A 288,358-nucleotide genomic window follows, 5' to 3' on the forward strand; every position below is an offset into this window, starting at 1 on the left:
AGCATATATAAAAATAGAAGCCCACGTCGGCAGGCCGTATATGGAGATACTGGGGACTTCAGAGGGATACCCTTTTTTTTTTTTTTTGCACCACCCCTTTGGTGAAAACAAATCACTACCGCATTATTGCTCATTCCCTTGTTCTCCCTCTCCCCACCATTCAATCAAAGCTTCACAAAACAAACACTCCACACGGATAAGCAAGATATATTCATGTTATAATATGCAGTCCAGATCACACCAAACCAGTGTTCTTTACACAATTTGAAATAGATTTATCCTTTTTAATGTGGAGCAAAATGCAAAGGATTGCGGTACAGTGCAGCAACAGCAGCTTCTGATGAGTCAAGCTCCCACAGACGCCAGCCTGCCTCCGCTCCCCCCCAGTCCGCTTTTCCTCTCCTCCCATCCCCCTCTGCCTCTCAATAGATGTCTATTAAAAGCTGCTGACGTTGGAAGCGACGGCCATCTTTGATGAGGGCACAGCTCCCATTCCATTGAAGAAGGAGATTTGGGGAGGTCAGAAGCGGCTGTTCTTACTTCCCATCCGCAGCAGCACACCCCAGTCTCATAACCCTCCACAGAGGCAACCGAGCAGAACTCATCTGGAGCGAAGGTAAGGGAAAGCAGAGGATGAAAGCCTCCTGCTTGCCTTCGGAAACTCTTCCTTCCACAGCCAAAGCCGTGGAGGAAAGGAAGAACTATGGCAGGCTGGGAGAAACTGTGTTATCTTTCCAACCATATTGTTGTTTCCGATAGAGCATATGAGAGGGAAGGAGAAGAAAAGAAACATTTGTTTCTGCATCCGATTTGTTATTATTCTAAAAAGAACCTGGTGGTGCATTCTTACACATAAGAGTGTGTAACAGTACGTGCGTGATTTTGTGTGTGTCTCTGTCTGTGTGAAAGAGCGAGTGCTTGTGAGAGAGAAAGAAATATCGGGTTCAACTAAGTGACTGTGTTTTGCTGGTTGAAATCACTTTTCTTTCTCCCGCGTTTTGGTGCAGAATCGGCGTGACTAGCTATAAAAAGAGCGGGAGGGAGAAATGTTATGTAGCTGTGGCTTTTCTTGTACGCCGGGCAACCCGCCTCGACTACAGATTCCAGTTCAGTACCCTGGACAGCGAACACCACAGCGCGGACTCTGTCGCAGCGGCCGCAGAAATCCATCCCGGCAGAGCGCGCACCTAAAAGCTTCACTGCAGCAACGGGACTTTTATTTCAGCACCTCGGACAGCTACGGGCCATTCTCGTGGGATTCCCCCTGCAGGCAAAAGTTGATGAGGGTGAAGGGGAATCCGGCGCCCTGGAGATACTTGCCTTCAGCAGGGAGACCCGTGACAATGCAAATACTGCAAAATGGTGTGGGGGGCAGGAGCGACGCTGGAGGCAGGGAAGTGGGCAGAAGTTTTATAAGAGGGAGCGAGGGAATGGAGACTGGTGCATTAAAATCGCTCGTGAATTCAGGTCATTACTTAGTTTCCAGGTTCCCTTCGTCCCTTTGTCAATGCTGATCTCCCAGCAGCTGCTCTGCTTGCACGCCATAACCACCCTGCCTCACAACATCCGCATTCGTCGCCACTTAAGAAAAATGAAACCTTTCCTGATTTCTCTACTGCAGAGACCTGCTATGAAGCTGTGGCATGCTTCCCCCACCCCCGCCCGCGCCCACCAAACGGAGGAGCCTTGTTGTTTTGTAAGGAGATCCTGTCACTAAACAGATTATTGTGGTTTTATTTTATTAAGAGGGAGGTCAAAGAAGGGAGCTTCGGTCTAACCTTTTGAATCCATTTCTAAGTAGTAAAAGCAACAGTAAGAACAGACAAACAAATCTTCCATCCTTCCTCTTTTAACGAAACCCAATAACCAAATTTTGAAAGTTCCTTTGAGTTTGGCGATCTCCCGCGAGCCCCAGCGATCTGCAATTTTCCTCCAGATGTGCTGGGGCAGTTTCATTCATCTTTCCCTTCTTGCCGCCTCTAACGACGTGTCAGATGGCCATTCCTAAATAGCATTGCGATAGGTGAGAACTCTCTTGGATGCAAGGAATAACAGGGAGACAGTTTGATCAGGACTGAAAGCGCTTCAGCTACCTTTTCGTCTAACGCGTTGAATGGAAGGGCGGGAAACCTTTGGTGCCAGGAGCCGACAAAATAATCCGCTCTGCGCGCCTGCCATAGTAGAACCTCTTCGCTGAATGTCTACGGTTCCGCTCCCGCCCCACTAGAGGAAGGGGGGTCCTTCAGAAGCCCCGCTGCCCTCTATTAAGCTGGGGTTGTTTGGGAAGGCGGGGAAGGGGCAGGCCATCCATGTGCAAGTGAACTTCTCGAGAGGCTCGATGTAAGAAGATCGGCGGTGGGGAGAAGAAAGGGGAACATTGACATAGGTTTTCTCCAAGCTTCGGGCGAAAGTGTACGTTGCGTCTGTGCGTCAAGGAAAGCTCTGCATGTTGGAGCCTCAGTAATTATTCCTGCTGCTTTCCTCCCCCCTCCCCCTCCCCCTCCCCCTCCTCCGGTCTTCTTCAGCTTTGCGGAAGGGGGGAGGGGAAGAGACGAGGAGGAAACCTAGACTGTTGACAAGGGAAGGTAGGAGGTACACAGCATGTTGTTTCCAGGAGGTGGCTCTGGGACGGGGGCCCCAAGGAGTTCTTTCCTTTAGCGCCTCTTCGGAAAGGGCGAAGCGGGGGGAGGAGAGAATCCAGGTGCTGCCCATTCACGAGCACAGGCGGGAGAAGCGCGTCAGCTCAACTGACAGATCAGAGCCAGGGTTGATTGAGAACAGCCCCGCGGATCAGGCGGTAAAGCTCCCCTGGCGGATGGCTTTTGCTTTTCGCAGTCTCGCTGCGTCCATCTGCTGTCTTAAAGAGTGGCGATCGGAAGCGGCTCGTTAAGCGGCGACGCCGATCGGGACTGCTTAGCTGGGGTGGGTTCACCCCTTTCCGCCGTCCTGCTGCCTCCTCACCTGCCCCTCTATCCGTTCCAGGTGGACGCCTTTAATTAGGAATCGCAGGATCCCTTTGGAAATTAACCGGAGCTGGTTGGATCGTTTGCTTCCTGCTGCTTCCGCCTCTTGGTTAATCATCAGGGGGCGTTATGATTCAGGTTTGCGGTGGCTGCCCAACCCAGCACGCCCAGCATAGGCCGCGCACGTAGCAAAATCGAGACGGGCAGGGGATCGCTCCACGTGACGAGCTAAATAGGCCGAGGCAGCTTTCTTATTTTAAATCTTTCCGTGGAAGTGCTGTCATGTTGGAGGAGGCTGACGGGCCGTCTGGTAAAAGCGGGAAGGAGGAGCAAGGGGAGGGGTGGGGGCGAAAACTGTTCCAGTACCCTGGATTTTCCGCGATTTGGCGAAGTAACGGCGTCTTCCCCGGTCCGCACCCTGAATGCTGCATAAAGCACCACCTTCAGCTGCCTCGTGACTCAGAGGATGGAAACCAAAATATTTTCGAGGAAAAGAGAACAGTCAAGGAATTGGACCTCGCAGCAGTGGAAAATGAGCGGGAGGGGAGGGGAGGGGAGGGGAGGGACGGGGGAAGCGTGCTGGAGAATGCAGTGCTTACAGAGGATCTTGGCACGTAACAGCCTCTACTCCCAGCACCAAATGTCAAGCCACGATCCTATTTCTTTAGAAGCAATATCTCTGGGCACATGCAAAACGCCCTTCTTGCGGTGTATAATAATCACAGGGACAGAAGGGTCTGGGATTATTAAAGAAGACCTTAGGTAAAGTTCCAAGCAGGATTGAGTCCAAGAAGCTAGAAATGAAACCCTTGGGAAGATGGAAGGTAAAAGAGCCAATAAGAGACCAAGAGGCACCAGCGAAAGCAATATTTATGGCAGTGCAGAATGCAAACATGCATGTGGAACTGGGGATCCTTTCTCCAAGGGAGTCTGAAGGGATTTTCCATCCAAACCTGCCAAGTCAGTATTCCATAAGGGCTCATTTGATTACCCCAAACTGCTGCAGGCATTAGGAAGTGATGGCTGTTACTTTTGCCCAGTATAGATCAGTGTTTCTCAACCTCGGCAACTTTAAGAGGTGTGGACTTCAACTCCCAGAATTCCCCAGGCTGGCTGGGGAATTCTGGGAGTTGAAGTCCACACCTCTTAAAGTTGCCGAGGTTGAGAAACACGGTGTAGATTAACAGGTAAATTATTTCAAGAGTGCAGTTGGAAGAATCTCAGAGCTCCCCTTCCAGACAATGGAGAGCAGATAAAGAAAAAAACCTCAACTCTGTATTCAGCATATGATGAAACTACATCCTGGAAGAAGGCAATGGCAAATCTCTTACTGTTGTCAAGAAAACTGCATGGATGTTTTTATGAGGCCATTAGTGGCTGAACTCCACTGGAAGGAGACTTTACCTTTTCAGAGCAATATAGCTTAATTCAGCTTTTTCACTACTGACACTGTCACTCTCAATGTCCTGGTTTCTCTTCCAGGAGCCAGGAAACAGTCCACAAAGAACTGTGTCTGAAAAGGAATGAGCTTCTCTCTATTTAGCCCTTCAACTGAACGTTACTGCAAATGTAAACTGTGAACTTCAGTAAAATAAACTGGCAAGCTCCAACAGCAGGTGAAGATTTAGTGTTGCATCTTGTCCATGCAGGCAGGGCCTGTTATCTTCCCACCAGCAGCCACTTTGATATAAACCAAAGTCTAGCAAAGAGCTGGGCTTGTAAACTTTTCCTGTTCTCTTTTGGTTTATAATTAAAAGCAATAGGATAAAACCTCTTTGAATATGGTATAGCTATGACTATCAATAGAGCATGCCCCATTCTCAAAATGTCTCTGAGACCATTTTCTGTGTTTCTGTGAATTGGGTGTGAGTGCCATTTCTTATGTAGCCAAAAAAGGCACTTTCTCACCCAGATGGTAGAGAAGGTATGAGCAGAGGAGCAGTGGGGTGAGGAGTTTGCAGATGTATCTTCTAGGGAGAAAGCCTATTGTCTGCTGCATGTTTAAAGGAAAAGTACAGACAGCTAGACAGAAATGGGTCTTTGCTGTGACTGAGAACAGTGAATGGAATTACTTTCACTGTGCAACCTTTTGTAGAAGGTCTTACTTAAAGGGCCCCACTGTAAAAAAAAATCAAAATTTAATGTTTACTATTTTATAACATTGTTGCTTTAATGTTTTATTTTGGACTTGTTAAACTATTTTTTTTTGGACAATGTTGTTACTTACAAAGAAAGATTGTATTTATGGATCAGTATCTGTTAACACTTACGCTGGGAGGTCAAGAGTTGAAAATACCACAAGGCAAAGAACTATTGGAACTTATTTAATAGTCAACGAAGAACTATTCTGAATTCTACCTAGATCATTTTAGTTATATTCTTCTTTGAATTATCCCTTGTTGGGTGATGCTGTTACTTTCCTAACCCATCTCCAGTCCAGAATAAATATGCCCAACTCTCAAATAAAGTGTGTTGTGAAGCTTTGCTTCTGAGCTTAAGTGTAGTATAGTCAAGGTGGCAAAAATCTGCAGAAGGCAGTTCAATTCTCTACCTAACTGAACTGCTTAAAGTGGCATCATGAGGAGAAGAGACTGATAACATATCTGAATTAGTGTAGATTTTAAATCTTAAGTCAGTATTGCGAGAGCTTAAATTTAGAGACAAAACAAGCATTGGCAGCTTTATGTGATTCATCTGTTGCTGGATTGTACTACCTCAGAGTGCTAGTGCCCCTGCTGGCTAAAGTGACCTTACCCAGATATTCAAAATTAGCATATCCTCTTTGGTGCAGAGTTATTTTATTGCCATCACCATCTTTTATTAAAGTAATTGGAGAACAGGATATTTGCATATCTCACTGTTTTTCTTCCTTCTCTGGAGTGGTACAGTCCAATCATTGACATATCAGATGGGGCTGCTGATTATGAAGCTTGGCTGGTAGATATATCTTACCGATATCATTGAATTTGGGCTACTGAAAGCTTGGTGTGTCTCCCTATTACAGAATCTAGAAATGTCATTACTGATGTACATTGTTTGGACCGAATATTACTTTTTAGTCCTGCTATAACTGATTTGCTTTAATTTTGACCCTGTCAAACTGTTTGAGCAAATTAGAATGCAGGTATTTTAATTCTCTGAAATGGGACAGCAGAATCGAGTGTCTGTATGAGAACACCTGCCCTTCTGCAGTTTTATTCTACAGCAGAACAAATATTATGCTCCTGTGAAAAAACCCTGCCATACAAAAAGTTTTCAGTTTCTTTCATACTGGATGTGAAGGTGAGATTAGCCTAATTTTATTTACTCTTGACTTAAGAGCTAGTTTGGTTAGAGAGCCAGTTTGGTGTAGTGGTGAAGGCACCAGGCTGGAAACCAAGAGACTGTGAGTTCTAGTCCTGCCTTTGGCACAAAGCTGGCTGGGGGACCTTGGGCCTTTCTCGCAGCCCTAGGAAGGAGACAATGGCAAACCACTCCTGAAAAACCTTTCCAAGAAAACTGCAGGGACTTGTCCAGGCAGTCTCCAGGAGTCAACACTGACTTCAAGGCACCAAAACAAACAAACAAATAAGAGCTGAATGGCACAAAATATTATCTTTTGTCATAAACATGCCATGCAAAAGGATTTTAAGAGCAGATGGTATGCTGCACCATCAGTTCTCAGTGGCTTCCTTTAGTTACAAAGTTAGAACTGTAGAGCAATTTCAGTAATATGTTAAAGTTCTGTGTACTTACCTTGATCAAATATACTACTGCTATGCTACCCCTCCAGAAGATTGGCTCTGTCAGAGCTTTATGATGTTCCTTCTTTGGTAATGATAGATATGCTATCTGATCTTATTCAGTAGCAGAAGCTGAATATTAATCAAGGGAAAAGAACAGACTAGGAGCAATTTATCATGAGTGTTTCTGTATTGCTTCAGATGATGGATGCTCTTCTGGCATGGTTAATATTAAAATCATGTGGCTGCAACCACTGCATGCATTTTGCTCTTCAGCTGGAACTCTACCAACCCATGTGTCTTCTGTGTTTTAAAGAAAATCACATTAAAATATAATTGAGTCCAAATCCCAACTTCAAGCAATTGCCACCAAGTTGACACTCATGGGCAACCTGACCCAGGTTAGCATTTGTCTCACTTCAGTACCTGTTTATCTTTACATTCTCCCAAACTGATAATTAAAGATTTGTTCAACTCTTAAGCCTTTATTATTCAGTGCTTTGTAGAGTCTGAAAGACAAGTTGTACCCAAAGTCAGGCCCCACAGGCCAATCACAATATATTTTATTAATTTAATTCTTTTTTTCAAAGAAAATGTTACTGTACATAGGAATGTTCAAAGGCCATGTGTCAAACAGGAAAGGAAGAATTTAGAAGAAAATGGCACCCAATTCAAACTTTTAATGTGATTGATTATATAAACTGTCTATGGGGCCTGACTTTGGGTACACCCTGTATAACAGTACTGTTACCAATGCATAGAATGGTGTCCTTCCTTCTCTGGTATGTTTCATTTAGATGGCGTTAAATAAAAATGAAGATGTTGGTGTTGCTGGAGTAACAAGATAAACCATGCAAACCATGGCTTCTGGAATTCTTTCAACCCGTTTAGTAGAAATGGCCATAGAAGCCATCAGTAACATGTTGTATCTCTGTATCTGTTTTCCTCTGGGACTGCATCTATGTGTGTTTGCATGCATGCATACACTGGAAAACGTATGATAAATTGCCTATGGTCCCCTCTGTATCCTGTGACAAGGAGGGAGGGGGCTTAGAATGGAGCAGTTGGTAGTTTCCAAATCACTGCCTTGGGGAACATTTTCCAGAATGTTTTTCTCTGCAGCCCCTGGACATATCTAACCCATTTTCTAAAACAGTCCTTCTTTTGCCTGCTTCATCTGCTACAACAGATTCAGGTCCTATTCTATCCAGTTTTTGGAAGTTACCATGCTGACTGACAGATGGACAGACAGTCAGAGTCCTGAGTCCTGTTAAACAATTTCTGCCCAACATTCCATTAGTTTCTTGGCTCAATTTATTATGCAGTTGTTAACTTTAAAATCCTGCTGAGTTAGGATCCTGATATGCAAAGGAATGTCTCTTTCCATAAAATTCTTTGAAATGTTTTTTGTTGGTTCTGCTCTGGATAACTGAGGTGGGAGATACTTGGATAGCAAATCTGTTAAGCAATAACACTTCAGTTACAGAACACTATCCCCATAAAGACTCCCTTGGCACCTTTATTAACCTTTTGGCATCAGGCAAGTACCTTTTTTCATTCTTTTAGGATTTTAAAACTGTCCATATAGTTCTGCTGCAACCTTGAGTTTTTAAAGTTTTCTTCTGTGTGTTTTAAAAGATCTTGATATAGCCCCTGCTGCTTTCTGCTGATTGCTGTTTTCAATTAATTGGACAAAATAGGCTTGCACTAATGAACTCTTATTTAATATGGCTGCTGCAGAAAAAAAGGATACATCATTCTTTTTTTCCTAGGACCTGTGATAGTAACAACTGTACTGCAGTTGTGCTAACTGATGTTCTATGGTTCTCTACCTCTGCTTCATCTTATCACTATATACTAGAAAGAGAAAGAGGGAAGGCAGAGAACAATGTCTTCTGTTTCTAAATTTGAGTGAACTGGAAAACCTTGTGTCTTGTCTAATTAATATAAGGCACTTTTCATAGTACCTCTTGATTTACCCATCATGTTGTTTTAGTGGTTTGCAGTTATTTGGATCCAAAGTGGAAAAGTACTCTGAAGCGGGTGAGTGTGTGCTTGCGGCATCTGTTGGCACCTGCATGAAGAAACTATATCTTTTCCTGGGTTCACATGATAGCAGTGCAGTTCAAGGGAAATACAGTATGTATTTGAGTTAAGGAGGTGCCAGCAGGTGTCATCTTCAAGACAGTTCTTATTGTAGAACATGGCTTTTATGAATTCTGACATATTGTGCTGGCACACCCATCCACACATTCACTGGCTAGCCCAAATAACTATATGAGAGCTCAGGGAAATTACTGTTGCTGATAGTGAATCAATTACAGTTATACATTCACCCTTCCCTCAGTGAGCTAGTCCAGCTCCAGTAAAAAGAAGTCTAAAGCAAAGGATACATCCAAAGACTCCAGAACTACAAGTCCCGCTCCAAATTCATTGAATTTTAATTTTTAACATTATAGATGGGGGAAAATTTTATCTGTCAATCTCTATCTATCTGGGGCAGTTAGAGTAATTTTCATTAATTTTAAATATAAATGAAATTAAATCAAATTACAACTGCTTGTTGTAAATATGGTCAGTATACCATTCATAGTCCAAGTCCTCCTGCCTGCTTCTGGAAAAACTGGGGAACTTGGCAGAGCAGCTTTGAGAGGACCTAGAGCCTGCAAGGGGGATGAAGAGAGGATGAAAAGAGTCCTTGAGATTAATGAAAGTCAACTTGCATAATATCGGATGTTGCCTAAAAAGTCTCACTGTAGGAGATGGTTGTTAGCATGCTTTATTATAGTTTTATCTTGTTGTTGTGGGTTATGATAGCTTAAAGGAGCTGGCTGTGTCTGATTCTTCTCTAATGATCAATTTTCTTTCAATGAGTCAGGCTGGTAGCTAGCTTTCCTGTGACTGGTAAAACCTTCTGTAATATTTGACCCCACCAGGGGTCTCTGTGTTAGGTCGATAAATTTTGGATTGTGCCCTGCTCCACTTCATTGACTTTGGGCCTCTCACCAATTGAGAAGCCTTCAGCAGCATAAGCACTATCCAATCCAACTCAGGTCTGCCAGGCCACTTTGTTTTTGATTAAAACCATATATCATCAACAGCAAGAGTTGTTTCCAGCCATTACCTCCATTCTAATTGTTCCCCCAGATCCTAAGACTCTGCCTCTAAAGCCAGCCCATTTACATCCCCTCCTTTTCTCCCCAGTGGGAATGCCTGCTATAAGAAATTAAAGGATGATGTACTCTCAGCTTCTCCTTATCAAACAGCGAGCACAAAGGTTTCTGCAACAGGTGGTTGAACAGCCAGCAGGAAGCTATGGCTGGATGCAAGCTATTGTAGCTCTTTCCCTTTTGAAAAAGTGCTGGGGAAGAATCCACTTTACCAGGCCTTTCCCAGGTGTTATTAGTATCTGTGTCATGGACAGCAATTTCTGGGTCAGTTTCGTATTTGTACTATGCAGTTCACATTTCTGTAGAAGGTCAGGCCAGAAGATTGGCTGATGGATAGCTATGAGATGTTAGCCAAGTACTTTGTGGATTAAACCACTAGCATTCCTTCAGAGCTGGAAGCTTGCTGGACAGAGTCCAAAGAGGTGTTGAACATTACTTTTTGTGACATTACAACTGGGAAGAGGTTGAACCTGTTGATTCTGAAGAATTAGCAGAACTCTTAATAAGATGAGCTCTGCCACATGTTGGTTGGACTCCTGGACTTCCTCATTTCCATCTGCAGCTTGGGAGGGATTGAGAGCCTGGGTCTGGTCTTGAGAGGTTTTTGTTGCTGAAGGGTAAAATATCAATGTTTTGGAAGAGGATTGGCATACTCCCTCTTTAAGGGGTGGGCCTTAGACCCAGCTTTATTAAGATAATTATCAAATAGTTTCTAACCTTTGCTTTTTAGGAAACATTGTTGAGAAAGTGGTAGGATGGTAGCTATAAAGAATGCTGGAGAAAACACATTATCTGGACACTTTTCATCAAGGGTTCAGGCCCAGGCATGGGACAGAAACTGCAGTGGTCTCTCATTGATGATCTACAGTATCAAATGGATAGAGGGAGCATGACTCTATTAGCCCTGTAGGACCTGTCAGTAGCAATCAACACCATTGAGAATAGTATCCTTCTGGACCATCTGGGAGGGTTGTGAGTTAGAGGCACCACTTTAAGGTGGTTCCACTGTTTCCTGAGCAGATTTTTCTAGTTGGTTTGTGTGGGGAAGAATTGGTTGAGCCTTAGGGCACTCCAGCATGGGTTGTCACAATGTTAAACCCCACATAGCTGGCAGCCAAAAAAGCAAGAACTGCAGGGATTTCAGGAAGGCATCTTTAATGCTCATCTGGGATAAAATATAATATTGAAAACTATAAGAGGACATTTCCAGCCATATTTTTAGTGAGTTAATTAAGGCAATACCTCTTTGAAATGCTTTCTTCTCACAGTTCTCACTCCTGGACTGTGTTGCTTCTCCATACCTAACCTGCAATCCTCTGCTCATTCCCACAGTCTCTCATACCCAGGGCTTGACATTCTCCCACATGTTATTTATGTAGCCACTTACATAGGTTATTTGACAGTTGGGTACACTATCCTCAGTATGCTGATGATGCCCAGCTCAGCATCTCTACCACAGACCAATTGGAAGATGTAGTGGAAGTTGGACCAGGTGTATGGAAGTTGCAAGGGCCTGGATGGGGAGAAATAGGTTGATCATAGCAAGATGGAGTAGCAGTTGGTTCAGAGGCTGATGGACCCTGGAATAATATTAATCTTAGCTTTGATGGGCTTGTGCTCCCCAGTAAAGAGCTAGTATACAGTCTGGGGTTCTCCTGGACTCTCAGCTTCTACTGGAAAAGCAGGTGGGAGTACACCAGGAGGGTATTTGTCCAGCTTTGAGATCATTTCTGGAACAGCATGTGCTGGCAACAGTCATTCATATCCTTGCCAACTCTTGGTTGGACTACTGTAATGCAGTCTACAAGGGACTTCCCTGAAGAATGTCTAGAAATTGCACCTAGTGCAAAATGCGGCTACCCATGTACTAACCAGATAGCATAGACATATAATGCCATATGGCAGAAACTGCATTGCTGCCAGTTGGTTTCCAGGTGCAATTAAAAGTGCCTGTTATCACCTTGAATGCCTTACATAGCTTCAGGGCTGGTTATCTGTGGGACTGCTTATGCCAGACGGAATCTGCCCATTGAATACACGACTGCAGAGAGTATTTGCAGAGAGTCCCCATTCCATGTGAAGGGGACTCCAAGGGAAGCATCTTATACAGGATCTCTTCCCCTGTGGAACACCTTCCCAGCAGATACAGTGCTGGCACCCTCATCCCTGACATTTAGAAACCCGCTGAAAACTTAATTGCCCCAGAGAGCACTGGGATGGTAGAATGAGGAGCTGGCCCACTGATGAGTGTTACGGTATAATAGGATGAGTATGGATTAGTCTTAGGATATTGGATTGTTGTTATGATGTTGCTGTATTGTTTTTGTTTGAAATGGGGCCTATTGTTAAAGCTGTTGTAGTTTTATTGTTTTGGTTTAGTGCTCAAAGGTATTTTGCACGCCACTTAGTTGTATAGCCGAAGTGGCTTAAAAGCACTCAAGCATAAATCAGTACCTGCCCCCCCTTGACATCTTCTCCTTCAGCTGCAGCACAGAACACTCGCCAAAGGCAAATGCTGAAGGAAGACTCAGCTGCCAGTCCAGGTTGATTTTTGCCTATAGAACGAACGGAGAACAATTCTGAGTTTCACCTCAGGAGGCAGCGAAATGCCTTAGCATTGGCCTGGCTCAAACTGCAGGGAACTTAAATGAAATACCTCATCCCTTCTGCCTCTAGAGTTTTATTGTGTGCTTTTAATGCAACAGAACAGAAAAAGTGCCCTTTTATCTACCATCCCACCAGTCTGGTTCTTCTTAGATGGTCCACAAGTTCAACACAAGCATCTAGTACTTTTCCTCTTCCCAAGGAATTTTGTCCAACCAAGGCAAAAAGATAGCTATGTAACTTACTGCTTTCCCATAGTACTACTTTCTCTTGTGCCATCTTTTTTTTAAAAAAAATTGCGACTGCCCTGAAGCCTGTCGCAAAGCACCCTTTCCTTTGAGCAACTATTGTATGGCTGCTCAGCTGGAGCCTTATCAGAGAGTCAGGCTTGCGAACAAAGTCATAAATATCGCCATCCAAGTGGGCGTGGCATTTGAAATGTGCCTTTGATCCCAAGCACTCTATCAGAATATCACAGTAGCATAGCACCCTTCTGGCCTGACTCAAGGCATAAAACATTAGAATGAATGAGACAGGGGGTTTTATGAGATAGGATTGGTGTGTTTGTTGGGATACTGAAACAATTCCATCTTGGCAAATATTCAAAAGTGATTTTTTAAAATTAAATGGCAAAAATAGGGTGGTTTACCTTAGGCTGTCAGACCGGTTTTGCTACTTACTCTGTTTAACTATGGTAAGTCATTGGATTTGTTCAACAAATATTAAATTCAGCTTTATGAGATTAAACATTGCCCCATGTTAGTAGAAGTAACACTGTGTCTTTTCTATATTTTTGCTGTGATCGTGATAAAAACACTTAGATGAGCCTTTCTGAAGTAACAAGAGAGGGAGGGACTAAGTTTGTCTTGTCTATCTGTGTAGGCTTTGTATGTCCAAAGCTGTTCTACATGAGCATTCATACAGAAAGAACATCACAGTAATATTAAACATGCATTTAATATTACTGATAACTTTAAACACCATGGGAAAGTGTAGGGGGCACCAGATGGTGTTGGCCTCCGGTGATAATAACAACTCCCAGCAACTCTTGGTGGTCTTTACTTTCATGGTTAATAGAGATTATGGGACTTGTAGTTCAACAACATATGGAGAGGCACAGATTCCCCAGCCCTTTCTTGAATATTTTTTCTTGTTGTTGTTTATTCGTTTAGTCGCTTCCGACTCTTCGTGACTTCATGGACCAGCCCATGCCAGAGCTTCCTGTCGGTCATCAACACCCCCAGCTCCCCCAGGGACGAGTCCGTCACCTCTAAAATATCATCCATCCATCTTGCCCTTGGTTGGCCCCTCTTCCTTTTGCCTTCCACTCTCCCTAGCATCAGCATCTTCTCCAGGGTGTCCTGTCTTCTCATTATGTGGCCAGAGTATTTCAGTTTTGCCTTGAATATCATTCCCTCAAGTGAGCAGTCTGGCTTTATTTCCTGGAGGATGGACTGGTTTGATCTTCTTGCAGTCCAAGGCACTCAGAATTTTCCTCCAACACCACAGTTCAAAAGCATTGATCTTCCTTCTCTCAGCCTTCCTTATGGTCCAGCTCTCGCAGCCATATGTTACTACAGGGAACACCATTGCTTTAACTATGCGGGCCTTTGTTGTCAGTGTGATGTCTCTGCTCTTAACTATCTTATCGAGATTTATCATTGCTCTTCTCCCAAGGATTAAGCGTCTTCTGATTTCCTGACTGCAGTCAGCATCTGCAGTAATCTTCGCACCTAGAAATACAAAGTCTTTCACTGCTTCTACATTTTCTCCCTCTATTTGCCAATTATCAATCAAGCTGGTTGCCATAATCTTGGTTTTTTTGAGGTTTAGCTGCAAGCCAGCTTTTGCACTTTCTTCTTTCACCTTCATCATAAGGCTCCTCAGTTCCTCTTCGCTTTCAGCCATCAAAGTGGTATCATCTGCATATCTGAGATTGTTAATGTTTCCTCCAGCGATTTTAACTCCAGCCTTGGATTCCTCAAGCCCAGCATGTCGCATGATGTGTTCTGCATACAAGTTGAATAGGTAGGGTGAGAGTATACAGCCCTGCCGTACTCCTTTCCCAATCTTAAACCAGTCCGTTGTTCCGTGGTCTGTTCTTACTGTTGCTACTTGGTCGTTATACAGATTCTTCAGGAGGCATACAAGATGACTTGGTATCCCCATAAATATTTTAATACCCCTTCTGACAAAGAGGCAGCCATGTCATTAACTTGAATTGATGAGAAATGAGCAAAAGCAGTGGCACACTATAAAAATTTATAGGAAATTGCTTTATGTCAGATATGGTCTCTTTGATCATGAAGGCCAATATTGTCCATTCCAATGATCAGATACTCTCCAGATGGAAAGATCTTTCCCATCATCTGATAGGTAGTTAAAGCACAAGGGATATACATTTTGCAACAAATACAACCTCTACTATTATTGTATCCTAGCAGAGCTTTCTCAGTTGATGGGCTAGTTGGGAGCAGACTCAGCTAACCACAAATGTCTACTGCAAGAGATTTGCAAAGCACTTTGAAGATAAAATGGCTTACATCTACTCCAAAGTAGATGCCATAATTAGTAAAACATTTCTTGTGTTCATGGGAACATCATCTGGTTGGAGTTCAGGGAATAAATTGCTTCTGTTTGCAGACTCCTACAGGTTTGGTTCTTTGTCCTTTCCTCTTGCATACCTACATGGAATCACTGATTGTCTATTTCTCCATCCCACTGAATCAGGAGAAGCTGGACATGTGTTTGACTGTTGACCAGAGACAGTGATGGACTAGATAATTTAGGGAGGAGGAAGGAAAGCACTGCAACAAATCAGGGAGCCTTCTTTGTAGTTGGGTAGATAAAATAGGCTTTAATTATTCCATATTTATTTATTTATATATTTAGAAGTCCACTTCCTGTTTTCCTGTCTCAGAAGCTGCAAATTTTACTTGGGACTCCAGCTCTGTCTAAAAGCAAACTAGACCCGTTCCAAATATTCTGGTATGTCTGAGCCTAAACTGGCAGCAGAGACAAACCCTGGCCCTCCAGATATTGTTGAACTATCATTCCTAGCAAGCCCACTATCACAGCCAATAGGGAAGAATGGTGCTGGTTCTATCATGGCAATATCTGGAAGATAACAGATGCCCTAATCCAGCCTTTCTCAACCTTTTGACCCTGGAGGAACCCTTGAAATATTCTTCAGGCCTCGGGGAACCCCTGCACAGTCAGGCTCAAATACAGACCAGAAGTTACAAAATTATTATATTCGTTTCCTGGGTAGGCCTGTATATATGCACTAACAGTGTTCTTAAACTAAAAATAAAGAATGAAACTGACCTCTTTAATGTGAAGTTGCCTGAATTTGAAATAATTTTTAAAATAAATTGTGATCTTCCAGGGAACCCTTAAAGACCTCTCGCAGAACCCTAGGGTTCCATGGAACCCTGGCTGAGAAAACTGCCCTAATCCTTATACTTAATCAGCCTTGTACTTAATAACTCAGATTGCTGCCATGGGTGACAAAGAATAGAATGCACAGGCCTAGGCAAATCTTTATTTTTGTTGAAAGAGCTCAAGCAAGCTAGCTCAGCTTTCCACAAGTTGGCTGGAAATACTCCTAACACATCAGAATCATCGGAATGGGGGGACTGCAGTTGCTTGTATTTCAGCCTCTTCTCAAAATCATGATGGAAAAGCACCATGAGACACATAGAGCACAGCTGTTTACTACTCTTCTGTAAGACAAAGCTTTACAAAATGGCTGCCATCCATGGAGTCTACCCATATTTTCCACTGTGTTTTGTGACAACAAAAGAGCTACTCTTGCATAATTTTCAAAGCACAGTGGGGGTGAGTAGAAGGGTTTCTGTTCTTCTTCTGTGGAAGTTCTAGTCTCCATTTCTTTTCTTAAGCAGTGTTGAGGGCTGCAATATTTTATCCTAACATTTATAATATTCTAGAGCAGGATCATGCAGCAGATGGCAAGTTCATGTACATTTCATGCTGGAGAAAAAAAAGGTTAACATTAAATATTAACACAATAGCTTCAAAGCAATTTTCAATTTTATGTTATCAAATGAGACAGCAGGTTCTATTCCCGCCCCCCTCCCCCCCCAAAAAAACCTAGGTAATGAATACTGTATTCAGAAATGTATGCTACTCTACAAGCCTGGGACAGATTGCACCACAGCATAGCCCAGACAATATTTTTAGATGTTTAGCATTAAATGTAAATTCAGCACAGGTTCTGTTGTTGTCAGTGATGTTTATACTGCTACAGTGACGTTAATGACCTACTTTGTCTGCAACTGAGGTTCTAGCTTCTCTCTTGTTTTATATTATAAAATGATGGAGCTCCTTTGCTGCAGAGAAACATGGCAAATACTTCTCCACAGGAGAAATCAAAAGTATTATTTTTCTCAAAGTTCTTCCTAAATCTCTGTACAAACAGATATATCTATGAAATTATTATATGTATTACAATTAGCCACATGACCACAACAATCCAAAATGGTTGGTATGGATGTGTGGAATGTGTGGAATGAAAACCTACATAATGGAAGGATTCTGAGGGAGCATCATGCATGGCTGTTCTGTCTTGTTCAGGCTGAATCAGTCAATCAGCAATTTTAGGACTGTGATTCTAGCAAGCAAAGTCAGAATCATAACTACAGTCCTAGTTCAAAGGACATAGCCAACACTCATGAAGCACAGCAGTATTCATCATCAGTCAAGCAAAGGTTGTGGTTTCTAAGAAAAATGGTAAACGCTAGAGGACATGAAGAGCTAGCTATAGATTGGTGTCAAGCAAAGAGCACAGTCTACAAGATTCGACTGATATAGAAAGTTGTTCGAGTATATTCAGGTGTGGCCTGAAATATCAGGAAGTGTTCAGTCTCCAGCTGGCACTGCATTAGTCCTGATTTTCAGCATCAGGCTGCTCCCAAGTGTCCCTGCTTGTCACGTTCCTCTGTGCAGCTGAGCACTCCTCTGCCTCCCCACTTTCTGACTTTTCACACAGAGCTGGCAGCATTCCCATGGGCTGGGAGGATGAGCCTCCAGTTCAAGATCTGACTCACAAGGGCCAGGAGTAGTGAATTATGTTGCTATGGCTGGGACTCCCTATGCATGACAGTCTGATCGCCTCATCATCTCATTCCTCCCCAGGATGATTCTTCAGCCAGGTCATGATAACCCAGCTCTCCCAATGTTGATGTATTGAATGTCTCAGTGAGTATCCTGTTAGGAAAGGCCAGTCATTCATTGATTCATTCATACTCAACCTCATTTCCCACTAATAGCAGCATGAAGATGTCCTGTTTCAGAGGACATGTCCTCATGACACTGCCTTCATCTCATCCCCAGGCAACTGCAGAGGCAGCTTACAGTCAAATTTCCCTATTCTAGCTTTAAAGCAGCATTTTTCCTCTTCTCCCAATGCAAAACTTTCCAGATAAGCATTCTATGAGACCTCACTGATAAAAAAAGAAAAAGTGAGTTAAAAAACAGTAGAAAAATATGCTTGCATTTTTTTCTTCAAGCTGAGCTCCTTAATATTAAAACATACAGTTAAAACCTTAAGACAAGTTTCTTCACAAAATCCCAACTCCTTTTGAAGCTGTCTCAAATCCCCCTAAACCACAAATGTCCTATGCCCCACTTTACCAGGATGTACACAGGATATGGTCCAATGTCAGGGTCTAACTGGCTTCTAGGCCTTAATATTCATTGACTGTTACAGAGCTTGTACAAGAATCAATGTCTCTCTGTTGCCCTAGAAGTAATGCTTAATATTGATTCCTTCATGTGAGTTATCCTTAATTCAACCTTTATTTTCTTAACTCAACCTTTATTTTACATCACTTCACACTGTTGATCTTGCAAGTGTTTGGGTTAGATTAGAAAAACAAAGCTAACTGTGATTGCTGAGCAGACTTCGCTCTTTCTTACATTTCTGCAAAGCTTAACATGTTAGCTGGGCATCACACAGAGAGATGATATTAACTATAGGAAATTAAAGTTAAGTCACTGAGCTTGCCTATAATATTAGTTGCTTAGTTATGAACCCTCCCTTCCCCGCAGTGTATGTTAGGCTTTTCTAAAGGTCCTTACATGTTCAGGTATCAGTGTCCTATATATTACTGTGAATATAAAAATGGTAATGAATTAGACTCTTACAGTCTTCAGACATATCCAATGTGCCTAAATGGAATGGTCTCACTATATGACATTGAAAATTTATTTCCAGACTCAGACCCAATGCTTCTTGAACATTTATTTCTTCATTTACTCTAGTCAGATGTAAGGGAGGGTGTTTCTCAAAATAGTTTGATTTTTGGACAAAAACTTTGGGACAAGAACATTCATGCTTCCTTATACTGGAATGGTAAACTTACTGTTCATTGCTCTTATTTTTCCATCTTTTAACTTGGCTATACAGTAATCTCATACTATGGAGCTCCCTTGCCTTTGACTACTATTCCTTTCAGAAGATGAAATTATCAAGGTGAATTGCCATATAGCAAGAGGACTGTAGTTCAATTCACCCTGACTAATAATTTAGTGGGAATAATTTCCATTGGATTTAGTGGACTTTACATTTCAAAGTGGAGATGTATAAGATTGCACCACTCTTCAACTAAAGCAGGAAAAAGTAATTTAGTGCTCTTCATGTGTTTTGGATTGCAATGCCTTGCATGGCCATGTTGGTCATGGCTGTTGGGAACTGAAAACCCATAGGAGGGCCTTACCAGGTCACTTATTCTTGAACTAAACTATCCTGTGATACTTGCACAACCACAGATTCACATACAGGTCTTTGAATTCATCTATTTGTAGAAGAGCTTCAGAAGAGTGAGGATTCAGTTCACTTCCTAGATTGACTGAATTTCTGTTTTACTAATTTTTCCTAACCTTAGCTTTTATGCACACCTTATAACATCTATCTCTTTCTCATATAACCAAACAGAAGAAATAAAAACGACTTGGTATGTATCAGCTTTTGTTTGATTTGTTCTACAGCATATTTTTATTGCAACATATTAAGTAGTAAACAGTCAAATTTTAGTGCTGAGAAGTGGGACACAGGGAAAGAGTAATGAAACCTTGCTACTAGAAATGAACAACTGCAAGGGGGGAATCAAGTGCACAGTTCAAAGTGATTTGCTTAAGCAGAGCATGGCGATGCGATGGGCACCCTCTTTTATGAGCTGCTATTCAAGCAGAAGCTACCATGGAATGTGGGCACTCCACTTATTGACCATGATTTCAGTGGAGGCCAAACAGGGTATAGAAGGAGCTCATGCTGCATGTGAAGGGCAGGAGGTGGTAGGGGTCTTTGAGGATGCTCCTTGAATTTCTTGAATTTCTGTGTGATGACTTCCTGAACAGGTCATTCAGCGTGGCAACCAGCAAGCCAGAGCCTAATGCACTATTATGGGCCCCCTTCTGAACTGACACCAAAAGGACACTGCCTTCCCCTCAAATGCATTTCTGTTGCAAGTAGTGAGAAAAGGTGGCAGCAAAGGGAGGACGCCTGCTCTGAGATCTGCCCCTTTAGCCTGCAGCACAGTACAGCAAGCTGATGGGGCTAGAGAGCCCTATGAAAGGATGCTCAGGCATCAGGACATGCAGCTCCACTTGAGGACAGGCGGCACTGTGGCAGGGCAAGACAGAGGGGGGTCCTGGAGCTGCACTGCTTGCTCAGAAACTCAGAGCAATCCGATGAGGGCTCACCTGGTGACAACAAGAGGCGGAAGGTGCTTTGCCACCTGGAGAAATCCATTTTACACAATTCCTCGCAGTCATCAGCAGCAGTGCCTGGCTTCCTGCTGTGTTTACTGCAGTAGATGTCAAATGCAGCATTTGTCTTAGTCAGACGTCTCTGGAAACTCAGTCCGCTTTTGGAAAGCATTCTCCCTATAGCATTGTAATAGCGGTTAGGATTTGTCAAATCTTCATCCTCTTCAAAACAGCTCGGTGACGCAGTAGGAATTTTAAACTCAGCATTCTCGGCCTAGGACTGTGGTCAGCCTGGCTCCAAAAGTTGTGTAACTCAGGCTGTCCTTTTGCTTTCCTTCTCAGCTAGGTTGCTGGCCCTGAGTCATGGCCCTGTGGCTTTGGTTGTTGTTTCTGTTTCTATTAATACTGTTTGAGCACTTCAACCAAATGGATCTCTAATTTCTCATGACAAGAATCTGATGTAACTCCGCTTTCTCTACTTTGGAATTTTATCCATGCAAATAAGAACATCTCAACCTATAGAGGATATTAAGGCACCGTGGTTTGTTTGTTTTTAGATTAGTTTGTTTGTTCACAAACAGGGCTGGCTCCAGGTTGTGCACGCTCTTCCATCCCAGGTCTCCTGACACTCATGGGGTTGGTGGAGGTGTGCAAACCATCTTTCTCTCTACTCAAGTGCACTAAACCCATGTTCAAAAGCAATCTGAATGACAGCTAACTAGTATTGGGGGTGGCGAGAGGGAGGGGGCAGTGACAGAGCTGACTCTCTTGCTTTCCGCTGTTTCTTGGAGCAGTGCCCCCCCTACTGCTGATGGGGGGTGGGATCCAGGTCTCTAAAGCTGGGAATTGGCTCAGAAATTTGGTAGGCCAGGACAGAGTCCTGTTCAATGAACTGGATTCTCCTATTGCCCAGAACAGAAAGGCCATGAAGGGGAAGGCGCCTGCCAACACCAGCCTAAAGAGGCCAATAGGTGCCAAGCTGATCCCAACCTTAGAGGTCACCTGATAGCATTACTGCCATGGTGATGGACAAAGTGTGTCCTATTGTAACCAAGGGCAAAAACTTTTCTTTAACACCAGGACAGCTAAGGACAATTTTAAGTTAGCTCAGGTTTGGGTTGGAGGCAAAATGAAGGCAACATCATGGCAGAGAAAAAGAGGTTGCTGGGGGATATCATGTAGCCATAAGGAAAGTCCTCCAAAGTAGGCTGTGGAGGAGAGTCAGAGGGAAATCAACAGCTGCACACTGGGACCCTAGCTGGTGATGACAGGTCCTGCTATTAGTCTGACCATAATAAAACAGCATTGCCCTTTTTTCTTTCAGGTCTGATTTCTACTAAAGGGGGCTGTGAATATTGCTAGTTTGCTGTGTAATAAGATAGCTGTGTGCACACACCATGGTGCATCAATCAAGTGAGCAAAAGTATCCACGGGGAGAGGGGGCAACTAAGGAAACATGTTGCAAACGCTGCCCCTTTTGTACTTGCGTTGTGATTTTGCATGCAAGTTCATAAGGGGTGGGGCTTCCTTGGTGATCTCACAATGTGCATGTCATCATTTTGATGAAATTTTGGCTTGCTGCAGATGCCCCTGCAAGAGAGGCATTGTTTGCAATCTATAGCAGTTGACTAACTCAGTCAGTGCTAGGCCTCTGGTGGTCGACCTGTCGAGTCATTGCATGCTAATTTATATGGCTTTTTTCTTGGGGTCTCATATGTAAACCAGAAATGAAACTCAAAGCTATGAAGTTCCAGCAATGTCAAGGAGCTGAGTTAGCCAACATACCCCTTACAGAATGATCAGTAACCATGTTGTTCATGGAAGTGGGAAATCCAGACAATCAACTCAACATACTAATATTCTACTTAGGAGACAGAATAAGCACAGACGGAAATATGCCATCAGACTGATAATATGAGTTGGTGATGGTTTAATTGATTCCCATGTATTGTATCAATTAAAGGGGGGATTACTATACATTTTTCAGCCTGACTGTGGGATAATGATCAAATGCTGCTGATAAAATTATGCAAATGTCTTTAAAACAGACCCTTTAAAATTTTTGTGCTATTAGACACTGCAGCAATTTTGAAGCATTTAAGTTAAATATAAATATCATAAAAGCCTGTCTAATTTTAGTCACTAGTGTCAGCTCTTCGCATTAGGCAGAACAATAAAAGTTGAATCAAAGAAGGTTTTTATTCTGAAATGTGCCTGTTCTTTCTTTTACCCATCTATTCCTAGAAAGGCTTAGCTTTGGTACCTAGTTATCTATATGAAATAATTTGGATTTGTGTCACTCTTTACAAAAGATTTCACATATTTTCCTGATTTTATAACAAACACCCTGTAATATAAGTCAGTCTGTAGCATTGTTTTTCATATGTTTTTCTTTACAAAAAGCCCAGAAATGTTGCAGATGTCTTTTTTCATTACTGAGAAAATTCCCAAATTTTGAGTTAGGGCAGAGATTGTGGAAATCGGCCTTGATTTGAACAAATTTTAGGAAAAGAAAATCCCAATGAACAAGTTTCAGTTACCCAAAATAAAAAAGATGGGTAAAATCCATTGGAGGATCTGCAAGTTTTTAGGAATAGTCAAAAAAGAAATGTGATGACTTCAGCTTAACTATCTTTAGAGTGATTAATAAGTACAACATATTTACTGGCTTTGTATGTGTAGAAGAGAGCAAAACAGTATCTACTGCCAAATTCAGTTTGTTGCCCTAATTGCTTTCAAGAGTATATTTTTTGGCTCTGTTGATTACCAGTCAATCCCAGGAAAAGATGCATTTAATTGAAGGAGGTGCTGAGAGCAGCAGTGTCTGGGCCTGCACATGCTCCAAATCACCTTTCCTCATTCAAAGCCAAACAGCTATACTGTATGGCCTGAAAATCCACCTATTGTGGTAACTGCGACCCATCTTCTTCTAAGTCAGAAGCAAAATATAGCTGGAAATATAGTAGAAAGAAGCAAAAATGCCTCATGTTGAATGAGACACAGAGCTGGCCCAAGACACTTTGCAACCTAAGGCAAATGCAAAAAAGCTGACTAGATCTGAATTTTCCACAACGTAGGCAAAAGAATAATGTTCAGCACCACTAAAGCAGGAAGCTAACTAGGGCATGCATCGTAGACTTTGTATCTTACATCTTTCCACCCTGCTGCCTGTGATGGCACATTGGGTTGATCTGGATTAGAACTTTAATGTGCCCCCCTTGGTATTATTTGCACAAAGTAGCAGTAAAGCTCCAAAGGACTACACGGAGAATTCATCTTGGAATTTCTTCATGCAAGGTACGTGACCCCCAGATGAAGAGACAAAGCATTTTCAGAACTCTGTAATGAATTGTGTGGTTCCAGGAATCACTGTATGGAGGAAACAGTTCTGAGAAACAAATACGAGAGGACAGCAACACAGGGTAGCAGCCATTTTTAATTAAGGAAAGTTTATCTGTTCTGCAATTCTGTCTCCTGCAGGGGAGGTAGCACTTTAGAACGTCTGAAGCAGCAGAGAGTACAACTTGGCAGATACTGTTACTGCTTTACAGAGCAAAAACTGTCACCTGGCTTACAATGGTAGAAGACACAATCAGCCCCCATCTTGTGCCACTTTCTCTTACCATAATCCCAGGATGCAGCATAAAGAAGGCCCTTAAAGCATGGCTTTGTCCTTTTTTTTAATAAGAATTTTATTACATTTAAAACAAAGATAAAAGCTACATAAAAACAAAAAACTACAAAAAGAAAAAGAAACTAAAGAAGTGTGAAACACAAAGAAAAAGAATTTTAAAGATTATATACAAAGGTGACTTCCAACTTTCAACAGCAAGAAAATACAGCAATTTCCATAGTCAAACCCTTACTCTTAATCAAACCAAGATCATATTATTTCTATACATCCTTCCACTGACTCATGCAAATCACCAATACAATTGCTCCTTCCCCTTATATAAAAAAAGAAAGTTTATGTGTGTGTGTGTGTGTGTGTATGTTTCTAAATCAATTTCCCTCCCCCTTAAAACAACATCCATTTAATTATTTCCTTCCTACCACTATTCTATATATTTCTGTCCACTATAATAAAAATCAAATTATAAAAAGATATAAGTTATCTGCTTTTATAATTAATAATGCTACAACAGTCTTAACCCTATTAAGTTTAAAAGCCAAAATAGAATATTATTATATTTTATCAATACTTTTTAAATCATGCAAATAAAAAATCCTGTAAATCTTAGTAAAACATGGCTTTGTTTTGGGGATACCATGATAGGGTGGAGCCTGTTAGATGGTTATATGACACTTAAAGTTTGTTTTTCTGCCATTTTGCTTTTTGTTTGTTCATTTGTTTTTATCTTGTTTTTATTTTAATTTAAATTGGTTCTTTTTCATGGTTTTTATACATTCTTGATTATTTTTATGTATGCCACCCCGAGTCACTAAGTGAGATGGGCAGCTATACAAATGTGATTAGATAAATAAAATCAATCAATAAACTCTCCTGCACGGGAAAGGGAAGGCTTGATCTTCTGGTAGTTACCAATTGAATGGAATGGATTTTGCTTTATCTTTCCATGAATTTGCTGATCATGTGACTGGAACTAATTACCCCCTCCCCACCCCCACCACCAGCATCATCTGTATCCTTGCCAAGTTGACTGGGTGCAAAAGGGAGGGGAAATAAGTTCTGTGTCTGTATTAATAAAAGATCAATCTTTCCCTGCCAGTGTGTGATTTAATGGTTGACTACACAAAGCAGTGTGTGTACAGAGTACGGCGAGAGCTGGAAATGGTCGTTTCAACATCCTATACTTATGGCCTGACCTGAGAATGTGTAATACCAAATGCTATTATATCCTACAGTGCGCCCTTTGAGCAACTTGTTCATAATAAGATTCCTGAATAGAGCGCACCATAACCAAGAATTAAAAGCCACGGAAGCAAATAAGCACTATTCTGAGGAAATGAGCAAGCAGACATTATACTTGGCTGCAGTCTAATGACAAGTCCTGTGGCTAATATAATTTCCTCTTCAGCCCCCAAATGCCAAATGCTATAAACTGGCAAGGCTCCATGTTTGATATGGTCAATCTATAACATTGCAGGAGCATTGCATTGACTTCCAATGAATGGTTCAGTGTGAATGCTTTCATGATTTTGCATTGAAATCAATGAATGTACCTGCTCCAGGGATAGTGGTGTAGCTTAATTGAATCATTTGTATATTTTAATGAGTTGCTCCTAGGAATCTGGAAATGTTCTTTAATGTTACTATTGAATGGGCATGTTTGCAACCGCTGATTTGGGTGAGTCTTGGTGTACTTTTTCAAGACTGGCATAGTAGCCAACACAATGGGCAAGACCTAGGTTCCAAGAATCATTCCAGCCAAATTATTGTCTTGTTCTCAAGGCTGATTGACAAAAGTGTATAGGTCTGGTTCATTTGGCACTCAACTTTAAATAACCTTATATTGAAACAACTCTTAACTTTCTGCTTTTATTTTGGACCATACTGACAGTATCTCCCACCTTGTGATTGCTATTATTTCAAGTGATTTATTCAGAATTCATAGAATGGAACCTACAATTTCAGGAAAGCCAAAAACAAACAAAAACAGGTTTTGAATATTCTTGGGATCAGCTGATAGATGAAACTTTCTTACCTTTCATATAGTGTCCCTGTATCAATACTATCAAAGATTCTTCAGGCTAGTTATTACACCTTAGGGCTGGTTGTGTTTCTAATGTCTTTTTACCTTCAGAGTTGCTCTTTCAAAAACTATCTTTCCCAGTAAAGTAGCATAGGGCAATTAATTTCTTTTATAATCTCATATTGGACTTTTCCTCATCAACCTCACCAGACCGTTGGAGATTCAGTATATAAAGAATTTCAGAGAAGAAACTCAGATTTCTATTCTTGCACCAAAGATAGGTAATAATATTTTCTGTGTTCCTCTCTCTGTGGTCCCTGGACAAGAACAGGTTGCCTGAATCATACCTTCCTAAACTGTTCATGCAAGGGATTGCAAGATTGTAGAAGCATCTTGAGAAGGCTGACTTTACATCTGAGCTATGCACTGGTTGTGTGAAAGGTTTAGCATGTCATTTTTGCATTTGCAAAGGATTCAGAAAGAGGGAGGGAGGGAAAGCTAATCTTTTGCTTTTCATGAGTCAAGCAGGCACTGAGGGGGTATAAACTGTTCTTTCCTTCTCTTCCTCCCTCCCTCTTTGCTCACACATTTGCCTTAGTCACCGACAGCTATTATTCCGTTAGTCGTGATGTACACTTTATATTTCCATTGGTTTAATCATATAACAGTGCTAACTTTAAAAAAAAAAAAAAATGAAATATTTTGGTGGAGTGTAAGTAGAAAACGTGCTACATACACCAGAGAGAGTGGATCTACACCTGGATTTTCTGTGTTTGAATCTTAATTGTTATTATACATTCAGACAAGTCCACATGTGTGGGGTGTGATATCAGATGTGACTGAAAAGCAGCTGCTGAGTCTTTTTTTCCCTGCTGGACCTCTCTGTCTGACTTGACTGAAAACAACAGTGCCTTCTGCTTAAACTATTATGAAATTATTATAATTAGGGGTCCAGAAATTTTCAGGAAAAAAATAGAATAAATTTCTTTCCCTGTGGCAAAATAATACAGTATTGCTCTTGCAAAATATTACTAATATCAGTAGTATTACTGGGGCAAAATAATAGTGATAGTCATGATAAAAAGTGCAGCATCATTACTATTGAGAGCATAATGTTTGCCTTAAATCAGGGAAAAGAAGGATTAATGGGCATCAGTGGGGCTCAATATTATGCTTCAAGACTGGAAGCTGGAAGAGCAGAAACAAAACTGTTTTCAACTGCAAGGTGATACTTAAAATTAAATGTTATGCTTAAAATGAAATATTCTATACAAAGGGAGTGCCTGCCATGTTCAAACTCTTTTGTTGTGGATTCAGAATTCTCTCTTCCCAGTTTTGTTTTTTTAAGCCATGTCTTAAAAAAACAAAAAAACCCTAATTATCTTCAGCTACTTTCCAAGAGGTGTAGAATGTGTAACCTGCCAGAGTTTGCTGCACTGAATCAGCCAACATGGCCAATGGTAAGGAATGATGGGAGTTGTATTTCAGTATCAACTAGAGCAGTCTTTCTCAATCTTAGCAATTTTAAGACAGATGGACTTCAACTCCCAGAATTCCCCAGCCAGCATGCTGGTTGGAGAATTCTGGGAGTTGAAGTCCACATGTCTTAAAGTTGCCAAGGTTGAGAAACACTGATCTAGAGAACAGCAAGTTTTTAATCCTTGTTTTAGAGATATGAAACAGTAGTGATCTCTCCTTGAAGAGATGTGTGTGTGTGTGTGTGTGTTAACTAGACAGTATGCAAGTTCCTCTTGAATAGATAATGGATGATCTCTCTGTGAACATATATACTTGTGTGTCTGTGCCTACTTGTCCGTCCATCCATCCATCCATCCATCCATCCATCCAAATGATACAGCATGCAAATTCCTATACCTATTATTTTGCCAATAAAACCTAAACATGCAATTCCTTTCCCCCTGTTTCATTATCAGTTATAGTCCCAGTATACCGAACTGACCACTTGACCAGAAAGAAAAAACTGAGGGGACAATTAAAATATATTTGTTCTTTAAAAAAATGTGTTTGTTGAAAATAAATGAAACATAGCTTAAGATCCAGAATAATAATAGAAACTGATACTGCAGAAAGCAAAAGACAACCATCCCCCTCACTCTCATTGTTTGGGAGTACATATAAATACATCTGTAAACTTTTTTTTCTTTATTGTAATGTTATAAATCTTGATACATTGTATCATTTCAATGCAAATTTCAATGCAGTAATGTTTATATAATTTGGTTAAAATTATTAACATTCTATTATTTAGAAAACTTGAAGTACTGAAAATAAAAAGAGAAAAGTAAAAATTCTATCAGTATTAATCGCAATTTAGGATGTCAGTGTTACAAGCATCACATTTTTTGAGTTTTTATCCAAAGATGAACATAACATTAAAAAAAAGAACTGCTGCGATTCACATCAAAGTATTCGTTATATGATAATAGTTTCAGTCTTGAACTAATTAATATTAAGATCTCCATTGTATTGTTCATTTGTGTGTGTGTGTGTCTATTGATAAAAGGAAATAAGAAATAGACAAAGCAAATTTAACAAAAGTTAAAATACCTAAAAAGTAGGAAAAAGATAAAAAAGGAAGTAATAATAATAACTATTAATTTCTGACTCCCCCTTTTTATACATTTCCTAATTTGCAATACTTGTAAACATTCAGGCCCCCTTAAAAGCCAGGCTGTTGATGGTTATATTTACCATACTGTGTGATATGTTGTAGGAAGGGGAACCATTCCTGCTTTGATTTAGTTTAGTTAATCTTAAGGGGAGGTCGTTGACATAACCTAAATATAAACTTGCAGAATCAAGAATGCACTGTAATGCTGTAGTTTTTTTTATGTTAGTTTCTCAACATTCAAACCAGGTATAACAATAAACTACACAGCACAACTGCTGTCTATCGTTCTTGGCATGCAGATAAAAACAATGGCTAGCACTACTGTACTGTATAAGCTTTTGTTCAACAGTTTTTCAGATTCCTGCTGACGGTTTATTTTCTGGAAACAGTGCCGTTTTGTTGCGACCCACTTGTGAATATTTGAACATCAGTGTGAACTACACAGTAAGATAACCCATTTTCTCCCAGCAATAGACCCTTCCAGTCTGGAGTAGAGGGAGACTGGAGTGTATTTGCTTTGGAGTTCAAATTATTTTTTAAATGTTTGGAATGCAATTGGAAGGCACCTTTCCCAATTTAGCATGATCCAGATAATGAAACAGTCCTCTCTAATCCTTTTGAAGTTATGTGTTCAGTATTGGCCTCCTGGGCAGATACCAGATTTTTGTTTCACGTCAGGGAGAGAGACTCAAAAATGACTTACATAAAAATGAATCAGAGACTTCAGTAGAGATGATTGCTAATCCCTGCTTGCTTGCTCCCTCCCCCTACCCCGCTCATGTTTGCGGGGCAGCCGTTGTGTCAACAATCTCTGCAGTTGCCTCTTGTTCATTTTTAATTAGCACAGATACATGTTTCACAAGGAGAGTGCTGTCTCCTGCACAAATGATTTGTCAGCGAGGGAAAGCAAACATTAGCCAGAGCTGAAAATAATGCTCAAGGTGAAATTCCACTTTCTGTGGAGGCCCAAAGCTTTCAGCAGAGTTTATCCATTAGCTTCATTAGATGCTTGAGGACTGGTGTGTGTGCATATGTAAATTTTACATACTTTGACTACACTAGGCCTCTCTACTTCCCATTTATTTCATATTCTTAATGGAAGAATAAAATTGGATGGGGTAGAACTTTCCATTTCTACCCTCCAATCTGGATGATGTTGTATAGGCAGGGCTGCAGAATGACTTTTGTGGGCCCTGGGCACTTTTATTTATTTGTATTTATTTATATTTTGAATTTGGTCACCGCCCATCTCACTCAAAGAGTGACTCTGGGTGACTCTTTTGCCCTCATGGCCCCTCCCTCCATAAAAAGAATAGTATTAAAATGATACTTCATATGATTTTCAATACTTTCTTCATATTTGTACAGAGAAATAGGGAATAGTAAATAATAGATGTTTCATTTTGGAATAATAATCAGATGTTGCTGATTAATTATTATGACTGTTGTCTATCATCAGTTACTAAATTTTAGAATTCACACTAAATTTTACTATTCACACTAAATTAACTAACTATGCTAACTGTAGGTTATGAATAGGATCGTTGGTTTGATGTTCAAAGTTTGTGCATTTCTTTCCTGTTTTTTTATTAAAAGGCATGAAAGTAACTTTTACTTCATTTTTATTCTTTCTGATTTAAAACAAATTAAAACATTTCTGTGTCTAATTGGATAAGTTGGTCCTGTGTATAGGGCACATCCAGATAGCCAGTGACCTTTCCTCTAGTCCTTTAGGCAGCACAGAAAAATGCTAGTATAATATGCTGTGTGCCAGTAGCTATTTCTGTTCTGCCTCAGTAACAGATCACAACTGAATAAATGAGGTCATCTTTATGGCAGTTCTCTTGTCCCCTAAATCTTTGTTCATTTCCTTCTCTTCCTGTGAGATGGTGATAATAATATTGATATGTCACCAAGTCAGTGTTGACTCTTAGCAACCACATGATAGATTTTCTCCAGGAGGGTCTGTCACCAGCACGGTCCTTCAGGACTTCCAATGGTGCATCCATTGCTGCTGTAAATGACTCCATCCATCTTGCTTCTGCTTGTCCTCTTCTCTTTCCTTCCGCCTTTCCCAGCATTAGAGACTTCTCAACAGAGCTAGGTCTTCACATAATGTGCTCAAAATTGAACCTGGTTATTTGAGCCAGGGGTGAGAACCTGATTTGATTTGTTTGATGATCCATGGTATTCTCAGGAATCTTCTCCAACACTAAATTTCAAAAACTTCAATACTCTTCCTATCTTGCTTCTTCAAGGGCCAACTTTCACTTCCATAGAGTGTCACAGGGAAAATCATTACCTGCACAACTCTGATCTTTCTTCTTATGAGAGCTAAAGAATAGTATCAAAAACAAAAGAAGCAGAAAAACTCTCATGTTCAGCCTCCTCTTATTTACATTTTAAGACCAATCCAGCAGAGGCTTTCAACTTTTTCAGCTATTACAGAAAGTAGGGTCAGTCTGCTTATAATCAGAGAGATCAGAGATAAGTATGATTCCCTGTTCCCCTTGTGTAATCAGCAGCCCTGTAAGAAAAAGTGTCTGTTGGTGGAGGTCCTTGGTACACTTGGGGCCCTTGTGTTCTTCTTTTTTTTTGCTCTCTTGCCTACTTCAAAGTATCCTACTTCTGCCACATCATGCAAAGACCCAGTTCTCTGGAAAAGGCTTCAATGCTGGGAAAGGTGGAAGGAAAAAGACAAGGACAACCAGCAGCAAGGTGAATGGACTCAGTTACAGTGATGATGGGTGCACCATTGGAAGACCTGAAAGTCTTGGGGACAGATTGTCATGGAGAAAATCTATCTATGTGATCACTAGGAGTCAAAAACAACTTGATGGCACATAATCAAGCAGTCATCTTGCCTGCAGAAGAGTTCTCGAAGACTTAAAAGCTTACATGCTATTTTGTGATGCCAAGATGATCTAATAATTATCCTATGGTGGAAGAGAGGATTTTTTCCAATGTGTGCATGCATCCATCATAAAAACATCCATTGTATGGGAAATGTCAAGATCACAGTTAAAAGCATATAGTTACATAATGGGTTCTGGGATCCCTAAGTCTGGAAGTCTGGGGCACTGGAATAGTTGAACGATTGTGATTTTCAGCTCCTTACCAGTAACAGAATTTCTATCGTATCTCAGTTCTGGAGAAGTGTGGAACATTTGGGACAAAACTAGTGCAAATACTTTCCCCTAGCATCCGTACTTTCCCTGGGCTTGTTGCTTTATCAAAGTTGATGCAGTATCTGTATGAAACAGAAATGAATCAGTTCTGCTTCGTGATTGCACCAAACATACATTTGGGTTCCTATTCAGGAGAATGACTAATAGCCCAGGAATAGCACAATATCACCTTGGGAACAATTGATGAGTGCTTTCTCGCTTATAAACATTGCCTGCCTCAGTTAAATGGCTTTATGAGGAAAGCCATAAGAGTGTTTTTGAAAATACAGGTATTGACGCACAAGTAATCAGGAACAATTTGTTGGTGAGATCACTAATCTAATGTTTTTTTCCAAGTACTTATTGTAATATGCAGATGTATACCTTGCAATATGTATAACTCCAGTATTTATTCTTCCCTAATAATATGTATATTCATCAAGGTATTTGTTCCTCATAATTTATTGTACTGTATTCCTTGTATTAAGAGAGCCAGTTTGGTGTAGTGATTAAGGCACCAGGCTAGAAACTGGGAGACTGTGAGTTCTAGTACTGTCTCAGGCAGGAAGCCAGCTGGGCCAGTCATACTCTCTCAGCCCTAGGAAAGAGGCAATGGCAAACCACTTCTGAAAAACCTTACCAAGAAAATTGCAGGGACTTGTCCAGGCAGCCCCTAGGAGTTAACGCTGACTTGAAGGCACAAAATCACCATCATCATCATCATCGTCGTCATCATCATCTTTGTATTTATTTATTTTTCTTATTTCTGCACTCTAGGCTTGCAGACGGGACAAAAATAACCTGTTGATCCAGAAGCCCAACCAACACATTCATAGCCACAATGGCAGAAGATGCTGATATGCGCAATGAGCTAGAAGAAATGCAGCAGCGGGCTGATCAGATGACTGATGAGGTAAAGAAAATGACAGAAATTATAACAGAAAATTGTAGCTTTGTGTGTGTGTGTATACATACATACAGTATGTGTGTGTGTGTGTATCTGTGTGTGTGTATGTATGTATGTGTATGTATGTTTGTAATATTGTAATAATATATGCAATTATTACAACCTTCCTCAAGCTGATTTCTCCTGAGCCACTAAATTTAAGTTCTAACAGCCTTTCCCCACTTGTACTTAACCATGGCATGAACATTCCCTAGCAACATTTTTTTTCTGCCAGGTCCCCTTGATGTTGCCATGTTCCATTTGCCTCATCTTGCCCACAACCCATGAGTGAGACAGGCTTATCTTTTCCTCAGCTCTATCAGTGATAAAGTGGGGTTTTCCCCCTGTTCTAACAGTGTCCAAAGGCAATCTCAAGATGTATATCATTACACTTTATCACCTTGGAAGGAATTCAGGTAATTGTGGTGACTTGAAACAGAGGCAACAGAGGCAGAATAAGAACTGGTAGCTGGAATAGCAACTCAAGGACAGGTAGATAGCACTTTGACTTAGCCTAAGTGCAGTACATGGAGCTGAGCATATCTGAAGGGCAGCAAATTGGGGAAACTGCCTTGTTCATTTACCTGTCATTTGTTGCCTTTGAACTAGAGTACAGATTATAACTTGAAACTACCTTATTAAAGCTAAACTTTCCCCATAGGGCAATCAAAGGAACTTCCCCAGTTGTATCTGATGAAACTATGAATATGCTTTGATAACCTAGTTTTTCTGCCATGTCCTCCTCATACTGCTGCCACCCATACTTTATGCAGCCTTAAGTAATCTTTGGCTTTTTGGATTTAAAGTAGTGTTTTTCCCCTCAAGCAGGCAACAATTAGCAGCAGTTTTACCCTAGCTACAATCTGATAGGCTTCACCAACTAACCCTGATTGGTGTTGCAGTCATGTGGTGGCTTATGGATGGGATCAGCCTAGCACCTATTGGCCATGTTAGGCTGGGATGGGCTTGCCTCCTCCCCTGCAGTCCTTGGGCAGTGTCCTCCTGGCCCATTCTGGTTTGGACAGTGGGAAAAGAGAACCAGCCTCTTCCTTGTATCCACCAGTTCTCTGAGCTGATCCCTCATTTTGAAAGAAGCATAATCCCAACCAAGAGATAACAGGCTTCTCCTGCCTCTCACCAGTTGGTTGGGTTACATTTAAAGATGATTTTAATGCTTTTTCAAAAGAGTGCTAAATCTTTTTTGAAAGCAGCCCAAGAAACAACTGATGGACACTCAATGGTGGGGGTTGGGTTGTGAAGTGATATCTTTCCCACTTCAATGTGCAGTCTCCCAAACACCGTTAGCTGCTTGGGGGCTTCACTGACTAGCACTAAGAGGCTGTATTGATCCTTAAGCTGGGAGAGGAGGGTCTTTGTTCTAGAACCTGGATCCTACCTCAGAGACAGCAGAATTTATTGTCAATGGCAAACGTTTTTGGGCCCAAACAGGTACCCTGTGGATCACCTGCGCAGGATGGAATATTTGACCAACGTACTTGGTCTTATTAATGTATAATTAAAAACAGTTTGCTAATGTTAACACTGTTTTGTTTTGTTTCTTTTCTGTATTAGTCGCTTGAAAGCACCCGTCGTATGCTGCAGCTTGTTGAAGAGGTAAGGGTTTTGTGATTTATCTCGAATCTTCCTCCTGGCTAGCAGGAGCTGAGGCTTCTCAAAACATGACAAATCATCTTTTTGTTAGACATACATAATGACTTTTCCAAAATGGAAAATGGTTCTTTAAGTGTTTTCTTTAGGGTGAATACACAGGCTCACACTGCTAACATGAAGCCAGAGGTTTCATACGTATGTGCCTTCCTGTGGAACAGTGATTGAGTCTGATAAAGTGCATCCCATTGTAAAGCCTCCTGCAGCTGGAGGTACAGTATATGTACATAATATTTCCAGTGCTCCTGCATATGGCCATGTAAAATCAGAGGGAAAATTAGGGAAAATTAAAACATCAGTGTTTGCTTGGACAATGAGACAGGCTTTCATCCAATATTTAATTCTATTAGAAATATTTTGAGATTAGAACAGATAAACCCCATAGAATATGAAGAGTGAGCTGTAAAAAGATATTGGATTGGACCTAGCCGCATTTAAGGTAGAATGATGAAAATCAATAGGATTTAAGTTACCTACTTTAAGCCTCACTTATTTCAGTGGATCATTTGACACATGATTAAAATTGGATTACATTGAAAACAACACATATAAATACATACACATCCTACTGTTCCTTTTGATGTTCAACAGTCTTATGCAAAATGGCAAACAGAATAAGAAAAGAATTGGAAGTAGTTAGGAAAAGAAATTGAGGGCAGGAGATTGGGGGTGGGGGAGAGAGAGAAAATGGAAATCTCATTAAATCTAGTTTACACCACAGATCCTACATTGCATACCACAGTGTGGGCATGCTTGTGGTAAAAATGGACTTGGGCTGCACTTGTGGCAAACCACCCAAAACGTACCCAGCATCATGCCCTTACCATGAATAGGGTATGCTCCATAGGACATGGGTATGACTGAGGCCAATAGGCTAGTCTGCTCTTCCTCTGACTTATTCAGCAGAGAATATCTGTAGCTCAGGGTTGAACTGTGGAGTCCTTGGTGCTCTCTTACCAACTGAGCTCAGAGACCACCAAAGACTCCATGTTATTCAGAAGTGCTGTGTTACATAGACAACCCTGTCTTAGCAAAACACAGATCACATGCATAATTTCTACATGGCAGGTATCCTCATAAAAGCACCTTGAAAAGGAAATAATTTGAGAATGGTGGCAAAGCTATACAAAATTCCAGTGTTATCATTGGGATCAAGTAGTTAACTTGTTAACTCTTAGAAAACTATAACCTATAGTAATAAAGCACAGGAAATGAACAGCATCTATTTATTTTGAGCTCAAGTTGCCAGGAGACCAGTTTGGTGCAAATCTCATCAGCTGGCCAGCAATCTCCAAGCACTTTGATAGTAGATTGGGGTTGATTTCTTTTATTCGCGCATAAAATGAAAAGTTTCTGCGGGACTGTTGGGCAGCAGTGTTTTTCCTGATTTAATAATAACACCATTAATTTGCAATGCTGAACAGTTCAAACACTCAGAGAGAAAAAGGAATTAGAATAACGTTTCAAAGCTTTGCATATGTACTATCTTTGTGTAACCTGTACCTCCATACTGGAAGGTTCATTAGCACCCTTGTATTGCACATGGAGGTGAGAATGAGAAAAAAATGTGCTTAGCTCTTCCTTTGACCATATAATGTTCTGGATTTAAAGTTTAGAGAAGCAAAAAGCAGCAGCAATATTAGATTATTAAATATAATTTAATTTTGTATTTGCTGGGTGAGTTTCCCCCCACAATCTAATGGAGAATTTTGTCTTCTTCTGAAAGACAACATTCTCTACACACTTTCACTAAGTAGAGAATTTGGAATTTACATCTCTCTCAGTCCCTGCGAAACATTCAAGAACCAAGGTCCAGATTTCACATTCAGATCTTACTATGTTTCCTTTACGTTTCTTCAGCCTTGATTTGACTTTTGTGGACGTGACATTATGTACATTAGTGTGACTACACATAGAAGTATGCATGGACTCCTGACTGAAATAGGCTGAGTCAGAAAAAAATTAAGAGGCAACAGGGTTGAAGAAAGGCTTCTCTGAAGTGGGGCACTTCTGAAGTTTTCTTGGAAATCTGGAGCCTCAAGAGACATAGACAGGGTTTCCATATTAGCAAATACCATGGTGGAGAGGAGAAGAATTACATTTTTTGTGACTAGTCTGTAATCGCAGTAAACAGTTTTCACAGTGGGATGTTAGAGGAACACTGAAGTAATTATATTGCAGGACTGATCCAGTGTTCTGTTTGTTTCCGAGATCTGTCTCCCAGGTTTAGGAAAATTAAAAGAATTTTGGTGGATCTGAAAGAGTGCAACATTGGATGCTTAATACTTTCTTTTAGTACTGCTTATGTAGAAAACATGACAAATGGTACTAGTTTTTCATTCATTGTAATTTTGTAGTCCCTGCAACTCTTCTCCTGCAATTGTTCTAAGAAACTCCTGTACCTATGAAGTATGTCATTTTCATACAAAGTTCCCCAAAAATAAGCATAGGAGAGGGAGGAAATACAAATCCCTCTTCACATAATTTTAAGACTCCTTAACCTGGCCACCCTGAAATACTTCATTCATTCATTCATTCATTCATTCATTCATTCATTCATTCATTCATTCATTCATTCGATTTCTATAGCCGTCCATCTCAACAAGTGACTCTGGGCGGCTACAAGTGATTTCTATCTATCCTTCTGAAAGGTTTTCAGTCTTATTTATTCATTGTGATCATATGGGAGAGAAATCTAAAAATTAGTTTGGATGAGGTTTTCACCCATGCATAGGTTGTGGACAATAGTTTCCTGTCCTTTCATTCCTATCTGATTCATCTGTCTACTGTAGACAGGGCAAGCTACTGTATATAAACAGGGAGCAAACCCCACACTCACCAGCACTGATGATGTTACCTAGTCAGGTAATGAAACGTCTGCAAGCAAACAACCAAGCTCAGAGGGCACCAAGGACTCTTCATCGATCTACACGTATTTTAGCCAAAATCCTATCCTAATTCCATACTGGATAGTTGTCCATATTTAAATAGTGTGTGACATGGACAATTTAATAAGCAGGGGTCAATTTCTGTGGTTAGTTTTCATGTTTTTGCTAAATATTTTAACATATACATAAATAAAATAAAGCACATGCAAACAAAATTTTACATATGCATGTTCAATTAAATGCACTAATATGGACATCAGTGCCGTGTGTACATGTTGTGATCTAGCTCCACCATCAATTATAGAGAGCTTGGAGGGAAACAAAGTAGACCAAAATAATAATAATTTTGAAACAATAGTTTCCTACCTTTAGCAGAACAAAAATTGAACCATCATTTTCTAATGACTTCTTCCTTCTAAAATTATCTAGTGTTGCCATGAATCCCAAGGTGAGTTATTCTAATCTGGTGTCCTCCAAATAGCAACACTTATTTTATTTTGAACCAGGCTGGCCATTGTTTAGACTATAGAATTACCCTCCAATAGCTCCAGTGTTGGGACTACAATTCTCAGAATTCCAGTAAGCATCCAGAGTACATCAAGATGGGGAAGGCTGTCTTTGTGATACTGATGCAATACCTATTTCCTTGTTTCTTTAATACTTAACGACTGTATCCGTTACTCCTTCCTATTAACTCCCTTCACTGTTTAACTTTGATTTTGATTATTAGCTCTTTCACTAATTTCTTTCTTTCTCTATCTCTGTCTCTCTGTTTCATCTTGTTATTCTCACTGGAATATAGAGCAAGGATGCTGGTATCAGGACCTTGGTTATGTTGGATGAGCAAGGAGGTAAGTTCAGATCATTTATCTAAAAAAGGATCTTTTGAGAACAGTGAGTTAGACCAATTGCTACTAACAGCATATACTTGGACACATGCTTGTTTATAGGTCTTGATTTGCAGCCATGTAAACTAGGAAGCTGTTCCTAGCACAAGTCTTTTTTAGTATCCACTAAAATGACAAAAATCCTCTAACCAGAGCTATAGTATTTAAAAGTGTAACATTGCAGCTTAATGTTTCTTTGAAGGACAGGTTACTTTGGAGATCAAGTTCTCTTTGCATTCTGGAAGAAGAAGGAATTTGGATAATGCAACTTGAACAAGCCAGATAATGGGATAAACAGCACAGCTGCATAAAGGAAATAGTCAGATCTCACTAGAAACTTTCCAAAATTGATATTGGTGGTTCAAGGCTACAAATGATTCAAATTATGGAAATGTTCCATATACTTTAAACCATTTTCTGTATACTTTAAACAATTTGGATTCAGTTTGGCTGTTTTTATTTTATATGCACGTTTGATGAATTACATCTCAGTTTGGGGAAAAAAATGTAATTTTCATATTTCCACAGTTGGGACAGCTGTACTTCCATTAGACCATGTACGTCTCACAGATAACCCGATTCATAAAACTAATGTTAATCTCAAAATTATTATATATTATATAGGTTAGGGCTCTGATATGGATTATTTGCTCATGACAGAATGCCTTCAATTTCTCTGGATCTTCCCCTTGACCCTTTAAGTTTCCTAGATCACTTGTTTACTTTGATGTTGAAGATAATTTATAAGACTCAGCTGTTCTTAGAACATAATTAGAACATTAGAACAGCTTTACTGAATCAGGCCAAGGCTCAAAAGGCATTTCATTTCTAACAGCAGACAAGCAGATGCCTCTGGAATGCTTGGGAGGAGATGCACCCTCGCTAGCTTTTGTTCCTCTGTGACTGGTATTTGGAGATAGCATACTGCCCCCAGTGCAGAGAAAACATGAGTCTTCAAGATGAATTGCCTTTCATAGTCCTGTTGTCCATGAATTTACCCATTTCCCTTTAAAATCCATCTGACTTAATGGCCATCAGCATATCTTGTGATAATAAATTCCACAGTTTAATTATACACTGTGTGGAAGAAGTGTTTTTTATTCTCTGTTCCAAATCTTTCAGTCATGTAATAGCCCCTGATCCTAGTGTTCTGAAGGAGGAAGAAAAACTTCTCTCTGTTCACTTTCTCCATACCACACCTAATTTTGTACACTTTGATTATATTCCTCCCTTGGTTGTCCTTTCTCCAGACCAAATAAGAGATTAAGAGTTTATTTCTGGCTCTTTAAAAATCAGATCATCAATTTAGTGTTGAAATGATCAAGGTGCTGCCCACATGAAAAAACACAGAACATTATTGAACACAGGCCAGTATTCACTAAAGAAAGACAATAATAAGTGAGTTTGAAATCTTCGTGGATCTGTAGGAGGAGTGTGAGGGAAAGAACCGACAAGTTTTCAGAAACATTGAGGTGCTCTGTAGTTATCACAAAGGTCTCTCCCATCCAGGGGTAGTCAGTGATGTCAAAAGGAATGGGGCTTTGCTCACTCAGTCCTGCCTGCCATTTTGATATTGTTGACTGCCACTGCAGACATCTGACTCCACCCTCAATATAACAACTGTGTGACGTCTATGCAAGTTTGTGTTTTTGAGTTTTGTGAGTTTGAGAACCATCTGGCATTAGTAATACAAGCTTTGTGTTTCTTGGCTCAGAAGAGGAAGCACAGCTGCCAGGAGGGATTATTTGACCCATGCCCTAAAGGACAGAAATTGTCTTTCAGGGTGAACTAAATGCTACTAATATCACATGAAAAATATCTAGTACAACACCTCAGTTTTAGTCAGTTAATTCAAGTACATGCTCATTTAAGGTGTGTTACAGGCCACAAGACTTCCTTTTGACTGTGGCTATAGTTAGTGAGAAAGTATCCATGACTCATAGCTCCACAAATGCATCTCAGAAGGCTTTAATTGCCCTGAATCCACAAAAACATACTCCAAAATCAGCCTTGATACTGGAAATCTAAACTATCAATGCTTCCTTTGGTGGACAACCTGTAGCCCTTACACTGCATTTTTTAGCCCCTGGAACCTTGTCCAGCTGTGCTGCTGAAATTCAGAGGCACACTGAATTATGTGGTGGTTATTTTAAAATGTAAGCCCCAGGATAGGCTTAAAATGTGTGCATTTTGCAGGCATGCATGAACCACAGTGCCTTCTATGTAGAAATAATCATTCATTGCATCAGGCATTCACTCCTTATATCTTTTCGTCTCCTAGCAATTGTCCCTGAATTGGCAGGAAAGTACTGAAATATAAACTGCTGCTGCTGCTCTAAAGCCAACTGAACATCATCCTAGCTGAGATCATCCTTTTGGGCCTGCATTAACTTTCTTTAATTTTGTTTACTAAATGTACACTTGGCAATTAAATAAAATGTCAGATCAAGTACAATGAGTTAGGGGTGCAGATTTTTTTTTTTTCTGAAGTAATTTTGATTTTAAAATTCCTGGAAAATCCACATCACTACCCAGCAGCCATCTCAAGCACCCTTGTAATTCATGCTGCTCTTTCAGGATGGATTATGACAGATGGGTAGCTCCCTCTTCATCTTTATCTTCCTCTACCAGATCCTTATCTCTCACCTGCCATATAGAGATTGGAGAAAGAATAAAATCTCTGAAGCCAAAAGAGAAACCACAACACTTTTTCTCTCCAAACCCATCCTTCGATTGCAATAGGCTGGCCTTTGATTTAATGACTGCAAATTGTATTGGTTTTTATCCCCTTCTTTATATTATTCCATATGAACATGAAGATTTTAGTTCCACTGCAGAAAATACAAATAGAACCTGCTTCATGTCGCTCATATTTCTTTTTCTTCTTCTTTTCCCCGTGTAAATGGAATTAGTCTTTCCTTTTTAATTAAAGTGTTTCTTCCTGACTTTGTTTCTTTAGGGTGGAGGGTGGGGACCAATGTGACATGCCATTGAAATGAATGTGTTTATGGTAGTGGAAAATGACTGAGATTTAGAAGGAGTCACTGAGGGGACAATCCTATGCATACTTTGCTGGAAATAATTACTGCTGAACATAATGAGACTTCTTTTGAAATAAATATGCACTGGATTGCACCATATGATTGTTGGTGCAATCTCAAATGTTTACTTTCTGCTGTTTGGCATATCTTAATAAGAATAATGATTCTCAGCCACTTTTTTAAAGGAAGTCTGTAACTAATTCAAGTCTACGCCAGCACTGGCTCAGTGGTATTTATAAAAGTCACTTATTATTTGCATATAAACCCAAATAGTGGGCTTGATATTTATGTTATACTGTTCTAATGCAAATCAGGTGTAACTCCATTAAAGTGAAAGGAATTACATTGACCTAAAAATGTCCTGGAAGCTGTGGGAAGATCAGGTAAGCAAGAAATAGCTAATTATGCCCATCAAAGGGGGAAAAAAGATGATCTTCTATTATATTTTTATCTATCCATCTATTTATCTATATATCCCATCTGCTCTGAATCTCCCTATGTCTATGGTAGTCTATCCATCTGCTTCTCTGGACATGGAACTGGGTCCTGCACTTTATGTAATTCCTTCTACTCCACTGGGGTCACTCCTGGTATATAATAATGTCACTGACAGAGGAATAAGACCCATGGTCTTCTCTTCTTTAGAGATGGACCTCGGCCCAAAATTCAGATCTGAAGAGCCTCAGTCTTTGAAAAAAGTTTGTATCTGGACATGGATCTTAACTCAGCTACTCATATCCATTCTAAATACCATTATTAACTGTATACACTTCCACCAACTCTCAAAGCAAACCAATTACATTTTCAACCATCATCAAACTCAAAGACATTTGTAAGTGGAAGTATTGTAGATATTATCCATGGAAGGCTATCATTTAAAACTTTTATTAATGTACACAAACACATTATAAGGTAATAATCCCATTTCTTTCTTTTTCTTGGATGTCATTGATGTCTTAGTAACTGGATGTATTGTATTATGTTTCTGGACTCTGAGGTATTTGACAGCACCTCCATTTTTTACATTTTTTTGTTCTGATTAGCAGGCATCAAGCTCTTCTCCATTCCTTTCTTTTGTATATGGATGTATGTGTGTTTTATCATCTTAGTAAAGGGCACCGTTTTTTAGCCTCTAGGTTTGCTTCCATTTTTGCTTCAATGCATCAGCTGCAATTAATGCATTGAGATGCCATCATAATAATTCTGTTTCTCCATCCACCATTTTTTTCATATCCTGTTGAAGACAAACAGCTACAACTTTTTTAAAAAATCAGTTCATTCCATACTGTCATCCCTTTGTCCTGACCAGAACAACTCGATCGCGTTGAAGAAGGCATGAACCATATCAACCAAGACATGAAGGAGGCCGAGAAAAATTTAAAAGATTTAGGGAAATGCTGTGGCCTTTTCATATGTCCTTGTAACAAGTAGGTACTGGGTCCCAGCACTGCTCTGTAGTGTCCAGTTCTTTGTCATGAGTGAATGTCTGAAGTTTTTTTTCTTTTTTCTTTTTTTTTTCTGTGTCCCTTTCCATCTGCTTCATACTGTGGGGATAAAATACTTGTATTTAATCAGAACAACTGGAACGCATCGAAGAGGGAATGGACCAAATCAATAAGGACATGAAAGAAGCAGAAAAGAATTTGACGGACCTAGGAAAATTCTGTGGTCTTTGTGCCTGTCCATGTAACAAGTAGGTGCTGCCTGCCTGCCTGCCTGATTTTTGGAGCACCCAAGGCCGATCTCAACAAAGCCTTGTGACGCTCATCCTTGCTTAAGGCACCTGGGCAGGATGAGCATGTGGCATGCAGAGAGAACAGTTCTAGTTTCAATGCATTCATCTCATAGTGTAGACCAGAGGTTCCCAAACTTTTTGGATCGACAAACCACTTTGACCCTGTCTCTAAATCCCTCCTCGGCTACCCACTACTCCTGCTATCAGCTTTCAAATTTCCAACTTCCAGGGAATTGGTGCGGTGGGCAGCAACCTGTCTCACAGCTTGTTCCCAAGTCACGTCTTGCTGCTATTTCCTGGAAATGTGAATGCTGACACAGTGGCACATGGCTTCACATCAGTCCCAGTATGGAAGAGGCAGTGGCAGTCTGCATGTCACTTCCCCTCCATGGTGGGCCACTGCTGTTAACATGTCGGACAAGAGGAGAAGTATGGTTCTATGAACTACTTACTGCCAACTCAGAGCTCAACAGTGGCTTGTGCATTTATAGATTGGGAACCACTGGTGTAGACAACAGCAGGATTACAGTAGATGCATTAAAATCAGGCATACCACAACAAAACCACTGTAAGCATTTTTCAATTATGACAATTTCAACATTTTATAGTGTGTACTATGTAGCCTTAATCATTTAAATTTCAAAAATTACGGCCCTACATAATCTTTTCTTCCCCTGAATAGCCTTTAAAGGAATCATTCTTGACCATGATTTATGGCTCAGAAATACATAAAATGATTATTTGGAAGAAATACAAAAAAAGATTTGGAGATACATCTTGTTCGCCTTGTTTGATCCCAAGCTATGGGAAGTAAAATATTGTCAGAAAAAACTGGATCCATTTTGCTCATTGCAGCTCTCCACTGAGTAGTGTAACACCAAGAAAAAATGTTGAAATATACTAGATCTGCTTCCATATTACTGCCATAAAATGAAAATGCAGCATAAAAATGTGATGCATCAACTTTAAAGATGATAGATGATAGATAGATAGATAGAGATAGAGATAGAGATCGGTGCTTTGATGAATAAGAGATTTAGCATGGAGTGAATTATAGTACAGATGAATGATTAAAATAAAACGTTTATAAATATTGAAACAGGCCTAGAATGACAAGTGTGTGTGTTTGTGCATGTGAGCATGCACCATGAGCACATGGGCTTGCAATGTACTGTATATTAGCCTTTTGTTTATAGTCCAGCCTTTGGTTATTCACTCAGACGTCTGGAATGAATAATAATTCTAATAATTAAATTGCTCAATCCAATATTCAGGTTGTTCTGTGATATGTGGTCAGGCTGGGAAGATTTTTTTTTTTAATTAAAGAAAAATATTTGGGGGCTGCTATATTTCTTGTATTTACTAGAAAGACTGTATCAGTCCTCCCAAGTAATCCTGTTTAAAGCATTATAAACTGGTCAGATGTCTTAAAGAATAAAGAGAGAAACATAAACCTGTGCAGTTTTTCTACACAGGTTCCCTTTCCGACCCCACGATTCAGTGCTGGCAGTTTGATTTAGATTTTCTGCACTGAGGATTGGCTTTCCTTACACTCAAAGCCATCCCAAGTAAGAAGAGTGCAGTGCAGCTTTGTGTCACAACTGTGTGATTTAAAGGCAGTGCCTTGAATGGGAGTAACAGGAGTTCTCAGGAAATTCTAAAAAGGCAAACAGTTCTGCTGAACTTAATAAATATTAAGTCTATATACTTTCTCAGGATCTGAACTTCAGAGTAACTTGTGCTTATTTGAAAAACAAAATCCCAGGATGGGCCATGGAGTATTAGACCCATGGTTGGTTGAATGGTAGTGTGAAGAGAAAAGATGGTAAACCAACAGCTCAAGTGGAGGTGGACAACCTGTGGCCCTCTAGCGATGCTGAACTCCACCTCCCATCAGCTCTGGCTAACAACACTTGTGTTATACAAAGGAGTTGCAGCCCAACAATTTCTGGAGGATAACGTATTGCTCATGCCCAATCTGAAGCATGTCTCCATTCATACTGTGTATGGTGCATACCTAATTTTCCAAACAGCACTCTACTCCTGTTGCTGTGCTTAGTCCAGTTAAACAGCCTTGTCTTACACATTAACCCCCAAAACGATTGTAGCACTTTAAAGGCAGAGTTATTGTTATCATATGTATGGAGCACATCTTGTTGGATTTACCACCAAGGGGGCATGCATAGGATTAGAGCTCTGCAGCATAATCCTAATCATGTGCTTGTTCAACATAAAGTCAACTGACTATATGGTAGGCCTCCTCCATCTGCAAAGACTTCTGACCAAAAGCAATGATTTTCAAAGCAACATATATGCAATGAAACACATTGGCAACTACCACTGCTTGAAATAAGAAACCAAATGAATGTTTGAACAGATACGTTCACTGTCTTTAAGAAGCTTTTAAAGAGTGCCAATTTGGGCATATATTGGATGTTTATTAGTGTTGCTGGACATTTTCTGTTTTGGAGGAGAGCTTGTTTTCACATGCAAACTTGTACATATTTAGTGAATACACTTTGCTGAAACTGGTACTGTTTAGGTGGTTCTAACAACCCACCAAGTTTATAATCTCAGATAGTAATTTCAATTTGTAATCTCAGACAGTTCGCCATTAAAATATGCAAGGATGCTGCACATATTAATATTGCCTGTTACCACTGGTATGCCTGGATTTTAATTATTCTGTGGAGGCTCAGTCAAAGATGGTTCTTCTGAAAAACTGCATATTTAACTTCAGACGGTATCTCACCAAGACACTTTCCAGGACCTAATGTTTAAAATTCTCACAATAACGGAAGATCCATTTTTGCCTGTACCCCACTTGCTGTGTAGGCTGTATAACTGCTAGTGCATTAAGAGAATGTCGGACCACGGGGGCAGCTGTGCTTTACTGAGAATGCTTCTCACTTCTTATTCATGCCTGAACCTGGTGCATGAAATATATCTCTCTATATATCTTTATACATACATAGAGGAATTTCCCTTTCTGATGCTCAACCGCTACACATGCTTGTATTCTTTCTTTCTTTATTTATTTCCCTGCACTCATCCCAATATGGCCTGATTTTACTTTCTGTCTCTGTGGATAAAGGTTTGTACATCAACTCTAGATATATAATTACTCTTTCCAAGTACCGATATATTATTAAAATATCTTGTCAAATTGCCCCATCACGCCTTCTGGCAAAGAAGCCCCTGTGAATCTCCATTCTTCTAGTATAACATTGGAGAGATTGTTCAATGTAAAAGTTCATTGTGCCACATGTTAAAGAAAGGAAACTTGGCCACTGTGCTTAAAAGGAGGCCAGGTCTGTTTTTGTTTCATCTTGGTTGTTTTTTTTTAATCCAAGACAATGTCTCACCGTGATGTGATGTACACACTTCCCTTTGCAGTTATGTTTTCATGTCTGTCTAGAAGTGCAGTCCCTGCACATGGTGTCCAAATATACATGTACCATGAAATATAGCTGAACGTTTTTTATTCATGTTTGTTTATTTTTGTGTTAAGCAAGTCAACCCTCCAAAAGCCACCAACTTGGCAGTGATGATTGACTCTATTGGAAATGAAATTTGCAAGCATCAGGGTTGTGGCAGCAAATAAAAAAGAAAGGAAATGCTTTTGTTCGACTTTATGATATATCGGTATACCAGAATGCCCCCTTTCTCAAAACAGTTCATTTGCTTGACTCAGCTCTTAGTCTGAACAAATAATGAGAAGATGTTTTGCAGTTGACTCTCCCCTCTCTTGCTATGTTGTTGCTAACCTGCTGTTTTTGCATAGGCTTAAATCAAGTGATGCTTATAAAAAAGCCTGGGGCAACAATCAAGATGGAGTTGTAGCCAGCCAGCCTGCGCGTGTTGTGGATGAGCGAGAACAGATGGCCATCAGTGGTGGATTTATCCGCAGGTGAGGATTTTGACAACTTTATTCTTCCTTTTAAAAAAAAAATCCAGTCTTTCCTTCCTTCTTTCCTGTTACTGGCATGCTGAAGTGTGTTTCCAGATGGTCCTATTGAAGGTGTTGGTGTTGTTTATTCCTTAGTTTTTAGTGCCAAAGTACATTAGTCAAGCTACACCAAAAATTTCCATTGACATTCTCTGAGCATTTGGGAGGAATTCTAAACTTTAACATCAACTGGGAAACATTTTCCCCCACCCACCACCCACACAAATTGTGGGAGAAATATTTGAAAGCTAGAAATTTTAAGCAATGTATCCCATAGAGCCAAGAGATTTAGCAGGGATGGGAGTGAAAAGGCAACCACAGGTTCTAACAGATAACAATGCCAACAGGTGACCAAGAAAAAAAAGGGATACTCCTACTTTGACTTAGTCCCTTCCTTTTTTTTTTTAATACAAAGCTGTATTAATTTTCAAAATATAATTAAAACACAAAATACAGAATATAGAACAGATAGAATACTAAATTCTAAAAAGAAACAAGAGAAGCTAAAACAGTGCAAGAATAGACAGAAAAACATAAAAGACAGGTGACTTCCGACCTTCTCCAACACAGATATACAGTAAAAGTACATAAAAGTTAATCTCTTGCTATTTTTAAACATTTAGTAACATTATTTCTCTAAAATCAAACCATTTAATCATCAAAACCCAAAATCAGAACTTCATTTTCTTCTGTTACAAGCAAATAGTCCAAAAGCAGCTTCCAAATAGAAACAAATCCAGTTACTGTATTTTCTCTTATCAATGCTGTCAGTTTAGCCATTTGCGCCAGCTCCATCAACTTAATCATCCAGTCCTCCATTGAGGGAATTTGTGCATCCTTCCATCTTTGAGCGTATAAGAGTCTTGCTGCTGTTATCATATATAAGAACAGAGTCCCATGTTGCTTCTCAAGCTGTTGATCCATCAAACCCAAGAGAAACAGCTCTGGTTTCAATTGAACATCCGCTATCAGAATCTTTTTAGTACATATTTGATTCCAGAATTTCTTACCTTTTCCACAAGTCCACCATAAATGATAAAAAGTCCCTTCACCCTGTGAACATTTCCAACAAACGTTTGGTACCCCATTATACATTTTTGACAGCTTATTGGGAGTTAAATACCAACTTATCATTTTATAAAAATTCTCTTTCAAGTTATAATTCAAAGTAAATTTCAAACCTTTGTTCCACAGGCTTAGTCCCTTCCAACAAGGGAGGGCATTCCACCAGGCAACTGCAAACATCAGGATGAACAGACAGGACTGAAGTTTGAGACCAATGAAAACATGGGCCAGCAGTTAATCATGACACTATCATAATCCAACCATTCCAGTCTTCTCCCTGGAATTGTTAGATTATGCATCCCTGCATGAGCAGCTCATCCTTCACTCATGAACGAAACATTCTTAAGTCATCTCTAAGTGTACCAGTTTAAAAGTAATATTTTCCCTCTTAAGCCAAAACTATCCTACATTATCAAATTGTGCAAAATCTGCACCACTTTGTCACACATTATCTTAGGGGCATGGGCAGGTGACGTCTTGTGGTCATGACCAGTAATATGTTTCAGAGTGTTGGGAGTCATGGGCGCATCCTCATCCCTTCTGGTCTCTGGCCAGCCTTCACCACTAGCCAGCTGTTTCTCTCCCAACATTGGCCTTCTCCATTAGCACTTAATTTTCTGAGTCCTTTCATAAATATGTATGAACTGAATTCCTCTGATACCTGCTATCTTTCCATATGTTTCTATTTCTCATTATTTCAATCTGGCAGTAGTCCAGATAGGGTATAAGAAGAGGAGCAGACAAGCCAGCCTTGAGAGCCCCTAGGTAACATCTGAAAGTCAGACCGACCCCACATGTTGCACTTCCCAACTGATAGGTGTTTTCCCTATTTGTTGGTGACATGCTGAAGAGGGATGGCAACAAAACCAGAAAAGAAAACTAATTGTCTTGCATATAATGAGTGTAAATCAGGGCAACACCATTTGCTCTGGCTCAGACAGATGTAACCTAGGTAGGTAAGGAACTGGTGATGGGAAGAGCAAATGTTATGCTGGCATTGTTTTGTGCCAGATCAGGCGTGGTGGATAGCACTAACTCAATAGTGGGAAAAGGGGCATTGTTAAGGAACGCCTATTTATATAAATCTCTACAGCTGGATGAATTGCATCATAGGGAAGTGGGGGAAAAGTGTTGATGTTCAGGTTGAGCCTCTACAACCTATTGTCTCTGAGAAATTCTGGAGAACTGGGGAAGTGCTGGAAGAGAAGAAATATTGCCCCAATCTTCAAAAAGGGGAAAAGAGTGGTTTGAGAAACCACAGACCACTCAGTCTAGCACTCACCCTGGGAAAACTGCCTAGTGGATCATAAAGAGACAGATCTGTAAGCACCATGAAAACAATATAGTAATTACTAGAATGCAAATTTTCTTTTTATTTTTTGAATCTGATTACTTCCTTAATATATTATTGGAATGTTGTATCAAAGCATTTCACAAAGTACATTGTCAGTAGCAAGCTAATTAGCTATGGGCTGGACGACATGACAATTAAATAGATACATATCTGGTCTGAAAACCATACTCAGTACTCATCAATACTTATCAAATTAGAGAATGGAATCAAATGAGCTGCCAAGAGACTTATTTCAAGGTCCTGTTCTCTTCATCATTTTTATTAATGACTTGGGTGAAAAAGTGGACGGGAACATTATCAAATTTACAGATGACAGAAAATTGGATGAGATACCAAATTTCCTAGAAGCTGGAAGTAAAATTCAAAACATTGTTGATATGACAAGGAAATAAGTGGAAAATAACAGAATGATATTTAACAAGGGCAAATGTCAAAGTTCTTCATCAAGTAGAAATCATTCTACTGGGGGTAGAATGGGGAAATATCTAGCTTGGTAATACTTGTGAAAATGATTTTGGGACAGGAGTTTACCAAATAAATATGAGGCAGGGGTGTTGTATAGTTAGAAAAAAGGGTAAATGCAGTTTCAGACTTCTGCACATCAACAGAAGTATAATTTCCAAATAATGGAAAGTAACAATTCCCTTTTATTCTGTGTCAGTCAGATCCCATCCCAAGTATTGCATCCAGTTCTGGGCTTCATATAAACTGAAAGAAGTTGAGAAAAGACAAATGAGGATGAAAGGACTAGAAACTAAGTCCTTTGAAGGCTATATGGAAAGAACCAGGAAGAGAAGATTGAGAGGAGTGAAATAGCATTCTCCTGTGCTTGAAAAGATGTTGCATAGAAGAAAGTCAAGAACTATTCTCTATTGTTTCAGGAGTACTGGATATAAAATCATGGATTTACATTATAAGAAGGCAAATTCTAGTGGACTGTTAGATGAAACTTTCTAACAGTAACAGTAGGTTGGCAGTATCTTCCCCTCACTGGATGTGTTCAATCAAGGCTAGGCAGCCATCTGTTGAGATGCTTTAATTGGGATTCCAGCACTGAGTAGAATATATGGCTTGGTGGTGGTTTTATCCAGGTCCATCATCTTTTCCTTCAGAAAAAATTCATTTGAGGCACCAGGAAACTGTCCATGCATAATGCCACTCCATTTGCTAATAAGAGAAAGTTATTAAAAAACCCTAGCATGAACCAACATGCAAGTTGCCCTGATAATGTTCACTAAACATATGCAGAAAGGAGTGACAACGTGCCCGAGTATTTCCACTTATGATATCCTGACATCCAGCTGGTTCTTCTGTGACTTCTATAATTAGCCTAAAAGGTATGTCTACGCATATAGAGCAGTATTCTCTCACAAGATTCAACTTCTGGTTGTTGTGGAAGATTATATTCTTCAATCCTTTAATTTGCTCAATGTTTGTTTTTATACAAGCCCAGCAAATCTTAGATATGGTGATCAAATAGCATTCCTTTGCATTAATAAAGAAGCTTAACTGTTCTGGATAAACATCTAAGCCTTGGATATGATTCACTCCATTTTTAATTCCTGTCCTTCCATAGGGTAACAAATGATGCCCGAGAAGGTGAGATGGATGAAAACCTGGAACAGGTCAGCGGCATCATTGGAAACCTCCGTCACATGGCTCTAGATATGGGCAATGAGATTGATACACAGAACCGCCAAATGGACAGGATCATGGAGAAGGTAAGGGATAAGCTGCCACTGGCATCAACATTCATAGTTGGTCCAGATGCTTCCTGGACCAAAATTGTTGGTAAAGTGTTTTTCTAAAAAGTGAAAATGAGGCCAGGATTAAAGCAATTTTAATTATTTCAGTCATCTGTACACGCAGTACAATAGAGGTCATTGGACCATAGCAAGTGACAGCATCTAGCTGACCTTAGCTGAGCTTGAAAAAAGCTAAGCAGGGTCTGACCTGCTTAGTGTATGAATGGGAGATCTTCGGGAACTCCCATGGATATACTGTAGGTTAGAATGCAGAGTTCAAGGAAATATCCATAGGGAAGACATGAGCGTAACAGGAATGGTGTTGGTGTGTGAATATGAGACAAATTTTCAAACTACCACTCAGTGTTAATATAGCCTGCATTGGAATGTCACACACTTTTGTGAATGGAGCACCAGATAACCATTACTTTAGTGTACAACTTTCTTGACAACATTGACATCTTGATTCTTTTTCTTTTCTTTTTCACCACCCCTTCCCCACTTTGTTTCTTCAAACCAGGCTGTTTCCAACAAAAACAGGATTGATGAAGCCAATCTACGTGCAACAAAGATGCTGGGCAGCAGTTAAAGGCAACCAAGGGCAGATCCTTCTACACACACTGTCCCCGAGGGCAGCAATCTCATGCTTTTTCTCATGGTATTTACCAACTAGGTTTGCATACGTGCACATATCAGACCCTCTTCTTCCTTCCCTCTGTAAACGTTGTCCTGTGTAAGTTGTCAGCTTTCCAAAAATAATACTTGTAAATTTATTTTTATTTTCCAGACCTCTTTCTTTCCAAAGGATGTATGTATATAGTACTGATTCGATGGCTATAGCTCATGACTATGTTCTATTTATTTGTTCTGTTTTTTCTTTCTCTCTCCCTCCTTCAGCCCAGCCCACCCTTTCAGTTTCTGTCCGTTTTTGGTTGGTGGTTTTGTTTTGTTTTTAAAATTATGACGTTTCTGCTAAATGCAAAACAAAATGTAGGAATGCTCAACGTGCTGTTAAACCTTGAACTATACAGTATTGTTCTTGTAAAACTGTTAACATTTCACAGAGCTGCCCCCAGAAGTCTCTTCTTTGAACATCATGGTTGTTTAAGCACTTAAGAACCCCTTGTTCCCTTGATTCTCCATTGCTGTCATCCGTTGTTCTAAGTTCATGATAAGACAATGTGGAATTATATAACTTATAACAAGCATTGCACTAAGCAAACAGTGGTGTGATTTATGCATTTATTGCATGAAAAATAGACTTTTAGACTCTTTAACTTAAGTGAGACTTTTCCATGGCAGTAATAACATCAGTGACAACAAAAGAAAACAAAAACTTAGCATGCTTGGTATTGGGACCCTGTCAGGACTATGTTATACCAGCAAGTCTGCAGCAGCACCGTTTTATTTTTCCATATAATGACGTTGGTTTCTTTTTCGTTTTTTCCGTTTGCCTCATTTTAAGATCAAAATAATTGGATTTGGCACTCATCATTTCATCATTGCCAGCAAATAAAACATTTGGCTGAAACACAACAACAAACAACAACAAAAAAGCATCAGCAAATAAGATATAAGTGTAATATATAGATTTTGTCTGCTGCTTTCAAAAATTGTCTTTTTTTCAGGGGGAGGGATGGCTACCATATGAAATGTTGCAGAGAAATGTAATTTTTATAAGGCTGTATCTTTCTAGCTCTCTCTCTCTCTCTCTTTCTGTCTCACACATGCACATGTGTGCACACGTGTGCACACAGACACACAGACACACTCCTTTTCTTTCTCCCCTCCCCCATGTGGTTTGTTATTGATACAGTTCTCTGTTGCTTATCTAGAGCTATGCATACCAAAATCACTGCGATGTTTAGTAGCTGTTATTGATTTTAAAATAAAACAAAATAAAAATAACTTACGTGAATGAATTCTAGATAAAACTGTGAGATTAAATATAGTTGCCGCATGTAATATGAAATTCCTTCTGTCTCCTGTCGGTTTGTGATGTGATTGACATTTTGTAGCTAGTTTAAAAATATTAAAAACTATAGCCCTCCAACTTTCTAAGCCCTTTTTTCATCCATCAGTCTGTGTCACTCCTGCCCGGTTATTTTCTGCTCACTGGAAATTCTGTGCCATACAGAGGAGTGCAAAGTGATTCCTTTGAAGAACCTTATGTAACATAAGTTTGGGTTTCAGTACACAGTATAAATACTTTTAAAAGCAAAAATCCCACTCAAGAAAAGAGATCCATTGACTAGAGAGAAGTTATTTAATTTTATTGGTGGATGATCACCCCGAATTGGGCGGGGCAAGGGTCAGATGAGGGGATCCAAAGGAAATGCATTCCAAATCCTTGCAAGCTGAGAATAAATATTAAGACATTACATATAGAGAACATCTTATTTAGCCCTAAGAAGTAGGTGGAAGGACCAAATATATTCTAATGTAGGAACATGGAGGGACAATATAATAGAGAGAGAGGCAGAAAAGTTTTGACCAAACCACAGAGGCAGAACGAGGGAAAGTGTAATTCTTTTCATGCTTTCCCAGTCCAAACTACTGACTCAGGTACTCCAAGTACAGTCCAAGTACGCAAAGTACTCAAAGTACAGTCCAAACTACTTACTCCAAGGTACTTTTTCCTTCCAGAGAAAGAAGGAACAAGGGATAGTTTTATTCACAAGGAGACACACTCACACCCACATGCATGTGCATGTGTGTATACATATATGTTTCTAGTAGGCAGGAGCAGCTGGGAGAATGAGTCCATTTTGTTAGCAGATAAACAATGAATAAAAGATCTTCATCCAACTGGTCAGTACTCTTCAGCCTTTCCTTAGAGAGGGAAAAGAACTGTAACATTTAAACTACTGCTACGTATGAATCAGGAAACTCTGTCCTATTTACTGTTTTTCTTTCTCTGATGCTCTGGATATGAACTTGGCCCAAGTTCTTGGAGGCACTGCCATCCTCCCCCCACCCCCACCCCATTCGGTTGGTAAGGTGCAACTGGAGATGCCAGCTGTTCTGTCTGGATCCATGCTCTCTTGGTAATTCTTAGCAAAGGAAGGGACTTAGCTCCTTGAACTAGCAGGGGCCCAACTGCACTGTGCTTTGCATGTGCAATGTTGAGGTGAGCTGATGGGTGAGCATCAGAGTGTAACAGAGGTAAGTATCAGATGTTGCATTCTTCCTCCCTCCCCTATATATACCCTTTATGTTACACACAAATATATCCCTTTTGGACTGGGGAGTGATTTTACCTTGGCTAAGACACCTGTTGCTTTAAGGAGTGGGGAAATCCAAGTCCAGTTCTCTGCTCAATCACAGAATGACTGAGTGAATTTGGGACAGGCACTGTTTCTTGGCTCAACCTATTTCATTTGGCTGTTACTGTGTGGAGAAAATAAAGGGAGACCTCATGTACGTTGCCTTGAGCTACCAGGGGAATGGCAGGATATAGACACAATGTAGTATTAACAATAAGGAGGAGAAAGGGGAGGCAGGAGAGGTGGCTTGGGCAGATCATTGAATGGTTGTTTCATGTTATCAAGGCTTTGATCAAAACACTGCTTGAAACTGAACCAAAGTGGGGCCTCATTTCACTTTATTGAAGCACAGCATTAACTTTGCTTCACTCAGCAACAGTGGCTTCCACTGCTGGTGAAGTGGAACAGCCTAATGAGTTGGAGCAGCACCACCTCAGTACTTCATCGAGATAACCAAACAGCTTCCCCAAGGCACTTTGTCATGACAGAGTGATGTGCCTCTGTGGGGAAAGGGACCTTTCAAGGTGAACTGTGGCCAAGCTGCACAAGAACTCTAATTTCCCTTTCCTCTGACTTCTGGAAATGCTTACTTGCGTTCTCATTCATTCATTCATTCATTCATTCATTCATTCATTCATGTAATGTCATCAATATAGAATGCATCCTGAGTATTGAAAGGCTATTCCCCATGCAAGGAGTTTCTCATGTAAAAAGGGGGAACAACCACAGAGAAGGAAAGCATGAGGGCAGAACTAAACAGGGAAGATTCTCATGCCTTATTTAAGTTACAAGATGAGTAAGACAGAAGTAGGTAACTCAGTGCCTTCCAAGGGTGTTGGGCCTGACTCCAGTCAGCTTCAATTACGTTGGACAATAGAAAGTGGCTGTGGGAATTATAGTTCAAAACATGCCAAGGGCACAAGTTGCCTCTTCCTGCAGTAGGATACAGGCATGTGTGACAAAGCGTTCACTGAAGAATCCTGTGGTAAGGAGCGATTTCCAAAAAGCAAGAAAGGTGGTCCAGTACAGTATTCATGGAAGTAGTATAACTTTGGCAATCTTAGTCCATTGGCCTCCCTGTAATGTGTTGAGAGCCATTGGAAGGAAAAACAGTTGGATGGAAAGAAAGAAAGAAAGAAAGAAAGAAAGAAAGAAAGAAAATCCCTTTGAGCCATTGCTGGAATAGCCAAATATTCCAGAAGCCTCATTTCTTTAGAAATAATTCCATCTACAATTTTATTAATTAATTAATTAATTAAATTGATACAGCTGCCCACTCAACACGTGACTCAGGGCAGATAAAAGCAACAAGTAACCCCCCTCCCCAAAAAGAATAAAACATAATAAAAGATACTGCCCTAAAGGCAATTCAAACAACCAGAAACAATCAAGATGGACTCACACAACCTCCTGACCCAATGCTTGGGGGTAAAGCCAAGTCTTCAGAGCCCTTTCAGAGGTCAGGCAGGGTCAGAGTCATCCGGACCTGGAGGGGAGTATGATTTCATAGAGGAGATGCAGCAATAGAGTAGATATGTTTCCTGGGCCCCAGCAGTGACATTACTCAAGTGATGGAATCTGGAGCATGTCAGATCTTATTGGACAGGCAAAGGTAATTAGAGACAGGCAGTCCTGCCAATAATCAGGCCCTTCACCATGAAGAGCTTTAAAGGTAACAACAAGCACCTTGAATTGCACCAGAAGCCCACGGGCAACCAGTACAGCCTGCAAAGTAGCAGTGTTACATAGGTGTACTGAGGTGTAGCCATGATTACTCACACTCCTGCATTCTGAACCATCTGTAGCTTCCGAGTGGACTTCAAGGGCAGCCCCTTGTATAATGCCCTTCAGAAATCCAGATGAGAGCTGACCAAGATGTGAGTGACTGAGTAGGGCCTTCTGGTCCAGGAATGGGTGCAAGTACTACACAAGATGGATTTGTGCAAACACCCTTGGAGCCATGGCTGCCCCCGCTCTTCAAGCCAGACCAGTTAGTCTAGGAGGACCCACCCACACACCCAAGCTATGCACCAGGTCTGTTTGGGTCAGTGCAATCCCATGTGGTCTGCAATTATTCTGTTCCCACAATAGATGAATGTCTGAAAAGACAGCAGTCATATCACATGCCTTTGCAAGAGGAACCATGTAGATCATTCCCATCACCTTGGATTTGTCTCATTGTTAGTGCAGTTCCTATACATTTGAAAATGTTCTGCTGTAAAGAGAGGTGTTAGAAATGCAGCTAACAATGAGACAAATCCAGGGTGATGGGAATGATGTACTTGGTTCCTCTAGAGAAGGCATGTGAAATGACTGCTGTCTCTTCAGGCTTTCTAGAAGGAGATATTTAGAGCAGTTTGTCTAACATTTTTAAGAACAGGAGAACAAGTTTGAATTCTGGCTGGGAGGACCCAGGAAAAAACTAATTTTTAAATGTTCATACCAGTGAAGCAGTCTGAAGCTGGAATCCTTATTAACCAGCTTCGTAACAGATATCTGAAGGGCAGTTAGGAGTGGGAGTAGCAAACTGTGGTTGAAAGAGCATCTGATCCCCAGTGGAGTTTTCTCTGTGGACTTTAGGACTCTGTGATACTGACTGGTGTTGGATTGACTTCTGATGTAATGCTACCCAAATATTCTCATTTATTTAGACTGAATAGCATGCAGTGACTTAAGGCAGGCAGCAACTTTATCAAAACTTCCAAACCTGCCAAAATCTCTATTAAAAAGCAATTGTTTCCTTTGCCATGACAACAGAAAATGCACTTAAATATCTCCTCAGGACCTGAGGAAGAACATTCCAAAGCTGACATGGTGAACAATTGAGTACAAGTCTGAGCCAGTGGGCATGACATCATATGCATGAACATCTGAAAGGAGCAAGTTTGACAGTGAAATATTAAAATGGAAATTTATTTATTTATTTTATCAAATTTATTGAATAATATTATGCACTTTGGCTTGCAACTGGCATCATCCCTGGCGTTACAATTTGACAACTGATCTCCCTGTTACATCAGCCTTCCCCAAACTGGGGGTCTCCAGTTCTGTTAGACTGCAGCTTCAACAGTGGCTATGCTAACTGATAGGGATGGGAACTGTAATCTACTGAACTGGTACCATATGGGTATGGCTGCTCCAGGAGATATAATTGAAAAAAACCTTATCGTAAGTCCCTGCCCTGTCCCAAAACTCCAGAGAGTGTTGGGTGTGGGATAGTTTGGGTTTCAAATATCTTACAGAAGGTCCTGGAAGGAAGAGTCATACAGAAAAATCAAATCATTACATAGGTAGTCCTCAGCTTATGATCACAATTGGGACCGGAGCTTCCATCACTAAGCAAGGCAGTCGTTAAGTGAGTCACACCTGATTTTATGACTTTTTTTTTGCTGTGGTTGTTAAGTGAATGACGTGGTCATTAAGCAAATCCAGCTCCCCCCATTGACTTTGCTTGTTGGAAGCCGGCTGGGAAGGTCACAAATGGCGATCATGTGACCCCGGGGACACTGCAACCATCATAAATACATGCAGGTTGCCAAGCGCCTGAATTTTGATCATGTGACCACAGGGACACTGCAACAGTCATAAGTGCGAGTACTGGTTGTAAATCACTTTTTTCAGCACCGTCTTAACTTTGAACAGATGCTAAATGAATGGTTGTAAGTCAAGGACTTCCTGTGTTCTTTTTTGTCCTGGAACATGTAAAAAGAGGGAGAAAAACAAAGCAGTATAGGTTACTGGATTTATGCTGAGATCAATTGCTACTCTTACTGCCTATGGTAAAAACAGTGGTTGGTATCTCCTAAGGGCTGATGCTAGATTACTGAACATAGGATTCTGGGTGTCAGAATCAAAAGTTCAGAAGGAAGGAAGGATCCTTTCCTTGGATTGCTCATCTGTCAGTACAGGAAACAGGATGCCAAAAGAGGAAGATAAAACTAAACACTTGTCCCCCCAAATACTGTAGTGGTCTGCTGCAGGCTGATGCCTTCCAGGGCTAAGAATCCTGGGAGTTACAGTCTCAAGCATCAGGAGGCACCAGATGGAGAAAGACTGTCTTCTAAGAACTGCTCTGTGCTAAGCTGGACCACTCACCCGTCTGAGAGATGATCGATTTTTCCTGACCTCCTAGTGCATGGGATGTGCTCTACTGCTGAGCTACTCTCCTTTCCTCTGCCCTCCATAGCAAGGCAATTGACAAAAAGGCCTGAGGATGTATGCAAGTTACTCATAGCCCAGGATCATGAAACAAATGTTAGCTCTGGCTGTGTTCAGTTGGCTTTGCCCGCTGAATGAAAAACACCCTTTCCTGAGCTTGCTGTCTCCATGTCTTTCTGTCTTTCTCAAAAGCCTGTCCATTTTCCTCCTCTTGGTTTGCCCCCTCCCCTAGCTGGATTGGGCACCAGAGAAAAGAGAGATTGCCTTCTCTAGCCACCATCTCTTAGGCTTGGATCACTGGCTTCTAACCTCACCTGACAGAAGAAGCACCCAGAATTTTGCCACTGACTCTTAAGGACTCTTAATTTCCCTCTTTCCTGTTCTACCTCCACTCTTCCCTTTCACCACAAGTGTCATAATAACTGAAGATATTAGTTACTGTTGGGCTTGGCCTGAGGAGACACAGGTCTGAGTCCTCCATCAGCCTGGAAGCTCACTGGGTAACTTTGGGCCACTTTCTCTCAGCCCCGCTTACCTCACGAGGTTGTGGTTGTGGAGAAAAATGGAGAAGGAAATGCTAGGCACACAGCCTTGAGCTCCTTCAGGAAAGGTGAGATATAAATTTAACAGGTGAATAGTAGACTGTTTCATGGAACACATCCTGCAACAGCTTTATTGTGGGGACTTCATTTGCAACCTGAGACAATGACCTCTTCTCTCAGTCTCTCTCTCCCTCTCTCTCTTCCTCCTCCTCCTGCTAGAGGCATCACTTGTAAAGGCAGCAATCTCTAGTTCACCTCTCCGCCTTGCCACCCTGCCCTGTATAAGTAGTGCAGACCTACTGGTCAAGACCATACAGGCACCATTCTCTGAGATATGCTAGCACCTGCCTTCTACTAAACCCAAAGGGTAAGGGAAGGACTTGGGGTAGTCCCTCATTAGCCACTTAATGAATGTTTTTCCTTCCTTGATTTGTTCTCTCTTTTCTCAGAGAGAAAAACAGGATTCTTTTGAACTCCAGAGAAGCTCCTCTTTTAGGTCATAGTTTCTGGTCTCTGGAGATCTCCACCTGTTGCTGCAATGCACTGACATACCATCCTCCTGATTTTCTTCTAAGAAAATCTGGGCCAAACAGGAAAATCTCCCCCTCTTTTCCTCCACACATTGCTTTTTCTTTTTCCCTGTTCAAACAAATGGTCCAGTTTTAATCAGACAAGTACAACTCCCTGTTGATGCATATATGTTGCCATGGAGATCTGAGGGCTTTCATCTCAAAATATATAGGTGCAATTTCCTTCTTAAAAATATCCTGTTTGTTGCTGTCTGTAAAAGGAAGAAAATAGTCCAGGAAAGTAGTGCCAGATCATCATGTTTCTAGGGCAGAAACAACAAAGAGCTTTGGCCTGGAGCTCCACACGTTCCTTACCACCACCACCATCACCACTTCTCCACTATTCCATCTGTCCATTTTCAAGTTTATGCAACTCATCCTTCCACCAGAGGGCCATTGCTGGGGATGGCAACATGGAGGGAGCCACATGCAAACTACAAATCAGTACTGGAAAAAAAATCACCTTAATCATTAGTTTACCTTTCAAACAGCAAAACTGGTCAGTTAAAATATAATTTTCCAAATTATTTTAATATTTTGGGTTTCCCACCCCATTTCTCTTTCCTCAGCCATTGATTTCAATGTGCAGAGAGAGAAGAAATTATACTGACATGATCTCATTCTCTTAGTCCAGAGCAAGCATGGTGTAGTGGTTAAAGGCGTTGAACTAGGCATGGAGAAACCCAGGTTCTAGTTCCCCAGCTACAGGAACTCACTGGACAATTTTTGGAGCAGTCACTCCCTCTCATCCCAACTTATTTCATAAGGTGGTTGTCATGGAGGACAATTGGAGGAAGCAGTGCTATGTTAACTGCCTGGAGCTCCTGAACATCTAATTAATTAATTAATTAATAAAGATCAACACTTCTGATTCTCTCCTGAAAATCACTCTGTGAAAGAGAGAGGCAGTTTCATTAATGATGCACACTGTTCTTACAGCAGACTCTTTGCTGCTGGCAGCATGGCACTACGGTCACATGGGCTTTGACCAACACCTCTGCTTTTCATTCTAGATGATCAGGAACTCAGTGTGTGGGATTGCTGCTCCTCAGCTCAGCTCTGGAGGCCTAGAGGTAGAGAAGAAGATAAGGCAATAATAAAGGTTCTTGCAGCATGTGTTGTTGTTTATTCGTTTACTCGCTTCCGACTCTTCGTGACTTCATGGACCAGCCCACGCCAGAACTTCCTGTTGGTCGTCAACACCCCCAGCTCCCCCAGGGACGAGTCCGTCACCTCTAGAATATCATCCATCCACCTTGCCCTTGGTCGGCCCCTCTTTTGCCCTCCACTCTGCCTAGCATCAGCATCTTCTCCAGGGTGTCCTGTCTTCTCATTATGTGGCCAAAGTATTTCAGTTTTGCCTTTAATATCATTCCCTCAAGTGAGCAGTCTGGCTTTATTTCCTGGAGGATGGACTGGTTTGATCTTCTTGCAGTCCAAGGCACTCTCAGAACTTTCCTCCAGCACCACAGTTCAAAAGCATCTATCTTCCTTCTCTCAGCCTTCCTTATGGTCCAGCTCTCGCAGCCATATGTTACTACGGGGAACACCATTGCTTTAACTATGCGGATCTTTGTTGTCAGTGTGATGTCTCTGCTCTTAACTATTTTATCGAGATTTGTCATTGCTCTTCTTCCAAGGATTAAGCGTCTTCTGATTTCCTGACTGCAGTCAGCATCTGCAGTAATCTTTGCACCTAGAAATACAAAGTCTTTCACTGCTTCTACATTTTCTCCCTCTATTTGCCAGTTATCAATCAAGTTGGTTGCCATAATCTTGGTTTTTTTGAGGTTTAGCTGCAAGCCAGCTTTTGCACTTTCTTCTTTCACCTTCATCATAAGGCTCCTCAGTTCCTCTTCGCTTTCAGCCATCGAAGTGGTATCATCTGCATATCTGAGACTGTTAATGTTTCCTCCAGCGATTTTAACTCCAGCCTTGGATTCCTCAAGCCCAGCACATTGCATGATGTGTTCTGCATAGAAGTTGAATAGGTAGGGTGAGAGTATACAGCCCTGCCGTACTCCTTTCCCAATCTTAAACCAGTCTGTTGTTCCGTGGTCTGTTCTTACTGTTGCTACTTGGTCGTTATACAGATTCCTCAGGAGGCATACAAGATGACTTGGTATCCCCATACCACTAAGAACTTGCCACAATTTGTTATGGTCCACACAGTCAAAGGCTTTAGAATAGTCAATCAAACAGAAATAGATTTTTTTTCTGAAACTCCCTGGCTTTTTCCATTATCCAGAGGATATTGGCAATTTGGTCCCTAGTTCCTCTGCCTTTTCTAAACCCAGCTTGTACATCTGGCAATTCTCGCTCCATGAATTGCTGAAGTCTACCTTGCAGGATCTTGAGCCTTACCTTACTGGCATGTGAAATGAGTGCCACTGTTTGATAGTTTGAACATTCTTTAGTGTTTCCCTTTTTTGGTATGGGGATATAAGTTGATTTTTTCCAATCTGATGGCCATTCTTGTGTTTTCCAAATTTGCTGGCAGAAAGCATGCATTACCTTGACAGCATCGTCTTGCAAGATTTTGAACAGTTCAGCTGGGATGCCGTCGTCTCCTGCTGCCTTGTTATTAGCAATGCTTCTTAAGGCCCATTCAACCTCACTCTTCAGGATGTCTGGCTCTAGCTCACTGACCACACCCTCAAAGCTATCCCCGATATTGTTATCCTTCCTATAGAGGTCTTCCGTATATTCTTGCCACCTTTTCTTGATCTCTTCTTCTTCTGTTAGGTCCTTGCCATCTTTGTTTTTGATCATGCCCATTTTTGCCTGGAATTTACCTCCAATGTTTCTAATTTTCTGGAAGAGGTCTCTTGTCCTTCCTATTCTATTGTCTTCTTCCACTTCCGTGCATTGCTTGTTTAAAAATAATTCCTTATGTCTTCTGGCTAACCTCTGGAATTTTGCATTGAATTGGGCAGATCTCCCCCTATCACTGTTGCCTTTTGCTTTCCTTCTTTCTTGGGCTACTTCTAGTGTCTCAGCAGACAGCCATCTTGCCTTCTTGGTTTTCTCTTTCTTTGGGATGTATTTTGTTGCCGCCTCCTGAACAATGTTGCGAACTTCTGTCCAGAGTTCTTCTGGAACCCTATCTACTAAGTCCAGTCCCTTAAATCTATTCTTCACCTCCACTGCATATTCCTTAGGAATATTAGTGAGCTCATATCTAGCTGATCTGTGGGTCTTCCCTAATCTCTTTAGTCTGATCCTAAATTGTGCAAGAAGACGTTCGTGATCTGAACTACAGTCAGCTTCAGGTCTTGTTTTTACCGACTGTATAGATGTCCGCCACCTTTGGCTGCAAAGGATGTAGTCAATCTGATTTCGGTGTTGTCCATCTGGTGAAGTCCATGTATAAAGCCGTCTCTTAGGTTGTTGGAAGAGAGTGTTTGTTATGCAGAGTGAGTTGTCTTGGCAAAATTCTATCAGCCTATGTCCTGCTTCGTTTTGTTCTCCCAGGCCATGCTTACCTGTAATTCCAGGTGTCATTTGACTGCCCATCTTAGCATTCCAGTCTCCTGTGATGAAAATAACATCTCTTTTAGGCTTGTTGTCCAGTAGGTGCTGCAGATCCTCATAGAACTGCTCTACTTCAGCTTCTTCAGCATCTGTGGTTGGGGCGTACATTTGGATCACTGTGATGTTAGATGGCTTGCCCTGAATTCGAATTGAGATCATTCTATTGTTTTTTGGATTGTATCCAAGCACTGCTTTAGCCACTTTACTATTAATTATGAGGGGTGCTCCATTTCTTCTGTGGTCCTCTTGACCACAGTAGTGGATCTGGTGGTCATTTGATGTGAAGTGGCCCATTCCAGTCCATTTCGGTTCACTGACGCTCAAAATGTCTATCTTTAATCTTGACATCTCACCAATAACCACATCCAATTTGCCCTGGCTCATAGATCTTGCAGCATGTACAGGCTGCTATAACTCTCAGTAGATTGACCCAGCCATCTTTGCCCAGGGCACTGGTGCTGTAAGAGAGCATGCTGAGGCTGAGAAAGAAAGAGAATTATCTATAAATCAGCAGATGGGACTGTTACTGGCTTATCAAAGAAACAGATTCGTAGCCCATCATGCAAGCAGCCAAGGAAAGAGAAATTCCAAGCTTCAAAGAGGTTCCACTTCAATGAACTCACTAATAAGGGAGGGCTGGACAGTTTCCATTCAAGCTGAGATTCTGTACTGTATTCTAACCCCTAATTCTAAGCATTACATCTTATTTTATTATTTTTTTTCATATAATCTTTATTAAAGATTTTTTTAAAAAGGAAGTTAGAAATTAATGCAAACTAATGGAAAGTATGAAAAAGAAAAGAAAAAGAAAGAAATGAAAGAGAAAGCTAAAATTGCAAGTAAAGGAAAAAAGTGAAAGAAAAATTAGAAAGAAAGGAAAAAGATACAAGGAAGTAGCTTCTAATCTTTACAGCAGTTTAAAGTACAATTATAAATTTACCTCTTACTCTGTGGTTACAGCATAATTCTTCTTTCTATAATCTATCCTGTCTAATCATCAAAACTATAAGTCATAAGTTTATTTTTTTCTGTTTCACGCAAAAAGTCTGTAAGGGATTTCCAGTCAGCAATAAATGTAGATACTGTCTTTTCTCTGATCAAAGAAGTCAATATAGCCATCTCAGGAAGTTCCATCATCTTCACCAACCATTTCTCCATTGTGGGTGATATCAAATCTTTCCATCTTTGTGCATACAATAATCTTGCTACAGTTATCATATACAAAAACAAACTTCCATAGATCAATTTCCCCAATCTGGCAACCTCCAGAAATGCTAGGCTTCATAAGTCCTTGCCTTATGATGAAATTTGGACTGGGACTACCATCACTAAGCGATACGGTCATAAAGCACAACCTCATCACTTAGTAATGGCAATCTGTGCAGTCCCAGTTGCCATCATTAACTGAATCCTACAGTCATTAGGCGAGGCAACTTCCTGTCAGCTTCCCACAATCAAAGTCAATGAGGCATGAGATCTGTGGAGAAAGTCTAACTCAATCCATTTTCTGAATCAGAAGCTGATTTCAAACTGCCCTGACATTCCCATATGGGACAGCTCAATGATTCCTTTCAACCGTCAGGTCTTCTCAGCTGCCATTCACTAGGAAGTCTTCTTATAATGTAACTATCTGGAAAAGATGTAAATCAGATGCTTGGAAACTGGAAGAAAGAACCGAGCAGCAACAGCGGGCATTGCTTCGTGCTCCGTTTTTGCCTGCAACAGGCCCATAATTCAAAAGATATAAAAAGCAAAAGCAATAGTAGCCTATTGTCCTCGCAGAAGGGTGTGCACTCTGTGTATGTGCATGCGTGTCAAAAACTATAGAAGGAATTGTTTTTTAGGCCAGGCAAAGTTGCAAGCATTCAGATTTCTCAGAACTCTTCATTAGGCAAAATAAAGAAAGCTTCCCTCAGGCTGAACTTGACTCGGGGTTTTCAAAGATACACCCTTTGCTGTTGTCATTGTCTAGGATCTTTTTCTTAACTTCCCAGATGGCGTCCAGCCCTGAGATTGGCTAGCAATCTTCCACTCAAGTCCTGACTTGGACTAGCCTTTCTAATCTTTGAGGGAAGCAGGCAAAATCAGTTAGAAAGCCGGCCAAAAATCAAGGGAGGAGGAAGAGCGGGCATTGCATGTTATCTGGTGTCACCTTGCAGCACCAGACTCCCAAATGATGCTGCAAAAAAGTCACCAAAGCTGTTGATTTTATCTTCTTTCCTTCCAGCTTCTAAGGACCCAAAAGTATTGGGGAGACCCACACATCAGGCTATTGCAGCTCCAACAACTGGCCAGAGGGGAACATATGGCTCTTCCCCCAGGCATTAGGGGAAGTTGAGCAGGAGTCCCTCTGGGGTTGTTTCCTTATGTGCTTGGTCACCGTTTTATATTTTGTACTTATATTTTGTATTGTTTATTGTTATGGGTTTTTTGTCCGTTTTTGATTTATGGTTTGTTTTTACGCTGTATGCCACCCAGAGTCACACTGGTTGAGTTGGGCGGCCTTTCTGCATCAACTGCAGACCTGGACCCAAGTTAAGCATGTTATAATAATGTCAATGTGAGGTTAGTGTTGCATGGACCACAGGGTTTGGGGGTTTGCTTCCTTCAATTCAGTACTGATTCCTGGTGATTGCCTGGACAACTCCCTGCAGTTTTTTTGGCAAGATGTTTGGAAGTTGTTGGCTCTTGCCTTCTTCCTAGGGCTGAGAGAGAGGGACTGGCCCACGGTCACCCAGCCGGCTTTCATGCCTAAGGCAGGACTAGAACTCACAGGCTCCTGGTTTCTAGCCTGGTGCCTTCACCACTACACCAAACTGAGTCTCTATGGACCACCATAACTGATTGTTAAGAGATTAAGAAGTAAGTTTGCTGGGATTGTGCTGACAAGAAAAAGAGCTTTAAATTTAAAATTTGAGAATTGGGAAGACTTTACATATTTTAAAAAAATCCTTGTTTACAGAATATTTACATTATAATAAGACATAATTATAGACAAAAATATGTTGCCGGGGGTGATGAGGAACAAGATTTCAAAAACTTTAGAGGATTCTTAAGCAGCAGGTCTGTAAATTCAACGATTTTCAAAGCGTCTTGTGTTGTGCACGGAGAAGAGAATTTCAGAGTGGCCCAATATCTGAAATGGGTCCTCTGGGATCAGATGAAAATTCATGGAAGAAGTCAGAGCTTTGTTTCTTCTAGGCTAATTTCCTCTTTTCAAGTCAAAGCTGATGCTAGCCCGATTTTACAATTTTTTGCGGTGGTTATTAAATGAATCACTGCAGTTGTTAAGTGAACCACATGGCCATTAAGGGAATCGTGTGGTTCCTCATTGATTTTGCTTACCAGAAGCCAGCTGGGAAGGACAAAAATGGCGATCATGTGATCACGGGATGCTGTGACAGTCATAAATGCCAACTGGTTGCCAAGCACCCAAATGGTGATCATGTGACTGTGGGGATACTGTGATGGTTGTAAGTATGAGCACCGGCTGTAAGTTGGTTTTTTCAGTTCATTGTAAGTCTGAACTGTCACTAAATGAATGGTCATTAAGTGAGGATTACCTGTTTATCTGTAAATAGCTCCTTTTCTCTCATTAGGCTCCTCGTTTTACATTTGTTTTTCATCTGAAAAGCAACCTATGTGCTGTAATAGAAGGTGCTACCTTCCACATCACCCTTATTTCTAAGAATGCTTTGGTGCCTCTGACAGGCCTGAGCAGCTTTCTTTAAATAGAAAAATGGAGGATGGCTACAGCCCAGCATTTGGTTTTTCCCAGAAAATGGGTGGAAGTAAACAGATTGTTGGTTGGCTAACAGAACGTGTCCCTTGCAGAAGCATCTATCAAATCCGGAGGTTTCATCACAATGATGAAATATGCCATGATGTCATTCTGCACACTCTATTCCAGATATATGCATGTGTGGCATTGCAACATGTGCACAAAAAGGGCACATTTTGGAGTGTAGCATTGCAATACAAGTTTCATATTTGTCTCCCCTGAAGATGCCCATTTTGTGAATGAAGCAGTTCTCCCACCCCACCCCAGGTATTGTTCCACTAGTCCAACGGATTAGGAACCCTTGTGTAATTCAGTGAATGTGCTGCTCCAAGGTTTCCCCCCCCCCCCCCGGTACGTTATGTATCCAAACACTTATGGAAATATGAAACACTTATGCATTTTAACAATTGTAAACTCTAGAACTATTATCCCCAGCTCTTTTATTCTGGCTATGTAAGCATCGCTTCTTCCCTAAAAATAAACCAGCCTATTTTTTTAGGCAGACACAGAAAAGTCCTTTTCATGTGATGATAAACCAAATGCATTTCTTTTCCCTGTACAAAAATAACCCTCTTGCCTGAGGCCCAAAATCTTTTTGTGCTTATTTGCAGAAAACCTATTCTGTGCACTTCCTGAGATATTGTTTGAGGCCCGGTAATTACTTCTTTCTTTGTCTAGGCATTCCTCTTCCAAAGACAAAGCCTAACTCCCTGAAAAGACTAAGAATTTAGAGGTAGAAAAGATTTAAATTGATCTGGGGTGCTCCTTGGATTTGCTCTGGCCAGCAACATTATGCTGCTGACAGCCAATTCTCTGACCAATCTATATAATGCCTTTAAAACTTAGGACAACAAAGTACTGCAGTTGCTAAGCAAATTTTAGCATGGGTTTTCTGGCATATGACTGAGTGTCAAGTATAGTATCTATGTGAAAGTTTTCTGCAGAATTTTCTAAATTCTAATGTGTGGAGACTGTGGATGGGAGATTTGATTTCCTCTGATGTTTAGAATAACTGCCATGTTGGAATCAGTAGACTCTCCAAGCATGCAAGAAGATCAAAGTCCAGGATTTTGCTCAATGGAACTTTTCTTGACTAAAAGACTGCCATCAGTTATGAAATCAAAAGTACAACTCCAATGCACAAGAAGGACCCAAAGATTTGAAGAAATACAAGCAAATCTTTGCAATAAAAACTTTAAGGGAAAGGACATCCAAATATAGCTGAGCACTGAGCAGGCTCAGTTGGTCATTGGGGTATTCTTGATTACTCGGGAAGAGGAGGAAAATGTATTGGGATGCTTAGAATTTAGGGCGGGAACTACTCCCCTACCCCACCCCACATTTTATTGCAGATCTCATGCACATCCATTATTTCTGATCTTATCACTTGCACATGCTTTATAATTCTAATGGCAGAGCTGGGATTGTGTGGGAATAAATCGTCTGAGAAAAATTTTGAAGGGCAGCAATTTTATCTGCGTTTGTTATAGCTTCCTTTCTCCAAATGGATTATCTCCAAAGGTATTTTCTTGTTTGATTTTTTATAATACATCTTCAGACAATTCATCTTAAGCTATGTTTTCTGTTTAATTTCTTCCTTAAAAAAGGAAAGAAAAAGAAAAAAGAAGTTGGTTGCTTGCCACCAAAATTGTAGGGTCAGGGAAACTGAGAGAGACAGAAGTGCTAGAAAGATCACTGTTTAATTATATGTTTCAGTTCGACATCTTACAGTTGCATCCTTTGTACAAATGGAAAGAAACAAGAAACAAAAAAAAAGATGCTCAGTATGACTAATTCAAACTTGGTTTATGGGGAAAACGATTGGGAACAACTTTCCCTACGTGGGCTGAAAATTAAGCAACTGGGTGGGAGGAGATGTGAGTCTCAACAAGAGATGGTCGATCTCGGTGGGGAGATGGGAATGTACAAAGTAAAACCCCAACCACTTTATTTTGGATGATCAAGCCAGAGTAGCTTATAGTTACATTTCACTTTTGAAGTAGCATATACCTTGCAATAATATCTTAATAAGTAGGACATTTACAAGTGGCACTGTTAAGCAGTGTTTTATCCAAAACACTGGAGGGGTGGTAAATGTCGGTGTTCCGCATGTCAGCATGCATTCTCACACACAACAGGGTAGCGGCACATAGTATAAGTCTCGGTATATGACTGTTGTTGTATGCCTAATGAGCTGAGAGTAAGTTCCACTTAACTCAGTGGTACTTCTAGCAGCATTAATAAAACATGTGAACTATGCTGAGTTTCATTGGGCTAAAAGGCAATCTTTAGTTTTGAATTAGAAAGATAAACAAGTTTGCATATCAGTGATACTATTTAAACTGCTAGCTTAACTTGTTATTTTTGAAAAAAACCCACAAGATTATACTCTCAAAAATCAGGTTTCACTAGTCAGCTGGAATAACTCCTCAAACATGTCATGTTAACAGATGGCTGTGATTTGCTTGTATATTTATATTTATATTCAATAAACATTCAGTACTTTGTATTAAAAATAAGGTACTAAATTGAGGTAGAAAAAGATGTATGCAGCCCTGCTTCTTTTCTTTATTCCCTGACTTGTTCTATGCTTTAATTTAATCATAATGAACCTGAAAGCCTTCTCAATGACCACCATCTCATCCAGCTTTATGTGGGTCAGTTCTCTTCATTGCTTTGTCAAGACATCTTGCTCACCCTGCAGATGTGAACATGATTTTCTATACCCCAGAAAAATTGCTTAATAACACTATTATTTTTAAATTTATAGATCAAAACCAGAACTGTGTGCATTCAAGCCTGCCTTAAGTAGAGCAAAACTCAGAAATAAAGACAATTCATGGATTTAACACACTCCATACTAATCTGTTGATTTTGTTTTGTTAAGCAAGATTGTACTTGGCATCAATTTATTGCTACCAGATGGTATGTCATATCTGTTGAACTGACCAAGTGAATATTTGTTAGAATATTCCAATATACTGCTTTGTAAACAGTATCCCCAAAATACAGACACCAGTTAACTAGTCAATAATTTAATTGAAATAAACAAGTACTTCTTAAGAAAAGACTCAGCTACAGAAATTATACTCCAATGGATAGTGCACATTCAAATGTGCTTGCTTAAGCCTTGCTTAAGATTTAGTTATGCTAAGTAAGATTTTCTATTTCTCCCTGATTTTGATTTGTTTTCAAAAGCTGCTTTGATGACAGGTGTGATTGACATGTGGCAGCCATGCCATCATTTGAGAGACACCTCTGGAGTGTTCTTGGGAATGAGAATTACGGATCAGATTTCAAGCAGTTGGAGTGTGGATCTAGATTTATATCCCATATATCCTCCTATATAATTCATATTAAAAACAGTGACTTCTTTATTTTAATTTAAAACAAAATATGTTTTTTTTAGTTCTTCTTTTAGAAAGATTACAAAAAAAAAAATAGCTACTCAAGCACAGAAAGTCATAAAGATCCATCTGAGGCAATGTCTTTATTAGACCACTCAAGATTACAAAATGATGTTCAAGTTTCAACAACTCATGAGAAAAGGTAGTAAAAAAAGTGAGTGTAAAAACAGGCAAGATTTACAGCTCACTTTTCAGGATCACCTGTAACTTTTGTAGCTAATAATGAAGAGAGTAACAAAATGAGCGAGCTGTGTGTTTAATAATGAAAACATATTTATATAAACACTGTTTCAGGCAAAAATATGGCCGTTCACTGTTCAAAGCAGGGATGTACTGTATGCGGGGCATGGTAAAAATAATCGAGATGGTGGCCATGATAGTGCAACACACATAAAAAGTGGCGGAGCTTTGATTGCACTTTCATGGCCATCATCTTTTTTTTTTTTAATCTTCCCAGTTCACAGACGAAAAGAACTGCTCTATAGTGTAAGCAGGAAGGGCCAGTCCATTCTCAAAACCAATTGTATCTGGAACAGTTTTGAGGTATTAAATGGAAGGAGAACAAACAAAATCGATGTTTCAGTCATGCTATGTTATACACTAGAGGAGGAAATTAAAATTATATATAGGACTACTCCTTTAGAAACTGACTTAAAACTTGTAGTATTGCTAGATCTAAAACAGCTAACTCAAAAAAGCCAACAGGAAAGAACCTCTCATTTTTTTATTTTTTTGTTTTTTGGAAGGTAAAAAGTAGATAACAAAATAATCTATTTCCTATGTTACATCTCTCCAATGAAATTAATAAAGGTAATAGAAAAGAGATGAGAAACACTTTTGTTGATGAAATATAACTAATTTAGCTGATGCTAGTAACAGTTAATATTTTTTTGTACATAGTCTTGAAAAAAATCTTGAAAAATAAATATGACAATCTATCAGAATTAAACCAGTTTTAAATTAAACAATTCTTACATTAAGAATGAAATAAGATTTGTTTTACATTTGGACTGTTCTGCCTTAAAAATAGATTAATGAGATTTCATTAATCTATTTTAATTATAGAGTAACCTATTATATGCATAACCAAACCATTGTTTTAAATGGTACCACCATTTAGTAAAGTGGCTAAAATAATTTCGGGTGCTATTATCTGTACAATAAGATTTTGTTTAGTCACAATCTTCCACTTTTCACATTCTGGACAAGGAGTGGTCATGTATCCCAGCAAAAGATGCTACATATGCACATAAATGTTTTCGGTAGCATATGCCTTTTTTAAAACATCAAACATGCAAACAAACAAAAATAAGTCCAAAATATCTATTTTACATCAAGAAATGATTTACTGCCATCTCTGCAACTGATATTTCTTCCCTGTAACTGTGGCACCCTAAGGATACTTGCGTTTGTGCAATTGCTTCTCTGGGGGTCAGTGATGCAGAAGGAACCGATTTTCCCTTCAGCTGCAGACTGGTGGGAGACCCCAATCGTGACCTTGAGAATTCCAATGTTTGTTCCAGGTTTTTCAGAAGTTGCAAGGAGATGTGGTTGGAAAGAGGCCTAGAAATGCCAGCACAAATATATAATGCTGGCTGAATGCGCACACGCAGCTAATTACGATCTTCAATTATATGTGACAGATCTAAAATGAGATGGGCTGTCTCCACTGCAACTTGCAGACCATTCCTTTTTGCGGCAAAACAATCCAGGACAAGATTGTCAGCAGAGGTTACTGAGGACTCGTCAACACCATTTTGGGGAAGGAAAGAAACAGAAGGACAATTTAACATCTTCCAGTTGAGGCCTTCCTGTTTATTGCAAAGGCCGCACCCACACCTTTGAACAAAATCTGACCAATCGGAGTTGCTAGGAATGTGAGGTGGAATAGACCAAGAATGTCCCCAGTGGGTATCAAGGAGAACATCACCACTGTCATGCTCCAGAGAGCGAGCAATGGACTCCAGTGAGCGGCAAAAACAGTCAGTTACTAAGTGGAACTCCTCTGAAGAACAGCATAGATCTTCCAGGGTGCTCTCTGTTACACTACAAGTCTGGAGCAGAGAGGGACATAAGGAAAGCTGTTGTTACTCACTGACCTTCTTTGCTGCATTATAGCTCAATTTGAGATTACCTGGAAGGAAGACCCACTGTGGTTTATGAGTTAAACTACCAGGTAAGTGTCAAATCCTATAAATGTTGATTCAAAATAAGTCCTCTTGAATGAGGAAGGTTCCCTGTCTGGAAAATGAATAGAAGATCGAGGTCTTTGTACAGTATTAGAACCCTAAAGAACAAATGCCCCCAAATAATGTTTTCTATCATACAATCTCAATGTAATATTATTGCTGGAAGAGAATCGTGCGGGCATCAAGGGCACAGTCAAAGAACAAATTGGCATCTCCGGGCTGTATTTGTTTTCCAACATAGGTCAAGTGATTTTGAGCCCCCAAAAAGAAGGAAAGAAATACATGGTGAACAATTTCCTCTACCTCTGCATCCTTTTCCTCTGCCTAACAGCAGGTAGCAACCTAGCCATAATTGGTTGATCCTCAAAAAAATAAGCAGGGCCAGACTTGGTTGCTATGGGATGGGAGACTACCAGGCAATCCCAAGGCCTAAAGCCAAACTAAACTGGGAATTTAAAAAAAATACAAAACAAAATAAAACCCAGGAAAAGACAGTGGCAAGTCATTTCTGCATTGTTGCTCAGAAAACTACATGAATATGAAGTCACTAGGAATCATGCTTGAGTCAACAATGTCTTTACCTTTTCCTGGCTTTATCCACAGCTTTAGTATTAATTATATACCTTTATTCAAATTAATATAAACAAACAAATATAGAGAGACATAAGTGTATTAAATTTTGCTTAATATATCTGGTCTTAGTAAGGTGTTTCATCTGTGCTCATAAGCATGTATATACTGAGGAGCCTTAAACAGTTTTAAATATCCCCCCTGCAACTCTCAAACCTTGTGCTTTATGTAGGAGGACACATGAGTTTCGGTACAGCCTCCGCCCAGCAAAATCCACGGATCTTTGACTGTTAACTGCAAAGCATGTTCTGCAGTTTGACAAGCAAGCTGCAGAGTAAAAAAAAAACCCAAATACTTTTATTATAGAAGCTGATTTTTTCCCCTCCAAACCCAATAGAAAAAGTTCTCCCAATTAACTCTGTTAAATTAATTTAATTTACAATTTAATTTACAATTAATTTAACCCTCCTTTTCTGCAAAAGAGTTCTGGTTAGTGGGTATAGTACTTATCCCATTTTATCTGCTCAGTAACACTACTGATTAACATAGCATATATTTTATAAGGGAATGATAAACTGCATCTAGTTCTTCTGGATCAAAATCTTTCTGACAGTCAGCTAAATGACAGGTGGCTTATGTTATAGGCATATTCTACCCGGTTTCACAATAATGTATTTTCCCATTAATAAGACATTATCCTTTGGCCATTTTGAGGCTAAGGAGTACAAGGAACAAATAGAAGTAATAGCATTTTTAATATTCTTAGACTATTTTGTTACCGGTATTTAATATTACTTACTTTTTGCATAGTTCCAGTTCTGTCTATTTTGCATTGCGCAAACCAATAATTTGGATACGAATGCTCCGAATTTATCGTTAGTTTTAGCAATGCCCAATGTTCAATGTATTTCAGTCTGCTTTTATGCAGACTGCAAGTCAACTAATGTAACACATTTAAATACTTAGAAAACTATACAGGTAATCCCTGTTTAGTGACCACAATTGGGACTGGCAAGTTGGTTATTAAGCAAAGCAGTCACTAAGTGAAACAGCAACTGTGTTTACAATCTTACTTCAGCTTTGCTTTACAGACCTGCGAAGGTCGTAAATGCAAGGTTTAGTTGTAAAGTTAGTTTTTCATCAGCATAATTGCAAACAGTCGCTAAACAAGGTGGTCACTAAACAAGGACGACCTGTACTCATTATTTTAATAGAATTATTTGCTTAAAAAGGTGCACCAGTTAAAAAATGCAAATCGCCATGTCTGTAAATTAGAAGATTATGCTAAAAATAAATAGCAGAATAATACTTTTATTATGAATAACCAACTGTCACAAGCAAAAGCAAGATTTTTGGATTATCCATAAGGATTCTTTGCACTGAATTAGAACCGCAACAAAACAAACTGAAGATCTAAAACTGCACTAGAGACCTTACGTTGCAAATATGACAAATGGTACAGAAAGCAAAAACAGGACCTGGAAATGGTGACTCCTGCCCTGATTGCTACCAGGATAGCCTACCGTAACATGCTCCACATGGAGCTACCTTTGAAGACTATGCAATTGGTGTGGAATGCAGTGGCCCCTACCCTGGCGGGTGAGAATCATTACAGCCTAGATTGCTGGAGCTGCATTGGCTTCCAATTGGGATACAATTCTATGTGGCTTAACTTTAGGACTTGCAGGATCACCTTCTCCAAGCAGAACTGACCTATCCGGTTTACCTCTTTTGGCTGGGGATAGTGAGTATCCCCCATATTGAAGTGAGCTTGAAGATCTGGTGTTTCCCTTTTGTGGCCCAACTCTGTGGAACAGCCTCCCCCTGGAAGACTGGTCTCCTGGCAATAAGGTTAGGAGACAGTTTCGTGAACCTGCCCAGCTCGTGTCAACAGGGCTTCCTTCTCAGTAAACTGGACAGGATTGTTAGCTTATGCAGCTCCAGTTCCTTTGAGTAAATTCAATTCAAAACTTTAGCTCTTCCCCCCCCCCCCTTCCTTCCAATCAGCATTTAAACAGCCACAAAAATCATTTGCCATCTTTTTTGTCCTATGTCAACATGCTTTTTTAAAAATGTCAGTATTTTAATTTGAAGCTTGTACAATATAATCTTGGTAACTGGCTGTTGGCTGACATGTAGCAGTACGTAACCAAGGAGAAATTTCCTAAACAGCTTTCCATCCTCCTTCTCCCATCCTTTTCCAGAAGCAAAGCTAGGCTGGAACAGACCCCAGACTATGTCCCATCCATGCTTACTACGTGAGATGATCAGGAACGCTGCACACATTGCCATGGCATCAATCGCGTTACAGTCTGCAGCATTTCCAGATTATGGACCGATGCACCCAAATCATTAGTCAGATAAAGCTGCGCATAGCAACAAATATGCCCTTCTCTGATTAAAATAGACTGCAAGAGATAGTTTTTCTTCTCCGTTCCTATCCTTTCCGCATCAATTATCTATCTTTCAGACACAGGGGTGATTATCTTGACCCTCAAAATTACTGCACTCTTTTTCTCAGCAGAATTCTACGTCTTCCTTTTGTCATTACTGCTGAGACAATTGCACTCAGCGTGTGATATGGAGACCCCATTAACTTCCAGGAACTAGACCAATAATCTCTTCATTTAAACAAACCCGGAGTTAATCTCAATGGAATTTAGCCTATTTACAGGCTATTTGCAAAGCCCCATTTATCCAATCATTTCTAATTTTTCTCTTATCACCTAGGCTTTGGCAAAAAAGAAAGAAAAAAGTGCTATTTTTTTTCTTGAGAAGATTCCTGTGCCAATAGAGTTATGATAATTTCCTTAAAATACTCCTAAGAAACAGCAGCTGTAAATCAAGAGACACAGTTTAATGCCTCTCAGCTTGATTTTCTCAGTTTCTCTCTGATAGAATACTGGAACTTTTACCTCACAGCAACAAATAATTATACTCAGTGTCCAAAACACTATGCCAAATGTCCACTTGTTCAAGTATTTTATTATTATATTTTTATTCTTCCTCTCCCCCTCCCCCCACCAAAGAAGCCCCTAAAGTCACATTCATGATCCTCACCCTCTTTATTTATATTTTCACAATATATAAGGAGAGGCTGAAAGAGGCCTAGGCCCACCTGCAGCTTCACTTCACTCAACAAGAGAGGAAGCTTTTGACAATGACATTTTTCTCCAAGCTTTATGCCAATTACATCCTTGGCTGTAGATTGTCTTCCTGGCATGCCTTCCCTAAATCGTCTTTCCTTGCATTAAGAAACTTTCCGGCCCTGGCCCACTTTGGTTATTTGTTAAAGAGTGCCTTCAGCTTGTTACCTGTAGTACATCACTGATTTCCACAAGTGTTTAATGGTCTCAGGTCATTATTGGTTTCATGTATAGGGAGTTATCCAAGAGACTAGCCCTCTAGCAACATGCCTCTTCATCTCCTGCCTTCTACAAGATATGTAGAGAGATTACCTTTAGTTCATCCCATGCTGTTTCATTCCTATTACAGAGGAGCAAGCTGCAGACAACTGGCTCATCAGGAATTAGATGCAGGAACCATTTTGAATCAAAACACTGCGTTTGTAAGTCCTTCAGATGTCCATAGCAAGCAGGAGACAGGAATTGTAAAGAAGGTATTGGCTGAGAACCTAATCAATTAAGGAAAATAAAGGCATGTATTATCCCATAAACAGAAAAGCCTGTTTTAGATGTCTTTGCCTGGAATGGAAATCAGTTAGTTGGGATCAGACATTTTGCAAGGCTTATATGCTTCTTAGATGTTCTGTGTCAAAAAATAGAGGCAAGTAATTTAGATTTGCTCTGAGTTGGACTCTGGCTGGGTGGGTCCTACTGAAATGACTGAGGCACGTTTTTGCCCAATTATCTGGATGGAGTTTCAGCCATTTCATTCTGAGGAGGTGGACAGGGTCCTTACAGCTGGGAACTCTGCCACCTGTGTTCTGGACCCATGGCCCTTCTGGCTGGTCAAGGCCTCCCAGGAGGTAGCATGTGGTTGGGCCCAAGGGGTGGTTAATGCCTCTTTGTGTACATCATCTTATAAAAGTTCTCTTTTAAATTGTAATGTAAATTTCTATCCTTTTAACCACATTTTTTCACTGTTCCATCACAATATTGTATCCAAAGTTCTTAGCCCATTTTATCATAGTCTTTCACTTGTTCTTTTTCCATTTGAACTTTCAATAAAAGTTTATAATTTTAGCAATTACATGTTTATCATTTGTATATAGTTCAACTTCTAATACTGTTTTCTGCTGCTCAACTCCAAATCTCCTATTATCTACCTTAAATCTTTTTATTAACTGTGCATACAAAAGCCATTGAAAACTAATCCCTCTGCAGTCAATTGCTCTCTTGATTTCATCTTATATTCTCCATGTTCCTGTTCTAACAATTCTCAATAAATTACCATTTTTCTTTTATTTGTTTCTTTCCTGTAAAATGTTTCTTGTGCTGAGATCCATAAAGGCATTTTCAGTCTTTATGGATTATATGTTTCAATATAAACAGTCTGGGTTTATATCTGTTCCATATTCTCAATATGGCACTTCCATTATTTATTTATTTATTTAACCTGTTCAATCATGTCCAATTCTTGGACACTGCCTGGACAAGTCCCTGAAGTTTTCTTGGCAAGGTTTTTCAGAAGTAGTTTGACATTGCCTGCTTCCTAGGGCTGAGAGTGTGTGACTGGCCCAAGGTCACCCAGCTGGCTTCGTGCCAAGACAGGACTAGAACTCACGGTCTCCTGGTTTCTAGCCCAGTGCCTTAACTACACCAAACTGGTTCTCACTTCTAATATAACGATTCTTAAAATCTACATTAACATTAATTTTATCGTACCATACTAAAACTGAAAGCCTAAGAGATTGAAGACTAGCAGAGAGCATCCACAAACACCAACTAGCAGTCAGAAGACCTGATGAGAACTCCTTAATCTCACAGCCAAATACACCAAAATAGAAATACCCAGGATAATGGACCTCATCAACCTCTGCCTTACAACCTACTTTCAGTCTGATGGAGAAATATACCAACAGATCAAAGGAACACCCATGGGATCACCGATTTCAGGACTTATAGCAGAGATTGTAATGCAGTGTCTGGAAAGGATAGCACTCCCACACATACAACCCAAAGTATGGATCCGGTCTGTAGATGACACCTTTGTCATAATACAAAAGAAACAACTGGAAGAAACCCACAAAACCATCAATAACATCTTTAATGGAATAAAAATCACAAGGGAGGAAGAAAACAACAACTCACTACCATTCCTGGACATCCTCATCGGTAGAGGAAATGATGGTAAGTTAGAAACACAAGTCTACAGGAAAGGTACCCACACCAACCAAGTGCTCCACTACCACAGTAATAATCCAACCTCCCACAAGAGAAGCTGTGTAAGAACATGATTCAGACGAGCACTTACACACTGCAGCAACCCAGAACACCAGAAAAAAGAAAAAGATCATCTATACAGCATCTTCCAACAAAATGGATACCCGCTCAACTTTATCAAAAAGTGCCTCACCACCCAACTCACTACAACCCAACCAATGGAAACTATGAAAAGGATAACACTGCCATACATCAGAAACATCTCAGAAACCACCAACAGACTGTTACAACCACATGGCATCACCGTAGCACATAAACCAACTAATACTCTTCAAAACATATTAAGCAACCCAAAAGACCCAATAGCCCAAGAAGAAAAAACAGGAGTTATTTACAACATACAATGCAAAGACTGTAACAGCCACTATGTAGGACAGACAGGCGGAAGACTAGCAGAGCGCATCCACGAACACCAACTAGCAGTCAGAAGACACGATGAGAACTCCTTAATCTCACAACACATGGACAGACTCAACTATAGTTTCAACTGGGAAACTGTAAGCATCCTAAACCAAGCCAAATCCAAAAACGCCAGAGAATTCCTGGAAGCCTGGCACTCAGACAAAGCAGCCATCAACAAACACATAGAGGAAAACAACATTTACATACCATTCAAAAGAGGCAATAGAAAAGCCAAAAGACCAGAACACCTCCTTGCCAGCAATTATAACCCACATATGCAAAGATTAACACCAGGATTAACACCAGATGAACATCAACCAGCACAATACACCCTAATCAAGGGACTATTAACTCAGGCAATCAACCAAGCAGCAAACAACAGCCCAATCAAAGAACTCCCAAGGGGAGAACAACACCCCCACCAACACAAGCACAGCAAGCTTATAAACTGAGAGCAAGGCCCACTCCCTCTTTGCACTGAAGATGTTGCCTAGTCTGGCAATGAAATGTCTGCAAGAAAACAACAAGGCTCAGAGAGCACCAGGGACTCCACAGAATCTGGAATATCAGAAAAATTGGCCTCACTGTACAAAATGATGGAGAATGCTGCCAATAAAATTCAATGTAGCAAAAAACTTCTTCCAACAATTTTAAAGACAACTAACACAGATGGACATCAATGGATGGATAACAGTGAAATGAAGCTGACTATATATTCTGCAATCAAAAATGGAGCAGCTCTATTCACTTAGTAAAAAGAAGATCTGGTGCTGACTGCAGCTCAGATCACAGACTCCTCCTTGCTAAATTACAGCTTAAATTGCAGAAGACAAATAAAATAATCAAAACTACAAGATACGACTTCAACAATATTCTGTGGAATTACAGGCTCAAGATAAAGAATAGATTTAATGGATTAGATACATAGAATGCCTGAAAAACTGATGAAATTCTTGACTTCATTAAACATGAAACAAACTGAAACATTCTAAAATGCAAGCAAAAGAAGGCAAATTGCTGTCTGCTGATGCATTGAGAATTATTTAAGAATATTACAGAAACCAAGACAAATATATATGAAAAGGTGGACATAGAGGATGAAGAAGGAACAGTTCAACTGGAGAAAAAAGATACTAAGAACAGATGGTGTGAATATAGAGAAGAACTGATAAATAGTTACCCAAACTGATGAAAGATACAAAGGTTTGCTCACTAAACTAGTAGGACATTTTGGAAAGAAGTTAAATGAATTTAACTTAAGAACTTTTTAACATCTCTATCTTGGATTTTATATTTACATTTATGCTGTTATTTAAAAATATTGTTTTTATTGTATTTTAATCTTTATTTTACTTTTATTGTAAACTGTCCAGAGTTGCTCTTTGAGTGAGATGGGTGGTGACGGAATTTGAAATATAAATAAATAAAATAAATAAATAGTCCTTAGAAAATACTTTTAATAGCAAAGGCACAGGAGTTGATGAAATACGACCAGAACTGTTGAAAATCTTACAAGTGTTACCTGTTGTTTGTAAGGTGGTATGGAAAACACAGCAGAACTAAGGGATTGGAAAAGATAAATTTGTAATTGAATATAAAAAATGGGGCAGTATTAAAGAATGGTCAAACTACCAAATAATTGCACTTCTCTAACATGTTAGTAAAATAATATTTAAGATTTTGCTATCCAGACTTCAACAATACATGACATGAGAATTGCTGGGTGTACTAGCTGGATTCACTGCTACCATCTGATGGATAATGGAAAAGGCAAGGGAATTTCAAACAGTTTTGCTTTATTGATTATACAAGGCTTTTTACTTATAAAGCCCTTAAAAACATAGGTGTTCTGAGTTATCGTATCTGCCTATTGAAGAAATTGTAGAATCACCAGGAAGCAACAATTACAATGGAATATGGAGCAATTAAATGGTCCAAACTGGGTAACCCAAAGTTATAGGTTATCACCTTATTTAACTTACATGAAGACTATATCATGAGAAATACTGAACTAAAAGAAATAGAAATTGGAATTCAAACTCCAGGGAGAAACATAAACAACCATCAGAGTGGTCAGCAGTGAGAAACATTTACGGAATTTCTTGTAAGTGAAAAAAGAAAGTGCAAAAAACGATTTGCTCCTGAATATCAAAAACAAACGAAGAACAATTATGTCAACAGGCAATGCCAACCTTATGGAAATAGGTAGAGGAGAAGTTGAACCAAGCTTTATCTTTCCAGGTTCAAATGGTGAATACAGTTATGAAAAAAGGAGACATCTGTTACTTGAGAAGACTGATAGGTCTAGAAAAACATAGAATGTGGAGACATCATACTGGCAACAAAGATACCTGTTGTCAAGACCATGTTTTTCCCAGATATAAATACGACTGTGAAAGTTAGATCATCAAAAAGGCTGAAACGTGGTGATTTTCATTAACATTTCATCATACATCATATGGAGTCAATTTTGATTCCGCCTTAGCTGTGTGCAATGTTGTGGTTAAAGTATGTCAAAGATGCCCAGTTTGAGCTGCGGTAGAGCATAGTAATTAGGCAGTACTCCAAACCAAAGATTCTTAATGTTGCTGAAAGCAATTGCATTTTGTGGAAATATGATTATGATTCAAATTCTAGGATTTAACCATACTGACTTTGATGCTGTTTGTTAATAAACTGAGATTCTTTATACCTTGGATATTTTTTCACAGAGATAAGTTGTTTCAATTGAATTATTCAATGAAGCTGTATGTCTGCTATTTTAATAACACAAATAATATAAATCAGGAATGTTTCAACAGTATTGCTTATGATAAGAGAAGGAAACAAAAGGAAACACTGATTTTAGCTTGGTGTGCTGTGTGAACCCAACGACTATGATTTGTGAACTGTAGTCCACGGTCTGTTTCTCTAAAATGTGAAGTCTTGACGTTTTCTAGGGAGCTTCACGTGGATTAATGTAAATAGAAGACTGTGTGATAGGGTATCTTGCTTTAATAGAGTGTATTACTGTGGGATGGAAATCAGGGTAGGTTCTACTCATTTTCAAGCAATTGTTCACAGGAGCTGTAATTAAGAAAGCTGAGGTCTGCAACAGTGGCAGAAATATTTGGTGTCTACCCATTCTGTAAGATCCAGCAGGAAAGACATGCTCCAGGTCCTGTCCACAAGAGTGCATCTGACAGGGCCCAGGAAGAGAGCCTTTTCTGCCAAGCCACCCACCCTCTAGAACATCATCCCCCCAGAGATTAGGCTTGCCCTGACCCTGCTGGCCTTCCATTGAAAATCTGGCTTTGCCATTGAGCCTGGGGCACTGGGTATGGGCAAGCCCATTTCTTGGTCTTAGTTTTGTTATCCAAGTGTTCTTAACTGCTAAGTTATTTCATGTAATCTGTGTTGTTTTAAACTTGGTTGTTTTTTATTAGGTTTTTATTCTGTTTTTAATCATTAGTTGCCCATACATATGAGATGGGTGGCCAAATAAATAAATAAATATTTAGGAAGAGGTTAGACATAGATCAAACAACTGAATATTGCTCAATTAACAGTCTAGCACTTGCAATTTAAAGAACAGGTAGAGAATCAGCAGAGAAAAGATTTCTGCTTAGGGCTTTCCATATCCCATTTTCTTGTGGATCATATCATGAAGTTATCATGTCTGAAAGCTTATTCATTACCTGTCATTTCCTTCAAGGGCTCCATCATTCTTATTCCAACTCTCTCGACAGCAACAATATTGTTCTCCTTTAAATACTGCTTCAAGGTTGGGTGGATGACCTTCTGGCATATCACAAGACCAACACCATCGGTTATCACTTGCCTGCCTACATTGAGCAACTGATCTAACACTTCAGCTTCTAGAGAAACTCCACGGTGGATAACTATGGCTCCTTCTCCCACATGAGACAAATCTCCTGACATAGACATGCAAAAAAGTGCCACTTTGATCTGGCCTGAAGCAGTTCTTTTGAAAGGCAGCGACAGATGCAATTCTGGCATTTCAATTAAAAGTCCAGGATATACAGCAGAATCCATAACTCTCTTATTTTTTACAGGTATGTAAAGGCATTTGCCTAGCATAGCACTGGAATCCGTGTTTTGGGGGATTGTAAACAGAAAGGCCTTTAACACCAATATGCTGATATGATCAGCTTCCTTCCTGCTAAGTATGCAGGCCCGTTTGCTCAGTATGATACTGCGCACTAGGCTAAGGAGAAGCTTAGAACTGCTGAAATCCACTGCTATTCGGCAACCACAGGTTTCAGATGAAAGGTAGTCAATGCACAGGCTCAAAACATGCTTGCTGATTTTAATGAAAGTATGAGGACCAATGTTCAGCGTTTGGTATTTCTCAAGCAAGCTGCAGCAAAAAATTGCTGTAAATAAGCCACTGTCCCTGAAGAGCGCAAGGTGATTCTGCACAGAGGCTACCAGAAGCTTTAAGACTGGAAGAGTGACAGAAAGGCTACTGAGCAAAACCGAAGACTGTGATGAAATACGAACATATCCTCCCATGCCATTGTGAAATTGTTTAAGCCTACCTGTGGGGCCATAGCAGGACCTCATTATTTTACTAAATGCTAAGACAGCCTGGCTAATCATCTCCTTAGTTAAAGGCCCAGTGGTGCAGAGGGAAGGCTTTTTAACATCAGCACGAGACATCTTTCCGGAAGAATTCCAGGCAAGGTTTAGAAGCATTCCATTGCTACAAAACAGTTTTTAATCACCATTATACATGCAAGACCTTGGGTTTTCTTTGCAGGCAATGACACAACAAAGGGATTTAAGAGCACGTATTTGATGCTGAATGATGTGATCAATGTGATGATTGAAATGATGAAGCTGCTTCACTGAACAAGACCTTTTGAGTTAATTTCCATGCCCTATTTGGCAGAAAGCTTTGCTGCTTTTTGTTGATGGTAAATCCCAACATGGGCACCAATGAATAAAAATCCAGCCATGGGCAGCCAATTCCTACTACTCCAGCTGCCTTCCATCTCTTTTGTTGATGGAGACCTGTAACAAATAAGGGAGATATACCTATAATAAGGTGGAAAATAAAAGAGATTTCATAATACTATAATCACAGAAGTATACATTTATTAAGACAATTTATTTCAGTGAAAACTGTTGGCAAACAAGCCATCTCTGAAAATCATAGAGTGGATATTCTGCATAGTTGAAAACATGCAGACAATTTGCTAACTCATATTACTGCACCATAATCTCTTATATAAGCATAATGCAGAAAAAATAGCATTACCTATGGGCAGTTATGGATTTTTGCCAATAAAGCACTCAAACTTTGATTTACAGAAATTTATTTCTTCTGTTTTGAGGTATACAGATGAAAAGTGATATGTTTACACATTTTCTCAGCTCATATCAAGCTCAGCTCAAGGCAACTCATTCTAAGCTGATTAGTGATATTTCAAGTATTTTCATGTCTCTGATATTAATTCAAGCTTTATTGGAAAAGATATGTGTCAAATGTAAGAAACTCTGTATTTCATTGTATTAAAGAACAGCATACATACGTACATAATAAAAAAGGTCATAGTCACATTAATCATCGAATGAATGATACAATTTTCAGGAATATGAAATGTCCTTTTCGAGGGAAAACTACAAGTTTAACAAGCTAAAGAGAAATTATGAAAGGCAAGATTCTTCACTGTGAATGTTTTGGGGACTTTTTGACTGACCAATTCTTGTGCCAGATCCTTCACACACTGTTTTCCAATAACTGTCCCAGGAGCCCTTGGCAAGAGTCTAAATTTTGGTGGGTTGGAGAAACGACCTCAACTTTTGCAATCAGAATGAAATAAATAGTGCAACTATCTACAACTATACATTACAACATAAAACCCGAGCACCAATATAAAGCTGGAAGCTGTTCAAGCATAGGCAATGGAAAGGACACCCAAAACCAATTGGGGCATCTGCGTAGCGCTGGAATGCCTACATGTCATTTTAACATGGAATTAAAAAGCACGCACATAAGGGACCACAATGGATGGGTGACATACGCATGATAAATGTCCTGTAGTCATGGGATTATCTGTATGGTCCTTTCCTGATTGTGCTTTTTGAAACACCATATGGTGATGGAAGATTACAGCACTGCAGATAGGTCCTGGGTAAGAATGGGATCTGGGTCATCAAGGGCATTTAATTTATTAGTAAAAGAAAATAATAATCACTGAAGCTTACAGACACAGGCAGGTTAAGAAAAAACATTCTGAACAAAGGCATAGCTAAAATTTGGCTTTAATGAGTTCAGAGTGTATGCTGCTATTAATTATGCTCAAAAGCTGCATTCATAACAGCTCTGCCAAAGTAGCAGATGAACTGCAGCTGCTCTGCATCACAAACACAATATTGCCTGAACCTGGTTCTGCTACATGTACAAAAATTGTGAACTGATGAAAAATGATACAGCTGATGAATTCAGCCTGCTGGGAGAGTACACTGCATACATATTTATGTGTGTGTGTGTGTGTGTGTGTGTGTGTGTGTGAGAGAGAGAGAGAGAGAGAGAGAGAGGAGGAGGAGGACGAGGAGGAGGAGAGGGAGTAGGGGAAAGAGAATATGTCTATCAAATCCATGTTCAGTTTATGGCTGCAACCATTATAAAGAGATCATGGAAAAGAAAATGCAATCAGGTTCTCAAGGAATCCAGTTACCCATCTCTGCTTTAATGAAGCTAAAGCATTGCTGTGGGATATCAAACTATCTAATTTTCACAGAGGAAAAAGAAGACAATCAATATTGGGGTTGTTCCTTCCTATATGATTCTTGCCTAACCCTATAATGAGATCCTGGCCACAGCACTGTAAATTACAACATAATATCTTACATTTGTACACATTTTGAGTATTTAAAATCCTATGCTTTAAAGCTCCTTCCCACAATTCTATATTGCACTGTATTTTTGCTCTGAGAACAGGATGAGATTCAGAGAATGGATTGCTTAAGACCAATTAATGAGTTCCTGGCAGAGGCAACATTTCCAGATGGGAAAGTTCCTGGTCCAGTTTAGTCTTACTAATCCTCATTTTCTAAGGAAAAATCCTATGTCAGGCCAGGAAAGCAGAACCTTACCTGTCTGCTTGCCAATTCACTTCCTAAGACGATTTACTCCCAGAGGTTGCAATGTTGACCCTAACCCTATGTTAGGAAGGCTAGCTTATGATTTGACGCTAAAGGTTATCTATTGTGGACCGTTACTATGCCATCTACAGAGAGGCTCCAGACTGCAGTTCTGCCGGAAAAGGCATAAATTCCATAAGAACAGTGAGTGGGAAATGAAAGAGACCAGACCTGTTCATCAACATTTCCTTTGATTTAGGTTGGCTTAATGGCTGTATTTTTTGCTGCCACCGGAACTTACCTTTTAATTATTCTGCAGCAGTGTACAACTATTTCTGTTTATTTTCTTTCTCCTGTTGTAGCACATAACTCACAATGTCAGGCTCTTGAACAAAGTCCTCTCTCTTTGGTTGAAAAAGGGGATTGGACTTGATTTTATACCAGCCCCAATGAATCAGCACCATGCCAATTCCTGTAACAATGAAAACTCGGTAGTTCTTCCATATGTTTCTAAGGCCCATGTGCAGGTCACTACCTATGCAAAGAAGTTGAGATATTTGAGCATGTTCTACTAAACAAGTTAATCAAATGATATTACTCAGATCATCATCCTACTATATAACAAGTTCATATTTTGATAGCCTGATGATACTAATGATATTCTTTCTCTCAGAAATAAGTGCCATAAATATCTTGGAAGACTTGCTTCTAAAACAGTATTAGAGAACAGGCTAATTTCTAGTCAAACATTATAAAAATTAGTATGCATATTTAAAGAACAATCTATATATAGCTAAACATTTTACACCCAAGTGACTTCAAAAGGAGAATAATACATAATTATATGTATATAATTTGTTACAGCAAAATAATTAGTATATGTCTTCCTGCTTGGGAATTAAGCACCAATATGGAAATGATTTAATTATTTAAATCAGCATATTTTTAATGGGGAGGAAAGAATGATCTGTTTGTATATAGACAGAAGTTGAATCTGGTCTTCCTTGACGTGGATTGTGGCTAACTGAATTATTCTGCAAACCAAGACGAACTTCACAGATTCTCCCCTTCATCTGACACCTCTCCCCCATGATCAGCTCCAGAGGCTTGAGCTAAACTCTGGGATACTGGGAGAAAACTCCTCACTTCTTCTACCAAAAAATTCTTTCGGTGAAAGGAGGGAGCATTTCCATCTACAGAACACCAAATATGGATCTAATCCACTGCATTTATGTGAGATGGGTTGTACAGGAAGGCAGGTGGACATTAAAATAATGTAGCATGCATAGAGGATACCTACATGGGAAAAATTACATGTTTTACTATTGCTTCTGACCCAGCAAATTATAAGCACTGCCCGTAAAAGTCTGCTTCTGCATGTGGATTTATTGATTTGCATTAAAGTGACTCCATTTTGCACATGGAAAGATGTTTCGCTTGCTTAAAATGAGTCATATTAAAAAAACACTTCCTCAGGATCTAAATGGCTTCCTCCAAAAGTTAGCAAATGCCATTCTGAAGAAATAAGGAGATATCAAAATGTTTGAAGGTGTGTGCGTGTATACATGCACATACTTCCTTACCCAAAACAGCACCCCGTTATTTAAATATCTATTACTAGTAACTAGAAATGACAAGTGACAAATTATGAATACAAGAAGCCAGGCAAGACAATATTCTCACTCGCTTTGACCTTTGGATACTAGATTATTGGTAATTATTTTATTTTGTCATGTTAAATATTCAAATTATACCAATAAAGGAATAAATTATCATGTAGCTAATTTCAATATTTGGCCATCTCCAAAGTTTCTCTTCATCTTTAGTCAGCAATTAGATGACTCATTAGGCATTCTATATGGGAGTGAAGGATGGTAGTCTTTAGCACACAGCTTACTTTATCTGGAGGGGTGCTCCATCTAATTCAGAAGCTCAGCTGTGCAGAATTTTAAATCAAGTAGCCAGTTTCCACACATAGAGGAGACATCCTGTTGCAGACAGTTGTTTACATGTGGAAGAACAACATGGGGGTAGAGCTCATGTGCCCATCCCTCCTACTGTCTCCAAATGTGGAGGATACACTCGCTCTGAAACACCCAGAGTGTTAATACAGTATCAGGCACAGGGCTGATGTATCTGGGTTGTACCATTTCAGATTGCAAGTGGGGACTCCTCAAACAGGCTATCTGAAAAACTGCTGCATCTATACAACTGTACCTATGGTGGGCCCTGAAGCTGAGCTATGTAATCCAACAGGGAGAGTGGGATATTGGCAAGGGACATGACATTGCTGGGCTATTTAAAGAATTTAAAGATTTTGTTCAAGCTGCATTTGGTTAAGCTTAACACACTGTGATTTCATCTAAGGTTTTATCTGTGATTCAATAATGTACTGTTTTTATAGCTTGCTGATTTATTTTGTATAGTAAAATCTCTTCTGAATCAAGCTTTACTCTTGGTGACTACAAGTCAATGTTGTTTTCTTAGCTGCCATTGGCTTCTTCTCGTTTTGTTTTTTATTTCATGCTCTGATCTATAGTTTGTTCAAATATTAAGCAGATCTGATCCTATTTAGCTGTTTGAGCTCAGTCTTGGTTAGTTTAGTACTGTCACTTAGATGGACTTTTACACTGTAAAGCATGCTGTAATCTGCTCTGTCACATTCTGTATCCTGAAAAATGTCCAGTAATTACAGGGAAATAAAAATTAAATAGAAAACGTCAATTATTTTCATTTATTCAACAAAAATTAAACAGTAAGCATCATGATCTCAGAGAAACACAGACTTCACTGCGTACATCAAAGGGAAATCTTTCTCCTCCTTTCCATGCATTCTTCAGTATGAAATAGAGATCCTGTTCTCTGAGTTGTACTTAGATAGCCTGGTTTTAATGTTTATGAGTCACTGTGATGAAATTAACGTATTGGGTAGGATGAACAAAATCTAGGCTCAAAATCTCTACTTAGTGTCAATGTGCCTTAAGCTACATTTTTGTTTCAGAATCACATGTACAGGAGAGGAGAAAGAAAATTATTTAGGCCACCCTGCCCCTTTGAGACACAGTGGGAAGACAGGCCCACATAAAGAGATAAATGCCATTGTGAATTCTGGGCTGATGGAGGGTAGTGTTTTGTTTTGAGCTGCTTGTCATGAAGTCTAAGAGTGAATAGTGAATAGTTACTTATTACACGATGTGTCATACTTTTAAATAATGGGAAAACATAGGAAGGAGTCTCCTGATCCAGCACCACTAATTTCCCTGACCATCCTTTCCTATCTCTGATGGTTTCTTTCACTGAACAACCCAAATTTAGGTTCAGGGTTTCAGCTAAAAAGCTGAGCCAAATTTAAACAAAGCAAAACAAAACTAATTCCAGCCTACCATTCGCCATCCTTACCCAACATTTCTAAACAAAGTTGAAGAGGTTACTTATTCGTGTGAAAACATCTGTAAGCATCAGTTTCAGTAAACATGAGTCTCATGAATTGTCCTGCGGACCACTAACTGGGAATAAGTAGTCCACTTCAGCATCTTGCTAGACCAAAGAGAAATCATCTAAATAAGTTAGCTTTCATCGGACTACTTTAAAATGCTGTACGATCGGATCACAAAAGGTGGGAGGAGGAAGATGAAAGGGTCTGCAATTGTTTCCCAAACCCGGAATTCAATAAGCGAGAATTATTAACTTCCCGTTCATTCCTTAACACTCCCGTTTTCCTTTTGGGACGAGACGCAGATGCTCCTACTTTTTTCCTCTTAGAGAAAAAAATAATCGCCACCCGTCCTTTCCCATAAATGTATTCCTGCCCAATACCTCTCTTCTGCGTTGTAGCGCGGGAAAGCAAAACGCTAGTGAACTGGACAGTCCTCGCGCCCTTCAAGCTTCCAGTCTTCAGCCCTTCCGGAAATGGAACTGAAAAACTGAGACTACAAATCCCAAAACACACCGCAAGATTTAAAAAAAATAGAGCTACGGCTAAGTCGAGGTTCCGATGCATCCTGGCAGTTGTAGTTCAGGCGAAGGGGAAATGCAGAAAAAAATGTCTTCGTGCACGCGGAGCGGCGTATAGACTTGCAATTAACCGTAAAAACCACAAGGGGGAAATAATTTAATTTGAATTGAAGCGTATCACAGATGCCTTTTATTAATCTGACAGTATTTCCCGCTACTGTGGAATAGATTAATGATTTATTAAAGGCATACATATATTCTTATGTATATTAAGTTCCCCGTTTAAGCGGAGCAGCACTAAACAGAGAAGGACAAATAAACAGATGTGCCAGCTAGGTGGGATTTGATCCATGACTTACCTGTTCACTTGTTAAAATATTTTTGAAATATGTATTGGTATTTAGTTCATCAGATCCAGTAGGTTATTGCTTGGACAAGCCCACACTTTTTGAAATTGACACATTTCAATTGAACTATGCAAGTGGGTGTTTTAAATGTTGAAAACAAAAATTAATAATTGCCCTTAAGTAATGAAAATGTTTAATACTTTATTAATCTTTCTTTTGGCCAACTCTTTCATTGAACTCCTTGACTAGATTTGCACACTGGTCCGAGCTATGGTTTATTAAACCAAGGTTTACAGAAAAACCATAATGGACTGGATTCACACCCACAGTAAGGCATAAAACAAGATTTATAAATGCTAGTGCGTGAGGTCAAACAGGACATAAAGTCCAAATCAAACAATGTGGGCTACAGGGTAATAAGACGTCTTTCTTTGAGAAACATGAACAGCCACATTAGGCTAAAATGTGTTTGGCTAGCTTGTGGCTATGTTGCATAAGCCCAGCCAGAGTGGTTAGCTGATGATTCAGGATGGTGAATCCAGCCACTGGGTAATCCAGTATACCATGGTGCAATTAACTGTAAATCAGTATGTTGTAGAAACACAGTGATATGTACAAAATATACTGACCTGGGATAACGCAACTACTACAGCATAAATTTACATTTGAGTAAATATAATTAAAAACAGGATGAGAAATTACGATTAGCCTTGCAAGGTCCTATAAACTGAATGGCTAACCCTGCATTTACATAATATGCTAAACTAGAAACCAGAGTTAATAAATCCCCAGTGCTTAAGCCAAAACCAATAAAACTCCATTATGTATTAGCCTGTTGTATGGCAAGAATTCAGAAGAGGCTCCCTGCTGCCATGTTCCAGGATCCTTTTTTCTTTTCCCAGGATAATTTATTGTCCTTGGGTCTTCTGGAGGTTTCCCATCCAAACCCTAAACAGGTCAGTCCCTGGTACGTTTGAACGAACACAAGATACTCACAACTGGCTTTCCCCTCTCGGATCACAATGACACACAACCGCTCGAAGGCTGGAAAATACTGCAAAAAGCTATTGGCTGTCGCCCGTCACGTGAGCCAGTCCACGCTTCCGGATGTCTCCTTTTCAAATTTTTCAAAATCACGTATCGAGGTGCGGCGCACGCCTTTGAATGAGGTAAGGCAGGGACGCAAAACGGTGCGGAGTTTTAAAGCCTGTATTCGGAGACTTGGGAATCGCCCGCCAATTTAGTATTGGGTTGCTGCTAGGATCATCGCGACAGGCAGATTTTTTTTTCTTGTTGCAACTGGATTTCCTAGTTATTTTGGAAAACTTAGCGTGGTAGAAGTAGTAGGACTCATAGGCGATCATGGAGAAAACACGATCTTTTTAGCTGCGTGAGTCTGACCCCTTCTCCTCCCCCGAAAATAAAACAGGAATAAGTTATTGAGTACGAAAGCACGGCCTTAAATTTTAAAACGTTATGACTGCTACCTATGCTAAGAAAGAACGGCGTTGTAAACACTGTTTCCATATTGAAATTGGCTGTATTGTGTATGTTTGTTCAGGCATGCATATACCTGAAAGGCAGAGATGACCATATTATGTGGGCTGAAGGTCTTACAACCATTTTGTCATGTAATATGTCAACCCTAAGCAAACTCAGGACTGGGGAGAAGGATGTTGGTTAGATATAATTGTTGCCTAGAGCAAACCTATAAATAGTCTTATGTTGGTGTTACCAGGTTGGAGCTGAGAAGCAGAAACTTAGATAACCCCTGTCTGAAACTGACACTAACTTTCCCTCAAGCTTAGACTCCCTTGAATGCTTACAGTGAAGCCTACATTTTTGGAGGGCTCAGACTGGATCATAAATAAGACTAGAAGCCAAGCAACAAGCATGCTGTTTCAGTTGCCTCTTTTTCTGGGGCCGTGGAAGCAGATACTGGGCTGTATGGTGTCCACTAGATTCATATAAAAGTTTAGATTAGTTAGGTTACATCTGATCAAGTGAGCTGCAGCAAATACAATTTGTTAGTCAGAAAAGGTGCTATCAGCCTCCTGACTTTTTCCCACCATAGAATAACATAGTTCTCCTCAATCTTTTCTTAGCAATAACTCTCAACTCTTTCCAAAGACAAGACTGTAATCTCCATCTGCCTTATTTTATTATCTCCTCCTACTTCTATTTTCCTCTATCTTAACAAGCAAGATAGAGGGAAATATTTTTAGTCCACTTTTAAATATTTTATGGCTGAACTAACAGTTCAGTTTCCCTGGGAAAGTGCATTTGGGAGGGGGGAAATTTACTGATCTAATTTGGCACCACATTTTCTCCTTCACTGAGATAGGAAACCCCCTCCCGATTATATTTGAATTAACATTAAATATTAAAGGTATAAATATATCAGCCTGCATGCTTAGTGACCTTATAGTTGAAGGTCAAAAAGTAAAGGTGGTAGAAAATTTTGTTTACATGGGTGCAAGAATAAACTCTCCTATCTAACCCACTCCTTTGTTCCACCACCACAAGCCTGCTTACACAAACAGTGCAGCCTGGGGTGAATTCGGCTGGGATTGCTGCAGCTCACTTGATCAGATGTAACCTAACTCAATGGCACCTAACTAATCTAAACTTTTATATGAATCTAGTCTTGCTCCTGGTTTCATTGGTATCTCTGCCACCACTGCCTTTTTCCCTATCAACCAGGAGCAAGACCGGAAGAAGGAGAATGCCTTCCTCAGTCTGTTAATTAAAATAAAAAGAAGAAGAAATACAAGGGAGATTTAAGCCCAGCAAAGGTAGATGATTTGCAAAGATTTAGGCCATCCAAAGCATATTATCAGATTACAACCCTTGAAGCTCAAGAAGCACCAACAATGTTTGTTTAAACATAGTGTTTATTTTATAAGGAAAAAACACCACAAAAAAACATGGATGGGTATTAGGCTCAAAGAAAAAGGATTGGTATTTATTTGTTTCATCCTTTATATAGCTACCCATCTTACAATAGCGACTCTGGGTGGCCTACAAAACTTAAAAATAATGCGAACAATATAAAATATCAATAACAGCCGAGGAGCCAAACCAATCTAGGCAAATAACAACCACATTATGGGCTCTAAATGACAATCTGATCCCCATGCCTGGGAACTCATCTATGTATTGAGAGCCTTTTGAAAACCCAGCAGGGTCAGGACCAATCTAATCTCCCCATTACATTGACCCATCCCACCCGGTCATGCAGGGAGGGCATGTTACGGACGCCGTCGGAAAGGGAATTCCATCTGGCAGGGTCCAGGAGGCAGGCCTTCTCTGCAGCAGCTCCTGCCATCTGGAACATTCTTCCCCCAGAGGTGAGGCAGGCCCCCCACTCCTGGCCTTGCATAAAAAACTGAAGACCTGGTTCTGCCATGTCACCTTGGGCGTGAAGGGGAATAGTCATTCTTGGGGATGGCTGGTGCCCTAGAATGGCCCTCATGTATTTACGGGCCGAATTGGAACCTCCTTGCCATCTGGATTTTATTGCATTTTATATTTTTATCATCTATTTATATCTATATTTAATATAGACGTATATTATTTGATGTATTATTTAATGTATTATTTATAGTTTTATTGAATTTTAAATTTGACTTTTTTTGTAAACTGCCCAGAGTCCCTCCTTTGGGGGGAGATGGGCGGTGATAAAATTGGACAAATAAAATAAATAAATAAATAAATCTCAGGAGAATGGTGTTCCAACCAGCACCTTGAATTGCACCCAGAAGCTTGTTGGAAGCCAATGCAGTTTGCAGAGCAGAGGTGTAACCTGCACTCACCAAGGCGTGTTCATAACTGCCTGCACTGCATCAGCTGCAACTTCTGGATGGTCCTCAAGGTAGACCCAGGTAGACAGCATTGCAGTAATCCACTGGGAACGTGACTAAGGCATGAGTAACTTTAAGAGTAAGTATAATCCAAAGAATAGGTAAGCTTATCAAAATGGAGACTGTGCCGCTTGGAAAAATAGTTGTGAAGGACTTGAGCAAGGTTTTGAATGCATTTAAATTAAAAATTCTTATGCAGTCTAACCAATTCCCTATTGATCTTTGGTAACTTGCATGTTCTCTTGTCTATCTCTTCAATATGTGCAGTATTACAGTACATTGATCTTTTCCAAGCTTGAGGCCATAAAGCCTTATTCCATATTTGGTGACACAGAGCTGCTGGAACTCCAACTGCCTCTTTTGAAGCTTGAAACAGTTCAGCGGGTATTTCATCTGTGCCCTGTGCTTTCCTATTAGACAATTGGTCTGTCAACTCCTGGATATATACTCGCTCTACAAATGTTTCTTCCTATGATCCCGTACATAAAAGATTTCAATATAAATATACTGAACAATATACTGGTGTCGGCTTTCACAGCTGGTATCTGTTGGGCAGTGTTGCACTTCAGGATTTAGTGACCGTGGTCTAAACAACAGATTTCCTGACATTTCACTGGCAACTGTGGCTGGCATCTTCAGAGGCAAGGTGGTCTGCTACACACCTTGCCTCTGAAGATGCCAGTCACAGTTGCCGGCGAAATGTCAGGAAATCAGTGCTGATTTCAGTATAGTTTTTCCATTCTTTTTTAAACCTTATTTGCCTGTTTTAGATCTATTCCATGAGTACTGTTGGGGATTCCTGCCGTAACTATACATTTCCTATGTTCTGATCTCTAAAAGATAGTTTTCTTTTCCTTTTTGTCCTTTATTTGTTGAAATTCTTGGTTGAGGTAAATTTTTTGTCTTTTCTGTTTGACTCTGGAGGTCTATGTTCAGTCATTATATGTACTTGTATTGCCCAAGGCCTTCTCTGTCTGTCTGTCATGAAACCTTGTTCTAAAAGCCATTTGAATCATTTCCTGTTTGAAATGTTGGTTGTTTTTTTTCAGTTCCCACATTGGGCACAGCAAGAAGGCCTTGTTAAAGTGCCATCTATCTGTCCCTGAGCTAGTAGAAATGTATGCTGCTGTAAAATTGGCAGTCCCATTGCTGAGCGCTCTCCTGCCACAGTAATGAGAATTTCATGGCAGTACAACACAGATCTAATTCTTTCAAAAGAACATTAAAAAAAGAAAAACAAGTCAAGGTGTCTCTTGAGAGATTAAGGCATTAAGTGAGCAGATGCTTCTGTGGAAATCAGGTGCCTTGCAGTATTTCTCTTGTGGCCCAAACCGAAATGGCTATGGAGGCAGTTTCCAGAGATTAGAGGGGACATGCCTGCAGCAGGCTAAAGTGGCCAATGGGAGATGGGCAGATTCAGCTGTTGAGTGTCCACATTGTCATGAAACATGTTAGAACATATCTTCTGCAAAAATTGTGTTGGGAGGAGGAAAATATCCTTAAAGATGACTTGAAGCTGCCTCCACTGTGGTCTGGGAATGAGATGAAGGCATTATGAAAATATGACATTAAAAAAATGCTTGTGCAGTGGTTGGAGGACATAGGGATGAGCTCAGGCTGTCATCTCTTCCCATAGTCCCTCAAGTGCCCTTTCACATAAGTATATTGAATCTGTTCTTTACACTAATACTTTATTCTGCCTGTATGTTTTCCAGGTTGAAATTTGTTAGTATATCTACTCTCTTTAATTTTCTAAGTTTAACCTATATATGTAATAGACCACAAGAATTCATGGTCAGTTCTACAGTTTGTACCTGGAAGTATCCTGATTACCTGGATACACTTCTCCTTTTGTTTCCTATGATATAATCAATCTGAAACTATTGTGCTTCCAGTGCTGGCCATGTGAAGAACCAGCATTTATGTTCCTTGAATTAGATGTTGGCAATAAACAGAATTCTCTTCATACAACTCTATTGACCTATTTTCTGCATTATTGCATTTACTTGGTCCAAATGTTCCTGTACTGTAATTCTACATTCCTCAATTTCTCCAACTATTGCATTAGTAGTAGTATTTCCAATCCTGGTGTGGCATTTAACACTTCAGCAAGTTGCCATTGAATTAGTCTTCAGTGTCTTCCATACTGCATCTGTAATAATTGCAAAATACCTATGTGACACTGATGTTCACTAGATAGCCACTACTTCTAATAGGTACATTCCTATCATTCTCAATAGAGTTAACAATGTTTTTTTGAGGATATTCCTTTGTACGGTGTGATCCTGAAAAATATAACTTGTAATCATAAAGTAGTCATTCTAAGCCACCTAATTTCCCATATTCATAAATCATACAATTCAGGATGTTTCATTTATACTTTGACAATTTTACATTTTCCTTATAGACCTACAGTAAGTTTGGTTGTAGTTTAGTTTAGAGGTATGCATGAAATGGAGAATGTGTTTTGTTCTGTGCATGGATCATCTTGGTTGTTCCAAGTTTCAGCCAAGACAAATTTCAGACTGGTCTTGTGAGTGGGGCAAGGTTGACATGCCTTACTCTTCTGTATTCTCCTCTTCCATTTGGCCTGTGCACCAGTCCAACCATACACCACGTTCCTTAGCCATGACTACACTTGAATTCAAGCATGACGTACTGTCCGTATCCCCCATCTCTTCCCTTAATTTTCCTTTCCTTTTAGTTAGCTTAGCCACCACTGTGTACTCCTGCCAATGGCTTTCCCACTCTCCTGCCATCTCCCACCCTAAAATCCCTGTGTCCTGGGTCTGTTCAGAGCACCTAAACCTGGCTATTTCATGCATGTCTTACGTCTTCGTAGTCCAATTCTGTCCTTATTGTCTGAGTCAACCGGTACAATCAATTTGCTCTTTATAGCTGCTTTATTAATCTTTTGGTAGGGTTTTTACGATTTTTGAGTCATGGAAATTTTAATGGATTTTTTAAAAAAGCAGATATTTAAACTTTCCTTGAAATGTTTTGTAAAAACAACATAGAAGTTACATTCAGGATCGTATCTTTGAGCTACTTGTATTCTACTCTAATGTATAATTTGGAGATGAGTGGTAATTGGACCTGGTAACAGATTGCTTTCTAAAAATGCACAAAGAACAGTCAATGAATAAAGTATTTAAGGTCATGGAGTTGATTTGTACAAGGAAGAGAGAGATCAGATATAAATGCATGGGACAGAAAAGAAATGAAAGAGTAGAATACACTCCTGGAATACAAGAGACTTGGCTGGTTTCTGGTCCTGAAACCTATCCTCTGTTATCTAAAACCGAAATCATGGCAGTAAGCTGTCAAAAAGCTTTCATTTGGAAATATTTTAGTGTAATTCTTATGTATGAGTGTAAGACAGGCTAAAATACACAAAATGGCGCAGCAAAGAAATATAAGGCCTGGTTACCTGAATGAAGCATCATTATACGAGCTGGTCCTGCTTTGAAGATACTGAAGGGTACATGTTAATAAATATTTTTACGTCATCATACTCTTTGTTTCTTATGGGCTGTCTTTTCTTTGGTGAAAACTTTGGATGAGCTTTTCAAGTTTATTTATTTATTTATTCAATCTCAGCAAGTGACTCTGGGCGGCTTACAACAATAAAAACCCTAAAACAATAAGAACAATTACAATTAAAACAATTAAAATACAAAATAAATATACATGGCTGCCAAGTAAGCAATGCATGGATGTTAATATAGCCAAGAAATGGGACCATTCCCACACTTGGTTAGTACTGTTACAAGTTAGTACAAGTTAGTACTGGAATTCTCCTGTTTGTGAACAAAAATATAGTTGCTATAACATTATGGTAGTTTAATGCAGTTAACAGATGGATGTTCCCTTTACTGTTGTATTTATTGATTTAGGTGCTGGGCTAGAAACCAGGAGACTGAGAGTTCTAGTCCCACCTCAGGCACAAAAGCTGGCTGGTGACCTTGGGCCAGTCCTTCTCTCTCAGCCCAACTCACCTCACAGGGTTGCTGTTGTGGGGAAAATAGGAGGAGGAAGGAGTATTAGGTATGTTTGCTGCCTTGAGTTATTTATAAAAAAATATATTAAAGGCGGGATAAAAATAAAATAAAAATAAATAAACTCTGGAAGCATACAGCTAAAGTTTTATCAGTAACTGCATTAAATAATACTAAAGAAGCAATAGCTGTCTCTCTATATACATACACTGTATACATATACAGTACGTATACATACAGTTGCATGATGGGTTTAATTTGCTTAGATGTATTCAAACTCAAAATACAAGATTCTGTCCAGAATGTTATTACCATCAGTGTCTTTTATTTCACGGTTATATCATACGGTGTTTCAGCTACACTGTGTATATCAGAAAGAGTATATTTCTCATATGCTCGACAAGAGTCTCCTTAATGTAGAAATAGGTGCAGAAAACGTAATAATAAAAAACAGTAAATTACACCAGGAAGTAATTTCTGCAGGGAAAATTGCCCAATTTCTTTATGTTTCTGTGTTGTTGAGAGTAGATACTTCATCAACACAGTGGTTGTTGAGCCAGACAACTGTAGATTGAACAATACTGTAGAGCAATCTGGCAGGGCAATTGTTGGGTAAAGCATATAAGGAAGAAACTGAAAATTGTGCAGATGTTCTAGAAGGGAAAATTGTTATCTTGTGCCTTGATGGGTAGCACATATCCACAATATTTCCATCATATGTGCTTGTATTAACAGAAGAATGGAGTGGCTTTCTTACTGATAAAATTGATAAATCAGGAAATGCACATATTATTAAATATTTCCAAGAAGTAATAGTAAATTACAAGGATACCCTTGAAGAGTATCCGGAAGCTTCAGCTGGTTCAAAATGCAGCCTCACGGGCTATTTTCGGCACCCCTAGAAGAGCGCACATAACACCTTTGCTACACGAGCTGCATTGGATGCCAGTTTCCAATTCAAGGTGTTGGTTATCACCTTTAAAGCCCTACATGGCATGGGACCAGGTTACCTGAGGGATTGCCTCTTCCCTGTATCATCGGCCCATCCCATCCAATCATGCAGAGAGGGCATGCTACGGACCCCATCTGCAAGAGAATTCCATCTGGCGGAGTCCAGGAGGCGGGCCTTCTCAGCAGTAGCGCCTGCCCTTTGGAACATCTTGCCCCCGGAGGTGAGATTAGCCCCATCGCTCCTAGCCTTCCGGAGGAAGTTGAAGCCTTGGCTCTGCCACCGGGCTTGGGGCAGGGAGGAGAATCGACATACTTGGGGTTGGCTGGTGCCTTGAAGTGCCCCTCCTACATGATGGTTGAAGAGATCATAGCCATCTGGATTTTATGAGCTGGGATAGTTAACAAATTGTTTTAGTTTTAATGGGATTTTATTAGAATTTTATTGTACATTTATTGTTCTGTATTGTAAACCGCCCAGAATCCCTCCGGTTGGAGGAGGTGGGCAGTGACAAATTTGATAAATAAATAAATAAACGTTAAATGCCTATGATGCAGCTTTCTTGTGTATAATGTGCAATTATAATTAATTGCAAGTGTATTATAATATAATGCAAATGTATTCAGGATAATAAGAACAGAAAAGAAATGATGAAGTCCATAATATACAGTTGCAGCATTCATTTCATGTACCTTCTTGCTGAAAACGTTGCTGCTCCAGAAAAAAAGACTGATGTTGTAAACACTGCCAAGCACTTTTGTGATAACTACTTTGTAGCAGCTGCTCCAAAGGAGAAAAAAGGACTTTATTAACTCTCCCACATGAACCACATTTGTGGATTCTTGGGGCACTATATCAAGAACTCCAATATCAGTTTATGGAAAAATCATGAAGATATAGATGGAGTTTTATTTACTGGAGTTAAAGGGAGACAAGGAATATTTGCTTATTTTCCCCAAGTCTATTCTTGGGGCCATGAATAAAGAGCAGTGAAGTATTTTATTTCTGATGCTGTTGAAGCTTGGATGGAACTGAGTGTCACCTTGAAAAAAAAAAAAGAAACAGGCAATGACAGAGTTACATTACAGGTGCTAAAAAATGGAGTGCAGTCAAGCTCATTTTCCTACCACTATTCGTAGGGCTTAATACCAGCTTTAATTCTTAACTGCTGACAAAGTTTATTATGACCTGAGCATTCAGCAATTATCCTTTGATCATGTGAACTGTTACGAACATTAGGGTAAAGAGTAATTCAGTCAAGAAATCTATATCTGATGATCACATTTTTTAAAGTCATAGTAATGAATTAGTAGAAACATTTGGATTTCAAAACAGTAATATAACCTTTAACAGCATTTGCTTCCTTTGCCACTCAAAAGTGTGTTTTTTCCTTTAGAGTAATTTGTTCAGAATTGAGAATTATGAACTGAAAAAGTGAAAACACTTTTTCCCCAGATTGAAATCGAAGGAAAATGCAGATCAACTAATTTACCTGCTGTTTTTCATTGTTTTCTGGGCTGACATGGCTGGAATTGCCTGCTTCTTGATTTTTTGAAAAAGTTGTTTTAGAACAGTTAATTTAGAAATGCATATTTTACTAAATCTATATTAATTGTTTGCTGCGGAAAGCTAGCCAGAACAAATAAGATAAATAATGTGATTTTAAATCAAATCCACCTAGTTTTACTCATTGAATACCTGAACATGCTTTAATAGATATTCCCAAGGTATTTCATATAAATCTATCTGCATGGGCTCACATGCAGGCTTCTCTAAATGAACGTGCACCTGAATACAATTTCAGGGCAGTGTGGTGGCTAAGGCAGGGTTTCTCAGCCAGGGTTCTGTGGCACCCTCGGGTTCTGTGAGAGGCCACTAGGGGTTCCCTGGGAGATCATGATTTATTAAACAAAATTATTTCAAATTCAGGCAACTTCACATTAAAGAGGTAAGTTTCATTATTTATTTTTAGTTTAAGAACAATGTTAATGCATGTATACAGGCCTACCCATGAAACAAATAGAATAGTTCTGTAACCTCTGCCCTATATCTGAGCCTGAATGTGCAGGGGTTCCCTGAGGCCTGAAAAATATTTCAAGGGTTCCTCCAGGGTCAAAAGGTTGAGAAAGGCTGGACTAAGGTGCTGGACTGGGAAGACTCTCTCTCAGGTATGGACACTCACTAGATGACTTTCAGCCAGTCACCTTCTCAGCCCAACCTATCTCACAGGGTTGATGTAGGGAAAAAGGAGGGGATGCTAGGTGTGCTGTGCTGAGCTCCTGAAAGATGGCAGGCTATATATTAAATAAATGACACGTGCAATGCTAAGTACCTCATGTAGCTACTTGTTCAGCTTATAAATAAGCACCTCCTTGATTATTGAAGTACTATACATCTGTTGAACCAAACCTTTAAAAAAAATTGCAAGAAAAAAGTATTTATCTCTTTCAGCAACCAGAAGATCTTAGTATCTTGGGGCACTTTGGTCTGGAATGTTCCAGCGCATCTTGAAGGGTTTCAGGAGAATCAATGCAAATAGTAGTTTTGATCTCTTCCATTAAGCTGTAAATGGAAGGGAATGTTTGTGACTGTTTAGAGGCAAGCTACAAGAAGCTGACTAAACTTGCATTTCGTGAAAGAGGATCTTTTGGAAAAAAACTCACTCAAAACTCGGTGTTGTATCTCACTCAAAGCTCGGTGTTGTATCTGAGAGACCAAATCCTAAATTTGAAAGGATCTTCTGTCCATTCTTCCAATTTCACCTTATTTATTTCAGCCTTAGTCCCACATCTAGCGTATGAGAAAAATTCTTCCCACCTTGCTCGAAATTAATGTGGCTACAAGAAGCTAATCTTCAGCAAAGGATCGTTACCTTGTCGTGGTGCTGGAGCTTGAGCACCTCAATGATGCCATGAGCTAAACCGTGAAGGGCCACCCAAGACGGGGAAGGTCATGACAGAGAGGTCAGACTAAATGCGATCCCTGGGGAAGGGAATGGCAACCCACCCCAGTATTCTTGCCATGAAAACTAAATGGATCAGTACAACCAGAGATATGTCGGTATACCATCGGAAGATGAGACCCCCAGGTCGGAAGATGGTCAAAATGCTACTGGGGAGGAACAGAGGATGAGCTCAACTAGCCCCAGACGTGATGACGCAGCTAGCTCAAAGCCGAAAGGATGGCTAGCGGCCGACGGTGCTGGTGGTGAACGGCGAATCCGATGTTCTAAGGATCAACACACCATTGGAACCTGGAATGTAAGATCTATGAGCCAGGGCAAATTGGAAGTGGTTATTGGTGAGATGTCAAGATTAAAGATAGACATTCTGGGCGTCAGTGAACTGAAATGGACTGGAATGGGCCACTTCACATCAAATGACCACCAGATCTACTACTGTGGACAAGAGGACCACAGAAGAAATGGAGTAGCCTTCATAATTAATAGTAAAGTGGCTAAAGCAGTGCTTGGATACGATCCAAAAAACGATAGAATGATCTCAATTCGAATTCAGGGCAAGCCATCTAACATCACAGTGATCCAAATATACGCCCCAACCACAAATGCTGAAGAAGCTGAAGTAGAGCAGTTCTATGAGGATCTGCAGCACCTACTGGACAACACGCCTAAAAGAGATGTTATTTTCATCACAGGAGACTGGAATGCTAAGATGGGCAGTCAAATGACACCTGGAATTACAGGTAAGTATGGCCTGGGAGAACAAAATGAAGCAGGACATAGGCTGATAGAATTTTGCCAAGACAATTCACTCTGCATAACAAACACTCTCTTCCAACAACCTAAGAGACGGCTTTATACATGGACTTCACCAGATGGACAACACCGAAATCAGATTGATTACATCCTTTGCAGCCAAAGGTGGCGGACATCTATACAGTCGGTAAAAACAAGGCCTGGAGCTGACTGTAGTTCCGATCACGAACTTCTTCTTGCACAATTTAGGATCAGACTAAAGAGATTAGGGAAGACCCACAGATCAGCTAGATATGAGCTCACTAATATTCCTAAGGAATATGCAGTGGAGGTGAAGAATCGATTTAAGGGACTGGACTTAGTAGATAGGGTCCCGGAAGAACTCTGGACAGAAGTTGGCAGCATTGTTCAGGAGGCGGCAACAAAATACATCCCAAAGAAAGAAAACCAAGAAGGCAAAATGGCTGTCTGCTGAGACACTAGAAGTAGCCCAAGAAAGAAGGAAAGCAAAAGGCAACAGTGATAGGGGGAGATCTGCCCAATTCAATGCAAAATTCCAGAGGTTAGCCAGAAGAGATAAGGAATTATTTTTAAACAAGCAATGCGCGGAAGTGGAAGAAGACAATAGAACAGGAAGGACAAGAGACCTCTTCCAGAAAATTAGAAACATTGGAGGTAAATTCCAGGCAAAAATGGGTATGATCAAAAACAAAGATGGCAAGGACCTAACGGAAGAAGAAGAGATCAAGAAAAGGTGGCAAGAATATACAGAAGACCTGTATAGGAAGGATAACAATATCGGGGATAGCTTTGACAGTGTGGTCGGTGAGCTAGAGCCAGACATCCTGAAGAGTGAGGTTGAGTGGGCCTTAAGAAGCATTGCTAATAACAAGGCAACAGGAGACGACGGCATCCCAGCTGAACTGTTCAAAATCTTGCAAGATGATGCTGTCAAGGTAATGCATGCTATATGCCAGGAAATTTGGAAAACACAAGAATGGCCATCAGACTGGAAAAAATCAACTTATATCCCCATACCAAAAAAGGGAAACACTAAAGAATGTTCAAACTATCGAACAGTGGCACTCATTTCACATGCCAGTAAGGTAATGCTCAAGATCCTGCAAGGTAGACTTCAGCAGTTCATGGAGCGAGAATTGCCAGATGTACAAGCTGGGTTTAGAAAAGGCAGAGGAACTAGGGACCAAATTGCCAATATCCGCTGGATAATGGAAAAAGCCAGGGAGTTTCAGAAAAACATCTATTTCTGTTTTATTGACTATTCTAAAGCCTTTGACTGTGTGGACCATAACAAATTGTGGCAAGTTCTTAGTGGTATGGGGATACCAAGTCATCTTGTATGCCTCCTGAAGAATCTGTATAACGACCAAGTAGCAGCAGTAAGAACAGACCACGGAACAACAGACTGGTTTAAGATTGGGAAAGGAGTACGGCAGGGCTGTATACTCTCACCCTACCTATTCAACTTGTATGCAGAACACATCATGCGACAAGCTGGCCTTGAGGAATCCAAGGCTGGAGTTAAAATCTCTGGAAGAAACATTAACAATCTCAGATATGCAGATGATACCACTTTGATGGCTGAAAGTGAAGAGGAACTGAGGAGCCTTATGATGAAGATGAAAGAAGAAAGTGCAAAAGCTGGTTTGCAGCTAAACCTCCAAAAAACCAAGATTATGGCAACCAGCTTGATTGATAACTGGCAAATAGAGGGAGAAAATGTAGAAGCAGTGAAAGACTTTGTATTCCTAGGTGCAAAGATTACTGCAGATGCTGACTGCAGTCAGGAAATCAGAAGACGCTTAATCCTTGGAAGAAGAGCAATGACAAATCTCAATAAAATAGTTAAGAGCAGAGACATCACACTGACAACAAAGGCCCGCATAGTTAAAGCAATGGTGTTCCCTGTAGTAACATATGGCTGCGAGAGCTGGACCATAAGGAAGGCTGAGCGAAGGAAGATCAATGCTTTTGAACTGTGGTGTTGGAGGAAAATTCTGAGGGTGCCTTGGACTGCAAGAAGATCAAACCAGTCCATCCTCCAGGAAATAAAGCCAGACTGCTCACTTGAGGGAATGATATTAAAGGCAAAACTGAAATACTTTGGCCACATAATGAGAAGACAGGACACCCTGGAGAAGATGCTGATGCTAGAGAGAGTGGAAGGCAAAAGGAAGAGGGGCCGACCAAGGGCAAGATGGTTGGATGATATTCTAGAGGTGACGGACTCGTCCTTGGGGGAGCTGGGGGTGTTGACGACCGACAGGAAGCTCTGGCGTGGGCTGGTCCATGAAGTCACGAAGAGTCGGAAGCGACTAAACGAATAAACAACAACAACAACAACAACAAGAAGCTAATGGATGCAAAGCAGATTTTGTACTCCAAATTCACACAGAATATTATTTAAGGAAATCTGAAAATGGAGAAAAAAATCAGGAAAGAATAAAAACAAAATGTGCGCTCAAAAAAGGGAGAGGAAGAACTTCCTTCATCGGAATTGGAGAATGATTACTGTACAGAAGAAATTCAGTTTGTTAAAATCTTTGCAGGAATAATTCTTTCAAACACTAGATGTTGCTGTTGTGTTATGAAGACAACTAAAATGGGAAGATTTTCTTATAATTAGATGCCGAACTATACAACACTGAAAAGGAGAAGCTGGATACAGATAATCAAATCTCAGATTAATAAACTGAGGAATGCAAAAATGTCACATTCTTATAGGCAGTCTCTTTGCTATTCTTTTCCCATGAAATAGACCAGGAAGGATCTGTTCCTTAAGAACTGGAACTAACATTTATTGTTTCCGAACAAAGGATTCAGGAGCTAGTTTAAACAGTGACTTCATATTCTGGATTGTTTAGAAATTATAACCATAGTTTCCTAGTTTAGAGAAAATGGCAGGCCTTGAGTAATTGAAGCATGTGCGAAGGAAGCAGGAAGCACTTCCATGTGCTTACAGAAGATTTGTGCATATCTTAGTTTGTTAAAGTGAAAGTTTGATTATTGGAATGTAGTCAACTTCAACCCCCCAAATGTGACCTTTTGTATGCCCTCAGTGTTGTTATGTTTAATTATACATCCAATGATAATGTTACATATATTATAGAGATGCCACTAAGGATGAGCTTGCTCATCGACTTACATTCTACAGAGAGATTCTATTAAAAAGGAAGTATAGGAGAAAAAAGGTAATTTTTATATATAAGTAATAAGTGGGACCTGTAATAAAATGTGAAATGTGGAGTGCTCCTGTTTAAGCTGTACTTTTCCAAGAATATTGTTTCCTTTCTCCCTAATTTTTCTTTGTTTTTGTCTTAAATTGTATTTTCTGGCTGCTGAGCATGCTATCTTTTTTATTTTCCACCTATAAAAACCTTTTATATTTCCATAACTCCTGGAATTCTTCAAATCTAGGATCCCTGTTTCAGTTATGTAAGGAACCACACTTGGAAAAAGAATGTGCTGTTTATAGGGCAGTATTTAATATACAAACATATCTGGAGGGCACCAGATGAATACTGATGAGTCATATTATCTCTGTGCATCTAAACAATGCAACTTGAAAACCTGACAGTGATCTGTCCAGTTCAACCTGTAGTTGTTTTATAGCTATCAGATGGGAAATTATATTGTGCCTTGTATGGATGCAACGTATTTCCTGACACTAAATACAGATCAGGATTCTGCCTGTGGGGAAAATAGTCTGGATCTCAGTGAGTTGGTCAACCTGTATCTGTGCTATAGATCTGAATGCTTGCACATGTGAATTCTTAGCATCTGAATGTTTCTCTGTGAAGAGAAAATGAATGCGTGTACAAAAAACAAGCATCCAGGCGAAAAGGTTGTATTGTGGCCTCACCTTTTCTAGTTTCCTATATGCAGAGGTTTGCATTATTTTATTTATTTTGGTCCAGGTTTTTATCTATCCAGATCCCTCCTGCATTAATCCTATTCAGACAAATCACCTGTGCTGATCTCCTGACCTTGAGCCCTGCCCTCACAGCATCATGATATGCAGTGGGAACATCTATTTTGCAGATGTGTATGGTATGCCTATAGGTGCCTAGGCTGAGGGTCAGTCACTGTGACTCTCTTCATAGGTTAGCAGAATGAATTAGTACTTTGCTGGAGCGTAGCTCTTTTGACAAGGTACAGAAAATTAAGCCCTTAGGCGATAACTCTCTGCCTAGTTTCCTTAATGGTTGAAGGCAGAAGGGTGAAGAAATGTTTGCCATATTATTTTATGTCCACAATTCAAAGGGATTGCTGTTGTCTCTTGGGCCAAAGGGCTTAGCTGCCAGTGTGGCATAAAATCCATAATTCTAACACTGGGATCTCTAACATGGCATCCAGGGGCACCAATATGCCTGGGGAAAACCTTTTTGGTGCCCACTAGACTCCCTGCCCTATCTGATTTTTGCAGTAAATTAAGAAGAAGCTGGTTTGCTTCCTGTGAGAGCAAAATGTCAGCCTCCTCCTTTATTTCCAAGAATGCTTCTTGACCCCAAATGAGCCGTTTTGTAGAAAGGGAAAACGATGGGTTGCTGCATTCAGCATCCTCAGGAAAAGAAACAGAAGCAGGGATCATCCTTCAAGTTTTCAGGACAGCAGCTAACATTCTATAAATTAGTGATCTGTAACTGCTTTATATCCCCTGGGATAGAGATTGTATGAATGGGCAAGTCCCCAGCAGCTTTTTGTAAGAGTTGCGCCTCCCAGCCTAAAAATTGGAGGCCTCTGAAATGAAATTTTACTCTAGCAAAAAGCAAAGCGACGTTGCGTGATCTTATAAGTTTGTTTTCTCCTTTTCTGTGGCACAGTATTCCCGAATACTGGTTGGCAAGAAACTCTTAAAGATTCAGGCATCTTAATTCTCCAGCTTGGCAATTAACAATCTTGTGCTATTTTTTTTTTTTTTACAATTCCTTTTAAAAAAAACAAAAAACAGTGACTTCTACAGGATCATCTGGCTGCTGTTAGAATCTGAACTGAGAAATCTCCAGTTTTTGTCCTGCTGGCAGGTAAGAATTGAAAGGGAAAATGTTTAATTCTGCTAGACAGACTGACAAATGCCATGCATATAGGTAAATATAGTTGTGCAGAAACCGCCATTAAAGAAAGACATGTACAAACAAGACTTAGAACGAAGAAATATCTTTAAGAACCCATCTAAGGTATAGGCTGAAGTAAAAACTGATAACCTTTCCAAAAGGTTGCAGTATGCTGGTGTAATAGAATGCAGGAATGCATTAAAGGTTACCAAACTCTTTGTCTGGTGTGCATTCCTACTTCAGAGTGGCACCTGCTCAGCTGACCACAATAAACTCTTCTATATGGAAACTGATTCTGGCTTGCAGTGCGTTCCTCGGAGGAATCCGAACCAAAATTTTCATGCCACAGAATGTTTTCTTTTCATGTACTTTGTGGATTGATAACCAGATATGTGATACTTATTGACATACTTATGTACATTTAGTTCTTCATAGCATTTTAAACATGTTAATAAGAGAAGACAGTCTTGCAAAAGATTTCTGAATCCTGTCTGTTGCTGCTGCAGTTCGTTCCCCCTACGCCCTGGGGTCTTTGTCCTTGATCAGAAAAGATGGCATAGCTAATTACGACTTGGATTCTATTACCGCTGAAAGTGACTCATGGCTGGAAGAAGAGAGCCCAGAACTTGCTCGCCTACAAAGCAAGAAGTATGTAGGAGAATTAGAATCACCCTGTGATTCTAATTAGAGAATCACCCTGTGATTCAGACAGCTTTAGGAATACATCTTCCATTTGAAAGCACTTCCAGCGCAGGCATCCTTTGCCTTAAAATAGTTTATAATTTAAAGTTCCACAGTCCTGTTTTAAACTATGAACCTGCCGTTCCTGCTCTTTGATCCAGATCTTTGTATTAGATCTTAGTAATTATTTCATAGTCCTGGATTTAGATCTTGCTCCTGGAGACCTACATGCAGTAGCTTCAAAGTCTATCCAGACCTGTGAATAATTCTGCTTAAATCTTTGGTAGGGCACCATGTATAAAATTGTTCTTTGTATGGTCATTCCCTTTCAGGTTGTACCTTTCTATTGTGCAGGAAAAAAAAATTCAAATATATGTGTTCGTATGTACACAGACAGAGTGTTAGTTTCTATATGAGGAGGAGTCTTTTTTTTAAGTCTAAGTTCTGTCTCAATCGTTTGTTACTGTTGAGTCCCCTTCTGACTCTTCCCTTTGCTGTTTATTCCAGAGCTTATCTCAATAAGCTTTTATCCTCTCCTGTTTGGTTTTGAATTCTGGAAACATTTGCTTTTAATTACACAGTGCTCACCCTTCCATCAGACAGTTAAGCACTGAATGCAAAGATAAGTAATAAAGCATCTTCTCTATTTTTCCCAGGAATTGAGGAATGTAGAAAGCATTTGGTCTCTCTGATGAACAGCCTATGCAAGTGTGTGTGTCTGTGTGTGTGTGTGTGTTTTCCTCCCCTGGTCTTAAGCGTGCTTCAGGGCAGTGTCTGGGGACCTCCAAGGAAAGATAAAAAAATTATGCAATAATATAATGCAGGATAGAGTATTTAAATCTAGGATTGGTTTCTCTGCCAGTGTGGGGTGGGTGGGTAGGGTGGGGGAGGGGAGGGCCTCACTTTAATACTGTGCATTAAGGGTAAAGACTTCCTTGAGTCAAATTTGACTCCTGCTAACTGTCTTGATATGTCCATGTAATTCTCTTGGCAGTAATATGGAGGAAAGAGGCTATTGCCTTTTTCTCAAATGTTTTTTCAACTTTTTGGTCTAGCCTGGGCAGGTGAGTTCAACGGGCAGGTGGGGACTGTAACAGTCACATGACACCTATATTGTGAGTGTTGCATTGCTTGAAGAAAGTGTGGTATTAGGTGTGTCAGCCATAACTGTAAGCCCCATGAGGAAGCCCAGACAAGAAGCACAACTAGGAGAACTAGCTCTATCTTTATTGCAAGGTTATATTAAGAGAATCTTGCAAGTCTGAAAGTATTTCTCCCCTTCTCTCTGAAAACTAGGGAAGGTCTCTTCCGAAACATTTCCCATGCCCTCCCTCCTTCTGTGGGCTGAGACATCTTTTACATGTTGGTTGTCCAGTTCGTGGCTCTCCCTCCTGTCTCCCAAGGTCATTCCCATATCCCATTACAGGGCCTCACAATCATGGCACCTGCTGGTGCCTCCCCATCCATTTAGAGGGAGGGCCCAAAGATGGAAGTATGTCTAAAGCATGAAACTCTTCTCATGAGCCACACTCTTTATTGTGAATGGGAGAGCACCCAAATAGAAGTTGGTACTCATCTGAAACTCTCTGCCATTTTCCCTCCTACAATTTGAGCTTCTCGGCTTCAGCATCCACTTGACAATCATATTATCAAACAGATGGGATGGTAGATTTAAATCATAATTAATATAACAACAGTAAATCAGTCCTAAAATTTTGTAAACTGTAACATTATTTGCAATGCTCACTTTTAAACAGATGTTTTGATGAGAATGTTCTTCAGTTATAGGTAGTATTTTTTTCTGTTTAATTCTTTCTTAATCAGAACACTGTACTAGGATACAACAAGACACATTTCATTAAATGGATTGTAATACAGAAACCTCAGTAGTTTAGTTATACCTTGTAAATACACAAGTTAAAAAGTGTGCATTTTTCTAATTCCAAACTTTCAACTATTCATAATAGTTTATCTTTAATATATCCCATTATATATAATCTGTTCTTAACTTAGTATTGGCTCTGATATTGACCATTTATGATGGTGAGGCAAATAGGACCCAACTAAGAAGATTATGACAACTGCAACATAAATAAATATGCACTCTCGGTAAAAAAAGAAACACAGTATTATACCTTTGTCTTAATATATATTTCTTTTAGGAAGACCTAAAGTAAGGTCCTAAGTAACATTTAGGATCTTTGGATGAAATTGCCATTGCTGAAAATTTTGGATCCAGACATCTGAGGTTGCCAGGATTGGGAAATACAATTGTGGTGTTTCTTCCCTTGTCTTGATAAGTAATTATATGTCTGGGACTTTGACAGGAAATGCTAGAGATGTGCTATTTTCCATACTCTGTCACAATAATTGCAAAAATGAATTGATCTGGGGAAATGATTTCAAACCCCTAGCAAATTATTTAAGCATATTACATGTATTCTATGCCTAATAGTACTTCTGTTGTAAGCTACAAAGTGAAGAGAGACCAAATGATATACATTCGTGAACACAACATTCTTCTCAAGTATGAGCATTATGGTATGTGGGGTTCCCTGTCCTTAATCATTACAGGTTTCCTAAAGTGATACCTCTTTTATTTACCTTGAAGGTTTCATCAGAAATTAAAGAGGCTACCATGACTTTGGACAAATTAGTTATCAAGGTAAGCTAATTATTGATGTAGGCCGAAAACCAATGCATGAATAACTCCTGTTGGACTTTGTGGGAGAAAATCTTGTGGCTTTAACAGATTTTTTTTTGCTTTCACTGAAATGCACTGCTATACGGTTCTAATATGTTTCCCTTTGTGTCCGATTAGCATAACAAATGACAGTGTTAGTCTAGCCCACTAATTAAATGGCTATCTAAAGATGGAGGGAGTATGTATAAATTCAGGGAGAGGCTTATGACTGAAACTTATCATCATAAAAACAAACTATATTTGTGACCAGCTAAAGAATAAAATTGATTGTACTGCCCGTTCAATCAGCTATTAGTAAAACATATTAATGGGCTGGATCCTAACAACCAAGAGTTGAGAAATGATAGCCACTAAAACTGTTCTACACGCTGTTCTACAAAGACTTCATGCTGAGGGCTGAAATTATCTCAACCTATTCTCAATTTTAAATGGATAAGAAGCTTATTTTTATTTGATAAAACAAATGGTAGAGGCTTTGGGGTTAGAAAAAAATGTAGTGTTATAACTGATTGGTTCTATAACAGTTTATATACCTCTGCTTCTTTCTGGTGTTTAGGTAGGAAAGAAAAAACTCTTTGGTTTCAATTTCACTTTTTTTTTGGCATTGTTCTTGCTGAAAATATAAAACAAGCCTTGCATGTATAGGTAGTCCGCAATTAATGACCACTTGTTCAGCAACCTTTTGAAGTTAACAATGGCGCTGAATGAGTGCTACTTACAACCGGTCCTCAGAGTTCTGGCCGTCCCAGCACCCCTGTGGTCATGTGATCACAATCCGGGCACTTGGCAACCAGCTCACATGTACAACGTTGCAGCATCCCGCATCATGTGATCTCCATTTGTGACTTTCCCTGCTGCTTCCCACAAGCAAAGTCAATGGGGAAGCCAGCAGGGAAGGTCACAAGTCGCTCTGGTGATTTGCTTGCACTCCTGTGGGTTTTTTCCCCTACGAAGCCCAGCTACAGTGCCCCCTCTGTCCATGGCGGCCACTTGCTCACCTTCACACACCTGGCAGCAGCCACCCCTGGCTCTGTGGCACTTGCACTGGGCCAGCCACCTGTGCACCCTCGCACATGCCCCACCTGCCAGCTGGCCTGCTTGCAAGCTGCCTGGGACTTGCAACTTCCTGCCATCTTCTCCATTGAGTTTGCTTGTTGGAAGCTGGTAGGAAGTTGCAAGGAGGTCCTCGCTTAATGACCCACAATCCTCGCTTAACAACAGCAACGAGGATTGCCGGGATTGCTGTAACTAAGCAATGCAGTCGTGTGATGTCGAGCTTTATGACTGCATCACTTAGCAGTGGAAATTCTGGTCCCAATTGCCATCAGAACTCGAGGACTACCTGTATTGATTCAGAGATGTCTGCAGAATCCAGAGGTTTTGTCAGAATGATTAAAAGTGCATTGTCACATCATGATACAAGCTCCACCATTTACATAAGTATGTGCAACATTGTGACACATGTACAAAAGAGTGGCTTTTAACACTTGACCCCACCCCTTGCTCCCCCTGTGAAGGCTCATGAGTTGAACAAGCCTTTCTGCATGTGAAAGGCATCTTTGCTTGCAGCAAAATGTTTTGTCATTTTCAAGTGATGTTTTTGCAAGCAAAAATATCCTGTGAAAAGATAGTCATTAAGTTTAGCTATTTGAATAAAATCTCTGTTCTCCTTGTGCAGTTTTCCCATGTCAGCTGTGTAAATCTTTCAGAGAACACTTGATTTTTATTGTCTTGGGAGTAATTGCACAATGGGTGGTCAATTTGTATTACTTTACTAAAGGCTGCATGCAATCCTTCATGTTTCCTTTTGCAGTTCTTAAATAGATAGCAGATATTATCTTAACCCTTCTGTTGGACTTTCAGAGTTAAATATTAAAACTTTGTATTTATGCTCTTTGGTCATACTCTAGCCCTGATGCTGAAAGAAGCATGCTAGTGACTTTGAGTATAAATACTTTCTGCCATTATGTAACTTTACTAAATGTCAAGGCATCCAATCCCCATTATGCTTACAATGTTAAGAAGGCAAGTACATTGAGTTTCCTATGAGTATAGTGCTTTTCATTTACTCCTTGCCGACTACAGCTGTCACAACTGGTATTGGTATTATAAGATTATTGTAGTATGGAAGCTCTTGGATTTTGAATTACCAAAGTGGTTTATTTCAGAATAGTTCCAGAGTTTAGTGGAATAGCTATAGTTAGTGGCTTGAAGCATTTAACTTAAATGCTACCTGCAATTAAGTCATTGGAAGAGAGGGAGTGGAGCAATCCAACTGGCATTTATATTCCTTTGTTGGAATGCATTTAAAACTTTTCTAATGTTGACATTACAGGCACTTCCAAAAATATAGTCATGTTTATCACAAGAGCAAGATAACAAATGCTTGGCTGTGAGAACAATAATTTATTATTACATGAATTTTTTTAGATGGTAATCTAGTTCCAGTTCCCAGACTGATGAAGATTCAGGAGGCTGAGGAAACTGCAAGCTTCGCTATTATCACTCAAAAGACCCACCTCCTTACTGCTTCAGAGGGAGGCTGTAGAAAGAAAATCCACCTTGATGTACTTGTGGATATATTGGTTCTAAATGGAAAATTGTTCAATTGCTGGTAATTGAAAAATAGCTGGTAGTCCCATCCCTTCCATCTCAATGCATCTTGCTAAAGAAAACTCTGTGAGTTGTGCTTGGAAAAAAAATAACTTTTTGGTTTTAGGCAGCTCCCAAAGAGTTTTCAGAACTTCACATATACATTCTTAAACTCTTAATCTCTAGCAGTTTCCACCCACTTTTGTATTCTTGAATCTGCAGCACAGAATAAATTCTTTCCAACTCACTGAAAATGGTGTCATATGCCACTAAGGTAGGTAAAGGTTTCCCTTGACGTAAAGTCCAGTCGTGTCCGACTCTAGGGGGCGGTGCTCATCTCCGTTTCTAAGCCTTGGAGCCGGCGTTGTCCCTAAGGACCCGTCCGTGGTCATGTGGCCAGCATGACTCACGGAACGCCGTTACCTTCCCGCCGAAGCGGTACCAATTAATCTACTCACATTTGCATGTTTTCGAACTGCTTGGTGTGCAGGAGCTGGGACGAGCAACGGGAGCTCACTCCGCCGCGCGGTTTCGAACCACCGACCTTCCGATCGGCAGCTCAGCGGTTTAACCCGCAGCGCCACCGCGTCCCTTTTGCATATGCCACTAACTGTAGTTTAAATTATGAGATGAGCTTATTCACGTCAAATAATAATTAGCAATTGCTCCTCAAGACTTTTTCTCCATTGTTAATGAGTGCTTCTGGGTCCCTAGTTAGAATGAGTAATGCCTTGTCTGCATAGTACTGAAATTGTGGGCTTCTGCCGGCACTCTCAATAGAAAGGTATGTGATCTTCTGTCAACGTTCAGTATTGTTCATGGGCTGCTGCCTTAATTTCCACCAAAGACCACATCTGGTCAGGGGTAGATGCTTGTTGCCATTTTAGATCCCCAGCAGACCAGGGCTAATTTTATGACAGAGCTCCAAACCATGCTGTGGCCTGCAGTCCACTGACTCATACACAATAAACCCAACTCATGTGGTGAGAGGAAGGGTGTAAGAAGGAATGTTAGCCTGATGAATGGAGTCCTGATTTCTTAGGAGGCTTCTGACTACCAACCTATTCTGTACTGAGAGTCCAGAAATGGCTACAGTTGTTGTTCAGCAAGCTTGTGTGGACTGTAGTACAGTGTAGAAATTCAGACATGCATCAGCTTGACATCTCAATTTATTTAGGCAGTTAGCTTTACTGCAGGGTAGTTTAAGTAGAAGAGTGGCTTCCTCAGGCAAGTTTATTTAGTATACCCTCAGTATGGCTTCCACAAAATGAGATTTATTTAAAAATACAGATAATTCTGCTGTTTATTTAATGAAAACATATCCACAGATTTATTTTGAAGAGAATCATAATTTCATCATTTGGTATCTCTGAAACCCTCCATCCTTACTGATATGGATTCTATATACTGTAGTAAAATTCTATGTGTGTTTATTTGAAAACAATCCCTTTTAATCAGAATGGGATTTATGTATGTAGACACATGCATGGAGTTGCCCTATGATTCACTAGATCAAAAAAAACAGAGTGTCACTTTTTCTTCTGTTCAACCATGGAGAAAAGTCAACATTTGTTAGATATGCATGGTCTGGCTATGGTTCCACTTTCCTCCCTCCCAATGAAGTCATGTTTGGTTGATTCTTGATACTTCACTTTTAAAACGTTATATGAAGGACTTCTTCTTTGAATATTTTAGAGTTTCCAAAACAGTTGAGGGAATGTGGGTATATAAAATAGGTTTCAAATTATAAATTAGTGCTAGTTTGAATGATAATATGCTTGATTTCAAATTGAAATTCAGATTTTGTTTCCTGGGCAAATCATGGATTCTGCTCCATGATTTGCTTATCTAACATGTTTTCACTCAGAACTGTTTGTAAAGCTCTGGAAAATTAGTTGGCTCATCTATTTACATCTCAGCGGTTTCAAATGTAATTTAGGAAGAGAAGAACACCTACTGTCTTAATAGCTTTGCTTCACTAGAGCACATGTATCTTATTAGAAGGTCCCAGAGGATTTCAGAACACTTTTCTGATGCTGTAATGCAATATTTTCTGTAGAGGGAGTAGTTGATCTACATTTGAGCTATAATCTCCAAATCTTGGGTTGACAATTAATACTACATTCAGCAAAGAAAGTTAAACTTTTTTTCCCCCTGGAAGGCTGAATTCAAGCATTTCAGTGGCTCCTTGGATGGAATGGAATGCAGTGAGAAGGATAGTACAAAGTAGGTGACAGGTGGCAGTTAAGGTGATGGACGTGGGGCAGGGAGACCAGGTTGCTAGCCTGCTCAGCCACCTTGGACCAGCCACTCTCTCTCAGCCCAATCTACTTTACAGGGTGGTTGTGAAGAAAGAGAGGAGAAGGGAGCACCATGCCTCCCACCTTAAGACCCTGAAGAAAAATTGGGATAGAAATCTAATAACCAAATAAACCCTATTCAGCAGAGTATGAGCCCTCTGGAACGAAAGAGCATAGCTGTATATAAGTTCAAGGGTGAGATTGGTATTATGGCCAATGCTGATCCTTTGGTGTACTACTAAAATGCTGTACACATAGATTAGCACTGATTGGGAATGCTTAAAAAAGTAATGTTCTATTTTAGAGAACATACATGTTCTCATCTATCAACAGTTTAAAGGAAACCAGTGTTGGAATAAGTGGATTGAAGCTGCAATCTTGTATGCATTTATTCCAGAATAAGCACTGTTGAATCCAGTGGGACTTTCTTCTGGGTTCATTAGATTGGCCTGGGGATCCCATAGCGAGATGGGGAATATAAAATAGAGTCTGGAATAGCCCTGGTCTTTGTTTTTTTTCCCTAGAGGAACAGTTATGTTAATTTCAGAGGATCACTAAATTTCATTTTAAAGCTGCACAGACCTCTTATGATGACTTGTTCTTAGCCTAACCAGTAAGTGACCTTACAGTTGTGAGTCTTTGAGCTTGTTCAACTAGGGTTTTTGGGGCCCTCCATGTTAAAGATCATGTAGTTTTTTCTGCCTCCCCCTCCCTTGAGTTTCTCATCTGGTGGGTGTCCCTACCTCTTAAGTCTTTGTGCTGTTGTCAAAAGAGGGCTGTGTGCGGCTAATGAGGCTTTCTTGCTCTCTGTTGCCCCCTTGAGGAAATGCTACTGGCAGTCTCCCTCCCTGCCCCCTTCCACCCTAATAAACAAGCTCTTGCTTAATCTGAGAAGGTGCTCTTGAGATCTCTGATGAAAATGATAGCAGTAATTAAAATCTGAAATATTAAGTGCTCTCCCACAAAAACAAGTTTTTGAGTTCCCTGCACTTCCTTAAGGCATTCTCTTGAAGGCTTTAAAGTCGGCTCCTAATAAAACTGGGATTATGTCTTCATTCCCTAACTTCCCCCCTTGTTCCCCTGAGAAATTGTTCCCTTGCCAAGCAGTGTGTTTTTCCTATCTTTTGGATTCCTGTCAGTGAGCTTGGCCCTCTGTTAGGCCAGAATGCATGCAAACTATAGAAAATTACAGCCCGGTTCCTTTAAATATCAAGCTAAGTGCATCCTTTGCCTGTCATTCTATTATATTTTCATTCTCCTTTCAAGTCTGATTGTATTAAATTTTCTGTCATATGTATTTTGATCACTTAGCTGCCAAAATCCAGTTTTGTCTTTCTGGTTGGTAACTTGAACTGACATCTAACATGCTTAAAACTCCTTACATTAATGATTTTCTCAGGTTTATTGATTTGAACTGGGCCTTCTGAACTGGCTTTTTCTATCATGGATACATTATTTTGGAGGCAGTTGGGAGATTTCCAGAATTTTGAAATACATATTGTTCTCTTTCATAACATGTCACTGATGGCATCTATTTACCTGAAGGGAACTGGTCAGGTTGCTTCAGGTTGCTCTTCAGCTCATTTTTTCCTGTTTTCTGGACAGATAAGCCCTCTTTAAAACAATGAACCACCTTTTTTTATGTTCTAAGATGTATGGGAATTGGGGGTAGACTTTGTAGCATGCTAGTATCTATCTATCCACTCACCCACCCATTAGTCGCCTGGGCAAGGGAAACTGCTGGACACCATGGAAATGTGTTTGGGGGCCCTCCTGCTAAAAGGCATTGGGTTACATATCTTGCTTTAGCTTAGTTTGGCTTCCCTTTAATCCTTGGGAGAGATTCCCAGGATCAAAAGATTTAAAGCCACCTATGAAATTTGGTTGCTTTTTCTAGTTTGTAACCTGTAACTGTTCATGGGAGGATGGACAAGACAGCTGAAGGATCACTGCCACCGAGAAATACAGTTGAGATTAAAGCAAGCCTCTCTGTAAACAGTCCCATATGCTATATCTGGTTTATGGTTGCTGATCTAAAACCTTTGGGCCTTGGTTGAATTATGCTGTTTGCAAGCCTGCTTTGAACAATTTGGTTCAAGGCCTCCAGGTGCCCTTTTTTCTCTCAAGAGGAAGAAAAAGGGAACAACCCCCATGAAGTCTTCTCCCATCAGTGACAGCAGTTGAGAGCCTCTATGCTAGATATTGATCCGCTAGAAGAGAATAGCAGAAGAGATGGACTCATCTTTTGTGTGGTTGAGGAACACCTTTAATGTCATCTTGCTGTGGGAGAACTATATATGTGTAGATGGCTCTTATATGGCTGAAGTAAATGTTTAAAAATGTCTGACCATATGAATATGGGCTAGTTGCTTATATCCTGGCTATCAAATCAATACTCTGCTAGGAAGGGAGTGTATTGAGTGTCTATTTGTGTGAGGGAGACTTTGAATTTTTTGGAAGCAGCCTTTGGTGAAGATGTTTCATCAAGGATTTATTTAAGCCTCCAAAGTACTGGATTATGTCCGTTCTGAAATCGGGAGCTGGAAAAAGAAAAGCAGATTTATTCTCTTTAAAAAGAATTGGGTTAATAGAATGGCAGCTATTGGAGAAGAGTCATTTTGGAGTTAGGCAGTATCATCATCATCATCATCATTATCATCTTTCATGTTTGTTTTATGTAATAAAAGCTATATGAAAAAATTGACCTTCAGTAAATTATGTTTTAAAAATAGCTTATAGGTAAAATAAAACTTGCATTGAATATGAGACGGAGGTCACACTAGCCCAGCTAGTTGACTTATCCCAGTTCAAGCCTTTAGTTAGCTGAAAATGCAGATGATTTCTTTATAGCTGTACCAGAAATGGAGAGGGGAGGGAGCCTCATGCACTTAACTCCAAGCCATATTTCTGCATTATTGGAACCGTTATATTGCGATGATACTGTTCTATTAGATAATGCCTCAGAGACTATTCCTTAAAACCTGAGGGAGAGAAATAAGTGAAAAGCAGATAGTGATGAAAGAACATTTTTTATTTAGTACCTTTATTTGCAACCATAGGTTTTAGCAAAATTCATATAAAATTACAACAATCCGTATCAGTTCAGTTCATGAAAGTGATGAAAGAAATTGATACTAATGGAGGAAATCACCCCCAGCTTGCAGTTTCTTCATGTGGACTTGCTTTCTGTTATTTTCTCCTGACTGACCTCCTACATACATGAATTAGCTGCATTAATTCATTTGTGTGGAGAGGAAGTGGATTTGGTTTTACTTCTGTAAGAATCATGATGTCCTTACACATCATTAACAAACTAATTCTTAGGCTAAACATGACTGGGCAAAAAGATTTTCAGGCTTCATTTCCACATCTGTTGTTGTCTTATTTAGCAAGCGTTGTGACTCATGACTTATGGGGAAGCCTCTTTGTAATGCTGAGTAATGGTCAGCTAACTCTTAATAGACATGAGTTCATTCTGTATTTTTACTTTGTTATTATTAGTTTAACTAAAATAGTCATCCATCAAAGGCCTAATTCAGTCTTTCCCGACCTGGGGACTTTATGATGTATTGAACAACAACTTGCAGCATTCCATCTTGGGTAGGAATTCTATGAGTTGTGGTCCTGTACAGTTCAAGGGCCCTGAAAGTCTGTTATGCAATAGCTGTTGTATAAGCCACTTCATTGTGATAGATTACTCAGCTGTACTTGCCTCTTAAAAATAAATTAAGGAACCGAAAATCTGTCTCAAAGGAAGGCATAGCACATGTACTCTGGAGACGTCTTTGGAGTTTGATCGGCTGAATGCTTCTGCTGCAAATGGTGTAATTCCTGATGCTGCATGAAATCAAATCAAGCCACCTAGATGGCTTATGGATAATTTTGAAGCCTTCTGTATATTTGTTGGCATGCCACACGAACTGTAAATGGAAATGAAACTTGCCTTCTTTCTTTTGCAGAGTGTTCTAGGTTTCTGTGAACCTTGCCAGACCTCCATTGTCTAGCTGTCACTTCTCAAGAGGTGTTTTTTTTTCTTTTTTAGTTATTGAGAAGTAACCCCCCCTCCCAAAGTTCCTGATTATCAAAATAGTTCTTGCCGGATACAACATAAGAGCCCCACTGGTCAGACTGAAGCTCACAGGACTTTCTCTCAGAATTATTCTTAGTCTAAGTGTTCCCTACAAAGGGGCCTCATCAGTTAATATTTTATTCTTTGTAGGAGACCCACTTGTTAGCTAGTTTTCTATTTCTAATACAGTGGATGGCACTCTCTTTTGAACTCAGGACATCATGGCCAGGTGCTTACCCCAAACACCAGTCAGATCTTGCAAAGTCTTGTGTCAGGTTGCTGTAGTCTCATGAGATTTCTGTAATGTCATATAAGATCTCTTAAAATTTCACCTTTGTTGCACAAGTTCATCAAGATTGGTGCTTTAATTTAACTCTTTTTTTTTTTTAGGATATGGGAGTATATTTGGGGGTCTGGTAAATGTTCTGACTCCCTACAGTATGATGTTGCTAAGCCTTATTCTAAGCTTTTTTCATAACATGGATTGCTATTATGAGTTAAAATTTATCACTAAGTTCCATCAAGTGTATATAGAAGTGTCTCTTACTTTGTCTTATCTAATAAGTGATGTTTAGGATCATACCTGTTTATTGAACAGATTTTGCTGGTCTGTGGTCACATATTTATTTAATTGTTAGAATTCTTTCCCATATTTTGTTCAAGAGCCCAAGGCTGCATAGTTAGTACTCCTGTCTCCTATTTTTGCCCAATAATAACAACAACAACTCTGAGGTGGGTTGGGCGAAAGAGAGAGAGAATGAATGAATGAATGAATGGTCCAAAGTGAACTTTTGTAATTGAGTCTGGGTCTTCCCATGCCATTCCAATAGCTTCACCATTCCATAATTATTCCATTTAATTATGAATGGCCATGTATAGCAAACAACCTACCCCTTTAAATTGCATCATAGAGGCATTCAGTAGCCGAAAGAGGAAAGATAAACAGTTCTGTTGTAGATTGGTCGTAGGTGCAAGGAGACGAAGGGTGGCTTCAAGCCAAGGAGTACAGTGCTTACTTCATTGAATCTTGATAAATGGGGAAAGGACTAACACAAAAACACTAAGTGGAGTATAAATAAGGTAGGCACACTGTTCTGTCCACCCTAGGAACTATTGCCTGTGTGAGTCAAGCTGCTACCAGCTCGTACCAATTGAATAGCTTGTCATACTTAGGTTCTCTGGGATGACACAGATAGGAAATCACACAGATCCTTACAATTTATTTATATATTTAATACATTTATATGGTCACCCATCTCATATATAAGACTTTGTGCAGCTAATAAGTAAAAACGAAATAAAAACAATAAAAATGACCACGATTAAAAAACAACAATACATAGCATAAAATAGCAGCTGAGAATACTCAAAACATCCCACACTTAAATTAACTATGAAACGGGCTTACCCATACTATCAGGGCCCCAGGCTAGATGGCAAAGTCAGGTTTTTACTGTCTTACAAAAGGTAAGCAGGGTTGGGACAATTTACAAGAATCAAAATTTACGATTTCCAATTACAAGAATCCTTACAATTTCCTTGTCATTCAATACAACTCTGAATGCAAGAGGAAAGTCCTGTGGGGGAAGAAAGTGCAGTTAAGATATTTTGTTCTGTTTTTTTTTTCTTTAACCTTTCACTTCCTGAATTAAATGCCAGATACTGCTGATCTTTAAACCAGCTAACTTTTTTTTAACACTAGTGGGATCACTCACTGAGTGGTACTTCGCTCTGCCAATTGAACGATTGCAGGGAGGAGTCCTGACTGCTCCCTCCCTCTGCAGACTCTGCTCCATCATCCCTACTTTTAGAGTAGATTTAGGCAGGGAACACACAGGAGATGGGAAGGAGGGTCTAGAAAAGTGATTTTCTCTTTATGCATGGGGTTATTTTTGAAAAATGGGAAATTTAAATTAATTCAAAATAGAGGTCCAAGAATTATGATTGAGGGAGCCAGCTCGTTCTCAGCTACACTGATTTCCAGTCTGTTTCCTGGTCCAATTCAGTGTTGGTAATTATTTTGAATGCCCAGAATTTTCTTTTGAGAGCTAAATGAATAATCTGAAGGGCTATACTGCATATCCCCAGGCGGCCCCACTGAAACCAATCGTGTCCCTTCTTTTTTCCTCTCCTTCTGCTTCACCCTGACATTCTCTTTTCCTGTGGATCTCACCCAGCAGGCTGCTAGAGATCTGACCTGATTTCTTGCAAAGAATTTTTGAAATTAGGTTGAGGGCTACATGCCATCATTGGGGAATAGATCACCTATCCCTTTCCTAAATAGGGCAGGATGAGAGGATCTAAGAGTACGTCTTCATCCCGGCTGCTTGCTGTGAACCTGAGATTAACTGGACAAGTGGCTGCCAGGGAGAGGCCCTTGTCAAGCTATGATGCCATCTGCGTTGGGTTCTTCCCAGGGAGGCTTGCCTGAGGCGGAAGCTGTTATGTTTGTGCCACCAGGCACAGTTAGTCAAGCAATTTGATGACATTCCTAATTTTTTCAGTGTATCTTTACATGGATTACTTTTAGCAAAGTTTATTTTACAGATGTAACCTTTTTTGCTGCTGCTGTTGCACAGGCTCTAATTGTATTTGCAAAGGGAATCTGTCCCTTTGTCAATAACATTATACATTCTGTCTGTGGTGTGGACTTGCTGTGCGGCATTTTATTGAGTAGCTAAAATTACACAAGCTTGTAGTAGGCAGTAGTAGCAAAGCAGAGAAACTTTACTGGGCGTTCTGATGTCATAATCTAAGATTTCTGGACATTTGGGCATGGTTCTGCTGAATGGTTCTGTTTCTATTCAGCAAGCAAGTTATTGCAATTTACTACTACTACCACTAGTAGTAGTACTACTGTTATATACATGCCGAGAAGTCTGCCCCCTTTAGCCCACAGAAGAACTCTCTAAGAAGCATGGGGAACTCTAGTTTCTGTTGCTATAGCAACTGGAATTTTATGCTAGTTAATTTGAATACAATGAGACTGTGTGTGTTTGTGTATGTATGGTATACACAACTATACACACATACTCCAGAGAGTTTTCTTACAGGCTTTTCCAAATAAGAAACATGTTCCTCCTTTTCTCTTCCTTGTATTGAATAATTTAACAATTAGCTATATCTTAGTGGTGACTTGGGAAATACTGTTTCATACTGAAATGTGAAACTTTTTAATATTCAAGGATTTTTAATGGGATTTTTTGTGACAAATGGCTTGCTAAGTGGGATAAAATAAATCATTCCTTTAACAAAAATTAATCTTCACGCCTGTGTACAAAAATGGATCTTGCTTCTATGTAAGGTGGAGGCATTTTCAGAAGCATTTGTATCAAATGGTGTCAGGCTCTGCCTGTGATTCAGTAAAGACACAGATGCTAGCGTAGGCTTAGGTTCTGGCTTTATTGAGGAACAGAGTGCATGCCTTTAAAGAGCTGAGAGTGAGGGGAGCGCGCCGGAATGGGATTTAAATAGCCCGCACCGGTCAGCGCTCCACCCCACCTTATTCCAGGTGCATCCCACGAGTCCCACCGGTTTCGTCCCTGTCAGGTGAGAGGTCGTTAAGGCCCCCTGCGCCCCGGGCGTCGCCTCGATCGCCTTCCTGAACGGTAATGATTCATTGCCAGGCGATCAGGCTCTTGATCCTTTGACAGCTCGAGCCTCTCTTGTTGTTTAGTCAATTGCTTGTTGGCAACTTTGTATCACTGTCTTCCATGCCGCCGGTCTCGGTTGTTACTTAGTTTCCTGCACCTGTTGCTTTCCTTTGTGTTTCATAGTTGCCTTTGCCTTAATCCGCCAGGGACCCATTTCCCTGTATTGTCATGCGAGCCGTTGCGATGTCACAAGCATCGCAACGGTGATCATGACATACTGCCCCCCTTTAGGAAATCGCCGAGGGTTTGGAGGGATAGGCGGTATGGAAGTTGCGGATCAGGTTGGGAGCCTGGATGTCGTGGGCAGCGACCCACTCAGGGTGTGGAAAGTGTTTCCATTTGACTAGGTACTGGAGGGAGCCCCGCAGCTTGCGGGAGTCTAGTACCTCCTTGACCTCGAAGTGTTGCTGTCCGTCTATCATCACTGGTGGGGGGGGCGTGCATGGGTGCCACCGGGAGGGGTCACTTGCCAGCTTAAGTAAGCTGCAGTGGAACACCGGGTGCAGCCGCTTTAAATTATGGGGCAGGTCCAAGCGCACCGTGACTGGGTTCACGCTTTGTGTCACCTGGAATGGCCCAATAAATTTGGGGGCCAGTTTCTTAGACGGTTGCGGTGGTTTGATGAATCTGGTGGATAGGTAGACCAAGTCCCCTACCCGAAACGTTGGTTGCTGGCGCCGGTGTTTGTCCGCTTGCAGTTTGTATGCGGTTTGCACCTCTTTAAGCACATCCTTGATGACCGGCCAGGAATCTGCGAGTTTCGCACCCCAATCACAGGCGGCCACTGCTGGGGACAGGGGCTGGGGTAGCTCAGGGATGGGGACAAACTCCCGACCCAACACCACCCCAAAGGGGGTTTGTCCTGTGCTTTGATGTATCGCGTTGTTGTATGCGACCTCTGCAAACGGGAGTAGGTCCACCCAGTCGTCCTGGTGGTAGTTTATATAGGAGCGGAGAAATTGCTCCAGTGTGGCATTGAGGATCTCTGTAGATCCGTCCGTCTGGGGATGCCAGGAGGTTGACAGGGCTTGCTGGGTGCTTATCAGTTTCAAAAAAGCCCGCCAAAACCTCGAGGTAAATTGTGTGCCCCTATCGGTCACCAAGCGGGAGGGGCACCTGTGGAGGCGGTACACATGTACCAGGAAAAGTTTCGCCAGCTGTTGTGCTGACGGGATCGAGGCGCAGGGGATGAAATGGGCTTGTTTTGAGAAGTAGTCTTTGACTACCCAAATGACCGTTTTCTTTTGGCTAGGCGGTAAGTCCACAATGAAATCCATTGAGATTTCATCCCAAGGGCGGGAGGGTTCAGCCACGGGTTGCAGCAGCCCCTGGGGTTTACCAGCCGGTTGCTTGGCCATTGCACACACCGGGCAGGACGCCACATACATTTTGACGTCCTTCCTCATTGAGGGCCACCAAAACTGTCGCCGAGTTAGGTGTAGGGTTTTCAGGAACCCGAAGTGACCAGCCTGTTTGCTGTCATGCGATCTGCTAAGGATCATCGGTCTTTGTGAGTCAGGAACGTATAACCTTCCCTCCGCCCATGCGAGGTCCTGTTCCATGGTTACTTTGTTAGGGTTGGCGAGGAGCCAGGGGTCAGATTTTATTGCTGTTATAAAATCTGCCTATAGCCCACCTGGCATCTGTGATTGCCTGCGCCTTGGGGCGGGTTGCGCCGGAGTCGTTTGCAGGGGGGGGCAGGCTGTCCCCAACTGCGTCCCTGGGTGACAGCTGCCAGACCCAGCTGAGAGTCAGAGAGCACAGTCCTGGCGATGTCGAAGATAGGCTCCGCATCCTGGGGTAGTCGGGAGAGTGCGTCTGCCAGGAAATTCTTTTTTCCTGGGATAAACTTCAGCTGGAATTTGAACTGGCTGAAGAACTGAGCCCAGCGTATCTGTTTGGGACTGAGGCGCCGGGGCGTATGGAGCGCCTTGAGATTGCGGTGGTCTATCCAGACCTCAAACGGGCAAGTCGCCCCTTCCAAAAGGTGACGCCAAGCCTCCAGTGCTGCTTTAACTGCAAAGGCTTCCTTTTCCCACATGTGCCAGCGCCTCTCTGTCTCTGAAAATTTCCTAGAGAGATAGGCGCATGGCTTCAGGATTCCAGCGGAATACTTTTGCAGGAGGATGGCCCCAATTGAGAAGTCAGAGGCGTCCGCCTGCACCACAAAAGGCCGTTCGGGGTCCGGGTGGGACAGGATTGGCTCCGCTGTGAACAGCGCTTTTAGCCTGTCAAAAGCGGTTTGACAGTCGGGAGTCCAATTAAGCACGGCCCCTGGGTTTTTGACCTTGTGCGTCTCCCTGACGCCTTTGGTCTTTAGTAAATCGGTTAAGGGCAGGGCAATTTCCGCGAACCCCCTCGCGAAGGACCTATAGAAGTTCGCGAACCCAAGGAAGCTTTGAAGCTGGCGCCTGGTGCGTGGGTGTTCCCAGCTCAAAACTGCCTGAACCTTCGCGGGGTCCATCTCTATGCCCTTGTCAGAGATTCTGTACCCTAAGTAGTCCAAGCGTGACTTGTGGAATTCGCACTTGGACAGCTTAGCATAGAGTTTGGCTTTCCGGAGCTTAGTGAGAACTTGTCTCACTAATTTCTCGTGTTCCCTCTGAGTCCTTGTGTAGATTAGGACATCGTCTAGGTAAACTAGTACGCCCTTGAACAGATGTTCATGCAGCACCTCGTTGATGAGTTGCATGAAGACCCCCGGGGCCCCCGCAAGACTGAAAGGCAGTACCTTGTACTGGAAGGAGCCCAAGGGACAGTTGAATGCCGTTTTCCACTCGTCCCCCTCCCTGATGCGAATTCTGTAGTACGCCTCGCAGAGGTCGAGTTTGGAAAACACCCTTCTCTTTGACAAGTGTGCCAGCATGTCTTTTACGAGTGGAAGGGGGTATTTCTTGGATAGGGAGGCGGAATTTAATCCGCGGTAATCTGTGCATAGTCTCAGGGTGCCGTCCTTCTTTTCTCGGAATAGGATGGGCGCTCCAACTGGCGGGTTTGCCAGTTCGATGAAGCCCCTGGAGAGGTTTTTGTCCAAAAATTATTCCCTCTGGGTCATGGGGTAGATTTTGGGCTTGGGTAATGGGACGTCCAGGAGCAGTTCGATTGCACGGTCTGTCTTGCGATGGGGGGGTAATTGGTCCACCTCCTCCTCCTCGAAGACGTCTGCGAAGACCGAGTATTGCTCCGGCAGTCCTTCTGGGGAGGGGGCGTGGGTTTGGTCGACGATCTCTGCCCTCCCCACAGTCGGAGCGGAGGATTTCTCCTTTGTTGGTGCTTGGTAGACCTCATCCTCGAACGTTATAGAGCGGGTCCTCCAATTTATGCAGGGGTTGTGGCATGCTAGCCAGGGGATCCCAGCACCCCTATGGGCTTCCCCACCGGGGTTACCACAAAGTCTATGGACTCCCTGTGGGTGCCCATTTTCAGGGCGACCTTTCTTGTACCCTGGGTGGCCGGTCCCCCCCCCCCCCCCCCGCTGTAGAGCCATCGAGTTGTTGGAACACCAGCGGTTTAGGGAGGGGGAAGCAGGGCAGTTTTAGCGCGGTGACAATGTCTGGGTGGATTAGGTTTCTGGAGCACCCAGAGTCCACCAGAGCTTCGACCGCGATGGCTCTAGAGCCGTAAGTCAGTTCGATTTTCCCTGCCAGGATGGAGCAATCTTCACTCATCCTGGGGTTGTCGTGCCCCTCCTTTACCACCTGCCCGGCGGCACTGCTTAGGGCAGGTGGGAGGCGTTTCCTGCCGGCTGCTCCTGGGTGTCAACTATGTCCCCTGTGAGGTAGGCATCCTCTTCCTCGTCCGGGGTCGCTAGCGCTCCTGTCAGCCGTCTGGGAGGGTTGGGCGGCTTGTGCAGCGCCTTCGGTGTTGGTCTGGGTGGGTGATCCGTCGTCCTGTCCTTGAAGCATTCAGCTGCCCGGAGGCCCGTCTTCTCATACCTGGCACATTCCCCGCGGGCAAACCGCCGTTGTCGCTCTGCGTCCCAGGTCGGGCCCGACTGTGGGACTGGTCCTCTCCCGCTGGGAGAGGTTCTGTCGTTCGTGGTTGCTAGCATCCGCGGATGCCAGTGGGTTGACTCATTGAAAGACTTAAAGAGGCTGCAATGAAACACAGGGTGCACGCTTCGTTGGGATAAGGCAATCATTACATAAAGCTGAATTTGTTCCTAATGTGAAATTGCCTAGTCCAAAAATCTATTCTATGACTCACAAGGAGCTGGCAACACTACGAGAGTTCATTGACAAAAACCTAGCTAGGGGTTTCATTGAACCAGCCAGCTCTCCGGTGGGGGCACCTGTACTGTTTCGACCAAAGAAAGATGGCACTTTAAGACTGTGTACAGATTTCCATGGGCTCAATGCAGTATCAGTATTAAATAAATATCCTTTGCCCCTAATAAAAGACATGTTATCACATCTGTCAAAGGGCAAAATATTCTCTAAGTTGGACTTGAGGGAGGCGTATTTCCGTATTCGCATACAGGAGGGGAATGAATGGAAAACTGCTTTCAATTGTCCTTTGGGGGCTTTTCAATACAAAGTGTTACCATTTGGATTGGCGGGAGCGCCAGGGGTTTTTATGCAACTGATCAATGAGGTCTTGCATGACCACCTGTTTAAAGGGGTATTGGTGTATTTGGATGATGTTTTGATTTATACTGAAACTATGGAAGAACATGTTAGTCTAGTCAGACAAGTATTGAGCAAACTGAGAAAGGCTGAATTGTATGCTAAACTGTCTAAATGTGCATTTCATAAATCACAAATTGATTATTTGGGCTACAGAATTTCCGATAAGGGAATTTAAATGGATCCTGCTAAAATTGAGGCCATCATGGCATGGGAGCCGCCACACACGCGTAGGCAGCTGCAAAGTCTCCTCGGATTCGCGAATTTTTACAGGCCGTTCATCCAGCGGTTTGCGGAGATAGCCCTCCCCCTCACCGAGCTCCTTAAAATGAAAGGGGTGGGGGATACACGGAGGGTGAAAAATCCGGGAGCGCTCCTTAAATGGACACCCGCATGCCAAGCGGCATTGGAAACTCTTAAACAACTGTTTACATCCGAACCGATTTTACAACATCCTGATCCTGATAAACCATTTGTAGTGCAGGTGGACGCTTCTGACTTCTCTATTGGAGCTCTGTTATTGCAAATGGACACGTGCGGGCGCTTAAAGCCATGTGCCTACCTCTCCCGTAAATTTTCAGAGACAGAAAGGAGGTGGCACGTTTGGGAAAAGGAGGCATTTGCAGTAAAAACTGCGCTGGAGAGTTGGCGTCACTTATTGGAGGGGGCTGCCCACCCCTTCGAGGTTTGGACTGATCATAAAAACCTTGAGGCATTGACTGCGTCTCGTAAACTTAACCCAAAGCAAATTAGATGGGCTCAATTCTTTAGTCGGTTTGATTTTAAACTGAAATTTATTCCGGGAAGACAAAACTTTTTGGCTGATGCACTATCGCGCCAGCCTCAAGATGACAGCGCTGTACCGGATGTGGTGGGCACTCTCTGGACAGAACTCCAAATGAGTCTGGCAGCAGTTACTCGCAGCCAAACACGTGCGCAGCAAACAGAGGCTTCAGTTTCCCCTCGCTTGCCTGTTCCCTCTGACTTGCAACAACAGTTTCTATTCGAACTGAAAACTGACACTTGGTTGCAAGCAAACCTCAACGAGGTTACTTTTAAACAGGCATTTGCATGGAAGCATGATCGTCTCTATGTGCCTGACGCTTTATGCAAAACCATCCTGTTACGATCCCACGATGACAAATTGGCTGGACATTTTGGGTTTGGAAAGACCCTTCATCTCGTAAGACGCCAGTTCTGGTGGCCAACGCTCAGGCGCGACGTAAAGAACTATATTAGTTCCTGCCCAGTATGTGCTGCTTCTAAACGAAAAGTGGGAAAGCCCCACGGCTTGTTACAACCTGTAGCCAATCCTTCGCACCCATGGGAGGAAATCTCTATGGACTTCATCGTTGATTTACCTCCTAGCCAGAGAAAAACTGTCATTTGGGTCGTAAGGGATTTTTTCTCTAAACAAGCCCATTTCATCCCATGTACCTCCATTCCATCTGTGCAGCAGCTGGCCCACCTCTTCATTGTACACGTGTACAAAATTCACGGATGCCCCGCCCATTTGGTGATGGACAGGGGCACACAATTCACGTCTAAGTTTTGGTGGGAATTTGTAAAGTTACTGGGTACTAAACAAGCATTGTCCACTGCGTCGCGTCTGGAGACTGATGGAAATACGGAGGTGGTCAATTCTACACTGGAACAATATTTGCGTGCTTTTGTAAATTATCAGCAAGATGATTGGGTTGACCTCCTGCCGTTTGCTGAGGTTGCCTACAACAATGCTGTTCATCAAAGCACTGGCCAAGTGCCTTTCCATACTGTCTTTGGTCGTGACTTTGTCCCGATTCCGGAACTGCCTCAGCCAGCGGCCCCCGCCTCGTCGCCTGCTGATTGGGCTGCACGCCTCGCAGCTGCCTGGCCGACAATACATAGGGCACTTACAGATGCCCAAGCCACCTATAAACGGCATGCAGATTCCAAGCAATCCGCCCCACCATCGTTTAAAGTGGGTGATAAAGTATATCTTTCCACCAAATTCATCAAGTCTACACAACCTTCAAAAAAGCTGGCAGCCAAATTTATAGGTCCTTTTCCTATTATTGCTCAAATTAATCCTGTTACTTTTAAATTGGATTTACCGGTAAATCTTAAATGCGTGCACCCTGTGTTTCATTGCAGCCTCCTTAAGTCTTTCAACGAGTCAACCCACTGGCATCCGCAGCCTCCTCCTCCTGCGCCTATCATGATTGATGGTCAACAACACTTTGAAGTTAAAGAAATCCCGGATTCCCAACGTTATCGTTCTGTTTTACAGTACCTCGTTCGCTGGAAGCATTTCCCACACCCTGAGTGGGTGGCTGCCTACGATGTTTGTTCCCCTATTCTGGTTGCCCATTTCCATGCTGCTTATCCTGACAAACCTGCTCCTTAAAGTGTATTCCTTTCTGTGGGGGTATGTCATGTTCATCGTTCCAATGGTTTGCATACATTGTAACGTTTCGCATGTCATGTTGCTGATCCGTGTCTATTAGCGCGGGGTGGGGAATTTCAGGTCTGCCGGGGCGTTATCTTTCCGCTGCCCTGCAGGAATGTGTGTTTGGGTTAGGACATGTATTCAAGGTTGCTTTCCCAGGCCGATGTGTGACGCTTGCCGATGCACGGGAGGGGGTGGTTGCGAGGCTGGGGTGAGGGGTGGGATCGGGTTAGGGGCGAGGATTTTTAGTTTGTATTTGGCGCGCTTTTGCTTATTCTCAGCTTTCTTTGAACTTGCATACTATCCTTTCAATAAATCAGTTTTATTCACTAAATCCTGGTGAGACTGACTTCATTGGGATAAGGCAATCATTACAGAAGGTGCACTGGGCGTGCTCAGCCTTTCCGGCCAGACAAATCCACTCGTGTAGGGAGTCTGGGTTGTCCCTATAGAGTGCCCATTGTAGCACCTCACGGTTGAAGCCATCCTTGAACATGTTGATCAAGGTGGCCTCAGACCATTCCGGGATTTTACCCTCTAGGACCTTGAACTCGAGAGCGTAGTCTGCCACCACTTTTTTCCCTTGGCGAAGACCTTTAAGGATACTCTTGGCCCTTTCCTTTGCCAGGGGGTCTTCGAAGTAATGTTTGAGCGCGGCTAGGAAGTTGTGAAAAGTGGCCAGGGCTGGGGCTCCGGACTCTGACATCTGGACGTACCAGTCCACAGCCCTGCCTTTGAGTTTCGTGGCCACTGCCGAGATTTTGGATGCTTCCGTCTCGAAGCAATGTCCATACTGGGCCATGTAGTTCCTGGCGTTTGTCAGGAAGAATGACAGGTTCGTGGGGTCTCCGTGCCGCCGGTCTCGGTTGTTACTTAGTTTCCTGCACCTGTTGCTTTCCTTTGTGTTTCATAGTTGCCTTTGCCTTAATCCGCCAGGGACCCATTTCCCTGTATTGTCATGTGAGCCGTTGTGATGTCACAAGCATCGCAACGGTGATCATGACAAATGGTGGCTTTCAGTTGTAGAAAGCTCTCTGAGCAAAGTGGAGATGCACATTTCAGAGATCTCTTTTATCCCTTGCATGGCTACAGCTGTAGAGAAGAACAGGAAATTGTAACTAGATTTAGTAGACAAGCTTTGATGTGTAGCAGCTATCTGGAAAGGCCTGATGGTCACAGTTTCAGTGGGCCTTCCTTTTAATCAAGTGTGTTTAGGGTTGCTTTTATAAATAGATGTTTAGCACAATTTGGTAATTACCTTTCAAGTAATAACCACCTTTTGGGCCAGCACACAGTCAGCTTCTAATCCTGATGAACTGGATATTTAAAGAAAAAAAATCAGTGTGGTTTTCTTTCTTTTTTTTATAATAATTTTATTAAGTTTCAAGCAAAGATAAAAGCTACAGGAAAAACAAAAGAAAAAAAACAAAGAAAAAAAACTTAAAAAGTATAGAAACACAAGAGAATTCTGTAATTTTCAAAATTACAGAAAGAGGTGATTTCCGACTTTTAACAGCAAGAATATACAACAATTTTCCATAATTAATCCCTTACTCTATATTCAACCAAAATCACATTATTTCTATAAATCATAAAAATCACTAAATACAGTTGCTCCCTCCCTTATAATAAAAGATATCTATCTATCTCCTAATCAACTTCCCCCCAAAGATAAAATTTATTTCCTTCCTACTGCTATTCTATATATTCCTGTCTACTATAATAAAAATCAAACTAAAAAACATATAAATTGTCTGCCATTATACTTGATAATACAACAATTTAAATAATCTTAATCATATGAAACCCAAAACCAAACATTTATTTTTTTTTAATTATACCTTAATAATCTTAATCCTAGTAACATATGGCTGCAAGTGGCTGCAAGAGCTGGACCATAAGGAAGGCTGAGCGAAGGAAGATCGATGCTTTTGAACTGTGGTGTTGGAGGAAAGTTCTGAGAGTGCCTTGGACTGCAAGAAGATCAAACCAGTCCATCCTCCAGGAAATAAAGCCAGACTGCTCACTTGAGGGAATGATATTAAAGGCAAAACTGAAATACTTTGGCCACATAATGAGAAGACAGGACACCCTGGAGAAGATGCTGATGCTAGGGAGAGTGGAGGGCAAAAGGAAGAGGGGCCGACCAAGGGCAAGGTGGATGGATGACATTCTAGTGGTGATGGACTCGTCCCTGGGGGAGCTGGGGGTGTTGACGACTGACAGGAAGCTCTGGTGTGGGCTGGTCCATGAAGTCACGAAGAGTCGGAAGCGAGTAAACGAATAAACAACAATCTTAATCCAAATCATTTAAGATAAATGAAATCAGCCAAACCCTAAAAGTAATACAGATCAATATTCTTAAATCCTTATCTCACTTCAAAATAGACCAGAGTATTTACATATCTCCACAATATGCACAGAGCTTTTTTCTTAAAAAAAAAATCAAACAGCCCAACTGCCCCCCTCAAAAACTCTGACTTCTCTTCGAGAGACCTTCCATACATAATAACCTCTTCGTTTCCATGGTGTTCTATCAGATCAGTTTCACTTATGGCTTGCAACTCGACCTCTCCCTTCAATTTCTTCAACTCATCTATCCAATCTTCATCCAGCATTTCAACAGAAGTCCCGCTCTCACTCTTAGAAGACACATTTCTGTCACTGTTAAATTCCTCAGTTTCCTCTACAACATCCCCAACCAGATGACACATTTTAGATCTCATATTTAACATAATGTCCTGAATGCCTTGCATAAAAACTTGACAGGAATCAGAAAGAATCTGTTTAAAATCTCAGTGAAAGTCAGATAAAGCAGAAGGTTATGGCACCCCCTAGGAGCTTAGCCAGCGAAAGTTGAAGATATGGAAGAATTTTAGAATGTGTTTACACAAGTGAGAGTGAGATAACAGACAGTTACCCAGGGAAAGTAAAAGCAGAAGGAAAATGCTAATACCTTCAGATTTGGTACAAAAATAATAACAGAGACAATTGTTTACTCTCAATCCTCCTTAATATTTGGATGGAAAACAAAGTCCAAAACTTAAGCATTTTAAAAAATTAATCCCAGAAATAATGATAAGCACCAAGAGAACCCGCTTCTCCTTACTGTAGAAAGCCTCTCTTAGTTTACGCGTACTTAAAAGAAATATAAATTGGGTGATTTAGAAATGGGGTGGCTGGTCTTAGTGTCCCTTTAAGGCTACAGCGCAGCTTGGAAATGGTGACGTCCCAGCCTCCTGGCTAGTTCTTACCAGTTGAGCGTGAATGCTGTTTGCGATCTTCTGGCTGCAAGCAGCTGTCTGGAGGACAGATGGGGTGATTCCAGGTGTTTTCCTTATCTGGAAAATCACTCCTGGGCTTCAGGAAAAACCTGCCTGAGCCTGAAAAAAACTGCCACATTGTCAGTTCTGCCTGCTGAGCCCGCGGGCACAGTTGTTCAGTCCTCCATGTCTCCACCAGAAGTCCCCAAATCAGTGTGGTTTTCAAGGTGGCAGAAGAATCTTGCATTTTTACCTTGGTACTCCACAGGATACAGTGAAATAGATTTTGGAACAATATGTGATCCCCTGTTCTTGCACAACATGAATGCATGCAGGATCTCTTCCAAAGTCATCTTATGCTAGCTGGTTTGATTTGTAGTGATGAAGTGTGCCAGAAACCTTGTGTTTTGCAACATATCCATGCTAGGTTTGTCTCTGAGTGCAAGTGTGTGTGTGTGTGTGTATACTTAAGTATATATAGCCAAACTGAATACATATTTTCCTTTTTGTTCTTGCTCCATCTTGCTGGGTGGTAAAAGTCTGGGAAAGTAAATGGGATGAGGACACAAAATGAAAGAGCTAAGAAACTAGAGGCCCCCTTTTTAGAAAGGGAGGGAAGAGGGGTGTGTGACTATAGTGCACAGAATGAAGTGGGGAGGAAAACAGATTAGGCAGGATATTTGTGGGTGGGGGGGTAGCATTGTTCTCCATATCACAATCTGAGAAAATAACCAAATCTTCCAACAGTTTTCTAGTGAGTATAGTATTTGACTTTAATATATACAAACAGGGTTATATGTTTGCTTGGGTGCTGGACGTTCTTGGCCTTTAAAAATCAGATAAGAGTTAACCACAGAATTTTGGTTATTCTTCCATCCCAGCAGGCTGAATTAGTTTCTATTGAAGGAACAAAGAAAAAGACGGAAAGGGCATAATGCCACAGGGATCTAATTCTAGGGTAATTTAGCATGCTTTCCTCAATCAAGTGTTGTTGTTAACAATCTATATCATGGCGATTTTCTTAGATGCCATCTGTAAATGACATACTTATTTGAAAAGCACCCAAAACTTTTATAGAAATCTGACAGATTTAAAATCTTCCAGTAACATATATTTATTCAACAATATATTTCTACAAATGCAGATGCTTGTTTTCAGGCATAAATATCTCAAATAAATATTTAGTCCTTGAGGTGCATTGAAGTTACAGGAAAAGTTTGAAGTGTCTGTAACCAGAAGGACTGGGCACGGCTTTACTGGTGTTGCATGGGACTCCTTGGAATACATTTCTCACATCTGCTGTTTTCCAGGCTTGTTCAAACTGATACTTCCTTTGAAAAACAGAGTGTTTGAAAGGGGACACATTTTATTTATTAATGAATTACTGCAGAATGATTCCAATGGAAGAGAATATCTGTAGCTCAGGGTTGAACTGTGGAGTCCTTGGTGCTCCATGAGCTTGGTTGTTTGCTTGCAGACATTTCATTACCTGACTAGGTAACATCATCAGTGCTAGTGAGTGTGGGGTTTGCTCCCTGTTTATATACATAAACAGATGTTTTGAGGTGTTCTTTTTTATTAGAATTTTATTAAATTTAGATGTTTTGAGATGTTTCTGAGATGTTTGATGTATGGTAGTGTTATCCATTTTGTTGGAAGATGTTGTATGGGAAACAGACTGCCTATACAACATCTTTCAGTGAAATGGATACCTCAACTTTAGCAAAAAGTGTCTGACCACTCAACCCACTACAGCACAACCAACACAAGCTATGAAAAGTATAACGCTACCATACGTCAAAAACATCTCAGAAACAACCAACAGACTGTTACAACCACATGACATCACCATAGCACACAAACCAACTAAAGCCCTCCAAAACATCATAAGTAAACCAAAAGATTCAGTAGCCCAAGAAGAAAAAACAGGAGTCATCTACAACATACAATGTAAGGACTGTAACAGCTACTATGTAGAACAGACAGGCAGAAGACTAGCAGAGCGCATCCACAAACACCAACTAGCAGTCAGAAGACATGATGAAAACTTCTTAATTTCACAAGACATGGACAGATTCAACCAGTTTCAACAGGGAAACTGTGAGCATCCTAGACTAAGCTAAATCCAAAAAGGCTAGGGAATTCCTGGAAGCTTGGCATTCAGACAAATCAGCCATCAATAGACATATAGAGATAAACCTCATTTACCCACCATTGAAAAGAGACAATTAAAAAAAGCTAAGAAGGAAACAAAAAGACCAGAACACATCTTCTCCAGCAACCAACACCCAGATAAGCAGGGATTAACACCAGACACACAATCAAGCAGAAAACAATGCCCTAATCAAAGAACTACCAAGGAGAAAACCACACCCCCACCAACACTGGCAGGGCAAGCTGTTATATATATACACAGAGAGCAAACCCCACACTCCCTCACACTGATGATGTTACCTAGTCGGGTAATGAAATGTCTGCAAGCAAACCACCAAGCTCAAAGGGCACCAAGGACTCTGCAGAATGATTGGCAAAGAAAGTGTATCATATGCACCTGATGCTTAGTTTGCAGACTTGAGGGATCATGACTATGATGGCTTGCTGGTGAGTATGGCTTTTATTCCGTTGAGCATTTAAAACACGTTTCTACTGAAAGCCAGCATTCGAAGCTGGGAGTAAATTGAAAAAGTAGATCATATTTCTGTTTTACTCAATGATTGCAAAAAGGAGTTTCAATTTCTCTTTCAACTAGCCCATTTTACTACTTTTTGATGGTGTTGTAATTGCCTTAAGCTCCAACAACACAATTCAATTCAGTCAGCCAATTTTGCCCTAGAAAGTAGCTGCCATTATCCACTTGATATGTGTCTACATTCCACTTAAAAGTCTCAGCATTTTTTTTTTTGTCTACCACAATCTAGCTAGAACTTGAAGATCCTCAGAAAAAGTTCTTTTCTAGCATTTGTTACCTTGGTGGTTGGTTCTATAATGGTGATAACTGTTTCACGCAGCATAATCTCTGTCTCTTATTTGCCCTTTTGTGGACAACAGAAGAGCATCTTAGCTTGACTTCTGTCATCATTAAATCGTCCAGTTGCTTGTTAGATTTCTTGTCTGTTCTACTCTCATTTATCTTTGATTCAATCATTTTTATTCTCTGCGTGTATGTTTAGAACATGCATTAAACTGTATCTTGAGAATTTTCATAATCAAATTGTGGCCTCCCCTGTAAGTAAAATGATTTCCAAGCTGCTTCTCTTATTCTTGAGGTTATGCTGCAAAATAGACCACACGCCAATAGCCAAGTCTCTAGCCACTTAAGCATGTAAACAGTCTGGCTTCTTACGAAGTGGAAAAAATTCTTGTGCAGTGCTTTTAATATGATCAGCATGTTAGAGTCCTGTGTGCGGCTGTGTCAGCTTTGTTTGGCGGGATCTTCACTTTTGTAGCCTCCCCATAATGTGGAACTAAATTGTTTACTTGTGCAGATTTTATGTAGCAATTAGTTTCTGGGGTGACTTAAGTATATTCATATTTTTTTATCAACTGGGTTTTAAGCAAAGAAAGATGCACACTTTTGGAACTGATGTTACCAGAGTCATATGTTGCAAGAACCCATTTTATGAACAGTTGTGACTCTCTTTCATCATCATCATAAGGCAGTTGGCAAGTTTGGATTGTCTTTTGACTTTGTTTTGGTTTTGTCTGTTTCTGGTTGTCATCTCCTCCTCCTCGTCCTCCTCCATATGTTGGGAATGCCTACTCAGAATTCAACTTTTCATTCTAGATATGCACAGCCACATTTTCATTTGGGTGGAACAGAAGAGCTGCAGTGTGTTTTCCATGAAGTCTTCTTTCTACTTGTTTGATAATATGTTCATTGTTTTGGTTTTCTTTTTGAGCTCAAATGACCTTTCATGCCATGCTGTAAATATTGGAAAGCATCTAGCTGACCACTCTTGGAAATTGATTGCTGTGACAACGTGGACCCTATTTCTGATCCTGGAGTGCCCTTCTTATTTATGTAGTTGCACATCAGGAACACATATAAACAGGCCACAAGGTGAAAGGTACTAGGGTTTTGTTGTTATTCTCCAACTTCATTGGTATCTCCTAGTGGTTTTGCTACAACCATTGTCAGCTGGAATAAGAATGGTCAACGGCCAAAGATGATGCGAGTTGTAGGCCAAAACATTAGAAAGGGATCCTATTGGAGAAATAATCTCATTAAGATAATTTTCCTGCTTCCTATACCCTAGGAAAGAGATGGGCTTCACTTGGTATCTTTATTTTGGACTATACCTTTAAATGTCCAGCTAGGTGGTAGCATGATCTCTTAGCTGATTTCAGAAAGCTAAGCAGGGTCAGGCATGGTTAATAGGAGTATGCAATGCTTTAGGTTCAATTTGGAAGAAGAGTTTCAGAATGCATGGGAGTGTGAACACAGCAACTTGCCAAAGCAGCTATGTCTGTTTCCAGCATTGTGTGGCTACAGTGGAAGAAGCCTGCAGCAGCTGTGCAATCTGGAAAAAGAAACTGCTTTAATAATGAATTGCAGAATTGCTGCATTCATATGCCCCTGGGTTTCAAAATACCTCTTCTGATTCAAATATGAACCATTATGGTTAGTGCTGGATGGGAGACCATAAAAAAATCCCAATTATTATTTCTTTCTATTTTTTAAAAAAATCATCTTTCTGTTTTGAATTAAAAAAAGATAATCAGCTGAGGCTTACTTTTTGTATCAAGCAATTTTTTTTTTAAACTAATAATGATTTTAAAAAAGATGCAGGATTAGACTATTAACTCTATCAAGTTATTTCAGTAATCAAAGTAGCATACAGGTAGATAGATTAAAGCAAGTTTTTATTTCCAGATAAGTCTATTTGGAAAAGCAGTGTTTTCATATTTCTCTGTGACTTAGACTATGTTCTGCTGACATAATAGTATAAGTTCCATGTTAGAAAACCAGCATGAAACATGGTGAACAAGAGGTTCAAGGCAGTTAGATATGAATGCAAAAATGTATAGGATTATATTAAACACAAAATCAACAGTTAAATAAAATGTCAGACTCTTAGTGGACAGTATGCAAAGACAGAGGAATATGAGATGGGAGAAGAATCTTCTCTTGGGCTTGGGGGTGTGCTCCTTCTAAAGTCTAAGCAGCTGATTGTGATGTTAAAACACAATTAAGCGCTGAACAATAATTCTTTTTTTTTCTTACTGCTTTCCATGCTCTAAGAATGGGCTTCTGACAGTGGGAATATTGGAAGAGATTTATCAAAGCTGAAGGACACTTGGGACCAACCTTGATGTAGACCAGAGCTGGATTTCAGCAAGTAGGAGGAAGAAAAGTAATCTCTAAAAGTTTAATGTGCTAGCAATTATTCACTGATTGTATAAACCTGCATTTCTATTATTTTTCCCAACAAATTCTAGGCTTGCTGTGAGAGATTTAAAAAAAGAATGGAGAGCAGAATATCACTGCTTTTGTTGGCATCTGAACACATAGAGAGGGTGAGAAGATTGTTCTTTCTTGAAAGCCCATGCTGTCACTTAAAACACATAAACTTTATAGAAAGCCAGGAAGGAAGATGCCAGCTGTTGGGAAGGCTCATTGATCCAGCCAAGGCTTCCTTTTTTATTTATTTGCTAGATTTATAACCCACCTTTTCTAGAGGAGCTCAAGGTGGCATGCAAACTGCTCCATCGTCCTAACAACCCTGTGACTGAGAGTAGATTGGGACCTGGATCTCTCCACTCTTAGCCAAGTACCTCTTTACTACTACATTACACTGGTTCTCACATTTCCTTGATTACCAAAGAGAGGGAGGTGATTTTCAGCAGTGCCCTTTCCCTGGCGCCGTACCTTTCATAGTTTTTTGAATAGGGACCCCACACTCTGAAACTCTCTTGGGAGCAACAGTATTGGGGTGTGTGACAGAAAGCTTAAAATTTCTCTCCCTCCTTGTTTTGATGGTGGGGGTCTTTGTTAGAGCAAGGGACCTTTTGTCCGTTGGATACCACCCAACTCCTGAAGTAATTAGAATTCTGTTTCTTTCTTTCATGCTCTCTCTTTTGAGATTTACTAAAAACATGGGCTTCCTGGTGTAAACAGGGGAGACTAGCACGTCTCCACAAAACAGTGGGGGTGATGCAGAAGCGAAGACCGAGAGCCAGGCAATATGCCTGAGCTAACAGAGCTCTGGGCAAGGGGAAGCCATGAGATCACTCACATGAGTTCCAGGGGTGCAGCACCTTGTAAGGAAGCCCACATGGTCCGGAGACACCCTGCGGGCAACCTGCGAGTAGAGTGCCAGGAGCCACGGGAGAAGATGCCACACTCACAGACTCGTGCGAACCCTGTTTAAAGGACACTGGGTCTGCCCAATCCACTTTCTGAAGCATGTTAAAACAGAGCAAATTTAAAGAGGCCTTTAGAGCAGCAAAGCACCTAATGCCACCTGGGTGAGGGTACGTTCGATCTAGGAAAGATGAAAGTAAAAAGGAAGGAACCAGTTACAAAGATTTAAAAAGAATTAAATGCAAAAAGCTTACCGGGATTTTGGAGAAGAAAGTTAAAAAACAGACTATAGTTAAATTTGGAATATTGCCTCATTTAAAGTATTTTTTTAATTAAATAAACAGATAATATATTTCTCCGTGGAAAAGAAGGTTTAAATTTGTTAAGGAAGCTGATTGGCTGACTGTGTTAAACAAAGAGATAAGTAGAAAAGGAAGGGAAACATGAAGTTCTGAGAAGATGATGTAGTTACAGAAGTACGGAGTGCTGTAAGGGACTAAAGTATTACGGCGGGGGGAAGGCTCTCTTATATTTTGCTCTCCTTTTATCGATTACAAATTTGAAATAAAGGAAAAATGGTGATTACTAGAGGGAGTGAAAGTTATAGAAGGGAGGTGTCCTATCTTAGCGTGAAGAACCACGCTGAGACGGCATCTAGGTCTATCTAGACAGAAAAATCCTGCCAGACTGAAAGGCCATGGGAAACCTTTACAGATAAACCCAAGAATTAAGGCGGGTCTGCTCTGAGTTTCTTAGCAGGAAAGTTCAAAGTCTTTAAACTACGCATGCGTTTTTCCCCCTGGATAGGGGCCCCCTCCTGCTCACCATCAGTCCTCATGATAGGAGGAGAGGATTGTTGGACCACTCCAGAAGAATCTATTTGTTTATGATGGATAAATTCATAAAAGAGGATACTATTTCATCGGCCAGGAAGATTATTATATGTGTATAAAATGGAGATATATTGAAGTACCTGCAATGGAAGATAAAATAACAAGTACTTTTGCAGAATACTGAGCCTTTTATGGACTTTTTGCTGAAAATGGAAAGGGCTAAAAAGGTTAATTTTTAGACTGGACAACTGAAAAAGTATTGAATAAGAGGACGGAGGAATTATGGTTATATTTAAGAGGGAGAAGGGATAATAATTTTGATTGTAACTGCTGTAATGAAGGTCGGAAATCACTTCTTTAATTATCTTTTTTTTCTTTCTTTTTCTTTAACTGTATTGTTTCCTGTACTTTTCTTCTTCTTCTTTTGTATATTTCTTCTTTTTCTTTTATTCAAGTAAAAATTCTCAATAAACATTATTAAAAAAAGATTTACTAAAACAGTATTAATGTAATTACTTCAGGATATTTAATATGACAGATTTAGAAAAGGTAGTAACATGGAAGTAATGATTCTTGGAAGGCCAACTAGAACAACAAAGAGTACTGCTCCTCCTCAAAAAAGTCTGCACCAATTGATTAAAATATTCTTGCTGTGGTTGTAGTTGAAAGTGTAATATTTACTCGGTGGCTTTAGGTCCATAATGATACCACCTTTGGAACATTCTGCCTCCAGAGGTGAGGCAGGCCCCTTCGCTCTCGCCTTCCGGAAGAACTTGAAAACCTGGTTCTGCTGCCTCGCCTGGGGTGGGAGGGGCAACAGTTCTGGGGGATGGCTAGCACCGTAGATCCCTCCACAACAAATAAAATCTTCGCCCCTTGGATTTTGTATCTATTTTATTCTTATTTGTTTGTTTATATTATAATTTATATTTTTATGGTTTTAATTGTTGATTTTATTGTAAACTGCCCAGATTCCCCCTTTTTGGGGGAGATGGGCGGTAATAGAAATTTGAAAAATAAATAAATAAATAAATATTGATTAGATTTATATCTCACTTTCAGGAGCTCAGTGTAGATACCATTCTCTCTCTTCCTATATTTCTCCACAACAACCACCCTATATGGTATATGCATGATAGAAAAAACGTAAAATAGTAATCCTTTTAATGACATGTATATTTGGTATAAGTATTATATTATTCTTTGCTGTTCTAAAGCGTTACAAGTAAAGTTTGTTTTCTCAAAAGTAGATTTTCTATTTGCTTTCCTTCGTACCATTCTTTCCTTACTATACCCTTTCCCAATTTGGGTGTACTCCAGATGTATGCATGTCAGTTCTCAGAATTTTCCAACTGGTATGGCAGCTCCTAGAAATCCTATGAGTTGAAATCAACCCCCTAGATCAGTGTTTCTCAACCTTGGCAAGTTTAAGATGAGTGAGCAAAGCTGGCTGGGGAATTCTGGGAGTTGATGTCTACCCATCTTAACCATGCCAAGGTTGAGAAACACTGTCCTAGATTGTGACAGGGTTGGGGAAAATTGCTTTACAACATGCAAAGCCTCACAGTTGTTCATGGAGAATACCAATAGGAAATGATGTAATCTGTCCATTGTCATGTATCTGTCATTACCGCCTTCGTCGATTGCTGTCTTTCTTATTATCAATACAGGAGCCTTTGTGCAACTTATCTAATCAACAAAGCCAATACGGTGGTGATACTTTAATTCAGAGGTGCTCTGGGCTGAGGGAAGGCATTTCCTCTTGGATAAAGCAGCCTAAGTGAAATTCTGATTTCCTCAGTCACTAAAACAAGAATAGACAAGAATACATGTAGCCCTCTCACATTTATATAATCTCCAGCATCCCCCAGAATCATGCAGCTGAAGTTCAGTGGCAAAATGCCAACTTTGGGTGATATTTTGAAGGGAGATATTTTGGAGCAAAAAAGTCTTAAAAGAGATCTGAAACTTCCACTAGGGTTAAGGCACATAGATTTTCTTAAACAAAACCAAATCAGGATTCCTGTCAAATGCAAAACCAGAACAAAACTGTATTGTCATGTACAATGGTTTTACCCATATTTCCCCTGTGATTCTTGGGGTGGGGGGTGGGGAACCTTCCAAAAAATAAATTGCCTCTGGCTGAAAAAGTTTACTTGAAAAGTTAACATGAAATTCCAGCGAATAACTTGATCTTGAGCAGCAGCTTTGGGGAAGCGTAGCAGTGGGCTGGTGGGCTGGAGGGTGTCTGGAAAACCTCATTGCTCAGGCAAAATTCTACCTCTGTATGTCTGGATCCAACCTATTTCATTTATTATAGGATGGGACATCTCAGGAAAGGTCTGTATAGTTTCTGTTTAGTTGAAGACCAGGGACGTGGATAAGACTATGTTACATTTGAACGATGGAAGGGTATAAACAGAAAACTTGGGAGAAGTGATCTAATTCCTCTGTATTTTGAATTGGAAGAAGCTTCCTGTTCCATAAGTTTTTGCAAAGATTTCCATGTTTCACTGGTGTAGCTTTAATTGGGTGTATTTATGTCACAAAGAAAATCTGATTTTTCATGAAGAAGTTAGTTCATGGAAGGTGAAAGGAGGCATTGTGTAGTTTTTTTTAATTGAAAACTGATAATCATCATTTGATCAATATTTCTCAGAACTTTGTATGCCTTAGTCTCCCTAATTACTGCCCATTACCACAGCTGCTTAATGTTATAATCATTAACTGTGGGAAATACGTTCCACCTAGTAACACAATCCAGTGGAAATTAAAAATAAGGCTTTGAAGTATTAAACTTGTAAGGGCAAGTTTGGAAATGCATTTTTCTAGACTTGTGTTGGCAGTATGTTTGGAAATAGTAGCTTTTGGTCAGTAATATTACTATAAATGGAAAATGTGAATTCTTGAAAACAGTTCATGGAACAGACATTTGGGGAAATTCAGAGTAGTAGTTTTGGAAGAGACCAGGTTTAAATGGCTGGGACCATAGAAGATTCACTGCTGTTCTAAAATCCCACCCCCTTCAATCATAATTGTACCGTGCAGCTTTTTCTGCATGGATTCTGAAGATACTTCTTATGGGCAAAGACTGTACTTCTTCGTTAATACGAAACATGTGGGTGTGGTTCAGTTATAAAGGGCACCTGTGTATGTCAATCGCATCACTTCATCTTTATGCATTGGTGTCTAATCACTAGTCTATCCAACTGTGCTTACAGCAGGGGCCAGGAACAGAGAGTGTACAGGTGCCAATTCTCCAACACATATCTGCACCAGACCCACCTCTCCCACACACACCCATTTATTTGAAAGAAAAAGGATTTTTTTTTAAAGCAAAAATGATAACGGTCTTATGGAAAGATTGTAGAAATATTGTGAGATTTTGCAATATTAAGATTTCTTTTTTTTTTTGAGCAGGTTGCCAATCCCTGATCTACACTGATAGATATTGGGTCTCCAGAGTTTCAGTTTCTCAGCCTTAAATCGAAGATGCCAGAGATTCTCTAATTTTTTGCATGTGAAGCATATTTTCTGTTCCTGAACAAAGTACCTCTCTTTAAAATGATACGCTTGTGTATGTGGGGGTACTTGCTGTTCATGTACATTTGAAAGAAACATGCTGCAATTCATAAATGTACGTACCCTTAGAATCTGATATTCTGAATATGAATTTGAGATTGGCATCCAGATATGAAATATCTTCCAGTGAAGTAAGTAAAGTAAGTGAATCCTGGTTGTCGTAATAGAGGTGATTTGGAATTTGAAGATCCTTATAAATATTCACTAGCTACTAATTTCTCCTCAAATGAATATGGCCCGTATCATGAAATTCCATATATTCTTGAATTAAAATTATTATTATCTAGATTTACTTCACTGTGGCTTGGGCTTAATTCTGTAATTGAAATTCACTTGATCATTTTGATAAAAACCTTAGGCTGGAAGTATAGAAAGGAGAATGGAGGCTTTAAATCCCCAGAGTTCTTCATAAGGTCTCTTGATAAGATTGACCATAGCAAACTACTGAATTGTACCTCCAGGATAAGAATCACAGGGTACTGTCCTCCAGTGATTTTTGACTACCATAGACTAACATGGTTTTCCTACTGTGTTTTCCATTAGTACCTGTATGCATGTCTGTTTAGAGACAAGATGGTATTTGAAGATGCGTGTTTGTGTTTCATGACCTCTCGTGTTGATATCTTCTATATGGTCCAATGTTGGCTTGAAAAGCCTGACAGAGAGCAAGGACAATGTAGAGGTTAAGGTGTTGGACTGGTACCAGTAAGGCCCAGGTTCAAGTCCAGCCTCAGCTTTGGAAACTCACTGGTAATTTTGGGCCAATACCTTCTTGTCCACCCAACCTACTTGATAGGGTTGGTGGGGAAAATGGGAGGAGAGAGTGCTTTGTGTGCTGCCTTGAGCAACCTGAATAAAAGGAAGAATAGAAATTTTATAAATAAATAAAACATGTAAAGTGAGTTTACGATGACAAAGCTAGAATTATTGAATTAGTTTCTGGATAAACTAAAGCTCAGTCTTAACAATGTCGAAATACTGATCACATTGCCTGGATGTGAATAAGGCAAGCCCACACCCACATTTACTAATATGTCCAGGCTCCAGAGCATCAGCTACAAACCCAGAGAGACTGAATACACAAAATTCTTAAACAAGATCTTCCCAAATGTGTAAGTCCCTGCTTGTTTAAAATTTCCCCTCAACTCCTCTGTGTTTAGGTGAGTTGTTGGGAGTTGGGCAGAATAATAATAATAGTAATCATCATCATCATCATCATCCTTTGTCTTTGAAAAGATTCAAGGCAGAACTCCAAGGAAAAAGCAGCAAGAAGTTTGCTGGCTGAAAGGCTGGAACCCCCTTGGGTTTTCTCTCCCTGTGGGCTCAGATTTAAGCTTGGAATTTCCAGATTAATTTCTTGTTTCAGATAATTTACATTCTGTGTATATGCTCAGTTCTATTGCAATTTATACCGAATGACTTTATATCAGAGGACTTTCTACTAGGAGCAATCAATATAATATTGCTCTGTACCATTTTTCTATAAGCTTAAATCTCTATCTGTAATTTGGAACCACTCTGTAATGTTACCTCCCCCAGTGATTGTGTTTGGCATGGGACTACCTCAAATTAAAAAGGAAATTTAACCTTTTCTTTTTTCTGGTGATAAATTATAATATTTACTCCTGGTTTCACTCTCCAAAGTTGGAAGGTGTAATGTTTTCCTTAGCCATAGAACTCAAAGCTACAAGGGCCAGGAGGTGGTGCTGTAGAATCTACCGTCTTTCTTCTTTTTCCTTCTTGCCTCTCAAGAAAGGTTGTGGGAAAGTTCTATCTCATGCATCCATGTTAAGGGAAAAGATGTCAGGTACATTCAGCCCCCTAAGATAGGCAATGTCAGCAGTAACCCCAAGGCAGGAAGGCAGCCCAGACTATTTGAAAATGAGAGGACTTCTGGGAGAGGAGGGTTGAGAACTCCCACCTTTCACCCTATGGGTTTAGACCTGTCCGCATGCAGGAAATTATACTGTAGTTAACCTATTCTGGGGTGAGTTTTATTTCCTCCTAAAAACTCAACTTTGCCGGTAGGGGTACTTGGTAGACTTAGTCTTCCCATCCTTTCTCTTTCTCCATCTATTCTTTTTTAGTTTGTTGCATTTCATTTTTAATTTTTTTTTATGCACAATATTTTATTTATTTATTTATTTATTTATTCAAATTTCTATCACCGCCCATCTCCCCCCGAACAGGGGGACTCTGGGTGGTATACAATTGTAAACTGCTGAGTACCCTTTAAATTATTGAATGGTGGGACATCAACTTTTATAAGCTTAATAAATAATTGCATTTCCTATTCTTTCTCAAATATTGATTCTTATGAATTCTACTTTGTCTCAGTGGCAGTATGTATGTATAGCAGGTATGATAAAAAAAAAATTAAGACTTCAGCAAAAGAGAATGTGAATCAAATCCATAAATTGAAATACTATAATGTTACAAGTTCAAGCCTGGTAATCAACACATCTTTTAATGTGCTGAAATATTCTGGCACAGGGATTTAACATCTGCAGATGTTTTTGTGCTTGGAATATGGTGTGCATATGACTTAATGAGTTGATTGCTGCGGTAGGTAACATCTTAAAATAATGGGAAAAAGTAAGAAGAAATAAGGCAAATAGGATGTTCTCTTCCCTTCTTTCAATCCAGTTGGGAAGTTTTCTTTTTTAATGGATTCATGGCAAGTTCTGAAAAGCTGCTTCCAGTTGGACGATCCCTTAGTGGCACGGCTGAAAAGTAAACTTCTCTTCTTTCCCAGCTTTCTGCGTTTACCAGATTGTGTGCATAAAGATGCCTTGGGACATTAACTCTTTCCACACTCATCTGAGAAATTTGAGTGTCTCTTGTTATTGGTTTGAAAGCTCTTCTCAGGCTTTGAGTGACTCAGATGAGTTCTTAAGTCAATAATGCACATCAGAAGTGACAACTTGAGAAATGCTTTGGTCAACTTAATTATTTAATTTTAGTAAGAATTCAGTGTGCTGTTCTACATCACTAAAATAGTTCATTGTTGAATTCTTGTGCATTCGAACTGATTTATATTTAAGAATGTTTAAATCTCTCATTTGCAGTATGGAAGCTCTTAAGATGGATGTGTGTGTGTGTTTGGGGGGGATGTACACAATTAAATTCTTGCATTTAATTGTTTATAGTGAGTTTGTGACGCTTGGTTAAAGTTAGATTGATGGTTTTCCTTTTCACTATGAATTTGTATGTAGGTGACCTGTTTTGTGTTTGTAAAGAAGATTGACAGCATGTGAAAGTGTTTGGTAGACAGTTGAACAAAAGGAAGACTATCCTTTCCCCAGCTACTCTTCTGAAGCATAAAGGTGGATTTTTGAGGTGGCTATTGAGAGAGGCATGTGGTGATTGGACATGATTATTTGTCTTTTGCCTGATGAAATGAGTTTCAGAAGGTTATCTGGGGTCTTTCTCAGTGTATTGTTAGTGTAGATGTGAAAAACAAGCTGCTTCCTAAGTAACTATGTTTAATTTTAATTTTACTTATTTTACTTTAATTAATTTTACTTATGTTTAATTTTTAATTAAAATTAAATTTTAATTTAAACTTTTCTAAGTTTGTATGTTGCAATTATATGAACTGTTTAGGCAGGCTATCCTTTATTGCTATTTTGCTTATCAGTTTAAATAAGAGAGGTACATGATGTAAGGTTTTTAACTGAATTATTTGGCTTGCAGTTCACTGCATACTAATCTAGAGTAAGTCACAGAAATGAGTTAGGACTTACTTCTTGAGCTGTCAGTTATGTACCTAGTAGCATGATGGGACCACATTCCTGCAAAGTTGTCCGTGCAAAGTAGTACTGAACTTTATTACAGAAACTTGCAGCATGCATGTAACAAATACCAGTTTTGAGTTAGCTAAATCCAACAGTGACAGCATAATAATACTTATTTGATGTTTACTTATAACTCATCTCTGCTGTGTCTATTGGACATAGTCTTCTACTATCCCTGGTTTAGGCAAAGTTTCTCTTCCACCTTCTTATGATGATTCTATTACTTTACCAGATATATAATACAATCTTTTAATTTGTTTTTTGTATTTTAAACAAATAATTAGGCTTCTCAAGCAACTGAGCAGATTTAATGATTCACTGTAGTGAAGCAACAGTTGACAAAAAGAAGGTCTCTTTCTGTTGCTGCAATTTATTTTTACTTGCCACAGGCAACCATCCTGTTTCTTTTGGTCTTCGGGAACCTCAGCAGCTAGGAAGCTGTCAGGTATATAATGCATTTCCAGTTCAAGATGCTATCACTAGATGTATCTTAGTTATGCTTGGAGAAAGCTTTGCATTTCATCAGCTTTTGGCATGAAGGAGGAGGAAAAAGTGCTCCGCCAGCATCAGAGAGACTGAAAATTCCCAACAATTAAAATAGTGGGATGATTCTTTGGTTATGAAACATAGCAATTCACAGCTTGAAGACATTGCTGGCTTTGTTGTGAATAGTGAATAACTGAAGTTGGGGAAGAGATACAATAACAAAGTGGGGCAACAATGTAGGGTGTGTAATTCCCGTGCTTCAGTTATAGCAAGACTGATGACATCATATACACCTCCAGGACTAGAGCTGTAATATCTCTGGACATTCTGAAGACATGCTAGAAAGAAAAACTCTTTTCTTCCTGCCGAAAATATGGAGTTTAGGGGGGAAATTGAAATATATGCAGGATACATGTCCCTAAGACCTTTTACCAATCTCAGGTCAATTTGGTACTTTAAGAACAAAAGTATGTATTCTGTATACCTTGGTTTACTCATCGTTATTAAATGTAAAAGCATAATTTAGCAACTAATTATTAATGGAAATGACTTTAATTTTTTAAATGTTATTACTATTAAGTTGTAATAATACAACCACGATTTTTAAATTTTTATCAGATTGACCTGTTGACAAAAAATAAAGTTGAGCCTGTCAGCATGATAATAAGACTTATGGTCTTCTTAGACTGTACAGTTTTAGAAAACTCTGTGGAATCAAGGAAAAGCAAGAAGATGTCTTGCTGCCTTTAGATGTTGTTGATTCAGTCAGTTTTCCATGTTATCACCTCTATCTGCAGTTTCTGTTTCTGAGACTGAGCCATCATTTTTGTCCTTGTGATAGACCTCTGATTCTGAGGAACTCTAGAACTCTGAAACATTAGATAAAAGTGTTGTGTCATAAGCTGTTCAGAAACTAATATGGGACTAAAGGATACCAGTTTTATTTTATTGCAAGGTGCTTTCGTTTTTTTTTTTTTTTTTAATAATTCATTAAAAAAAAACCCTTTCATTTTGTCAGAGAAAGGAAGGTCTGGAGGAAGACATAGAGGGGGAAAAACTCCTGTCACCTACATATGCCGATCTTTCTCATTTCTAGTAGGGGAAAACGTTTTTCAGTATAGGGGGAGTTCAAAGACCAAAGAGGCCTGGGATTCCTTTTGAAAGAATAGGGACTCTCCCAAGATCACACAGAGAATTTCATAGCTAATCAGAGATGTGAAGCCGTCTCTCACCAGAGTTCTGTAGATGCACACATCCATCTATAGATGGATACATGCCAGCCCAGATGCCCCCACACCGACAGATGTATGTGTTTATGCACCAACAGAGCTTTTGCATTTTGGGCTTTTCCTTTACTCTATATGGTTGTGGGGGTTGTCTCAATGAATTCCTGCGCCTCCAACTTTCTGAGCTGAGGCAGTTGGCCAAGCATTTCCTTGCGTCGGTATGGAAAGCCAAGTGTGCCTCCCAGCAAAAGCCATGCAGCCTGGTGGGGCAGTTGGGACAGGTGCCTGCCCTCTTGCACTGCTTGGTGTTCAGCCGGATGCATTTGAATGGGAGCCTCTCCAATCCTTGGCAACAAAGGGGGTTCCTTCCCTGCACCAAGCAGAGGACTGAAAAATAATTGTGTAGAAGCCTGAATGAATGTGTGAAAAGGGAGAAGTGGATTTTTCCCTGAGACACACAGTGTGGAAGCAGCAGTTCTGCAACCTTGCTGTCTGTTGGTGGTCTAGTGGTATAATTAGCTCTGCAGTCATGAAGTTTAAAATGTATCATTAAGAAACAAAATGAAGAAGTATTAAACATTCTTCATAAAGATTAAGAAGTCTTATAAAAATATCTTTTCAGTTACCTGTTGTACAATAATGAAAGAGAGCTGTAGGACTTCCAAGATTGATTTCTGCAGTTCTTTCAGTTTTCATCATGTTTTAGGAATTAACTGGCCATTTTTTACCCCTATATTTAGCCTTGACTTGCATTTTTCTTTCTGTTAATATCTAACCAGATTGAAGAGGGTAAAACAGCTGGTTGCTAAGGTAACCAGAATTATGTGGGAATTTGTGGCCAGGCATCATGAGAGCAGAACTTTAGAACGAAAAGCTGGATGTAATATATTGATTTTTTATTGGAAACTCTCCAAAAGGGACCCCATTAAAGCAATTAAATTGGTATCTTTGAGAAATAGCCAAAGCGAACATTTCAAAGAAGTAAGCTTGCTTTTGATCAGTGCAAAGATCTCCAGATAAATAAAACATTCAGTCAGTTGTACAGCTATCACCTATATTGAAATCTGTGTGGAAGTGAGTATTACTGTGTTCTGAGTACAGCTACCTCTGGTTAAAATGCTCATGTCTCCAAGAGGGTTTTTTTATTCCACCCTTCCTCCGCTCCCCCCCCCACCCCAAGAATAAGGGGGAAAGGAGAAAGGGAGGAAAAATATTATCAGGATCTTGGGTGGTGAAGTCAGAGTTAATTTCCCCTCCCTGCATGCTGAGGTATTGATGAAAACTATCTCTAATCTTATATTAAGATGATACTGAATGAGGAAGTGGAGGAGGTACAGAGTAGAACCAGAAAGAGAGAAAATCTTCAAAACTTATTATTTCAGGTCAAACGTATCTATAGGCCTCATAAATGCATCTTTAGAAAGCAAGAAGTTTGGCTTTAGTGGTATGGAGTGGGCTGCTTGTCACAAAATCTGTAAGAGCTGTGAGTGTCTCTGGAAGTTGTCTACTCTGGCACTCTGCCCAGCGTGGGATTCCCTACTACAGCTTCTCTGACAGATGGCCATCCAACCTCTGTTTAAACCCTTCCAGCAAAAAATCAACCAAGGCAATCTGCTTCATTGCTGAACAGCTCTTATTAAGAATTTTTTCCTGATGTCCTACCAAAATCTACTTCCTTGTGATTTAAACCTGTTTCTTGTTCTGTCTTCTGAAACAGCTAAACAATTCTGCCCCATCTTCTACACTGCAGTCCTTCAGATATTTGAAGACAGTGGCTGTATCATGTCTCTCCACAGTCTTTACCTTGCTAAGCATACCCAACACCTCCAACCTTTCTTTCCCAGCCTCTTATCTTGGTTGCTGTCCTTGGGATATGCTCTAAGCTGTCGATGTCCTTCCTAAAATGCAGTCCCCAGAACTGGATTTAGTATTCTGGCTGCAGTTTGACTAGCACAGAATAAAAAGGAACAATTTCTTCTTTTGAGCCCTGAATCCTGATATAGCCTCTGTCTGCTATTTCCCCCCTAACTTTGTATCATCTGCAAATTTGATGATCCTATTTTCTAACCCCTCATCCAAGTCATTTATAAGTACAACTTCAGAGTACTTATAACAAAGCCCTGCAGTGCACCACTTGACACTTCTCTCCAGCTTGACGTGGAGTCATCAATATATACTTCTTGGATACAGTTGTTCAACTAGCTCTGTATTCAACTCATGGTAGCATAATCATGCCTACATTTTGTCATCTTCTCTGCTAGAACCTCATGGGTGTCTTTACTGAATGCTTTGCTGAAGTTGCAAGTCCTTTGGTCAATTAAACTGGTTATTCAATCAAAACGGGAGATCAGGTTGGTTGGCCATGATTTAATTTTGAGAAACATGTGGCCGCTTCATTCCAACTTTCTCAGTGCTCTTCTTTACCTCTTCTGTTCTCTTTTGGTTGGGATCAGATCTGGAAAAGCTGATCCCCGTTTTTTCAGCCTTCTGGAATTTGAAATAGTCAGTGGGATCACTGTGGAAATTTTGGACCTTGCAGTCTTGGCCATGTTGTTTTCCCAACAGATGTCCAAGTAGTTAAAATGACCTATTGTTTCTGTCTCTCCTCCCTGCAAGTTTTGTAATCTGTTCCAGGTGAGCATTCTCCAAATTTTCTTCCTGACTTGGCAGTCTACAACACACTCTTACGATAATATATTTGTTGTTCCCCTTCCTTGTATTTTTACCCAAATACTCTTGACTGGACTCTCGTGTTCACATTGCTGGATCTCAATACATGTATGCATTTCCTTCATATATAAAGGCACTTTTCCTTCCCTTTTATCTGGTTGGCTTTAAAAAAAATGGTCACAAACAATTTGTCACCGGGAAAAAAGAACATGTAGTATAGACTGCCGTAGGTACCTTTTGACAGGTGCCGGTGCAATCTCTGTCCTAGCCTAGCCTTGTTGGCCCAAGTCACATTTTGGTTTACATTGGCCTAGATTAGTTATTGATCCTTGCTATATGCATAGTGTAGAATTAATTAAATCCAGTTCATACTTACTTGAATACTAGAAATATTGTATCATTGGCAGGAATGTATCTTTACAAGTGAGTCATTGTGACATCAGATTTCTAGGTTTCTGTGTTAATAGGAATTATTCACTGAAAGAATAGAATGCTTTGATGTGTTTATCAAAAGCCTGCTTTCTGCTTTCTTCCAATGAATTAACAGATGGCTGCTGCAGTACCTCTCTTCTTCTTCTGATCTGAGATAAAGTATTCATGAAAAGTTGACGGCAACTCGTTACCCCAACTGATATGGAAACTTTAAATAGCATTAAATATTCTGTGATCATTTCAAAATGTGCTTTATTATAGCATGTGCCTTGAAAAAAACCCTAGTACATTATATTTGACAAGTGCAGGCAAAAGTATTCCAGTTCAGAACACCCTTACTCCTTTCTAACTTTACCCCATCTTTTCATTTCTCCCTCACAATAGCTAGGCAATATTCTGTGCCCAAGGGAGCATACTAAATCCTCATTGGCTTCGGCCAGTCCAGTAATGCATTTCTTTTTCTAAATCTGTTTTACTGTTCTGCAAACTTTAAAGTCTCCCCACCCTCGTGATTCTTCTCGTCAATATGGAACTACCAAGCAGAAAACCACACCCCCACCAACACTGGCAGGGCAAGCTACTGTATATAAACAGGGAGCAAACCCCTCACTCCCTCGCACTGATGATGTTACCTAGTCAGGTAATGAAATGTCTGCAAGCAAACCACCAAGCCCAGAGAATACCAAGGACTCCACAGGTTAGAACTAGCTTTTGAAGAACTGAGGTCAATATTGGTAAGTGCTGGTAGGGTCTTTCATAATAGTATCAGATCTGATCTGAAATCTCATGTGCCAGATTGATGAGAGAGGGACAGGACAGAACATCATGGGCAAAAGGAAAGTAATATTTGCAGATTCAATGGGTTGTTTATTTAGTTGTGAATTAAATCAACTGCTTCAGTTAAGCCAACTATAATGGTGTACGGAAGAAACCCCCATAGGCAATGCAATATAGCAATAACATATAATAGGAGAAACACAATGTATTATCACAGTAAACAAATGCAGTCAGTGTAAGAACTTGCCTATTCTAAAACACCATCAGACTCATAAGTAGGAATTCAAAGATATCTGATTTATTAAAGAACAGTATGCAGGATCACAGAGAAAGCTGAGAATGATGAAAGCGCGCCAAATTCAAACTAAAAACCCTCGGTGCAAATGAAATCCCTCCCCCCGTAGAATCTTCTCAAGTCCACAATCCCAGGTGCTCCTAACGGCTTCTGATGGTCTGCGGGAAAAGGCCTTGAGCAGAGAAAATAACCCAAACACATTCCATTGTACTGATTTCACATACAGAGCTTGGTACAAGGTCTCACAGCAGCTCCCTCCCAAACAGAAATGCACGTCAGCGCCATGGCATGTGAAACATTACAATGTATAAACTACATTGAATCAGTGAACATGACACATGTAGACTGACCAGTGCTTTGTTACTTATTTAAAAAAACTCATTCCACCATTACAAAGATTTGCAGAAGATTTGGGGATTTTTTAAAAAATGTATATTTTTATTTTATAAACTCAGCAAGCATAATTGTCAAGGCATTGAAATGCTTCTTTGAGTACTCTCAGTACTTTTTACACTTGAAGTACACTTAAGGTATTTGAAGGATATTTTGTTCTTCAGTTAATGGTTCTTTTCGTGGCTGCTAAATTTATATTTTTTGGTTCTCAAATGATCTGACCCTGGGCTTTCTTATATATAATATCCATTTATGAATCTTGGTCCTCCCAGAGAGAACCCAGCATTATTTATACTTTTGTCCTTGACTTTTATTGTCATTACAAATTCTCTTTCATATGAAATTGTCATCCTTGCATTTGAAAAGAAATGAAGTATCTGAAGGAACCAAATCCAATCTTGGAAACAGGACTTTCCTGTCATTATCTTGAGTTGCTATATTTTTGGATGTGTCCTTGAAAAGTGAGGCACGTTAAAGATGCCAGGACTAGGCTTCTTTGCAGTTCTCCATCTACTTGTGGAAGTTTAATGCACTTTCCCAATAACTAGGGAAGTGCCTTCCAGTTGGAGAGTCTCATTATCTGATGCTCAAAGTCTGTTCATTGTTGCAGTCCTCTTCTTATAGTTTCCTTGCTACCAACATAGGAGGGGTTTGCCATTGAATTAATTTGGGTTTCGTTTTCAATTTTAATGGGTTGTTGTCTTCACTTCCATAGAGCCCCAACTGCCCTCATACCTGGTGTAAATTACTTTTAGCTTCCACTTCCTCTTTCAGTCTTACCATCAACAGTAACCCTACCAGGTATTCTTGTTCATGCTGGTGGTATCCTCAGGGGTTTTTGGAGCTACTGAACCCTCCCACTATATCAACTTGGTAATTCTCAAAGGGTTACCAAGATTACAAACCCAACTCAATGCCACCTGTTCATTCATTCATTCATTCATTCATTTTGTATAGATGCCCATCTCACATTTATGACTCCGGGTGGCTCACATAATTAAAAGCAACCAAATAACAACCAGTAAACAACATACAGAAATCAATAACAAACACAATAACCCCCTAAAGTCAATTATATATGTTTAATACTTACAGTCATGTTCCATTCATTGTATATTTCTTAAAAATAATAAAATTGTTTTTTTTAATTGGGTGGAATTAAATTAATTTTTAAAATTGAGTTAATACAGAGCTAATCATTGGTTTTCAATTCTGTGACATGCTTCATTTGCTTACCTGTTCCTTCTGAGACAATTTTATCACATGAACAATCAACTGTCTTCCTTATAATGGCCTAGTTCTATTGCCTTTTATTCCCTGTTGATTGATAGAAGAACCTTAAGTATTTTATAATTGTTAAGTGTATGTCACTGCTATTGCTGGGGGGAGGGTATTTGTTCTAGAGGGGAGGCCTGTGCCTTAGTTTTACAGGTAGTCCTTGGCTTATGTCCATTGGTTCAGCGACCATTCAAAATTACAGTGGCACTGAATAAAATGGACGTACAACCGGTCCTCAAAGGTTGGGCCATTGCAGCAGCCTTGTGGTCACGTGATTGTGATCATGATCCAGGCGCTCAGGTGCCCGGCTTGCAGTTTTGACATCATAGGGAGCTGTGGTCACGTGATCACCATTTGCAACCTTCCCTGCCGGCTTCCCACAAGCAACCTCAATGGGGAAGGTCGCAAGTCACTCCGGTAAGTTACTTCCACTTTTTCTCCTGCCCACAGCATCCCCCCCAACACACAGCCTCCACCAGTCCTCCCAGGCCCTCCCCTGATTTGTGTGTGGCCTGTGCTGGCCCTCCCCAGCCTCCTGCAACTCACATGCAACCTGTACCAGCCCTCCCCTGGCCTCCCCCACCCCCTTGCACCCCCACACTCCTTACCTGGGATCCTGGCTCTTCCTGTGTAATGACACGCACGTCTTAGGGTTACAATGGCAACAGGGACTGACCAGGATTGCTGTTGCTAAGCAATGCAGTCATATGACATCGCACTTTACAACCGCATCGCTTAATGACAGCACTCCCAGTCCCAATTACTATCATAACCTGAAGACTACCTGCATGGATGTTCTACTGTGATTGTGATGGCATGGGAGAATGACCTTGAGGAATGAGGGGAAGAGATGTTGCCTAGGAAGCAATCAGTCAAGGGAGGGAGGAGTCCCCAATGGCTTAATGGTCAGAGAAAGAAACTTAGGAAGGCCCTGCCATTAAAAGTGTTGGCAGGAGATTTGTACCTTCAGACTTGCAAGATTCTTTTAATGTAGCCTTATAATAAAGTAGAATTAACTCATCTGTTTCCTGTCTGGTTTACCTGGGAAAGCTGACAGTGGTCCATATATTGTGTGAAAGTTCAGCAAACTTTTATGCATGTATGAAGTAATATGGGAGGGTTGTTAAATAACCCAGTAGTTGCTTTACTGTTTTTGTTCACGTATTGATCAGATGTATAACAGAGAAATAGGTCATTAATCTGTATATTATCCTTTAAGATATACAGTAGGGGGAAAAAAGAGAATATGTCCTAAACATATTTATTAGGAAATAACTCATTGAACTCCTGAACAAAAAGTTACAATATTACTTAGATCTTTTAACTGATATCCCTTAGATACACTATGCTTATGAATATGAAATCTAGTACGTCACAGTACCAGACACCTTATATTATGCTGTGTCTAACATGCTTGTGAATTAAGTGTCTAGTATTGTATCAGGTTTGAGGCATAATGAAAGCATACTGTTTTGCACTGATCTAATTCCTGAGGGAGTATTTAGTTTGGCTGAGCACAAGCCATTATATTCTGAACTCTTTATGCTTCCCGTAGCCTTTGGCAAATTATACATAGCTTTTTGGCCTTACTATTCCTCTTTTTCATTTTATATTTGTTAAAGTTCTGTAATGATGTCCGTAACACTATTAGATCATTTTGTTAAACAGAAAAGTTCCACAGTCATAAAGGATACCAATTACATCTTGCAACATTAATAACCCTAGTCCATCCTGAATCTTGGACTCTTGATCATTATAGTCTTCCCGGTTTGCTTAGTTTAGCATAGTTAAACAGTGAAAATTCAATCCCCATAAACCCCAGTGAGCATAACCAATAGCCATGCTGGCTATAGGAGTTGAAATCCAGCCCATGGAGGGCCCTGAGGAACCTGATTTGGAAGGTGGCATAATTAGAGGAAATGTGTCCATTACCCTTGTTTTGTTAGAGGTTTTTTTTTTTAATCATAGAGGTTAAAATATAAAGCAGGTAAGCTGAACAGTACCTAAGAGTTGTTTTGAATTCAGATTGTAAGGATGAGAAAATTATCCTGTTTACTGCTGACTGATTATTGCAGTCTTAAAATAATAAAACATGTACTAGAGCAAAACAGTCTGGGAGACTGAATTAATGGAAGACTGGCCATCTCATCCATTGCAGGAATAGATGATTCAAACCCGGCTTTTATTTTTATTACAATGGTATATTAATGTAATATTTCTTAGATTTATTTACATTGTGAAGAGTTTAAAAATGTGTGTGACAAACCACCAATAAATAGTATATATAAAAGGCTTGTCATCCAAATTTTGTACTTTCTTTCCATAACTGAATTTATGGGTCGTACATAAATTTTTGTGAGAAATCAGAGGTTGCAAAAAAGTCAAATTACATCCATTGTCGTTGTGAAATCAACTGTGTTTTGACACCTGTCTTTAGGAGATTTCCAAAGTGTGTCATTTCGAACGATAATAGCAATCCCTGACAATTTACAATTCCTGCAAACTTTTGAACTAGTATTATCTCACTCACTCATCAGAATAAAAATTAAATTCTTCCAACAGCAAACGCCACTAAGTTACTGAAATGAAACTTTTTCCCAAGAACTTGACCTTAGCCTTAAACTTTGTAAGTAGAATAGTGGTCGATACTTCGAAATTAGAAAGGAAATGTCTTTTTGATACTCCCTCATGGATAAAAACTTTCAGTCAAAGCACAGTCAACCTACCAAAATCTGTATGTTTATGGAACTTTGGAGATGGGGAATTTCTTCCGTAGTGAGTTACTCCAACCAACTCACTGTACAGTTGACACAGGACTTGATTTAAAGTCATTGCACCAGGGATGTTTACTTTGGGACCTCGAGATTACTTCAACTCGTGTGAATGAATCAGTAGTAAGTGCTGTTGCTTCTGATGGAAATAGAATATGGGCTGTGGCAATTGTTGAGAGGAGGTCACAGTTAAGTATGAGGCCATGAGCAATAACTGAGACAAGAAAGATCAAGTGGCCTTACACTGTTGGAGGCTCAGGAAAGTAATCGAGGCATGAGGTCTGCAAAGACTAAAACAAAGAATAGCTGTCAAATGGCCAGTTGGGGTCATATGAATCACTGTGCCTATCCCACAAATATAAAGCTCCTACAGTAGAATATCAACCTGCAATGTTTTTAATGTCCTCCTTTCATTCTGTTACTGTTCAGTGATAGCCAAAGTTTACTAGCAAACTGCCTCATCAGCCCTGGCTGAAAGTGAATGCTCTTCCTAGTTTAGATATCCTTTAGAACAACTGGGTTTTGTTCCCAGTGTAATCTACAAGCCTCTGTTTTGAATATTGTTCCAAATACAAATAATCAGACTAATGAATCACATGTATCTTATAAGGTGATGAAAGGCAAACCCAATCTATTTTAACTGAATGAAATAGCTTCATAGGGCAGCTTACAATACTGGATGAAAGTTTTTTAACAGAAGAATTTATTAGTACACTCAGTATTTGCTTATTTATTGTTGAATTTGCAAATATTCAAACTGGCTTGTAGTAATAAATACAAAATGTAAAACAAAAGAATAACCTCTGTGCAATTAAAATGAAAACAAAAAATTAAATGCAATAGCATTAAATAAAGATGGCATTAATTAGGCTAATTATTTTATTGCTGAAGTTTATTCAAGACACTGTACTGATGACTTGAGTTTAGATTTTTAATAAACATCATGGTTCTTTTGACAGCTAAGTGGGCAGATGTGCCAATATTATATCCTAGGGTTTTGTCAATTATACTGTATATAAAACCTATGAAAAGTAGGGACTATAATATCTAGGCTTGTTGATGGTGTATAATTTAATTGTCAATTTCTTTTTATTTCTCTGACATCTCCAAATACTATCCCAAGTGTGGAAACTTTGCAGTCTTGGTAGATTTCCATATTGCGCCGCAGGACCGTATGTGGTTCTCTGATCATCAGAGAGAGGTAAAGCCCAATCATTCCTACTTTTAAAAACACAGAAAGAAATTGATGTCTAAACATTCATGATTTTGTAGATCAACTTCAACTGTTACTGCAGAACTCATTTTTATTGTTGCAAGGAAGAAGCATACATTTGTTTGTTTGTTCTTTACTTCCACTTGTCCCTTCCCCCTGATCTGTATATGTTACAGTGGCCCATAGCATAGAGAGACAGAGAAAGAAAAATTGATCTTTAAATTTGGTCTATGGGAAAATAAGGGTATTTTATTTAGAAAACAAATTATATTCTGTCTTTCCACTAAAAAAAAATTACTAAGCAACTTATTTGTCAGTGATAATATACTTAATTCCATTGATTTTTGGTGTAGGATTGCAATGTTTTTTAATTTGCAAGCCATAGGTGTTCTAAGAGTATATTATTATATGCAATAAATAAATATATCACTCATTGATTTCTCAGTTTTATATTTGCACTCACCTTGAGACAAATTATCTCCCAGGAAGTCTGCCTTCTGCTGAAAGATGCAGTTGAGTCAAGAGTAAAACAGTACTTGAGAGCACGTAAATTACATGGCCGGTGCAAACAAACAGAATATGGAGAAGCTAATGTTTTGTCTTTAAGAGGTAGGAGCTCTTTATTAAAAATAAATAAATTGTTTTTATTTACAGTGGCATTTACTTAATCTTTGATTATTACTGCACAGTTTTCTGTCAAATAGGTAGAACCAAATTCAGTGAGAAATGTTCATGCTTTTAATATGTGGATCATGATTTAATCATAGGATCAGGTTTCTTATTAACTCAGATTTTCACTTATAGCTCAAGATTTTAAAAAGGCCGGTACAGACTGAATGGACACCTTAGCTACCTAAAAAAGGAAATGAGAAATAAATTATCTTTGATCAGTTGGTGACCATTAATAACTTAACTGGTTGATGGATGGCAGAATACCAGATCCCAAGTAGTTAGCCTTTGCCTCGTATACCCCTTGTCTCAAACTATAAACTTCCCGAGGACTCAGGCTGCTCCAGAACACATGAAAACTGTAGCCATAAAAGATAATTAAACCATTTGGCTGCTTAAAAAATACAAGAGTGAATGGTAGAACATATGGGAAGGTGAACTTAACCCATAAAGTGCCAGTGGCCTACTATTAACCAATATCTTTGTTATTCCTGCTTACAGAGCTCATATCTTTCAGCTTAGTTCTTCCCCAACTGCTGGGTTATTGTGTCCATAGACCCTGCCTATTCCCATGCAAACCTGCCTAATCTTTAAGACCAGCTTAAGGTCTTCCTAGGGACAGGTTCAAGTCTCCCTAAGAAGGAAAGTTTGGCTGGCAAGTGTGAAAGGCAGAGCCTTTTTGGTCATAGCCTCCCACATGTGGGACTGTCTCTCAGAAGAGAGATAGTTTGTGTTTTTAGCTGCCCCCTAAATATATATTTCATTTCCAACTGCTTTTAGCTGAAAGGTTGCTTTCATTGTCTGCCTTTAAAAACAGTCAAGTAAATTTGGATGGAATTAGTTGCTTTTATGCATTTTCTCCTTTGCATTACAGAAACACATTCCTGTTGACACTTTCCAAAGTGACTTGTTTATATCTTCTGTGCTGCCTTGAGAGAATATTGTATTCTGAATACAAGAATTCCCCTAAAGAAATGAAAATGCCACACAGAATAAAAGGAGATCAGGGGATATTTTGGTTTGATTGCATGGGCAGAAAAGGTCCATGCTGAGTTTCTGTAGTTAGAATGGAGGAGGAAGTTTGAGAGAATAGACAAGCTACCACTTGCTCCTCCTTTGTGCCACCTATCCTATGAAAGAACGGGATGTAAATCTTTCTCCCCAATCTAGATGCTAGAAAGATGTGCTAAAACAATGTGTTGTTTATATCCAGGGAAAGAGAGCTGAGCAGCTGTGAGCAAGCTGTGTCTTTCTGCTCAGATGTTGGGAAGTAACACAGTGAAAATATACTGGCAACACAAACACATATGTTATTCAGAAAATAAGTCCCAGTTAGATCAGTGTTAACTAACAATCAAGTTATAACAGACTGCACCCTGTGTGTTTGTGTGTGTGTACGAGGATAGGGTTATACTTGCAGATACTTGCATTTATTGTTATATTATTTAACCTAGTTGAAAACAAGACTTCAAGATTGTACAGAGCAGTTAAAAGTTAACCATATATTTTAATCTTTGCATATTAGTCTTTCTCCTGTGTTGTGGTCAGATGTAATCTTTGAAAGGAAGCTCCTCTGCATTTCTCACTAGGGCATTAAAATTGTCTAGGCCTTTAAAGTGAAGCGTGTCTAAACATTTTCCAGCATCAGGACTTAAAAAGCAAAAGAAATGGCCTAGCATGATAACTAGGGAAGGATTTTTTTAATTAAAAATAATTACAAAAGTGGCGGAATTGGAAGTATAATTTCCTTACCTTTAAACTTCTGATTTGATGTTTAATAACACAAACTGTCCCCTTTTCCCTAAATAAAAATTAACTGCAAAGAAAAGAAAGAAGTAGAATAAGGTTTCTGTCAGCCCCACTAAGTAAACCTGGAAATCAACTTCACAGGAAAGCTAAAACTGCTTTTATGAAGATTGACTATAATAACAGCATCTTGCAAGACTAACTGTGCTGTAACCTCCTCCTCCCTCTCATAGTTCAGTGAATCAAGGAGGCATTTTCCTGAACCATTTTTGAATGTAATCTTGTTGTGGATTTTAAAAAAATGTTTCAGCTCCTTTTGCTTAGGCAACAGAGCCTGCATATCTCTGACTAGGTCATCTTCCTTAATGCTCTATAGTTTCATCTTAGATTTCTGGAGGCTGTCTAGTAATTTGTTGGTAAAAAATATGCTTGAAGATCATTGCAAGACAGGAAAGCCAATTTATATAATTTTTATAATTCAATTTATATGGCTGCCCATCTCTCCATAATGATTCTAGGTGGCTAACAACAGATAAAAAGCAAGAACCACAAAATAAAAGAAAATAAATAAATAAATAAAGATATAGAGCAATAAATAAATAAAGATAAAACTAGGCAATGCCAGTTAACTATTGAATGGGCTCTAAATGACAATCTAATCCCATACCCAGGCAGACAACCTTGTCGTCAGGGCCTTGTGAAAGTCCCATAGGGTCAGGGCCAATCTAGCCTCTGTGGGGATGATGTCCCAAAGTGCAGGCACCATGACACAAAAGACTAGTTTTATGTGTTTGGCAAGATGGCATTCCTTAATTGAAGGGACCCATAGCATGCCTCTCCTGCTGGATCTAATGGTTCGGGTAGAAGTGATTGGAGAGATGTGGCCCCACAAATTATTCAGCCCTGTACCATGAAGGGCTTCATAGACAGCTGTGCTCAGTTTCTTTTGGTCATATGTAAGGGTCCATCCCCCTTCATAGATCATTTTCTTGTAATGGTAGAAGGACTTGTACTGATGAGGAGTGGGAATGTACTGTTCTTAGAAAGGCTATCCAAGACAGGCAGTGTCAGCCTTGCATGCTGCAAAGATATCTGTCTCATTGTACAATGTCAGAACCCTAAACCAAGATATACTTAATGTCATCAGAATATAAATGTCCAGACTGAAATTGATATTCTGGGAATCAGTGAGCTGCAGTGGAGTGAAGTTCGCATCAGAGGAGTATCAGATTGTATAGTGGACAAGAAAATCACCGAAGGAATGGAGAGACAATAATTTTTAATAAAACGGTAATCAGAATCAGGCCTAGAGTATGACCCCAAAAATGAAAGAATGGTTTCACTTTGAATCCAAGACAAGCAATCAATATTATGGTAATCCAAGTCTGGGTTCCAACCACGGGTGTGAAAGAAGCAGAGGTTGACCAGTTCTGTGGTGACTTATAATTCCTTGTAAATGCAGACCCCCAAAAAGACATCTTACCAGTTAAGGGAGACTAGAATGCTACAGCTGGAAATAAAGCCACACAAATAATGGGATAATGTGCATAAAACGAAGCAGAAGATCTACTTCCACCAAGACAGTTCAGTGATTGTCACACATCCTTCCAACAAGCTAAAACCTGAATCTACAAATGGATGTCACCTGAAAGAACAACAGCAAAATCAACTACTAGACCACATCTGGAAAGCAGAGATGGAGAAGGTCTGTTCAGCAAACAGAAGTGAGGTAGGCTCCTGACTGCAGCTCGCAAACTCCTTGCAGAATTACAGCTAAAGAAAATGAATAGAATCATCAAACCAACAAGATAGGATTTTAGCAATATTCCATGATTATACAGTTAAGAAAATAATAGATTTAATGGATTAGACTTGATAGAGTGCTTCAAGAACTCTGATACCATTAAAGATGAAGTCATCAAATATATCCAAAAATGTAAAAAAGCAAAAGAAAATGAAATGGCTGTGCTGATATGCTTAAATAGCCAAAGAAAAGGGGAAAGCAAACGGTAAAATAATCAGTAGAAAATTTGCCCAACTAAATACTGACTTCCAGAGAAGAACAGGCAGGAGCCATGTCTAAATAAGCAATGCAAAGGAATTGAGAATAACAATCAAAAGGGAAGGACATCAGATTCATTTGAGAGAATTACAGAAATCAGGGGAAACTTTTATACAACCCTAGAAGAGAAAGACACTAAGGGTCTACTGGAGACTACAGTTCACCCCCAGAAAGTAGGAAAAGGGCTGTGCTAACATTTCTCTGAAGGGCTCAGTGTCTTGCCAGCAGTCCCCTGGCTTAGCCTTCGCCTCTTCTGCCTGCCCTCAGGGCCCACAGAATTTGGAGGGAGTGGCTGCCTCTGCTGAATTGCTTCATGCTATTGGCAGCCGCTTCATATTCAGAAGGATATGAGTGCTCTGTAATACTAATTTCACAGCGATAAAATGTCTCTGAATACTTTACAACTTAGTAACTTTAAACTCAGCTGACTGAATTGATTGGTGAATACTGTGCCCTGAAGCTTCTCTGTTTCTTCTGACTCTCCCTAAACCTGTTCTTGTTCAAAGTATTTTTGCTGCCTGTGTTTATCCCTCTTATGTTTCCAGTTAAAGGTCCTGACTGATGATGGGTAACACATGGGAGGAGGAATCCTCTGATAAAGGTGACTTAGGAGTTTCTGTAATCAAGGGTTCCCCAACCTGGTGTCCTCCAGATATCTTGGACTACCACTCCCATACTTAATAAGACCATAACCTTGCTGGCTGGGGATGATGATGGGGGCACCATATTGAGGAAGACTTGTCTGAGCAATCCTACAGGCCACAGTTACTATTCAGTACATGAAGCTATCCTTGATCATAATAAACTTCACTCTCTTTTTTTGGTATATATGGCACAATTCTAAATGGGATTCCTTGAGTGTTCGGCAAGTTCTGAAATTTTTACAAGGGCTAGCAGACTAAATTTAGATGAAAGCTCTTTTCTGTAGCTTCAAGCTTGGTGTTGAAATATTGAGTGAAAAAGGATAATTAGGGGATTAGATGTAATTTAAAGCATGAAAATGTCAAATATTGACTAGCAACACTAAAATATTAATGCTTGTGTGGCCTATACATTTTATGGTTTAAAGAAGGAGATAGATTAGATAGTCACATATATCATTTAGTTCTTTCAATATGTTTTCTTTAAAAAAAGCATTTACTTTATTTATTGAGAGTTTTTCAGTCCCTGCAGCACATAAAAAGAATAAATTTCAAAGAATAATGGAGCAAAGAATAGGGTATACAGAATCTGAAATAGCTGGATTGTAAGGAGGAAAGGGTTCAGTGTTTTGGAAAAGATCATGGAAAAAAAACAGTCTGAAACAGGGGAGTGTCAGGTACAAAAACATTTTGAGATCACTGCCGGCCTCCTTAGGCCTGTCTTGTGGTTTTGGAGAAGATTTTGCTGAACTCAGAACAGAATAATTCAGGTGCCAGATTTTGCTGGGAAGTGAACACCTGCCAGGCTACTCCAGATAACTCAGCAGCTGAAAGGCATTTTCCCAGGCTCCCAGGTGAATGGTCTTTAATAGCCGTGGGAGACAGCTTTCCGTTGTTATGTGCTATACCACAGACAACTGGCAACCTCACAGATGATCGAGTCATCCTGATATTACTTCAGCAAACATGTGTTGCTAGGGAACTTATGGAGAAGGCCACTCATCAGGGTGGGCAGACTTCAGAAACTGCTTTAAAAAATTAGGAGTTAAGAGGGCCACCAGCTGGAGGCTGGTGAAAAAGATACACATTTAGAACTGAATTCCTGGTCTAGGAATTTATTAAGTGCCAGAACTGAATGGAGTTTTGGTACAAAAACTGCTGGTGGTTATTTGCCCCTATCCCTTTACTGGAAAGGGCATTCAGAAATCCTTTTAAAAATTATTTAATTTTATTTGAACATTGGATGATCAAACATTAAAAATTTTAAAAACCTCAAAAGCTATACAGATATTTTTTTTAAAAATCCTTGACTATATGTTGCAGATCAGCCAGAAATCAACCAGCAAAACTAGAACTACTTTCTATCTATCCCTGCTATATCTTTTTCATAGTAAAACAACCACTTGCAACTGTAAACTTAATCACATTGTAATGGTTGTGCCCTATTTTTCAAAAGCTCTTGTTGACTTTAAATTTTTAATAAAAAGTTGTTATTGAATGCCTATCTTTTTGAGCCTAATTTTCTTAATTTTGATAAAATACCATAGTTTAAAATGGTGGAAGAAATTTCAGAGGCTGCTGCTGCTGCTGCTTTTGTAGTAATTCTGTGTTACCGTCTTTGGTCTGTATAAAAGCTAACGTGGAACAGTGGAAGTGGTTGAAGGGTTGGAGTTAGATGGAGGAGATCCAAGTTCCAGTCCCTACTTGACCATGGAGATGATTGTGGGCCAGTTACTCTGATCCTAATCTACCTCAGGGTGATGACTGCATGGATAAAATTAGCAGAAATCAGCCACCTAAAGTGCCTGAAAAAAATGTAGGATATACATGCAGTAATAAAATAAATTAGCAAGTCATTGTTGCGTTTCTAAAGTTTTGAGGGTCTCAAGAATATATATATATATATATATATGTATATCTATATATTTATTTATATATAATATAAATATATATAATTATATACTTTATAAATATATAAATATTTATAAATCATTTATATATTTTAATATATAAAGTTCTTTGTTGTGATTTGAACTATTGTGGCAGGCAAGGTTGAATCAATGCTGTGTAAGTCCTGGACTAAGCAACTCTGGTGGAACCCTTATTATTCCAGCACTGAAATTTTCCATTGGTTTTGCATATGTGTATATACACAGTTTAAAGAAATAAGTTATAGTTTGTTAAGCCAGGGGTCGCTTAATTGAAACAAATGGTGATTGGATGTAGTAGTTTATGCCACAATAAACCAATCTTTCAGATGCCCAAAGACACTTGATTTTATTTGCTGTTAATACAGGTGGTCCTCATTTAGCAACTGCCCTGGTTAGTGATCATTCACAGTTACAACAGTGATGAAAAAGTAACTTTGCAATCAGTCCTTGTATTATGACCTTCGCAGGTCTATAAAGCAAAGGAAAGCTGAAGTAAGATTGTAAAATCATGATGTTGCACTTAGCGACCACTTTGCTTAACAACCGAGTGGCCAGTCCCAATTGCGGCTAGTAAACCAGGACTACTTGTATAGCTCTTCCTCTGGAATTGGAAGTTTTGTCATTGTCAATCTGGATTTGTGTCTTTTCAGTTATGGCACAAAACACACTAAAGACGTAGGGTGAGGCTGTTGATCAGCACTATCTAATTTTCTGATTTAACCACAGGGATGTGAACAGACTGATGAAGGTCTTTGTCTGCAGTTGTCATTCCTGAGGCTTTTTTCCAAATGAAATTTGTATCATCTGAATGAACTCCAACTCTCACCCCGTCACCAGCTCCAGGGTGTAGATTATCTACTTTCCTCTCAAGTCTACATGTTAATATGAGGAGTTAGTTTTAGAAGCTATCCCCATTTCTGTGGGTACTTTTAACCCTTCTCAAGTAACAATGGAATCTTCCATTTTTCACATGGTTTCAATAAAAATGTTTTCAGTGACAGACATTTACATGATGCTCTGAGATATGCCAATTAATTACAACAGGAGATATGTAAAAATAATATCATTTAGAGTTAGGGAAAAATATATTTATTTATCATCTAAACTTGTGAGATTGTTGTTATGCTTCTTTTAGGCACATAACTGTGTACATTGCAAGCTATATTTTCACATTAATGGAGTCATTCCTTCCATAATATGAATGACCAGGAACATTTTAGTTCAAATGTGCTTCAGAAAACCATTGCAATTATATTTCAAAATTTGGGGACATACAAACGTTTGCTTGTCCCTTCTTCCTGCAAATATTATACTACCCTTGTGGAAGAAGACCTATAAGTCTTTATGTGTGGATATTTTCTTTCACTCCAATTAAGAAAGTAAACTGATAGGCACACTTTTTCTTCCCCCTCCATGTTCTTTCCCTTACCTGGTCATCTTACCTGATGAAGAACTATTGGACATTCAAAACTTCCAGATGTTTTTTAAAGCTTCTATTGGCCTCACAAAGATATTAAGTTCATGAACCTGGTTCATAATGATATGACCTTTATGATCTTGATTTTATTCTGCCAGTGTTGCTTGTTCCGTTGTGCTGTCCCATAATTCCAAATATTCAGGAGCACAGCATACTGGAGTTGATAGCCAGGAAAACAATAGACATAAAATCCAAGGTTTTCTGGAGACAGAGTTTTGTTAGGCAAGAAACTTAAATAGTAATGTAATGGCAATTATCTAGGTCAGGAGAAGGAGAAGGAAGGAAATTACTGTTTGGTACTGACATGTGAAGAAAGGAATTGCCATGAGAATTGGAAAGCTGTGTTGGACAGAAAGCTAGTGAGAATTCTCCTTTCATCCTTCATATTTGTCCAAACCAGGGGATGGATGCAGAGATACTTAAGAGACATTTTTGGCTCCTGTAAGACTTTACCAGATTTAGCCTACTGGGACTGGATTTGTAAAACAGAGCAAAGCTACAGTTCCAAGTCAGGCTGTGTTTGATTATTATAGGAAGGCCATGGAGTTAAAGTTTCTTTTATAATAAAGGATTTTGAAATTCCATAGCTATGTATGGAATCTATAAACAGTATTTTGATCATTTCAGGGTTCCAGTAGGAAATCTTAAAGTGTGTTTCATCCTAGCTTGATTCTTTCCAGACTAGCTGGACTTGTCCAAAGAAAATGCAGCCTTTTTCAGCCAAAGTGTTCAAAAGAGTGGCAAAAGAGTGCTTTTCACAGTAAAACAAAGGAATTAAATGCTAAAGAGCATAGCATATCTTTAATTGAGTTATTCCTGGCACTGATGTTCATCAAATCTTAAGATTCTTTTACGCAGGACATCAGAAGTACCAAAAAAAGGTTGATCATTGCATTTCTGGTATTCCAGTGTAATACAGAATAAAGTTAAGTGTCACCTTTCAACAGTGTAATGTGAACAAGTGTTTTAAAAACTCAGTGACTTTTCTCAAAGATGGCCCAGGTGCTTTGGTATGGCCTTATAAAAAGAAGAAATTAATAACTGCATAATAGTAATTTTAAATGCTTACGAAAAACATAAAAGCACACCAAAGAAGCACAACATTTTGTTCATAGAATTAACTGTTGGTAAAAAAAACATATTTCATGAATACAGAGGCAGCCATGGGAAAGCATTCCTTTTTGCAATACCTGTCTGAACTGAATTCTCAAAGTGGCTGATTTTTTTTTCTTAGTCCAACAACGAGCATGTTTGGAAATGGTTTAACACAATTTTATGTTACTGTGTTTTCACAGAAATGGCCTCCAAATTTTCTGCCCCATCCCCTTTTTTCCTTTTACAGAGTGTGTTAACTCCATATATCCTTTAATCTAAAGGAGATTCATATACAGAATTATTTTTGACAGGAAAAGATTTGCTAAATTGCTCAGAGATGGATTGCGCCAAGAATTATACACTTGTGAAATGTGAAAGAATGGCATTTGGCAGGGCTGGGGTTGAGTAGTATAAGGCATGGATAAAAGAATATAGCTTATAACTGGTTCTCAAGCCTGGGCTGGAACATTTAAACATACAATTTGGATTTCATGGCTAGAGTTAAGGTAACCGGGCACATAGCTCTCATATTTTTAAAAATGTACTTAGTGAATTTTAATTGTCTGTGTTTTTGTATATGGATTTTAATTCAGACACATACTTGATAAACCTGTGTTGCTTGTATGAAACCTGCCTTGCTCTTATGTTGCAGCGGACGAGTTTCACATTTCAGCTTACTTTGTCAAAAGATGGGCTAATCTGCGATGTATTGGACAACAGCACAGTGGTAAGCTATCTGTGCCTTCCTTCCTGAGTATTTTGGAGAAATAAGGTGAAAGCTACCATTTGTTTACACTTGGACCAATGGTATTCTTCAACAAATTATACGTGATGCAGAAAGATTTCTTTTCCTGTCTTCCCCTGCTTGAATCTATACTCTGCGGACAACTTCCAGGATGGAATTGGCTATGTAAGAGTGTCTACGTGTTCTGTCTCTACCAAACAAGTTGAAAGCTACTTACACTGCCAGTTTGTCCTGGCAGCAGAGTTGAAAGGAAGCATCTTCTAGCTTTTGTTACCATTTTTTTGACTCAGCGCCACCAGGAAGGTACATTGTCTAACCTATGACAAATGGGGAGACCAGCCTGACCTATCCACAGTTCAGGAACAGAACAACTAAAGAGAGTTGTTCCTCCTTTTGTATCAGAAAGAACAATGAGGTTCAGCTGCTAATTGGCCATAGATTTCCAGGTTGAAATACTTCATATCTCAAGCAGGGACTTTAGATCATGTCAGCTGACTTGACATTCTAATCAAGGTATAATACTTCAAATAAATCAAACACTTTATGTTCTCTGTGTGTGTATGGGCGACATACTTTTATGCCCTGTATCCTGGAAGTTGTCCGCAGGATATAGATTTATATGCTATATTTTATATTTTAGACCTTGCGTTTGTATTTTTTTATGTATTTATATTGAATTGTTTTTAGTGATTTGCTATTTTTAGTATTTGTAAGCCTCCCAGAGTCGTCATGTGTGAGATGGGTGGCAGAGAAATTTGATAAATAAATAAATGATAGATTCTGGTTGCTGGAAAACAGTCTTTGCAGGTCTTTGATGTGTGTTGAGGACCTGATCCCAAGAGATGGTCTACACTCTAAGAAAAATAATTGGTTCCATTTTCTGAAGAAGCGTACTTTCTTGATTGGGGCAAATGTTTGTGTTATGATTTTGCTGCTGGTGGTTTTTTGCATGCTTTTTACTAACTAATTAGTTTTTGGAAGAGTAATTAGCCAGGGCACACTGCAACAATGGCTAGACTCAGCATTTTATTGAGTCTCTGAGTTCTGAATCAGTAGAGGTTGCCCTGTGAGTCAGGCATATTGTCATGGGGTGGTACAAATATCTGCCAGAGACAGCTTTTGTTCATCCTGCTTTTAAGTGATGTCATTGGACCTGATCTCTTTTCATGTTTTCGCAACCCAAGGAACTCTGAAAGGGTATGACATCAAATCTTAAGCTGCCAAAACCAACAAAACACTTGGAGCAGTTAATCGTTTGGCTGAAAACTTGCTTGAATCCAATTAAATATTATAAAGTTACAATATTTGTGAACATATGTTAAGTCTTTTGGACATGTAAATCTCAACTTTGATAACACCTTAAATCAAGCCTATTCTACACCATTGCCTTTAATCTCAGTGCTTTGGAATGCAAATATCTTGGGAATCATATATTCCATATTTTTGTTTCATTTGAGTTGCCATTCTGTGCATCCTGCCATCATCTGTCTTAACTGGTCCCTTTAGGGCCTACCCTTAAGCAAGTAGTGAAGACCATTTTAATTTATGTGCCTTTTCTTTAAAGTGATTTAAATTCTGCTGCTGTTTTAAATCTTGCTCTAATCTGTGGCCGTTTTACAAGTAAGATTTTATCATGTTTTGTTTTTGTTTTAATTGATTAAAGTTTACAATTACAAAAATAAACTATTACAAACTGAAAAAGTATAAATGAATGTAAAGCTATAAAGTGCAGAAAATAAAATAAAAATAGAGAAGAAAAGAAAGAAAAAATAAGAATATAGTAAAGAAAAAGAGAAGAAATATATAAAGAAATGACCCCTCTTCATCACGGCAAGTACAAACCATTTCGATAATTTATCACCCTCTCTGAAAATACAAGTTCTCTTCTTCCCATATCTCATCTCTTATCTATAAACAAATTCTTAAAACCTCATCAATCGGTCCTGGGCAGCAAAAATCCATTAAGGGTTACCAGAAACAACAACGTATATATTTTAACCTTGATCAAATAAACTAAGTTTATATTCCTTCCTTTTGGTTTTTAACAATTTTGATCTTTAATCCCTTTAAATAATATCCCAGACTTGATTTCTTTTCATTTTCTCTTTGTCTCTTCTCAGAAAATAATTCAAAAGCTCAACAAGTCTCTTCTGTAAATCCAAAATAAGAAAGTTATCCAAGTCACTCTTCTGGTTTGTTATTTGAATATCCCTTTTAATTATTAAGACTTCAGCCAGTTTCATTTGTATATCCAGTGTAACATCTTTTTCCTTATCATTCTTGTAACCTGTCATTTTTAAATCTACATTCAAATCAGCCTCAGTCTCAGTCTTGTCCAGTAAAACTTGTTCTAAAACCTCTTTTAAAACCAGTTTGTCTATGATAGCAGACATTTTTAAGATTAACTTCTGAGTCCATTGTTCACAAATATTCTTCAATTCATCCAAAGTTAAAGTATTTTGCTCTATTCTGTATTGGTGAGTTGAATTTAAGTATTCTTCTCCTTTAGTTATAATCTTTAGTTCTTTCTTGTTCCCTCTAGTGTCCAACCTTCAAACTCCCATCTTACAATTTTCTCCCCCAAATAACAGCATTTTCCCATGGAAAGGTTTCTTATAATTAATTTCAAAATTATCTGAAATCCCTCTGGACCCTTAATCCATTTATAACTTTCTAAAATCAAGATTCTAATCATGCTTTTGCTGTTTATTCCCCTCCAATTTTTTAAAGCCCTTAATCTTACACTTAAAACTTATTTCTCCAAGGATTGACAGAGACTCACCCAGTGAATGTTGTAAAACTTGTCAATCCGAAGGTTCTTAATAGTTGAGAAGTAATTAAAAGGCAATTCCAAAAGTGATTAAGAAATGAGGCTCGGCTGAGTTTTTTGTCCAAATAGGCTACATTACAGCTGTGAGCTTAGATGGAATCCCTTGACTCCCAGCCGTTCCACTCACGAGCTGACCAAAAAAATCTCAGTTCCTGCAGTGTACTCATAAGAAGCAGCTGTCCTGAGTGCACATTGGCAATCTCATGATCTCTCCTTTTTTTGGAGATATTTCAGCGGAAGAACCCACCTTCTGCAATGCTGTCCCTGCTCCTTCGAGGACATCCAGCTCACCATGTCCTACTGGAAGTTGATTTTTATCATGTTTTGAATTATAGTAATGTAAGAAGCTACTTTTTTTTTCCAAATCCAGAATAATAATAAAATGATCTCATTCGTTGGCCCACTACCATTTTATGTAAGACACAAGAGAAACCTCTACAGGTTTCAGTATAGGATTTCCCTGGAATACAAATTTCATGTTTGTTTGTTTGTTTGTTTGTTTGTTTTTATTGTGATTATAGCTGGGGGAAGCCTTGGAGCTAACTGCTTTTTGTCTTGTCATTAATATTATTATTAGGAGTGGGCATTTACTATAGTCATACTATCACCTTGCATTTAATTTGCTTGTTAAAGTCTAGTTCTAATGCCACATATTAAAGTATAGTTTACAATTCCCATCTGCCCCAATCTTTGCACACTGAAAGACCCACCACCCCTAACACTTAAATCCTATCCTGTACAGTATTGTTGGTGTACCACCCAGGGCTGCTAACAGTGAAAATCAATAAATACCACAAAAGAATAAAAATAAATAAAATTAAAAGTAGGCAGATAACCTTATATTTACTATAAAACAAATTGCTGTAGGAATTCATGAGAACATGGGATCAGTCACTTGGTTTCTTGTTTTTTATCTGGCCCTGCCATCATAGGAGTAGGTGGGATGATTGTTATTGACCACCAAACTTGCAGAAAGATTGACAGAAAAGACTATTTTTAATAGGGGGAAAAATAGCTAAGAATTTTTGCATATTCCAGTGGCAAAATCTTAGGGCTTTTTTTTCCAAGTTTAGTTCTTAACTTTAGTAACTTTTGCCTATCAAAGAAAAGTAAGAAAAGGGACTATGAAAGTCAGTTGGCAAAAAAATAAAAAGTAGAGTGTTTAAAAACCTGAAGGATCAGGTGATATAGAAAGTGGTTCTGAAATTGTAATTATGTTAAAAAGCATCCAAAGATGTACATGATCTTTCTTACTTATACAGAATTGCGTGTATTTCCGGACCGTTTTGTGATTTATGTCTCAAGACTTGAACCCAATCCATCTTCTTGGGTCAGTGAAAGTGTGGCACTGGTATGTATGAAAAATATTAACAAATAACGTATTTTACAGCACTCTGGTTAGAAACGTGGGTGGCTTCATATTAGCCTTTGCCATTCATGGATTCTTGGCATGTAGTTGGGATGGAAAATTTTACATGAATACTTGGGCCAAGAGATCTAAAAGTTGGATACAAAAATTGTTCTCTGAATTCACAAGCTTCACACCCAGAGAAGAAAGAATGAGAGTTTCTAGTAAGTAGTTGTTAATAGAATCAAATTGTTCTTTAAAGGAACAATAAAGTGCATCACACAGACTTATTTTGAATGTGGATTATTTAAATTAATATACGATGCTGTTGCTGTCCATACAAATTAAATATTTTTCATCTGTTTTCACTCAAAATTATATGGAAGCATTAATTTAGAACATTCATTTCTCCTTCTGTATTTCGTTTTTAATATTATTATTAGATTTGCTAGGGTTGGATACATGAGTTAGATTGCAACTGTCCTATTCTTAAAGATACTAACAGTGAGATAATTAGCCTAAATACTATCTGACATTTCTTTTAATAAATCAAACTATGGATTCATTAAATAGTCACTTGGCCTTTTGTCACATAGTAGTTGTTGGCACTTTAACCAAGCATAGTGGAAATTAAGGATATTTTGGATTTAGTTTTATTTGTGTTACTAAAACTCAAGAGTGCCAGCCATTTTAGAGCACTTAGGAGAAAAAAATTATTCCTTATACTTTTCTTGGCAACAGTGTAGATGTGTTTTGCCATTGTCTTCTACCAAGGTGTGGTTTCAAGCTTTCCAATCCAACTTGTACTCCTGGGATTTCCTGGTAGTCTTTCCTCTAAGCAATAGCCAAGCCCACTTCTATTTAGCTTTTTTCAAGATCAGCCAAGGTCAATAGAAGTTGCCACCATAGGAGTAATTAATCTCAGAAAACAGCTTTGCATTGATGCTGTAATTCTCATGCTTTTCCCCATGGGATCTGAAGACTGGGCTGTGCTGCCATATCCATGTGGATTAATAGAGGAGCTCATGAAATTAGAACAGCATAGACTGCAAGATTTATAAGTATTTGAAAGGGCATTTGGGCACTTCCTAGGAGTGCCTACAGATTCCCTGTTGCCCTGATGATTGGCTTCATTTCAGGGCATCCAAAGTATCAGGACCATATTCATACGTCTTCTAGATATGTGTGAGCTGTATGCTGATCGATGAAATAAAAGGTTAGCTTTGTTGGAAAGTATGAGGAGGTTCTTCTGTTCAACTCTTGAAGGCTGTGGCTGAAGAAAGAGCATACAACTTGTTCCTTTCTCTTTGCTTCTTTGTGCCTGATTTTCTGCCCACTATGAGCACAATGGCTCTTACTTTTGACCTTTTTCTGACCCTGAGGATGAAAAAGAGAGTGCAAAAGCTGGTCTTCAGCTCAATATTAAAAACCCAAAGCAAAGATTATGTCAATAGGTAGTGCCAACCCAATACGAATAGACTGAGAAGTAGTTGACATAGTAAAGATTTTATCTTCCTAAGCTAAAAATTCACAGATAATGACCACGGATGTGAACTACATGACTGTTACTTGGGAGAAAGACATGACAAATCTGACCAAAATATTAAGAGCAGAAATGTCACACTGACAAAAAAAGGTGTTGTCAGGGCTATGGTCTTCCCATTTAAAACATTTGGCTATGAAAGCTGAGTCATCAGAAAGGCTGAACAAAGAAAAATGGATGTCTTTGAACTGTGGTGCTGGAGAAAAGAATACAGTACTTACGAAATTAGGGGATCACACAAAATTGATGGCATCCCTAATACTCAAGAAGAGAGAAAAATAATTCGAAACCCAACATATTTCAAACAGTAATTGTCCTCAGAGGTGGTAGAAATACAAAGAATAAAAAAATGAAAATATTTGTAGAAGATTAACTCCTAAAATATACAGTATAAACAAAACTGGAAAGGCTCATAATTTTTGCAGCCAAGCAGTGGAGGGACAAGCAAAGTATTTATCATTTTCAGATCCCAATGCATTCTCTTTTTGCTTTTCTGTCTTTATGAGTCTTAGAGATGCCACCAATTTTGTGTTATCCCCTAATTTTGTAAGTACCGTATCCTCTTCATCCCTGCATCCAAAATTATTAATCAAAATACTGAAGGGGAGAGGACCCAGAATTAATCCTGTACCACCTTTCTCCAATTTGATAAACAATTAAATACTAAGAAACAGAAATGAGAAATAAGAAAACTACCCTCTTATTACCTAACTAATAAAAATAGCAACAAAGCAAACTCAAACCATGAAAAAAGAGCAATTCCCCAAAAGCTCAATAGCAAAGCATAAATAAATAGCTCAGCAGCAAGACACTGCTGAGAAAAGAAACAATTTTCAGTTACAAAATTATTATCAAATTTTAAAAGATTTTAAAATTTGATAATAATTGGGATAATTTATTGGGAATATATAGATGTTTTGATGAAATTGAAGTAATCTCGTGAATGACAGTTTTCAACAAGGTAATTAACTACCCAGAAATGCAACCTTGCCACAAAGGATTTTACCGTCTGAGATAGAAGCATGCAAAGTGGAGACATAGCATCAGTGTAATTTTTTCTAATGCCTGTTAATACTGGCATCTGAACATAACTAATCCATCCATAAATGGCAGGATCAAGGATAAGTATTCCTGACCTTTGAAGTAATCAACAGTTATTATGAAAGCTACCATAATTAGATTAACAAACAGGTATTTCTATTTTTGAATTATCGTTATAAAATAACAATGCTTATAACAAGTCCTTATAACAAAGGACTCTAGGACAGCATGTGGAGCACTCGGCTATCTCCTAAGATCAGATTGCTCCAAGATCTGGCGAATTGCTACGAATTTAAGATTTAAGTGGTTCTGCAATAAGTGGCCCCAGTTCTGCTGTAACATGGGGCAATCTATGCCAACAAGGAGAGATCACAGGGATTGCGTGGCATGCAGGCAAAGAGGCGGGGGGGAGCGAGAGCACTTAGTGCAGTGTGTGAATGCAGCCAATATGACTTAGGAGAAACAGGAAGAAGAGTGACTCGTGATTCCTTTACCCGATGCCTGCTCCCCAACTTTATGGAATTGTTGGAGAAAAATTGGAGGAAATTAGCTGGCAGTGGGTTGAGAATTAGCAGGTTGAGGAAATCTTGGATGTTTTTCTCCTGTTTACTAGTCCTCCTCTGCAAATGTTTTGATATGTTAATGTTACAACACAAATACAGAGCTGCATTGTATATAATTATTCTGCCCTGTGCTGGTACTTATTTGAGAGTTGCAGCCATTTGTGTTTAATGAATCCAAAAGAAGCTTTGATTATGGGAAATCCATGCTGATTTCCCCTTGTAGTTCCTTCACACAAACACTTTAAAAACATGTTTTAAATTACTAAATCAGATATAAGGCTTTCTCTTCATGTTTACTTAATCATGCTCTTGCCTTGTGTGCTTGCAAGACTTCTAGAACCATAAGAAAGGAAATCTCCAAATCTGATTTTGAATTGATTTGGGGGAAGGGGTATGCCATCAAATTAATATTGCCTTTTTTTAAAGAATCCTTTATTCCATTTGGTGTTATCAATAAATAATAGATCTTTTCTCTGAAAATATTCATTCTGAATTCACTATTTATAGTCATGTGACTTCAGAAGCAGTCAGTAGCAAATCATGCTTCAATTAACATCTTCCCTTAAGAGTTATTTTATCAAATGTGCATTAGTTTTTTTTAGTGTAATTGCACTATTTGTTTGCATATAAGCCTCTAGTTCTATTTCTGTAGCAGAATAACAAATATATTGTATTTAGTAGCATTGAAGTTCTTAAATTAATACATAATCACTGAACTACAGTAGTGAACCAACTTCATTTGAAAAACAGTGAAAAATTATTTAACTTCTTTAGTATGGCTTTGCACATTGAAAGATACATTATTTACTTAACTTGCCTGGCACTTTTTAAAAAATGTTTATAGATAGTCCTCACTTACCAACTGCAGTTGGGACTGGCAACTCCATCACTAAGCGATGCAGTCATAAAATGAAATATCACATGACTGCACCCTACTGACATTTGCTTCACAACCACAGCCAGAACTGACATTGTAAGTTCTGGCTGTGGTTGTGAAGCAAATCACCTGGAGTTGTGAAGCACGATGTCACATGACTGTGACTTGTGACTTCCTGCCAGCTTCCCCATTGACTTTGCTTGTTGGAAACTAGCCGTGAAAGTCACAAATGGTGATCATGTGACCGCAGGACACTGCGACTGTCATAAATGTGCGCCAGTTGCAAAGTGCCTGAATCACAATCACGTGACCGCGGGGTCACAGCGATGGCTGCACATTCGAGGACCGGTCATAAATCTCCTTTTTCAGTGCTGTTGTAATTCTGAACAGTTGCTAACAAGCAGTTGGTAAGTGAGGACTACCTATAGTTATGTATGTGTTAAGTCACCCTTGAGTCAAGCTTGTCTCCTGGACATAGACAAGGCATGGAGGTGTATTGGCAACAGAATTTAAATGGTTTGCCATTGCCTTCTTCTGGGATTCGTTTTGATTTCACTGCCTGGTTTACAGCCTACTGTAAAAATAAAGAGTAGAAATAAATGGTTAATTTCCTAAGTGGATAAAAAAAGAAATGGAGTCCCTCAAGAGTCTGTGCTGGGACTGGTGCTCTATAATATATCCATAGATTAGCTTAAGTGTAAGCAATGAGTTGGCTAGGTTTGTGGATAATACCAATCTATTCAGGGTTGGAGAATATCATAAGTGATTGTGAAAAGCTCCAGAAGGATCTCTTTAAACTGGTTGAATGGTCTACCCAATGGGCCAAATGTATTCAGTCTAACTTAGTGTGAAGTGATATATAGTACATTAGGACAAAAAAAAAATCACTGATGAATTTGAGCTGTCAGTAATTAAGAAAAAGTTCTTGGGATCAAAATGGATAGTGCAATAAAGATGTTGACTCAGTGTGCAGCAGCTTAAGAAAAGGCAAATTCCATGCTAGGAATCATTAGGAAAGGACTGTAAAATAAAATTGCCTATCCCTGTACAAATCTATGGTATGTTTCCGTCTGGAATACTGTGTATAGTTTTGGTTGATGCATTTGAAAAAGGATACAGTAAAGCTGGGAAAAGTGCAAAGAGGCAGAAAAATTGGAGTCAAATGCCATCTTTACAAGAAAAGGCAGAATCTTTGGGACTCTTGACCTTAGTCAAAGAGGCAACTGAGGAGCAATATAATCACAGTATATAAAATCATGCAAGGCATGAAGAAAGGCTTTCAGACTGCTTGGACCAGGGATCATCCAATGGAGATGATTAGGAGATTTAGGAACAGACAACCTACACTATCTTTTAAACAATAAGATAAAGGTACTACTTAAGATTTTTGAGAGCTACAGAAAAGATACATTAACATGCCTAAAGCACTGAATAGCAAATATATCCAATTAAAATATTTGTATTCCAATGTGGACTAAATGCTTTGATGGCCTCAGCCCCTTACACGTCTGAGTATATTAGAAAATGTCTTTTTAAAGACTTACTAAATATCCACTTATATTGATACCTGACAAGCAAAGATAAATCCAGTACTGAAGATAATCTTAGTGTGAAGTGATATATAGTACATTAGGACAAAAAAGATACAAGATAATAACATTTATGGAACAAAGGATGGCAGTATCCAATTTCAACAAGCTAAGTTTAAAAGTTTAAAAAATGTTGAATATATCTCTTATGATCTTAAGAAAAGATTTATTCATCAAAAAAATCATGTTCAAGTTTACTGGACACTACAGTGGATGTTCAAAAAGGCTTGGTTATCTGCCTTTTACTGTTGTAATTAATATGAAGGCACATTAATACTTACGATTTGGACACATTCTCTTTTTTGTTCAATTTCGGTTAAATATTCTTAATATTGTCAAAAACGGTTTTGCAAGGGAGTTAAGATTTCAGGATATTGATGTGTTGTTGAATTATAGTCCTAGAATTCAGAATTTATCTGTTTGGGAAGAACTGTCTCACCTGGATTGCTCCCAGAAAAAAAATTATATGTGTTCCTGGAAAGACGCTAATAGATCAGATGCCAAAGATTTAAAGAAATGTGTGTTCTTGGCCTTTGTACTGGCTCTCTATTAACATGATGGAAAGACTAGACTATAATTCTGTGTGGTCAACTTTTAATTTTGTTTTCTAAAAATTGAGATGTAATTTTAAAAAAACTATATACTTTTACTTTTATGGGTTTTTAATTCTTGCTATTTTATATTTTGTTTCTCATGGGTTTTTTTTCTAGCAATAAAATCAATAAAGTACTTGTTAATTCAGTGTATAACTAACCTGTGGAAGGCATTAGTACAAGATGCTGTAATGGGACTAACTTGGAAAGCTTTAACAGGAGATTTGATAAATTCATGGAGGTCTGTCAAGGACTGTTAGCCTTGAAGGTTCAAATCTGTGATTTGGGAACCTCCAAAATCAGTTGCAGGGAAACAGCGGCAGGAAAGTAGTATGTCCACTTCCTATTCATGAGCACCCAAGAGGCATCTGGTTGGCCACTGTGAAAAAATGACTGGATTAAGATGGACTTAATCTTAATCTGATCTAGGAGGCTTATTCTTATGTTTGGTATGTTAAAAATTAATTATGTTTTCTTCTTAAAATCAGTTTATTTGTTTATTTATTTAATTTATATCACCGCCCATCTCCCCCAATGAGGGACTCTGGACGGTTTTCAATAAGTAGCATTAAAACATAGCCAGATAAAAATTAGATTAAAATATACATAAAAATAAATGTAAAATCCAAGTGGAGATGGATCACTAAGGGGTGCTATGGCGCCAGCCATCCCCAAGTGGAGCTATCACTCTCCCCCTCCCAAGCAAGGCGGCAGAACCAGGTCTTAAGTTTCTTCCGGAAGTCCGAGAGTGAGGAAATCTGTCTCAACTCTGGGGGCAAGATGTTCCAAAGGGTGGGCACCACTGCAGAGAAGGCTCACCTCCTGGACCCCGCTAGATGAAATTCCTTTACTGATGGGGTCCGTAGCATGCCCTCCCTGCCTGATTGGGTAGGATGGGTCGATGTTATGGGGACGAGACGGTCCCTCAGGTACCCTGGTCCCATGCCATGTAGGGCTTTAAAGGTGATAACCAACACCTTGCATTGGACCCGGAAGCAAACTGGTACCCAATGCAGCTTGCGTAACAGTGGTGTCACATGGGCTGATTTTACAGCCCCAATAACTGTCCACGCAGCCGCATTCTGGACCAGCTAAAGCTTCCAAATACTTTTCAAGGGTAGCCCCATGTAGAGCGCATTGCAGTAGTCTATATGGGAGATGACAAGGGCATGAGTGACTGTTCGGAGGGCATCTCGGTCCAGGAATGGGCGTAGCTGGCGCACCACCCGAAGATGTGCAAAGACCCTCCTGGCCGAGACTGCCACCTGCTCTTCGAGCAGGAGTCGCGAATCCAGGAGAACCCCCAGGTTCCGCACTGGTTCCAAATGGGGCAGTGCCACCCCATCCAGAACCAAAGATGACAACTTCCTGGAACCCGAGGGGCCATCAATCCACAGCCACTCTGTCTTACCAGGGTTCAGTTGAAACCTGTTGTTCCCCATCCAGGCCCCCACAGCCCCCAGGCACCTGGAAAGGGTGGAGACCGCATGACTTACTTCACCCGGGATGGAGATATATAACTGGGTATCATCAGCATATTGATGATACCTCATCCTATGATGACGGATGATCTCACCCAGCGGTTTCATGTAGATGTTAAATAGGAGAGGAGAGAGTACCGAACCCTGCGGCACCCCACAAAGGAGGGGTCGAGGGCCGGATCTCTCCTCTCCTATCACCACCGATTGGGAACGGCCCTGGAGGAAGGAAGTGAACCAGCGCAAAACTACACTGCCCACCCCCAACCCCCTGAGCCATCCCAGAAGGATACCATGGTCGACGGTATCGAAAGCCACTGAGAGGTCCAAGAGAGCCAGGATGGATGCACTCCCTCCATCCTGCTCCCGCCAGAGATCATCCATAAGTGCGACCAATGCAGTCTCCGCCCATATCCTGGCCTGAAACCTGACTGAAAGGGGTCCAGATAATCCGTTTCCTCCAAAATTCTCTGGAGCTGCAACGCAACCACTTTCTCAACCACCTTTCCCAAAAAGGGAAGGTGGGAGACAGGGTGAAAATTGCCCAGTATAGTAGGGTCCAAGGATGGCTTCTTGAGGAGGGGGTATACCAGCGCCTCCTTAAAGGCAGCCAGAAACACCCCCTCCCTCAAGGATGCATTAACCATCGCCTGGACCCAACCACAAGTCACTTCCCGGGCTGATTTTATCAGCCAGGAAGGGCATCGGTCAAGCTCACATGTGGTTGCATTCACAGTCTGGAGAATCCTGTCCAATTCCTCAGGCCCAACAGGATCAAACCGTTCCCAGATAACAGGGTAAGTACATTCCCCTGGCATCTCCTCAGACTCCGCTTCACACTTAGAGTCCAACTTAAAATGAATCTGAGTGATTTTATCCTGCAGATACTGTGAAAACTCTTCCGAACGGCCTTGTAGGTGGGTCCCTGGATCTACCTGACCCAGAAGAGATCAAGCGATCTTAAACAAGGCCGTCGGACGGCATTCTGCAGATGCAATAAGAGTGGAGAAATATTCATGTTTCACCGCTCTTACCGCCACAAGGTAGGCCTTAATAGCGGCTCTAGCTTGTGTTCGGTCAGATTCAGTCTTCGTCTTCCTCCAGTGACGCTCCAGACATCTCTTAACCCTCTTCAAAACCCTCAACTCCTCCGTAAACCACGGGGAGTGACGGGTCGAGCGAGGCAAGAGAGGACGCACAGGCACGATCCTGTCCAAGGCCATGGCCGCAGCCCTATTCCAGGCCGTGGCCAGGACCTCCACTGGACCTTGCAGCAGGCCCTCGGGAATAACCCCCAGCTCCCTCTGAAACCCTACCGGGTCCATCAGTTGCTGGGGGCAGACCAATCGAATGGATCCAGCCTCCCTGCAGAGCAGGGTGGCACAATAAAATCTCAGGGTCATCAGGGTGTGATCTGCCCATGACAATGGGGACAGATCTAACTCTCCCCTCAGATCACATTGCCACTGCTCCGACAAGAAAACTAAGTCTGGGGTGTGACCACTGTCTCGAGTCGGGTCCCAGATAATCTGGGACAGGCCCATGGCTGCCATGGTAGCCATGAACTCCCGGGCTGTCTCCGAGGCACATCCCAGGGGTGGCAGATTGAAGTCCCCCAGAACCATAAGCCTGGGGAACTCCACTGCCAACCCCGAGACGGCCTCGGGCAGGGAGGTTGCTACGCAGCAGGGAGGCTGGTACAGCAGCAACACCCCCAACTGTTCTCGGGATCCCAGCTTGAAAAACAGGGTCTCACAACCAGCCACTTGCAGGGCAGGGCCCCTGAAGGTCACTAGAGATTCTCTGATGACAACTGCCACCCCGCCTCCCCTGCTCTGGTGTCTCAGCTGGTGCCACACTTGAAACCCAGCCGGGCACATCTCGGAGAGGGCTACACCCCCTTCCGAGCCCAGCCAGGTCTCAGTGATACACGCCAGGTCTGCCCCCTCCTCTGTGATTAAATCACATATGAGGGGGGCCTTGTTGTTCACTGACCTGGCGTTAAGGAGCAGCAGCCGAAGACCAGGGCCTGCGAGGGTCTGTCGTCCAGGGCCTGGGTATGACCCTGGAGGGCCGGAACACGCCACCGGTAATAAACACCGGGGGCGTCTTCCCCGAAGATGGCCGGCCCTCTGGGTCCCATCATAACTCTGTTATGTTGCTTGACTTTCCTTACATTTTTCTTATTTGGATATTAAAATGGCTTTCTGTGTGGTATCCCACTACCTTCTAAATCAGTATCATGCCATACAGTAGACAGTAGTCATCTTGTAACAAGCCACAGTGTTGTCAGAATGATAATACATATGCCATTACAAATACAACGGCATATGTGTTATCATTCTGACAGCATAATCACAGCATTAATATGACGTGATATCTGATGCAGATACATAAGGTATGTCATTTGTGTGATGTCACCACATGCAAGTCATCATGCCCCCTCCCTCATGGACACTTATGGTTTAGACCAATCCTGTAGGTTTCCAGATAACATTTTTCCTATGCTTACTACTTCTTTACCAAGATCCAATTTTTCCATCTTTTAATCTCTGTGGTAAATACTCTCTATTTTTAAGCCCAAATGTTTTTTGTTTATGTCTTGTTTCAGTGAAAGGTTTTTACAGAATATGCAGAAAGAGCAACCAAGTTCCATCAATCATAATGAATGTAGACACAAAGGCCTCTGTTTTGTTCTGCTCCCCAATATGTCATGCTAACCTCCAAACCATCAGAAGAAGTTGGGACATATGTGTGAGGGACAAGCATAGATAGATGCTGTTCAACTGCAAATGGACACAGTAGGACAGAATCCATTATTCGATTATTGAATACCTGAGATGCTCCTAGCCTAAAAAATTGCAAGCCCAACCCTTCATGGAAATCCTTAGGATTTCAAACTTTATTTTAAAATAAATATCCACCAGCACACAGCCCTCTTCCTACCTGCCAATGAAGCTGTCTGATGTCCATTCCAATGCATAGAAAACAAAGCTTGGTCTGCTGGAAAGGGAGTTGTATGAGTTTTAAGACTGATAATCTTGAGATCTGAAATAGATCTTATTTTTCTCAGCACAGCTGTAGCATTTCAGCAAAAACTTCCAAGCAATGTCAAGAGGTGAATGCGAGGTTCTGAAAGCAAGAAGAGGGTTTTCCGCCTCTTGAGAGTGGTCAGATGGCCCTCTTCTTTGAAGGCCATGTGAACCTCTAGATTACATGCTTGTGTTGGGAACCCAATGTAGTGCAAGCAGGGGGAACCAAGGGGTGACATTTGTCATCAGTAAAGTGATTGACACTTTCCAATCAGCATCTGTGACATTTGTGCTACTGCTTTGTACAGACTACTACAAATTGAAGAAAATACTCTGAGAACTGGAGGAAGATGAATACCTTTGCCATGATTTGAGAAACAAGTATATTTCTTGAGTTATAAACTCATTTTCTGGAAACACCCTTCCTTTCTTGAATAACCACAGTATCTCTGACCATATGATAAGACAGAAAAACTGAACAGGGAAATGTCTAGAATATAATTATGGAATTTCTCCCCTGCTTTTCTGTTCAACAATCAGACAGTGCCTCTGAGGCCCAAATCAGCCAAATGGTCTAGAAAGCTATCTTGGTCACCAAGAAATCTAGAATTATTAGGATCACATGTTCCCAATCTAGCTTTCTGCACAGGTCAATTGAATTGGGTCCAGAAAATCCACACCCAGTACAGGCAATTTGATATTTAGAGCTGTGAGGAAGTATCTGGGTAGACATAACTATTACCAAATGATCTGTTTTTAATTTGTTTCAGTTCAGTTATCCTTTTCCAAAGAATTGTACTTCAGATGGTGATGGCTGTAGATGTTTTAAACCTAAGACCTTTTCATACTGTAGAGGGGACTATCCAGAAGATGCATATCTTTCAGCAGAGAGTTACAGGAGTAAATTCTGTGGTATGTGGAGAATACCAGTCAATTTTCATTTAGTGGAATGAGGAAAGGTAGAAAAAGTCTGCGTTCATTTGCTTCAGTCATGTGATGCATCATTTTTTAAACCCTTCCATTATCTCCTCCTTTATAACCTCACCCTGCCCAGTCATTAATTTTCCCCTTTTCTGGATTTTTCTCTACCATGTTAACTTGGTTCATATAGTAATTCTCTCAGTAGGCCTTTTTTATGTTTGTGTGTATGTGCATGTATGAATTTAGCTAACTAAAAGAATCTGCTTCAGCAAAGGATCGTTACCTTGCCATGGTGCTGGAGCTTGAGCACCTCAATGATGCCATGAGCTAAACCGTGAAGGGCCACCCAAGACGGGAAGGTCATGACAGAGAGGTCAGACTAAATGCGATCCCTGGGGAAGGTAATGGCAACCCATCCCAATATTCTTGCCGTGAAAACTAAATGGATCAGTACAACCAGAGATATGTCGGAAGATGAGACCCCCAGGTTGGAAGATGGTCAAAATGCTACTGGGGAGGAACAGAGGAGGAGTTCAACTAGCCCCAGACGTGATGACGCAGCTAGCTCAAAGCCAAAAGGACGGCTAGCGGCCAACGGTGCTGGTGGTGAACGGCGAATCCGATGTTCTAAGGATCAACACACCATTGGAACCTGGAATGTAAGATCTATGAGCCAGGGCAAATTGGATGTGGTTATTGGTGAGATGTCAAGATTAAAGATAGACATTTTGGGCGTCAGTGAACTGAAATGGACTGGAATGGGCCACTTCACATCAAATGACCACCAGATCTACTACTGTGGACAAGAGGACCACAGAAGAAATGGAGCAGCCTTCATAATTAATAGTAAAGTGGCTAAAGCAGTGCTTGGATACGATCCAAAAAACGATAGAATGATCTCAATTCAAATTCAGGGCAAGCCATCCAACATCACAGTGATCCAAATATACGCCCCAGCCACAGATGCTGAAGAAGCTGAAGTAGAGCAGTTCTGTGAGGATCTGCAGCACCTCTGGGACAACACGCCTAAAAGAGACGTTATTTTCATCACGGGAGACTGGAATGCTAAGGTGGGCAGTCAAAGGACACCTGGAATTACAGGTAAGCATGGCCTGGGAGAAGAAAACGAAGCAGGACATAGGCTGATAGAATTTTGCCAAGACAACTCACTCTGCATAACAAACACTCTCTTCCAACAACCCAAGAGACAGCTTTATACATGGACTTCACCAGATGGACAACACCGAAATCAGATTGACTATATCCTTTGCAGCCAAAGGTGGCGGACATCTATACAGTCGGTAAAAACAAGACCTGGAGCTGACTGTAGTTCAGATCACGAACGTCTTCTTGCACAATTTAGGATCAGACTAAAGAGATTAGGGAAGACCCACAGATCAGCTAGATATGAGCTCACTAATATTCCTAAGGAATATGCAGTGGAGGTGAAGAATCGATTTAAGGGACTGGACTTAGTAGATAGGGTCCCGGAAGAACTATGGACAGAAGTTCGCAACATTGTTCAAGAGGCGGCAACAAAATACATCCCAAAGAAAGAGAAAACCAAGAAGGCAAAATGGCTGTCTGCTGAGACACTAGAAGTAGCCCAAGAAAGAAGGAAAGCAAAAGGCAACAGTGATAGGGGGAGATCTGCCCAATTCAATGCAAAATTCCAGAGGTTAGCCAGAAGAGATAAGGAATTATTTTTAAACAAGCTATGCACGGAAGTGGAAGAAGACAATAGAATAGGAAGGACAAGAGACCTCTTCCAGAAAATTAGAAACATTGGAGGTAAATTCCAGGCCAAAATGGGCATGATCAAAAACAAAGATGGCAAGGACCTAACAGAAGAGGAAGAGATCAAGAAAAGGTGGCAAGAATATACGGAAGACCTGTATAGGAAGGATAACAATATCGGGGATAGCTTTGAGGGTGTGGTCAGTGAGCTAGAGCCAGACATCCTGAAGTGTGAGGTTGAATGAGCCTTGAGAAGCATTGCTAATAACAAGGCAGCTGGAGACGACGGCATCCCAGCTGAACTGTTCAAAATCTTGCAAGATGATGCTGTCAAGGTAATGCATGCTATATGCCAGCAAATTTGGAAAACACAAGAATGGCCATCAGATTGGAAAAAATCAACTTATATCCCCATACCAAAAAAGGGAAACACTAAAGAATGTTCAAACTATCGAACAGTGGCACTCATTTCACATGCCAGTAAGGCAATGCTCAAGATCCTGCAAGGTAGACTTCAGCAATTCATGGTGCGAGAATTGCCAGATGTACAAGCTGGGTTTAGAAAAGGCAGAGGAACTAGGGACCAAATTGCCCATATCCGCTGGATAAAGGAAAAAGCCAGGGAGTTTCAGAAAAACATCTATTTCTGTTTGATTGACTATTCTAAAGCCTTTGACTGTGTGGACCATAACAAATTGTGGCAAGTTCTTAGTGGTATGGGGATACCAAGTCATCTTGTATGCCTCCTGAAGAATCTGTATGACGACCAAGTAGCAACAGTAAGAACAGACCACGGAACAATGGACTGGTTTAAGATTGGGAAAGGAGTACGGCAGGGCTGTATACTCTCACCCTACCTATTCAACTTGTATGCAGAACACATCATGCGACAAGCTGGGCTTGAGGAATCCAAGGCTGGAGTTAAAATCGCTGGAAGAAACATTAACAATCTCAGATATGCAGATGATACCACTTTGATGGCTGAAAGCAAAGAGGAACTGAGGAGCCTTATGATGAAGGTGAAAGAAGAAAGTGCAAAAGCTGGCTTGCAGCTAAACCTCAAAAAAACCAAGATTATGGCAACCAGCTTGATTGATAACTGGCAAATAGAGGGAGAAAATGTAGAAGCAGTGAAAGACTTTGTATTTCTAGGTGCGAAGATTACTGCAGATGCTGACTACAGTCAGGAAATCAGAAGACGCTTAATCCTTGGGAGAAGAGCAATGACAAATCTCGATAAAATAGTTAAGAGCAGAGACATCACACTGACAACAAAGGTCCGCATAGTTAAAGCAATGGTGTTCCCTGTAGTAACATATGGCTGTGAGAGCTGGACCATAAGGAAGGCTGAGAGAAGGAAGATCGATGCTTTTGAACTGTGGTGTTGGAGGAAAGTTCTGAGAGTGCCTTGGACTGCAAGAAGATCCAACCAGTCCATCCTCCAGAAAATAAAGCCAGACTGCTCACTTGAGGGAATGATATTAAAGGCAAAACTGAAATACTTTGGCCACATAATGAGAAGACAGGACACCCTGGAGAAGATGCTAATGCTAGGGAGAGTGGAGGGCAAAAGGAAGAGAGGCCGACCAAGGGCAAGATGGATAGATGATATTCTAGAGGTGACGGACTCGTCCCTGGGGGAGCTGGGGGTGTTGACGACCGACAGGAAGCTCTGGCGTGGGCTGGTCCATGAAGTCACGAAGAGTCGGAAGCAACTAAACAAATAAACAACAACAAAAAAGAATCTGAGTTTACTGAACAGGATAAGAACCAATATAATAGTTTCTTTCTTTTCCACAAGCCATGTAATTCCCACAGGAAATAAGCAACCATATTCTCAAAACAAGTTCCCTTACTTTGTATCCTTTCCCCTCTGCCTCCTGATCTCCCAGTTCATTAATTATGAAAATACCATTATTAATACTATAGTGGATATTATATGAAATACCTATTCTGTTTAACTGTTGTCTTTATTTTGAGTTATTCTGTTTTTCAGGGAATTTATATCCCTCCTAAAAAAATGGGATGCTCTTTAGTTCCCACAGTGTCATTCAAAGGATGACTCATATTCTTTATATTAATTGTTCACTTCTCAAAATATAGCACATGCAGGGTGTGGCTCCAAGGGGAAAATCTACTGTACTTACAGGGCATGTTGGGAAGTGTTTCACATAGACATTTTTTTTCCTTTTCTTTTGCAAACATTAACCCTTTTTTTGGCTTTTTGAAAATGGGGCAGCAATTTTTCAGCATAGGTCTTTTCTTTCTTAACACAGCCAGAATTTCAGTCACAAATAACTAATTTCAAAGCAGATGGAGGCGGCAGGTGAAATTATAAACATTATCTGGAGTCCTTCAAGGGTCTTACTCATGTTACCAGGAAATAGCCCAACAGGGTTTTCCTTGTGAGATGACCCTTCTCTAAAGTTTGTATGGAACAACAGTGGAAGATAGATATGTCAGCCCTTTCCTGTAGGCTGAATTTAAGATCAAAATAAATCCTGAGACTTTTCTTTGCAGATGTAAAAACAAATTACTATTATTTTCTTTCTTGAGTGGAAAAACATATTGAGAGAAGGAACATTCGTGAAAATGATTAAACATTGTCTCCTGCCTCTACAATTGTTGTGATCAATTTGTTTGTTGTGAGCCCTCCCGGAAATTGCGTTAAAATCATAATAGAAAAAACACCTCAGATTTCCCCCCTACTTTTGATTAGTTTAGTCATATTGCAGTGGTAGGCGGCAGTACTTCAACCGAAACTCTCCCCACAACCCAAGTTCGATCCCAGCAGAAACTGGATTCTCTCTCGGGTAGCCGGCTCAGGTCAACTCAGCCTTCCATCCTTCCGAGGTCGGTAAAATGAGCATCCAGCTTGCTGGGGAAGGTGATGACTGGGGAAGGCAGTGGCAAACCACCCCGCTCTATAGTCTGCCAAGAAAATGTCACGAAAGCGGTGTCCCCCCAAAGGGTCAGACATGACTTGGTGCTTGCACGGGGGACCTTTCACCTTAGTCATATTGCAGGGATAACATCCAGCCCTATAAAACTCTATCTCCTGTAGTTTTAAGTAGTACAACTCAGATACAGGTTAACCATTTTGGTGAAAGCCACACCAATATACCATAAGTTTCAAAAATGGTTTGCTATGTGGCACAACTGAGGTTTGATGAAAAACTTTTAAGGCCACTCGCACACCCCTACCTCCAGGTGTGCAGACTTAGTTATGTAGTTATTCAGATTTGATGAACTGATTTTCATCCATGTAAGAACTGCTGAATGTGCCCTTGGTGTGATACGTTCAGACATAATATAGGTGTTGCACCTGTTGCCACAGATGCTATATTTGCTTTTGCACTGAGTTCTAAAAATGCATTCAGTTGGTTGTATCATGGTATTGATTTGCTCCCTGCCTCCCCCTTAGTGCCAGCATGACAACATCAGGCTGAGGGAATGATCTTGGAGTGATCTGAGATGATAGGTGGTCAGGATAGAATAATGCCAGTCTATAATTAATAGAATAGTAGAGCATTTAAATAAGAACCAGAAGGTAAGATGATGCATTAATGGCATCTTATCTTGCTTGTCCTGAACGAAATGGAACAAACACTGGTATTTACGTACATGTGTACTTTAGATACACAGACAGATTTACCTGGCTCACAAAGCATTCTAAGACATGGTATGATTAGGTTTAGGATGAGGTTTAAAACCCAAACCACAGTTTAAATTGCAGTTAAAATGGAGTCCCTTAACCCTCATGGATTATACTCATGATTTGGTTTTAGTTTATGTGCCTTAACCATGGTGTTGAATGCCACTGAAATCTCATCTTGGGCAACTACTGTTCACAAATGAGGGGTGAATATGGGCCCATGGAATTGGCCACTTTTGGTTCCCCAGATGGGGGTGGGGGGGTAGTTAATGATGTTTTCACAGCCATAGTAATATCTGGGATATTTGCAAATAGGAATGCAAGTGGCAAACCTCTGCTGGCATAAGATTATTGACATGGCATCTGTGGATGCATCTTTCCAATGTTTTCACTAAGTCGGTCTTAGCGTGTGATACAAATCTGGGGGTAACAGTCTTTCGGGATCCCATAGATGATAATGGGAGTCTTAAGAGAATCATCTACCACACCATCCAGTTTCTTTCATAATAATTGATGAAGTATGCTGCTGTCTGTTTTACAAGCTTCTGATATATGTCATAATTTGAGCCATGCAGAGACCAAATATTTCCCAACAGTTTCTTAGCTTATGGACCATATTTATTTGTGGTTCAGCTTAATAGCTGAAAAATGAGCAGCCAAAGAGTATTCCTAGTGATGCAGAGTGTTTCACAGAAGCAAGCATGTTTCTCTTCAGATTTGCTTCCTTGCATTTGAAAGTATAATGAAGAGCATCAGTATGGTATAACTTTTGGATTAAGCAAAATAAAATAATGGATTTATACTTCAAAAACTGGTATTGGTGTTTTTTAATATTATTATTTTTGGTTAGGAGGAGAAACTCTTCACCAAGGTGTCTGAATATTTTCAAGGTTCAGCTGAAGATAGAAAATGCCAGATTTCCCTGACTCAACAGGAAAAACAAGATGCTCTGAAAAACTTGTAAGTGCTCTTCCCACATACCCCGCAGCTTGCACTTTTTATATGACCAAGTTGTGAATACAAAATTTAATAATGTCAAAGCAACTGTCTCCTTCTCCCATGTTCACTCCACGAGTATGTGGGGGTGAAGTTAACATTGAATAAAACCAACTTTCTAAAAATACAGATTGGCTGGAACCTGCAGAAAAATAAATTATAATGGAAGTGAGAGAGAACTGGTCTCAGAAAAAAGTAACACATGCTTTGGTACTCCCAATCATGCTAATTTACTTTTTTAAAAAATGAACCTAATTTTGTTGGGTAAAAGATAGATCTCACTAAAACAATTGTTTTAAGAAAAAGGGAACTGGGCTCTAATGAGTTCAGCTCCACTTTTCTTTCAGGAGCTGCTGGAGGGCTAGAGGGAGACAGCTTCTAACCTTGTCTGAAACAATTGTTCTTGGTACTAAAGGTGAATTACATTCATATTAAGTGCTGATTCCACCCACCCCCCACCCCCCATGGGCAAATGTCTCTTTCTGCATGGTTTCTTAATTGTAAGTAAGTACATAGATGGCAGGAGGGGGATATAAAATATATTTTTAGAAATCTTACTATTTTATTTTGTAGGTTGCAACAGGTTGTATTTCTTTTTAAATAACTGATTTGATTAAATGTTGACTTCATCACAAAAATCAATGTATTCCAAGATGTAAGAAAACTGGCACTCTTCTATAATGGAAGATTTATTCTCTAGGCCCAGCTAGATGGTAGCTCTTGTCTGATCTCAAAAACTTAAGCCATCTCAGACCTGGTCAGTATTTGGATGGGAGACCACCAGAAAATCCCAGGGCTATAGATTAGTTTAAGAAATTTAAAGAAATCTTTGTGCTATAACAATATTTATTATTTTTAGAATTCAAAATAAAAAAAACCACTAACCGTATGCAAAAAGGCAACACCTCCAAATACACAGGTTTGTATTTGGTGAGAAGGGAGGTAGAAACTTGTTACTCCTATGGAAGTATTTTTACTGTTGGCAGTCTGATCATCTTTATCCTGCCAGCTTTCCACCGTTTAGGCTGTTGGGATGGTCTTCCTTATCCTAACCTTCATGTGCCGGGGATTCCATCAGCCACACTGATACTGCTGGGCCACCAGTGGCCCAGGATTCCATGGCCATCCTGGGCTTGTCCCTTTAATTATCTAATTTTACATTATGGACCTATCTGGACATTTAAGGAGAAATTCTTTTAAAGGTGGCTCTACCATTCAAGGCCCATCTGTCATGTAGGCAGAAGGGGGCTTTCTCCTGTACCACTTGTAAACTGAAGAATGCATTCCTCCGGGAGTTATGCCTAGCCCCTAGGCTTTCTGTTGTTAGAACAAGGGGTAAGGCACACCTTGTCAAAAGAGCTTTTGAACTATTCTTTTTTTTTAATGACTTGAGGTGTTTCAGCAACTCTCTTTTTGAGTAAGTCTTACTTTGTTTTTAATATACTATTTTCTAGTGCTGTTGTTAGAGTGTTGTAAACTCTCTTTATTATCCTGCTTAGATGGAAAGAAGGGGTGTAAATCAAATGTATAATAAAAGCAGTAGTAATAATTATGTAGAATAAAATGGGGTCCTTTTATAGTTCAGAAATTGATGAGAGTCCTTTAGGCTAAAGAAAAGACTATGCACAGTCCTTCTATTTCAGCATATCTTGGTTGAAAATAAGGATTTCTGGAGCTGCAGCCATGTTAGTCTTGCAGCTGGAGTCTTGCTCTAGCTTAGAAATAATAACTAATTTGTTATGACATAAGCTTTCATTGATTAGAAATTTTATGTGATAGATTCTTTAATCTTTGAGGTACATCAAGCCTTCTGTGTTGATCTTTGTAGCCAAAAACATTAAACTGATTTAAACTTCAGTTTTAATTATGGTCTTTGCACAAAGACCTTTATTTCATTTCTGGGAAAGCTAATCTCACAGTTCAAGATCCAGAGCACTGTTTGTTTGGCTCTGCCTGCGGTTAACACTTAGGCTACTTAAAGTTCAGTTGTGGAGAACAGATGGTGCTATTTAACTTCATATTGCTTGAGATACTTCTTTTTCTACTGCTGCTCCCTAAACAAACACCCAACATCTCAACTTTCTGATTTTCTAAATGTTATGTCATTGGTTGTTATCAGTTTCTTATGGGTCTTTCTGATGTATATAAAAGGGAATCTGAGTGAACAAATCACACCAAGATGGGATCCGTTCAAGTTATCCAATATGCAATGAGCCACTGTGAAAAGATATACCCCTTAGTTTCAGTAAGTGATCACACAACCTATAATCAGTCTCTTATATTGCTGTGTAGGAAATTTGGCCCATTCCGCCATGGCAAAAGGCTTCAACTTAGTAGCACCTTATTTTTATTTATTATTTATTATTCAAATTTCTATCACCACCCATTTCCCTCCAAAAAGGAGGACTCTGGACATTTTACAATAAAATACTTTAGGAAGTTTCTAACATATTGACAGCCATTTACCCCCCAAAATTCCACTTTTGACTCATCTGTCCATAGAATATTCCTACAGAGGTCTGGAGGGTTATCCAGGTGCTTTTTAACAAACTTGAGATGAGCATCAGTGTTCTTTTTAGGAGCAATCAATGGCTTCCTTTTTGTTGTTCTTCCATTAATTCCATTTTTATCCATTGCTTTTCTGATGGTAGACTCATGATGATTGAAGCTACCTAAGGGTAGATGGTAGATCCATCAGTGTTCTTCTGAGATATGTTGTGATGTTGTAGATAATTTAATTCTGCACTCTTGAGGGGTTTTGACACAATGACCACTCTCAGGAAGATCCACTATTGTGCCTAATCTTCTCCAACTCAAACCTTTGTTTCTAACTGTGGAACAATGGAGACTCAGACTTTCAGAAATAGCTTTTCAATCTTTTCCAGACTCTTAGGCTTTAATGCCCTTTTATAGAGGTTTTCAGAAATTTCTTTTGAACAGGGCATAATGTGCCTGTAGAATCTGTGTGCTGAGAACTTCACAGGAGTCCTTGGTGCTCTCTGAGCCTTGTTGTTTTCTTGCAGATGTTTCATTGCCAGACTAGGCAACATCTTCAGTGCAAAGAGGGAGTGGGCCTTGCTCTCAGTTTATATACTGTGGCTTCCCGTGCTTGTGTTGGTAGGGGTGTTGTTCTCTCCTTGGGAGTTCTTTGATTGGGCTGTTGTTTGCTGCTTGGTTGATTGCCTGAATTAATAGTTCCTTGATTAGGGTGTATTGTGCTGTTTGATGGTTCATCTGGTGTTAATCCTAGTGTTGATTTTTGCATATCTGGGTGTTGATTGCTGGCAAGGGAGCGTACTGGTCTTTTGGCTTTTCTATTGTCTCTTTGCCAGTAAGGTAATGCTCGAGATCCTGCAAGGTAGACTTCAGGTAGACTTCAGCAGTTCATGCCAGATGTACAAGCTGGGTTTAGAAAAGGCAGAGGAACTAGGGACCAAATTGCCCATATCCGCTGGATAATGGAAAAAGCCAGGGAGTTTCAGAAAAACATCTATTTCTGTTTGATTGACTATTCTAAAGCCTTTGACTGTGTGGACCATAACAAATTGTGGCAAGTTCTTAGTGGTATGGGGATACCAAGTCATCTTGTATGCCTCCTGAAGAATCTGTATGACGACCAAGTAGCAACAGTAAGAACAGACCACGGAACAACGGACTGGTTTAAGATTGGGAAAGGAGTACGGCAGGGCTGTATACTCTCACCCTATCTATTCAACTTGTATGCAGAACACATCATGCGACAAGCTGGGCTTGAGGAATCCAAGACTGGAGTTAAAATCTCTGGAAGAAACATTAACAATCTCAGATATGCAGATGATACCACTTTGATGGCTGAAAGTGAAGAGGAACTGAGGAGCCTTATGATGAAGGTGAAAGAAGAAAGTGCAAAAGCTGGCTTGCAGCTAAACCTCAAAAAAACCAAGATTATGGCAACCAGCTTGATTGATAACTGGCAAATAGAGGGAGAAAATGTAGAAGCAGTGAAAGACTTTGTATTCCTAGGTGCAAAGATTACTGCAGATGCTGACTGCAGTCAGGAAATCAGAAGACGCTTAATCCTTGGGAGAAGAGCAATGACAAATCTCGATAAAATAGTTAAGAGCAGAGACATCACACTGACCACAAAGGCCCGCATAGTTAAAGCAATGGTGTTCCCTGTAGTAACATATGGCTGCGAGAGCTGGACCATAAGGAAGGCTGAGAGAAGGAAGATCGATGCTTTTGAACTGTGGTGTTGGAGGAAAATTCTGAGAGTGCCTTGGACTGCAAGAAGATCCAACCAGTCCATCCTCCTGGAAATAAAGCCAGACTGCTCACTTGAGGGAATGATATTAAAGGCAAAACTGAAATACTTTGGCCACATAATGAGAAGACAGGACACCCTGGAGAAGATGCTAATGCTAGGGAGAGTGGAGGGCAAAAGGAAGAGGGGCCGACCAAGGGCCAGATGGATAGATGATATTCTAGAGGTGACGGACTCGTCCCTGGGGGAGCTGGGGGTGTTGACGACCGACAGGAAGCTCTGGCGTGGGCTGGTTCATGAAGTCACGAAGAGTCGGAAGCGACTAAACGAATAAACAACAAATTGTCTCTTTTGAATGGTATGTAAATGTTGTTTACCTCTATGTGTCTGTTGATGGCTGCTTTGTCTGAGTGCCAGGCTTCCAGGAATTCTCTGGCGTTTTTGGATTTGGCTTGGTTTAGGATGCTCACAGTTTCCCAGTTGAAACTATGGTTGAGTCTGTCCATGTGTTGTGAGATTAAGGAGTTCTCATCGTGTCTTCTGACTGCTAGTTGGTGTTCGCGGATGCGCTCTGCTAGTCTTCCGCCTGTCTGTCCTACATAGTGGCTGTTACAGTCTTTGCACTGTAGTTGTAAACAACTCCTGTTTTTTCTTCTTGGGTTGTTGGGTCTTTTGGGTTGCTTAATATGTTTTGAAGAGTTTTAGTTGGTTTATGTGCTACGGTGATGCCATGTGGTTGTAACAGTCTGTTGGTGGTTTCTGAGATATTTCTGATGTATGGCAGTGTTATCCTTTTCATAGTTTCCATTGGTTGGGTTGTAGTGGGTTGGGTGGTGAGGCACTTTTTGATAAAGTTGAGCGGGTATCCATTTTGTTGGAAGATGCTGTATAGATGTTCTTTTTCTTTTTTCTGGTGTTCTGGGTTGCTGCAGTGTGTAAGTGCTCGTCTGAATCATGTTCTTACACGGCTTCTCTTGTGGGAGGTTGGATTGTTACTGTGGTAGTGGAGCACTTGGTTGGTGTGGGTAGCTTTCCTATAGACTTATGTTTCTAACTTACCATCATTTCCTCTACTGATGAGGATGTCCAGGAATGGTAGTGAGTTGTTTTCTTCCTCCCTTGTGATTTTTATTCCATTAAAGATGTTATTGATGGTTTTGTGGGTTTCTTCCAGTTGTTTCTTTTGTATTATGACAAAAGTGTCATCTACAGACCGGATCCATACTTTGGGTTGTATGTGTGGGAGTGCTATCCTTTCCAGACGCTGCATTACAATCTCTGCTATAAGTCCTGAAATCGGTGATCTCATGGGTGTTCCTTTGATCTGTTGGTATATTTCTCCATCAGACTGAAAGTAGGTTGTAAGGCAGAGGTTGATGAGGTCCATTATCCTGGGTATTTCTATTTTGGTGTATTTGGCTAGGTCCAGTGTGTTGCGCAAAACTGCTGCCATTGATTCTTTCGCTAGTGCTGGGTCTATGGATGTGAAGAGAGCTGTAACATCAAGATGAGATCATGGTATCATTCGACGTTACAGGCTTTGCGTGATTTATATAGGGTACGGCTGCCCAAATCGAGAGGTGGCCTATAGCCTAGGCAAGCAACTACTCCAAGGAGTTACTGCAGATGGTCCTGTGGTATGACAATAATTGTATTATGCTTTTAGTCTGTTAGGCTTGTAGTGTAGCTGAAAGATGCATGTTCAATTTGTAAATAAATACATACACCTCTAATATAAAATCAAGTTATCATAATATGTATATCTTTTGCAGCTTGACATAAGTAGTGTTCATGAGCATGGAATGCTAAATACCCTAGAGCAGTGTTTCTCAGCCTTGGCAAGTTGAAGATGTGTGGACTTCAACTCCCAGAATGCTGGTTGGGGAACTCGGAGTTGAAGTCCACACATCTTCAACTTGCCAAGGTTGAGAAACACTGCCCTAGAGTATCAAGGTGTTGGAAAAAGAATCCACCCCACAAACTGGAAGCAAGTTTCCTCTCTCTGAACATTTGCACATCTTGCTTTGTTGGAAGCTATCACCTCTTTCTAAGGGAAGCATTTCAAGATAACATATATTGTGGGTTGTAACATCTGCATGGAATATCATCTTGTCCTGTGGATTTACATTTTAACTCCTACAGAGCTCATTGTTTTACTAAACATCACTTCCCTTAATCTGACGAATAATGGGCAAGAGTCACCAGGATCATTTTAACATTTCTGGTAGTGGAGATTCTCCAAAGGTCTAGAAACAAAGAAGTGAAGCTGTTAAGACATCTGCCTTATGAATGTAACATGGTATTATTATTATTATTATTATTATTATTATTATTTATTTATTTAGAGCGAAGAGGGCAACGCAAGCAAATGAGAGGGAACCTCAGCCCAGCAAGGACACCATGAAAGTGTATCTTGGCTCACTGGGCTCAGACAGGGAGTAGGAAGAATGCATTTTCAACCGGTTTGATGCTCAGCCTGAAGGAAAATGTAGGCGTAAAGCACAACCAAAAGATTGCATAAATACAGCTGAGAGCAGCTTGGGACTTCCTGTTTCAGAATGGGCAATGATGCAAACTGGAGACAGCCAAGCAATGCTAACAGCCAGCAAAAACTTCATTTGTGGAGTGGTTAGACATGATTTCTCTGCAGGAACCCTCCGTGGTGCTATGAGTCAGCACTGCCACCTCCAAACCGAAGTCAAAGGGTGACTGAAAGAGCTGAAATAGTGCACGGAGCATGCGGGAGCAGGAGGAAGAAAGATGTCTCCAAGGCAGGATCACCCGGTTCCCAGATACAGAGCCCTACTGGTGGTTCAGAGCCCTCTTCTGGAGAGGTCCCCACCAAATCCCACATCATTTTCCAAATGAGGCTTGGCAGGATCCACGTCTGATGGAGAATTGCTTACAAAAAGAAAAACCTTCCCCTGAGACTGGTTTTATGAGAAGTGCTACAGCCATCATGCAGACAGACCCAATCCAACCACAGTCACCAAATAATCCTTAATGTTTCCACTCCTGAAATATGCAAAGCCAGGAGAGAAAGGGTTTGAGAGAGAGAGATTCAAAAACAGAGGGGTGAAGGGAAAAAGATAAAATCCAAAAGGTAAGGCACAGAAAATCAGTCCCTTCCTCTCATGCTACTTTATCTCTTTTACTTGTGTCCTTTGTAATGGACAGGTAGACTTTGCCATGACTTGAAGGTGGTTCCTGAGCCAACTGAGAACATAAAATACTCTGAGATTATAGAGACACTGAAATAAACAGGATTCAGGTTCCAGAACACTCTAGAATAGCTCCATAGCACACACCCCTTGAATCTTTATGCCGTGAGGAATCATTCTGAGTTCTCTTTCTTGGCGTATGATTGGCTGACTTGAAGTTTCTCCATCACGATGTCAGAAATCTGTTTTATGGTCCTTTGTCTGCCTAGCTGTTTATAGTCCTGTTTTCATTGAATATTATAATGGGAAATAAACAAGTTTTTGCATGTTTTTTTCTTCTGTGTCTTGTCTGATAAATCACTTTCCATGCTCAAAACTTACTTTGAAGAAATGGACTATGCTTAGGTGAATAGATCTTCCCAAGGCATAGACTGGAAAGAGAATGTGAGACAAAGAGTAAAGAATCAAACCACATTTGTGCTTCAAATCCACATAATAGCCTTTTTGCTAACTATCCATCTAAGGTTATCAGCTTTGCTGTTCCGTTGACTCATTTTTCCTGTTGCAATGAATGTTGATGAGGAAATTAAACTGCATCAGGATTGCTTCAAGCAGGCTTAGCACCTTAATAGCCACAAAGTTAATTGTCTAGGACAATTGATCCTAGCAATAATATCCTTGTTTTGTTTGTTACTCATGCACATTTCTTTTTATTCTTTCTTAAAGAAGCGTGGGAGGACACTGTCTCTTGATAGACCCTAATCTCACAATAGCCTTGTACAGTAGGCCAGACAGAAAGAAAACAAAAGCCCCAAAATAAGTGAATTTTATGGGTAGTGGAATTTTAGATCCAGATATTCACTGTCCTCTTCAGGAGTGCAAACACAATATCATCCTGTGAATGTCGAAAGATACTTTTTTAAAAAAAATCACTATAATTGTTTCAATACAGTAGTTTAATTTCTTTTAAGGTTTGTTGTATAGACTGTTAAAAATTCAATCCTGTGACTCTGAATATCTTGTTTATTTTGCATTTCAGTTACAACAGTATTGATACTATTTAAAAAGTAAATTAACATCACTGTAGGTCCCTCCCGCCCCGTTTTAAAATTCCCTTTGTCCCATTAAGAGATTCTCTATGCAGTTGTCAAGATTCACTGACTGGTTTTATTTTATGAACCTTAGCATGTTTGAGCAAGCAAAACTGAAATACTTCAGCATTAGTTTCTTAAATAGTTCAAACCCTTTCCATTTATACAAGGAAGAGAAAACAGACAAGAAGTACTTCCTTATAGAAGGAAAACATCTGATCTCTCTTTCGTATACATTACTAAGCCAAATTATTGTCAAGGATATGGTTGAATCTACTTTTTGGCAAAAGCTTCACCTGGATCAGAATGAAAGACATATGTGCAGTATAAAGTTTAAGAAAGTAATGACTCAGTAAAATAAATGATTGGTTTAAAATGTACTGGTACATGCTGATAAGCTATTTTAAAATAAGAAATTAGGCTAAAACAAGTGGAACTTTAGAAACATAGCACTCAGCTCCCTATTCTTAGCTTTCAGAAAGGTTCAACAATTCTACAACTGTGGCATACAGATGAACTATATGTCCCTGGGATCTCTTCTGTCCAAAATTGGAGCATGGATGGCACAATCTAGCAAGATTTGTGACCATTCTGAAAGAAAGTGTTAGTGGGATAATACAGTATTTAAAGTCTGCAAGATCCCACCAATTTAATACAGTATTCTACTTTTATAGGTCAGGTTCTGTTACCTTAGTCATCAAATATAGATGCTTCATCCAGTTATCCTGCCATTAATGCCTCTCCTTTACAACTAAACTCTGAATTTATCAAAACTCTTTTTCTTTGTTTTGTTTTGTTTTAAATCCTGTAGTTCTTGTTATCTCCTTCATGGTACCAATTCATGTCCCTGACTCTTATCACCAGTTTTATTGGAGGTTTAAAAAAATAATTGTAAGAAAAAAAAGCTTGTTATTGATTCTAACTGTATAGCCTGTTTCATTGTAGTGGAATAGTAGTCCTTTATTCAAAAATACTGACGTGGGATTAAAGAAATTATAAGCACTTTGGATATGACTGTCAAAAGTAATGAAGACAACAAAAGCCACTTGGTGCTATCTCTTCATCTTCCCAAGTATTTGGGTAATCTCACTTTCAGGCGAGTGAAAGCAGTTAGAGAAACCCACATTTTGGCCCTTTATTGAGGAACAGCATGGGAATACTTTGGTTTCTTCCAAAGCCTTAACACCATGCCTTTCCCAAAACATAGCAGCTCTTCCAAGCACTATTGGGTTGGGAAACAGATCCTGGCTTGTTGGGCCACCATTTTTCAAAATGATACCAAGAAGGTCAAAGGCTTATGGATCTCAAACAAGGAGAGAATGACAAGAGGTGATTTTCTATAGCATATGGGCAAGTCTAGGTATGAAGGGGTTGTAATACAGCAGGTGGGTTTACATAATTAAGTATGTTCAAATACAGAGCAATTAAGTGGATGAGAGCAGCTTTGGATGGGGAAAAGAGAGCTATGAAGGTACTTAGTAGGGAAAAAAAAACACTCAATCTAGAAACCTCAACATAGATGAGTGGGCATGCATGGGTAATCACCATGGAATGTTCCTTCATTGTGGTGGTCCAGATGTTTCTACAAGACAAGGGTCTGACAGAGAACTAAAGTTTTATTTTGTTGCAGGTCACTGCCTTTTGAACTTCAGTTTGGCACTATGAAACCTTCAGCTTCCAGCGCAAGCATAATCTGTGTGCTTGCAGGCAATTGTGATTCCAGACTGATTCTGGCTTAGTCTTGGCAAACTGAGAGTAGCAGCATGTGTGTGAAGAAAAACACTTTCTAAGAACATTTTCTGCAGCAGTTTGCCATTCTTTTATACATCAAGAATTGTTAATGGATACATATCAGAACAATCGTATAATATTGTTGTTTCTGGAACATCCTGAGGAGTTCAGATTTAGAATTAAATATTTTGAGAGAGTTGCCAAGCTCAAAGAGTCCTTCAGCAAGAATAAGGAGCTGATGAGTACAGGAGCTTTCATATGCCTTCGCCCAATTTTCTAGTAGTGGGATTGCCATACAGCTCCCATTCATTTTATTGTGGCTGGTTGAAGAGGTTCCCTGGGCAATAACACTGCCTTAGCCTGTGATAAAGCCTATTTATTTTATTACAAACATTTGTATGCTACCCGATTGGCCAGATTGTTGATATCTAAACTATTATTAATTATAAATGACAGTTTTTGAACCATTCCATAATCAGAGAAAATGAGGGTGGCACCATTGCTGGAGAAAATGCCTGAACCGTAATCTGATTTATTTCAATCAATAAAATGAATTAGAATCTTTTTTTCCTCCCTTTAAATGCTCTTTGGAAAGACTTTCCCCATCTTGGCAGAGGCCCAATTTGAGCAACTTGCTGTGGAGTCTGTAGTGGGGGGTTTCTTTGCTCTGAGTCCAGAGAAAACTTTGCTCCTGGTTATGCTGGTGAGCCCGTCTGCATACAGAGACGCCATTTCAACATTTAGTGTGGAAAGAAAAACATCTCAAAGTGTGAGGGGTGGGGTAAATCTTTGCAGAATATTACTGGGCTGCTCTTGGCAAAATCAGTCAACAGTGTGGGAGAAGAAAACTTGCTGGAACACAAGAACATCAGAAGAGTCCTGCTGGGTCAGGTCAGAGGTCCCACTAGATCAACATTCTGCGCCCACAGTGGTGAAAGGACTGCCAGTAGGAGAACTTAGCTATATGATCAATACAGGCCATCAGCCTCCTTCCTCCTCTTTTTTTTAAAACCAGCAGAATTTATGAATGTAACACATCTGCTTTGTATTTAAAGTCCATTTCACTGTTTCCAAAAACTGTCCCTCTTGTAAGATGATGTAGTCTCTCCAAAAGGTATGGGTTTCTCCATAGTCTTCATTCATTTGCACATTATGGGCCTGAGCATGTGCAGAGTTCCATTCAGGAGCTGGCTAAGCGTTGAGGGGAGCTCCTCTCTCACCCACTACAGCTAGGAATTTGCACAAAAGAGAATTCACAAAGGATGAGCTTCACGTCTTAAAACTGTTTTACCATAAAATGTTCTGTCCTCTAGGTTTTTATACATAGTTTGCATTTTTAAATCTATTACTGTGAGGCGCATTTGGGGGCCTCTGATCAAGGATAGCTCCTTTTCACATTAGCACTGCTGTTACAGCAGCAAGTTCCTCCCTTTGAAGGAGATATTGTCTAAATTATCCAGAGGGCTTCATGCTTTCTTGGGATGGAAGATGTCATGGATTAGCAAACTTGAGTCCCCAGCAATGTCCTGCTCCATGCCAGCTTTGCCATCAAACAGTATCACAATGAATTAGAAGGCAATTATTTTGTTCCCATATCAGACCAAACTTTGCATCAGAAGTGGGAATTATGAACTTTATTCAGGAGAACCCATCTTTCACTTGAACACAAGGCCCTCATTCTTGGTACTTGCCCACTGCTTGCACCCAACTCTTGCCTAGTGTGTGTGTGTTTTCTTCAGAATGCTTCTGCTGAGCTAATGGGTATTTCAAGGCCATAAGAGGTGTCTACTACACAGAATGCCCATTCTTGTCATGGAAGAAAACTGCTGCGCTAGACGGCCTCATTAACTGAAAGGATCAGTGTTGTCACGAGTGGGGCTGAGCACTGAGAAGTGAGCCTGTTCTTCCAGCATGGGGATATTCCTTGGCAGCCATGGCATAGGGCTGGGTTATCTAAGGGACCATCTGTCTTCTGTAGTTTTTGCTTGACCTGTATGATTGGGCAAAGTTGACATGCTCCAGCTCCCCTCTGATAAGCAGTATCATCTGATGAGACCTAGGAAGCGTGCCTTCTCCATCATAGTGCCTGCTCTCTGGAACAACATTCTCCCTGAGATTCATCCAGCCCCCACCCTGTCCATCTTTAAAAGAGCCCTGAAAACAGGGCTCTTCTTCCAGGCCTTGGGCCAGATTGAGTGGGGGATCCTGTATCTCAGACTGTTTTTAGAATGGATGTTTTTTTTTTCTTCCAGACATCTGTGGGTTGTTTTTTTTAATTTCTATTTTTTTTTAGTCATGATGTTATTGTATGCCGCCCAAGTCATTATGGAATAGGGTGGTCTTATAAATTTAATAAACGAACAAACAAGCACATAGACAACAACGTTAGAGAGAGAGTGGGCCAGGATCTGACTTTAGGAGACAGATGGCAAGGCTGCAGGCCCCTGTAAGGCTTGGTGTGGTTTCCAGGATCCTCTGACATTGGCCACCACATTTAGTGGCCCATTTATTACCACACTCCAGTGTCTAACTGTAGGAAACAGTCATCTAAAAATATTGGGGCTAAGTAAAGGAGAAAAAAAATGGATAAATTGGAAAAAAAAGTATTCTCAAAATCTCAAGGTTTAATTTTATATGTAGTGAAACCTCAGAAATATTTTGGCATTGATCTTTATCTTTTATATTGCCCCTTTATTTTTTTCTGAGCTGCCGATCGGAAGGTCGGCGGTTCGAAACCGCGCGGCGGGGTGAGCTCCCGTTGCTCGTCCCAGCTCCTGCACACCAAGCAGTTCGAAAACATGCAAATGTGAGTAGATTAATTGGTACCGCTTCGGCGGGAAGGTAACGGCGTTCCGTGAGTCATGCCGGCCACATGACCACGGACGGGTCCTTAGGGACAACACCGGCTCCAAGGCTTAGAAACGGAGATGAGCACCGCCCCCTAGAGTCGGACACGACTGGACTTTACGTCAAGGGAAACCTTTACCTTAATAATGTCGAAGTGGGTTGGTGTGTGCACATGTGTGCCAGTTATTTTAAGGGAAAAAGCTTGGGTTGTAGTAACATAGAATAGATAAATGTACATACAAGGTAGAAAATATAGGTAGATACAAGAAGATGTATATACAAGAAATAGATGTATATACAAGAATATAGGTAGAAGATATATATATAGAAAATGTATATACAAGAAACAGATGTACATACAAAAATATGGGTAGAAGATATGCAAGAAGATGTTTGTTTGTTTTCTATCCCGCCTTTATTATTTTTATAAATAATCAGGAATAGATGTACTGTATATATAAGAACGCATTCATCCATCTGCTAAGGATGTCGTGCTCTTTTCTGGATCTCTTGGGAACATTCAAGAACAAAATATTCTCTTAATTTCTCTCTGCGTGTCTTCAACCCTGCCATCTTCTTCCATCCATACCCACTTTCTGACTGCAGGCCCGATGGAACAATAGATTGCAAACTTCTTTGACTCTGATGGTCTGGTTTCCTTTGTAAACTGAAGCAAGCTATATTTCATTCTTAGTGGATTTTGTTTTGTTTTTTCAAAGAGGCTCTTTTAATACCAATAATCTAAAAATCACCCTTATTTCATGATGTTCTCATTCCTGGGAGGAAGTTCATATACTTGCTCATTTCATGGTCTGGTTTACTGGTCTGGTTCTGCATGCTGAGATATGTTGGAATTATCAGGGGTCAACTCAGCATTGTCTCACGAGCATAATAAGAAGGCTTATCTGGGTAGGCGTGTCTCTGTTGTGCTTGTGGGAAGTCACATGGGTCACCTGATTTCCTCTTCCTCCTCCTCCTTGAGTCTGGGAGATTCACAGTCTCCATCTTTACCTCATGGGCAGACATGCAGGCAGGAGGACTGCATAATGCAGGCCTCGTCCTGTAACATCTCGCTTGCACACAGACTTTCTACTCCACATAGAAAGTCCAAGAACCATTGATGAAGTGCCTTTCTACTATGTACCTACAGTACCTGTATCCAGATCTGCTGAATAAAGTAAGCCATCTCTATTTTTCTTCAACTAACCATTGTGTGAAGACTGAACTTATTTCTGAACATAATTAATCTTGATGTGCAAGTTGTCTTTTTTGGTCCACGCTTCTACTCTGCAAGATTGCTGTTAGCTGCTTGGAGTTCTTTTATTAACCTTTAAAAACTCCATCAAGATAAACCTCCCAAGTTAAACTAATCACAAGGACATGGTCTCCCAGGACCTTCTATTTCTTCCTCTGGGCTTCATCAGCCTGAGCTAAATGTTATGGCTCATCAAGAGTAGGATCATCCTTTTGTGCCTTGGTGAAAGTTCATTTCTTTCAGTCTCTGCTTGGGAAAGTCTCAAAACTAAGATTGCTTCAAATTTGTTATGATCACCACTGACCCTTGCATGCCCTTGATATGGAAAGGAAAGCCTGCTAAATGAAATGAGCAAGTATATGAACTTCCTCCCAGGAATGAGAACATCATGAAATAAGGGTGATTTTTAGATTACTGGTATTAAAAGAGCCTTTTTGAAAAAACAAAACAAAACCCACCAAGAATGAAATATAGCTTGCTTCAGTTTACAAAGGAAAGCTGCCAGAATTTCTTAAAAATGCCCAAGTTCAAGCAAGCTGATCTGGCAGTCACATACTTGACTTGCTCTTTACTCCTAATCCTCAGTCTGTGCACATGAATTGGGGTTAATCAGGGAGAAGGGTGAAGCTACCAGATCTGAACAGCACAAATCCAGATGACCACAAGATGGCAGCCAAGAGAGGTTTCTGCAGCTGCCATCTAGTGGTTCATCTGGGTTTTTGCAGTACAGATATGGTAGTGCTAGAGGAGAAGGATACAGTCTGCTTACTCTCAAAGGCTTGTTCTTTTGTTCAAGGGCCAGGACTGAGCCCAAACACAGGTTTTGACCTCCCCTATTAAATTCCAAAATGTACCCTTCAGTTCTATTTGGCATGTAATATAGAAGCATGGCTTCTGATTATCATTTTGTGGTGGGGGTGGGTGGACGGGTTAATAAGAAGGATTGTTTTACATTAGCATTTGAACAGTGTCCCTGTTATTTTTAGGATTTAATTCAAGATGTCTGGGCCTCACATGCTTGAAACCTCTTTCTCTGTCCTTAGGTTTCTCATAAATGTTCCAATGCACTGTGCTGTTCTTGAAGGATCCCCATGTGTGTGTTCCAAGTTAGAACACTGAGCACAGCTGGAGAGATTTGCTCAGTGGCTGCCCCTTGAACGTTGTTGAGAGTGTTGGGTAATATGTCTCATTACACTTGGAGCATTCCTAGCTGCTTTACCATTACAATCATCCAGTGCTCTTGGGTTGGCTCAGCACCTCAGTGAGATCTGGAAATAAAGCAGGCATGACATTTGGCTCAAATGTGAATCATGCCCACTGAAGTAGGTGAGCTTTGGTTTGGAAGCCTTGGGTGTAAATTTCACAAGAACTACTTGGAAGGAAAAGAAACTGGTTGGTTAAATAACTCTAGAAAGAATTTCCCCAGCTTTTGGATGAATCATTATCCAAAATACAAACATGTATTATTTTATCCAAGGCCTCCTCTTACTTTAAAACAGAAACAAAGCATAACAAAGCCATTTCTGAATGTCTCTTTCATTCTGTAAGCTGCAAATTGGCAAGAGACATTTGATTGATTGATTGATTGATTGATTGAAACATGCATGCCTCTTCAATTGAACCAGTGCTAAGCAGCTTCCAAAGTGAGATTAAAAAAAAGCAACAGCAAGCATCAAAATAATACAAATAGAACATAATCCATTTTCCTTGCCTCACTTCTCAAGAAATACACTCTATAATACCAATATCATGCTATTCCAAAGACCTTTGGCACAGCCACATCTTCACTACCTTCCTAAAAGCTAACATTAAAGAGGCCAGTCTCACTTCCAAGGGCAGGTAATTCCATAAGAGGGCCCCTTATAGAGACTGCCCGTATCTGAGCTCCCACTTGCTGGATTTCTTGGTAAGTGAGGATTCTCAACATAGCCTACCTGTTATAGCATATTGTATAGGCAGATTTTATTTGGAGCAGATAAAGTATCTTGGTCTCAAAGATAACAAGTCCCAGGCTATATGGGACATTATATAGGTAATAACCAGGTCCTTGAACTCACCTGAAAACAAACTGGTAGCCAGTGCACCTCTTTTAATACAGGTGTTATGTAATAATAACTGAGCTGACCCAGTAGTAAACAGCCCTATACTGCAACAGTTGGTCTCTTGAGTGCATTGCAGTAGAGAAAGTCATGAGTGACTGTGGTCAGCCCCTTTCCCCCACCCTTATTCCAAGGAAGGTTACAACAGGCATGCCAGCCAAAGCTGGGCAAAAGCCTTCCTTCCCCCCAATCTTCAATCAGGAGCCATAAGTTTAGGACTACTGGCAAGCCCATAACAGCCACTCACCACCATGAAGGTTAGATTCTCACAGAGTCTTATTATCAAGATTTATTGAAAAGAAAAAATGGGTTAGGTTACAAGACCTTGGAAACTGGCTATGTGTATTTTAGCACCCCATTTATCAATAAATTAGCTAAGGTGGGGATTCTCCAGTTCTCTTGCTGACCAGCTCTCAAAACTGTGAGGAGGTAGCTTTTCACATCTCCAATACAGGAGGAATATGTAGATGTTCCAACCCTGTCATGTTTTGCAAACCACTGTCCTCTTTCCTATGCTCTGAGTAAATTACAACTACCTCTAGACTGCGGGCCTGGTCGTTCAGCGAAAGCACAACTCCATCAAGAGCCAAGTTGGAACCACTATGGATTCACTCATTCCATCATAAAACTGAGCTTTGGCTGAGTTTTTGGTATACTGGCCAAAGCGTGCCAAAGCTGAGTGGTGCTACATGGTACAACAAAGGTAAGTAACTTAATATTCTTTATCTATCTTACTAAGAAATGTTATGTGAAAGCCTTGACTGATCAGTCAGGATGGCAGTGAATGCCAATATAGATATAGGCCTATCTGGTGACGACTAAGACAAATGAAATGTTGCAACTTGGAATATAAAAGAAGTAAATGATAAACAGCAGGATGGATTAATGAATGAAAGAAAAATAGATAATGTTTGTATGTGAAACAGAGCAAGAAAAAGATGCAACAGATCTGATGGAAGGTGGTCAGATCTTGTGGAGTACTGTTGATGAAGATATGCAAGGAAGTAAAGGTGTAGATTTAATTATGAAGAAAAAGGCTAAATGCTTCTCAGAGAGTATTGGTGTCATGCAGGTTGCTTTGGGTGCAAATGAAAGTAGGAATTGATAGGTTGGTGATAGCAGCATGTGGTGATGGAAGAACCAGATGTGGACCCTGGGAAAAAATGGGCAATATACTAAATGAATGTGATCCTGCGGTGGGGAGGAAATATTCTTTTTGCTGACACAAATGGAGGGGTGAGAATGAAACGAGTGAGTACAGAAAAATGTCGTTGGACTCTTGGAAACTCAAGAAAGAATGAAAACAGTGATAGTTTGGTAAGTATCTTAGAAAAAAACTCTGTTTTTTCCCTCAGAGAAAGTCTACTCATGCATGGCAAAAGAAGGAGTATAAACCTAAATGCATGACTGCTTGGATCAGTTATGATACAATGCTGTATCTGTTGCAGAGTGCTGGAAAGCATTTGGCCCAGAGAGATCAGAAAAATAACATACCAGGGATTTCTATAAAAATAAATTTATTTACAGAAAGCACAAAAACATATTTACAGGCTTGCGCATTCACACACGCTCAGAGAGCAGGAAGAGAGGCTGCTTACTGGGCTGCAAAAGGAAAATGAAACAAAAGTCCTGCAAGCTGCTTCCCCCCAGGCAATGCAACTATTAGCACCTAAACTGAGGACAATTAAATTTGACCTCTTCACCCGGCCAGAATGATTAAAGAAGTACTTAATTACCATGGTAGCCAAGAGCAGAAAAAAAAATGCCAACAGTATCTTTATCTATGATTGGCATAAAATAAAAACGTAGAGACTATGAAATTAACAACTATAACATAAAAACAACTCACATTTTAAAACTCTTAAGAAAAATATGGTTGCACAGAATGTAATTAAAGGGAGCTCAGTAGTGGCAATGTTGAGAGACTTGAAAGACCAGGTTAGGGATAGACCGTTATGGAGAAAGTCTATCTATGTAGACACTAGGAGTCAAAACTGACTTGATGGCACCAAATCAATTAAAAAAAAAAGCTTAAGAGAGGGAGAGAACATGCAGAGGGATTTTGATGGAAATAAAGCATTATTTTGGAAGTGGGTGAAAAGGGGCCTCCAGCATACTGAAATGGAATTAAAAATAAAAGCAATAAGATTTGGGATGAAACTGAAGTGAGGGAATGCTGGAAGGAATAATTTAAACATTTGTATGGGAATGATAGTGATACATTGAAGAGTGGAATTGGCTATGAGACTGGTTTAACGTGTATGAGAAGATTGCATCTGTGACTGTGATTGAAAGAATGCTGTTATTGTTCCCCATAGAAAAGGAAAGTTAACAAGAATGAATGTAAAACCTACAGGGGGATAAATAAACTAATCCCCCTGTAGGTTTTACATTCATTCTTGTTAACTTTCCTTTGGAAAGTGGAAAGTGTTTAGCAGAATCCTGAACAAAAGGGTATGAAACATGACAAAGAGCAAAATTTGAGAAGTGCAGTGTGGCTTTATGCTGGGTGGAGATATGCAGAGCAGAGCAGATTTTTGTTCTTCTGTAGGTCAATGAGCAATGTATCAATGTGAGAAAGGAAGTTTCTTATATATTTGTTGATTTAGCGAAAGTGTATGAAAAAAGTGAGTAAGCTTGAATTATGGAATGTGTTTCACAAACAGGGAGTTGAAGATTCATTGCTCAATGTGATAAAATGGGTACAGGTGGCAGTAAAGCATGCATGAGAATAAATGGGCTTCTTAGAAAATGGTGCAACATTGAGAGGGAATAATATATCAATAGGTAACGTCCCTTTGGTTGTTGGATGTATTTATGAATAAATATATATATAAAACATTAGAAGTGGGTTTTTTTAGGGACATGAACTTATGTGTACTTTTGCATATTGCTTTTTATTGAGAACCCAAATTATCTGCAGCAAATGTTAGATTACGTGATTCAATAAGGGGTATAGAACTGAAAATTAATGTATCAGAGGGCAAGGTAGCTGTAGATGGAGAAAATGGAAAGAACAAAGGGAATTAATCTTTGTTGACAGAAACTAAAAAAATATGTATAAGAGTGAAGTTCTGTCCTCTTTGTTACTGTATATGGAACTAAGAGTTGAAAGCCAAAGGAATGGGATAATTAAGAAGTATGTGTGGTCAAACAAGAAGAGAGAGAGGGTAAAGAACCAATGGGTGTTCAGTGAAAGTGGACTGAAATAAAAAGTGAGTGACCACTTTTAGAAATGTGTTGAGGTGGTTCGGTTCTATAGAGACTATGAATGAGGACCTGTTGGCATTTCTTTGTTTTTGCTTGGACCAAGCCACTAGGTTACCATGGCAATTGAGTACTTTCTTAAGTATCTGCAGGGTGAAGAGGTCAAACTTAATTGTCCTCTGTTTGGGTGTTAAAAGCTGCATTGCCTGGGGGAGGAACCTGCCTGGACTTTAGTTCCGCTTTTGTAGCTTTCCAGCACAGCCTCTCTTCCCAGTCCTCTCTGAGCGCATGTGAATGCACAGCTTGATGAGTTCCTGAAAAGGGAAAGGTGAGTTGTTTCAAGAACAGCCCCTGATGTGTGAAGTGGTATATGGACCTGTGGAAATAAAGGAGGTTTGCAAGATTTGAGGGTATGGTGAAGTACCATGAATGCTGCTGGTGTGAACTAGTTTTGGCTGTGTTTTCCTTTCTGATTTCATGCTCTTAATTTCTTTAGCTATTTCTTACTTCTGTTCTGTAGTAGACTGAACTTTGCCTACCCCAAAAGAGAACAACATGGTGGGCCTGTATATGTATTTCCTGATCCTGGTTGTTGTTATGCAAGCTCCACTTCTGTGGGAAAGATCAGACATCTTGAATTATCAAGAGACCATGCCCCTCTCTCCCCCAGAGGAAAACAACCATTTCTAGGACATGGTGTGTTTAAAGGGGGCTTCTGAGAATCACACAATCTGTGAGTTTTCTAGAATCTTGCAGGAATTGCTGCTCCACAGCTGGAGCTTCCCTCACACTCTGTAAGTACTACTTGTGACCATGTTTGGACTCATGAGCTCTAGCTGGTTTGTTTGAACCTGAAACAACAGGAGGCAGCCATCAAATGGAGCAAGCTTGTGAGTACAGCCAGATACAATTTGATAGGAAGATGGAAGCTGGCAACTTGGCTGCTGCAGCAGGTGATGTAAAGCCAAGACAATGGTATTTCATCCCCAAAATATTTCTTTAGAAAAGCAGAAGGACTGTTCTCAGGGGTTTGGAGGATAGCAACACTCTTTGCAAATCTGTATGAAGAAGCAAACAGGCAGTGGAATGCAGAAGAGAAATGAATTTTCCTCCCAAGAAATTGAAAATGTGATTTCATTTCAGGGCTTTGAACCAGAGCACAAAGTTTAGCTAGGAAAGATGCCCATCAGAATCCTTAATACATCAGGAAACTTGCTGACTTTGGGGCAAAGAGAAAGAAATCTCCAATAAAAATAGTTGTGCATGCATGACTCCAACTCATTGCTTTACATCATGAAGATGGAGCAGCAACTAAGAGAGGTAGGAGCAACCCTCTGGCAGCTCATACAGAAGGCAAACTGGGGATATACAATATGACCAGTTGAGCTGAGTTGCAGCAGGGACCCCTTTTTGTGAAATACAACGCATATGCCCTTAAGCTGCTGTTTCTGGTCTTAGCTGCTGCATCTCTCTTACTTCACTGCAATCATAATGCAAGAATGTCCACACCCACTAGGAAGGCCGTCAATGAGATTGCTGCATCATCCCAAGACAAGGAGATTGTGCTGTTGCTTCCTTATCCACAAACATGTCCCCACTTTCTTATTCTGGTAAGGACTCCCTGGCCCCTTGGTAAGACACTATCAAAATACTATTTTGCACAATGAGCCTGTACTTTAAGGGATTGCAGCTCATGATAGAAAAGAAAGTTCTAGTAGAAAAAGGAATAGTACAGAAAGTTGCCGGGGGTATCTAACACAAGGAAATTTCTCTACCACCTCCCCCTGCCAAAGGCTCAGGGCTGAAAAATCTCCCATTCTCAGTGGGTCTTCATGATGATTAATTGCAGTGAATGCAATCCTGTAGTTCCTGCCCCACACTACAAACAACAGAGGAGATCCATCATTCTGTCTCCAGTATTTTTCCAAAGGTTAAATGCATTCTGCCCTAATCTGCTGCTCCCCCTCCAAAGTGCTGGGCCTGCTGCTTCCAGAATTCTAATTCAAGTAGTCCCAGCATGGCTGGAGGACACCAGATTGGGAAAGGTAGGCAGAATGGACAGAGTAATCTCTACTCCATGTCATGCATACAAACTATTAGTTCCCATTTCGATGGAGAAAAGAAAATGCTAGGTGCCCATAGTGTTCCTGTCTTTGCTCAAGAGAGTCCTGTCTTTGCTCAGGGGAGCAAGAGACGTTCCATTATGCGACAGCACAAGCCTCCAGCATCACTGAGCTACTTGCAGAAGACCTCTTTCGCCATGTAGAGCAGTGTTTCTCAACCCTGGCAACTTTCAGATGTGTGGACTTCAACTCCCAGAATTCCCAGCCAGCATGGCTGTCTGGGGAATTCTGGGAGTTGAAGTCCACACATCTGAAAGTTGCCAAGGTTGAGAAACACTGATGTAGAGGGAAATCCACTTCGAGTGAAATAGTGTGGAATGCAACTGGCAGTATCAAAGTCATTTGCTCAATATTCATTGAACAGACGTTCATAGAAACAGATGTCAGAGCTAAGAAATTACCATGATCTCTCAAGTTTTCCACTAGCAGGCAGATGTGTTAACTGGGAGTTCTGGAAGTCATAACCCCAGCATATATGAGGAGTGTGAGGCTGGGAAAGAATGTTCTCCATCAACTGATTTTTATCAAAGCCTAATTCCGTAATGCTACGAAGTAAGATAATGGTGGTTGGTTTAGATATATGGTAGCAAGCAATAATCAGAAAATGCAGAGTTCAAAGGGTTTGCTCATAGGGAAATTGAAATTGCTCTTGCCTAAGTTGTTTTGCAACACAGGGCAGGCTTCTTGTTTATCTCATAAGCAACCCTTTGCTTCAGGCGTTCTTTTCAATATGGCTTAACTTTGTCGGAGGAAGTTAAACAAGCTCATATCAGCTTTAGTAACCATAGCCAGTCTTGATAGATCAGGCACATAAGCCAGCCATCTTTGTACTCCAGTAGATGCCAACATTTTAGAGTTCCTCCCCAATCAGTCCCTTTCTTGCCCTCGTGTCCTGCAGGTAAACTGGAATGCCACCTACACAGGCTGGAGTTGCAAGCCCAGCTTAATGGAAGGGCTGTCTTAAATCACAGAAAAGATTAGTAAAAGCAAAGAAAAATAAATTATTAAATCATTCAAAGGGAATGTGTCAAGATTCATTAAACCAAATAGGTCCAGTCACAGTTCAGATATCCTGTCTGTCCCACCATGAGTTCCACGATGGAGGAAATCTCCAAATCATCAAGTTGAAAAGAATTTTAACAAACATTAGGAAAATATGGCCATTCGGCAGGTCCTGGGTCTTCAATCCAAGGTTGATGGTAGCATTCAGAGAATATACAGAAGAAACTTAGGTTTATGTTGAGAAAAAGGCATTTAATATGCTCCACGGGAGTAGTCTGCTGGCCTGAGTTGGACTGTTCCACAATTGACCAGATTCACACACGTAATTGCTGAAACCTGGTACAGGGCAGCCGGCATAAGTCTACTCACTGGAAATGCTGACTGGACTCACAAATCACATTAAGCTATAGTTTGCTTAACCATGATTTAATAAATGGTAATTTGCTAGGTTCACATAATATGCAAAAGCAAACACACCATATTATGGCTTCGTATACTCTCTGAACCCAGCCAAATCTCACATGTGAGTTGCACCATCATAAAGCTCGTCAATGAAGAGACCACCACCTTGTAGCCTTATACTTTATTGCTCAGCTCGTGAGATTGGAGGCCAGTCTTTCCTAATTGGTTGTACTCCAAATATGCTAAATTACAATTTCTAGACAAGAGTGTAGTGAAATGACCACTCCCCATTCCCACAACAGTGGCAGTGGATGCACATGATTACACGAGGCCCCCGTTTCTTCCAGTCTCAAGCAAGCAAAGGAAGCTGGGATCTAGTGCAATTACATATACCTAAGTGAGAGCACAGTTGGATTGTGTATCTATGTGGGGCACAAATATCATCTTGCCCTATTGATGGCTCTATACTCTTTTAAAGGAGCCATTAGAAGGTCCTACTCCACAGGTGGCATCAATCTGGGCATTTTTTTTAGTTGTATTCCAACACGTGGATGGCACTGGGTTGGGAAAGGGTCCTGGTGCTAATGCTATGAAAAATGTCTTGCCAGACACTGAAGTCAGCAGCAAAATGAAGCTCATTTTTCAGAGTTTTATACAAAAAAAAATTTAATAAATATTTTTCAAGATTTATTGCCAGGAGTAACACATCAAGAGATGTATTTTCATGTTCATGTAACACTAATATTACCATACAAGTTATCTTTTGTGATCCAAGTGGTCAATGTTTGAATCCTTTTTTTTTTAATTATTTGATCATCTAACTTTTGTAATAGCACTTTGATTCCCTTGTTTTTTTTAAGGCGGGCAGTGGAATCTATGCAAATCTACACAGTGATCTTACTGGACATTCTACTGTTCAAGTATTCAACAACTAGCTTATTAGAATACTTTCTACATATAGTAGATTACGAAGGAAAGAAATCAAATCTACAGGTGGTGGTTTTACTATTCTTGGTGGTGGTGGGGGGGAAATCAAGAGTTTACAAAATAGGATTGTGGTGCTTCCAACTTCACCCACTAATTCAGTATTTTTTTAATTACATGCAACCACTCACAACTCACATTTCATCTACAGAAGTTATAGCTCCTTTGTGTTCCCTTAAACTGCTCTGAAGCAGATGATCTGCCTGTCATCCTCTCCTTCCCTCCCACCCCTTCTTTAAAGCAGCCAGGATAAAAAGAAAAAAAGAAAAGTCTAGATCTAACTGCCTTGGCTGGTATTTTACAAAAAAATATGAATGTGATACTTATAGGTGTTTCCAAAGGAATAAAAGAGCGACATTTGACATCATACAAAAAGTCAGCATCGAAGGCTAGAAAGCCCTTCCTATCATTAAAAATTAAAAATAAGACGAAATAGATTTCAGAACATTTAAATTTTGGCGTGTAGGCAACATGTAACAATGAAAAAAAGTAAAAAAAGGAAAGAAGCCATAAGCTTACAATGCTATGAAAAACCTTCAGCTCTAAACACATACATATAAATAAAAAAGGAATGATATTTAAGGCTCTTGATTATTAAGTTAATAAATCAAATATACACAGTGATTAATAAAAAAGAATTATTTACATAACTATACAAACTTCTACTTTGGACACATTTTCCTCTCAATTCTTCATTTTTTTTACCAGCAACTGCTGACAAGAATCCTCTTGTTCCCTCCCTTCCCCCCAAACAAAAATTACAATAAAAAAATAAATAATAAACTTTTTTTGATAGTTGCTGTGGTTCTGAGCTGCAAAGGCACTTTCAAATACAGAACTAGTTGTATGTCACCATAAAACCAATATACAAAAGAACTCTAATTCAATAAATAAATAAAACATTTTTTCTAGGAGTACAGATTGCGACATCTCGAGAGAGAAGGAAGGAAAACAAAACAAAACAAAACAAACCCACCAATATGTATATATTTCTTTCCCGCTACAGGAAAAAAGCTAAATCAAACCCTACCGATTCCTTATGAAACCTTCCTGGGATGCATCAGCTGTGGCTGAATTGACACGGGGGCACTTTTGACTAGTTTTGCATAGATGTGAAATGCAGCACTTGGTAATCCAGCCAACCACAGCAACTATCACTGCCAGTGTAAGCCAGCTTGTCAAAACTTAAATTAACACAGGGATATTAAGCAAATAATAGCCTTAGACTCAAAATATTACACAACCGTTTTAAGAACTACAAGCTCCGAGTTGCCTTAGATTGATAGGTAAAGGCCCTGCACAGCAGCACCTGCTGTCTGCTATACAATATATTCCATTCGATTTAAACTTTGTGCACTTTCCAAGTCCCGGTTGTCTTGTTTGTTTGTCCAATTTGGGTGTTTTGTGGGAGTGCCGTTGGGTGGCTTTTCATCTCTGTCTACTAGCGTGTAGGTTGCCTGTTTGGCAAATCGGGTTTTCTGCTGGTGCTTGTCCATGTCATCTTCTTCCACCTCTGAGTTGTGTGTCCTTATTTTGGCAATTTTGGAGTTCTTGTTCTCATAGTCTTTGATCGGCACAGCATTGGCCCCATGTTTCTCAATGGGGTTCTTGATCTGGTTCAGTTGCTCCCGCACGTTGTTGGTGGTGTTGTCTTCTGAGGTGGTGTGTGTATGAGTGCTCTGCTTTCGGCGCTTCCTGATGCACCAATAAAAGGCAGTGACCAGGCAACAGATCCAAGCCACGGTTAAAACTGAGCTCAGTAACGGAACCAAGAAATCTGGAAGGCAATTTGGATTCACCATTAGCACTTCAAGAAGTGGGGTAGGTCCTTCATTGAATGACAGGCCTCACACCAGCCTTCCCCAACCTGGTGCTTCATAATGTCGAGTTTCAATTCTTAGAATGTCGTTTGGCCCTGGTTCCTTGGGGAGGATTTTGGTGGTTGAATTCCAACATAACGGGGGGTGGGGGGGCATCATGGTGGAAAAAGTCTTCCCATGCTAACAAATTCCTTACCTTTTAACTTTAAAAATTATTTGTAAAAGATGCAGACTAGGACATTACACAAGTTTTAAAATACAAAAGCTGCAGTCAAAGAATGTTTCCTTCTTCTCTGTTAGATTCAAGATTGGCAGTGTGCCATGGAAGTTCTGAAGGGTCATTCTTGACCTAACTAGAACTGGCTCACAGGGTTTGGGTCTAGACTGTCTCACTTAGAGGAAATGTATCAAAATTAATGGGATCAAGAGTAATTATGTCTAACATGTCTCACAGATGTATAAAGGTACGGTTTAAGTATTACTAAGCCTGCATGTAATCCTTGATATCTGATATTGATCTTCCTACTTAAGGGTTATCAACATAGCCTAATTGACATTCTAAGAAGAGCTTTGGTTTTTTTTCTTCTTCTTGTAATGCCAGTTCAACAATGGGTTGAGGCCATTCATATGTGGCATAGGGCCTGTTTACTTGAAGAATGACCTCTCTCACATAACATCTCTCTGGCTGATTTGATCCTGCACGGTTGGCGGACTCCGGGTCCCTTCAGTTAAACAAGGGCATCTCTCAGGACCCTGGAGCACCTGCCCCCCGAGATCCAGATGGCCCCCACTCTGTTGTTTAGAAGAGCCGCGAAGGCCCCTCACTTCATTGCATTTGCTATCTTTGTCATTTTTTATGTTATATTTTAATTTCTTCGTTTGTTGTGAGCCACCCAGAGTCATAAGAGGAGATTATATCTATGGTCCTCATAGGGCTAGTTCAACTTTGAGCTCTTCCTAAGAACTTTTATTGGATCAAGCCGCACGGCTTTTCTTCCCTGTTAGAAACAGGGGCATCCACAAGAGGGGTAAAACAAAATCAAGATGTCAGCTGCGACTGTGCAATCAAAGTCCCACCCCTTTTTGTGTGTAATGCATGTAAAAGGGAGTGGGGCATTGGTTCTGTGGCTGACACTTGACTTTTTTGACCCCCACTCCTGAAGATGCCCCTGGTTACAAACTGAACAGAATAATTTCAAGTCACGTATTAGAATTTATTATATTTGGAAGCACTTTTATGTCACGCTCAGTGAAGGCACCTTTTCTAAAGCAGACTTAGGAGAGACTTTAGGGAGAAAAAAAATTCCATCCTCCTCTTGAAAAAGTTTACCTGTTTTGCTCTTAACCGGCCGCCTCTGGACCCGGACTTCTGCTACAGCCGCAATTAGCGTGCTATTCCCGTCACGTTTGCTGACCAGATCAATAATTTTATCAGTTATTTCCTTTACTGGATTCTTTTCCTCCTGGATATCTTCAGCAGACTGAAGGGAGAAGAGTAGCTATATTTTAGGGAAGGCAGAGTTTAAAAATCAGCTCCTGCTTGAAATAAGACAAAGGGCTTTGAGAACAGTGCAGGACAAAGGATAACCAATATGGGAAGCTTTTGTTTGAGCCAATAGAGCACAGCCATGGATTCTGCTAATTCAGTACCAACAGACCTGTTAATTACATGCAATTAAAGCCACCCTTTCACTTTTCAAAACCATTCAACAGATCCAAACACACTGCAGGATTTACAAAAATGCCCACTGTGTTTTTATTATTGACTCAGATTACAACATCCCATTATTATGCTCCCAAGGTGGCTAACACAAACTTCACACTTGTATGAAGAAATTGATCCTAGAAAGAAACAAGAGAAAAAAACAAAAGCCACAGAGCATGATTTTCTCCTGCTGGCATTAATGCCGTCCAACATAGTGGAAATGGCAAGAGGAAGCCCTCCTTGGCCCTCTTCTCTCCTTCAGAGGGGCTGGGAGACCATCTCCCCAGGCATTTCAAAAGCCAGGCAAAAGCACACAGGCCCCATCCAGGGTTAGACTTACAATTGCCACGTGAATTTCATTGCTTGCCAAATGCGATGGCTCACAGGTGATATAGAGAGCATATTCGAGGGAGACATTCCTCAAGATATTCAGATTCCGCAACTCGCTGCAGACATGTTCGGTTGTCAGACCCTACCCAGGAGGGGGAGAAACAGCACAGGCAAGAAAGCATGAGAACCTGGACAGCAGAGGATCTATAAAGATTATGAATCATTAATTTTCTCTGGCTACAGTCACACAAGACTCCTTGTCTCCATATTACAACTAGAGCTGTATATCCTATATTTGCTATTTAGCAGAGAAGATCATTATAAAACCATCAACCTGAGCTTGCAAAAGCAAACTCAGGCCAGAGACACGCTTATCTTAGCTCCCCAATGAGCAGACTTGCACGAGGAGTGCATTTGCAATTATATTCCTAGAGGGTTTTTTGAAAAAGTAGTAAGTGAAATGGCTTTGAGGCACTTTGCTGAGTTTGGCAATAAGAAGTCCAAATTAAGTCAGTGCTGACCAAAGCTTCTTGATTAGCGTTGCGGGAGTCATCTTGTTGCCTATGTCAAAGAGTTGATGTACAGATATGAGAAGATCCCATGGAGGACACCTAGGACAGCTGGAGAGAAGCTTGAAACCCTACATTGTGCAGAAGGAAATGTCTTTATTGGTTTTCTCAGATCACAGGCACAAGCTGGGTGAGACACTGCTTCTGCTGCAAGGTAAGACGTTGGGAGGAGCTTCTTGGATCCTCCCTGGAGTGTGCTTACTTACCGGGGTCATCATCTCTTTGTTGAAGGTGAAGGTGATGTTAGCACAATGTTCTTGATAGTAAGAGTCTGAACTGCAGGTCATTTTCACTGGCTGTTGATTCGACGGCCAGCATTCGCCTACGTTGTCGCAGGGTGGGACAAAGCAGTGATCATCTTTAACAGGATGACAGGTGTGGCCTGTGGGACATTCACTGTGGCCCTTGGCATTTATCACACAAGGCTTTGGACCGCACCAGACCTAAAGATATCAAACACTTAATTGTTAAGTGGCCCTCTGAAAAAGGTGAAAAGCAAAGAACATGTTAGTTCAGAGATCTAAGATGGTACCTTGGAACAGGAGACTTTTCCATTCACACATTGACAGCTGTTGCACTCGTCATCCCATTTTGATCCATCTGGAATAATATGCCCACTGGCAACACAAGGTCTTCCTGAAACTAAGATAAAAGTACTTAAGGAACTTGTCATGAGTAAGGATGGCGAGCAGGGGGCTCCCTTCCAGACTGTTAAGCGCATGCGTAGCACTGAGGAATTGGTGAGCCATTCCAAAAGGCAGAGATTGGGACCGCCTTAACCTGCGGGGTTTATATGGCTGGGTTTTTCCCACGCTTGTTCAGTTTGTTAGGATTACTGTTATGTATTAGCAAATAAACATTAGAGAACAGTTCCCTGTCTCAGAGTGTTTCCTGGGAGTCAGGACAGAACTCATCTACAAGATCCCTGACTCAAAATGAGACTTTAGATGAAATGCACAGGGGGAAGGCTGAAGGGAAGATAGGAAAATTATCTACACATCTTTGCTCCCTGCTAATTGAAATATGGCCCATCCCAGAGAATACTTGTCTATTCAACCTAATAATCCAGTGTTTCTCAACCTTGGCAGCTTGAAGATGTGTGGACTTCAACTCCCAGAATTCCCCAGCCAACAAATTTGCTGGCTGGGGAATTCTGGGAGTTAAAGTCCACACATCTTCAAGCTGCCGAGGTTGAGAAGCACTGTAATAATCTGTCCAAAAGGAGGAAGAAGGCTTTTTAAACATAAATGGTGCACCAACAATGCCTCTTGTTACAGCTAACTAGAATTATGCAATTTAAATCAGAGGTGGAATACCTTCTTGACATCTGGGACCACCACGACCAGCTGGACAGATACAGCGATATCCATTGATTTCATCTACACACGTGGCTCCAAAAGCACAAGGTGAAGACTGACACTCATTGATATCTGGAGAGGAAGGGAGGAAGATGAGGAATCCATGCAATTCATTGGTACATGCTTTGGCAATTAACTCTAACAGAACTACTGAGAGTCTTAATCTGTAAAACTTGAGTGTTTTTATTATTAAATGCTTGTTCTTAAAATTATTTCTATATTCTTTCATAATAATAATTATTAAAGGGAACTCCAGACCCTTATTTCAGAAGCTCTGTAACACAAGAATAGATGCTGCTTATGAACATACAAAGCTTTCTTATACTGTGCTATGATGATGATCTCAGATTTTGGCTAACGATGCCCTTTTCAATGTATACACTCTTCTGATAGCAACAGCTTCTATTACATTCTGTATTCTGTACCCCTAACTGGATTTCTGTCTCTTAAGAAGTACAGCTTTTCTTCTACCTTTAAGTTCGTAATGACAGGGAACGACGTATGCTACTAGAAGGTTTGAGCCCAAGGCAAAAATTACTCTAATTAGAGAACATTTCATTCTGAGTAGTTTCTTGCCATAAGAAAGTTCATTCTCAGAATGAAAGGGCACAGGGGAGAAAATTATTTCTCCCTCATAGCCCCTCTTGAAACAGCTTTTCCTTGGAAGGAGCAAACTCTGACACCTGAGGGCCCAATTCAGAAGAAAAAACTGGTAGCTTTTGAATGCAAATAAGGAAGAAGTTCCACACAGCACATTCTTAATTTATGGGATTCTATTATGGTGGCATGGTAATAACCATGAACTTAGACCACTTTTAGAAGTGGATTAAATAAATATCCAATGACTGCCTATTTGGTATGATAGTAATTGCATATATTATCTCCAGCACTGAAAGCACCATGTCTCTAAGTACCAGTGGCAGGAAAACACAGAAGAATGTTTCCTCACAGCCTATAGCATCTGGTTGGCCACCATGGGTATCAGGAAGCTGGGACAGATCCAGCAAAGATCTTCAGAAATTCACATATACAACCCTACAATATGTATCTACTATATAGTCCTACTGATTTCAAGGAGGTTTTTAAATTGTCTTTGCTTAAGATGGGCTGGTTTTCTGTAAGGGAAATCCTTTTCAATCAAAGACCAATTTCATGGCATCTTCTACTCAAATGAGCCAATCTGCAAGCTCTAATTCAGCATTTTTGAACCAAACCATTTCAGAAACTTACTTATCCTGCAGTCAGGACCTGCAAAACCTGGAGCGCATTCACAGCGGTACCAATTGTCTCCATCCACACAGATTCCATTATTGTAGCTGTTTGGGAGGAATGGGGAGCAGGGGAGAGGGGGAAGGGGAAAAAAAGGTAATGCAAAGTCCTTTGGCTCTTACTTTCACAAAGTGCAGGGTGACATTCAAAATATAATAGGTGTCTACACCAGGGAAACTTGCTGCCTTGAACTACAATCCTCAGCATGGACTCTGATGTCTGTGGCTGCTGGAATTTAAAGTCCAGCAACATCTGGAAGGTCAGGCTACCCACAATAACCCATTCTAAATATTAACTATAGGTAGTCCTTGCTTAATGACCATTTGTTTAATGGTGGTCCGAAGTTATAACAGCCTTGGAAAAAGTGCTTTATGACCTGTACTTGCACTTATGATCGTCACACCACTTCCATGGTCACATGATTGCAATTCCAGCACTTGGCAGCCAGCTTGCATTTATGACCAGTTGCAGCATCCTCCAGTCACATGATCACAATTTGTGACCTTTTTTGCCGGTTTCCAGCAAAAAAAGTCCAGTGGGGAAGCTGAATTCACTTAATAACCATGGTGATTCACTTAATGACTGTCATAAAAATAGTTGTAAAATCAGGTCTGTTCACATGGTAACTCACTTAATGACTGTACCACTTAACAACCAATTTTCTGGTCCCTATTGGGGTGTCATGAGTACTGATGGTGAGCAGGAGGGGGCCCCTATCCAGGGGGGAAAACACATGCATAGTTTAGAAACTTTGAGCTGTCATTCAAAGAAACCCAGAACAGACCAGCCTTGACTTTTGGGGGTTTATCTGTCTGGGTTTTCCCAAGCGTCTTCAGTTTGGTAGGATTTTCTGTCTACAATAGCAGTAATAAAACACTACAGACTTTCTCGTCTCGGTGTGGTCTTTGCTTAGTCAGGACATGGGGTCATTAAGCGAGGACTACCTGTATTCTACAAAGACACAGGAGAGTTGTCTTCTACTATAAATTGCACTGGTTTAATAAGATATAGTTATTAGTTTTATAGAATACCTAGTTATCTATAATGAGCTTGTTATTTAATAGAACAATGATAAACCAGCAAAGATGAAGGAAATCTTGAAGAATTTGGTTTTCAGTGACATGCAAAGGCTTTGGAGGAAGAAGATTTAATAACCACCCCAAATGTCCACCACACGACTAATAAAAAGGAGCTTTCTAAGTAAAGATATTTGGGGCATAAATAGAGAGATGGCAGTCCAGGGAGAAAGGAAATGGCTCGGGTGGAAGCTTTTTCTTCCCCCCTTCCTCATCTTCTTTTTCTCTGGGTTTTATATTTTCAGATGCAAGAAAGTGACTTACCAAGGATGTGGACTGCAGTCATTTGTATCTGTAGAGATCAAAGGGAGGCAAAATTAGGAGAAAGTAAGACAAGTTGGGTAATGGATGAGTGATGGCCTTTCTGGTGGACAGCCTCTAAATCTCGGTTTCCTGCACTAAGCAGGAAGTTGGATCACACAGATGGAAAAAAAAATCTTGTTGGCTACTTTTCAATTAACCAACAACTGACCACATTCTATTTTTGTACAGTAAATGCGAAGACCTCCTTCAAAGCTCTACTACTTCTGTCTCTCTACAGCCTTTGGAGTGAACTGGCAAGGCTTTTTGATTCTTGGTTATTTAACAGTGGCAACAACTAAAAAGCTATCCCAGATTTTATACACACACACAGAGGCATAAAAATATCATCCAGCTAAAATGAACAGTGCTCAGCAGAAAGACTGAGTTCAGTTTGGTCATAACAGAACTCCTGGGCTCAAGAGATACGTATTCCGAATGGTAAAGAATGCTAACTTTTGCATCAGGCTCAAATTGATGCATTCTGACAAAACAACTAAAAAATCTAAAGAGATCTGCAGCTTGCACAATCCAGAGATGGATAGGGATCCAAGAGGAGGATTACTGTAAAGAATCTCACAGGGAACGGGTTTGAATGGTGGCGCTAGGAAAGAGGAAGGCAAAGCCATGTGGAGGAGCAACCTGACATCTGCCTCCACTTATCTTGCTTGCAACTTTTCTCAGGCCCAGGTCAAAGCTCCATCCTACAATGTCATTAAAGCCAACAGAACGAGGTGAGGCTCAGGTCCCACATCCAACAGCTTCCCACTTCTGGTTTCAATCTCCAATTCCCCTGGGCACTGTTGGCTCAACAAAGCCCCTACAGATGTATTTGTGGAAGAAAGAGAGAAAAAAGCTTACTCTGCGTGCATGTAGGTCCTTCCCAGCCTTCTTTGCAGACACATGTAAAAGAATCTCCACTTACGACACATGTTCCCCCATTATGGCAGGGGTTTGGCAGGCAGCTGCTGTTCCTTGCTGTAAAGGAAACATAAAACATTTGCTGCCCATCTCTTCAGCACACACCTGGGAAAACGAAGGGCAAGGACCCACAGGTTCATACCTATGTTGCAAGTGGCTCCATCCCACCCTGCAGGGCACATGCACTTGAAGACATCGCCCTCATCGTAACACGTCCCTCCATTGTTGCACGTGGCTTCATCGCACTGACTGTCACCTACCGGAGGGGAAAAGCCAAGAGGTCAAAATTGATGATGGGTGAGCTGCACTCAGCTTGGTTTCAAATTCATCTGGGTCTGACACACTTTTTTTTTTTTTTAAAGCCCTATCTATTGATTAAAGCTTATTGCAATGTTCTCTCTCCCACTTAGTCATGGTAGCATATGTGAATCAACTGTGCCCCCCATATAAGCACTGGTCCTCAATGTTGCTAGAATCTGCTAACATAAAGGGGGGTATAAAAAAAGGGCACCATCAGGCCGTGGCTGGGAACATTTCCCCAGTTGATCCCTACGTTCAACACGGTGTGGCTTTGTAAAACGCTAGGCCCACAGAAAAGAAACGTGCCTTGAGCTCATGCAAGACAGAGATTGGCATTAAGTAACTTCAGCACTGGCATTCATGAAGCAGCAGGCCTTGAACAGACTTCGAACATTTCAAGGGCAGAGGAACAGAAATCACCTTCTGCTCAGAAGACAATCAACACATGGACTGAACTCAATTGAGTTCAGGCATAAAACATGACATTCTGAGTATCAACAGTATAAGTCTGGAGAAGCTATTAAAAACACTCACGTGAGTGGCAGGTTTTTCCTTTCCAGCCATTTTTACATTCACAGAAAAAGTCATTGACCAAGTCTCGGCAGGTCCCTCCATTGTGGCAAGGGCTTTTACTGCAATCATTGATATCTGGAGATAATAGAGGAGAACGTCAACTGATTACCCATCTGTAACAGCTAAAAATATTTGAAGAGTATGCTTTGTCTGCATATTCTTATCCCTCGTTCTACTCTCTAGTCCCTGGATTAAATGCTCCAAGATCATCTTTATTCTGCACTCCACACCTGTGTTTCAGTTTGTCTCACTATCGAGCATCCTTGCAAGTCCCTTGGAAGGAAGACAAGGCCTTATAATTACACCTTTTCCAGGCCAAAGGCTAACAGTTCCCAGGCATCCTTGAGGCACTGCAGGCCGGTGGCAAACTCCCCTTGAGGTTAATATTATTGTTGCAAAATTAAGACTGATGACAACAGTAATATGAAATTCAGAAGGTAAAGAACTTATTCTGGTAAAAACTTTATAAAACCTAAGTCTGCTGGACACATAATAATTTTAAGAGAAGAAAATACCTAGAAGTGTAACTCCGTGAAATCTGCCAGTAAGTTATTCAGCTCATAGTCTATCTGCCTTGTAATGAAAGTAGTCCAGTACTTAAGCCACACACCCCATACTGAACTCAGATCACTGGAAACCAACATTCATTTAACTTTACAACAGTTTACAACTCAGGCACACAGAGAACTTGGTGGAGCAAAACAAAAGCTAAAAGAGAGCTTCTCCTGTACGGGATATCCTTTTTGCTCAAGAACATTTGTTTCACATCTTATACGAGCACATTGTGAGAAGAAAAATGAAATGCAAAGGTACCCTTCCAGTGGTGCAGCAGCTTGGGACAATAACCAGATTTCCCTGAAAACGACTCAGATGCTCTGGGAAAACTACATTTCCCAGACTTCTTGGTGCCTGGAACACTGTTCCAAATCTATACTGCTATGGATTTGGATGTCAAGGCTGTGGCTTGGGGCATTATTTTGCTTGTGTTACACTTTATGATAGCTCTTATTTTAATGCTGTATTTTTTTTCTCCTTGGTAAGCTGCTTTGAGCGCTACAGGATTTTGCTGCCTAAAAGCTGCAGTGAATAAAACCAATTAATAGTTATTGTCAGCTACTCAGAGAGGTGAGCATGAGACAACTGTCCCAGGCAGCCCAACAGCAACAAAAACAAATAGGAAAAATAAAGTATCAGCACATAAGGGCTTGTAGGATGGGATCAGATGTGAGGTCAGAAAGAGCAGCTATTTGCTTCTGTGAAAAAGAGAAGCAAGTTCTGCTTGCCTAGTCCAATGCCCAAATCAAGAGGGTATGAGTGGGCAGGGGAAAGAGTTCACTTACTACTCCACAACCTGGGGTACAACACACACCTGCAACTTTCAGTGTTGTACAGCCTACAAACCCAGAGAGCTGTTCTCCTGATCCAAATCAAGATCCCCAACTCTCTCAATATCTAGACAGGCTGCTCAATGAATGATGCCCATTGTGCTTTCAAGAGATTCTTCCCTTCCACCCTCCCATCTGCCGGAGGAGGAGGACCTGCTTACTTGCTTCACAGAAGGTGCCCTCCCAGCCATCACTACAAATGCACTTGTAGGAGTTGATGCCGTCAATGCACGTGCCCCCGTTTTTACATGGGTTGCTCTCACAGTCATTGATGTCTGCAAGACAAAGGTTGAAAAGGGGATGAGTAGACCAAAGGTGCCTTTTAAAAAATTAAACAGGGAATCTAGGCTGAAAAATATCACATCCCAGAACAAGGCTATTTTACCCTTGTCCCTAGAGATACCAAGACTAAATCTGTTCCATTCAACATGCAAGTACTCTACCATGGTGCTTGGCCCTTTGCTAAAAAATGGAAAGCAGGCTAATAAAACCCAGCTTATTCTTAATATCCCCACATGCTTTAAACATTCTGTAAAGCAGACGATAAAACTGGCAAGGTAGGTTTGCTGTATGCTAGTACAAGCCTTTCGTACACAAGCCCAAGTTAAATGTTACACTTTATAGACATCCAAGGGCAGGGGCCTCTTAAACAGAGTTTTCTGAAGGCCAAGAGAGCTCCAGTCTCAATCCACGGCAGGAGAAGGAAAGAGAGAACTCGGCAGGGTCCAAAAGGTGCATTACTGCCAATCCTGTGATCCCAAGGACAAACGTTCCTATTATTTACACAGGCAGCTTCAAACTTGGATTTAAATGAGAGGAACCAAGATAAGCATCTCCAAATCTTACTTTCATGACAGTAGGTGCCAGTGAAGCCTTTGTTGCATTCACAAGTAAACTTGCCTCCCGCTTGGCTCTTGCACTTGCCATGCGGGCCACAAACGTTGGAAGAGATATAGCGGACCCCTTCTGGGGTGCTGTTGGAAGCGACAGCAACCGTACAGCTGTCAATCACTGCAGAAAGGAGACAAGCAAGCAAAAATGAGTCTTCACTGTCTCACCAGTAGTTTTACAGGCCCTCCGCAGTTGTTCCTGATTTGGGGCAAGTACATTCAAATTAAACTAAGTTTTAAAGACTTGGTAAGGAAGGAGAGGGTGGGTGAGGAAATGCAGCACAGCTCAACTTACGAAGAAAAGTGGCTTCAACTTTGGACCCCGTCACTTTCCACTTTAAGCACACCCACTTCTCCCTTGCCATGCCTGACACCCAGCCCCCAGTATGTTCCAAAACCTGGCATGTGATCTTTAGCTCCAAAAGGGCAGTATATCCATATCCTATGACTACCACGCTCCCCAATATTGCTATTGCCAATCCCTTAGGGGTGTGCACTTGTCAGCCTTACCAGGTAAGCCAGACAGGAAACACAGCCAGATAAGCTAACTCTACTTTATTGTAAAGCTACATTAACAGAATCTTGCCAGTCTGAAAATACAGTTCTCCTTTACAGGCCGGTAACTTAGGGAGGGTTTCCCCCAAGCCTCTTGCTCTTCCCGCTATGCAGTTGTGGGCTATGATCCCTCTTATCTGACTGTTCCCTAGGCAGCATCTCTTCGCCCGGTATCCCAAGGTCATTCCCACATACCAGTACAGCACTTAACCCTTCTGTGTAAAAGAAGACTGTAGAGTACCTTGCGTTTTCCAATTATTCCCAACTCTTAGGGGCAGGAGCATCTTGTAACGGGAAGAGCCTTAGATCAGGCCAGATTATTTCTCCAACTAGATCACGGGAGGGTAAACTTTGGGTAGCTGAGGATTCCACTTAACGATTTTAGGATGGGCTGAAGTTTGAATCAGATGGGTCTGAATCGGATTTGCAAAGAACTGGGATATTCTGCAGTTTTTAAACTTAAAGATACATGGTAAAGTTCCTCCTCAAAATAGCAGGAAACCATGCTGCTAACTTATTCAAGGGGCATAATTCAACGCTCAATGAAGCCACAGAAAATGGGGCCTGAAGGCCCTACGCCGCCCCACGGCCAGAGCCTGCTCACCTGCTCTAACTCAGCACTGATTACACTGATTCACCAGAGTTCTGCCCCCTGAAATTTCAGACAGGCATCTTGGTCAGGGGATGCTGGAAACTGAATCTGGGATATTCTGCATGAAAAGCATGGACTCCATCATGGTCCCCAAGTGAATGAGCTACTGCTACACTACATGCCCAAATGTTCAAAGGTGTACCTTCGCAAGGAGTTGAGCGGCAGTGATCTTTGAGGTGGGAACAGTTCTTGCCTTCGTAATCGTCAGGGCAGTTGCTGCAGAAATAATCACTCTCATAATTGAAGCACTGGGCCCCATTTTGGCAAGGGTTGGGCTCGCAATAATCTATGTCCAACTGTTGGGGATGGTGGAGAGGGAGGAAAGAGGAGGACAGAACAGAGAATCCAAGTTAAAGGCTTTATTCATCTTCTTCCCACGGTCACAGGAAGGAAATGTGGAATCTGACCTTTTTATCTGCCACCTCTATTGCTTGTGTACGCCAGACGCTATGCAGCTCTCACCAGCCTCGCTAAAATAATAAGGTTATCAAGCAGCATGCAGAGGCTGGGCAGGCAGAGCGCTCGCAACTCGAATGCACACAAATGCTCCTGAAGTTATGAATTCCCACACCTCACCCTCGATGTTGTTTTAAAAAATAAAGCATCTATTAACAGCGCTTGCTTGAATTCAGGTATTCAGCCTACAGATCCAGGAACTGCACAGGGAGTTTGTTCTTATCTGGACCCTGCCTCACCTGACAGATGTTTCCCGAGAAGCCAGCCAGGCAGAGACATTGGAAGCCATTGATTTCATCTTGGCAGTGACCCCCATTCAAACAAGGGTTGCTTGCGCATTCATTGATGTCTCTCTCGCAGTGATCCCCGACATAGCCAGGTGGGCAGAGACAGCGATAACCGTTCACTAAATCCTGGAAAGAGAAAACGGTGCCAAAAAAAAAAAAAGTTAGCTTACCTTGCCAATAAACGCAAAGCATTCACACGCAAGCAGCACTAAACACAGAGAGGCCGTTTGACGTCCTATGACTGCATTAGACTACAACTCCCACAACCCCTTCTCTTTGACCATGTGTGCTGGGACCTACAATGTAAAACCGCTGGAGTGCAGTGGGGAAGAACCAAGTCAAACCAGAGAGACTTGGATTCAGTGCATCATCAGAGCTAACTAGATAGGAGGAAGCAGCAACACTGGTTCATTCCTGCCTATGCACAGTTTGAACCTCATAGCTGGGGGGTGATATTTACTTGCAGGAGAAGGACAATCCTAGTGATGGAGTTATAGTGCTGTAAGGCCCTGAGAGTTGAGTTGTTGAGAGAATAAAATGAGAACCCAGAGCAGCGGGAGAAGCATGCCAATTTGAATGAAGAATAGGATAAAGATAGAATATATTAAGACATACAGAACAGCTCCTGGTAGCAACAAATTATGCATTCACACACAGAGAGATTTCTGAACATATATTAATATCATATGATAGCGCATCTTTCTACAATGCGAGATATGACATATAAAGGTTTTTATGAAATTTAATGTCCCTGCAAGGGAGACTACTAACCTCATTTTGTGCTTATTTAGTGTAAAATGATTTTCTCTTCATGTATAATGGCTTAGTTCACACACGATGCTAAGCTTTAACATGATTATTTCATAGTTGGTTAATCTGATGGAAAACCCACCTATTATTGCTTACAGTGTGTAAAAAACTAGCCGTTATGGCTTTTTCAACAAACCAGGGTTATGTGCTTTGTGTGCAGATTAGGGAGCTGACACTAGCAGTAATGATACTAAACTAGACAACCATTGTGTGTTGATGTTCATTTCTCCAATGGTCGGAAAGACCTTTCCTACGGAAGCAATCTAGTAATAAAATAAACTTCTGCAGATGGAGCACTGAGGGAGGCAAGTTTATGAAATTGGATTCCTTGGGATTTAAAGAAGAATAAAATGGTTGAGTTGAGATTCGACTGACATCCTTTTGCAATGCGAGTGTGTGTTTTGGAGCAGAAACGCTGGGCCAAAATAACATGCCACCCAGTGCCACAATCTTCTGAGCCAAGTGAGCAACTTTTGCTGTTGTAGTGGTGCTTAAGGAATTTGTTCTTTGTGAATTCAATTATGAACAATCCTAATCTGCTTCCTGGGTTTACTTGCAGACTAGAAATCAAATTATCTATGATCTTTCTCCAATTGTCCAATGTTGAGCTTAACTCAGAGAGAGAGAGAAAGATGGAACCTCACAGGTATATTTTGAAAGAAAAGTTCCTTTTAGTGAGAATAGTGAGGATTTTACCCCCCAAAACCCATTCCCAGATTAGCAGAAATCCAACCCAAAATGACACCCATCTGAAAGAGACTCTGCTGTCCATCTCTCCTCAGCGGTACGGTTCTCTGCTAAAACTGGCACCAAAGACCCATTGGAAGGGAATCCACCATTATTTACCTTACAAGTCCCTCCATTCTGACACTGTCCCACACAGTCATCAATATCTGTAATTAAAAGAAGAAGAAAAACACAACCTCAGTGGGAAGGCAGCACACACACTGAAATCCAAGATGGAAAAAAAAAATCAGGGGGCTCTGCAGCTCTAGCTAGATAAACGCTTTGTGAAGTTTCCTGCTTGCCTTCCTCGAGATAAAGTTATTATAATGGGTGGGAACCTTCAGCAGTTCTTCCAGTAGAGTTAAATTGAAACTTCACATCATTGTTTCAAGCCACCTTATCAGAATCTAGCCATATTGTGGACTAATGGGTTTGATAAAATTGCCTCTTATTCATGCCAGATTGACTACTCCCTTTCTAAAAACATCAGTGACTCCCCCCTCCCTTCCCCTGCATTTGCCTTCTGGCTGAATTATGACAAAATCTAAACTACAAGCTAACTGTTGATTGCAACATTTTGCATTTCCACTCCCCCAAGCTGCACAGAGGCTCAAGCTTACTTGTCTCACAATTCTGGCCAGTCCAGCCAGCAATGCAACTGCAGTAATAACTACCAATCAGGTTCCTGCAGGAATTGGCATTGAGACAAGGTTTACCCTCGCATTCATTGGCATCTGAAAAGAGAAAATGAATTGCTCAATGTTCAGCCGTGGGTACAGTGAAAGAGGAAAGCACACCCCTCTCTTGTTTTCACAGCAAGCACTCCAAGTTTATTAAAAGTTAGTGGGCTCTGAAAGATTACAGGACTGGACAAACAAGAGAAGAACAAGTTCAGGGCTAGGCAACCTAGTGCCCTCCAAACGTTTGGGAATCCAACTCCCAGCAGCCACAGCCAGTCATAACCAACCAGAGGAAGCACGGTCCAAAACTTCAGGAGGGCACCAGGCTGCCTAGCCCTGTGTTTAAATCACTGAAGCTTGTTCTGATTTCTCACGATGAGATCAGTAACACTGAATCAGTGGCCCCCACGATTAAGAGCAATTACTTCTGAAAGGGAAGGGGGAGGCAGGAAGAGCTGAGTGAAGGGGAGCTTAGCCAAGGAGCACAGCATCCCCAATCCCTGGGATTAAAACATTGCCTTCAAAGTGCAGATGACTCATTCTTCAGGGGATCAAGCCAGAGGTTGGAATGCAGCTGCAAATTCTCCTGGATGAATGAGTTAATGAAGCTGGTGGGATGCCACGACTTTCCCGCAAGGCCAAAAGGGAGGGAAAAGCAGGTGGGAGAGAGCACTGCCTTAAGAAGGAATATCTGCCCTATGCCAGGGGTCCCCAACCCCCGGGCTGCAGACCAGTACCGGTCCGTGGCCTGTTAGGAACTGGGCCGCACAGCAGGAGGTGAGCGGTGGGCAAGTGAGCAAATTTACCACCACTCCCCATTGCTAGCGTTACTGCCTGAGCTCCGCCTCCTGTCAGAGGAAGCAAGCCCATTGGCTGCTATCTCCAAATGGCGCGAAGAAAAAAGAATAAAAGGTCGGGAAAAAGAGGAAGCGCTTGAATCATCCCAAAACCACCACCCCCGGTCCGTGGAAAAATTGTCTTCCACGAAACCGGTCCCTGGTGCCAAAAAGGTTGGGAACCGCTGCCCTACGCCACAAACTATGCATCACAGCTGATCCCAAGGAAGCAGTCACAAAGGTTGCATAAAGGGGGCTACTTCCCACGGAGTCATTGTGCAGGGAGATGGACGTGGCTAAGATCACTGCACAAGTTATTCTTGTGCCCTTGGGCAAATGGTAGGAAGTTTTCCTCCTCTGAGTTCAAGCAGCCCCAGAGGTTCCCAGATTAGCAAATCTGAATCTCTCATACATGCAACAGCTCAGATACTCTGAAATTTCTTTCCATAATGCATGGGAACACATGGAAAATCTGTTACATTATGCAATCTAACAACCTCCACAGACTGAGCATTGCATCTGGGAAGCAGTTTCTCTCAGAGAAGAAAAGAAAAGGACCTGAGGTCTCCCTAATAAGCTCAAGGCACAGCATCCCTCACCATCAAATACGCACCTATTTGACAAGTTTTACCAGTCCACTGAGGTGGGCAAACACATTTAAATCCATCAACTAGATCTTGGCAAGTCCCTCCATGCCCACAGGGGTTTGGAGAACAGTCATCAATATCTACCAAGAAAAGATATATTTAGCTTTAGAACAGATAACTATCATCTTGCCAACGTAGTATCAATCATGCATCCCTTTGTCAAGAATCATGCCAAAGGAAACATCCAACTTTTATATTGTGCCCTTTCCTTTTCATTCCTCCTTGCCCCCACAACTGTCTTTTGTGGCTCAGACATCTTTAAACATAGTTATGGATTTTGATAGGGAGAAACTTTCAACATTGGAAATGTTCATATTGGTTAGGTCTTCAGGATTTCAAAGCCTTCAGAGAAAGTGCTAGTCAACTTCACATTGTCTCCAAACAGGAGATAACTACTCCAGCTAGAGTGCCAGTGAAAATATTCATTCATGGATATTCACAAAAACATTCTTGTCCTGCTTTTTAACTGCCAGAACTAAGAGCTCAATTCTGAAAAAGACTCCAATGAACTCATTTAAACTTGGGACAAGTTCAAGTGGGGCCCAGGAAAACAGGGAGCTGCCTTATATCAAACCAACCCTTCCAGCCTTGTACTCTCAAAACTAAGTGGGGGTCCCCAGGGTTTCACACACTGGTATTTCCCCAACCAGTCTGGGACTTTCTGCACCAAAGCACTGGGTTCAGTTTCCTTTCAGTATCAGCTTGCATTATCGGTTCCCTCTACACATATTTCATAGCTAGAGCTAGCATGCACAAAAACAAGTTGCAACCTTGAGCTCTTTGATTGCAATGAAGTCCTCTCTACTAGGTTTGGGGTCTTAGAAAATGTGGGGGTGGGGTAGGGAGAAGCTCCAGGGAGAAGCCCATTCTGAATGACTAATATGTGAATAGGCCTGGTCAATGCTTCAGCTTTTATTTGGACGAGCAGTGCTTTGGAATGTACAGGGGCATGAACGCAACTCATTAAAGCAACTACATCTTTTTCTCAGCTCATGCAGCAGCTGCAGAGAGGCTTCCACTGTGGCTGTCCCATCCTTTTATTCTTCAGGAAGCAGTTGAAGAACAACTTCTTCCGCAAGACTTTTAAGGAACAAGTTTGGGAGACGGGCAGATTTTTTACAATATTTACTGTTTTTAATATTTTGGATTTTACAGATGTTTTTAATGCAATATTGTAAGCTGTCTAAAGTCACCTAAGTCAGCAGCATACAAATAATTGTGATAAAGAAATAACAAACAGTGCCATTCTGGAAATAGACGTGGCTATTTTTCTTTGTGCTCCTGCATATTCCAAAGCACCTCTTCTGAATCACATCCCAAAGTATTGCCTAGCTTTGCTTTTCAGTTCTAATTCATTTGTCCTTAACTACAATTTTTACTTGCAGATCACCTACATGGACAATGGAACTGACCTGCACTGAAAGCATAACATGAATAAGACAAAAGAGCATGCTCTGTTTCTTTTTTTTTCCAGACTTGCAGACAATACCGGCAAGATGCACGAGTAACAAATGAAGGGTTTAAGAATTTAGAAACTAGGAAACAAAACCAGAGAATCTTTAAAGGGTGGAAACTGGTACTGTGTTTTGGCAACCAGAATTATTTCTGACAGTAGCAACTAGTAAGAACCACTTGTAAATTTCTGTGATGCTCAAGAAGCTGAGTGAGGTTTAAAGCTCTGTCATTCCAATTCACTTACTAAGCATGCAGGTTGGTGCTGCCCAGCCTAGCGCACAGACGCATTCAAATCCAGTAGGGGTTTCAAGGCAGCTTCCTCCATTGTGGCAAGGATCCGAAAGACAGGCATGTTCCGCTGTAGCAAGAACAGAACCCTCTTCAGCTTAGCCAAAGCTGCCGAGATGAATCACCCCTCTTACCCTCAATCAAACTACTCCCTGCTTGCTTTGGCTCCTCCTAGTTTCAATCTGGCAGCAGACCTAAGGCTCTGCCCAGCTCTGAATGCTACCAGGGTTACTCTGAAACCAATGACAGGGTGATAAGCCAGAGACCATCAGCTCACTTCACACTTCATGACCCCCTATCCCCCCTCCCAGTACCATCTTCAAGAGGTAGGGGTGTTACCCGGATTGGACTGTTTGGAAGTGCCCACTAGTTGTCTCATTGCACTACTCATTTCTGTAACCAAGTCAATTTTAATTGTATGATGACTGGTGGGCATTTCCAAATAACCCAGGCAATGGCCTTCTCCAGAAATTTTAGGTACATTATATTCCAAAATGTTCTTTCTCTCTACAAAATTGGCTGGCCATTATTGATATGCTTCATTCATTCACTCACTCACTCACTCACTGCATGCATATGTCTAATAATATGACCAGAAAATTTTTGTTAGTGGGGAATTAAAATAGAATAAATACATGAAAATAACTGTTGCAGCTGACTTTCTCTAGAACAAGAGGAACAATGTGGTACTCTCCAGCTGTTTTGGACTTCAATTCCCATTATCCTTGCCATTAGCTATGCTAGGTAAAGCAGATGAAAGCTGAAGTCCAAAGCTCTGGAGAATAACCATTTGCCTACTATGCACTGAAATATAACTTTGCATTCTCTCCCCATCTCTCATTCTGCCCAGATGATCCCTGGGGGTGCAGCCATGGTGCTTGAATACAACAAAGTAGCCACTGGAGAATTTCTTACCAATTTCACAGTTTTGTCCCGAATAGCCTTCTGGGCAGGAACAGTGGTATTTGTCAGGGCCTGTGTTGCTGCAAGTCCCTCCATTCAAACAAGGCGGGTGAGTCCCACAGTAATTGAGATCTGCAAGGGATAAGCAGGAGCCAAAGAATGAATAAGTAGTTTCAAAACAGATATTCCGTGTCCTCCACCATGCTATTCTCCGAGACAAAGCAACCAGATGTCAGCAAGCTCATAAGCAGAATATGAAAGCAAAGCCAGCAGGCCAAAAGTTTCCCAGCGCAGTTTCTACCTACCACCCCAATTTTCATGGGGTTTCTCAGCATTTCAAGTGCCCCACAGCTCCTCCTAGATCCAGCCTACCTTTATTGCAGAACTGGCCACCCCAGTTGGTTTCACAGAGACACTGCCACGGTTCGTTGCAAGTGCCATGGACACAGCCCGGGTGTGGAATGCATTTATCGCAGTACTGGCCTTGCCATCCATACTGACACCTTCAAAGAAAGAGAGCTTGGAATTATTTCCTGAAAGGAAATAAAAGGACCAGCTTGCTGGAAACTCCAAGTTTTGCTTTCCTGTTTTTAACTGCAGCATTCTTTCAGAGACTTACTCGGTGGCTTCTTGTAAACAAACAGTTTTAACCAAGGCCTCTAAAGGCAGCCTTTGTACAAAAGGATAACTGTTCTGGGACGCTCCGTGTGGAGCCATTGAAGACAAGACTACGCTATTCTGAAGTGTATACAAACGCAGGAGGGAGAGTGGGTGGGTGGACTCAAGAGATCAATCTCTGGGCCTTGACAAATGGATTAGAGAAAGGAATCAGGGTGCGAAGAGACAAGAATGAGTCAGGAGGAGCAGCAATTATCCAAAGGTCCTCATGAATACAAGGGTTTAGGGACATTTCAGCAGAAAGGCAAACAGCCAAGCAGTATGGAGCAGCTAGCTAGGTTTCCCTTCTCACAGCAACTCCGCACACAGATGAACCGCTGTTTTGACCACGCAGGCCCTAGGAGTCAGACGCTGGCATTAGGAGAAGGAAGCCGCTTTAAGACAGATGGTAACAGAAGTCCTAAGCAATGTTTCCATTCGATAATCTGTATTTCCGTACAAAACGTGAAAGGAAAGGGGGTGGGGGCTGATTTATCTCCTCCAGACTTAGCTGAGTACAGAGACCAAAGTTTTATGATGATTTTATTTAAAGTTTGGCTCAAGGCTTCTGTGAGCTTTTTTAAAATTCACCCCCCCAACGCAGATCAACGTAACAACAAAAGCTGGGAAAAATCATTTATTATCCAAAGTGCCCGGTCTCCCCGTCGTTCCCACCCTTGCTGCAAATAGACTATTTGAGAGGGGGAAATGAAAAATTTGCAAGTGTGAATTTATGGGTGAACAAAAACGGCATTTCATACCCAATATCCGGGGAGAAGCAATCACCTGCAATTACTCAGCTGGGCCTAACTTACCAAAACAAACCTTTTTCATTTGGTTTCAAAGTGATACCCTGCCAGAAAAGCCTTGTGATGAGAAAAAATGACAGGGAGATGACTGGGGAGCTAATCACTTAGCACCAGTATCATGCTTTAACTCTCCTTAAAAAACCCTCAGATGGCAAGCCACTCCCCTAATTAATTTCTTTTGCAGCAGCTTTGAGAAAGAGAGATGCTTTGATGCCACTGATAAATTCCAAACAGCAAGTATTTCAAGTCCTGATTGTGGAATCTTCTCTGTGAGCAACAGAGCAGAGGAAATGGAGGTTCCCCTTTGAATAAAGGAAAGGACCAAAGACAGATTTCAATTCTTGCATGGAACAAAAGCTTATAGCAGCTTTCCCCTCCCCTCCAAAGCTTCCTGAAATGTTGGACTACAACCCCCATCACTGGCCATCAGTGCTGGAGAGGAGGACATGATGTTGGGGAAGATGGACTTCCAGAACAGACTACTGTAGTTAAGTGCCAACAGCCTCTGCAGCATACACTGCTTAAACACGTAGCAGCAATTTTTTTTTAAAGAGCCTCCAAAACACTAACTTTATTTTTAATGCTAGGCAAGGCCCATCTTGATAGTTCAGCTCCAAAAAACAAGCAAAACTGAAGCAGAGCTAATTTTAGCAAAATAATTTATTAGGTCTTTCCACATTAACATATACCCAGCCACTATATCCTTCAAAACAGCCTGGCTTATGAAATGGGTCCATTTCATCTTGATCAGTTCATTTTTTTTCTTTTTGCTCCACATCACTTCCAACGAGAATAAGAAAAACTTCTATGCATTGTTGTTTTAGGTCTTAAAAGCAGCTTTGGCCAAGGTTTTATTTTTAAACTGTTGCATTTGTAACATAGCAGACTATGACTCATCCCAACTCAGTGGGAAAATAAGCCCCATATAGTTTGGTTTTCCCTGAGTCCAAGAATTGAGGCAGGGGTATCAGGAAGGGCATCTATGCTGCTGGAGAACTATGAAAAAAGAAGTGTGGGAAAGTTGCACCTTAAGTAAATAAGGGCAATAATGCATGTCTGGGCAGCAAGTGGGAGGCGAGAGGCACAGGAAGGCTTGAACTCTGGAAACAAAGCCTGTTGTTCTGGCTAGCAAAGAATGCGGGCAAACCCTTTAAGGCACATTGAGCTGGATGACAGAAGCACAAATCTTGTGCTGCTTTGGCTTGTGCATCTCTTGGGATCCAGCCCAACCAAAATAGGGCAAAGAAATACGACAGCCTGGTTGAGGCTGAGTCTGCACTGATAGACAGCCAGAGCCAGAAAGGAACCCCATCCCTTCGTGCTTCTGAGCGTCTGTTAGGGCTACTTGGATTTTGGCCCTACTGCCTAAGGGCCCACTCACGCCTTTCTTTTTTAAAGCAGGCACATCCCATTTCAGCAATGTCTCCACAACAAGGGCACAGGATATGGCCTACTTACCCCCCTCCCCCATCCCAGGTGGCCCCGGGAGAGGGGAGGAGTACCTTTCGCTCTCTGATGTGGAAGGACTCCCAAAAGAAAGCAAGCTCTGATGAATGGAAGAGGAAGGGCACTTGAGGCCATGGGTCTCAGGGGAGCAGCCACACCAGTTGTCCTGTTCCAGATAGATTCCTCTCTTTTGCAAACACCGTGACATTTAGCTGGTGGTGCTCCATGAAGCCACATCTAATGAGGAGCAAGTGCCCAGAGGGAGTGCAGGGTCTCCTACTGCTGCCAACTGAATGACTGTCTATCGCACAAGGGCCCTCCCTGGGTGACCAGTTGGCAGTCCCACGTATTATATTCCTTTCCAGGATCTTCTCCAGGCAGACATGGATCAACAAAGGCCTGAAAGCTGCCAGATGTTGTTTTCCGCCCACCCGCCCCCACTACAAGTAATAGCCCTGCCTTCCAAAGAGGGGCAGATGGAGTTATGGGCAGTGGCCCTCTCCTCTTCCCAAGAACCTGGCTTGTGAGAGGACAGGGCTGTACGGCACACAAATGGGGTGGAAGTCGTTGCCAGGGAGAGTAGAAGAGGGAGTTAATTGGCTCTGAGGTTAAGGAAAAGGGAGGAGTGTGTTGGCTTGCTGAGATGCTATTGGGCAGGGCTGGGGATGACTGGTCACATTGGTTGCCAGTGGAGGGGGAAGGAACAGGTCTGGTTGGCCTCCTCTTCACTGTCCTTGCCACTACTTTTTGGAATATAAAGCTATCCTCTGGATTCAGACTTGCAAACCTCCAAACCTCAAGCGGTTCCCTGAGGCCAGAGATCTTCCTCACCTCCCCAAATGCTTCTGGCTTCGGTGACTGAGTCTTGAAGTCAGACCAGGGAAGAAACTAAAAACCCCACAATATGTCTGATTACACAGTCAGCTCCTAAAGGCCCCTGCCAGCACCAGGGGCTCCCTTTCCTGTGTCTGAAACACAAGCAGCAATTACTCCAGAAAGAAAGGAAGATTTAAAAGCAAAGGTCCCTACCCCAACATTCAACAGCCTTACCTTGATGCAAACCCCAATTCAAGGATGCAACATAATCATGATTCTTGGCTTTCCAAGTCTGGCTACATGCAATAGGTTCTCTCTCTTGCCCCTCCCCAACCTGTCTGCTTGCCAGAAAAGTAGGGAGACATCAAAGAGTAACAGCAGCTCTCTGCCCCATCAAGATCTACGGACAAGATTCCATCCCAGCTATTAACCTCTCATCACTCTGAAGTCTGGCTCCCATGAGCAGAGGACCCAAGGAGGGTGCATTAATCCTGTCTCAAGAATGCTCAACTTGTGCCTATTGATGGGAAAAGTTCAGGGTAAGGAGTGGGGGTAGGAGATGGAAAGGGCTAAAAGCAGTCACATAATTACACTTACTAGAAGAAAATGCCTCGAACAGATTACAAACCAAACTTTGGCCAAGAATTTAGCTGCCACTCAGTACAGAAGGTTCACAATACATTTGACTTCCTGCCTCCAGACCTAAATGAAATAATGGCGTTCACAAGCAGCAAGCTTTCCAAAGACATCTCCCCAAAGCACTTGCTTTCTTTCCCGAGCCCTGGTGTCAAGAATATTTGCTTAAAAATTAAAAATCAAAAGTGCTGTAGTCCTACTCCTGTTTTTTTACTTTTACAGCAATCATGAATCATTTAAGGAAGAAAAGATTTCTTTGCTTTACCTGCATTCACCGGGTATCTTACAAGAACCATGTTTGGGGTTACAACCCTGACGACAGATTGCTGAAAAGAGAAAAGAATGAAGAAAATTAAACAGAAAGGGTAACAGGAGTAATAGCTGCACAAGAGAACATTTCCTGCACCTTGAATCCCCTGGAAAGTTTTTAATTGCCCAGTCAGCACTGCAGTAGGCCCCTTGGATTTAAGCCTACTAGAAAAGAAACTGAGGTAGGTAATGATTCTTCATGTCAGCAACCAACAAAGAAAGGGTCCCAACAACTTGGTGAAGGCAGGATAGCTCCATAAAAGAAATTACATGAGCCCAATGTTGAAAGTGCTAAAGTCTTTACTGGCCTGAAGCATTTTCTGTCTCAACTTAGTCCCAACTTAGCATTTACGCACCCACATATTGTAGCTGCAAATCACTTGCGTAAAAGCACCTTTCACCCACTCCAACAGTAAAATGTTTGATGATTTGCAATGGACTGAATGCAACCAGGGGACTTTCACTTGCTTTCTTAGCATTAACAAAAGAACCGGCTTCTTTATACTTGCTTGTAGGTAGGAATATGAGACAGAGCAGGCTCAGAATGGGATCTTTTTCAAACCAAGCAACACTGTAGCTAACTTTCAGGAAAGGGGTCCATGCCAAAGGTGGGCAAGGTCAAAGAGCAGGTAGCCATGGCCATTCCACTCTCTCACACATTCACACACATCCCACAACTCTTCTTGTGTGCATGAAAAGATGCCATGTGTGCAACAGTATGGTCTCCAAAGGCTTCTGAGCTGGAGCTGACTGGAGGCTTTTGCCCAGCCTAAATGGTGGGTGCAGGTATTAGGGTGCAGGGCCATTTTTATCAGAGGTCTCAGCACACAGGGAGTCATCCAACCGCAACTCTGCTCTCCCGATTTGCAACTAGGCCTTAAAAAGCTTCTGACAAGGATTTCTTAAGCAAAATTAGAGAAGGGGAGGGGAAGCCAATTAGCGGGAGCCTCATGGGCAAGAAGTTCTTAAACTGACACTCCAAAATTAACATCTGTTCTGGTTAGCAGCAGCAGCTCAGGTAGCAATCTTCCCCTATCACTCTGCCACCTGCTCCTCTGTTTTGGAGAGCTCAGAGACTAAATTTAGGACCACATTCTATAAAGTTAAGCACCCCTCAACTGAGATACGGTCCTTATGGAGGCTTTCTAAACAGAGGACACATTTGGTTATAACCCATGAAGCCTTCATGCCAACCAATGTTCTTCAGGCGTCCCCAGTCTTCTGGGGCTGGTGGTCACCTTTGGAATGTTGAGGACATACTGTGGGTGCTTGCACAAGATGGTTACTGGGATGGGGCTCATCCATTCATAAAATGGCTGATATAGAAGACAAAATCCCTGATTATGATCCTACTTGATGCCTAATCAAGCCCCTCTTTAACTGAATATCCCCTGCCTGCTACTGTCCTTCTTCCAGGAAGGTAGGAAGACTTTCATTTTTAATTTCTAAATAGATATATATATATTATGAGGCCTGTTAGGTCCCAGATGTATTCTTGGCCATAAAGCAGCTGAAGTTTTGTTTTGCGGCATGACGTCTTTCTATTTTTTTATTTTAAACAAATGAATTCCAAAAAACACAATCTCTCTCTCTCACACACACACCCCAGGTGGGCAGGGGGCTTGGCCCACACCAAGGGAGGATCTGCAAGCATGGTACTACCTCCAAGAGGCCATATTAGATCAAGTCATATGAGGTACTGAATGGAAGTCACAATATAATCATGCATTATTAAACTAAATACAAACACAGTTTGGGAGGTCTCATGGATATATCACTAACTGAGAAAGCTTAGGCAGCAATGTTAAATTTTGTTTTGTTTTGCCAGCTGCAGCTCTCTCTGGAGAAGTCAACTATTCATGCGCTAGTGGTGTCCAAGATGAATTATTATAACACAGTCTTTATGCCTTTAAAGCCAATTCAGAACTTTCACTGGTAGGGAATTCAACTGCTCAAGGATGGCTGTATCACTAGGCAAAAGCAGTTGGTTCATGCGATACCTATAGTGCCACCTGCGCTGTGGTTAAGTAAATTTCCAAGACTCATTTCAAACACAGGTTTTAATCTGCAAACCTTAGGCGATTTGATACCAAGTTACTTAAAGGCTCACTTCCATCCATACCAGCCTACCTAATCTTTTAAGAAATGAAAAGGAGGCACTTCTCATTCATCAAATTCCACTATTAATGTCTTCAGAAAATCCCTAAAAACTCATTTCTTCTCTAGAGGTTTTTAAAAATGAAGAGTTTAAAAAACAATAAATAAAAATGGCTAAGACTACAAGAATGCTACTTGAAGTGAGCATTCCTATAATGGCCTGTTTTGACATACATAAAATCTTAAATTCAATCTCCAACAATTGTAAGTATAATTGGAAGAAAGTCAGCTTGTAACCCTGGAGTGCCAGCATCAATCAATGCCAATCAAAGCGAATATTTGACCCTGGAGTGCCAGCATCAATCAATGCACTAATACTTTTGAGCAAGAATGAACACTGGCCAGGCTCAGAATAAAGTCAATTCAGTTTGAGTAGGGTCAACAGTACAGCATGTTGACATATAGTAAATTCCAGATTCAGTCCAGATATCTTCAAGTAGGGCTGGAAGAATTATCTGGAACCACTGAATGCCGCTGCCAGTCAGTGCCCACAACATGAGTCTACATGAACCAATACTATGATGCCAAATTATTTTGAGGGGGATGCAACAGGACATATATTAATAGCATCATGCCAAACATGTTTTCCAGGATCTGGTTTTGATAGGCCTGTTTCTTGTGATCTATAGCCACAATAAATAGTAGCCATTGATAGTCTTATCCTCCATTTACTGATCTAATACCCTTTTTAAGTAAGTTAAACTGGTGTCATCATTATAGTTTGCAGAAGCAAAGTCTACTGTTTATCTGCATGTTGTATGAAGTAGTAGTTTTTTATTTGTCTTGATTCACTAACCTTTTAACTTCACTGGCTAACCTTAATTTGTAGGATTATAACAGAGGAAGACAATTTCTCTATCTACTCTATCTACCTTTCCTATAGGGCAAATTTCCTTTGTTCATTATGGTTACTCTTTTCCAGCTCTAAATATCCTGAGTTAAGCTAAACTGCACACAACATTCAAAGGTAACCTCCCCATAATGCCCCTCCCACCAGCTTGGATTTTATACCCTTTTGGATTTTATATTTGTTATTGTATTTTATAATAATTGTAACGTGTCTGGTTTTATGAGATTTTAGTGTTTATGATCGGAGTTTGTTTTTATTGTAAACCGCCCAGAGTCCCCCTCTTGGGGGAGATGGGCGGTAATTAAATTTGAGTAATAAATAAATTACAGTTCTGGTAACTTTATAAGTTCATTCCTCCATATTTCCCAGCATGGAATTTGCCTTTATCACAGCAATCAAGAGACTCTGGATGTTTTTCCTGACTCTGACTCCATTTTACTGATTCCAACGTCATCAGCACAAATGTGAAGGTAGGATTTTTTAGCCAGGGTACACTGGTCATTTAATTGCCTATTCCTGTATTATAGGGATATCCTTTCAGAGCTATTGTTGGTCTTTTGTTTTTAATCACCTTAGATAATTTGATATCACCAAAAACATAGCCACCCTTGCAAGATGGTTTGATGCAGTTGCTCTTTGGGTATAATGGGTATAATGTCCATTTTATTATTTCTATAGTGCTCCTTCATGACTATTTGTTAGTATTAATTTGTTCTGATCCTATGAGCCATCTGAAGGTTTAAAATATTTTTAAATAAAAATATATCCCAACTTTGCCCAAGGTTATAGCAAAACCACTCTTCTAAGCAGATGCTTACCTGGCCTAAAAAGATAATCTCTTTGGCCTCTAGAATTTGGGGGTGGAGGATATACAGGAAACAGAACATTGATGTTACAAACCTTTGTTACAGTCTGGTCCCATCCAGCCTTCCAGGCAAGTTTTATTGCCATTCTGATCACAAGTATAGTGTCCAAAGAAATCATCTCTTGGTCGACAAAATTTGTTGCATCCAAAACCATAGTAGTGTTCATCACAGGTGACCCGGATCTGGTATTCAAAATGAGCTACGCCAGCATTTTGCTTCAAGACCTGCCACTGACGGCTTGGATTGATCATCGCAGAGCGTGAAGCTTTTTCAATAATGCTATCTGCATCTGACAGGAAAAAAAGAAAAGAAAGAAAAGAAAAAGAAAAATAAGGAAAAATCAGTAAGAATTGAACAGTCACTTGGGAGGGTCTCTACCGTAGTGTTAATTCACCCAAGTAGTCCCCCAAAACTGAAAGATGTGGAAGTTAATGTTAACAATATTGTCGAGTCTTGATGCACCAGCCTTCATTTTCATAGAAATGCAGAGCTTCTTCATCCCTTGCTGTTGTTCTCCTGATTAGCATTTCTAAACATACTATACACATAAAATCCTATGCACCCCTTATTCCTAACATATCTTATTGCTCACTTCTACCAGCTGTGCTGACAACATTCTATCCATTAAATCAAACATTTATAAAGTTAACTTTATGAATAAGAAAGCATAGCTAGAAAACACCTGCTTTGTGGAAAACCTTAACTCTAAACTTGAAGCAGAAGATAAAACCCAACACCAGCTGATGATCAACAATTGATCAAGAGGCTGGAACAGCTTTTCCAAACAAGATGAGCCCAACTCCCACATATGATGTCTTGTGTTTTATTCTGATTATTCATCCAACAGCCAGAAATCTTGCATGGTATTTATAAAGCCTTCAGGCCATATACAGTAGCAGCATTGCAACAATCTACCTGGACTTGGAAGACCAGTGCCAAAAATTTCCAGACAAGCAGGTCTAAGCAAGAGGTACTTTAAAGCAGTAAGAATTGTTACTCACTTTCCCAAATAATTTTTTTAAAGCCAGTTACGATGTTTATCAATCTTTTTAGATGACAGCTTTCAAACTACTTTAAGCTATTATTACATACACAATTAACTGTGAGTAAGCCCTACTGAACTCATGGAGTTGACTTCTGTGTGGACATACACAGGGCTGAACTGCAAAAATGCAGGTGGAAATAGAGTATCTGACAAGATTTCTCCATTATCTCTTTGAAATAGGGGCTGGTTTCCAGGAAACTCATCCTAGTTCTGAAGAAAGCCCTAAACTGCTGTGAGGCTTACCCAAAACCTGGATATTTCACATTAGCTTGGAACATTGTTTATAGATCTGTGGTATTTCACTTTGTAGTCTAGCCTTGTGACTTCAGTTATCTGACACTGCCATATGACTTGCTTGCTAGCAGCACTGAGCTGTAATATGAAAATCTTTCATAACAGCCAAAAGGTGCCTAATAATACTCAGAGCAAAAGCAAAAAAAGGAGAGGAGAGGAAAGAAAATAAAAGGGAAGAGAAAATAAAAGGGAAGATAAAAAGCTGGCAATAATGCCAAGATGTAAGTAAGGTGACATCAGGACTAGTAAGAATGACAGTAAAGCAAGACAGATTAAAAAAAAAATCTGCCCAAGCAGTTTCCTACAGATACAATTTTTAAAAAGGTAATTTCTGTTTTGATGAGTTTTGGAACAGCAATGAAAAAGAAAGTTCTGAACTTCTGGTTGTTCACTTTCTAAAGGTTAAAGCTCCCAGGTTACTTAATATATACACAACAGATTAATTTGAGAAGATGAATATCCTAGCCGTGTATTGAAAAAGCAACCACTTTTGAAGGCCCCCTTCAACTATGCTATGAACCTTCCTGAGCATATCACACACCAACAAGGCATATGAATGCGTTCAGAAGCCTTAAACTAGATTGGATGATGATAGACCTATTTAGCCTACTATTGTGAATTATAACTCTTCCATGGCTCCCCAGGGTGTTAGTAATAAATTTCTTCCAGCTCAGCTACTGATAACACCAGTTGGAAGAAACTGAACATGGATTTCTGCATGCAAATCATTTCTGAAAGTAGTCTGGTTTGCACAACAGCCATGCCAAATGTAATCCATTAAGTTACAGTAAAAGGACAAAAGTCCATTCAGGTATTTCATGCTGACTGCTCTGTTTATTAGGATATTTTATACAGGAAAGACAGCCTGCATGTTTGGTTTTATTTTTCATCATATAAGAGCTTCAGGGAGGATTATGTGGTCCCTCCAATATTGTGGGAGAGGCTTTGCTCCATTTTTAGCCAGAGTTTTATTTCCAGCATTAAAGGCTGCTTTAATTATGGGCTAATTGGGGTATTAATACTTCTGAACTAAATGCCAATCACGCTTTTAAATTGTTTGAGTTATTGCAAGAGGAATTACAATTAAAATGTGGAATAGCATTATATTCCATTAAAACACCTCCTGATTTCACCATCTGGTCCAAACACATTAGCAGCATCTAAAGCCTCCAAACTATTATCAGCACAGAAACGTGTTAGACAATTCTAAATCTACAGGTTTTTTTTTAAATAGTTAAAGAATATTGCTGAGGTAGATAGTAGCTGAGGGACGCGGTGGCGCTGCGGGTTAAACCGCTGAGCTGTCGATCGGAAGGTCGGCGGTTCGAAACCGCGCGGCGGGGTGAGCTCCCGTTGCTCGTCCCAGCTCCTGCACACCAAGCAGTTCGAAAACATGCAAATGTGAGTAGATTAATTGGTACCGCTTCGGCGGGAAGGTAACGGCGTTCCGTGAGTCATGCTGGCCACATGACCCGGAAGTGTCCTATGGACAACGCCGGCTCCAAGGCTTTGAAACGGAGATGAGCACCGCCCCCTAGAGTCGGATTCGACTGGACTTTACGTCAAGGGAAACCTTTACCTTTTAGATAGTAGCTATCTACAAGATATCTGAAATAAAATAGAATATAATTAAATGTCTTTAAAATATTACTTTAACAAAAACACTTTGACGTGTATTGCACACCACAGATAGTTCAAAAATGGCTGGCAAGAACCTAAGTACGCTGGAAGCTTAAAATGACAGGTGAATACTTATGCATAAGATTTGGACTTGCCCCATTATAGGCCAGCTTTGGCTGAATGCCCATACATTTGTTCAAATGGTTTTGGGAAAAGTAGTTAGATTGAAAGATATGAGTATGATTTTCAACTATATACCAAAAATTTGAAATTGATCAAAATATACAGAACTATGGATTTTCAGCAAAAAGATTCAGCAAAATATATATTCTTTAATGACAGAAATACAGTAATTTACAATTTATCTTCAGTTACATTCTTGGACTGATGGTAAATGTTCATTCTCTACTTATGAACTGGCTCTATGGGCCTAGTGGAAAGATTGATAATATTATGCTGTACGGTCAAGGTTTAATGCCATGTTTAAAAACCAAGCTGTTTTAATTTTTTTATGTTCTTTTTTGCATCCTTTTTCCTGCAAAGATGTCAGACCTCTCTTTTGAAAAACAGTTATGCTCAGAACCCAGACCTAGTTACTTATTCAGCTAACAGCTTTCAAAATATTTGTTCCAGGGCAGTTTGTAATGTAAATTGCACCATAAAGGCCCATTGTTGCACACTTCATTTCCCTGATAATGGAGATACCTGTAGGGCCAATTCACACATGCAAGTCAACTGGATCCCTTATGTATGGATAAAGGAACATGCTGCTTGCAACTGCATGACCTATATGTCTGCAGATTTAGCTTTATGTGAACATTAAGCTCTGAAGAGACAAGGGGAATGCAACTTATATATGCAAAATGCTCCCCCCTGCCCCCAACCCTGATATATGGCATCACTGGGCACTTATTAGCCACCACACAGGAAAAAACAGGCACTCATATAACCAGCTGCGGTAGGATTTTCCACATATCCTTTACTCCTTCTCTCCACTCCTACCTTGGCAGCTTGCAGTACCCAAAGAAAATTAGTTCAGAGCTTGACAAACCTGCCATTACTAAGCCACAGAAATGGAAGGTTAATGACTAGCAATCCAATGGCGGCAGACAGTGTAAAAAAATAAAGTCAGCCTGCCTAGAGATCCTTAGATTTTGCCACTGGCCACACTGGAATTTTACACTTTGAATCAAAAGGAGAGAAAGAAATGAAAGCAATCAGACACTGATGGGAATGTAGGGAAGAGAAGGTATGTATCAGGGGATGCAGGCCTCCAGAAATATTTTTTTGGCTAAGCTCATCACGGAATATGTTTCTGCTGCTTGGGCGGGTCAAGATCCACAGATAAAATACTGTTTTCTTGCTTAAAATAGCAGACCGTTTAGACAGGCTCAGATCATTAATCTACCTACTACAATCTGGTCTGTTATAGTGGGCTGCCTGGCTATTAAGATCCTTACAGTGTCCAATATCAAAATCCAGGGTCACTCTAGCATTTTCCAAGCAGGTATTCTGTACTGCTACCCAGGATACCTTTGGCAATCAATCTTTACTAGGGGAAAGAGGGGGGCTCAACCTGTGCTGTGTAGATCTTTTTCTCTTTGTTAAGGTAAGCAAGGAGGCTATATCCTCTCAAGTTGGAAAGAAGGGAGCTATACCTATTCAGAGGCTCATAAGGTCATTATTTATCCATCAGCATTACCATATCACATCTTCAACATTTAAAACAATTCTCAAGACCAACTTTAGGCATCTAACGGTATCCAGAAAGTGGAATACATTTTTTAAAAAACAAAATCAATGTCCCTAGGTGACCTCAACAGTTTCAGATACATAGATTTGCATCCACTTGGATTTAAAGACTATAAAGATCAGGATAGGTAGAACCAGACAGTACATCCATCTTCAAAATCTTCCTAAGGGCTGCTTAAGTTGTTAGGAAATATACGGACACTATCTAATGTTAGTTGACTTTCTCATTCCAAAAACCTAGACTCTTCATGCAAAAGATTCTAGAAACCCGTAATTTTCATATGTATCACCTCAGCCTCATTTCCGAAGAACTCCTGACAACTCTCATTGTGTTGCTGATGTGTCCTTTAAAAGATCTTCATGATATGCTCCAAGGAAGGAATGCTCAATGCTATAGGTTAGAGTGCTTTGAAAGAACTAATACAGCATCATCCAATGACCTTTGCTAGCTATCTTCAGACCCCGTCTTTTACAACCTAGCACCTTCAATTTGTGATGGATTGCAACTCCCAGAATTCCTATCCACCATGACCAATGGGATTTGTAGTCCAAATCCCATTATAGACATTGGAGCTGATTTTCTGGCAGGCATCAGACTGCCTATCCTTTTAGTACATTTGACAGCTCCTATCTGAAGGTCTAGAGAACATCTGAAAAAAGGACTTTAAACTATCACATATCTGTCTTCAGAGAAAGGAGCAATAAAGTATCTACTTGTGTATCATAGCTACTCCATACCAGCATCTAATCTTATTCAAGAACAATAGGCTCTTCATGTGCCATGTCTGGAAAGCACACTGAGGAACACAGAGAAAGATTCCCATTTGTTCTTTTGAGATCCTGGAATTTACACAAATTCAAGATTTGCTTGGACTTGAATATTTGTTGCTGAATTAATGCCTACTTGTGATCTTTTCAGAAAGCTTTGACGGGACACTATTAGAAACAAGATGCAAGACTAGACAGCTATCTTCCAGATGTTAGACTACTTCTTCCAGTAACTAATCCCAATTACTGGCTCTGCTAGATAGAAGTGCTCAGAGCTGAAACATAATTGGGAAAGTCCACTCTTTAATCTAATATTAATATGGTTTCTGGACTTTAGCTTTATGGAACAGCATTCTAGAGTTTTCAACGTAATGTTTAGTTCTTCAATTAGCAAAGACGAATTTATTGTTACCCAGTCTAAATTTTGTTTCTCCAAAAGCAATTTAAAATGGTTGTTACATAAATTAATCAATCATAGTCTTTTAAAACACATGTAAATTATGAACCAATGCCATTATTGTATTCTAATCTGTCATAAAGTTCTATGAGACCTAAGAAAATTTTGCAATAGCAGATAAACGATATAATATCGAAAGGAAGTTCTCACTGCATGGTCACTAATGTGATCAATTATGCAATACCAGATGTACTGCAAGTTTACTCATGAATAAGTGCAAAGCTCCATCTGAACTTGGTCAAACACGCTTTTCAGAAAAAGTATTTTAAGTAACTTTTTTTTTCCGTTGGTGAAGAACTTTGCTTTCAGAATGTTCAAACAAATAAAGGATTCATTGTGAAGCTTCAGACACTCTGTTTCATGAAATAAAGATGAGATCTATTCAAAGCAGAGATAGTACAAGATGCAGAATGAATAGAATTGGGCTCTTCCAGCAAACAAGAGCTTCTTTCAAATGCAGACTTTCTCCAATAGAGCCAATGTGGCAACACCTGTATAAGAGTTACTTCTCTTTCATACGTTGTTTATGCTGAGGCCAATTTTGTATTTTCTAATTTCAGTGTCCACAAATGCACTTGCTTCTGTAATGAAAGTGTTCTTGGTCATCTTCTTGCAATACAGAAGAGAACATCAAACTAATTATGATAACCTTCACCATAGTAAGGTATATCTTGAGTAAGTGTTAGCAAGCAAGTTCTCTCTGGAGGAGAGTTTTCACAACGATTTTGGGAGAGGAAGATCAAGGCTGCATAGAGAGAAATGAGAAGTACAGCCCTGCACAGTGAACTCATTGTTAAACTGTTCTCCTCCTCCCTCTAAATGGGAGTTTATTTTTATACTTACCAATTCATATATGGTAGTTTCTATGCAGAGTTATGTAAATTTCAAAAAAGGAAGCAAACACAGTTGTAGTAGTTAATGGGAAACATTTCACTCAGACATTACTTGATGTTCCTAGAGAAGGCATTATCACCCACTAACTACAATTATAAGGGGCTAATAACAATTTCTGAGCTCAGTTTTCTCTCAAGGTTGAAGAGAAGTACCCTAAAAATTTCATATCCATTAGAAAAACCGTTTGGTGAAATGGAAGTGTATGTACTCTGGCTGCATCACTCTGATGTAATCTATGTTTAGCAATGGAGCTGGCTATAAGCAGCAGTCTGAAAAAGCTGAATATTATCTTGGAAAAGGGGATCCCAAGAAGAACTACAGCCCAACTCAGTTCTAGCAGTGAGAGGAGGCACACAAGTGACTTAAAAGTGTGTGCTGGTGGTGGTGGACATGTGCTCAAATCAGTAAGACTTAGGGAGTCATTTGCTTCTGTCTCCAAACCAAGATGTAGCAATGTTAGCTTCAGAATACCATGTTGCTTCAAATGTGAAGGAAGGACCTCCAAAACGTCCCCTCTTCCTTGAACTGGATTTGCCATCTCTGGAAAGCCAGAATGGTGGCAGATGTTACTCATTCTATCTGTATAACATATCTGTCCCCTATTTAGGTGACATATATGCTACCATACATAGGGCTTCACTACTCCATACACAGGGCTTCACCTGTTTCATGACATAGCATCATGCTGCGGACCAAAAGAAAACATATTCATAAAGTGCTAAGCACATGCCATAAAAATCATACAGAAGCAACGTGCAGAGAGGAAAGTACTGTGATGACAACAGACTCTTATAGGTGAAACAGCACTTGAGAGTTTACCAAGGAAAATTAATGAGGATTGTGCAGGAGCATTTCCCTAAAAGAAAACTAGGAGGACACATATAGTGTCAATGCTACCTCACTCGTGAATTCAGATGTGCTTATAAGCTGGGATCTTCTGGAGGTTTTGCCAACTTCATTCCTGTATGGTTTGAATTCCACTGAGAAATGGAATAGTGGCTAATGATCAGCATTCACAATCCCATATGCTGGAATGACTGGACCAATGCTCCAGTTGCTTATGTTAAGCTAAGATAGTGCTAGGGGATTCTTTTGGCTTCAGTGGTCAAAGGATACGCCTGAGTTTCCTGGGCTTTGTCCACTGTCTGCTTCCAAGGAGAAGGGACAGACAACTGGGTAGGCTTTCACAACATGCTTGATCTTCATTGTTAGTTATGTTTAATTCTTCAGGGCAGACAGTCTTTTATGCCCTGCTCAGGGGAGTTTCAGATATGTTCCTTCTCTCCCTCACCTTCTTTCTCAGATCTCCCACCTGAGATCAAAGGGTTTGTCTTTGTCCAGGTTCCTATTTACTTTGCTGGAGAAAGCCTGACATTCCTATCTCACTATCTCTTGGCTTCTATTTCTGCCACTTAGGTCCCAATAAAGGACCTAGGATTAAGGCTACTCCCTGCTAGTAGCTTAATCCCTAGGGAAGACAGATACTCTCAGATGGCACATCTGTAAGGTTCGGTCATGGCAGGAACTAGGACAGCTAGAATAGCATTTACATTCCAGACCAAGTTGTAAGTTACATTCAAGGCAAGGCTGGTAGAAGACACCCAGTTTTCCTCCTTCCTTGGCAAGACCCTGACTGTATCAAGAATCCCACTCTCAGGAAAACAGGCCATTTAGGGGAAATAATGATTTCTCAGGGGGCAGGGTGTCTGAATTGCTAATTGTCCTCCCTGTCTGCTCTTTTTACTTCCTAGATATTTAATGTACATATCCTGTTCTCTGGCCCTGCTTCCCTCTTCTGACTTCATTTTCTCTCTCTCCTCTGTTTTCTCCAAGGTTTTATTAAGACTATCATTGAGGTTCCAAGTTCCAGCTCTCCCTCTCCGCTCAGCTTCAGTTACAGTACAGCCCCCTGTTCAGGCAGGCTGGCTAGCAAATGGTGATGTCACAGCCCAGTGCTACCATCCACAGTTGTCCTAGCAAGGATCTTCAGTGCCATGTGGGGCAAACTGGGCCAACCAATCCCTGCAGATGTCACAAGAACTTTCTATACTTACTGTAAAACCTTTTCAGCTTGCCTAAAATGAAATACCCTGGAGAATTTTCTGTCTCATTTTCCTTACTAACGCTCATTACGAGCCATGCAACAATAGACTAGAAGTCCAGATGTGCCTTTCCTGGCAGATAAATCCTCTAATACAGCAGGTTCCTTCTCATTCAGGAATGAGGACCACCGTGGGAAGGAAAAAATCCTTCCATTGTTGCAGCAATACGTCTATCAGAAATGTAAATTTCAGAATAATTTAAGGATTTGTCATCCTTTAACTGGTCAATCTAATCATATAGGTATCCTTGAATACTGACCTCACCCAAGATTCTGCCCAAGACTGGAGATATTCCACCCTGTCCTCTCTAAGCTGGTACCCATCAGATGCACTGTGACCACAGCAGGCCAGTTAGGAATTCTGGGAGTTATACTCCCAATACACCTAGAAGGCTCCCAGTGGGAGAAGACTGATGTATGCCCATCAGCCTTCCCTTTTCCATATGTACACACCATTCTGATTAAGAAATACATGGCAACTCTGCCACAACACAGTGAAGGGCTGCATCTTTTGTAATGCCATCATAACTGTTTACTCTCAAGTAATTCCAGAAAAGGAAACAAAAAGGGAAATGCGTACTTACTAGCACTGTCATTGTTGTAATCCCAGGCTTCAACCAGTAACGTGTAGGATCTCTGCAAGATAGTAATAGAGATTGGTCATTTTTGTAAGACACACTTATTCTACTATTGTCCTAAGTTTCATAAAGCACCTTCTGAAAACTGTTGGGTTTCTTCCTTTAAATTGTGCCCTGCCTGTAAGCATAGTTAACAGATTATAGCTGAAACAAAGGTGATCCTCTTGCAGCTGCTTAAGCTGCCTTATCCTTCCTGATTCAAGCAACTGAAGGTGAAAAGTCTCTTCTTTGTCATCCCTGATGCATCTTACATACTCAGGGAGGAAGTTACTGTCCCTTACCCAGCCAGGATTCTTGTTATGTTATGTTATGTAAAACATGCTGCATGGAAGAAAGCAGCCCTGAGAGAGGGCGATTGTTTTAAGCTTGCCTAAAATGTTTTACAAATATCAATGTTTCCCATTCAGAAAGCCAGGCAGGGTTGCTAGAATTGCACTGTCAAGGTTCAGAGCCATAATCTCTAGAGATTCAGCTTTTCAGCACCCCTTTGAACACTTTGCCTAGGCAAAGCCATCGCTGCTCCCACACGGATCAGGTAACGAAAGAAAGGAAAGAGCAGATGAATTTGGAAAGGGAGGAGGGGGGGAGTGAGGGAGAAATGTATAAAGCAGCCTTGAAAGAAAGTGGGGCGGGGGAGGGGTGCCTTCCCTCCTCTTCTAAACCTACCTGGAGGAAGATGATAGAAATGGGAGAACTAGTGGCTACTGCATGCTTATAAACTCATTAAGCTGCCCAGTGAGATCTAAATGCCAGGAGTCATTGCTGTACAGTATACAAGACAAACAGATCTGGGCTGGAAGGATGCCAGCTGTTCTAGCTAAGCCACCTTCTCTTTAACCTTGAATTGAAACAGAAATTTAAAAACCTCACAGAGCAGAGGGATGTTACCTGGTGCTTCCCCAGGTTTTGAACTTTGACTCCCCATCAGCTGTAGTTAAGAGAGTAAATCAGGGAAGATGCCTATTAAGGTTACATTGCCTAAGATGAACATCTTAAGTGGTATAACCTATGAAATGAAGGGTGGAAGAAGTGCATCCTGTGAACACTGAACATTGCTCATTACCCTTGCCAAACTGTAAAATGCCAAGACATCCCAGATTAACACAGTAAAATTAACTGGCATACTTGGTGGCCAGGCATTATTCCAAGCAGTAGGATGTCTTTATTAAAAATGACATCCAAACCCCAGAGATAGCTAACACATTTAAATGAGAACCAATCCAAATGACATGGAAGACTGAACAAACTTTCAAATTCTCCAGAACATTTCTGTGGGTATTATCTCCATGTTGAAAAGTTCTGGATGGATTTTAGATTTTTCTACCCTTATTGGCCATCACAAACTTTTCAATCAAAAGCATTGGAATCATTATAGTGGCTATTTAAAGTTTTTGCACTTACAACAAGTAATACAAACTTGGTCTTCACACACAGACAAAAAAAAAGGCTAATTTCTCACATAACTCTGCATGCCAACAGATTAAGAGTCTGCCAAATATTAGAAAGACCAGGTGCAACTATTAAATCACCATAATTTTGAGAAATGTGAAGTCAAATTATTCTTGGGCAACCAAAGAGAACATTGTAACTCCTAAGGCTTAGATTTGCCTTATGCCTAATGACACCCTGCATTTGCTAGCAATCCACTTACAAGAATGGCGGGAATGAATTAAAAACTACCTGCAACAAATAGCTTCTCTGATATAAAACAACCACTGTTGTATACACAAAGCTGACTTTTTCTAAACAAAACGCAAACGAATTGCTCTTGACTTTGCGTTCCATCTCTGAACAAGAGAAAGAGTTCAGTTTTTCTTTTCTCTTTTTAAAGGTACAGTCTTGGACTGCAGCCTAAATATGCTTCATATTGAAAGCAGACAAGGATTCCATTTCGTTCACTGATAACTGTGGGAAAAAGCTTCAAAAAGCAAGCAAAGTTGGGCAAGCAGAGACTTGTGCCCCATCTTGCAATGAATGGCGAATTCCTTTTTTTTTCTTTAACAGCACTCGTATTTCATTATCACCCCATTACAGGCCTTTTTCCTGAGTCACAACTAAACATGAACAATCTTAAAAAAAAAAAAAGACTGAAGTACCTTGTTCATACCATTCCTTCTCCGCCTCCCTCATCCCAACACATTGGAAACTCAAGATGCCAGCCTCAGAATGTAAATATGCATTAAACTTAAACATTAAATTAAGCAGTTCTACCTGTCAAGGCACCCTTCTTCCTTGGATTAATTGCAGCAACATTCAGGCTGTATCCGTGCACAGAGGCACAACATGTTAGAGCAAGTTGGAAACATACCACACAAAAAAACAAAGGGCCAATTATGGCCACTCATGCTACCTCTAGTTAAGAGGATGTTTTCAGTGCTGGCTTGCACAATCATTTCAGAAGATACCCTCCTCACAGTTCCTGCTCTCTTTTAGCACTGTTTACCAGCATGTCTCACCCCAGGGAAAGCAAGGAGATTCTCTGCTACAAGGGCCACTTGCTACACTAACCACCACCACATTTCAGTGCTGCTCTAGCAAGTCTTGTTTGTTTGTGTGTTCGATTCAAGACAGCCACTTCCTTGGTATTGTTTGATCCCTTGATTTTTGTTTGATCTGAGAGTGATAGCGGCCCTTTGCAACCATATCGGGCAAAAGATCTTTAATGGCAGCCCAAATGGAAGAGTTCTGAGCGGCAACTTGAGCTTGCACATACTTGGCAAAAGCATGGAAAAATAATTCACCCAGCCTAGCGAAAGTCCTCATTTTGGGACAAACCTTTTACAATTAACATAGATGCCTGACCCCCATGTCTGCTTGGTCTGATACATTTTAGTTGTCAGGACCAGGGAAACCTCCAGTAGCACCCAACTAGAGATTTCTCTTTAAAAGCCACGCACCACCAAGACATTAGAGAGTTAAGAGGTGTGCATCAATCCCCACTCTATAGATCAACAATTAAGATAGCCAAGGAATGCAGGCATACAGCACAGAGGCTTAATTTTTCCCATGCCATGTCTGACCTTTGGACATCTTTGAATAAATACACCAGTCAGACACAAGGAATTCCACATCTTGAACCTTATTCCATCAAGTTAAGGCACTAGGCAACAAGTAAGCAGTGAGCTATGAGAAAAAGTCACACCCAGTTCACTAGCGCAACTCTAAACTTGACCAGCCAAAGACAAAGAGGCCTACATGCCATTACAGGAAAACAAAACCACGTAGGCCTGAAGTTTAGGCTTGGAAATGGTGAGAAACCCATGTGTGGTTTATCCAGAATCAAAAACAAAAGCAAGCCCCCAAGATATACAGCATGAACCTTCAGGAAGGAAGGAAGGAAGGGGCCCATACTACTTTTTAAGAGGCTAGTTCTCATAGAGGAGTCACACCATGCCTGGACATGACCATTTCAGGCTACCGGTGGAGGGAGATGTGATGATTAAATTGCCCCACCAGATGCCATCCTATAAATGCCAGGGAGAAGGCAAGGGAAAGATTCCTTCTCTACTACTCATTGCTTTCCTTGTGATGTAGAATGTATTGGGAGAGCATGCAATCAAGCACACCCACCTCTGCATCCAAGACAGAAGCAGGCTTATCATTGATCACATTTATGCTGCCAATAAAGGAAGTAAAGCTCATATCTGTAAAGGCCAGGTATCAAGTCCTTTCTTGGTTCTCTTTGCTGAAGAGACTCTGTCCTTCCTGTGCAAACAACCTTTTGCCCCCTCTACACAGTTTGTCAGCCACCCCAATGCAGCCTTTCCAGACAGATACTCTTTCAGCAATCAAGAGTGCTGTCCTGGGCTATCTCTAGTAGGGACGTACTAACAGAGGAGACTTGCAACCCTGGTCATTGCCTTAGAAAGACTGCTCTCAGGTCTTGAGAGCAAACAATGTTGCTGCAGAGAGGCTCCGGGTCCTGGTGACAATATGAACATTTTCTTGCCCATATTAAAAAAATGATTTGCCACTGCCTTCTTCCATTTTTTTAAAAAAAATTCTCAGTCAAGTCTACAGCCTGGAGATTTCCTAGCAGTTTCCTATCCAATATTCACCAGTACGGACACTGCTTAGGGTGAGGATCTCAGCCTCCAGCTGCGCTGGGCTGTGACTCTGGATCAGAGTGAACATGCAATACTCAGAAGTTGTAACCCAAAACTTCTAGAACATACCAATCACCTACTTCTGATTTACAAATCTTCCTGGGCTTCTGCAGCATATGACAGTTTGAGTGACACCAGTTTTGATGTGTGTTTAAACTGGGGCAGGCCTTTTATGTGCCAGCATCCAATGAAAATGCATACTTGTTAGGTTCCCACGGCCATAAAACTGACCCCTACCTCTTCCCTCCTTAGTTAACTACACACTCCTAACCCAAGTATATAACCTTAAGAATACAATCAGATTCCCCGGGGTGAGAACAGCTTACATCAATGGATAAAAGGGGAGGGATTTTTTTTTTAAAGATGCCAATTCAGAAAAACCTTCTGAAACAGGTGCTATTTATTTTCCCTTTCCCCAAAGAGAATTGTTTTGTTCCACTTTGGGGGGGGGGGAGTTATAGTCATGATATAATCAGAAATAATTCAAAGGCACAAGAATGCCTGAGCAAAGCAGTGTTTCACAAGAAACATCTCCAATGCTTTCTCCTCCCTACCGCCTTTTCTAATGTGAAACGAAGCCTCCTCTTGAGCCAACTCATCTTAGAGAAATTACATTCCCCCCCCCTTTTCTAAATTTGGTACGTGTCTCTGTGGCCCCGGCTGCATTCCACAAGCCTGGGAAAAGCAGGGACTTGAGTATGACTCTTGCCCACAGTGGTTCTCATTCCCACGCACCTCACCCTTGTTTTGCTTTCCCCCAAAAGAGCCGGAACGCCTCACTGTACTTTGTAATACAGATTTTATTGGAAGGTCCCAGGTTCAAGTCTGGTCTCTGCTGCTTTTCTAATGCAGCAGAAACGCGAGGCCAATCTTGATATTCTAGCTCATGACAAGATTTTTGCCTCCTCCCGCTTGGAGTGCCTTTTAAGTAGAAAAATGGGATGAAAACATTTTATGCAATAAATCACATCACTTGGGCTGTCAAGACCTGGCTCTGCAATGTGTGTGTTTTTTTTAATCCTTAAACACAGGCCTTGAGAGAACATGGGCCAATCTTTGCCTTCTCTCAATCTTAACCAAGGTACGAATGCTTAGAGGAGGTTTACATCTTTTACTCTAGAGTTGTCCTCTTCAACCTCCTTCTGCTGCCTTCCAAAGGGAATTGGTAGAGGGTTGGGATCTAACAGTACCAGCCAAGTTACTAAAAGTGGATAAGAGATGAGGATGGCATGGCGTTAGAGAGAAACTCCTTTAACTCCCTTGAACAAAAAAGTGTAAAGGGATTATTTTTCTTGTTCTAAGGTAGCAGTTCTCAGGCCTTTTAAGCCACATGTCCGCCGGGGTGGGGCAAACTGTGTGCATGGTCAGCTATGCTAACCCTAATCCTAACTCCCCCAGCCTTGAAAGAAACAGCAAGGTACGGCCCTCATTTCTTGCGTCCCCCTCATTATGGATGCAAAAGAGAAAAGGAGAAATGCTAACATGCCTGACAGCATCTAAGGGACAAAAAAGAAATTTAACTCTGCCAGGGCTTTTTAGTGAAGGAAAGCTCCAGAGTGGAACTGACGCCATTATTCCAAATTAATTTCCTTCCAGTCCCTGTTGAAAGAGACACTATCTGATGGGGTAGAGTAAAATAAAAACCATCTACGCTAGGTGCAAAATCCAGATTAACTGGCAACACGTTCCATTTACATCTGGCCAGATGCAAGAAGCTAGATTGGTCCACATAGTTCCCTGGGGACCAAGCAAGAGCACTGTGAGATGTAGGACTTCTTTTGTTCTCTGGGTATCTGCTGAACTGTCCTTTCCACATTTAGGGAAGACAAAGCAATTGGAGGAGCCTTCCATTCTCCCCCATCAATGTCCCCTTGGTAATTTGAGTTATTAAGAAAAAAGTGGAAGATGCTCCTCTAGTATTTGCAAGGGTTTAAAGTAATGTTTCTCAGCCTTGGGAACTTTAAGGTGTGTGGAGTTCCACACATCTTAAAATCCCCAAGGTTAAGAAACACTGTCTAAAGAGCCCTGGTGGTTTGTGAGTGAAGGGAACAGCAATCTGGTTGCAGGACTGAATTAGATGGCTTGAGAGACTTTTGGCCAATATCATCAAGATAAAAGGCTTTTATCAGGGGTGAGCGACCTTTATTGCCCCAAGGACCACACAGGTCCATTTCCACAAGCACCTGAGAATATGGGCACCTCCCTCTTCCCACCACTCAACACATTCCCTTTCATCCAAATAGCTGTCGAAATATTCAAAGTGTTTCCACCAGCAGTGGAAAATCAGCACTCCATTTATAGCAAGCCAGCCAGCTGATCAGCCTGATCAGTTGGCTGGCAAGGGAAGGAGGGAACTCCAATTCAATTGGCATTTTTTGCAGCTAAGGCCCACACATGGCCAACACTTAACCTCTCGAGCTCAGCTTTCTGTTCCCAAAGTAACCAAGCAAGCATGCCCAATAACTCTCAAATCAAAGTAAATTTGCTAGATGAGAGCAATTCTCACTTGGTTTCCCTACAACTATTACCATTGTTCTTAACTGCTTTTTTTTTTTTTTTTAAACCTGATTTTAATTTCAATTTTATATTTTACTGCAAACCAGTCTACGATCTTTGCTTTAGAACAGAACACACCTCTGAACATTGTGTGGTTTTTAGTTCAAGATCAACAAAATAATACAAATACAGAAAGCTTGGAGCTGATAGCCTGCCCAGCAACACTGCCCTAGGCCCCAGCAAGCTGATGGAATATTTTGGGAAAAAAATCTTACTGGATGCAGACCATGCTGGGTTGCTCCTTTAATTCAGAGTCAGGTTTGCGTATTCACCCATCCACCCCCCCTTTGCAGAAGCAGCAAAGACTCCTCCCAACCTTGAGAGAAGCACCCCAAAAGATGACACCTCTCTTCCTCTCTCTCACTCCCAGCCAATGCCAAGAAGGAAGACACAGTGGGACCTTTGAGTGTGCATGCTCTGCCTGGAATAAACCAAGTCAATCACAGCTCTGGCAAGGCTGATGGAATAATAATCACTATTATTAGGGTTGTGCTGAACTTGCCATTGTGTAAAGCTAGTCCACAGTTTGTCTGGGAGCCAAACTATGCAGAGTCTACTGTTGCTTCCTGTTGCTTGCCCTGTATTAGCATTATTTTTGGACTGGCCCCATTATATTCAATAATCCTCTCTGCAGTCAGCATGGCCACGCTATTGTCACTGGTTAATATTAGCCACTGGTGCTGCTTCTGTCTGGGTGGTCAGGCTACAATTATTGCAAGGACTAAATTGATGTGCTTTAAAATGGGGAGGGGGGGGAAGAGAGAGAGATCATATAAATTTAGTAAGGAATGGTGGTACCTTGTTTTTAACTGGATTTTTTCTCTGGAGAAAAAGACTTCATCTGCTGGCCATGGGGTGGGGCTGCGCTCCCCCCCCCTTTTCTTTTTAATAAGAAAAGTGATAACCCCCTATTTGTTTGCAAGACTATCTTCTCCCAAGCAGGCCAGGTTGCCAGTGGCTAGTCTAAACCTCAGCATTAAGATTATCGGCTATTCTCAGCATTTAGCCTCGCTACCTGTTTAAAGCATAGTTTTGATTATTAAATGCACCAGTTACGACAGGGTGACAAGGTTAATAGGCAGAATACCTAGCAGCCAGCCAAGCAAAAACTCAGGAGTTGCAAAGAGCGAGCCTCAAACAGAGAGAGAGAGGAGGAAGAGAAAGTGGTGGTGGTAGTGTTCTCCACAAGAAAACCATGCAGAATGTTGGGGTATTTACTTGAGCCCATTTATCCATTTCACAACAAGTTGGGCCATTTGCACTGCATGATTCAATTCCTCCAGTATATCTTACTTCAGCTTTCATTTGGCACCTTCTCAATCCACCTACTTCATTTCCAACACATACTACAACAAAGCAGTTAACTCCTAAGTCTAACGCTTCTAACCGTAGCATGATAAGCGTAACACCCAAGATGGAACATCACACACCTTTTAAAAGATTTGCTACTTTCTTCCTAACAGCAGAGGTTGCTCATGTATTTATCCAAGAGCAAAAGCTGATGGAGTCTCAGCCTGATCAGAAGTGACCTAAAGAATTTACTTGGTAGTATGCATAAATACATAACCTTCATTGATTTGTTAACAATGTACCCAAGGGGAAATCAAGAAACAGTCTTAAACAAACTTCTACAGAATTAGGCCCCCTTAAAAGCTGTAAATTTATTCAACTACAGTGGGCCTTTCTTTTCTTTTTTTCTGCATGAGGATTTGGGAATAAACAAACAAATCAGTGCCTGTTTTAAAAATGCACACGTTCCAAGTTAAACTAATGGGCAAAGGGTGTGAAAATATTACAGTCAGATTATAAAACATTACACACCTTGGGTTACCAACCTCACCCAGTGAGCTGCAATTCCAACATGGATGAAGTGTTTGAAAAGTAACCAACTCCATGCAAACAATTACCTGCTCCACTGTAGCCTCTCATTAAAAATACCTTAAGTATTTCCACATTCCACAGTCTTTCCCACGATGTACTCAGTCCTTTTACTGAATGTAGGTTTGCCCAACACTACTTAATTCTATGCTTGGTGCTGCAAATTTCACTTTCAGAAAGTTACTTTAAGTGGAGTGACTGGTCTTGCAAAGTCTGAATGGGAGAGCATTCACAAGCTCAGAGATAATCTGATAGCTTTTTTTCCCTTCCTCCTTAGGTCAGAGACCCTTTGATAGGCCAGACAAAAGGCTTTTAGGAGGACTGGCTACAAATAAAAGCCTAGCATAACTCAGCAAAATGATAGTTCTCTTCAATAACAGATTCTAGAATCTGCAGAAGAAATCTTAGCATCTGCAAACTACTTTTAAGAATCCTCTGAAATAACCAGCTGGCTGCTTCCAAGGGTTTATGCAAACATAAGAAATTTAAAACTTCTATTTTAAACATTTTCAGTGAACCAGCCAAAGTACTTTAGCACCACATTCCAGATCCAACAGGCTGATACACTTTCCACATCAGCAAATTCGTGTGGGATAAAAAGGGACCATTTCAAGCTCTGAGGAATATACACTAGAAAAGCCAACAACTCCTGGGACACAGAAAGGAGGGACCCTCTTCATAACAAGAGGCAAACATTTAATGCTCCCCCTTATTTAATAAATGGCTGCTTACTTCAGTGGAACAATGCAGGTCACATATTGGAGATTAGTCTATTTACGCACTGGGTGGAGGTCTTTAAATAAGTGCATTTTAAGGAGTAAGAGCTAAGAATAAGGTCAGAGTCTCTTTGGTGTATACACTAAGCATCTGTGTGAGATTTTATAATACTGAGAATGCTCCTTGGCTGAAGTGTTGGTCAAGCTTTCTAAATTTTGGCAATTCCATTTTTTTTCCCCTGCATAATTTTAGCCATGATTGCAGGTGTGATGTTCTGGATGGCTCCCTTTATTTCCTTCCTGCTGATTTGCTGTCCTGTTTCCTAGCAACTAATTCAAACCTCCAATCTCTTAAAAGGAAATTTACAGCCCCCCATCCCCACAATCATTACTCACCAGGCTTGCATCAAAATCCAGGCCGTGGGAAATTTTAACAACCAAATTTCAAACCCACTTCCTACCTCCCATTTTAAACAAAACAAAAATAACTTTTGATTCACTCAAAGAAAACAAAGATTCTATTCTGCATGGTTTATTGGAGAAAGAAAAAAAAAGTGGTGGACATATTGCTGTGTCACGCAATATTATTGCAGCAAGTGTAGTTTCTGAAAAGACCACAGGGAGAAACACGTTTAGGAAATAGAAGATGCGAGGTTTTGTTAAAAACAAGCTAGAGAGAATTCCCTCAAAATTACTCAAAGCAACAGCAATTCATACTAACATGTCTCCTCCCTGCCCTACCATTGAAATAAGGGGGAAATCCAAGCGAAGCATTGGCTTCCATCAACTTCTAAAGAACTGCCCAGTTTGTTACAGGCCTAGGAAGTTTACCCACATGCCATCAAAAAGAAAACAAGAACTGTTCTATGAGTAGACATATAACCCAAGTTTTAGGGACAACTTTTTTAAATTTTGTTATCCCACCTTTATTATTTTTACAAATAACTCAAGGCCGGGAACATACCTAATGCTCCTTCCTCCTCCTATTTTCCCCACAACAACAACCCTGTGAGGTGGGTTGGCCTGAGCGCGCGCGACTGGCCCAAGGTCACCCAGCTGGCTTTCATGCCTCAGGCGGGACTAGAACTCTCAGGCTCCTGGTTTCTAGCCTGGAGCCTTAGCCACTAGACCAAACTGGCTCTCTGTTAACAGGTTTAGAATTGTGCAAGTTATGCCACGGTTTGCCTTTGTAGCTGGATATCCCAGAACATGCCTGCAGATGACTTGGCCATGCCTAACACTTAACGAACAAGAGGTGGCATGAGGTCTGAAGCATGCCTGCAGAAGACAGGTAACAACAAAAGTGAGAGCTGTAAAGGGAAAACAAATACGCCCAGCTAGATGGATGAAAGGGAAGAAAAAGCACCACGCCTCAGGAGCACTAGAGGAAAACACAACCTCTGTCCATGCTGTAGAAACTAGCTTTAACTTAAATCAGGTTCCTTCTGCAAGGAATGCTTTGCCAACCCTAAATCCACTTGTGTGTGTCATTTGCCACATACACTGTCCATCATAATGCTTAGACGAGAAATGCTTTATCTGGGGAAAGCAGGAGAAGATCAGGAGATGGTGCTTTTAGAAACACACCTACCAAATAACCTGGTGAGACAAAGAGCTTACTATAGGATTAACTTACGTCTAATCCAAAGGATACACATGCTTTCCACAAAAGGCAGGTTGGTGTTTCAGAGAGAGCGTTTGAAAGAAAAGCACATGGCAGTGCTGGGACATAAAGAGAGGCAGACAAGTCAAATTTAAATAAAATTTCTTCTGTGATTCCCAGGTTGGAGGTTCAGTTTTTATAGTGACTTACCTGGAAGTAAGCTCCACTGAACTCAGTGAGACTTGCTTCCAAATATACAGCTGGTGATTGTGCTGTAAGTATGCACAGGGCTGTGTTCCTACCAAATTTCCTAGAACAGCCAATTTCAACCCCTGCTCACTTTCACAGAAGTGCAAGTCACTGGTCAGTGATGATGCAGAATGAATGTTTCGTGACACCTGAGACAGATTTCTATAGCAAGGCATTCCAAACAGACCTCTCAATTTAAAGAGAAATGCCTGAATTTTTAACAAAATTGACAACCACTGGCCATTTTCGAACACCACCCTTAAAAACTGTACCCCTTGATGGCATGGTTGGCATAGCTTTATCTCTCGTTTCCAGCAAAACTCAAGCACAAGGCTTATACAGCCCTGAATACTTTTGCACTTAGCAATAATTTCTCTCTAAATACATGGATTTGGTTTCAACCCCGCCTCCCACCCCCCAAAAAACAAAGAAAAGAAGTTGGGAGGGGGCAAACGCTGAGAAAGATGAGTGAGCCGAGGATATTCACCACATAGGCAGACAGGAGGCAGCACAAGAGCATTTGGCAAGTTCTGCTAACTACCAGGATGGGAAAGAGAGAAGAGGCGGTGGCTTGGGCATCCCTCCCACTGAATCCTCTGCGGCCTCCAATTTAGTAATCTGAGCCAATAAGAAAATACAATCTTGTGTCTGAGACCTCATAGTTGCATCTCTTCCAAAGAACCAATGGGAGGGGGGACCCTCTTCAAGAAGAGGCAGATTCTCATCTCAGTCAGGATTTCAAAGTAACCAGGAAATACTCCTTGAAACCACTTACAACATACAACTGTTCAGCATCTTCAACAAGGATGTCAGATGGAACCCACATATCTGGCCAAAGTTGCCGTTTTTTTTAAAATGCTGTCCAGCTTTGGCCCTGAGCAAAGATAGCACACATTGGGTAATAAATCAACAGCCCCAACTTCAAAGTAGCATCATCAAGAACAGTATAACATGTATACTGACTGGATTATTTACAGCCAACATTTCTCTTGGTCCTGCTACAAAAGTTAAGGTTCAGATCTTCCCCAATGTAAATCCTTGTGTTTTAGAAAAGATATCCTAGCTAACACTAAAGAATGGTGATTCCAGGAGAAAGAGGTTTTTGCCTTGCCAGCAGCAATGATGGCTTACAAGGGAAGATCAGGAGAAGAGGAGAGGGCTTCAAAGAGGCCAACTGCAAAGTGGGTCTCTGGCTTTGATTCTCAGAGACTCTCCACTGCTTTATAAGCATGTTAAAATGATTCTCCAAGAAGGTGGCACTGCAAACAGCTCACAGCTCCAAGGAGTACCAGGGAGAACAGAGATCCCTTTAGGGAGGACTCCCCAAGCATGCCCTTTTCTGGCAAGCTACATTTCACCAAGGGACCAGGAGAGGCATCGCCCCTCCCTTTTTCCTGGGCACAAGAACTAATCGGGAAGAAAAATAAAATCAGTAACATGAACTTATGACCTTTCTAATTCTCAAGGGGATTCACACATACTTTCAAGGAGAATACAGCAAATGCACAGAGGTACAAGCTACCTGAAGCTCCTACTTCTACTAAAGTAAATCTGACCAAGCAGAAGGTCTCTAGCCTAGGAAGGTTTGTACATGCTTGCCAAACCCTTGCTCTTTGGGCTGGACAGAAAAGAGAAAGAGAAGCCAAGAACTCCACCAAGAATATTGAAGGCAGCCAGCACTTTCACACGCGTGCACACACAAACACACAAATGTGGCAAGATGCCTCAAGTGCTTCACTCACCGGCCAGGCAAAACTGAAAGGGAGGACAATCCGGTTCCTCTCATTATTCCGACTGTATTTTAAATTAAAGATATTCCCACCGATGATGGGGGTAGCTCCAGATCCAAAGCTGCAAGGGCCCCCAGTAGATATGAGGGACTGATACTCCTTCAGGCAAATTTTGAAATAGGTATCACATTCATCCCTGGTGCATTTTTTATCAATTGGGTTTCGGGTCCCATCACAACAATTTCCATTTTGCAATTCACCATTTATATTTTGCATGGATATGATCTCAAACTCGAACTGGCCTGATGTTAGAGTCACCTGTTAAGAAAGACCCTCCCCAGAAAAGGGAGAGGAACAGAGTTTTAACACACAAGTTGTAAAAAGAAACCAATCAGTTAACATATCACAAATGGGAAGACAGATTTCTATTCTTCCTCTAAAGTACCAGATAAGCTATGGAAATTTAAGTCACAAATGTATTTCTTCCTCCCACCACTCCCCCCCCCAAAAAAGAAAAGGTGATTTCAAGAATCGGAGTAGTCTAGATTGGAAAGGGATGTCACGCTGTGGTCTTGGGAAGGAACAGCATTCAAGAACCATCTCTTTAAGTAATAGCAACCCGTACACAGTGCAAACCCACAGTTCTAATCTAGCCAATGCAACCGTACAAATTGTAAGTCACTGTGCAACCAGCTCTTTAAAAAGAAAAAAAAAAAGCAGAACTCCTGTAGGAAAAGTGAAATGGGGCAATCTTTGGAAAGTTTGTTGTAATTACATAAATCTGCGAAGAGGGCGGGGCAGTTTCTTTAGAAATTATCTCCGGCGCTTCAAATCGTAAAGCTATGTTGAATTAAAGCATTTTTAAATGAAAACTGAAGAAAACCTGGGGTTTAAAAAGCACGAGGTTCTTCGGATTCCTAACCAACCCCCCTTTTTTCCCGTTTGCCCCCTTTTTCGTTCTTGTTCTAAAGTCAGTAAACTAGTTATATCGCTGGAGAAAAAGGGAGAACTGAGGTGTGTTTTTAAGTTTTTTTTTAAAAAGCAAACTCTAAGCTACAGCGAAAGGAGATGTGCAACGTACCTTTACTCGCAAGCATAACAGCGCAAGGAAAAGACTTAGGGAAAACTCCGTGAGCGGCGGCCTCTTTGATAAAAGCATGCCTCTTGCCTGCAGAGTCCCTTTCGCTCAGAGACGCTCCCAAGGTGCCGCCGCTCTTGCAGCCGCTGTCCGGCTCTAATATACTCCCCGAATCGAAGTACGCACGGGTGGAGGACAACACCACTTTTCAAGAGCTTTTCAATAGCGCCCCAATCTTCAGTGCAAAGCAGCCCAGCCTCCTTTTATTCTCCTTGGCCTCCCTCTCCCCCCCTTTTTTAATATATATATATATATATATATATATATATTAACTAGCAGTGGTTATTCTGGTCCCTTTCTGCCCCCCCCTCTCCCTCTCTTTCTTTGCAGATCACTTGCCACCTCTCGATCAAGGCCACACAATAACCCGGGCGAGCCCCCCTCCCCACCCCCCGCGACACGCACATAGACGACACCCAAAGACAACAACAGCAACAAAAAAAAATTACACGCGCGCAAGAAAGGGGGGCGGGTGGGAAAAAAAAAGCCGGAGAAGGAGGGAACCGATCGCCCGTCCTGCAAGCCCCACTGAACAGAATGCCTCTTCGCGCTAGCCCATGGCCACAAGAGGAGGGGAAGGGACGGGCGGCGCATGCGTTTTCATTAATATGCATTAAGGAGGAGGGTAGAAAGGAAGCGGCAGCGCCGCCTCGGGTCCCCGGGGAGGCTTGCCTTTTCCTTGGAAGGGTGACAGGAGGAGGAGCGTCGGTCACCCCGCGGGGAGGGGGGCAAGATGCACGAGAGACAGGAAAGGCGGGGATTTGCAGAAGGTGAGTAAAAGGCGAGCAGGTGGGGAAGGCGAACCGGACCGCATTATTACGTTCACACTCATGTTAATCCCGATCCTGGGGGTTTGCACCAAACGGTCACTTGCTTGTGAAAAAAATAAAAGAATAATAAACCCACCAACTCTTTGTGCCTTCTGATGTTCTAAGGAAAGAACGGCTAAAGCCACGGGAATGTGTAGAAGGAAAAGGAGCTTCCTTTCACCCGCGCTGTCCTCTTTGCAGAGGCTTTGCACAGCGCTGCCGCGGACCTACTGCGACCTTTCCCATTTGGGGCTCTGGAGACGCCGCTTGCCTTCGCCATCCCGCCCCCCGCCCCCGGTATCTGAGGGAACGCACTCGCGCGCGCAATTCATCCGCTCAACTACCTGGTCAAGAGAAACTTATTGTCTGTTCTTTTTAAAGATCGGCAAGGCGTTTGTGTTCCTCCTGTAAGGAAAGGGGGAGGGAAAAAAAGCGCCTTTTCCTAATACTTCCGAGAAGCGGAGCCCGTTCCCGCAGCCTGGGAAGGCCAAATGAATGCTGGCGAGCAGGTTTTTAAAAATAATTTAAAAAATCAAAATCGTAGGTACCACGGCTCCGATCACAAAGTTCATGGGAGGTGCAAGGAGGAACTTAGTACACATGCTGGCTGCATGGGGGCGGGGGAGAGTTATAAAAGAACAGCTTTTTAATTCTCAAATGCGATCCACAGCTTTTCTACCCTGTTTAAGTCACTGTAAGAACTGCTTTCCAGGCAGGCTAAAGACTGATTCCATGGGTGCCCGGGCTGTGGAAAATGGAGGGAGGCTGTGTATTTACTCTGTGGTAAGAAGTAGCATTTTTGGTATTCCTTACTGCTGAAGAAGTCTGTAGGATTGCAGTCTCCATGCTGGGCAACTTCAGATTGTCATGAGCCACATGTGGTGGAAAGTGCCTCAGTCAGAGGAGAGTTGCCAGTGAGGCCATTAAGAGTTATGCTTCAGGGCAGAAAGCATAATGTGCCTGCCCGAAGGCAGATCTGGCTCCCATTTTATTGTTATACACAACACTACCTAAAGAGGAGGCCTCTGTAAGACCATTTTCATCTCAGTAATTTAATCTTACCATTGTTCCTGCCATGTAGAAAGGTAGCTTATAAGGGAAAACAGCTAGAATTTTTCTGACACACTGATTTTCTAGGTAGGAAAATTACATTATTTACCTTTTTCTTCTCTAGGGAGGGGAAGAAGAAATGTTACATTAAGTGAAGGCCTTTCCCTAGCTGTCTGAAATAGTGTAGCTCAAATGTAAGTTAACTTGCCCAGTGAAAATGGTGACTTTGCGACTACAAAGGAAGAGTTCCTTGCTTCCTGTTCTCGCCTTCTAATTTGGCAAGCCTGCTGGATTTCCAGGGGTGCTACTTGACTTTAGTTATGGAGTTGGGGGCTGCCCACTTGCTGTTGCTTTTGAATGACCAGTGTAGTGCTTTGAAAAATGAATTGCATATGAATGTCAGCTGAAATGAACAAACTCATACACAGCTGCATTCATGGAACATACTTCAAGAAATCCTGTTTCTGAGAGTGGCTTAATTTTGGGGAGCCAGTGGATGGGGGTTAGAAAATGTGCGTAACAGGAGAAGTGTGTGTCTATGTGTGATAACAGTAGGATGGCAGTCAGATTTTAGACTTTTTTTTTGGTGTAGCTCCTACACTCTTAATTTAGAAAAAAAAGAAAAAGCAGATCCATGAATGTATAAGCACTTTTTCCTGTGCCCAAATGGTCCCAGCCATCTCAGGAACAGGTAGGGACTGGTGAAAGTTTTGGGCTACAATGGGCTGAACAAATCTGGACCACCATGAGAGGACAGCAAGAGGGATTTGTTGATTGCTTGCTGCTGTCTTTTGATTGACTGGATATTTGCACCCCAGATCTGGCAGCCCTAAGAAAGTGGGTTTTCAGAAGGGAGATAAAAGGGATGAAAATAATGCTGGAAGGGGAGATGGAATCCTGCATACAAAAGGCTGCAGCTACAGTCCCGTGCCCCCTTGCTTGAGCAAGCTTGTTTGAATGGAAGATATGTTACCCCCAAGGAAACACACACAGGCCCAAGGCTATATGGTAATAGCTAGAGGAAAGGGTGTGTGTTTGTGTATGTATGCAAGTGAAGATAATCACACTGGGAAAAGGAGGCATGTGGTGGAAATCATTGTCTGAAGACAAATTGCCAGCCTGAGGAAAAAAGAGGGTGTGTGTTAGAGACTGGGAAAGTGGCATTTCAGCTGCAGATTTCCCTTTCCTGAAATGTGTTAGAGCACTGAATCTGCACAAGTTGGCTGGAAAATTTCTTTTTGGCAATTGGATAGCTTTCAGGAGAGACCAGAAGCCATTACTCACCTGCTGCAATGTGGGGGGGCTGATAAAAGTTAGTGCAAGCAAAGCAGGTTGCTGCACTCTCTTGACTGCTCCTGAGTCTGTCTTTTAGGTCTGTGCAACAGGAGCTGTATGATCCTTGATCCTATGGGGGAGCCCAACTAGGGGGCTTAATAAAATCTATAGATGGCAATCCACTTTTTAGCTGCAGCTGTAAATAGTTTTATTAGGAAGTGAGGGAGACCCAGGTAGAGTGGGGCTTCTAAGGAAACCAGAAGCTGTGCCAGATGATAATTTGGGAATAAGGATTCTGTGGAATGAAAACACCAATTACTTTAAAGCAGAAAGGTCCAGGTCCTTTGCACCAGTTATGTTTTTTTTTTCTGCCTATGAGTTGTGGACTTTAATAGTGCTAGTACAATTACTAATCATGTTCTCAGTTTCTTAAGTGCAGACATGTACACAAGGCACAGTAATCCTTGCAACCACCCATTTACTGGTTATATTTCTAATCAGCCCATTAACAAGATTCTTTGGGTGGACTTCAGAGCTATTAAAAATAAAAACAATAAAAAGGTTGACATTATCTCCTGGAACACAGAGCTGAGCCTGAAAGACAAGCCTTGTTCCTAATGAACCAGGAAATCTTTAACTCAGCAATAACATTGCAAACTGCTGTGTGTGAGGACTCAGGTGACAGAGCTTTGTGTTAGACATTGCTGAGTATAGAAGATTCCCACGCATAAAGGCAAGTGTTTCTAGTGTAACCTTAATTCTAAACTACTTGGGCTTTTTATGTATCAATATTTACTTTACAGAGAGAAATATCAAGTCCTGGACTCTCCTACCTGTGGTATGAAATGGGATAGCCTAAATTGCCCTAAGGATAACTAGGCTCAAATTTAGATTTTTTGTTTTTGCTAGAAAAGCTGCATATAGTGTACTGAGTAATCTTGGCTAGCCTCAGGCATTACATTAAGCCATGGTTTGTTTTAAGTGGCTTGGTAAATTTATTTATTTGAATTTTGATGATGCCCAATGCTGTAATGACTCTGGGTGGCTTACATATTTAAAAAAATACATGGAAAAAACACACAACTGACTGGGAGTGTGTTATAAGTCATAATAGCCAGGATCATGCATACCACCAAGCCATCAACTATGGTTTACAAACCACAAGGGCTAGATTTACAGAACAGACAAAACCAAAGTCACATTCTGGCTTAGTGGGAGTGATCACCAATGGCAGCTGCCATGGTGCAGTCAAAGCTGCTTGGGTTTTTTTTTGTGTTGCACTGTTGCCATTTTGACATTTTTTACTACACTCTGCAAATACCCTTGCCACTGTGGGTCTAGAGCTATCTCTTGGCCTAATCTGCTCAAAATCTTTGAGGCCGTGCTAAAAGGAGAGAGGGACAGAACAGTCATGCCCTGAGTTCCTTTAAGGAAAGTCAAAAATATAATACCCAAATATTTGCTTTCTTGAAAGACGCAACCTGGGATGACAACCTCACCATCTCTTCAAGAGGGGGGCTTATGGTTTTTTTTAATGAATATCATCCCACTGGTCTTCAGTGCTGCCTTGTCTGTAGGGATGTATCTCGATAACTCAGGAAGTATCTTTCCGTGTGAGCCGGGTTCACTTATTGCATTAAGCCATGCTGTGGTTTGGCTTAGCTTGCGTGTGATCCTTGCTGTTGCACTTTGCAAATCACAGTTAATTGCTTACTTGACCAATCCTGGCTAAACATTTAGCATGACCCCAGCCTTGGCTTCCTATAGTCTTCCCACCCCACAGCCCCGGAACTGCATTAAGATGACACCACCATATTCCCAGGTCATTCCCTGCTTGTGCAGTCCCTCCGACTCCAGCTGTCCAGCCTAATTCCCTTGGCCTCATCCCATGCACCCATCCTGAGAGCTATAAATGCTTAGCAAAAAGAAGACCCCCAAAGTACGTCCGTTCCACTTCTACTTGGGGTGCTTAAAGGCAAGGCTGGCCTGGATACTGAATGAGATTCAGAATTCCAGCCATGGGAGTTATTTGGATGCATCTCCATTTTTCTTTCTTTTGACAAGCATCCGCTGCAAGAAATGTTGCAGGGTTTCTGTCCCTAGAGCCAGTAAGAATTCTGGAGCATTCCATTCCCAAATCCAGGATTTTGCTTCCCACTGAGGCTAGCCAGAAGCTTCTGAATCAGGAGAGGTGAGAATCTTGTGAGAACCTGATTAGCTTTTGATAAGAACTCACCCAAACCCACAAACCTGTTTCATCATAAACGAGTCCCCAAAGCACCTGAATGAAAAGAAATGAAATATAGGAGAAAAACAGGTTCCGTCATCTGGGCAGATAGTGCCAAGTGCGTTGTTTGTGAATTCCTGTGCATTGAGCCATGCTGGTTGTGTTGGCAAAATAGGGTTGCCAAGCTCCTTTTTTGGGAACAGGTTCCTCCATTCCTACAGCAGGCATGTATAGTGCAGTCCCCTCCAGGCTGGGAATAGCAGTACCAGTTGAATGCTGAGGGTGCGGAGAAGTGAGATCTTTGTGTTGTTGTTAGGAACTTCCCAAACTCCACAGAGTTTGTAAGTGAGATGGTTAAACGTTGCACTTTTAAAAGATGAGATGTGGGAGAAAACAAAATTCACAGAACTTCCAGTCTACCCTTGGAAGCTAATAAGGAACCCATGAAGGGAGTAGCCCTCTATCATTTTGTATTTCCCAGCAACTGTAATTTACAGGTGTACTACATCTGCCTCTGGAAGTTCCATTAGTTTGTAATGCTTAAATAACCATGAATAGACCTCTTTTTCCAGAAATTGTCTAATTACAACCACTCAGCAGACTTGGTGGCTGTGAATGCCAGAAATCAGCTAACAGGTTGTGTCATAATCTTTACTTCCAATCAAGTATATTGAATAAACTGAGGTTCCAATATTATTAAGGAACCAAAACAAAACACTGGATTGTCTAGGTTCTCTACACTGTGTTTAATTTAATCCCCTTATATTTATCTGAATTCCATTCTTTACAAAGCCAAAGCACACACCTAAGTGTCCATAAGAACTTTGAGGACCACAGAAATATTATTAGTAGTAATATTTTACGGTGAGTAGCCTGAATGTGAGCTCAGGAAATAAAACTGCTGCATCTGCAAGATGAGTGCCATATAAATCGATTTAATAAAATGATAAAATATTATGGAAGGATTTGGCTGGAACCCCAATGGGGAGGATTACAACTCTATTACCTTCCAACTTTGTGGCTCCCCCACCCCACTCCCAGCAATACATAAAGGTCTTGTTGCCACTCCTTGAGAAGCAGGTGTCATTTCTGCAGATACCATGCCCCTTCACACACTTTCTCTTTAAAAGATGGGGACTTTATGAATTGTGGGGCAAGGTTTTGGTGGCATTCCTTATGCTCCGCCTCCATCCTGTTTCCAGATCCATAGAGATCATCAGGAGATTAGTTGATATACCAAAGGGCAGAGATACAGCATCAGAGTAGCAATTTTATTACCAGCAACAATATTCAGTTGGCTGGTTGTTCATGGCTTACCTTTGTTTGGGTCTTAAATGTTAGAATATTGTTTTGTTTGCATGCTGGAGCAACCATCTTCAATTTGGACTTGGGGAGAGTGGAACTGCCTCTCAGTTTGCTGCCAGCTTCACATGGGATGGGGGCTTACTTGGTGCAGAGCTAAGTGAGTGGAACCTTGGAACCTTAAGGGGTAGTTGACCTGCTTGACTTATTACACTTCAAATCAGTCGATTCTAAAAAAGGCCTTCTACTTAACTATGGAGGGAAGAATTTGCAGTAAAGGTATCAGAGGGGCTTCTATAAATCTTTTTATCTACCTACCACCCTATCTCCACTGTAGTTGCAAGACTCTCGGCAGTTTACAGTCACTGCAAACAGCCCAGGCATTTAAATAAAAATGTCCACAGTAGGATTTGAAATATATGCCATTCTAAAACCAGAAACGTCATCAAAGCCCTCAAACCAGGCACCTCATCTCTCATTACAGGCCCTCTGGAATACCTCCGTTTTCAGGAATTTCTGGAAGATCAAGACTGAGGAGGCCAACCTTGTTTCTAATGGAAGGCTGTTTTATTAAATAAATGTTGCCACTGAAAAGCACGTCTTCCAAGTCTACACTCTTCCGTGCAAGCAGAAACAGGAAATCACTAGAAATGTCTCCCAAGATGCCTGGGTTGGGCAGGTCAGATCCAGTGGCCAGAGATGGCCCTGTGGATATCTTGGTGGCAAGCCATGCCAGGCTGTACGGGGACAGGAAGCACTTTGACTGCACCCAGAGGCTAACAGGAAGCCAGCTCAGGGCCTGGAGCCTATGGATGATATTCGTGGAGTGATGAGTGCCAGAGAGGTGCTGGGCCACTCTATCTAATCCTGTCTGCACCTTGTTTCTCTTAAAGTGTTGCGCCAACAAAAGCTTGAACCAAATGGTTAGTTTGAGCCACTTTTTGAGGATTTGCATTCTCAGCTGAATATCGGACAAAAAGGACACGAGAGCAGTAGAAACTCAGAGGAGTTTCTATGTACAAACCACAATCTTTTGGGGAAAAAAATGGTGGCTCAGATAGTGCTATACCTATCAGTCTTTGGAACATCTTCTCTTTTTAGCCCACCAACTTAAACACCTAATACTAGAAAGCCAAGTGGTCCCTGAGCTGGGAGGATGCTTGTGACTGCTGGTACGGGTATGACTGATGGTTGGAGGGTCATCACAAACACATTCACAGGTCAGCAATCAGCATGTTAGGAAGAAAGGCCCAGAACTTGCTCCAATGGAATGGGGTCTTTCCTATACTGAGAAACATTCATTTATGCATGTCTCTCCCTCATAAAAGTCTGAACCTCAGGAATTCCTCTTTTACCTAGGCAGAAGACTAAATGCTAAGGGGATTTGTTTGTTTATTAGATTTATATAATAAGATTTCTATCCTGTTTATTCTTCAAGAGAAAGAAAAGCAGCACACATTGCATTCCCTCCTCCCGTTTTCCCCACAATGTTCCTATAAAATAGTTTGGGCTGGTCCATGGTTGTAATGGTAAGTGGGAAAGACTGAGAGAAGGAGCAAAGAGGTGATGCCAAGGGAACATTTAGATAAGAGAGGGCATAGCCTGCAGCTGGACAGTGGGCGGGGCAAGAGGGTCAGAAGGGACCCTCCCTAGTTTCTAGGGCTGTAAAGGAGACAGCAGGAGAATTGTAATTTCAGACTTGCAAGATTCTGTTAAATGTAGCTTTACAATAAAGCAGAACTAGCTTATCTGGTCATGTTTCCTGTCTGGTCTACCTGGTAAGGCTGACATCAATCTTGCAAGTCTGAGAGTATAATTCTCCCACCATCTCCTTTACAATCCAAGCAATTAGGGAGGGTCCCTTCTGAGCCTCCTGCCCCGCCCAATATGCAGGCTATGCCCTCTCTTATCTGACCGTTCCCTTGGCAGCATCTCTTTGCCCTGTCTCCCAAGGTCTTTCTGACATACCATTACAATGGCTGAGGAGGGACTTGAGTGAGAGTCCAACTTCTTAATTTCTGCATCTCACTTGTTCTTCTTTGCCTTTAAATGTAGCAGTTCTAGCAAAGCGTTCCTTTTCAAAAGTCTACCATCTATGAAGCTGAGTACTGCAGGGTTGAAGTCCTACACACTTTTAACTCCAAATATGTCCCATTAAACAGGTTTAATTTTGAGTAGAGGTGCATCCCACTGCATAGGAAAGGTGGTGTGAGCTTGGCACACCCACTGCAGGTGCAGCCACATTGAAGGCTGTTTGTGATTATGGCTCCAGCTGCTGTTTAAAGATGCTCTGTGTAGCAAACCCAAACTGTCAAAGACAACTTGATTGCCTTACCAACCGATGACGAGAGTTACAGATAAGCTTGGGTAAAAACAAAAAGGCAGATTTCTCCATCGCTTATTGAAACCACCAGAGCTAGGCAAGAACATGATATGAGTGAAATCAATGGAGCCACCCCAAATAGACACCAGCTGAGGTGCTCTGGAGCTTTAACAATGTTCAGGGGCATTAAACACTAGTACAGGGCTGCTGAGTTATGACAGCTGCTAGAGTCCTTTTATCAGTTAAAAATTGGAATGGGCATTTAGAAAAAAAATGTTGTTCTTCAGTCTCAATAGCTGGCTATCTATAGCTTATAGCATATCCTATGTATATTGATTCAAAAGTTAGTCCAATTGATTTTAGCAAGGCTTATGGCCAGATGAGTCAGTAAAGGACTGCATCCGTCATGTTTATAGATGAATACTTCTCTCTTCTGCTTCTTCTGCCTTAGTAAAGGTAAAGGTTTCCCTTGACATTAAGTCCAGTCGTGTCCGACTCTAGGGGGTGGTGCTCATCTCCGTTTCAAAGCCGAAGAGCCGGCGTTTGTCCGTAGACACTTTCATCTCCTGCCTTAGATGCATCTTAACTATGGATACAAGATTACCGTCCTGAGTGTATCAACCTCTGAGTAAATCTCACTTCTGTGTAAATCTGGAGGGGCTTGCAGTCATTCCATCAGTGGGGAAAGGAGTCAGCAAACTTTTGTGGCACCAGTGCCCAGGGCCACACCTGGGGGGGCAAGCGGGGCATGTGCCCCAGGCACCACGCTGGGGTGTGTGTGCCAAAATGACAAAATAGTATTTGTATACTGAATGTTTTATTAATTTAATGTATAATGAAATAATAAAACTTGCTAACACCTCCCTCACCAACCCATGGGGGAGTGCAGAATCCATGTTTGCCCCGGGTGACACAGACCCTAGTTGCGGGCCTGCCAGTGCCTTTGGGAATTTTGCAAGATTTGGGACCTTTTTATTTATTTTTAAGGTATGTTTAAGTTGCTGAATTTGGAGGGCAATGGGTCTGTTTACGCTGTATTGCGGATTCCTGAATAGGATATATTAGTTGCAGTAACTACAACCAGGTCATCTGAAAGTGTTACAGCACCAGAACTAAGGTGATCTGTGCTTGCAAGTGATAGCACCCTAACTCTAGTTTTAATTGTGCAGCTTCTAGCTGCTGTCAGTTATTATTTTAATATTATGCAAACTAACCCGTGCTTTCCCAACATTTTGTCATATTTTAATATGACCAAGAAAGCAAAGTCAAGGCAGAGTTGTATGGACCACAATTGGGTTCCATTCTGCTTGTATCCCAATTATGTAGAGAAGTTGCAGTTTAGGATACAGATGAGGCCAACATTGTCTTATTTTTCTCTGTCCCCCCCTGGGGGGGTCGTGGACCTGTGTAGAGAGTAAAGAAGATGATCTTGATGGAAATGTGCAAGAACCGTTACCTAGGCAAAGGGACTGAAACACTTTTTGAACCCTGGGAAACAACATAATATTCAGAAGCCACTCAGGCAGCTGCCTCTCTGATTCATTGGAATAGAAGAAGGTGGAGCGGGGGGAGGGTACAGCACAATCAGATTTGCAAGATTTTGATACTATAGCCAAGTACAATAAAATGTAGTTCTAGTCTTCCTGGGGAGTTAATTTCCTGGTCTGGTCTTCCTAATGGAGCTGGCAACCTAGGAGTCTCCAAGATTCCAAGCCAGAGAAGAACTTCTTTGAAGAAGGATTCATAATGCAGCCAGGTTCTACAAGCTGCAGAAATTTCTATTCCAGGCAAGTGTGTGACAGACAATTGACAGCAGAGTGTCACTAAACTTGTTTCAACCTCACAAGCATCCCAGCAAGCATTCTAGACTGAGTAGTGGCCCACTGGGAGCCTTCAGCATTTAATTCAGCTTCTACTCTTCCTTCCTACTAAGATCTTGCTTTTTGTAAAAATAGGAACTGCCACATAAGATTGCAGTGATTCTAAAATATGCCTTGGAAACCATGAGTACGATAGCCATATGAGGTATCAAGATGTGATCACCCTGACCTGAGGCACTTTCATTCCAAATTAGAGATAGGACAGGCTCACGAGATGAAAGAATGGAGCTCAGATTTGTGAGAGACAGTAAGGCAATGCTGTGACAACCAATAAAATAAAAATCCAGTGTTCTCTTTGCTAAGGAAATTGTAATTTTCCTTGCAATTTTGGATGAGAGCTGTGACCTGGCTGGTAAATATCATAATAATTTCAGGCATAAGTGGATAGGTTTTTGCATACTACCCCATTTGACTCAAGATATTCTATATTAGAAAATGGCAGGTACTCCACAACTGAATGGGTTGCTCCACCCCAACCCCTGTACATTTAAGAGGTGTATGGCAGACCAAAATTTAACTGGTATGGTTTCTCTCCCAATGTATGAGGAAATACACCCTGTTGAATTTCTGCCTCTCATACATTGCTTAGTGGAGAGTAGATGCCACCCATCTAGCTAATCCCTTTACGAGGATTTAAAGCTACTGTATGTCAAGGTGTGCTTTCATAGAGAACATGTTGAGCAAGACTTCCTTTTAGTTAAAGAGGCCTCCATAAGTGCCCCCAGGCCACTTTTATCTTGCTCTTATGCTGAAACTGATCCCCTTCACTTGAATGAATGTGGTGGTGTCAAATATAAGGATAGTGCCTCTCTAGCTTCATGGTTGACTGATGTGCATTCCACCTGAGGAGCCCATTTGCACAGCCGAGTGATCTAAACTTGAAAGCTAATTTCTGTAATTACCAAGTGCAATTGAACTCTGGCAAAACTTTTCATCGCCAGCATGGGGTGGGAATTCTGCCTCTATAACCATTTAAGATGGGAGTGGGTTAGGGGCAAGGAACTAATTGGAAGGTATTTCCCCTCCTCTTAATTGTACTATATTTAACCAAGAGGAAATTGGTATCCATAATTACAAAATTGAGTGAAGGATGGAAGCTATCACAAGACTGATGTGTCAAATAGCACTATACTGGAAAGCCATCTTTAGGTACAATATTCAAGGATTGTATGCACTGAGAGGGGCTGCAGACATTTGTCTGCTGAAATACCAAGCCGATTTGGGGCAAACAGAATAGTTGGGTAAACTAACTAAATAGTTGGGTAAAGTTCACTATCCCATGAAGTCCAGTCGCCCATTTCAAAGTCCTGTATTGCACTTTTCAGACCTTCCATGTCCAGGAGTGACTGGTGGGAGGTTATGTGTGCATCACAAACTTTCCAACTATGATTAAAGTGGTTCTCCTTCCTTAGCTTTTTTTGAATGCCCAAAGAGGCCGTTAGAATGAGTGCCCTCTCCTCCCCATCTTGTAAAGAGATAGCAGTATTTTTGATACAGGAGATTTTAACACTGTTGGGATAACTACAGTCTTTTCATAAGAAACTGCATCCTTTTCGAGTGGTATCTTCAAAATGTTATGCATATAGGTTGATGATGGTGTGCAGATGGTACCCCAGGCAAGTGCCCAAGTATGAAATAGAGAGGACTGCACTTTGGGGCTAAAACAAGCAGTTGTAGTAGCGCTGGATAAGCCATTGCCCTTTGTCCAGACCTATAAACTCCCAAGGGTCTACAACAAAGTTCTAGGCATAAAAAAGGCACTGTTATATAGCCTTACGATTATATTATGGGACAGATGCCATGTATACAGTGCAAATATTTATCTATAAATTTATTTCGGGGCCTATGATAATGAGAATGGTCAGGGCTACAAAGTCTTTGAGATGTGAGTGTAGGATATTCTTCATGGATATTACTACCAAAAACGCAGGCTTCACTCCAGAGGAAGGGCACTTTTGAAAAGTTTTGGGGGCTTCAAAGGAAAATTAGTATGCATTATACTATTTGACACAGATGAACCTTTCAACACACACTAACCTGCCTATGGATGTGCCCCCCTTCTATCACCCAAAGGTCAGTAGCTGACCTCCAAAATCTTAGCCATAAAAATCTGACAGGCAACAATTCAGCACAAAGCGTTCCTAGGTGGCCACCTAAGACAGCATGAGATAAGCATTTGTAGTTCCTAGCTGCAAAGGAGCTGTTCTTGTTTGCTGCCAGCCCTTAGAGAGTCCCTGCTATCCATCCACTGGGAAGAAATCTGCCCAGATGTGATGACAGGGAGAGGGGGTTATCTATAAACATCTGCTCAAGGTCTTCAATAGTACTGCATGAAGAGTATTGGCTTTCTAGCACAGAAGCAACCCTGTTACTGGATAGAATGAGGCAGCTGCCTTAGATAAGAAGCAACAGCAAAATGTTGGAAGGCGAAACTCTACTTTCTGAAGCTGCTTCTCTTCAAGAGGAGGGAGGGATGATGTACACTCCTCTCTGTTCTTGCCTGTGATGTCATTCTGGGTTACTTCCTTAAGAGGAAAGATTGGGAATTTCTAACCAAGTGGTGGGTTATAAATGTACTTTAGCTGTGTCTGATTTTAGCCTGTCATCTTTCCAATTGATGGTTTGGCAATTCAGACATTATAACAAAACTTACAGGTGCTTCCTTAACCTTGATTTAGTGTGATGTCTGAATTGAACTCTCAGAAGCAAAAAATAAGGATGGTTGGTCGGGAGGTGGCTTTTGTGGATTTAAGAAGGCAACATTTAATACAGTAAATAGGGAGAGTTATGGGAAGAAAAGCTCTTTAAAACCAATGTAGTTTATGTTGCACTGAGACTAATAAAAATCTTTTCATTAAACACTCCTGAGAACATAAAGGCCCAAAGAAAGTGATTAGCCCAAAGTCAACCTTTCCAAAGTAATCCCTTAAAAAAAACACCAAGCTTTGTTTTGCTTGCTATTTTTAAACTGTTGAGAGTTGGAAATGTTTGGAGAACTGCAAGAAATTACCCAAAAAATGATGAGTAGATTCAAAGTCACTTCCTGTTCAACCATGTGCCAAAAAAACTTGTTGCATCTCATTCAGAGCCTATTTGGAATGGTTTAAACCAGTGTTTCTCAAACTTGGCAACTTTGAGATGTGTGGACTTCAACTCTCAAAATTCCCTAGCCAACAGTTCTGGGAGTTGAAGTCCACACATCTTAAAGTTGCCAGGTTTGAGAAACACTGGTTTAAATCAAATTCCCCCAAAGTGATTGTCTCATCTCCCCAACAAAATTGTTCATCTGAGCCAATTCCATGGTTTCTCTGTAAATTATAAGAACTAAGTTGATGGCTGACTAAATGAAATAAAATTGACCGAGTGATATATTTAGGCTCAGAGATTCATCTTTATTGGCAAATACTGAGCAAGTACCTTGGTACTCCACAATAAAACTGTATTATGATTTGAAAAATTACCTATTGATCTGTTTAAGTCTGCTTTGAGATAATTTTTATTAAAATTTCAACAAATAGCCCCAGGTGCTTTAAATGGGGCAATGTCACAACCTGATTCACTATTCATGTCGCTTTATTCGTGGTGAGGCTGTAATTGTAAATACTCTGCACTATATGTTCTGCTGCTCTATTTCTGAAAATGGACTGAATAGTTTTTCTTACTCCACTTGTGGAAAGATCATAAATGTGGGTGTAAAATGCTTGCTTGCTTGCTTGTTGCTAAGTCTGTTGAGGAAATTCAAATGCACCTTTTGCCTTGAAAGCTGGAAAGTAGCATTAATGCTTTTTCATAGAAAGGTTCCAAGCTGGGTGATACCGTAGTTATCTGAAAGGAAGGCTAGTTTTCCCCAGCTATAATTTCTTTTTTAAATGGGAGAGTTATCTTTGATTTGATTAAAAATGTATATACAATAATAAAGGCAGATGAGTTCTTTCTTTCTAAACTTCCATTGTAGAAGGGGGAAACCTCTTACACTCAGGTCTTCTTTTTGGCTAATATGTTTTCCTTTTGGGTTCATTACAAACTGAATATTTGATGTACTGGATAGGTTATCATCTCTTAATTGACTTTGTAGATAAGTCTGAAGTTTAATTTTGTCTGCTACTCTGACATTCTGTGTTTTAATTAAATATGACCTGCACAGTGTGCAGCAGACAATTAAATAAGTCAGCCTGGAAAATGAAGACTGCAGTCTGATGTGCACTTGCATAGGAATAAGACTTATTCTGTGGAAATGTGATGGTTACATTTCAGATTCAATCCTTTAATGATGCTTCTGTCCTAAACCAGCCTATCTACGTTGAGAGGAAAGGTTGAGTAACATTGAGACAGGAGAAGCGTGGCAGGCCACTTTTATGCAGTTCAGAAATACAAAATGTTATGTTAAGGTTGGTTCATTTTCCTCAATCGCTTTATTATGTTTTTTGAAGTATAGTCCTAAATGTTAGAAAAATGGTATTGCTTCAACAAAAGTCGTTGTCTTCTAACCCAACCTAAACTGTATCCTTCTCTGGCTGCATTTCTTTCTTACGTGAAATTATTTCAGGTTGCACTGATCTTCTAAGTTCTTAGAATGCAAATGGGTGTTCTCTCATAGGTGACTGATTATCTAACCAATAAGCTTACTTTAATATACGGTTATAGCACCTGCATCTGGATAAAATGGTGCTACTCCTTTAGCCAAGCCCTGCAGTTATGCAAAACCATGGTTCTTTCACATTTCCTTTGCTGACATTTTGAGATTTTCAATTTTTCTTAAAAATATATGTACACAGAGGGAATAGATGTCCAAGTCTCCCTCCTTCTCTACTGCAGAAAGAAACATTTATTTAGTCAGTTTCTTCAGATTATTATTTTTGAGCCAGAATTGCTTTGGAAGTCGTGCAGGAAGATCTGCAGATAAGGATCTGCTAGTTGTCAGCCAAAACTTATATTGGGTGGTGGTGGTAATTATTAGAATTCCTGTCCTGCCTTTAAATGCAGCCTCACCTTTTGTACAGGCACTGAACAGCTGAGGCTTTTCTACTATAGAGAAAAGTGTTCATTGACTTTGTACACATCCAATTACTGGGTTGAGCTGAATGAAAAGCAGGATATATATCTAGCAAGCTAATAAATAAATACAAAAACAAAGCTGGCTCTTATCTTCTCCCTTTTGGTTTACCCTTTTGTTTTGGGGTCAGGTAAGGAAACTCACTCAGGGCAAGTATTTTATTTGGGGTTACCACATGCAATGGACTTCTGCTAAATGTAAGGAGGAAATAACTAAATCTGATGCAACTTAGGCTGGATCCAGTTTTTTTTTTCCTCCTGAAATTATATAAAACAAAGGGGTGCAAGTATTCAACAACTTGATAAGCAGATCCTTCTCTGGGCGATTCAAAACTGAGTTTTCCTTCCCATCCCCTTTCAAATACTTACTGGAAGCACGTGCTAAGGAATCTGTGTGGTGGGGATTGCTAATATGTGTGCAAGGCTTCAGTTATGAGTGAAACTTGGTTTTTGGTGGGAGGGGGAGAGCTCTTCCCTCCATCAGAAGTTCTGCAGACCCATCTGTTGTGCTACATGGCGCCACAATAGAGCCAGTTGCAAGAAATGGAGGAAGAGTCTGAAATGACCCAAGTGGGTGCATCTGATTAATTTTCAGCAAGTGCAGTCCTGCAGAGAGCAGCTTGTAAGATGGGAGTTTCTTTTGTTGTTTCTGCATGATCATGTGAGCTTGAAAAGCACATACCACAGTTCAAAAGAAGGAGAACTGCCCTTCCCTCCTGTTCTCCTAACCTTGGGCTGATCAATAATGGACCCCACAACACAAAGCCTGCATTCTTTTATTCTCAAATCAGAGCAGCTGTTGTAGCAACAGCACAGCTTATTCCAAACCTATTTGCTTTGGAAGGACATAATCCAGTTTGGAAACATTAGGGCTTCTGACTTTCTCTCACACCAATTAAGAGGCAAGGTATGGAACTTTTGCTAATGTCATTTGCATATTTTACTTTCTGGTCTAGTTCTCATAAAAAAGTAGATGGTGTTGTCAAGTGGTACTTGGATAGTACTATTACAGACTCTTGGCTTCTGTTTTATTAAATATTTCCAAACCCCAACATATCCCTTCTGCACAAGACACACAGGGCTTCCAGTCCTCAATCTCTTACAGCCCTGTGATCATCTTTACTGCTGCAGACTTAAAAAACTGAGAAGGTGCAGAGAGCATCTTGAGCCAGTAGGTGCTAATGAACAGGACTGTACAAAGAATGTCATTCAGTCTGTGCCCTGCACCCTCATGCCATTAAAAAGGGAGATAAAACATATTGCTAGCACACCCCTGCCTTGTCCATGTTTTCAGTACATGCCGTTTGCCAGCAAAACAAAACTGAGTAAAGGCTATGAGGGAAAGCATCCTGGATGCCTAGCCACCATTCCTTCTGTACTTAAAAACCCATTTGAGCTGTCAGATTGAAATGACAGCAAGTCGGCAATTTTGCAAACAGGTACTTTCTTCAGTAGCAGCAATCTTGGCTTTCTGTTAACTGCTGTGGTTAGAGTGGAACAAGAAGAAGATTGACTTTTAAAAAAATGCCTAGGCATGTGTTGGGATGTTCTATGTGGGGGAGAGGAGAGAGAAAAAGTAATGGCTGCCCTGATCCAGAAGCTGGAAGGTATAGTGAAATAAGAACAGACTGCCCAGGGCTTTACATAGGCATGGTTGTTGAAAGGGAAAACCCAGTTTTGCTCCAGTTTCAGATAAATTCACACAAAACCTGAAATAAATTGACTCAACTCCGAGACCCATCTATGCTGTGTTGTCAAACAAGTATGGAACTAATTCTGTACTGGTACAATGTCATAGACAGTGGAGTCAGGAGAAGGAATAGAAAACTTGGGAGGGATTATTGCCTAGCTTTCTCCTTGACATGCTCTCTTTCTGTGGTTGAGTTCATGCCTCACACTAAAGTGTAATGCAGTGCATTTGGTTTGGGCTTAGAGTATTACATGAACTGGTTTATTAAACCATGGCTTATCCCAAAATATAAACACAGCCTGTGTGTCGAAATCTTTATTTGTGGGAAACATGTCATCATGTAAGCCCTTTCCTTTCAGTTAACAGAATTCACATTGTCTGCTGTGTTGAGGGTTCACACATTATAAAGAACATGTTACCATGCATAATGTCCAAAGGAAGGTTTACAGGAAGCATGCTGAAGCGTGTATCTCTCGTAACCCCAAGAGTGGGGTGGGAATAAAAAACAGATAAATCTGTAGCTGTGCTTCAATAAAGGAAAGGTATTTCTGGAGGACAACCCATTGCAAGCTCCATTCAGATGAAAAGCATGAAAAGCAGAAGAGCATGGTATCCTTCCCTTGCAGTTCCTACTCATGTCAATGGGATGATCACTTGGTTCGCACATAAGGTGGTTTGTCTGATTTTGGTTTAGCGTGCTGGGTAAAGCCAGTCAGGGTGGATGTGAATCATAGGTAATAGCTTTGCATGTTCGATGAACACAGCCAGTTGTGAATTATCCAATGAATTGTGGTTAAAGCATGACTCAGTGTGATGTGAGAATCCAGACTATGAACCTTGCAGAACTGCCCTCTCAGGCATTGTAGGCATCCACTGTCTTGATCTTTGGCTGAGATTAGCTACAAAAGAGAATGAGGCTAGACTGTTATTTCCTTAACCAGTATGTCTCCCGGTAGATTCAGTGAGCTTAGCAAACTCAACTTATTAGCATCAGTGCACAGCAAAGGCATCCATAGTGTGTGCGTGTATGAAAAGAAGTCAGGCT

General features: G+C 40.6%; 5 protein-coding genes across 8 annotated transcripts; 2 read left to right on the top strand and 3 right to left on the bottom strand.

Annotated features, from left to right (window-relative positions):
• Window positions 1-343: 343 nt before the first annotated feature.
• On the top strand, window positions 344-52,896 carry SNAP25 (synaptosome associated protein 25). 2 transcript variants are annotated; one of them, XM_063316165.1, is made up of 8 exons: window positions 461-616; window positions 32,421-32,556; window positions 34,162-34,203; window positions 37,948-37,996; window positions 42,649-42,766; window positions 46,593-46,718; window positions 50,753-50,897; window positions 51,442-52,896. In XM_063316165.1, the coding sequence occupies exons 2-8, from the start codon at window positions 32,485-32,487 to the stop codon at window positions 51,508-51,510; spliced, it is 621 nt and encodes a 206-aa protein (XP_063172235.1). In that variant the 5' UTR covers window positions 461-616; window positions 32,421-32,484; the 3' UTR covers window positions 51,511-52,896. The 2 variants fall into 2 exon arrangements, with proteins under 2 accessions (XP_063172242.1, XP_063172235.1); XM_063316172.1 differs by lacking the exons at window positions 461-616; window positions 32,421-32,556 and adding an exon at window positions 344-348 and having other exon boundaries at window positions 34,165-34,203.
• Window positions 52,897-71,606: 18,710 nt separating this feature from the next.
• MKKS (MKKS centrosomal shuttling protein) lies at window positions 71,607-83,623 on the bottom strand. The gene is made up of 4 exons (XM_063316184.1): window positions 82,422-83,623; window positions 76,396-76,571; window positions 73,154-73,264; window positions 71,607-72,232 (listed from the first exon to the last, which is right to left on the bottom strand). Exons 1-4 carry the CDS (start codon window positions 83,440-83,442, stop codon window positions 71,792-71,794), a joined length of 1,749 nt encoding a protein of 582 aa, XP_063172254.1. The 5' UTR covers window positions 83,443-83,623; the 3' UTR covers window positions 71,607-71,791.
• A 15-nt stretch (window positions 83,624-83,638) lies between these two features.
• LOC134506147 (uncharacterized) lies at window positions 83,639-86,399 on the bottom strand. The gene is made up of 2 exons (XM_063316196.1): window positions 86,138-86,399; window positions 83,639-83,760 (listed from the first exon to the last, which is right to left on the bottom strand). Exon 1 carries the CDS (start codon window positions 86,355-86,357, stop codon window positions 86,166-86,168), a length of 192 nt encoding a protein of 63 aa, XP_063172266.1. The 5' UTR covers window positions 86,358-86,399; the 3' UTR covers window positions 83,639-83,760; window positions 86,138-86,165.
• A 4,833-nt stretch (window positions 86,400-91,232) lies between these two features.
• SLX4IP (SLX4 interacting protein) lies at window positions 91,233-200,411 on the top strand. Of its 3 annotated transcripts, XM_063316208.1 has the most exons (9): window positions 91,238-91,306; window positions 107,647-107,707; window positions 111,030-111,083; window positions 160,020-160,097; window positions 160,595-160,718; window positions 170,383-170,457; window positions 174,568-174,656; window positions 192,533-192,642; window positions 199,267-200,411. In XM_063316208.1, exons 1-9 carry the CDS (start codon window positions 91,302-91,304, stop codon window positions 199,361-199,363), a joined length of 693 nt encoding a protein of 230 aa, XP_063172278.1. In that variant the 5' UTR covers window positions 91,238-91,301; the 3' UTR covers window positions 199,364-200,411. The 3 variants fall into 3 exon arrangements, with proteins under 3 accessions (XP_063172287.1, XP_063172295.1, XP_063172278.1); XM_063316217.1 differs by lacking the exon at window positions 192,533-192,642 and having other exon boundaries at window positions 91,233-91,306; XM_063316225.1 differs by lacking the exons at window positions 192,533-192,642; window positions 199,267-200,411 and adding an exon at window positions 185,678-186,016 and having other exon boundaries at window positions 91,235-91,306.
• Window positions 200,412-215,847: 15,436 nt separating this feature from the next.
• JAG1 (jagged canonical Notch ligand 1) lies at window positions 215,848-269,946 on the bottom strand. Its single transcript, XM_063316237.1, has 26 exons — window positions 269,649-269,946; window positions 268,580-268,885; window positions 255,676-255,727; window positions 246,195-246,449; window positions 242,244-242,304; window positions 237,987-238,117; window positions 237,627-237,746; window positions 236,668-236,781; window positions 234,935-235,048; window positions 233,426-233,539; window positions 232,926-232,972; window positions 231,222-231,395; window positions 230,669-230,822; window positions 229,276-229,440; window positions 228,591-228,704; window positions 227,006-227,119; window positions 226,314-226,427; window positions 226,112-226,228; window positions 225,215-225,242; window positions 223,836-223,921; window positions 222,564-222,677; window positions 221,780-221,889; window positions 221,454-221,690; window positions 220,689-220,820; window positions 219,974-220,124; window positions 215,848-218,600 (listed from the first exon to the last, which is right to left on the bottom strand). Exons 1-26 carry the CDS (start codon window positions 269,724-269,726, stop codon window positions 218,143-218,145), a joined length of 3,660 nt encoding a protein of 1,219 aa, XP_063172307.1. The 5' UTR covers window positions 269,727-269,946; the 3' UTR covers window positions 215,848-218,142.
• Between the last annotated feature and the right edge of the window lie 18,412 nt (window positions 269,947-288,358).

The sequence above is a fragment of the Candoia aspera genome, chromosome 1 (genome assembly GCF_035149785.1).
Source record: "Candoia aspera isolate rCanAsp1 chromosome 1, rCanAsp1.hap2, whole genome shotgun sequence".
In the NCBI taxonomy this organism is placed as follows: domain Eukaryota; kingdom Metazoa; phylum Chordata; class Lepidosauria; order Squamata; family Boidae; genus Candoia; species Candoia aspera.

What these genes read in the sequence shown, in the direction of transcription:
- SNAP25 (XM_063316165.1), top strand. Translation starts at nt 32,485, where the DNA reads ATGGCAGAAGATGCTGATATGCGCAATGAGCTAGAAGAAATGCAGCAG. An exon ending in TGCTGCAGCTTGTTGAAGAG is followed by an intron (nt 34,204 to 37,947) that starts GTAAGGGTTTTG and finishes ACTGGAATATAG; the next exon opens with AGCAAGGATGCTGGTATCAG. An exon ending in TGGACAGGATCATGGAGAAG is followed by an intron (nt 50,898 to 51,441) that starts GTAAGGGATAAG and finishes TCTTCAAACCAG; the next exon opens with GCTGTTTCCAACAAAAACAG.
- MKKS (XM_063316184.1), bottom strand. Translation starts at nt 83,442, where the DNA reads ATGCTTCTAAACCTTGCCTGGAATTCTTCCGGAAAGATGTCTCGTGCT. An exon ending in GCCCTTGAAGGAAATGACAG is followed by an intron (nt 76,572 to 82,421) that starts GTAATGAATAAG and finishes TTAATTGATTAG; the next exon opens with GTTCTCAGCCAATACCTTCT. An exon ending in CCTCCTACATAAAGCACAAG is followed by an intron (nt 72,233 to 73,153) that starts GTTTGAGAGTTG and finishes TCTCTGCTCCAG; the next exon opens with ACTTGTAGTGTAACAGAGAG.
- LOC134506147 (XM_063316196.1), bottom strand. Translation starts at nt 86,357, where the DNA reads ATGGGCCTTAGAAACATATGGAAGAACTACCGAGTTTTCATTGTTACA.
- SLX4IP (XM_063316208.1), top strand. An exon ending in AGTTTTTGTCCTGCTGGCAG is followed by an intron (nt 107,708 to 111,029) that starts GTAAGAATTGAA and finishes TTTACCTTGAAG; the next exon opens with GTTTCATCAGAAATTAAAGA. An exon ending in CAAGATGCTCTGAAAAACTT is followed by an intron (nt 192,643 to 199,266) that starts GTAAGTGCTCTT and finishes TTATTTATTTAG; the next exon opens with AGCGAAGAGGGCAACGCAAG.
- JAG1 (XM_063316237.1), bottom strand. Translation starts at nt 269,726, where the DNA reads ATGCTTTTATCAAAGAGGCCGCCGCTCACGGAGTTTTCCCTAAGTCTT. An exon ending in GGGACAAAACTGTGAAATTG is followed by an intron (nt 236,782 to 237,626) that starts GTAAGAAATTCT and finishes TTCTTGCTACAG; the next exon opens with CGGAACATGCCTGTCTTTCG. An exon ending in AGGAAAAACCTGCCACTCAC is followed by an intron (nt 226,428 to 227,005) that starts GTGAGTGTTTTT and finishes CCCCTCCGGTAG; the next exon opens with GTGACAGTCAGTGCGATGAA.